At 49.1% G+C, this 265,861-nt stretch overlaps 5 protein-coding genes across 9 annotated transcripts; 2 read left to right on the top strand and 3 right to left on the bottom strand.

The window, feature by feature from the left end:
- Nucleotides 1-51,434: 51,434 nt before the first annotated feature.
- Nucleotides 51,435-159,350, top strand: EYA3 (EYA transcriptional coactivator and phosphatase 3). 5 transcript variants are annotated; one of them, XM_062190752.1, is made up of 18 exons: nt 51,435-51,551; nt 81,303-81,403; nt 90,567-90,610; nt 94,740-94,819; nt 101,710-101,776; nt 106,405-106,541; nt 114,330-114,467; nt 123,548-123,633; nt 129,167-129,350; nt 131,599-131,735; nt 135,961-136,044; nt 137,689-137,778; nt 141,318-141,376; nt 145,414-145,574; nt 148,307-148,421; nt 149,383-149,504; nt 153,188-153,288; nt 155,914-159,350. In XM_062190752.1, the coding sequence occupies exons 2-18, from the start codon at nt 81,371-81,373 to the stop codon at nt 155,992-155,994; spliced, it is 1,719 nt and encodes a 572-aa protein (XP_062046736.1). In that variant the 5' UTR covers nt 51,435-51,551; nt 81,303-81,370; the 3' UTR covers nt 155,995-159,350. The 5 variants fall into 5 exon arrangements, with proteins under 5 accessions (XP_062046736.1, XP_062046735.1, XP_062046738.1 ...); XM_062190751.1 differs by having other exon boundaries at nt 51,436-51,551; nt 131,596-131,735; nt 155,914-159,349; XM_062190754.1 differs by lacking the exon at nt 114,330-114,467 and having other exon boundaries at nt 51,436-51,551.
- A 4,285-nt stretch (nt 159,351-163,635) lies between these two features.
- XKR8 (XK related 8) lies at nt 163,636-170,402 on the bottom strand. The gene is made up of 3 exons (XM_062190750.1): nt 170,016-170,402; nt 167,236-167,432; nt 163,636-165,048 (listed from the first exon to the last, which is right to left on the bottom strand). Exons 1-3 carry the CDS (start codon nt 170,306-170,308, stop codon nt 164,330-164,332), a joined length of 1,209 nt encoding a protein of 402 aa, XP_062046734.1. The 5' UTR covers nt 170,309-170,402; the 3' UTR covers nt 163,636-164,329.
- Nucleotides 170,403-170,973: 571 nt separating this feature from the next.
- On the bottom strand, nt 170,974-189,950 carry SMPDL3B (sphingomyelin phosphodiesterase acid like 3B). The gene is made up of 8 exons (XM_062190051.1): nt 189,787-189,950; nt 182,238-182,451; nt 179,938-180,035; nt 177,433-177,576; nt 176,369-176,541; nt 174,551-174,731; nt 174,332-174,465; nt 170,974-171,342 (listed from the first exon to the last, which is right to left on the bottom strand). The coding sequence occupies exons 1-8, from the start codon at nt 189,845-189,847 to the stop codon at nt 170,974-170,976; spliced, it is 1,374 nt and encodes a 457-aa protein (XP_062046035.1). The 5' UTR covers nt 189,848-189,950.
- Nucleotides 189,951-211,497: 21,547 nt separating this feature from the next.
- Nucleotides 211,498-230,082, top strand: RPA2 (replication protein A2). The gene is made up of 9 exons (XM_062190749.1): nt 211,498-211,793; nt 211,984-212,090; nt 214,969-215,070; nt 215,195-215,308; nt 220,457-220,531; nt 221,022-221,138; nt 226,985-227,092; nt 227,270-227,364; nt 229,396-230,082. Exons 1-9 carry the CDS (start codon nt 211,784-211,786, stop codon nt 229,478-229,480), a joined length of 813 nt encoding a protein of 270 aa, XP_062046733.1. The 5' UTR covers nt 211,498-211,783; the 3' UTR covers nt 229,481-230,082.
- Nucleotides 230,083-233,570: 3,488 nt separating this feature from the next.
- Nucleotides 233,571-250,999, bottom strand: THEMIS2 (thymocyte selection associated family member 2). The gene is given in 9 exon segments (XM_062193199.1): nt 233,571-234,185; nt 234,498-234,648; nt 235,977-237,067; nt 245,239-245,295; nt 245,298-245,366; nt 245,369-245,522; nt 245,524-245,648; nt 248,579-248,719; nt 250,904-250,999. Coding segments are annotated over 9 exon segments (1,938 nt in total). The 5' UTR covers nt 250,998-250,999; the 3' UTR covers nt 233,571-234,129.
- Between the last annotated feature and the right edge of the window lie 14,862 nt (nt 251,000-265,861).

Genomic DNA, 265,861 nt, shown 5'->3' with positions numbered 1-265,861 from the left:
GGGGGTTTGGGAAAGGGACTCCCCCTGACTGTGTGGCAGTATCAGTGGGGCAGACTTTTGAGCTGGGGTGGTGTCACCTCCTCTCCACCCATGGGCACCATGGGCACAGGTCTTTGTGACACTTCCCAGGGGAAGTGGCTCGGTGGAACCCTCTCCTGACTCAGCCAGCAGTCTGTCCTGGATGGTGACCGAGAAGACAAAGCACCTGTAGACCAACAGGACCTGGGTCTGTTGCCTGAGGCACGTGTCCCTCTCTCTAACCGCTGGCCTGGGGTAGCTCTGGAGGCCTAGGAGAGAGAGCACCACCTCCTCGATCTTTGTGTCTCAGCAGCAGACCTACAGTAGTGGCTGGGCAAAGGCCTCTCAAAGAATAATTGGCCAGGACACTCAATGTCCAGAAGTCTCTATGGGTGTAGGCTCTTGGGCCGGATGGTGCCTGAGCCCTTCCCCACCTCACTCTCTGGGAAGCCCCCCTAGCCTAGTTTCCACAAGGTGGGAGGGTGGTACAGTCCCAAGCACTGGCAGGTGTGAGCTTCTCTCAAGAATCTCAAAGTCTGCTTAGGATTTGCAGCAAATATGTTCCAATGAGCCTCCTTGCCCACCCTGAGACCACTTGCACCCGGAGACCAGTACCTGAAGTAGAACCTGCAGCTGAGACTCAGGGCTGGGAGGAGCCCTGTTCTCCTGGCAGTCCGCCTCCCTCCCAGCCAGTGTCCCCGGGGAGTTGGGAGGCTTGCTTCCTGGCTCCATTGATGACTGCCTGCTGGGGTCTGGGATGGCAGCTGTGGGCTGGGGTCAGCGGAGGGTGACCAGATGACTAGTGCAGCGCAGTGGAGCTTTGGTGCGGCACAGACCTGGGCTCAAGTCTTAGCTTTGTCACTTTCACTGAAGGACCAGCAAGCTGAATATCCTACCTCTTAAGGGTGTTATGGGTAAGGTAAAACCTTTTTGGACAGTGTGTGCTAAGGCAGACACCTCCGGGTCAAGGTGACTCTGCGTTCCAGGTGCTCTCCTCTCCTGATGCTTTAGCTCCCTGCATCCCCAACAGGAGCGGGAAGATCTCAGGCGGTGTCTAGGCTCAGGGATGCTGCTCTGGGCTTTGAGGGTTCCCTGTGTTACAATGTAGAAACTCCGAGCTGTGTGTACCTGTGTGTACGTGTTGGGGGCAGCATATTCAGGAATGGAGGACAGAAGATGACTCTGCCCAGGGAGCTGTGCCTAGCGAGGCGGAGACCAGTGAACCCGTGGGTGACCGGCGGGAAGAGGGTGCGGCCCCTCCCAGCCTCTCCTCCTCCGGGCCGGTGCATCTCAGTCGCACTCTGCTTTGGGCCGTGTGAAGGTCCCCAATCAGGACGCCTTCTCCCGTTTTGCTAAAGCTGGTTTTGTGGGTGTCGGACTTGCAGCCAAGAGCGGGGGATGCAGTAAGCATTGAATTCCAATCCTTTGTGTATCCCTGGCTTTTTTTTTTTTTTTTTTTTGCATTATCTACCTACCACCTAGATGTTTACTTCATAGTTTTCTTTGAATGGAGTCACTTAGAGCTTAGAGCTACTGAGAGTGAAACGTAAGCTAATGCCACCTGCCACCAAGAGGTGAGGACAAGCATCACAATGTGGCCGTGGTGGGCAAAAATGTCACTTTGTGTTCCCTTGAGGTTTACCTGCTCTGCCCCAGTGACTTGTGCCCTTTGGGAACTGGCTGCAATGCATACCAAGTGCATTCAGGAAGTGCTCAATAAAGAGAAAGCGAGCATTCTGAGATGGTAACTCATAACTCATGATTTCCCCCTTGCTTCTCCCCGGAGGTTGCCACAATGCCCAGGCAGTCCTCCGCTCCCCCACCCCCCCGCTCCTAAGGCTGAAGAGGGGGAGGGGTGTGTTAAGTGGCCTACCAGGCTTTGGCCCTGCCAACCTCTCATAGTCCCTGTGCTCACCTGAGAGGCCTCCGCTCCTCTCTCACGTGACCTAGGACTCCTCCTGTTGTTATTGAGGCTTACCCACTTCAATGCCTGTCTTCTCTCTCCTGGGGCAGGAACTGGAACTCATACACAGCCTGGAATTGAGATCCGCCTGTCTCCAAAGTGTACGGCTTCCCCAGAGCACGGCATAAGCAGACATCGACATATGTGCGTTTATTTATTTTTTTGAAGATTTATTTGAAAGGCACAGTGACAGAAAGACAGGAAGAGTGAGAGATCTTTCATGCTGTGGTGCGCTCCTCCATTGGCCACGAAGGCTGGGATTGGACCAGACTGAAGCTAGAAGCCTGGAAATCCACATGGATGGCAGGGACTCAGGTCCTGGGGCCATCTTCTGCTGCCTTCCCCGGCACCCTAGCAGGAAGCTGCACTGAAAGAGGAGCAGCCAGAACTCAAAGTGGCCCTCGGATGTGGGATGCCCGTGTTCCAAGCAGAGCTTAACCACCCCATGCCACAACGCCGGCCCTGTACGTTTATGTCAGAAGGGTTAAAGGAGGCTGTATAGGGACAGGAGGGAAAGGCATTTATATGCGCTCTTCCAAAGTTCTATGTCCTTGTTTTCAAGACATATAGGGGCTTCTCAGAAGATCAGAACATTCTGGAGCTGGGAGGGTACAATCCCTTCATTTCCCCGAGGGGAACTCGGGGCTCAGAGGCGCTCAGTGATCGTAGCTGGGGCTGCTCTGGATTTTCACAGCGGGGAAAGCTGAGCTGAATTCTTTCAGGAGACACCACTGATTAGAATTTCCCAGGCATCCCGTTCACGGGGGGGGGGGGGGGGGGGAGCCTCACCTGGTCGCAGCCTTCGCCTCAGGAGAACCTTGGCTCAGGCGAGACGTGGCCTCACTGAGTAAGTCCTAGACACAGAGCGGCAAGTGTGGGTCACAGCAGCCCACAATTGAGCACGTTCAGGCCTGGCTTAACTCACCTCTGTGTTATCTGTGCTCAGCCCTGAGGCCACAGAGGGAGATGATAAAACCTTCTGGTAAATTCCCACTCTTAACGAAGCTTGTGTTTGTGCAGAGCATCCTGCCAGCAAAAAATCTTTCCACCCACCTATCCATCCATCCACCCACCCATGCACCCATCCACCCACCTTTCCACCCATCCATCCACTCACCCACCCATCCATCCATCCACCCACCTCTCCATCCATCCACCCACCCATGCACCCATCCACCCACCTTTCCACCCATCCATCCATCCACCCACCTCTCCATCCATCCACCCATCCATGCACCCATCCACCCACCTCTCTATCCATCCATCCATCCACCCATCTACCCATCCATCCACCCACCCTTCCATCCATCCATCTACCCATCCACCCACCCTTCCATTCACATAAAGCAAATGCCCATGGAGTTCCTATTTAACGCAGTAACTATGCCAAGTACCGTTGTATCAGTTATCTCACTGGAGTCTCCTACCCTCCCAGAAAGGAAGGTGACCTTATCCCCACACTAAGGGATAACACAAGTGACAGCCTGGGCTGACTTAATGAGACACAGCGGCTCCCTCCCAGGTACAAGTTACAGAGGGAAGGGAGCCTGCTTTTTGTTGTACCCCAGCTATTTGCCACTTTCATGTCTTACCTCACTGAGCCCTCACAGCTACCCTACAAAATAGGTATTTTCACATCCATTTCACTGGTGGGGAAATTGAGTCTCAGAGAGTTCAGTGATTCTCTCTTTCTTTCTTTCTTTCTTTCTTTCTTTCTTTCTTTCTTTCTTTCTTTCTTTCTTTCTTTCTTTCTTTCTTTCTTTCTTTCTTTCTTTCTTTCTTTCTCTTCCTTCCTCCCTTCTCCCTTTCTTCCTTCCTTCCTTCCTTCCTTTGTTATTTGAAAGATAGACACACTCGCACGGAGAAAAACAGAGACAGAGAAACAGACAGACATCTTTCATTTGCTGGTTCACTCCCCCAGATGCCTGCAATAGCCAGGACTGGGCCAGACTGAAGCCAGGAGCCTGAAACTCAATCTGGATTCCCCATGTAGGTGGTGGGAATCGAACTTCTTGAGCCGTCTTTTGTTCCTCCCAGGGAGTACATTAGCAGGAAGCTGGTTCAGAAGTGGAGCAGCCAGGGCTGGAACCAGGCACTCCATTATGGGATGCAGTCATCCCCAGAAGTGACTAAAGCCACTGCTCCACACCCAAACCCTGCTTTAATGACTTAAAAGATAAAAGAGCTAGTAAGTGGCAGAATAACAGCCAAACCCAGGTCTGCCTAAGCAGGCCTGGAACCTTCCCTTTTGTCCACTCTGAAGGTGACTATACCCTCGCTCAAGCCTCTCTGGGCACAGTTCTGGTGCTCACTGGCGTGAGCGTCTCCTGAAAGAATAGTTGGCAGGGGCCTCCTCCTTGCTGTTTCTAGCTTCTTCTTTGAGGTCTCTTGTGCTGCTCACGAGGCTGAGTCCCCAGCAGCCATGACTCTGTCCTGGGCTCTGGCCTTTGTGGTCAGCAGGAGAGGGCACTCCTGCAGGTGTTGGGTGCAGTGAACACAGCGCTTTAAAGAACTCAGAAGCCAGATGGTCATTGTCACGGGGCCTAGCGGTGCTCTTTGTGGTCACCTGCATCCTCATCTCTGTAGGTGGAGAAATGGGGGTGGGGGGGCCACTCAACATTTGCTGTTCAATGACTGTGCGAGAGGAACTTGACCTCACTTCCTCCTCCCAAGCATCTATGGGGAGAAATGACTCTTCCCCTGCCTGGACTGTTTGACCCGCACATCCGTATGGCTCTCTCCCCTGGCTCCTACAAGGCTTTGTTCCCCATCCCCTTCCCAGGGAGGCCTGCCCTGATCTCCTCATGTAAGACAGAGGCGTAGAAAACGAGATGGTTCGCCAAGTCCCACAGTGAAGGCTCATAGCTGGGTCTGCCTAGCTCCAGAGTCCACGTGCTGCCTTCCTCTGTGGACATCTTCTTGACCCAGCATGTGAAGAGCCAGGTTCCCCACGTCCAGACAAGAAAGACAAGTACTAAGGAGGTGAACCCTCTTGTCCAAGGTCAGGCAGGGATCCTTTTTAAAATGTTTATGTCAAGATTTATTTATTTATTTGAAAGGCAGAATCACAGAGAGGGAGATCTTCCATCTGTTGGCTCACTGCCCAAAGGACTGCAACAGCCAGGGCTGGGCCAGACCAAAGCCAGGGACTCCATCTGGGCCTCCCATGTGGGTGCAGGGGCCCAAGGACTTGGACCATCTTCTGATGCTCTCCCAGGCACATTAGCAGGGAGCTGGGTTAGAAGTGGAATGGCCAGGACTCTCGAACCGGTGCCCATATGGGATCCCAGTGCAAAAGGTTGTGGCTTAACCCACTGCACCACACCGCCGGCCCTAAGATCCATTTTTTTTAAACCTCCACTGTGAAAGATGCTTCTCTTACACATTTTTGTCTAAATGAATGCTATTTTCTTTCACCATCATTTTTTAGTTTCATCCCTCATGATAGGTCCGGTGCATCCAATATGTATCCTTGACTTCATTTATATCCTTGTAAAAATATACAGTGTCATGTCATGTGTGTGTGTTTATTCATTTTGAATTTACATAAAAATTATGACTTAGATAAATTTGGACCATCATCTTGTTCTATGTCCCATTTTCTTCCCATTTAGCATCATTTCTTAAAAAAAAAAAAGGTTTATTTTTTGAAAGGCAGAGATGGGGAGAGAGAAAGAGACAGAGAGAGAGAGAGAGAGAGAGAGAGAGAGAGAGAGATCTTCCATCTGCTGGTTCATTTCCCAGATGGCCGCAATGCCCAGGGCTAGTTCAAGTTTCTTTCAGGTTTCTCACACGGGTGCCATCCTCCGCTGCTTTTCCCAGACTATCAGCAGAGAGCTGGATCAGAAGTAGAGCAGATGGGATTTGAACAGGCACCCATATGGGATGCTGGCGTCGCAGGTGGCAGCTTTACCTGCTATGCCACAGCACTGGGCAGTTAATCTGACAGATTGCTTACTTCTCAGACTGCCCAGTGGCTCCCGGAAGGCTGGCCCGTCTGCGCTCCCACCCACAGTTCCCTGGAAGCTTCCCCCATCCCCACCTGCACCTGACACAGCCCCTTTCACACTGCAGGTGGTCAAGTCTCCTTTATACTTTGAATTCCTCTCAGATTACTAACGGCTTTGTGATCACAACTCACAAGTCATTTTAGTCTGAATTCAGGTTATTCAGCCTCCCAAACCTGCCCAGGGTCACAGGGCAATGCAGCGGCCTCAGAGGCCACATTGCTAGGGTGCAATGACTCCACCACTTCCGCGTCTGATCTTGGGCAGACGACTTCACCTCGCTGGGTCTGCGAGATGACGGTACCGTCACCAGTACTGTCACCGCAAGAAATGGCTCCGAGGACACAGAATTGCTTCGAAGAGGGGCACAAGGAAGCCTGGCGGCTGTCACGGCTGTGCTTACAGACTGTGTCACTGTCCACACGCCTCACTCCCCACTGCAGTCGGGTCCCTCGAGCCCATGTTGTGTAACCCCGTATTTTCCTTGGGAAGTGAAATTGAGGAAGAGAGTCTGGCAAGTCAGGCTTTTCTGTGGTTTGACTTCCCAGTCATTCTGAAAACAGAATGGCCACGCGCATGACTCAGGGGATTTTAGCGCTTGAAGGAAATAGCTGGGCCTTGAAAGGGAGTGGCGGGCCCCTAACCTGGTGGTTAAGATGCCCTGGTCCCACATCTGAGTGCCTGGGTTTGATGCCCGGCTCTGGCTCCTCCTTCCAGCTCTCTGCTAAAGTGGACCCATGATAGCTCAAGCACTTGGGTTCTTAACCCCCACTGGGAGACCTGGCTTGAGTTCCTGGCTCCCAGCTTTGCCCTAGCCCAGTCTTGGCCCCTGTGGGCATTTGGGGAGTGAGCTAGCAGAGGGAAACTCTCTCCAGCTCTCTGCCTCTCAAATAAAATTTAAAAATTGCGTAGAAAGGGAGGATGCAGCATCAAGGGGCGCTACAGCAGAGTGAAAAGGCAACCATGGGGGACTGCCACTGTGGCATTGTGGGTAAAGCCGCCGCCTACAGGGCTGGCATCCCATATGGGCGCCAATTTGAGTCCTGGTTGCTCCACTTCTGATCCAGCTCTCTGCTGTGGCCTGGGAAAGCAATAGAAGATGACTCAAGTCCTTGGGACCCTGCACCCGCGTGGGAGACCTGGAAGAAGCTCCTGGCTCCTGGCTTCAGATCAATGCAGCTCTGGCCAATGCGGCCAATTAGGGAATGAACCAGTGGATAGAGACCCCTCTCTCTCTCTGCCTCTCCTTCTCTATGTAACTCTGACTTTCAAATTAAAAAAAAAAAAAAAAAAAGAAGGCCAGCGCCGTGGCTTAACAGGCAAATCCTCCGCCTTGCGGTGCTGGCACAACGGGTTCTAGTCCCAGTCGGGGCGCCGGATTCTATCCCGGTTGCCCTTCTTCCAGGCCAGCTCTCTGCTATGGCCAGGGAAGGCAGTGGAGGATGGCCCAAGTCCTTGGGCCCTGCACCCACATGGGAGACCAGGAGAAGCACCTGGCTCCTGGCTTCGGATCAGCGAGATGCGCCGGCCGCAGCGGCCATTGGAGGGTGAACCAACGGCAAAAAGGAAGACCTTTCTCTCTGTCTCTCTCCCTCACTATCCACTCTGCCTGTCAAAAAAAAAAAATTATTAGCATTATTAAAATAAGACATAAAAATAAATATTGGTCCCTTAAAAAATAAAAGAAAAATCTTTTAAAAAAATGAAAAGGAACCATGGATTGATGAAATACTTGCAAATATGGCTTGTCCCCCCAAACTCCTGCTGGCGTTTAATCCCCACAGTGAGGCGTTCAAGGGGTGAAAAGTCACCCCTCACTGTGGTGTTGGAGGTGAGGCTTTCGACAGGTGATTAGCACTAGACCAGGTCATTAGTGTGCAGCCCCCTTGGTGGGCTACTGGTGACTTTTTTTTTTTTTTTGAAAGGTAGAGTTAGACAGTGAGAGAGAGAGACAGACAGAAAGGTCTTCCTTCCGTTGGTTCACCCCCCAAATGGCCCCCATAGCTGGGGATTAGCTTAGTGAGCCATGGTGCCGGCCAACCGGTGACTTTTAAGAAGAGGGAGAAACATGGCTGGCGCCGTGCCTTAACAGGCTAATCCTCCACCCTGTGGCGCCGGCACACCGGGTTCTAGTCCCGGTTGGGGTGCCGGATTCTATCCTGGTTGCCCCCCTTCCAGGCCAGCTCTCTGCTGTGGCCCGGGAAGGCAGTGGAGGATGGCCCAAGTGCTTGGGCCCTGCACCCGCATGGGAGACCAGGAGAAGCACCTGGCTCCTGGCTTCGGATCAGCGAGGTGCGCTGGCCGCAGCGGCCATTGGAGGGTGAACCAACGGCAAAAAGGAAGACCTTTCTCTCTGTCTCTCTCTCTCTCACTATCCACTCTGCCTGTCAAAAATAAATAAATAAATAAAAATTTAAAAAAAAAAAAAGAAGAGGGAGAGACATGAAGATGCCCCCTCCATGGTTATGGCCCCACCTCTTTTTTTATTATTATTTAATTAATTTATTTGAAAGTGTTACATAGGGAGATAGAGACAGAGAGATGGAGAGGTCTTCTATCCGCTGGCTCTCTCCCAAAATGCCAGGAGCTTCTTCCAGGTCTCCCACATGGCTGCAGAGGCCCAAGAACTGGGGCCATTCTCCATGGCTCTCCCAGGTGTATCAGCAGAGAGCTGGATTAGAAGTGGGGCAGTCAGGACTCGAATCGGTGCCCATATGGGATGTGGGTGCTGCCGGCCAGGGCAGCTGTGCCACAGCGCTGGCCTGTGCCCCCCAGCTCTTGCCTTGTATTTCCTGGCACGGCCTCAGGACTGCTGGCCAGACCATCACTACACTTGGATCTTGAACCTCCAGGAACAGCGAAGTCAATGTCTTTTCTCCATAATTAACCTGGCCTGTGAGTTAGCACAGAAAACGAACTAACACCTGCAGAATAAAGAAAAAGAACTCCAGCTCAACAAGAACAAAACAATTTGCTTTTCAAAATGGGCAAAGCACTTGAAGAAACACACAGCCTTCCGAAGGAGACAGGCAGGGCCCCATAAGCTCATAAACAATGCTCAACATCACTAATCTTCAAGGAGAAGCAAATCAAAACCACAGTGACTTACACACAGAAAATAACAAGTGTTGGCAAGGTTGTGGAGGCAACAGAAGCCTTTTGCTTTGCTAGGAGGAACGTCAAGTGGGACAGTTGCCATGGAAACCAGTATGGCGGCTCCTCAGAAAACTAAAGTTAGCATCGCCATATGACCTAGGAATTCCACCTCTGGATGTATACTCAGAGAATTCGAACTAGGGACTGATATTTGTACATCAATATTCATAAAACATTACTCACAACAGCCAAAAAGAAAAAAACAATCCAATTGTCCATTGTGGAATGACTGCATAAGCAAAATGTGGTATAGAGTACAATAGAAAATATTTCTTTTTTAAAAAAAAACATTTATTTTATTTATTTGAAAGACAGTTACAGAGAGAGGCAGAGACAGAGAGAGAGGTCTTCCATCTGCTGGGTCACTCTCCAAATGGCAGCAACAGCTGGAGCTGAGCCAATCCAAAGCCAGGAGCCACATGGGTGCAGGGGCCCAAGGACCTGGGCCATCCTCCACTGCCCTCCCAGGTGCATTAGCAGGGAGCTGGATCAGAAGTGGAGCAGCCAGGATTTGAACCAGTGTCCCTATGGGATGCCAGTGCTGCAGGCTGGGACTTTTACCCACTGAGCCACAGCGCCAGCCCCAGAAATTCTTTCTTTTAAAAAAATATTGAAAAGCAGAGCACCCGACACAGAGGGAGAGGCAGAGGGAGAGAGAGATCTTCCATCTACCAGTTCACTCCCCTAATGGCTGCAACAAAGCTGGGCCAGGATGAAGCCAGGAGCCAGGAACTCCATCCTGGTCTCCCAGGAGGGCGGCAGGGACTGAAGTACTTGAGCCGGCACCACTGCTTCCCACGGACATTAGCAGGGAGCTGGACTGGAGGACCAGCAGCTGCGACTCAACTGGCGCTCTGGTGTGGGACACAGGCATCTCGCAAGCAGCGTCATTAAACAGCTGCAAAACTGCATTGGCCCCGGAAATTCGAACATGGGCTACAAATACAGATGAACCCCAAGATATTATGCTGGGTGACATAAACCAGACACAAAAGGACAAACACCTCATGACTGCGCTTCTATGAGCTGTCGGTAGGGTGGTCCAATTCGTAGAGGCAGGTTAGAAGGGGGTTACCGTGGGCTGGGGGAGACAGCCTTTAAAGGTTGGGTTCAGATCGGTGACCTGGTCCTGGGGCTGGATGGAGGCGATGGCTGCCCTGCAGTGCGGCAGTACCCGATGCACCTGTGCTGTGCAGTGACAACACTTGCAATGACTTTTATGTTTCTGTGCGAGAAAACAGGAAAAACGGGCAGGATGGGGTAGGGAGCCGCAGATGATACGGGGAGAAATTGAAGCTCCACGAGGGGACTTTCTCGCAGGGGCTTCTCGTGTTGGAGATGATGCAGCACACTCTGCTGGAGTTACTGCGCGGGGAGGGGCTTAGTCACTCACCTTCCCTCCACAGGTGGTGTTCTTGGTTCTGTGTGGCCCGGCATGAAGAGGATGGATGTCCTTTTGCTCTGCAGCTGTCCAGTGATGGGCTATGAGCTGCAAGGTCCCTGTGAAGTGGGAGAGGCGGGTTTAGTTTTATTCCAGGTCCTTGCCTTCTGCTGAGAGAAGCATTTTAAGCATGGGCATGTAGAGAGGGTGCACAAAGTGGTAAAGTTGATTTAAAGGGTGAGAAAGCAGACACACACACACAGGTGGGCATACTTGAGGAGTGACGTGGACCAGGGGAAGAAAAGGGGTGGGGGTGGGAAGTACAGAGTGGGCACCTTCAGCACCTCCTCTTGTCCTGATCTTGGCAGAAAGACCTCTCGCATGGGCCGGCCTTTATTATAAGGTCAGAAGGGGCGTGGCTCCTTGGCACCGCCCACCCCAGGTCCCCGGGAGAAGGGGGGCTATTTGACTGACAGATGGGATTGCACAGGGTGGGACCTGCATCTACCTGACCCATATCACCTGTCCTCCTCCTGCAGCAAAAGGCAGCTGTGTTCAAAATCCCAGAGGGTTACGTTTGCTGTTCAAGGCTCACCCGGGCTTGAGAGAATTTGCTGGGAGCATTTTCCCCCATCTCTGTGTACGAGATGCCATGTTGGTAGCTGGAAATCAGCCCCTTGGGGGTTTTTACCACCACAGAAATCAGCAGGTGCTACTAATCAGGGCCACTATAAATCTCAGCTCTGTCACCCACCTAATTTGTAAAGCGGATATGACATCTTTCAGTTCCGTTCTCCTTCCTCCCCAGGGGGATAACTGGACACTTGGGGTGGGGCTTGGTTGGTGTTGAGTGCCAGGGAGCCTGTCCCTCCTCAGGGGGCTGTGTTCTGATCTCCCACGGAATGGAAGAATTGAGTCGCCTGGCACACTGTCTCCGAGGACTCGGCTCAGCTCCGGCTGTTTCTGCTTCTTCCTCTTTTTGTGTTCTCCGCGTGGCCTGGCATTTGGAGCTGCAGCAGCCATAATGCGCCTTGGAATGATGTTGAAAGTGAAAGTTGTGTGCTAAAGACGATGGAACTGATGATACAAAAAGCCTGGGCCCATGACAACGGTGGAGCACAATTCCTGTCCCCGAATGCCTACTTCTGGACCTTTCTTATGTGAGAGAGAAATAAAATTCTCTCATGTTCTTAGAGAAGACGGATGGGATAAGTTCTTGTCTGTGCAAGAAAGAATGCTGGCGTGAGATGGAGAGCAGTGAGAAGCAAGGTGGCAAGCATTAATGGGATACGGCATCCATCGAATGGAGGGACACCTCTCCAGACAGAATCCGAGAGAGAGAGAGCAAGCCCAGCCATTCAGACTGGGGAGAGCAAGGTTACAGGGCTGAATGGAGAGAACACACCCGGCAGGCCAGGCGGGCGGCTCAGCAGAGAGCTGAGTGCTGAGCGCAGTCTGTGTTCAGACCGGGGCTTACAAGGGAACCAGGTCCAGTTCTTCCCCACCGCTTCTCCCCCCCTCCCTCCTCCTGCTCCAGGACAAAGGGTTCACTGAGTGTGATTAGGTGAAACTCCTCCCAAGGTCTCACTGCTCAGTGCTGCCAGACTGGGGGGCCCACCTGGTGCTGGGCAGAGGAGCTGCCCCTAGGGCGCCTCCCTTAGAGGAAGGATGCAAAGGTCTTAGTGCTCAGTGTCATCAGGCCAGGTAGCCCATCTGTGCAGAGGAGAGAGGATCTCCTGGGGAGCTTTCCTTGGGGTGGCTGGGACCGCCTGCAAAGTTATCGGGGTCTGGGCAGGACTTTAGTGTGAAGTCCTGGGCTGCTTCCCAGGTGAGCTTCTGCAGATGCTGTGTTTTCCTCAGTGCCTCTCGCGTACTTAGGCCAATTGCTAACTTCCTACCCAGCGATGTCAGCTGCTGTTATTCGGGGGGTTCTGGTTTATGCGGCGGCACCAAATCTTCCTGTATTAATGTTCCTGGATGGGGCTATGGGGGACACAGAGGGAAGAGCTCCGTTTTACCGACAACCAAGACAACCTCATGTGGTTCACGCGTTTACATGGTCCAGTACAAACACATGACCTCTCAGCAGCATTTGACTCTGTGGAATAGCCCCTCGTTCTATTTTCAAAAGATTTATTTGTTCATTTGAAAGGCAGAGTAACAGAGAGAGCAAGAGAGAGAGAGAGAGAGCAGCCATCTGCTGATTCAGTCTCCAAATGCCAAATGCCTGCAACGTCCGGGGCTGGATCAGGCCAAAGCCAGGAACCTGGAACTCCATCAGGGTCTCCCAGGTGGGTGGCAAGGGCACACGCACTTGGGTTATCATCTGTTGCCTCCCAGGATGCATTATCAGGAAGCTGGATTGGAAGCAGAGGAGCCAGAGATATGAACTGGCTCTCAGATACGGGATGCTGGTCCTGCAAGCCCCAGCTTAACCCCCTGTGCCAGGATGCTGACCTCGATTCTCTCCTTCTTAAAGCTCTCCTTCTCCAAGCTCTGTGACCTCACACTTTCTTGGTATTCGTGGGGTCCCTTTTGATGAGCAAGTAACAGAAACCTTGCCTTGTTATACTGGCTTAAGCAAGAACTAGAACAAAAGAAATGTAGTAGGGGAGACCACTGTGGCATAGCAGGTAAAGCTCCTACCTGCAATGCCAGTGTTAGGTAGGAAGTCAGATATGAGCTTATGTGTGTGTGTGACAAAGGTCTAAAGAGCTGACATTTAGGTCCAGCATAGGCATCTCAAAGACATCCCGTAACCTTCCAGGTGGGGGCCTTCCCCTTCTGCCTGATAACCTTCCAGGTGCAGCCCAGTATCTGCAATTCAAACATCCTATGGATCTTCCAGGGGGCCCTGCCCAACCAGGACGCCAACCAGGCTCCATCCTGTCTGATTAACTTCAGGGGGAAAACCTGTATTTACATCCAAAAAGTACTTTGTTCCAGGAGGAGCAGAGGTGGGAAGGCAAGGCCCATCTCCTTAACCGCCCCCACCCCCACCCCCAACAGGACTGCGGGCTCAGCCCTCTGCCTTGCTGCTGAGCTGCCCGCCTGCCTGGCCAGGTGTACTCTCTCCACTCTACCATGTAACCCTGCTCTCCCCCAGTCTGAGTGACTGGGCACTCTCTCTCAGGTTCTGTCTGGAGAGGTGCCCATCCGTTCTTACGGATGTCCCTTCCCTAATAAACCTCGCTATTTTGCTTTCCACCACTCTCTGTCTCACGCCTGAATTCTTCCTTGCGGGAAGACAAGAACCCTGCCGTTCTCCGGTAACACCAGCATTCCATATGTTCACCAGTTTGAGTCCTGGCTGCTCCAGCTCCCTGCTAACGTGCCTGGGGAAGGCAGCGGAGGACGATCAAAGGGATGTGGGAGGGGCTGGCGCTGTGGCACAGTGGGTTAAAGCCTTGGCCTGAAGCGCCGGCATCCCATATGGGTGCCAGTTCTAGTCCCAGGTGCTCCTCTTCCAGTCCAGCTCTCTGCTGTGGCCTGGGAAAGCAGTAGAAGATGGCCCAAGTCCTTGGGCCCCTGCACCTGCATGGGAGACCTAGAAAAAGCTCCTGGCTCCTGGCTTTGGATTGGCTCAGCTCCAGCCGTTGCGGCCATCTGGGAAGTGAACCAACAGATGGAAGACCTCTCTCTGTCTCTACCTCTCTCTGTAACTCTCTTTCAAATAAATAAAAATAAATCTAACAAAAGAGGGTTTTTTTTTTTTGTTTGTTTGTTTTTTTTTAAGTGATGTGGGAAAACTGAAAGTAGATAACTAGTTCATGAGCTGGAGACCACACACACCCCCCTTATCCCACCTGTATCAACCCACCTGTCAATCAGACCATGTAACCACTCCCCTTTTGGAAGCCTGGTGAAGGGGAGGGCCCCACCCCCCTCTCTCTCCCCTCACGGACCCAGAGAAAGACTGGTGTGGAGGTCCATCTTTACCCTGCCTGGCCCACTCTCCCTTAATAAAGCCCTTATGTTCCTGTGTATTCTCACTTTCTAAATAAACCTTACCACGCTGCGGGTCGTGTTTTGTGCCCGTAATTAAAATTCTTCTTGAAGTAATTTAGGAGTTTCAGCTTAACCCAGACTACAACAAAAGTGCTAGGGGCCCCTGCCACCCATGCAGGAGACCTGGAAGAAGCTCCTGGCTCCTGGCTTGGCCTGGCCCAGTGCTGGCTACTGTGGCCATCTGGGGAGTGAACCAGTTGTTGGAGGATCTCTCTCTCTCTCTCTCTCTCCCTCCCCCCTCTCTTGTGACTCTTTCAAATAAATATTTTTTCTAAGTATTATGTCAAGGGGCTGGCGCTGTGGTGCAGCAGGTTAATTCCCTGGCCTGAAGCGCCAGCATCCCATATGGGCATTGGTTCTAGTCCCAGCTGTTCCACTTCTGATCCAGCTCTCTGCTATGGCTTGGGAAAGCAGTAGAAGTTGGCCCACAACCTTGGGCCCCTGCGCCCGCATGGGACACCCAGAAGAAGGGGATGGGTCTAGCCTTCCCACCTTTTCTCTTCCCCCCTCCCCTTTCTCCTCCAGGACAAAGGGCTTGTTGAGTGTAAATAAGAAAAATTTCTTTCCAAGTTTACCACTGATGTCAGGGGAAATCTTGCTGGGCTGGGCCAAGGGGCTTCCCCCTAGGGTGCCTGCCATGGAAGTGGGATGTAACGGTTTTACTGCCAGGCTGGCTAAGCCATTTGGTGCTGAAGAGAGAGCCCTCCCATGGGGGAAGGGCTGGGACCATCTGGAAGGTTATCAGGGTCTGTGCAGGAATTTGAAGTATAGATGCCGGGCTGCTGTAGGTTTCCTCAGGCCCCTCTCACACACACAGGCTAATTTCTTTTTTTTTTTTTCTTTTTAAAGATTTACTTATTTTATTTGAAAGTCAGAGTTACAGAGAGGAGAGGCAGAGAGAGAGAGAGAGAGAGAGAGAGAGAGAGAAAGAGAGAGAGAGAGAGGTCTTCCATTCAATGTTTCACTCTCCAACTGGCGCCGATCTGAAGCCAGGAGCCAGGAGCTTCTTCCAGGTCTCCCACGCAGGTGCAGGGGCCCAAACACTTGGGTCATCCTCTACTGCTTTCCCAGGCCATAGCAGAGAGCTGGATCGGAAGTGGAGCAGCCGGGACTCAAGCTGGCACCCATATGGAATGCCGGCACTGCAGGTGGCGACTTTTATCCACAACGCCACAACGCTGGCCCGTCTTTCATTTTTACCCGGCTTGATCTTAAATCCATCCACTTCTCTCAGTGAATCAGCTCTGTACTCCGAATCACCATTTTTGTCCAAACTGTTAGCTCCTCGTGCTTGAATCTATGAAGTAGCCCATTCTGAAGTAGTCCATTCTGGCCCATCTCTGTTTTGCTCTCTAGGCCGCTGCCAGGGTTATTTTTCCCAAGTGCAAATCTGATCACTTAACACGCCACTCAGGATACCTCACCGGCTCCCCGACTCTCGGAGAGAGGTGAAGAGCTCAAGCCCTCAGTCTGCTCCCCACCTGCTCCCCGCACCTTGCCTCCCTCACGCCTGCCACCTTCCTCCTTCTCCTCTGACTTGCAGTGGTTTCTCATTGCATATTCTGTCCCACCTGCCGGCATAGTCCGCTGGATTACCTCCAAGCCCTGCTCTGCACTCCAGGTGGTCATGTCATGGACGCTTCTTCAATTTCCTGGCCAGAACAAATTCCCCCATACACCTCCGTGGTACTCTGTTATAGATTTTATAGACTGTGTATTTCACCTGGGTGGTACTAACACAATTCTAATTTACTTATTTATTTGAAAAGCAGAATGACAGAGAGCAAGAGCGAGAGCGAGAGCGAGAGAGAGAGAGAAAGAGAAAGAATCTTCCATCAGTTGGTTCACTCTTCCAATGCCTGCAACAGCCAAGGCTGAGCAAGGCCAAAGCCAGGAGCCAGGAGCTCCATCCAGGTCTCCCGCCTGTGTGTTGAGTGGAGTGGGTGGTTCCGGAGCCAGTTTTGTCTCCTGTAGCCATTGGCCCCTGGACTGGGTGGCAGGACGCTGACCCCCGGAGATGAGTCTGATGCTGTCACTGTCCCTGAGCTTGCCCCTTTCTCCTTTGGGGAGAGCAGCTGTGGACGGGGTGCTCCTGGAGACCCATAAATCACGAGGCCACAGCGTCCTCCATCTGCGTGTTCGGCTGGTTTGTTTTTGTTTTAAAGGTTTATTTATTTATTTTGAAAGTTATATATTATACATACACACTTTATATATATATATATTGCATCATATAGATATATATAGATATACATATACATACAGAGAGAGAGAGAGAGAGAGAAGAGATATCTTCCATCTGCTGGCTCACTCCCCAGATGGCCACAATGGCCTGTGCTGGATCAGGCCAAATCCTGGAGCCAGGAGCTTCATCTGGGTGTCCCACATGGGTGGCAGGGGCTTGAACACTTGCTCCATCTTCTGCTGCTTTTCCCAGGCCATCAGCAGGGAGCTGGGTGGGAAATGGAGCAGCTGGGACTAGAATTGGCACCCATACAGGATGCTGGCATCATAAGTGGTAGCTTTACCAGCATTACCACAATATCAGCCCCTGGCCTGATTCTTGACTCAGATTCTACCTCAGTTTCCCTACTCTGTTTTTAATTGCACCTTGCCTGAATTGAACATCTCCACCAAAACCCATGTTGAAATTTCATCCTGATTTCGAGGTATTAAAAGCTGGTGACTGGTATGACATTTAAGAGGTGATTAGGTCACAAGGGCTCTGTCCTCTAGGAAGGATGAATCCATCCATGGATTGATGGGTTAGCATGACCAGAGGTCTGTGACAAAAGCTATTGAGGGTTAGTGTTGTGGTGAAGAGGGTTAAGCCACTGCTTTTGATGCCGGCATCCCACATCAGAGCTCCTGTTTGAGTCCTGGCTACTCCACTTCTGATCTGGCTCCTTGCTAATGCACACCTTGGGAAGAAACAGATGATGGCCCAAGTACACGAGCAACCTGGATGGAGCTCCTGGCTCCTGGTTTTGCACAGACCCAACCTGGCTATTGCAGGCATTGGGGGAGTAAACTAGTGAATGGAAGATCGTTCTCTCCGTATCTCTCTCTGTCACACTGCCCCTCAAATAAATCTTTTTTTTTAAGTTATTTAGCTTTCTTATATGCACCCCTGTGCCACCTCAGGACACTACACGGTCTCCACAGCAGCCCTTGACCCTGGACTTCCAGAACTATGGGCAGAAGCACTCTTTATTCTGTATAATTGCCCGGTCTCTGGAATGCAGGCATAGCAGCAGAAAACAGACCAAGACACCCGAGCAGAGCTTCAGACTTTGCATCTGACCCACTTCTTAGCAAAACCAGTTAGCATCTGCCAAGGCCACACCACATCCCCCACTCCTCCTTGGATCCCAGCCCGGGATGATCTGACTTCCCATCCAGGAAGTAGCTCTGACGCTGGGCCAGGGTCCTCTGGGCCCAAGGAACAAATACCCTCCCCACCTCCCCAGCCCAATACTCCCCATGCCTGAGTGGGCTTCAGGTCCTATGGTTGCGTGCTTGACAAAGAAGCAGCCTGGGGGAGGGGCACAGGCTCTAGCACCAGACAAGCTGGGCAACGATTCAGGGCTGTGGTCGCGTGCTTGTGCAGCCTTGAGCTGACCACTGCGCCGCTCTGAGTAGTACCTTCCACACTTGTCAAAGAGGCCAATGGCCCTCTGCCTTGGAGCTGGGAGGCTTCAGTGGGTGGCCCCGTATGCGGTTCTCAAAGTATTACAGAGGCTTGAGACATGGCCGCCAGTGCTGCTTCTCCAGGCACCACTGTGGAGGGGAAGGAATTCCGTGTTCATTGTTCCTCAGCTGTTTCAAGCCTCCCACGCCCCTTCAGGAGCCTGTTAGCAGACAGCGTGGTGGCTGAGGGCCCGGTCTGGGAACAGGAAACTTCCTTAGGAGTCGCTGGTCACCCAGGACAGCCAGCGGCCACACAGACGCTGTACAGCACGAAGCACGAGATTCCGGGACTCTGGAAGTAGATGGCTTGGGTTCAAATCTCACCTGTAACTCTCTGTTTTTTGTTTGTTTAAAGACTTATTTATTTATTTGAAGTGCAGAGTTACAGAGAGAGAGGGAGAGTCAGAGAGAGAGCAATCTTCCATCCCCTGGTTCACTCCTCAAATGGCTGCAACTGGCAGGGCTGGGCCAGGCCAAAGCCAGGAGCTTGGAACTCCATCTGGCTCTTCCAGGCCAGCTCTCTGCTGTGGCCCGGGAGGGCAGTGGAGGATGGCCCAAGTCCTTGGGCCCTGCACCCGCATTGGAGACCAGGAGGAAGCGCCTGGCTCCTGGCTTCGGATGGGCTTAGCTCTGGCCGTGGTGGCCATTTGGGGGCTGAACCAATGGAAGGAGGACCTTTCTCTCTCTCTCACTGTCTATAACTATCTGTCAAATAAATTAAAATAAAAAAAGGAAGTAATTCCCTTTGCCCATAACTCAATAGAATTATAGGGGCCAGAGATGTGGTACAGTGGGTTAAGCCTCTGCCTGCAACACCAGCATCCCAGATGATCTCCAGTTCGAGTCCCTGCTTCTCCACTTCTGATCCAGCTCTCTGCTATGGCCTGGGAAAGCAGCAGATGATGGTCCAAGTGTTTGGGCCCCTGCACCCACATGAGAGACCCAGATGGGGAAATCAATGTATTATAAGTTGAAGACTGGTAAACATGGACACAAAATGTATGTATAGGGGGCCAGCACTGTGGCCTAGTAGGCTAAGCCTCTGCCTGCAGTGCCAGCATCCCACATGGGCACTTATACTGCTTTTCCTGGCCATGGCAGAGAGCTGGATTGGAAATGGAGCAGCGGGTTTGAACGGGTGCCTGTATGGAATTGCCGGCACTGCAGACAGCGGCTTTACACACCATGCCACAATGTCAGCCCCAACATTTTGTTTTAAAGATTTGTTTATTTACTTGAGAAGCAGAGTTACAGACAGAGAGAGGAAGACACAGAGATGTTTCCATCTGTTGGTTCACTCCCCAAATGACCACAACAGCAGGAGCTGGGCCAACTGGAAGCCAGGAGCCAGGAACCTACTCTGGGTCTCCCATGTGGGTGCACTGGGGCCATCTTCCACTGCTTTGCCAGGCACATTAGCAGGGACCTGGATCAGAAGGGAGTAGCCGGCACTCAGACCGGCACCCTTAACCTACTACGCCACAGCGCCGGCCCCCTGCTTCTACATTTCACGATCTGTCTCCCTTGTTAGAATTCAAACACCATGAAGAGAGAGCACATCTGTCTCGTTCACTGTTACAACCCCAGTTTCTAGAATATAACTTTTTAAATGCTGCAAATATTTTATTGATCATTCTTGAGCATATATTTTATAATTACTTCAAACTAAAATAGATTAAAATTAGGTACTTTTACAGGCCAATGTTGTGGCATAGGAGGTAAAGTTGCCACCTACAGTGCCAGCATCCCATATGGGCACCGGTTCAAGTCCCAGCTGCTCCATTTTCCATCTCTCTGCTGATGTGTCTGGAAAAGCAGTGGAAGATGGCCCAAGTCCTTGGGACCCTGCACCCGTGTGGGAGACCTGGAAAAAGCTCCAGGCTCCTGGCTTCGGATTGTCCCAGCTCCTGCTGTTGCAGCCATTTGGGGAGTGAACCATGGATGGAAGACCTCTCTCTCTCTCTCTCTCTCTCTCTCTCTCTCTCTCTCTCTTATGCCTTACAAGTACAGACTGTTAAAATATATCTTTTTATGGGGGCTGGTGCTGTGGTGTAGTAGACTAAGCCTTTGCCTGCTGTGCCAGCATCCCAAGTGGGCACCGGTTCTAGTCCTGGCTGCTCATCATTTGATCCAGCTCTCTGCTAAGTCCTGGGAATGCAGTGGGTCCCTGTGCTCATGTGGGAGACCCAGAAGATGATCCTGGATCCTGGCTTCAGACCCGCTCAGCTCTGGCTATTGTGGCCATCTGGGGAGTGAATCAGCGGATGGAAGACCTCTCTCTCTCTGTCTCTACCTCTCTCTGGCTATAACTCTACCTCTCAAATAAATTAAATCTTTAAAAATATATATATATTTATTAAAATATTTATTTATTTGAAAGGCAGAGTTACAAACTGAGAAGGGGACAGAGAGAGACAGACACACAGACACACAGACACACAGAGAGAGACAGAGAGATCTTGCATCTTTTGGTTTACTCCCCAAATGGCTACTCTGGCCAGAGCTGGGCCAATCTGAAGCCAGGAGCCAGGAGCTTCTTCTGTGTCTCCCATGTGAGTGCAGGGGCCCAAGGACTTGGACCATCTTCTGCTGCTCTCTTCTAGTGCATTATCCGGGAGCTGGATCAGAAGTGGAGCAGCCAGGACTCGATGCCAGCACTGCAGGTGACAGCTTTACCCACCACACCACAGCACCAGCCCCTTAGATACTATTTTAACAAAGGGTGATACATCGTAGAAACATGACAAGACAAAGGAAAAGAGGAGTTTGAGCTGGGCCAGTTAATTATGGGAAAGAAAATAGGAGCTCTATGGGAGAGCTAATAGAAGATAAGGGGCATTTAGTAAAGTTCATTTGCACAGATTCAGTGCAGCATCAGCTCTCCAATTCCAGGGATGAGAATGCTTTCCTCCTCCTGGCACAGAGAGCATACTTGTTTTCAAGGGAATTGTATGCCCCACTTTTAGTTGGAAAGGGGGAGGTTAGTTAGAGAGCCCTTACTGTAACTGCTATTTCTCAATTCTCTTTAGCTCAAAATAATCAATATGTGCGATCAGTGTTGTGGTGTAGCAAGTAAGTAAAGCCCCCACCTGCAATGCCAGCATCCCATATGGGCATCGTTCATGTCCCAGCTGCTTCACTTCCAATCCAGTTCCCTGCTAATGTACCTGGGAAAGCAGCTGAATTTGGCCCAAGTGCTTGGGACCTATGTGAGAGACCCAGAAGAAGCTCCTGATTCCTGACTTTGATCTGGTCCAGCCCTGACCCAGCCCTAGCCTTTGCAGCCATCTGGGGAGTGAACCAATGGATGGAAGATCTCTTTTTCATTGTTTCTCTCTCTCTCTCTAACTCTGCTTTTGAAATAAATAAATAAATCTTTTAAAAAAGCACATGCTAAAATGTCATCTTTGGGGTCACATGTTTTGATACCCTTCATGTTTTATGCTCCTTCCTCTCTCCCCTATCCCACCCTAGAGTGGTAAAATGGTGGGAATCATAGTATAGGCAACACCTCTCTTCAAAGATATCTCTTTTCTAAAAAGAAAGTTTGTTTTTATTTATTTGAAAAGCAGAATAAGAGAGAGAGAGAGAGCTTCCATCCATTGGTTCATTTCCAAATTTCCAGGCTGAAGTCAGGAGCCAGGCTCTCCACTAGGCTTCCCACATGGACAGTAGGGACCCATGTACCTGAGTCATCACCTGCTGCCTCCCAGGATGTGCACTAGCAGGAGGCTGGATTGGAAGCCAAGGTGAGACTTGAACCCAGGCACCCCAATATGGGACGTGGGCATCCTAGGTGACAGCTTACCATGTTGCACTGCAAGACCTGCATAATCCTCTCCCCTTTCCACATTCTGACCCCCTTTTAATATCTTTGACTTTGGGGTCATCACTGTGGCGTAGCAGGTAGGGGCACTGCCTGCAGTGCAGGTATCCCATGTGGGCACCGGTTCAAGTCCTGGCTGCTCTGCTTCCGATCCAGCTCTCTGCTATGGCCTGGGAAGGCAGTGGAAGATGGCCAAGTTCTTGGGCCCCTGTACCCATGTGGGAGACCCATAAAAAGTTCCTGGCTCCTGGCTTCGGATTGGATCAGCTTCAGCCGTTGTGGCCATTTGGGGAGTGAACCAGCGGATGGAAGACCTCTCTCTGCCTCTGCATCTCTGTAACTCTGCCTTTTAAATAAATAAATAAATCTTTTTTAAAAAAATGTTTGACCTAGGTGAGGAGTCCAAAAGAGATCAAAATGGTTCTACACGTTCCCTTAGAACTTCTACATAGGAGGTGGCCTCAGCTTCATTTTGGTGTATGATAACCACATTCCGGCGTCTCTGTAGACCCAGGCAGGGAAAGGTCTCATTTCAACATCCTTTTGCATGGCTATAGTTGTTGCCTTGGATTCCGCGAGACCCTGGATTCACCTAACAAAATCTTCCCCTTTGCTGGCCTGGGTTTGTCTTACTTGCAAACCCGTGACTGTGGTCAAGACACAGGCCGCAGCGTGGAAGGACTGTTCCTCCTGAGGAGGGCAGGGGGAAGAGGAAGTGGATCAGAGTCTGAGCTGAAGCCCCCAACAAGTTCAAAGGCCTGAAATGGGCGGGGCCAGGGTCCTGGGGCTGAACTGCCGTGGGAGGGGAAGGGGGTGGACTCCAGGGAGGCGGCATCCTGAGCAATGGCCCGCTCCTGCTTCCCACGATTCCGTTTGTCGTACTCTGCAGCCTGTGAAGAGGCACAGGGTCAGGGAGGACGGTCACTGATCTCTCCTGGCCTCTGGCCTCCAGGTTTTGCCGAATTATTTGGGAGATTGGGCCTTTAACGTGGGAAGATTTGACCCTTTGTCTCAACCACCGATGGCTTTTCTCCCAAATGGTTCCAGTGAGCTCTGCCACCACTTTTGGGAGAGCGAGGTCACAGTCACAGGCTCACGAGCACCCAGTGTGTCCTGGGCAGAGCTGCACCTTCAGTCGCAGGAAGAAGGGCTGGCAACAAGGCAAGTGGGGGCAGACGAGGCACCCCCAGCAGCCTGCCTCCGGACATCGCTGTGGATTCCTCACTCCCACTTCTCTCAGCCGCAGCATCCTTCCCAGGCTAGACCGTCTCTAACCTCCTCTCCGCTCACCTGCTGGCAGGGCCTGCACTGGGACAGAGTCCCTGCCTCCTGCCAGTCTTTGCCTCCCCAGCCCATAGTGGCTGCCTTGAGCTGAGCCCCTGGCACAAATGGTTGGACTCCACTTCAAGGTGTTATCTGTCCAGGGCACCCACTCCTTCCTCTGTTCTCGTAACCCTTAGTGAGGTAGGAGAGCTGAATGGTTAAAAGCATAGATGGTGTTGTGGTGTAGCAAGTTAAATAGCCACCTGCATTGCCAGATTTCCACGCGGGTGCCGGTTCATGTCCCAGCTGATCTACTTCTGATCCAGCTCCCTGCTAATGAGCCAGGAAAAGCGGTAAAAGATGGCCCAACTATTCAGGCCTCTGCCACCCACATGTGAGACCTGGGTGAAGCGCCTGGCTTCAGATCAGTCCAGTTCTGGCCATTGAGGCCAGTTGGAGAGAGAACCAGCAGATGGAATCTCTCTCTCTCTCTCTCTCTCTGTCTCTCTCCCTCTCTCTCTCTGTAATTCTGGCTCTCAAATAAATAGATAAATCTCTAAAAACAAAATAAAATAAAACAAAAAAGTAGGACCCGGAGCCAAGCTCTTGGGTTCAGACCACTACAGGTGGGAGAGTCAGGGCAAGCTATTCTACCTCCTGGGCCTCAGTTTACTCTTCTATCAGTGGGGGTGGGAATAAGTCACGGTGCCCGACACCCAGGGCTGCGGAGACGGCCACCCGGAATCAGAATGTGCAAAGCGAGGCTGCTAAACCCAGCGCAGCAAGTGAGTTGCGCAGTCCTGAGCGGCACAGAATCCTCCCACTTCCTCCCACCCAAAACGTCCTTCCTGTTCCCCCTCGGGACAGTCTGGCTATAGAGCGTGGGACACAATTGTCACTTAGTAGTTTTCTTCCTCTTTTTAAAATTAATGAATTTATTTGAAAGGTAGGGTTACGGGGGAGGGGGCAGGGAGAGAGAGAATCTTCTATTTGCTGTTCTACTCTCCAAATGGCTGCAACATCCAGGTCTAGGCCAGGCTGAAGCCAGGAGCCTGGAACTCCATCTGAGTCTCTCACGTAGGTGGCAGGAGCCCACGCACTTAGGCTGATTTCCCAGGTGCATCAGCAGGGAGCTGGATTGGAAGCAGAGCAGCCAGGACCTTGAACCATCGCTCATATGGGTCGCTGGAATCGCAAGCAGCGGCTTAACCCGCTGTGATAGCTGCGTGATCTTACTGACATTTTCTATGCCTCAGTTTACTCCTCTGTAAAATAGGATCCACGATCCCTTACTTCATAGGGTTTCCCTGAGGCTTAAAGGAATTAAAACAGACATAGCTATTCGGACGAGGCCTGGAACACAATGAGCGATACATTCAGGCACTTGCCACTGTGATCTGTGCCTGTTAAATGATGCTGGAGGCGTCGATGGGGGAAGCATGTCATCTGTCATAAGCATTTTTCCCACATGGCAAAATATATCCTCGATCGCTTCCTTTGGGAGTTTTCTGGAAAATCATTCCCTAACAAGGCCGGCGCCGTGGCTCAACAGGCTAATCCTCCGCCTTGCGGCGCCGGCACACCGGGTTCTAGTCCCGGTCGGGGCACCGATCCTGTCCCGGTTGCCCCTCTTCCAGGCCAGCTCTCTGCTGTGGCCAGGGAGTGCAGTGGAGGATGGCCCAAGTGTTTGGGCCCTGCACCCCATGGGAGACCAGGAGAAGCACCTGGCTCCTGCCATCGGAACAGCGCGGTGCGCCGGCCGCAGTGCGCTACCGCGGCGGCCATTGGAGGGTGAACCAACGGCAAAAGGAAGACCTTTCTCTCTGTCTCTCTCTCACTGTCCACTCTGCCTGTCAAAAATTAAAAAAATAATAATAATAATAATAAAAGCAGATAAATAAACTTTAAAAAAAAAAAAACATTCCCTAACAGGAGGGCTAATTCCTGTGTGAGTCACTTACCAGAGAAAACTCTTGGCGTAAGTCGGGGAGGATGAAGCTGGGCCATGTTCTGGAGAGTGGTAAATTAGACCAGCCTAGGAGCTGCTGTGTCTACTCAGGATGATTTGGTTGCAAATAATAAAATTCTTCTAACATTGCCTTAAGCAAGAAGGAAATCCAATGGGCAGGAAACAGGGAATTTGGATGAACTTGGGACAGGAAGTCAATAGGTCTCTTGAGGAACTGGAACCATCGCAATAGGTCCTCACTCCCACTCTTTTTTTTTTATTTTTAAAGATTTTATTTTTTATTTATTTGAAAGACAGAGTTACAGAGAGAGGTAGAGACAGAGAGAGATCTTCCATCTGCTGGTTCACTCCCCAGATGGCCACAACGGTCGGAGCTACACTGATCTGAAGCCAGGAGCCAGGAGCTTCTTCTGGGTCTCCCACATGGGTTCAGGGGCCCAAGGACTTGAGCCATCTTCTACTGCTATCCCAAGCCTTAGCAGATCTGGTTTGAAAGAGGAGCAGCCAGGACTAGAACCGGCGCCCATATGGGATGCCGGCGCTTCAGGCCAGGGCTTTCGGCCCCCTCACTCCCACTCTTGCACCCCACTGCTCCCTGTACTGCTGCCCTAGTCCTGGGGCCATTGTGACATTCACTCTGCTTCTCCTCTTGCCCCACCCTCACCTGCTCCAGTCAGCTTTTTTATTTTTTATTTATTTGCTTGTTTTAAGGTTTATTTATTTGAAAGATGGAGTTGAGAGAGAGAGAGAGAGAGAGAGGTCTTCCACCTGTTGGTTCACTCCCTAAATGGCCGCAACAGCTAGAGCTGGGCTGATCCAAAGCGAGGAGCCAGGAGCTTCTTCTAGGTCTCCCACTCAGGTGCAGGGGCCCAAGGACTTGATCATCTTCTACAGCTTTCCCAGCCCAAAGCAGAGAGCTGGATTGGAAGTAGAGCGGCTGGGACTTGAACTGGTGTCCATATGGGATGCGGGATCCACAAAGGAGCTGTGCCACAGCACCGGCACCACTAGTTAGTTTTTTTTTTTTTTTTTAAATGTATCTACCTGAAAGCCAAGAGAAAACGAGATAGAAAGACAGAAGGTTTCCATCCGCTGATTCACTCTCCCAGATGCCCACTGAGCCAGGCTGAATCCAGGAGCTGGAAACCTAGTCAGATTGGCAGCAGGGACCCAACCACTTGAACCATCACCTGCTGCCTCCCAGGGTGCACAGGAGCAGCTGGGCTCTGAAGCGGCGACCAGAATCCGGGGAAGCGGGTGCTTTCCCAGCGTCCCAGCCACCAGGTCAAACCCCTGGCCCTGGAGTGAGCTCTAGAGAATGCAGCCAGATGCCGCCATCTCCAGGCACAGATGCTGCCACTGCTCCCCACTGTGCCCCAGTCCTCACCAAGTCCCGCCCCCGTCCCAGGCTCACTCCTCTGACCACCAGGCTTTCTTGCTGTTTCTTGTCTCTGATAGACAACGCCCTTCCCACCCCCAGGGGCTCTGCCAGCGCTTCTGTGTCCCTGGATTCTCTCCTCCTCAGGAAGCCTGGTCCTGGGTGAGGGGTCCACCTGTGTCCATCTAGGGGCTGGGGCTGCTGGCACCCACTCTTGTGGGAAAGGCATTTTCAGAGAAGTGGAGCACAGTCTGGCAGACCACCCCCCAAACGTGTACCACCTTGCGGGCAGAGCTCAGGTGTGTGTGTGATCTCAGTCCTGGGCAAAAGGTGGTTCAGGACTAGGTTTGGGTGAGCAGCTACACCCTGACAAGGGGAGCCCGAATCGAATTCAGGATTTGAAATAGATACACTTGGAGCGTTGTGGTGTAATGGGTTAGGTCACTGCATGCAAAAGTCTCAGCTGCTCCACTTTCAATCCAGTTTCCTGTTGATGCGCCTGGAAAGAGTGGAAGTTGGCCCAAGTCTGTGGGCCCCTGCATCTACCATAGGAGACCTAGAGGGAGCTCCTGACTCCTGGCCCAGCCCCAGCTGTTGTGGCCATTTGGGGAGTGAGCCAGCAGATGGAAGATCTTTCTATCTTTCCCTCTCTCTCTCTCTCTCTCTCTAAAACTCTCTTTCAAATAAATAAAACAATTTTTAAAAAAGAAATAAGGTAGCTGATGAAAAAATGTGTTTATTCATTTATTTGAAAGGCAGAGGGGGAGAGAGGGAGTTCCCACCTGCTGGTTTACTCTGTAAATGCCTGCAACACCTAGGGCTGAGCTGGGCTGGGTCAGGCTGAAGCCAGGAGCCAGGAACTCAACCCAGGTGTCCCATAGGGGGCCCAAGTTCCTGAATTCCATAGGCATCAACGCAGTCTTATGGGTACCAACACCATGAAGTGGACTTATTCTCCCCGTGCGATAGATGAGGAAGTGGAAACACAGAGACAGAAGCAGGTGATAGAGGAGGAAACCTTCCAACCTCAGACGGCCTGGGTCTCTCAGCACCTGAACAACCCTGCAAGATGAAGACTGCCCCTCTTACAAGGAGGAAAACGAAGCTCAGAGAGAGAAAGGAACAAAGTACCCAAGGCCCTGGGAAGCCTTGACTACAGCAGCTCTGCTTCCCCATCCGCCAGCAAAGGGCAGAGGACAAAACCAAACCAAGCAAACCAAGCAGGGGTGGGCCCAGCAGCACGGCAGCTGCCATATCCCATGTTAGAGCGCCTGGAATCCTCTCACCCCATGTGGGAGACCTGGATGGAGTTCCTGCTTCCTGACTTTGGCCTGGCCCAGCCCTGGCTATGGTAGGCATATTGGGGAATAGACTGGCAGATGGAGGATCTCTCTCTCTCTCTGTCTCTCTCTCTCTCTGCCTTTCAAGTAAATAAAGACATCTTTACAGAAATAAAAGCCAAACAGCTTTTGTGAGACTTAATTCACACACCCCAGAACTGACCGTTTAAAGCACACAATCCAACAGCGTCTCAATCACACAGACACACAACTGAATAACCGTCAGCACAGCCCATGTGCTCCTTGTTGTTTTACAAAAAGATAGCTCCATCCCAAAGAGGGGAAGTGCATGTGCAGGCTGGCCGAGCCCGGGCCACAGTCCCCGACACAGTGAGGAAGCTTCTGGAAAGCCCCATGTGAGTAATGTGTGGCACCAAAAACTGATGCTTTGTAGCAATGCGACACCATAGGTCAGGGCTGGGGGGAGGTGGGCGGGATGAGGAAGTTCCCCAGACCATGGGGACAGCGACATCCAGCTCTGGCACTCTGGCCCTCACGACCTCCCCTGCTTCCCCAGCCAAGATCTTCTCCTGTGTCTCTCCTTTACCCGTTCGACAGAGCCCTACTGTCCTTTAAGCCTCCCCTGCCCGGAAGTTGTCCCTGATTCCTTCTTCCGGGCTGGGCTAAGTGCCCCTCCAGGAGCCTGCTGAACGCCTCTCGCTGTCACACTTCTCCCCTTCTCGGCCCCGGTGAGCTCTGTGGCCCCCGTGCTCACTGCGTGGCCTTTGGAATTAAAAGAACACGCAGTGAGGTTTTCTGCCATTTCCAGCCCTGCGACCTCTGGAAAACACAAATGACTCCCTCTAAGCATCCCTTTCCCTCTTCCCTTGGGGCTTCTTGGCTGCCGCCCGCCTGTTACTCTTCCTTTGCACTTGAACTCTGGTGTCCCCCTTCCCCCAGCACTCTGGGGTGTGGCAGATGGGCCTTCACTGCTTGGCCTATCTTCCTGTGGGAAATCATTCAGCTCCTGTGGTTTGCTTGGTCCTGATCAGAAGACCCCCAGCTGCCCAGTTCAAGGTTTCTTTGGCCCCAGGGATTGGTCCAAGGATGGGGCTGTGAGTCCCTTCATGATAAGGGTTACATTCGCATGGACATTAGAAGAAAATGCATCCCCCCCCTCTGTTCCCTCCCCTCCACTCCCCTCCCGCATCTCTCTCCCCCACGCTGTCAAGGATGCACAGCACTGAAGATGTGGAACTGCCAGCCGCTGCCTTGCCGCCTGTTGTGAACGTAGCCAAACAGAATAAATATCCCTGAGAAAAGAACCAGAGGTCTACGCGCTGCTGGATCCAGACATGCCTGAAGTCGCAGGCTGGGCTCGGTGGGGTCTCTGACACTGGTGATAAGAAGCAGTCGACCCAGTCCGTGGGCTCACTTTCACAAGCACTCAGGGTAGTGCGTGTGGAAGCCCTTCGTGGTTCGTAACGTTTCCTGTTTATCCCTTCGGTGCCTTCGTCATGAAAGGGCGTGGATGCTGCCCAGTGTTTCTCCTGCGTCTACTGAGATAACCCTGTTGCTGTGATCCCTTATTCTGTTCACAGGGTATGTTACTCCCATGACCATGGAACTACTGATACGAAGGTATTAATAAGCTTCATGGCAATGTTGGCCATATTGGTCTATAAACTCAAGCGGATCCCAGTTGAAGATGATAATCCAGACTACCACAGCCACCGGCTTGTTTACTTAGGTTAGCAAAGTTTTTTTTTTTTTTTAATTATTTTTTATTTATTTGAAAGACAGAGTTACAGAGAGAGGTAGAGACAGAGAGAGAGAGAGGTCTTCCATCTGCTGGTTCACTCCCCAGATGGCCGCAAAGGCTGGAGTTGTGCCGATTCGGAGCTGGTGCTTCTCCTGGTCTCCCATGGGGTGCAAGGCCCAAGCACTTGGGCCATCCTCCACTGCACTCCTGGGCCACAGCAGAGAGCTGGCCTAGAAGAGGGGCAACCGGAACAGAATCCGGTGCCCCGACCGGGACTAGAACCCGGTGTGCCGGCGCCGCTAGGCGGAGGATTAACCTGTTGAGCCACGGCGCAGGCCCCCCATCAAGGCTTTTTAAAGAAGAAAATTCACTATGAAGGAAGGGGACTCTGAGCTCATACATGCTTTTTGCATATTCATTATTCAACTTTGCATATTCATGACACAGGTAGGGCTCTGCGACCTCCTGCTTTCTATCTAAAAGCATCTCAGGGAATTTCCCTCGGAAAGGGTGCACTCCCTGTATCGGGAAGAGAATTTTCTTATTGCCAGAGACTGGGCGTTCGTGCTGACACAGACCTACTAAAATAACCTTATCTCCCAATTAGTTTCCCCAAATACTTTCTAGTCACTGTCCCACAACTCATTGCCCTTCCACAAGGCCCTTGGTCCTGTTGCCTTCCCTACTTGTGTTGGAGGTGCACAAGCTTTGGGGATTAACAGCTTCTTCAGGTCCTCATTTTCATCCTGAAGACTCCCATGTACCCACAAAAATAGTAAAATCATTTGTATGCTTTTTTCCTGTTATTCTGGGGCCAGCCCCAGAACCTAAGAGGGAGGAGGAAGTTCTTCCTCCTCTCTAGGAGCACATAAAATATGATGCAGGGGCTGGCGCTGTGGCGCAGCAGTTAAAACCAGTCCTGGCTCCTCTGCTTCTGATCCAGCTTCCTGCTAATGTGCCAGGGAAGCAGGTGAAGACGATGCAAGAATTTGGGTTTCTACCCCCTATGTGGGAGACCTGGATGGAGTTCCTGGCTCCTGGCTTTAGCCTGGGCCAATCCTTGCTGTTGTGTGCATTTGGGGAGGTGAACCAGCAGGTGGAACAGTCTCTCTCTGCCTTTCAAATAAATAAATAAATCTTAAAAATATGTTTGATGCGAAAATGAGACAGGAACTGTCAGTGTCCCTCCCTCTGAAGATGAACAAAGCTACAATCTACCCCAGGCTGCAGCCTAACAGGTCAAAAATGGGCCCCAGGGCAGTCCACGTTTCTGTAGTCAGCCAAGCAGCTGCAGAATTGGTTTGGCCCCCCAGGGGGCAGGAGCCTCCTCTCTTGGACAGGAAAATGGAATGAGGTCTAAACAGAGACAACAGTCTGTGGAGGACTCGTTCTTTCTCCACCCCACCCCCACCCCAACTTCTGGAACTTTCCGTCCTGAAAGGAGAAGTTACTGAAGCAGCTCTCACTGCTGATGGAGAGAATTGTGCATTCGGCCTTGCTTGCTTTGAGGAACTCCTCCTCCCACACAGCCTACCCCCAAGTGATACAACCACACGATCCCCCTCCCACTCCCAGCCCCACCAGCAACCAGACTGCCCCAGGGCTTGCAATCTGAGTGAAGACCCTGGGGATAGAGGGCTGTAGGAGCCAGAGCCTGTCACTCAGCGGGCTTCCCCTGGAGCGGAGTTTTTCCTAAGGTGACCCCTGGGCCAGCAGCATCCGGGAACTGGTTGCAAATACAAAGTCCCTGGCCCTCCTGTCACGGACTGAATTAGAAACTCTGGGGGCAGTAACCCTTCCAGGTGATTCTGTTTGACACTAACATCTGCTCTAGGGAAACCAGGGAGTTTCAGCAAGTGGGATTCCGAGTCTTTGGGATCTTGTCGTTTCCACAGCCTTGGCTGCGGAGCTCTTCCGTGGATCCTCTGCCCTCCTGGTGACTTTGTGACCGTTCATTTTGGTTTTGTTTCACTGGAATGACTCAGAGTCGATTGCAACCTGAAGACCCTGACTAAGGATTCTCCCACCGAATTCACAAAGGCCTCCCCCCCACTTAAACCACGGAGACAGCAGCAGTTCAGGTGCACCCCGATTTCTGTATTTCCCTTCAGTGGGAACCGGAAGGGGCTGTTAATGGTTAGGTTGCCTTCTCATTACTGCAGGCCTTCATAAAAACATCTTTTCCTGTATTTGACTTGTCTCTTTCCTCATCTTAGCTCCCAAAACCCTTTTGATAATAACTATGACAGCATAATGAAGTTCTATTCCTTATTAGTTAAGGAACAAAATAAACTGCTTTAATAGACTCCAAAATACAGGATTTTTTAAAAAAAATCTCTTTTTAACAAGTTTTGTGGGGCTGGTATTGTGGCACAGTGGACTAAGCCACCACCTACAATGCCAGCATCCCATACGAGCACTGATTCGAGTCCTAGAAACTCCACTTCTGATCTAGCTTCCTGCTAATGAGCCTGCGAAAGCAGCAGAAGATGGCCCAAGTATTTGGGTCCCCACCACTCATGTGCAACACCCAATAGAATTCCAGGCTCCTGGCTTTGGCCTGACGCAGCCCTGGTTGTTGCAGCCATTTGGGGAGTGAACCAGCGGATGGAAGATTCTCTCTCTCTCTGTAGCTCTACCTTTCAGATAAATAAATCTTTTAAAAAAAACGAAACAAACAAACAAACAAAAAAAAAACACTCAAGTTTTGCTTTGTTTGCTTTTCTTTAAAACCTTTCTTTAATCTCTGTGAGTGAGATCCCGGTGAAAAGAAGAGGCCATCGAAGAAGGAGGCCCTGAGGGTGAACAAGCATCACATATGGGTGCCGGCTTCCTCCACTTCCAATCTAACTCTCTGCTATGGAATGGGAAAGCAGGAGAAGATGGCCCAAGTCCTTGGGCCTCTGCACCCACGTGGGAGACCCAGAAGAAGTTCCTGCCTCCTGGATTTGGATTGGCACAGCTCCAGCTGTTGTGGCCAATTGGGGAGTGAACCATCAGATGGAAGACCTCTCTTTCTCTCTGCCTCTCCTCTCTCTGTGTAACTTTGACTTTCAAATAAATAAATAAATAAATAAAGGAGGTGCTTTTCTCTGAAGGGAGGAGAGAACTTCCACTTTGATTATGGCCTTGTCTAAATAAGGTGGGAATTTGTGAACTCAAGAGCCTTCCATAGCCTTGACAGCTCATGACAAGAGCCTTTGGTGATTACTGATGTCATAAATAAGAGTGTCAATTGTTAAATCAACAATAGGGGTCACTGTGCACTTGCTCCCCATGTAATACCTCTGTCGTTAATATGTTGTACTATGAGAATTAATGTTAAAAATAGTCTTCAAATAGAACTTTATATTTTGTGTGTTTATGTGGGTGCAAACTGTTGAAATCTTTACTCAGTATAGAATTGATCTTCTGGATATAAAGATAATTAAAAATGAATTTTAATGAAGAATGGGATGGGAGAGGGAGTAGGAGATGGGATAGTTTGGGGGTGGGAGGATGGGTATGGGGGGAAGAACCACTATAATCCAAAAGTTGTACTTTTGAAATTTATATTTATTAAATAATAGTTTTCTATTAAGAAATAACACCTTTCTTTAGGGGCTGGTTTTGTAGAATAGTAGGCTAAGCCTTAGCCTGTGGTGCTGGCATCCCATGTGCATACGGGTTCATGTCCCGGCTGCTCCTCTTCCAATCCAGCTCTCTGCTATGGCCTAGGAAAGCAGTAGAAGATGGCCCAGGTGCTTGGGTTCCTGCATTCATGTGGAAGACCCAGAAGAATCTCCTGATTCCCAGCTTCCCATCAGCCCAGCCATTGTAGCCATTTGAGGAGTGAACCAGCGGCTGGAAGACCTCTCTCTGTGTCTCTCCCTCTCTCTGTCTGTAACTCTGCCTCTCAAAGAAAAAATAGTCTGTAAAAAAAAATGTTTCTTTAAAACCTAATTCACCGTACCATTGGTTCCGGGTGAGTGCAGAGGTGCTTACGAGGCTGGGCTCTGGTAGCCACCTAGGGACGTGGGCTCCTTCTGCCTTGTGGCTCTGCTAGCACCCAGGACATTGTGAAACCAGCCCTGCACCATGACCACACGTCCCGGCCTGTAAGAAAAGGGGAAAAGAGGAAGTAGAAAGTAGATGACTAACAATTTCCTTTTGAGAAATGATGTAGAAGGAGTGATGCTCGTAGCAATTTTACTCTTTCTGATGGTGCATACTCATTTACTGGGCCACGCCCAGCTAGCTGCAAGGGACACTGGGAAATGGGGTCTCTGGGTCTCTGGCTGGGTTGTCATATTCCTTGCTATATCTTGGGGTAGGGATTATTTTATTACTTTAAGAGAAAAGATTATTTTATTACTTTAGAGGATAATGGAGGACAATTAACACTCTTGCACATTTTCTAACCTGAGCCTTGTCTATGAGCTGAAAGATCAAATGCCTACCAGGGCTAACCAGATAAATGACTGAGTAAAGTAATCTGGGTGTAGGACTGAAAGGAGAGAGGGGACTGACAAAGTAGGGAGTAACAGCTGGTCACCTCCTGAATGGCCCTCCCCTTCCGCTCCGTCATCACTAGCAGTCCTCCAAGCCCGCTGGGTGGCAGTGGGACCCGCCGCAGGGCATAAGCGATGATCTCATCAGCCAGTCATGAAATTCCTGTTCCTAGGGTCCCAGCCACACCCATAGTTGTGAGTGTTCAAGTGACTCAGCCAAGTGGGTTGGCCGCGACGGGAGCTTCCTCGCAACTGTTCTTACAACTTTGAGTGTGGGTGATACGCCTGGAGCTAGGGCAACCACCTTATGACCATGAAGCGGCAAATGTGAGGGGAAGGCCAAAAGCACTCTGGTGATACAGAGCCAGAGAGAACCAGGGCCAGAAGCTGCCTGCCTATAGAAACCTTGTAATGTTGGGGCCAGCGCTGTGGTGTAGCGGGTAAAGCTGCCGCCTGCCGTGCCAGCATCCCATATGGCCCCGGTTCGAGTCCCAGCTGTTCCACTTCCTACCCAGCTCTCTGCTATGGCCTGGGAAAGCAGAAGATGGTCCAAGTCTTTGGGCCCTTGCACCCATGTGGGAGACCCGGAAGAAGTTCCTGGCTCCTGGCCTCAGATAGGCACAGCTCCGGCCGTTGCAAACAATTGGGGAGTGAACCAGCTGATGGAAGATCTCTTTCTCTGCCTCTCCTTCTCTCTGTATATAACTCTGACTTTCAAGTAAAATAAATAAATATTAAAATAAAGAAAAAGAAAAGAAACCGTGTAATGTGAAACAAGAACAAAAAGTAAAAGCACCTGCTTGTTTAAGCAATTTAAAACTGACTCATTTGACATATCATTCAAAACTGATAGAATCTTCCCAGATTTTTTCTTTTTCTTTTTTGAAGATTTTTTTTTTTTTTTTTTTTGAAAAGCAGAGTTACAGAGATAGGGATCTTCTCTTTGGTGGATTACTCCCCAGATGGCTGAAATGGCTGGGTCTAGGCCAGGCGGAAGCCAGGAGCCAGGAGCTTCTTCTGGGTCTTCCACGTGGGTGCAGGGGCCCAAGCCCTTGGGCCTTCTTCTGCTGCTTCCCAGGCACATTAGCAGGGCGCTGGATGGGAAGCAGAGCAACAGGACTCAAACCGGTGCCCATATGGAATGCTGGCGTCCCAGGCGGCTCTTACCCTGCTGTACCACAACGCTGGCCCCCACATTTTTTTTCTCTGTATATATTTAATTTGTAAGAATATGAAATGCAAACCTGTAACTTGCTTTTAAAAATAATGTACAAAATTATAAGCATCTTTCCTTGTCTTTTTTAAGATTTTTATTTATTTATTTGAGAGGTAGAGTTATAGACAGTGAGAGGGAGAGACAGAGAGAAAGGTCTTCCATCTGCTGGTTCACTCCCCAAATGGCCACAATGGCCGGAGCTGGGCTGATCTGAAGCCAGGAGCCAGGAGCTTCTTCCAGGTCTCCCATGTGGTTCAGGGCCATCTTCCACTGCTTTCCCAGGCCATAGCAGAGAGCTTGCCGGGAAGAAGAGCAGCCAGAACTCGAATCAGTGCCCATATGTGACGCCGGCGCTGCAGGCAGAGGCTTTAGCCCACTACGTCATAGTGCTGGCCCCTCCCTGTCTTAATAGTGTTCATAATTTTTCATTTAAAGTGATTTTATTTTTAAATGTTATTATTTTCTAGGCCGGCGCCATGGCTTAACAGGCTAATCCTCTGCCTTGTGGCGTCGGCACACCAGGTTCTAGTCCCAGTTGGGGCGCCAGATTCTATCCCGGTTGCCCCTCTTCCAGGCCAGCTCTCTGCTATGGCCCGGGAAGGCAGTGGAGGATGGCCCAAGTCCTTGGGCCCTGCACCCCATGGGAGACCAGGAGAAGCACCTGGCTCCTCGCTTCGGATCAGCGAGATGCGCAGGCTGCAGCGGCCATTGGAGGGTGAACCAACGGCAAAAAGGAAGACCTTTCTCTCTGTCTCTGTCTCTCTCACTATCCACTCTGCCTGTCAAAAAATTTTAATTAATTAAAAAAAATTATTATTTTCTAAGAAATTATTTTTAATTTTATTTGAAAGGCAAAGAGACAAAGACAGACAGATACAGATCTTCCAACTGCTGGTTCACTCCCCAAATGCTCACAACAGCCAGAGCTGAGTTAGCCTAAGCCAAGAGCCCAGAATTCCATTTGGGTCTCTCACATGGATGACGGGGACCCAGCTACTTGAGCCAGCATCTGCTGCCCCCTAGGGTGCACATTAGCAGGAAGCTGAATGGGAAGAAAGGAGCCAGGACTTGAACTCCAATATGGGATGTGGGCAAATCCCGTGGTGTCTTAGCCTCTGGCCCAATTTCCCACTGTAATGAGTGCAGAATGTCTTGTGAATGCTTTCAGCACAACGCAGTTGATCAGTCCGTTGTCACTGGACAGTTTGCTGGTTACTTGTTTTGTTTTTGTGTGCATTGTAGAGTGCTCCAAGGAACATCCTTGTAACTAAACGTCTGAACATATCCTTGTAATTATATTTTTTATTATTTTAAAAAAATTTTCTAGAAATGGAATGTTGTCAAAAAACAATAAGTAGCACTTTTTAAAAATTGTATTTATTTATCTTCATTTTATTTGAAAGGCAGAGAGAGACATCTTCCATTTGCTGGGTCCCTCCTCCAATGTCTACAAGATCCAGGGCTGGGGCGGGCTGAAGCCAGGAGCTCAGAACTCTGGGTCTCCATCAAGGACGGCAGGAACCCATGTTCCTGAGCCACCGCCTGCTACCTCCCGGAATGTGCATTAGCGGGAAACTGTGTCAGCAGCTGAGGACCCAGGAAAGTGCTCCAATGGGAGACACCCCAAGCAACACCTTTCTTTTTTCTTTTAAAGATTTGTTTATTTATTTGAAAGTCAGAGTTATACAGAGAGAAGAAGAGGCAGAGAGGTCTTCCATCTGCTGGTTCACTCCCCAATTGGCTGCAACGGCCGGAGCAGCGCCGATCCAAAGCCAGGAGCCAGGAGCTTCTTCCCGGTCTCCCACTTGGGCCATTTTCTACTGCTATCCCAGGCCATAGCAGAGAGCTGGATTGGAAGTGAAGCAGCTGGGTCTCGAACCGGTGCCCATATGGGATGCCAGCCAGTTAACCTGCTGCGCCACAGCGCTGGCCACCTCCCCCCACCCAAGCAGTACCTTAAACACTGCACTACATGCCTGTCCCATCACTCTCAAGTAAAATGACACACCACTTGAGCCTTTGGTTTATTTTTGCTGCCTTGAGTAACCAGTCATTCATTTGCTTAACATTACAAGGGACCTGGTGATGGGAGCTAAAGGACACTGAGAGGTGAGCAAAATGTGGGCTCTGTCTTCAGGGAGCTGATAACAGAACAGTGGAGACAGGCCACAGGCAGTGACGCGACAAGAAGGAGTGAGCGGAGGCGGTAGCTTCTGACACGGTTCCCCGTGATCCTCACTTCCTGGTATTCGTACCCTTGTGCAAGGCCAGGCTACAGCACCTGCCCCAGGAGATAGGATGGCCCACCTGTGCCTGGGTGACTGTGACTTCCCTCTGGCCAGCTCTCCTTTGCCCACTCTAAGGAAGCAGCTGCCACACCTGCTTGATGGAGAGGCCTATGTGGCAAGGAACCCAGGGAGGCCTCTGGCCAGCAGCGCTTGAGGAGTGGGGCCCTCAGTCCCCCAGCCTGGGGCGGGGGACTCGCCTCCTGCCAACCGGCCTGTGAACGAGGAAGCAAGCAGCTCTTTTCCAGTGGAGCCCTACGCTGACCACAGAACGTGTGAGGTTATCAGCAGGTGTTCTTTCAAGCTACTGCGTTTTGGAGTAATTTGTTACCCAGCAATAGAGAACCAACGCACAAGTGGAGCTGCAGAAATCGGCAGAATGTGTGGCAGGTGCGCCGCAGAGGGAAGGCGCGGAACCGCGGCACCCGGGCTGGGCCACGCCTGCTAAGATTCCTGAGAAGAAAGTAGGCTTGAACTGCCTTCCAAGGGAAGAGGGGAGACATGGAGTTTCCAGGCAGGCTTAGGGGACAACCAAGCTCGGAGACCATTTTCCAAACCTAGGTCACATTTACGCAAGGCAACAGAGCTGAAACTTGAGCGCCCCTGCCCTGCACGAATCCTTTCTGATGCCCAGGAAGGGCCCTGGCCACTTGCATTTCCCACTCTGCATTCTTCTTCTTAAAGAGGCCCCTCCTTCAGGTCCTCGCCTCTGTGGACTTGCCACGGCCCCTCCCGGGCCACAGCCGGGCCATTCATGGGGCTCTGCCCCTTTGAACGCTGCCTCCCAGCAGCTGGCTTCCCCGCCAGCCTTCACTCCCCAGCCTACACAATCCACGCTCTGTGCTCTCCCTCACGAGCCCGCGTCTCTGCCTCCTCCATCAGCTTTTCCTGCTGGAAGCCTCGCATTTTTCCCTCTGCGCTGGTGCCCAGAGAGGGTGTGTTTTTCTGCACACCAAGTCTGGCTCCTGACCAAATGGCACGTGGGGGCGGGGGCCGAGTCCCTGGGGACAGTCTCTCTTGCCCGGTCTCCACACCTTCCACCCCTAGCTGGAGAATGACTAAGGTTCAGAGAAGTGAGGGAGGGAGGCAGTGCCCAAGGAAGCCTTGCTGTTTCCGGTGGGGGGTGGGGCGGCTCTCTTTTAAGATGCGATTGGCAGGATCTCAAGACCAGGTGGGCTGCTGGCGGGAAGGAAACGGCCCTCATCTGCACCCACTGTGTGCCAGGCTCCTCTGTCTCCCTGCGAGCTCAGAGGGAGACTCCCCGCTTTCCAGCCGAGGCAGCTGAGTCAGTTCCCAGATGTAAAGCAGTGTTTCCAGGCCTGCCCCCCCTAACCCCAATTCCCTCCCATCTGTCTTTGGTTCTCCCAGGGGCCTACCCCCTGAATTCTAGAAGAAAACACAGGGACCCTGCAGCCGACACCCACCTGGAAGAAGCTGAATACATGAAAAGTTAAGCCAGGGGCCGGCGCCGTGGCCTCTGCCTTGCGGCGCCGGCACATCGGGTTCTAGTACCGGTTGGGGCGCTGGATTCTATCCCGGTTGCCCCTCTTCCAGGCCAGCTCTCTGCTATGGCCCGGGAAGGCAGTGGAGGATGGCCCAAGTCCTTGGGCCCTGCACCCGCATGGGAGACCAGGAGAAGCACCTGGCTCCTGGCTTCGGATCAGCACGATGCGCAGGCCGCGGCGGCCATTGGAGGGTGAACCAATGGCAAAAAGGAAGACCTTTCTCTCTGTCTCTCTCTCTCACTGTCCACTCTGCCTGTCAAAAAAAAAAAATTAAGCCAGACAAAGGATCGCCCTCAGAGGTGTGTATAACCAGGAAGGCCCGCCTGGGAGCGTAGCATCCTCTCAGGGTTGGGATCCACTTTTAGAGAGAGAGAAAGGCTGTATTTATATTAACAAGAACTGGACCCCAAACCAGAAGCCTGGGGTGTGCGCTGGTCTGGACAACAGCAGGGGGCTCACGAGGGAAGGCTCCGGAATCATGGCTCTGGGCTGGGGGTTGCAGGCCCAGGCACTGGACTGGGTGCCTCCCATCGGTCTGTGCATTTTGTCCTCACGGCCACCCTGTGACAAGGGACAGTTAGAACTTGCGTTTTTAGGTTCCGGAGCCTGAAGGTAAGGATAATGGTGAAGCAGGGACTAGAACCTGGGGCTCTCTGGCTCTAAGGCCCTGGCTTAATTTAACCATGAGGCTTTGCTAAGCCAAGGACAATGCAAGTGGGAGAAATCTAGTTCCCATGGAGGAAGCTAACATGGAGGATCGGGGGTTCGTCGGTACCCCTGATTTGTGAGGGGGGAGCAATGACAAGGGCTCAATCTGGCCCAGTTCTTGCAGGCAGCGCAGGTAACTCATTGGACCCTCAGGAGCCAACAATTGTGCTCTGTGAAAGGCACCTGCAAACAACATTTTTGCACTGAGAGAAGCAGAATCTGTCTATCTTCATTGGCCTGTCTCTGGATTGGCCCAAGAGTCTGAGGGGCGGGGCTTAGAGCTCAGGGCTGCTGCTGAGAGCTGGACCAGAAAGCCAGAGCTGGCTGGCTCCTTCCTGGGTCTGGCACTCCCACCCCCTGGGCTGGAGCCATTCACTTGTGCTTGGATGCTGCCCCTTCTATTTCTGGGACGTTGGCTTAGGGATCCCACCAACCTGAGACCCAGTTTTTGTGTAAAGTGGAGACAATCTGTTTATATGTGGCCGAGTCGCAGATGTGCCATTGGGAGAATTTGGTGAAGCAATGCCGGTGAAGGGTTAACACAGCACGGGGGACTGTGGGTGCTCCGTGAGTGGCAGTCACATTATTGCAAACTTCAGAGAAGTCTTTCTGCTTTCTGCCCACTCGATCTGCCAGCGCCTACCTTGCTGGAAAAGTGGAACTGTATTCCGGGGAGGGAGAACATTGAGCACCTCTGGCACCTTTGCCTGTGTTCAGACCCTGAATGCTTTGTATTGGTTTGATGGCCCACAGTTCGTTTCACAGTTGTAGTTTGTCTCTTGCCTGGAAGATAATAGACTGTCATATACAAGTAGTAGGAGCATTCTCTACACCTTTTCTCTATGTCCTTTATAGACAAAACATTGGCTCACCCATGGCTCATTGATTTAGAACATCAGTGACTGATTCTGGTCTTTAAAAGCAATGACACAATTTTATTTGAAAGCTATGGGTTTGCTCACAGAGGGAAAGGCTTTATGCCCAGGCGCAGAACACATGCATGAGGCACCAGGTGGCAGGAAGTGATGGGCAGACCCCTGCCCACTATCAAAGGGGCTATGGGTGACTGTTACTCAGATTACATTCTGACAATGGGGCCTGGTGCTGTGGCATAGTAGACTAAGCCTACGCCTGCAAAGCAGGATCCCATATAGACGCCAGTTACAAACCTGGCTGCTCCACTTCCCATCCAGGTCTCTGCTAAAGTGCCTGCAAAAGCAGTGGAGGATGGCCCAAGTGCTTGGGCCCCTGCACCCGCATGGGAGACCTGAAAGAAGCTCCTGGCTCCTGGCTTTGGATCGGCCCAGCTCTGGCCATTGTAGCCATTTGGGAGTGAACCAGTGAATGGAAGATCTTTCTCTCTGTCTCCTCCTCTCTCAGTAACTCTACCTCTCAAATAAATAAATAAAATCTTTTTAAAAGTATGTAGAGCAGTTGAAAGAACAACACAATGAACAATGCTTAAATATCTTCCATCTAAATTCAACATTTGCTAACATTTTGCTACATTTGCTTTACCTCTGTCTGCCTATTTTTATTTTTTTTAAAGATTTATTTATCTGAAAGGCAGAGTTAGAGAGAGAGAGAGAGAGAAAGAGAAGGAGGGAGAGACAGAGAGAGAAAGAAAGAGCTTCCATCCACTGGTTCATTCCCCAGTGGTCGTAACAGCCAGGGCTGGGCCAATCTGAAGCCAGAAATCAAGAGTTTCTTCTGGGTCCCCCATGTAGGTGCAGGGGCCCAAGCACTTGTGCCATCTTCTGCTGCTTTCCCAGGCCACTAGTAGGGAGCTGGATTGGTTGAACCCAAACATTTGGGTCATCTTCTGCTTCTACTGGAGTTGAGCTGGTACCCATATGGGATACCAGCACTGAAGGCAGTGGCTTTACCCATTATTCCACAGCACCAGCCCCAGGAAATGGTTTTTAAAATCTCCATTTTACGTGTGGGGAAAGTGAGGCACTGAGCAATTACTTGACCCATCCAAAGGCACACAGCTCTCAGTGGGGATTAATACAGGCACAGTCTGTCTCCAGAGGGGGAAAAAAGAAAACTTGACAGGTCCATAGAACGTGGAAATTAATACTCCTTCCTGATCCTATCCATAAGAAATATGCCTTGCTTATGTATGTCTTAATTTGAAATCCATTCACAGAGTACAAATACACAGAGAACGGCATTCTTGGGGGGAAGGTATGGTCATCTTTAAGAGCAAATATTAGTTTATTATTGGGTTATTAGGAAACCTGCTTGTGACCTCAGTCTGACCCAGCTCATACTCTGGAATGGGGCAGGGATCAGGGTGGGGATGGCTCACTCAGGGCAGCTGACCAATGGTCTCCCCAGGAGGGGCACATGGGAACCAGGAGCTGGAAGAGGAGGCAAACGTGGTTCAGACCAGAGCTTAATAGAGTGCAGAATCCAGGTATCCCCGGCAAGTCCAGACAGAACGTGCAAGGAAGAAGGGGCTGGGCTGCAGTCCTAGGGTTGTCCACAAGGACAGTGCACAGCTATGTGGCGTCGCACAGCCGAGTCAAGACAGCTGTTCCTGGACATCTGTGCAAGAAGACATAGTCTCAAGCGTGTTTATCAAAATAGAAAGGCATCCTGGTAGAAGAGTGCTGGACATGGCAGGGGTGTGGCCGTGTGTGGGAATCAGGCAGCCGGAAGTGGCCAATGTGGGGCATTGCAGATAGCACAAGCATGTATACACCCAATGACCTGGCTCAATGGTTCTCAAACGTTCTGATCTGAGATCCCTTAATGCTCTTCAAAATTATTGAGGATTCCAATGAGCTTTTGTTTCTATGGGTTATAGCTATTTACATCTGCTCTTTTAGAAATAAAAATAGTGCATCAGGTTAAGCCACCAGTCTGCAGTGCCGGCATCCTATTTGGGAGCTGATTCAAGTCCCAGCTGCTCCACTTCTGATCCAGCTCTCTGCTATGGCCTGGCAAAGCAGAAGATGGCCCAAGGTTGGCACCGCGGCTCAATAGGCTAATCCTCCGCCTGTGGTGCCGGCACCCCGGGTTCTAGTCCCAGTTGGGGCGCTGGATTCTGTCCCAGTTGCTCCTCTTCCAGTCCAGCTCTCTGCTATGGCCCGGGAAGGCAGTGGAGGATGGCCCAAGTGCTTGGGCCCTGCACCCGCATGGGAGACCAGGAGGAAGCACCTGGCTCCTGGCTTCAGATAGGCACAGCACACTGGCCGCAGTGGCCATTGGAGGGTGAACCAACGGAAAAAGGAAGACCTTTCTCTCTGTCTCTCTCTCACACTGTCCACTCTGCCTGTCAAAAAAAAAAAGAAGAAGAAGAAGAAGAAGAAGAAGAAGAAGAAGAAGAAGAAGAAGATGGCCCAAGTCCTTGAGCCCCTGAACTTGCATGGGAGACCTGGAAGAAGCTCCTGGCTCCTGACTTTGGTCTGGCCCAGCCCTGGCCATTGTGGCCATTTGGGGAGTTGAAACAGCAGATGAAAGATATCTCTCTCTCTCTCTCTCTCTCTTTCGCTGTAGTTCTGACTTTCAAATAAAATAAATAAATCTTTATAAAAAAGAAATAAAAATGAAGGAATTTTAATAATATGAGTATAGGGAGCCAGCGAAGTGGTACAGCAGGTTAAGCTGCCGTTGTGACACTGGAATCACATATCAGAGCACCGGTTTGAGTCCCAGCTGCTCTGCTTTCGTAGCTCCCTGCTATGCCCGGGAAGGCAGCACAGGATGCCCCAGGTACCTGTGTTCCTGATACCCAATTCCTCTTTCTCTCTCACTTTGCCTTTCCAATAAACAAGATATTAAAAAAAAAAAAAAAAAACAATGGCAGCATATATTATACATTTCATTAGCTATTAGCAATGATGTCATCACATAGTCTGGTAAACGCCACTATACCTTTCAGAGAATGAGCATGGGGGGGAAATCAAATAGTGAGTATTATTAATTAATTAATTAGAGAAGAGAGAGAAAGAGCTCCTGTCTGCTGGCTCACTCCCCAAATGCCTGTGACACCTGGGGCGGGGCTGGGCTGGGCTGAACCCAGGAGCCAGGGATGCAATCCGGGCCTCCCACATGGCTGGCACGGCCCAATTATTTGGAACCCCCCAGAGTGCCCTGGTGGGGAGCTGGAGTCAGGGAAATGGAGCTGAAAGCTGAACCCAAGCACTCCAGTACGGGGGCCAGATCTTTTTCTTTAGAGATTTATTTGAAAATCGAAATTACAGGGAAGCAGAGGCAGAGACAGAAAGGTGGTGGTGGGAGCCAGGAGAGGTCTTCCATCCTCTGGTTCACTCCCTAAATGGCTGCAATGACCAGGGCTGGGCCAGGCCGCAGCCAGAAGCCAGGAGCTCCATGCGGGTCTCCCACATGGATGCAGGGGCCCAAGGCCCAAGTGGAGCAGCCAGGATTCAAACCAGCGCCCATATGGGATGCTGGCACGGCAGGCCATAGCTTTAACGCGCTGCACCACAGCGCCGGCGCCCAGGTAGAGTCACCTCAACACCCTTTCATAGCTGTGGGGAAGGGGAGGGATGCTGCGGTTCTGCCTCTCAAGAGGCAGCAGGGAGACGGTGCTGTGGGACCCACCATCCTGCCGCTGCACCGACTTGCCGCTTCCCACGCTTCCCGTGGCTCCCGGGACCTGACGTCGACACTTGGCCTTCGCCTGTTGGCTTTCTCACTGCCGGGGAACTGGCCATGTCCACCCGGTCAGTGAAAGCTTGGGAGCTGCTGTGCTGTGAGTGGGAGGAGCCAGGGGCAAGAAGATCAGGTGCTGAGGTGTCCGTGGGAGGAATTCTAAGGTAGCTGTTGGGTAAGAATGGGAGAGTCTACCTAGAAGGAAGAGCTAGTGTGAACGCTTTCAGACAGCAGCTGGTTTTAGGACCCTGGATCCTTATAAAAGCATTGGGAAGGCTGGAGGAGAACCTCAGGAGGCCAACTCCGGAATTACTGGTGGCAGTAACATAATGTTTACAACGAAGATTCGGGGATCACGAGACCAGGATTGGGTCACTGCTGCCTTTGTGGCCTCTGTGGCTGTAACTGTCTGGCAGAGCTCGTGCAGGGAGGCTGGAGAGGGCAGTGCTGCTGCAGCAATGCCCAGCTCTCCAGCAAGGATCATACTGGCCAGCAGAGATGGCCGAAGTACAGGACAAGACCCCTTGCCCATTTCCACCTTGCAAAACTCGCTCAACGGCATCTAGCTGACAATATCTCCTTCCCATCCTGAACTCCACCTGCAAGAGGGCCTGAGAAATGCCATTTGTAACCTTCCTACCTCTGCAGTACAGGAAGAGAATGCCCACCGGACATAAGGGGGAAAAGATGCTGAGCCCCAGCCGGACATACTCCACACCCTGCATTTCTGTTTTATGAGCTCCGTTAGGGCAGGAGGTTCTGATTTTTTTTTTTTTACCATGTCTTTAGAGCCTAAAATATCATAAAGTAGTTGCTAAATAAACGGGTAGATCCGCATCAAAATGTGTTTGTCCTCAGGAGTTCTGATGGCAATAAGTCTGAGTTATTCTGATGGTAGCCCTGGGGAGAAAAAAAAAAAATAGACTGCAAACAACATACTCTGCAGTGGATAAGGGTGGCCATGGATTCTTTGACCTTCCTCCCATCACAAGGTGGACTCTGTGTCACCTCCATTGATTCTAAGTGAGCTCTGGGATTGTTTTGGCCAAGGGACTAGGATAGAAGTTACGCTGTGCCACCTTCCAGGCTAGTCTTAAAAGAATGGCAACCTCTGGCCGGCACCGCGGCTCACTAGGCTAACCCTCCGCCTGTGGCACTGGCACCGCGGGTTCTAGTCCCAGTTGGGGTGCCGGATTCTGTCCCAGTTGCCCCTCTTCCAGGCCAGCTCTCTGCGGTAGCCCGGGAGTGCAGTGGAGGATGGCCCAAGTCCTTGGGCCCTGCGCCTGCGTGGGAGACCAGGAGAAGCACCTGGCTCCTGGCTTCAGATCAGAGCAATGCACCGGCCGCAGCGGCCATTGGAGGGTGAACCAACGGTAAAAGGAAGACCTTTCTCTCTGTCTCTCTCTCTCACTGTCCACTCTGCCTGTCAAAAATAAAAAATAAATAAATAAATAAAAATTAAAAAAAAAAAAAAAGAATGGCAACCTCTACGACCTATCTGTATGGAGCCCTGAGCAGCCGTCTAAGAAGTTCAACTACTCTGATGGAGAGAGCTTGGGGGAAGGTTCTGAGACTGCATTGAGAGGCGGGAGCTGAGTGCAGTTGGTTAGCCATCTGCGGCACACGGGAGGCTTGTGACCCTCCAGAGCAGCCTAGCTGCCTACCAGAACATCACCAACTGACTGGCTGACGCCGTGGGAAACAGAAGAATCATGCAGCTGAACCCTGTCCCAATTCCTGGCTTGGAATGTATGAGGCATATACAGTGATGACTGCTTTAAGCCACTAGTTTTGAAATAGCTTGTTACCTAGCTGTAGACAACCAGAATGCACTCAAAGTGTGGTCAGAGTAAAAACAAAGCTGTGGGTAGTAAGAATGGAGAGAATGTTCCATTCATATCTTAGGTAGATTTCCACAGATACAGTTTTCTTAAAAAAAAGATTTATTTGAAAGGTAGAGTTACAGAGAGAGGGAGAGACAGAGAGATATCTTCCATCCACTGATTCACTCCCCAAATGGTCACGATGGCTGGGGCTGGGCCAGAAGCTTCATTTTGGTCTCACACATGGGGTGCAGGGGCCCAAACACTTGGGCCATTCTCTGCTGCCTTCCCAGGCACATTAGCAGAGGGCTGGATTCAAAATGGAGCAATCAGGACTTGAACCATCGCTCATATGGGATGTCTGCATCACCGGCAGCAGCTTAACCCTCTGTGTCACACTGGCCTTTCCAAAGGTATAGGTTTTTTTGTTTTGTTTTAAGATTTATCTATGGGCCCTGCTCTGTGTCATAGTAGGCTAAGCCTCTGCCTGCAGTGCCGGCATCCCATAGGGCACCAGTTCGTGTCCCAGCTACTCCTCTTCTGATCCAGCACTATGCTATGGCCTGGGAAAGCAGTAGAAGATGGACAAGTTTTAGGGCCCCTGAACACACGAAGAAGCTCCTGGCTCCTGGTTTTAGATCAGCCCAGCTCTGGTGGTTACTGCCATTTGAGGAGTGCACTAGCAGATGGAAGACCTTTTCCTCTTTAAAAAATTTTCAAATGTTTTTAGAAACATTTATTTATTTAAAAATCAGATTCACAGAGAGACAGAGAAATCTTCCATCTGCTGGTTCACTCCCCAGATGGCCGCAGTGGCCAAGGCTGGGCCAGACTGAGCCAAGAGTGAGGAGCTTCATCCAGGTCTCCTGAGTGGGTGGCAGGGGGCCAAGCACCCAGGCCCTCCACTGCTCTCCCAGGCACATCAGCAGGGAGCTGGATGAGAAGTGAACAACCAGGACTTGAACTGGCACCCACATGGGATGCCGGTGCTGCAGATGGTGGCTTTACAAAACACTAATAATCACACATACATTTGTTTTATCTTTTCAAAAAGATGTCTATTTATTTGTTTTCATCTACTTGAAAGAGCAACAGAGAGAGGGAGATAAGGAGAAAGGAAGAAAAGCCTCCCGTGCCCTGGTTCTCTCCCCCAATGCCCACAACAGCCAAGGTTGAGGCCAGGCCCAAGCCAGGAGCCCAGAACGCCATCTAGTCTTTCACACGAGTGGCAGAGGCCCAAGCACTTGACCCATCATGTGCTGCCTCTCAAGATGCATCAGCAGGAAGCTGAATCAGAAGCAGAGTAGCTGGAACTCAAACCAGCAGTCAGATAAGAGACATAGGAGTCCCAAGTGGTGGCCCAACCTGCTGCACCACAATGCCAGCCCCACATTATATATTTCTTAAAGATTTATTTATTTGAAAGGCACAGTTATAGGGAGAGAGAGGGGGAGACAGAGAGAGAGAGTGAACCATCCGCTAGTTCACTTCCCAAATGGCTGCAACAGCCAGAGCTGGATTGATCCAAGGCCAGGAGCCAGAAGCTTCTTTGGGTCTCTCATATGCGTACAGGGGCCCAAGGACTTGGACCATCTTCCACTGCTTTTCCAGGCCATTAGCAGAGAGCTGGATGGGAAGTGGAGCAGCTGGGACTCGAACCAGTGCTTATATGGGATGCTGGCGCAGCAGACGGCAGCCAGCCCTTATGTCTTTTTTTTTTTTTAATGGAAACCCATAGTCTGAAAATCTTAATTTTAGACCCTTTTAGTATTTTTTTAAGTGCTGCTATTTTTTTTTAAAGATTTATTTATTTATTTGAAAGGCAGAGTTGCAGAGAGGCAGAGGCAGAGGGAGAGAGAGAGAGAGAGAGAGAGAGATAAAGGTCTTCTATCTGCTGGTTCACTCCACAAATGGCTGCGACAGCTTGAACTGGGCAGATATGAAACCAGGAGCCAGAAACTTCTTCTGGGTCTCCCACCTGGGTATAGGAGTCCAAGCACTTGGGCCATCTTCCACTGCTTTCCCAGGCCATAACAGAGAGCTGGATTGGAAGTGGAGCAGCTGGGACTCAAACCAGTGTCTATATGGGATGCTGGCGCTGTAGGTGGTGGCTTTACCCACTATGCCACTGTGCCGGGCAAAACCCCCCCCCCCAATATTTTAATTTACATTTTGGCTTTTGTTTGGAGTGATTTGACTATAATATTTTTAGATTATATTATTAGCTTCTCTTTTGTGTTAAATTTCAAATGAAATATTTCAAATCTACAAAAGAGAAAATAATATAATAAATATCTGAGTACTCACAACAGAAGTTGGAAAAAATTTTAACTGTATTTTTGTCATAATTCTTTAGATCTGTGCCCAGAAATAGTGCAGTAGGGCAGGAAACACCCAAACAGACATTTCTACTTCTTGCTGACCATGGCAGCAAGGAAAGATGCATGAAATCAGAGACAACCGAGTTATAAGTGAATTCATGCTTGGCTCCCTGTCCTTCCTCCCGAAGTGTGACAGGAACACAGCCGCACAGTTAAAGCCAGGGCTCTGACGTCACACAGACTTGGCTGTGAGTCCTGGGTCTGCTTCTTGCCGGTCGTGTGGCCTCACGCAAGCTGTTCAATTTGTCCCGCCTCAGCTTCCTCGTCTAGAAAGTGGAGACATTCATAGGCGCACCCAAGTGTGTTAGATTAAAAGGGAAATCTGAGAACTTACGTATTTACTATATACAGTCAGTGCCGCGAAGTAAAGCTTGGACCATTGTTGGCGATCGCTTTGTCACCGAGCGTCCACCATGCACCACTGGACTTCAGCAGTGAACAAGACTCCATGTGGAGCTCACTTTCTCATCACAGATCATAAACAAATAACTTCAAATAGTGATAGGAGCATGAAGAAAGATAGTTTTGGGAAGAGGGAGCTACTTTAGACGAGAAACAGGAGGCCATGTGAGAAGGAACCATTCGGTGGAAGGTTTGGGAAAGAGGCAAAGGGAATAGTGTGTGCCCAGAGCCTGAAGCAGGAAGCTTGGTTTGCATGAGAAACAGAACAGTTTGGCTGGAGCTCAGTAAGAGGAAGGAGGCTGGGCATACCATCTGGGAGCTAGGAAGGGCGGGCCAGCAAGGGCCTTGCAGACCCCAGTAAGGATCTTGCACGTTATTTTCAGTGGACTATAAATACACTGGAAGTCTTTTATTGCTGGTGTGTGATACAGCACTCTCTGCTCTAGGGAGGAATTTGTGTTCTTTCTTGTAGCTGTTTCAGCAATAAGGCTATGGGAATATCACATTGGTTACTTTTGGGCGCCCCCTAGTGGAGGTGGTGGCACAGCAATTTATCCTTCATTGAACATTTATTGAGTGCCTGCAATGTGCCAGGCTCTATTCTGGGGCTGACATATACCCATGAACAGAAAAGACTAACATCCATGTTCTGATGGAGTTTATGTTCTTAAAGAAAGTACAACATTTGAATAAAGATGCAAAGGAGGTGACAGGGTGAGTGATGCTGGAATCTGGGGTGGGAGTGGGAGTAGCCTTCCAGCCAGAGGGATCAGCTAGCACAGAGGCCCAAGCCTACCTGTGGGTTTGAGGAAGAGCAAAGAGGCCAGCATGCCTTACGTGGAGGGATGAGAGAGGGAGTAGAAGATGTTAGAGCTGTAGTTGGGGGTGTTAAATCTTGAGGATCCTGCAGGCCAGTGCAAGGATTTGGGTTTTCATTCTGAAATATCTGATTAAAGTTTTCACAAGAGTTCTTTGCTTTTGTGTGAATACATTGTAGGAGGCAAGCATATACATAGGACACTCACAGTTCCAACTGAGGCAGTAAATTATCAGAGTTACCTTTTTTTTTTTTTTTTTTTTTTTTTTTTTTTTTTTTTTTTTAGGATTTATTTTGAAAGAGAGGGGGGAGAGACAGAGAGACAGAGAGAGAGATATCTTCCATCTTATGATTCATTCCTCAGTTGGCCACAATGGCTAGTGCTGGGCCAGGCCAAATCCAGGAGCCAGGAGCCATAACTCCATTTGGGTCATCCACATGGGTGCAGGGACCCAACTACCTGGACCATGCCCTGCTGCCTCCTAGGGTGCACACTAGCAGGAAGCTGGCTCTGAAGCAGAGCCAGGACTCTATCCCCGGCACTCCGGTATGGGATGCAAACCATGGCTTAAAACACTGTGCCACAATGGCCATCCCTTTATGAGCTTTTACATCTAACATTGCATTTATAATTTTGTGTTCTTTTAAAAAAAGTATTTGAGAGATTATTTTCCATCTGCTGGTCTCTCCCCAAATCCCTGTGACAGCCAGGACTCTTCCAAGCTGAAGCCAGAAGCCTGGAACTCAATCTGGGTCTCCCACGTGGTGGCAGGGACTCACCTACATCAACCACCACCTGCCACCTTTGGGGTGCACACTAGCAGGGAGCCTGAATCAGGAGTGGGGCTGGGACTCGAAACCAGGCAATCCAGTACGGATGCTGGTGTCCCAGGCAGCGTCCCCCCGTCAGGCTGGCACGCCAGCCCCAACAGAGTGAACTCCACCAAGCCTGAATGCAACCCAGCTTCTTGCCTACGAGTGGGCTGCAACTGAAAATGAACGAAGTATTTAAAACTGCCTCTAAAAGTAAAGTGCAAGAAGTGAAGCTAACTATAAGCTCAATATAACATTAGGAATAAACTCAATTGGGGATAAAAATATCACCCTGGCCTACCCTCCCAAGTGTCTTGCGAGACTTCCCACCCGTTTCTCCCAGTCTTCCTGAATCTCCCAGAGCACTTCCTGTCCTGTTCCGTTTAGGAACACGCACCTTAAGAGCTCGTAAAAGCCCTTTTTGAAAAATCACCACTGTTCCGTCCACGCCGGGCACTGGCACCGGCAGCAAGGCCAGCTGCGCCTCGCCTGCAGGTCTCGAGACTCCGTGGCGCCGAGCCGGGCGGGACATGGGCGGGGCTCTCGGGGGCGGCGGCGGGCGGGGCCTAGGCTGTTTCCCCGCCCCCTAGAAGCCCGACGCATGCGCCCAGAGAGTTCTGGCGGAACGAGGTGTGGATTGTGAGGTGACCCTGGCCGCTGACTTCCGGTTCCTAGGGATGCGCTTCCGGGTCACGCTAACGCCGCGGTTTCCTCCGCTTGCTCGGTCCTGCTGTGGCTCTGGACCGGTCCCCATGTCTTGCTGTGGGAGTTCTGTCGCCCTCGGGTGAGTCTCCGCCGCCGACGGGTCCGAGCGTGGTCGGTCGAGCGCAGCCTGTAAGGGCACGGGTCAACAGTTCTGCCTCGGTCCTTGAGGGAGGGGGGTCTCCTCCTGTCCCTTGTCCCTGGAATGCTTCCCTCACCTCAGCCCTTTCCTTCATGCTGGCCTCCCTTCTTCCACTTCAGCCCGGCCTTCCTCCGCGCACCTCTCGCCTTGCTCTTTTCCCTCAGCCTCATCGGCGCCCTCCTAACCCCAGTTTCTTGCCCTTCGCCTCAGCCGCCGCCTCCCGTTCTGGCCCCGCTCTTCCCGACTCCGGATCCAGCTTCTGGCCGATCTTGCCCCCGCGGGACGGCCCACCTCCACCTAGGGCTCGCTCTTCTCCACTGCGAGACCCGCGCCTCCCGTGAGGGGCACGGGCCCTCGACCCCCAGCTTTCGTCACCTTCGACCCTTCGCTCCTCCCGGGGACTAGTGGGGGACCCGAGCGCCTCGCCCGGGGTTGTCCTGCCCTTTCTTAGCTGGGGGAGGGCTTTGCTGGAAGCTCGCTGCTGGAAAGGTTTCCCTAGCCCGGACTCCACTCTGGCGGCGTCCTCCGTAGTTAAACACAAAAGGCTGGGAGCTCCGTGTCGGGGGCTCTCTTAAGAGCTGCTAACAGGTGGCAGGCTCCCGGGGCGGCTGGCGGGTGCGGGTGGGGGAGGTCGGTCGCTGACAGGGCCTGAGGACGGTCTGTCACTCCTGTGCGCTCTGTCCCGCGAGCGAGGATGCGCACAGCCCAGGCCCCAGACCCAGGCGGATGTTGGGGGGCGCCCCGCCCCGGGTCGCGGCTGGGGACAGTCACGGGGTGGCGGACAGGAGTTTCTTGGGAAACTTTTAACCCCGGATTTATGAGCTTAGTGTGTTGTTACTGAAACGTTTTCTGCTGGAGAGTTCACTGTAGTAATTTTAGAGTAACTTTCTGAAGTTGAACTCGGCGTGCAGCCGTGTATCATTGCCTCGTGGATCCCCCGTTTTTACTGTATTAACAAGTTTTGTTTTTCCTGTTTCTTCCTACGCCAGACTTATTACAGTACTTTTTGCTTAAAATAGCCTTCTAACTTCTGTGTTTTTTTTTTTTTATTGTTGCTACCTTAGTTTTAAAACCATCTTTTTCTTATTTTAAAACTTAGGACCTCTTTCTTAAATTTCTCCAGAGGTTTAAAATCATCAATAACATGATAGGATTAGATTTAGTAGTGATTAGTGCCCCATTTCCCAAATTTTTTGATCTGAAGTACAGGATTAGATTACCTTTATTTTTGTTTTCCTGGTGTTTATGGTGTATGTCTAGCATTTTATAGCAAAGGTTTTCTGTGTGATTAGTTTGTGTAAGCTCTAAAATTTAGTGCTTCGGTGTCAACAGAGCACAGCTTTTAACATCTGCTTCTGTTTTGACTAAGTGGTATAGAAAAATTCCCCTCATTGTGTGATACATACACAGAGGAGTGAGGCATAGACCGTGCTTATTGGAAAACCGGACTGTTCCCTTCACCTATTTTTAGCCAAGGACTTTGGCGCTGGGCCACCTTAGTCCTAGATGCAGCAGAGGAAGACCCTTCTGGTTGGTTTTCAGGGCTTGACTGACTGCTGAGAGAAGCCCCTTGGAAGTTTCTTTTCCAAACCTCCTTTCAAAGCATCTACACTAGAAACTCTTAATTCTGGCTAATCATTTCCCAGCCCTAAAAACTAATCCCAGTGAGTGTGGCTGACTTCTTACCTGCAGGGTTTGTGGGCTTTTAAGCTATGGGAACTCTGTAGTTGGACCTACAACTTGATGCAGCTCCATCTTTTACCTTTCTTAATTCTGAGCTTTGTATTTCTCAATCCTGTTTAAGTGTAAGCCCATGTAGATCTCCGTAGTATTCTGGAGAGCACAATTTTTTTTTTTTTTTTTGACAGGCAGAGTGGACAGTGAGAGAGACAGAGAGAAAGGTCTTCCTTTTGCTGTTGGTTCACCCTCCAATGGCCGCCACAGCCGGCACGCTGCGACCAGCGCACTGGCGCACCGCGCTGATCTGAAGGCAGGAGCCAGGTGCTTCTCCTGGTCTCCCATGCGGGTGCAGGGCCCAAGGACTTGGGCCATCCTCCACTGCACTCCCAGGCCACAGTAGAGCTGGCCTGGAAAAGGGGCAACCGGGACAGAATCCGGCGCCCCGACTGGGACTAGAACCCAGTGTGCCGGCGCTGCTATGCCGAGGATTAGCCTGTTGAGCCACGGCGCCGGCGGAGAGCACAATTTAATACTTAGGTGGTCATGTCATTACAATATGTTCGTATTATAGGAATGATATAAGTTATATAGAAGTTTGTGATAGAGATTTAAAAATCCATGTTGAAGTCATTTTGCCTTTAAAAAGGAACTTGAAAAAGACTGTTGTGCAGAGGTAGAAGTTGAAAAGTTTTTGGCGTCCCTCTATTTTTTCTGGAATGACTTTGGTCTATTATGATATAGATCCTGCCCAGAAGAACTGAAGTGGGATTTGTCGCTGGTGTTGTCTTAGGGCAGTTGTGTTCATGCTGCTGGTCTTCCTGCGGACACCGTGATAGACTCTGTGATTACTGAAAGGCTGCCGTCCACCGCCACCAGCAAAAATTAGATTAAATTTTAAAAATCACTAAGGACAGCTTAGCGTGTGTTTTTAAAGCTCAGAGAGGAATCCGTTTTCTGTAAAACTTTTTACATAAGTTGGGCAGAGTTTTAGCTTGTAACCCTGAGGGCTCAATTTAAATATACTTTTGCATATTAGTTTTATGGGAACCAGGTTTTCTTGTTTTATTTTGGTTTGGCTAATTTTTTGTCATTTTACCTATTACTGTACTTTGTTTTACATGTTTTAATTTTTATCTTTTAACCCTATGATATGTTTCTAGTAAGGTGTGGCTTAAAACATTTGAGACAGTCTGTACTTCCAACATGTTCTTGCCATTTGCGTCTTGCGGTATCATGGTTTTTGTGTTCTCCCTATGCCACTTCATGACTTCATTCTCTTGTTTTGGTTACAAATAAAAGACACGTGGAACTTCTCTTTTGGTACTTATTTGTTTAAAAGATTTTTGTGTTCTGCACATAACAACAGGATATTTTAGCCCATGTGATTTAAATGGATGAAGAATAGTTCAAAATAGAAATATACATTTTAAATAAAAATATTAGGAATAGTTTATAATTGCCAAACATTCAAATAGTTGGTTTATACCAAAAGGTTGAATTGTTAATTTATACTAAGGTAGAAAATAAGTGGACTTTCTATCTTCTGATTAACTTAAAAATATAAGCACATGTTCTCGTATAGAATATAGGACATAAGTTATACATGGCCTTATTCACAGTGATACACTTTATTGTCAGAAAATATAGCAAATAGTGAAACATGCCATCTGAATTATTATTATTTTTTTATTTGAAAGGTAGAGAGACAAAGATAGACAAACATATGGAGATTCCCCATCCTCTGGTTCACTCTCCAAGTGGCACAACAGCTGGAACTGAGCCAGGAACTTAAGCCATTTCTCCCACATAGCTGGCAGAGATCCAAGTACATGAGCCATCACCTGCCACCTTCCCAGGGTGCACTTCATAAGGAAGCTGGAATGGGGAGCAAAACCTGGACTCAAACTCAGGCACTCTGCTAGGAGATGAGGGCATTGCAAATAGGGTCTTAATTGCTGTACTAAATTCCCTCCCCTTTCTCGATACTTGTGTTTGGTACCATCAAGTCCTAGGGTAGCTAATTATTAAACATAGAAATAACTAAGGTATTTTCTTTGTCATTTATAGTAAACTTAAAAACAGACATTTAAAATATGGGCCTAACAAATTTGTCTTTTACTTTTTTCCCCTTTTAAATATAAAGTAAGTAATGTTTTAAATCAGAAAAAGAAATACGTAGTTTAAATAGTACCCACTTACTGTAAATAAGACATCAGCTCAAGTCAGTCAGGGCTTAACATCTTAAAGATCTTAAGACAGATTGTGTTGATACACTTGCTTATTAGCTTGGTTAATGTTTGTACCAGCTCGATTTTTTTCTCTCACTAGAAAAATAATAATTTTTTTTGAGAGAATCAAACACACATAGAGAATTCCCATTCACTGGTTCCTTCCTCTGATGCCCACAGCAACCTAGTGGGGGCTGAAATCTGAATCCAGAAGCTTAGAATGCAATCCAGGTTTCTCTCGTGGGTGGCAGGAACCCAATCGCTTGGCCCATCACTGCTGCCTGCAAGCATTCATTCTGGCAGAAACTTTAGCAATAATCTTTTTTTTTTTTTTTAAGATTATTTATTTATTTGAAAGGCAGAGTTACAGAGAAGCAGAGGGAGAGAGAGATGTCTTTTATATGCTGGTTCACTCCCCAGATGGCCACAATGGCCCGAGCTGAGCCAGTCTGCAAGCAGGAGCCAGGAGCTTCTTCCGGGTCTCCCATGGAGGTGTAGGCGCCCAAGTCCTTAGGCCACCTTCTTCTGCTTTCCAAGGCCATAGCAGAGAGCTGGATTGGAAGTGGAGCATCTGGGACTCGAACCAGCTCTCAGATGAGATCCCACTGCAGGTGGGAGCTTTACCCACTATGCCACAGCGCCGGCCCCAGTAGTAATCTTCATAGTACAATTTTTTCAGCAAATACCAATGGGTACCAGTTTTAAGTTATAATAATGTAATTAGGTTATTCATATTAAATATGTGACATTGTACAGGGTTGACAATTATACTTTTTTAAAAAAATATTTATTTATTTATTTATTGGAAAGGTAGAGTTAGTTAGAGGAGAGATAGAGACAGAAAGATCTTCATCTGCTGGCTCACTCACCAGATGGCTGCAACGTCCAGGGCTGGATCAGGCTGAAGCCAGGAGCCAGAAGCTTCCTCCGGGTCTTCTACATGGGTGCAGGGGCCCAAGGCTTGGGCCATCCTCCAGTGCTTTCTCAGGCCATCAGCAGGGAGCTGGATGGGAAGCGGAACAGCCAGGACTCAAACTGGCACCCATATGGGATGCTAGTGCAGCAGATGATGGCTTAACCTGCTACACCACAGCACTGGCCCCTGACATTTACATTTAAATTCTGAATTTTGTCTTATTTGTACATTTCTGAAATAAATATAAAACTTAACATAATTGGAATTAAAATAAACTTTTGTCCTGAGAAAGTGTCACTTCTTACCAAGGACAATGGTAAATAATTTTAAAACTAGATTTTTTGATTTTCTGTTTTAGAAACAATGATTTCTCATCTTTTGGGTATCAGTTTCTTGAGTTAACCTGCATCATAGCTTAATAGATACATAATATTCTTTATAAGTACAATCAACTTTTCATTTGGAAAACTTTCACAACTTAAATGTAAAAATCTGTTGTGAAAAAGTAAAAATAAAAGTAAAATTTACATGGCACTTCTTGAGTCAGGAACTATTCTAAGTTGCTTACATGTATTAACTCTTTAATCCTTACAACTCTATGAAGTACTATTATTATCCTCATTTCATATGAGGAAACCAAGACACAGAAGTTATGTAACTTCCCCAGAGTAATACAGTGACTTAGTGGGACAGATGAATTTGGCTCCAGAGTTCATGGTCTTTTATGCATAAGAGTTAAATTTTTAAAAATCCAGTTCCTCTAAAACACAAAAGAATACTGCTTTTGGTTGCGAATCTCAGAGGAGGGTTTTGCCTGATCTTTTTATTAATGCTGGCTTAAGCAAATTATAGACCCTTTACTACCTACGTTTCTCAGATGGCAAAATCCATATATTAAGAGGGCAGAAGAGGATCAAATCACTCTTTTAGGAAAATTATCTTAAGGAAGTTAATTACTTTGGAAATATTTGGAGAAAAAGACAGTTTTGCTTTTTTTTTTAAAGATTTTATTTATTTGACAGGTAGAGTTACAGACAGTGAGAGAGAGACAGAGAAAGGTCTTCCTTCCGTTGGTTCACTCCCCAAATGGCCGCAATGGCTGGAGCTGCGCTGATCCGAAGGCAGGAGCCAGGTGCTTCTCTTGGTCTCCCATGCGGGTGCAGGGGCACAAGCACTTGGGCCATCCTCCACTGCACTCCCGGGCCACAGCAGAGAGCTGGACTGGAAGAGGAACAACCAGGACTAGAACCCGGTGCCCATATGGGATGCCAGCGCCGCAGGTGGAGGATTAACCTAGTGCGCCACTGCACTGGCCCCAAAGACAGTGTTTTAATAGAATGCTCCCTCAAATTAACTTTTTTTACATTCTTTTATCTTCAGATTGTTAAAAAAAACTTACGTGGCTTACGCTGTGGTGTAGTAGGTAAGGCGACGGCCTGCCTGCGGTGCAGGCAGAGTTACAGAGAGGCAGAGGCAGAGAGAGAGAAGTCTTCCATCCAATGGTTCACTCTCCAAATGGCCACAATGGCTGGAGCTGCACCAACCCAAAGCCAGAAGCAAGGAACCCCTCCCGGGTCTCCCATGCGGATGCAGGGGCCCCAAGGATTTGGGCCATCTTCCTCCGCTTTCCCAGGCCATAGCGGAGAACTGGATTGAAAGTGGAGCACCCGGGACAAGAACTGGCACCCATATGGGGTGCTGGAGTTGCAGGTGGTGGCTTTACCTGTTTTGTCATAACACTGTCCTTAAATACATCTTTCATAGTAATAATAATTTTTAGTAATAATCATTTTTCAAAAAATAAATGGTCAGAAAAATGTATTGTTGTGCAGCTGAAAAGAGTAAGCTTTGTTTTGGTGATTCACTTGTTGGTGTTAAGAATGTTGTTTACCTTTACGTGCACATTTAATTTTTTGTTGAAAGTGGTTTTTTTTTGTATATGGATTTGGTTATCAGTTTGTTTATTTATTTTTAAAGATTTATTTGTTTATTTGAAAGTCAGAGTTACACAGAGAGAGAAGGAGAGGCAGGGAAAGAGAGAGAGAGGTCTTCCATCCACTGATTCACTCCATAGTTAGCCACAAAGGCTGGAGCTGTGCTAATCTGAAGCCAGGAGCCAGGAACTTCTTCTGGGTCTCCCATGCAGTGTAGGGGCCCTAGGACTTGGGCCATCTTCCACAGCTTTCCCAGGCCACTGCAGAGAGCCCGATCGGAAGCGGAGCAGCTGGCTCTTGAACCGGCGCCCATATGGGATGCCAGTGCTGCAGGCTGGGGCTTTAACTCACTGTGCCACGGCACCAGCCCAATAGTTTTCATTTTTAAAAAATAGTTTTCTGGGGCTGGTGCCGTGGCACAGTAAGTTAATCCTCCGCCTGCAGCACTGGCATCCCATATGGGTGTCGGTTCAAGTCCTGGCTGCTCTTCTTCCAATTCAGCTCTCTGCTATGGCCTGGGAAAGCAGTAGAGGATGGCCCAAGTCCTTGGGCCCCTGCACCCACGTGGGAGACCCGAAAGAAGCTCCTGCCTCTTGGCTTCGGATCGGTGCAGCTCTGGCCATTGCGGCCATCTAGGGAGTGAACCAATGGAAGGAAGACCTCTCTTTCTGTCCCTTTCACTGTCTGTAACTCTACCTCTCAAATAAATAAATAAAATCTTAAAAAAAATTAGTTTTCTTTCACCTGAAATTTAATAATGTAACAATTACTGAATTTAGGAAAATTGGTAGTTTGTTGCTATCAGCACTGTAACTTCAGGAATAAATGGATGGGAATGATTTGTTCTCAGGTGGAATTGACTTTGTTTTTTAGTTTCCATAGTACCTAAAAAACTTTAGGTCAGCTTCACTTGTTGCTTCTTTCCCCCTTTCTCAAGAGGAAAATTTAACACAATAATGTTAATTTTTTCCTACTGGATTGATAATATTAAAATTATAATCTCTGCCAACAGCATAATATGAGTATGATTTTTTTAGAGTATTTCAGACTTAAGAGTACATTTTAGGATTAAAAATAGTACATAAATGTCTTACTAAAAATACTGTGGTAATTATTATTTCACTGAATTTTTCTGTCAAATATATCAAATTTAGAAAATATCTGTGGTGGCAATTTAAAATAAAGCAGGATTTTTCAAATCTGCTTTTCCTTTTTACCACTTTTCCTCTGCTGTAGGCTAGGAAGCAGTAGTGAGGTAACTCTGATGATGAAGTGTTCCTGAGAGTGAGGACTGGAGCTTTGCAGAGAACAGGCCAGTCTCTCATACTCAGTGGGGCAGTTAATAGCTAGAAGAATGGAAAATCTTTGCTTTATATCATATTTTTAAAAAGATTTATTTATTTGAAACGTAGAGTTACAGAGAGGCAGAGGCAGAGAGAGATCTCCCATCTGATTCACTATTCAAATGGCTGCAACAGCCAGAGCTGGACCAATCCAAAGCCAGGAGCCAGGAGCTTCTTCCCCTTGGGCCATCTTCTGCTTTCCCAAGCCATCTCAGAGAGCTGGATTAGAAGTAGAGCAGCTGGGTCTTGAACTTGTGCCCATATGGGATGCCGGCTCTGCAGGTGGCGCCTTTCCCTGTTATACCACAGTGCTGGCCCCAATTCTTATATTTATGTAGCTCCTGTTAGCATATTTTTATTTAGTGTTGGTACCTCATATCCTGTGAATTGCTGAGTTTAACAAAAAAAAAAATTGTTGGCCGGTGTCGCAGCTCAATAAGCTAATTCTCTGCCTGCAGTGTCGGCACCGCGGGTTCTAGTCCCGGTCCGGGCGCCGGATTCTGTCCCAATTGCTCTCTTCCAGTCCAGCTCTCTGCGGTGGCCTGGGAGTGCAGTGAAGGTTGGCCCAAGTGCTTGGGCCCTGCACCCGCATGGGACACCAGGAGAAGCACTTGGCTCCTAGCTTCGGATCGGCGCGGTGTGCTGGCCACAGTGCGCTGGCTGCAGCGGCCGTTGGGGGGTGAACCAACGGAAAAGGAAGACCTTTCTCTCTGTCTCTCTGTCTCTCTCTCACTGTCCACTCTGCCTGTCCAAAAAAAGAAAGAAAGAAAAGAAAAGAAAAACAAAAAATTGTTGAACTGTTGATTATTATTCAATGTTTCTTTTTCCCCCTTTCAGAGGTTTGCCTTTATAAAACTACTTCAGAGAATCACCAACCTTGAATATTTCCTAGGTAGTTTGAAGTTGGTATTTTTCTCCTTTTATGACTGGTCAGACTTTTATTTCTGGAAAGTGGCTTTAGCTTTTGATCATGAGCCACTATGCAATGCATTTCACATTGTTGTCCATACATATATATATGTATGAGTACTCAGACATATATATGTACATGCTAATACTTCAAATTGAAATAGAAGTTTTTGTGAAACAATATTTAATTCCACCGGTGAGATGTTACAATATTTTCTGTTTTGTTTTATTGTATTTCGTTGACATCCCCTAATAATGCAGAGTACCTGAAGATTGAAAAATTCTAATGACTGCTAAATATTTTCCTGTATTATCTTTTTGGAATTGCAAATGTTCAAGTTTGCTGTTTTTTTTTTTTCTCTAATATAGTCCTCAATTCTATAAGGCTTTTAGCCTCAATGCTTGTGCACAACAGTTGAGAGAGGGAGGCCTTTTTGCCATGACCATATCTGTCAGTGTCTGTTCTTTACTGTGTCTATGCATATGATTTTAAAGACTGGGGTAATGGGGAATTGTGAGGTTGACAATGCTTGGTCTTATGCAGAGCTATCAGAATACTTTGAAAGTTTCCATTTAGCAGTCAAAGTTTAGGTCCATTCAGTTATTTTTCACAAGTATTACTTCTGTTCTTGGCAACTAGTCAAAAGGTTACAAAGCTGCTTTATTCTACTTTGTTGTGGCACCACTCTAGTCTTTGTAAACCAAGAAAAGAGGACTGGGGAATGAAGCAGTTTGCTCATATGTTTATGGTCAGGCAAAAGCAGTACAACTGAGTCTTGAGGGCCTGTGACAGTGGACTGCGTTTATTGTCCCTGTTTTCCTGTAATCACAGGGGAAAGATGGTAAAGAGAAGTTCCTAGCCTATCCAGCCATTAGAATGAGACAGGATCTTTAGGCATACTCTGCTATTTTTACCACTACCACCTCTTAACACTCAATGAGCACTTACTATGTGCCAGACACTATTTAAAGCTCTTCACTTTAACCCATACTCACTCGAGGCCTAAGGGAAGAATGAAAATGAGAAAGGATAAAGAAAATTTGACTTTACCATATAATCATTTTATACTTATGAATTCTGGCTGTCGGTGACCCTTGCACAGCATAGCATACATTTCTACCTTGATCAGCTTTTAAAAATCATTAGTTTTGTCTGCGGTACTTCGTTACTCAGCTACGGTTTGAGTGCTTAGGTTTAAAGCTAGTTTGCCTGAGCTTGAGTCCCAGGTTGGTGACTTATAAAGTGTGTATGTATAACCTTGGGCAAATTACTCTCTGTGGTTTAGTTTTGTCATCTGCAAAATGGTAATAGTAATAAAAAGTGCCTATTTGATAGAATTACTAAAAATGTTGAACTAGTTATATTCAGGGTACATAGCATAGTGCCTGACCCATGAAAAGCATTCCATAAATGTAATGTCAACTCACAGATGGATCTCATGAGCCTCTTTGTGATTGTTTGTATGTATGTCTGTGTGTTTGTCAAGTAACAGGATGTGATTGACATATTCATTGTTAGATTGCCCAGGAGCTTGAAAACATCTTTTCTTTGGGACATGTATGGAAAGTTCTTTTATAGAATTTTGGAATCAAAGTTAACTGATAGTGGTTAATCAGGACAATGGGCCCAGTTTGTTTAATCTGTTCTAAGATTCTTGTTATTTGGAGTTTACCCTTAATAGTTTTAATATTTTGCCATTTTGAAAAACTAAGAGAAGCTAGTTAGTTATTGATTTCACTCAAGATCACATTTCTTTCTTGTTTATCTTATGTCTAAAATATTTATTTTCCTATAAGAAACACATATTATACTTATATATGCCAGACATTCTTTTAAGAGCTTTACAGGTATTAACTCATTTAATTTGTATGTTAAATTGATGAGAAAGGCACTATTATTATTTACATTTTACAGACAACTGGGGCCTAGGAAAGTTAAATAACTTGTCTAAGACATTTGTTAGTGTCAGAGCTGGTATTTGAGCCTATATGCTTTGATTCCAGGGTTTATAATCCCAAAGTATCCATGCTTGCCGAATTTGCTTCTTGCAGATAAGAATTTTGTTGAAAAGTTTAAAATAATGAGTGATAAAACTCGCTTCAATATTCTTTACTCTCTAGACTGAAATGACAGCCCTGAAATTATGAATTCTGGCTTTTTGTTGTAAATTAATTTATTGGAGTGGTGGAAGAATGAACACTTCATCTACTTGCTAACTTCCCAAATGCCTTCAACAGCTGAGTCTGGGCCAGACTGAACCCAGGAGTCAAGAACTGGGTCTCCCATGTGGGTGACAAAGAACATCACCTGGTGCTTCCCAGGATGCAAAATAGCAGAAAGCAAGAATTGGAAGCAGAGCCGGGACTTAAATCCATGCACTCCAGTATAGGATATTAACTTAAGACTTAGTTCTGCTAGTATAGTGTAGAGTAAACGTTATTTAGTTCCTGGAAAGCTGTTTGATATATAGGATTAATATGCAAGGGAGAGTTTCCAAAATCATTTAATTCCATTTTCAATTAACTTTTTGAAGTATCCTCATTTAGATAAGATATGTAGAATGTTAGAAGATAAATGCAATTTAATACAGATTTTTCTGTGTAACTGTAAGCAACACATTTACACAGTATTCATGCTGGAATATAATACCATGTATCAGGCCATAGCACCCAAAAGAAAAAAAAAATGTGATTCTCTTGGAAATGTTAGCTTTACAGATTAAGGAAGGATGAAGATAAAGTTTTGGAATTTGAGTTCTGTGGAATCTGGTTCTCCAAACACTAGAGAAATTCTTGTGCTGTGTGACTGACAAGTTAGTAAAAACTGAAGAAAGGTCTAAAGAGTGTTGGAAGGAATGCAATGGAACTGTTGGACTATTAATTCAGAGCAAATTCAGCTTAACCTGTTCCTTCTCAATACTTTCTACCCTGGTTTTAGAATTTTCCTGTGGAGCACGTCTTACTGTTATATTGGAAGCTATTGGTAGAAAATTTGTGTTAATTACAATTAAAGATTATTGTATAGATGACTTTAAAGGATGATTTTCCAAAAAGTAGCATTAGGAATTGTAAGGCTACTCTGCCACCCTTGTGGGAGACCTGGATGGAGTTGCTGATTCCTGACTTCGACTTGGCTCAGGCCTGACTGTTGGGCATTCAGGGAATGAACTGGCAGATGGAAGAAATTCTCTCTCTCTCTCTCTCCCTCTCTCCCTCTCCCTCTCTTCCTCTCTTTCTCTTTCTCTCACTTTGCCTTTCAAGTAGAGGAAAACCAATAAATAAACATTAGAAGGAAAGAAATACTCTTAGAACATCTATTCTTGATTAAATTTTTTATTAAGAATTTGGCACAGCCGGGGGCCAGCGCTGTGGCCTGAAGCACTGGCATCCCATATGGGCGCCAGTTCGAGAGCCAGCTGCTCCACTTCCGATCCAGCTCTTTGCTATGGCCTGGGAAAACAATGGAAGATGGCCCAAGTGCTTGGGCCCCTGCACTCATGTGGAAGACCCGGAAGAAGCTCCTGGCTCCTTGCTTTGGATCAGTGCAACTCTGACCGTTGCGGCCAATTGGGGAGTAAACCATTGGATGGAAGACCTCTCTCTCTGTCTCTGCCTCTCCTCTCCCTTTGTAACTCTGACTTTCAATTAAATAAATAAAATCTTTAAAAAAAAAAAAAAGAATTTGGCACAGCCTAAATATTTTTTAAGGGAAATATTTTTAAGATTTTTTTTTTAAAGATTTATTTATTTGAAAGAGTTACAGAAAGAGGTAGAGACAGAGAGAGGTCTTCCATCTGCTGGTTCATTCTCCAAATGGCCACAACGGCCAGAGCTGTGCTGATCCAAAGCCAGGAGCTTCTTCAGGGTCTCCCACATGGGTGCAGGGATCCAAGGACTTGGGCCATCTTCTGCTTTCCCAGGCCATAGCAGAGAGCTGGATCGGAAGTGGAGCAGCCAGGAAACGAACCAGTGTCCATATAGGATGCTGCACTGCAGACTGGGGCTTTAACCCACTGCGCCACAGTGCTGGTCCCACAGCCTAAATATATTTTAAAAAGTTCTTAGTAAGTTCTGATAGTGTTCTGTTAAGTGTAGTTACTATAAATATTCCTACAGCTGACAATACCATGATATGCTGGTCAGTCTTGCCTACCAAATAAAGTAGCCAAAAGAATTCACAAACTTTACCACAGTCAGTTGACTGTCTGTTTATTTATGGAAGAACTTGACTAGTGTGGTGATGACTTTTATCTGTCTATAGAAAGTCCATCAGGGAAAATGTAGATGGTGGCAATTTTTTTGGCCACAGAAATGTGACTTGTGCTGTTAACCAGGTTGTAAGAACTGGAAGGATTTCTTGGGATCACACTCAAGGGAGCCTGAAAGAGAGTCAGCTGAAGTCAGCTGAGTGTAGGTTTGCAGAGTGTTTTCATCTACTTCAGCAGGACTCTGTGTACAAAGGATTCTAAACGGGTATGTTAGATGTTTTTAAAAAGGTGGTAAATTGGGGCCTGTGCTGTGACATAGCTGGTAAAGCCCCCGCCTGCAGTGCTGGCATCCCATATGGGTGCCAGTTTGAGTCCCGGCTGCTCCACTTCTGATCCAGCTCTCTGCTATGGCCTGGGAAAGCAGTTTAAAATGGCCCAAGTCCTTGGGACCTGCATGGGAGACCTGGTTCCATCCTCTGGTTCATTCCCCAATTGGCCACAATGGCCAGAGCTGTGCAGATCCAAAGCCAGGAGCCAGGTGCTTCTCCTGGTCTCCCATGTGGGTGCAGGGCCCAAGCACTTGGGCCATCCTCCACTGCCTTCCCGGTTCATAGCAGAGAGCTGGCTTGGAAGAGGGGCAACCAGGATAGAATCCGGCGCCCCAACCGGGACTAGAACTTGTGTGCTGGCGCCGCAAGGCAGAGGATTAGCCTGTTAAGCCATGGCGCCGGCCGAAATGCTTTCCAAACAGTTGAACAGTTGGCCTGGCAAGGGCATTATTTCCTTAGGGTCTGTTCTCTTTGTGGCATTTAGTGTATGTAAACCAAATCAGAGTCTCTTGCTTAATAAAGTACTCACTGCCTTCCCAAGCTCCTTATCACGTGTTACTGTTAGGGGCTATGTGTGATCTCATCTCATTTCCTACCTCTCATTCACTTGCTGACTCTGGTCTTTTTGTTGCTTCTCAAACAGGCCAAGATGTTACTCTTTAAGCTTTTTCTCTCCTGGAAAGCCCTCCTTTATATCTTATAGCCCTCTTTTTCATTATATACATCTCTGCTGATACTGTCTTGGAGAAACTGTCACCCTATCTGAAATAATTCACCTGTTGTCACTTTTTGTTCTTCATTTTCCATAGTACTTATCACTCTGAAATTACATTTCTATAAATATTTGTGTATCTCCTTAGGAGAATAGAAGTTCCTTGAGGTGGTGGACTTTATATTCATCACCAAATTTCCAATATTTATTGGTTTAGTGCCTGACACATAGCAGACACTAGATATTTTGTAAATGAATGAATGAATTTTGAGGCTAGAGAAAGAAACAAGCACTATAGACCTCTCCCAACAAAACAGGAAGCAAAAAATAAAGTGAGTAAGTAATTGCACTGTTTCTTCCTAGATTAAAGCTGTGGCAGCCATTATAAGAGTCCTTGCGTAGACTGCCAGCTGTATCACAAATGATGTATGTAATGATTGGAAGAGAAAGATGAAAATGAATTACCTGTGGACATTGCCTAATATTTCACCCTTCATAAAAGGCTCCTTGCCCCTTCCCCGTTTCCTCCCACCCCCCTCCCTTTCCCCGGTGCCTCTTTTCTTCCCTTCTAATTGAGACCTTTGGTGCAGAACCAGTTGGAACCTCCGCCAGACTCCTTGCAAAACAGGTGAGCTGCACAGGGCAGCTTGTGAAATAGATAAGGGGAAAAGTTCCCAGGGTTTCCAAGGGCCCCCCACTCCCCACTTTCCACCAGCTGCAAGACAGTGGCAAACCTCCCTCCTTCACCAGATAAAACCTCAGCCCTAATTGCGCTCTGTACTGCGGTGTCTTTGGAGACTGTTGCCAGCCTCTTCGCCACAGTAAAGCAACCTGTCTGTTGAGGTCAGCCTCCGTCTCCTTTTGCCATTTCTCTGTTTGGGGTTATGAAAAGCCAGAACCCCGAGCTGTTCCAAACTTAACGCCTCTTCCATAGTCACTAGGGGTAGATGTGTACTGTAACCTGTATGTATCAACGCTTGAGCAAAGATTGTCATCTACACTGAGGGAAACTGTTTAGTTGAAACTCTCAACTACAAATACGAACTAATAATTAGATTTTTCAGTCCTTTGAAGAAAATTAACCTATGAAAGAGAGGTAGCAAATGTAATAAACACTAAAAAGATTAGTGTAAAATGAAGGAGGTTTTTTTTGTTTTGTTTTGTTTTTTAAGATTAATTTATTTACTTGAGAGTTAGAGAGAGAGAGAGAGGTCTTCCATCTACTGGTTCACTCTCCAAATGGTTGCAGTGGCCGGAGCTGAGCTGATCTGAAGCCAGGAACCAAGAGCTTCTTCTGGGTCTCCCACACAGGTGCAGGGGCCCACGCACTTGTGCCGTCTTCCTCTGCTTTTCCAGGCTATCAGCAGAGAGATGGATCAGAAGCAGAGCAGCCAGGACTCGAACCAGGAACTCAAACTAAGCCACAGCACCAGCTACACTGAAGGAGATTTTTAAGATAAGCATTATTAATAATTTTTATTGAAAATTTTAAAATTAAAAGGACTGAATCTCAAATTAAGTATAATGATTAAGCTGAAAGAGTTTCTCAAAAAGTGGAGACAGTGTTAGCAAAAATGTCAGAGTGAGAATATTTGAAAAATTTTCTCCATGAAAGCCGTGATGACACTGGCAAAAAAAGAATCACCTTTTTCAGAACTCTGAAAATCAATCACAGGCATGCAACAATCTGGGAGCAGTTGTTGTTAATAGCTGGATCTTGGCAAACTTTGTGGCGTTTTTTTTTTTTTTTTTTTTTTTTTTTTTTTTTTTTTAAGTTAAGAGGCAGAGAGACTGAGATAGAGAGTAAAAGAATGAGAGAGCAAGAGAGCGTTCCAGGGCTGGTGCTGTGGCATAGCAGGTAAAGCCGCCACCTGCGGTAGCAGGCATCACATATGGGCACCAGGTCAAGTCCCAGCTGCTCCACTTCCGATCCAGCCCTCTGCTATGGCCTGGGAAAGCAGTAGAAGATGGCCTGAGTCCTTGGGCCCCTGCACCCATGTGGGAGACCCAGAGGAAGTTCCTGGCTCCTGGCTTCCAATCGGCACAGCTCCTGCCTTTGAGGCTATTTGGGGAGTGAACCAGCAGATGGAAGACCCCTCTCTCTCTCTCTCTCTCTCTCACTCTCTGGCCGCTGCGGCCTGCGCATCGTGCTGATCCAAAGCCAGGAGCCAGGTGCTTCTCCTGGTCTCCCATGCGGGTACAGGGCCCAAGGACTTGGGCCATCCCCCACTGCCTTCCCTGGCCATAGTAGAGCTGGCCTGGAAGAGGGGCAGCCAGGATAGAATCCGGCGCCCCGACTGGGACTAGAACCCGGTGTGCCGGCGCCGCAAGGCAGAGGATTAGCCTGTTAAGCCACGGCGCCAGCCATCTCTCTCTCTCTCTCTCCCCCTCCCTCCCTCCCTCCTTTGCCTCTCATGTGAGTGGCAGGAACCCAATTGTGCTATCACTGGTGCCTCCTAGCTTCGGTCTTTGCAGGAAGCTGTAGTGGAAGCAAGAGCTGGGAATCAAGCCCAGGTACTCCAAGGTGAGATATGAGTGTCTTTAACCTGGAGACTAAATGCCTTCCCTTTTTGTGGCTTTTTAACTTGCTCTTTCCTCACAGCTCTCTCTCCAGACCCATGATAGCCCTGAAAACCAATAGCTTCCTGCCGGCCCCACACCTCAATAGGCTAATCCTCTGCCTGTGGCGCTGGCACACCGGGTTCTAGTCCCGGTCAGAGCAATGGATTCTGTCCCAGTTGCTCCTCTTCCAGACCAGCTGTCTGCTGTGGCCCGGGAGTGCAGTGGAGGATGGCCCAGGTGCTTGGGCCCTGCACCCGCATGGGAGACCAGGAGAAGCGCCTGGCTCCTGGCTTCAAATCAGTGCGCTGTGCCGGCCGCAGTGGCCATTGAGGGGTGAACCAACGGCAAAAGGAAGACCTTTCTCTCTGTCTCTCTCACTGTCCACTCTGCCTGTCAAAAAATAAAAAATAAGAAATCCAGTAGCTTCCAGTCAGGATGAAAAGCACTGGAAAGACAATACCAGTTTGGAGCTCCTTCAAAGCCCCATTCTCAGAGAATCTCATTATTTTACCTATCTATTGGCTCCTTGAATGACCTTATTTGCAAGAACATCTGTATTTGCCCTAACTTGGAGCACACTCAATACAAACAGCCTTTTCTCCCTGGAGTATTCATTGAAAACAATTACAGGCAATTGTTGAACATCTCAAGTGCCTGTGGTGGTGAATAGCAGTTTAGGTAAACAGCAGGCTTACCAAAAAGCTTAAAAGGCAAAGCCAGGGAATGAGATGTCCGTAAGTAAATTTGTAAGGCTCTGGCAAACTTCTGGGAATCCAGAAGGCTGTTTGCACATGTGGAAGCATGTGTGCTTGCTTAGGAAAGCTCTAAGAAGGCCCTGTGCTCTCAGTTCTGGTTGATCTTTTTCTTTCTTTTTTTTTTTTTTTATTATTATTTATTTATTTATTTTTGACAGGCAGAGTTAGAGACAGAGAGAAAGGTCTTCCTTTTTCCGTTTGTTCACCCCCCAAGTGGCTGCTATGGCCGGTGCTCTGCGCCAATCAGGAGCCAGGTGCTTCCTCCTGGTCTCCCATGCGGGTGCAGGGCCCAAGCACTTGGGCCATCCTCCACTGCCTTCCCGGGCCACAGCAGAGAGCTGGACTGGAAGAGGAGCAACCAGGATAGAATCCAGCACCCCGACTGGGACTAGAACCTGGTGTGCCGGCACCGCAGGTGGAGGATTAGCCTAGTGAGCCACGCAAGCAGGAAGTCAAGGCTAAGCTGGCTGAGTGTTGAAGAGGAGTCCTAACATGTGTCTAGAGCCCATTAGTACAGAGTAGAAGACTTCTTTCAGGCAAATCTTGGGGGTGGGCGTGGGAAAGAAATCTGTCCAATCATTAGCTGACCACTAACAGAACGAAGACTTTAGTGGCAACATATGATAAAGAATCTAGACTTTACATAATTAGTTTATAAAAGTCACTAATAGCAACAGCAACAATAAATAGTAACAACAACAAAAATACTAGGTAGGGGGAAACTCTGATTTTCAGAGTCACCACATTACATTTTTTTTATTTGTTTGACAGAGATGTAGACAGTAAGAGAGAGAGAGACAGAGAGAAAGGTCTTCCTTCCATTGGTTCACCCCCCAAAATGGCCGGCACTGCGCCGAACCGAAGCCAGGAGCCAGGTGCTTCTTCCTGGTCTCCCAAGCGGGTGCAGGCGCCCAAGCACTTGAGCCATCCTCCACTGCCCTCCTGGGCCACAGCAGAGAGCTGGACTGGAAGAGGAGCAACTGGGATTAGAACCTGGCGCCTGTATGGGATGCTGGTGCCGCAGGTGGAGGATTAACCAAGTGAGCCACGGCGCCAGCCCCCATATTACATTATTTATTTAAAGTGATTTTCAACAGAATATTGCAAGACATGGAAAGAAGACTTGACAGGCAGGAAGGGAAGCAGTAAAATACAACTGTGCCTGAGAAGGCCTAGGCATTGGATTTACTAGACAAAGAACTAAAGGAAACCATGTTTAGGGAACTAAAGCAAAGTATGTGAAGTTAGTTGTTCTCATTTTGCCTTAACAGAATGCGACAGACTGGGTGGCTTTAATAACAGAAATTTATTTTCTCAAAGTTCTGGAAGGTGGAAGCCTAAGATTTTTTCTTTTTTAAATGAATATCCTCTTCTATTTTAGAAGTAATTGCTTTTGAATGCTGTATGTTGTATAGTTACACCTTTAGTGGTTTAAGATAGAGGTTGGCCGGCGCCGTGGCTCAACAGGCTAATCCTCCGCCTGCGGCGCCGGCACACCGGGTTCTAGCCCCAGTTGGGGCACCGAATTCTGTCCCGGTTGCCCCTGTTCCAGGCCAGCTCTCTGCAATGGCCCGGGAGTGCAGTGGAGGATGGCCCAAGTACTTGGGTCCTACTCCCCATGGGAGCCAGGATAAGCACCTGGCTCCTGGCTTTGGATCAGCACGATGCTCCGGCTGCAGCGGCCATTGGAGGGTGAACCAACGGCAAAGGAAGACCTTTCTCTCTGTCTCTCTCTCTCTCACTGTCCACTCTGTAAAAAAAGAGGTAGAATTCTAGGTAGAGAAAGAATATCTGTTTTAAAATAAAAAAGGATTTATGCAGTTTGCCCTTATTTAAGTCATCTGTCTAATGGAAAATTTCTGTTAGGGTGATTGCAGGTAATAGAGCCTGCATTTCAGATCTCTGTACTCAAACTGTTGATCCACCTGTGTTTATGATTTTGTTAGCCAATGTTTCAAAACTCGGTACTTAAAACTATTGGTTCAGCAGGCGCTGCGGCTCAATAGGCTAATCCTCCGCCTGCGGCACCGGCACCCCAGGTTCTAGTCCCGATCCGGGCGCCGGATTCTGTCCCGGTTGCCCCTCTTCCAGGCCAGCTCTCTGCTGTGGCTGAGAGTGCAGTGGAGGATGGCCCAGCTGCTTTGGGCCTGCACCCACATGGGAGACGAGGAGGAAGCACCTGGCTCCTGGCTTCGGATCGGCGCAGCACGCCAGCCGCGACGCACCGGCCATAGCAGCCACTTGGGGGATGAACCAACAGAAAAAGGAAGACCTTTCTCTCTGTCTCTCTCTCTCACTGTCCACTCTGCCTGTCAAAAAAAAAACTATTGGTTCAATAGTATTTATAATTTTGTTTGTATTGTAATTATAGAATTTTATTTAACTTAATATGTAATTTTCTTTCTAAAAGTCTAAATAGATCCTATTGTAATTTTTGAGGTATAATTTATATATAGCAGCTTTAGTTTTAATATTAAAGATTTATTTATGTATTTATTTGAAAGGCGGAGAGAGAGAGAGAATGAGAATGAGAGAATCTTCCATCTGCTGGTGCATTCCCCATGGCCCGAATGGCTGGGCCTGGGCCTGGCTGAAGCCAGGAGCCAGGAGCTTCTTCCCGGTTTCCCACATGGGTGCAGGGGCCCAAGGACTTGGGCCATCCTCTACTGCTTTCCCAGGTGCATTCGCAGGGTACTGCATCAGAAGTGGAACATCTAGGGCTGGTGCTGTGGCACAGTGGGTTAAAGCCCCGGCCTGCAGTGCTGGCATTCCATATAGATGCCAGTTCAGGTCTCAGCTGCTGCATTTCCAATCCAGCTCTCTGCTGTGGTCTGGGAAAGCAGCGAAGGATGGTTTAGGTCCTTGGGCCCCTGTACCCGCATGGGAGACCTGGAAGAAGCTCCTGGCTCCTGGCTTTGGATTCAGCTTAGCCCTGGCCACTGCAGCCATCTGGGGAGTGAACCAGCAGACAGAAGACATCTCTTTCTCTCTCTCTCTCTGGCTCTACCCCTTTATGTAACTCTTTCAAATAAATAAAATAAATCTTAAAAAAAAAAAAAAAAGTGGAACATCTGCATCTTGAACCAGTGGCCATATGGGATGCCAGCACTGTAGGCAAAGGCTTAGTGTGCTGTGCCACAGCACCGGCCCGAGCTGCTGTAGTTTTTAGTGTATAGTTCTGTGAGTTTTATACATGCATACAGTAGTGTAACTGCTACCATAATTAATACACAGAATAGTTCCATCATCCCAGCACCTTCCCCGTCCTAACACCTGGCAACCACAAATTGGTTTTCTGTCACTATAGTTAGAAAAAAAAATGTTGTCTAAATGTAATTATATTGGGCTGGCATTATAGCATAGCATGTAAAGTGCCTGCACCACTGGCATCCCATATGGGTCCTGGGTTGTGTCCCAGCTGCTCCACTTCCACTTCTGATCCAGCTCCTGCTAATGGCCTGGGAAGATGGCCCAAGTGCTTGGCCACCCTTGTGGGAGACCTGGAAGAATCTCCTGCTCCTGGCTTTGGCTTGGCTCAGCGATGGTCGTTACAGCTCTCTGGGAAGTGAACTAGCAGATGGAAGATTGTCCCTCCCTCCCTCCTTCCCTCTCACTTTCAAATAAATAAATCTTTAAAAAATGTAATTATACAATATGTAGGCTTTTGAGGCTGGCTTATTCCACTTAGCATAATGCATTTGAGGCTCATCTAGATTTTTTTCAGGAATTGCTGTGTAGTGTTTTGTTGTATAGATGTACTGCAATTTGCTCATTCAGTAGTTTGAAGGACATTTGAGGTATGTCCTTTTTGGCATATATGTGGGGAAAAAACCCACTACACATTCACATACTGGTTTTTATGTGACCCAAAGTATTCATTTCAGTTAGGTAGAGGGACTTTGCTGGGTTGTATGGTAAGTAAACATTTAATATGTTTTTTAAAAGATGTATTTATTTATTTGAAAGAGTTATATATAGAGAGAAACAGAGAGAGATGTCTTCCATCCACTGGTTCATCCCTAAATGGCCACAATGCCCGGAGCTGGGCCAATCTGAAGTCAGGAGCTAGGAGCTTCTTCTGGGTATCCCACATGGCTGCAGGGGCCTAAGTACTTAGGCCATCTTTCATTGCTTTCCCAAGTGCATTAGCAGGAAATTGGATCAGAACTAGAGCAGCTAGGACTTGAACTGGCACCCATATGGGATGCTGGCACCACAGGTTTACCCACTATACTACAGCGCCAGCCCCACATTTAATTTTATAAGAAGCTGCCAGGCTGTTTTCATAATGGCTGTGCTCTACTCTTCTGTGTACAGTTTCTATTTGCACAAAGTTCTTGTTGCTCCACATCCTGCCCAGGTTTGTTTGTTTTAACCATTCTAGTAAGTCTATATTGCTATCTCTGTTTTTAAAAAAATAAACTTTTGGCCAGCGCTGCGGCTCACTAGGCTAATCCTCCGCCTTGTGGCGCCGGCACACCGGGTTCTAGTCCCGGTCGGGGCACCGATCCTGTCCCAGTTGCCCCTCTTCCAGGCCAGCTCTCTGCTGTGGCCGAGAGTGCAGTGGAGGATGGCCCAAGCCCTTGGGCCCTGCACCCCATGGGAGACCAGGAGAAGCACCTGGCTCCTGCCATCGGATCAGTGCGGTGCGCCGCGGCCATTGGAGGGTGAACCAACGGCAAAAGGAAGACCTTTGTCTCTCTCTCACTGTCCACTCTGCCTGTCAAAAATTAAAAATAAAATAAAATAAAATAAACTTTTCTCACTGGAGTAATCATAGATTTCCAGAAATGTTTCAGAGATAGTTCAGGGGATTTCCATTTGCCCCTCACCCAGTTATTCCCTTCTTGTTAGCATCTTATATAACCATATATGCCCCTCAACATTAAGAAACCCATTGATACATTACTATTTACTATATTCCAGACTTTATTCAGATTTTACTACTCTTTCCACTAATATTCTTTTTAAATTCCAGAATCCAATCCGTGATACCAGATTGTATTTTTGGTATAATTTCATTTTATTTATTTTTTATTCCATTTTCTATGGACTTTAAAAATATTATTTATTTGAGAGGAAAGAGACAGAAACAGAGAGCTCCCATCTGCTGGTTCACTCCCTGAATGCTTCCAGTGGCCTAGGCTGGGCCAGGCTGAATCTGCACAGCAGAGCCTCATCCACTTGAGCCTTCACCTGATGCTACCCAGAATGTACATTAGCAGGAAGCTGGAATTCAGAGCAGAGGCTGGGCTCAAACGAGGCACTCCAATATAGAGTGTGGGTATCCCAACCAGTGTCTTAACTGCTAGACCGTATGCCCATCCCAGCATTTAGTACAATTTTATTTTAATTTATTTCTGTCTGAACCAATTTATAAGCTTTACTACTACTAGTCTTGGTTCTAATTTCTTATAAGAGTATTTTTTTCAGTTCATGCTATCCCCAAATGCTCTGTACATCATGTACTTTTCTTTTGGTGAAAGAATTTAATTGTGTATTATCTTCTGAGTTGTATTCAGAAAAGATTCCAGACTTTGGAACTGCTGGTCTCTATAGATATTGTATCCTTGCCTTTTGGCCAGAAACTAGTATAGAGAGCTTCTGGGAAAAATTGCTTCAATTAAGAGTCTTCCGTATTTGAAAGGCATAGGGATAGATAAAGCTCTTCTACCCACTGGTTCGCTCTCCAGATGTCCGCAACAACCCATGCTGGACCAGGCTGATGCCAGGAGCCTGGAACTCAATCCTGGCCACTCACTTGGGTTGCAAGGCAAGGACTGAAGTACTTGAACCTTCATCTTGCTGCCTCCTACGGTGCTCATTAGTAGGAAACGAAGTGGGAATAGCACTCCCTCAATTAAGACTTTGTATCAAGAAAATTTACCTTTCATTCACTTTGTTACTGGAAGGTAAAATTAACAGCTTTTTGTGTTTTTGAAAACTACTTTTTTTCAAGATTTATTTATTTATTTGAGAGGCAGAGTTATACATAGACAGAGGGAGAGATGGAGAGAGAGGTCTTCCATCCATTGATTTACACCAAAAATGGCCACAATGTCTGGAGCTGGGCTGTTCTGAAGCCAGGAGCCAGGAGCTTCTTCTGGGGCTCACATGTGGGTGCAGGGGCCCAAGCACTTGGGCTGTCTTCCATTGTTTTCCCAGGCCATTAGCAGGGAGCTAGATTGAAAGTGGAGCAGCCAGGACTTGAACTGGTATCCATATGGGATGCTGGCGCCTTAGGCAGAGACTTAACCTATTGTGCCACAACCCCAGCTCCTCTTTTGTTTCTTTCTTTTTACTTTATTTGAAAGGCTGAGAGACATAGAGAGATCTTGCATCTGTTGGTTTACTCCCCAAATGCCTGCAACAGCCAGGACAGGGCCAGGCTAAAGCCAGGAATCCAGAACTCAGTCTGGGTCTCCCATATGGGTGGTGTGGACCCAAGTACTTGAGCCATCATCTGCTGCCTCCCAGCTTGCGCATTAACAGGAAACTGGTTCAGAAACAGAGAAGCCAGCCGTGATTTGAGTCAGGCACTATGCCAAATGAGTTGCAGGTGTTCACGAGGCATCTTAACTGCTGCACAAATGCCTGCTCTGAGGAATCAATGGCTTTTGTTGGTGCAGTTAGCTAAGTCTTTATATTTTATTGCATTTCATCTGTACATTTTAGTGTTTGGCTAAATGGCATCTTTAGCATTGACATGAATTTTTGACATACAACGGCCAGAAGTAATTAGAATTCTTTTTCCAGAATATTATTTGGTATATTTCTCAGAATAATATTTGATATATTCTACCCTGGATTATTTCAGTGTTTTTCTTCTGGTTTGAAATAGTATATGAATATTTTATGTTTAGAAAGAATTTAGGGGGCTGCCTTGTAATGCAGCTGATTCAGTTGCTGCCTGTGATGCCAGCATCCTATATGGGCTCCTAGGGAGTCCCAGCTGCTGTACTTCCAATCCAACTCCTTGCTAATGCACCTGGAAAAACAGCAGAAGATGGCCTAAGTACTTGGGCCCCTGCCACCTACGTGGAGACCTGAATGAAACTACTGGTTTCAGCCTGACCCAGCCTTGGCTGTTGTGACTATGTAAGGAGTGAACCAGCAAATGGAAGATCTCTCTTTTCTTTCTGTCTCGTCCTCCCTATCTCTGTCACTCTGCCATTTAAATAAATAAGTGAATCTTTAAAAACAAACAAACAAAAAAAGTAGGACTGTGTTCAAGATATACTAAAAAAGATAGTCTGCAAGAAATATATGCAAAAAAATAATTTGCATTAGAAAAGTCACATTTTTCTAGTGATAAAATTTCTGATTATTTAATACTACCCTATGATGGCTTTTTATTGCTACAAAATTAATAATTAAATGTCTAGTAAATGCATTTATTGGAATAATTCTATAGATATCACAAATGACTACAAGAAAAAAATGCAAAATATGTACTTTAATCATAATAGAAAAATATGAGCTTTAATTTGAAGCATAGTTTGCCTAAGATTACTAAGATGAACTAGAAAGAAGGACTTGTGTATCTTCTCCAGGTTTAACTCACATAATAAAGTTTTTCCCAAGCAAGACTCACCAAATAGAATGCAGTAATTGTATGTTCCTTTTAAGTGCTGTTGGAAAGATCTATAAAGCTTCTTGAGATCCATGAAGTACCTGGGACTGCCGGTGTTACTATATTGCTACAGGTATTTCCAGTTTGATCCAGGGTGAAAGCAAAAGAATGCTAACTTTGCTAACTGTGGAGTTGTGTGGTAGTTCTATTAGACTTTCCAATTATTTGGAAACTCTCTGAATGTTTTATGTTCACATTTTCTTTTTAATGTTTGGAAGCACCTTTTCAGCTGCATATACGTCATATTCTGTTGTTAACATTTCTTCATTTCCCCTCTTCGTTTTCAGCTTCTGTATTTCATTGAGTGGCCAGGAGATGGCCAACAAGCTCTGAGAGGTAATAGCAAGAACAAACATGACAAATGTAAACTACTTTGCTGTTTATATTAGTTTCCTGTGGTTTCTATAGCAAATTACCCAGAACTTGGAGGCCTAGAACAACAGAAATTTATTCTCTCACAGTTCTGGAGACCAGAAATCTGAAATGAAAGTGTTGGCAGGGTCACACTACCTCTGGGGGAAATTGTCCTTGCGTCTTCAAGCTTTTGGTGGCTGTTGGCATTCCTTGGCCATATCACTCCAGTCTCTTCTTCATTTTACCGTTGCCTTCACTGTATTTGTGTTAAATTTCTGTCTGCTTTCCTCTTATAAGAACACTTGTGATGGCAGTTAGGGCTTACTTAGATAATCCAGAATAATATCATCACAAAATTTTTATTTAATTACTTCTGCAGAGATATTTTTTCCAAATAAGGTACATTCCCAGGTTCTGGGCATTAGGATGTGGACCTATCTTTGGACAGAAATCTATTTCATGATAGCTGTGTATGTCTGTGTTTAGGGAAGGGAATTCCTGTCTCCTCTGTCTCCAGTTCTTTCCCCTCCTCCCTCATCTGCCCTCACCCTCCACTTCCTCTTTTTTTTTTTTTTTTTTTTTCACATTTGAAAAAAAAGATTATGTATGTGTGAGAGAGCACACATACACAAGTATACTGCCATCCTCTGGTTCACGAAGATACCTGCACATGAGTGTAAGGAATCCAGTTACTTAAAGAGGAACACAAACTTTAAAAGTTTCAAATCTGTTTAAACAACCTTATAAAGAGTTAAAGTTATGACTTAGGCATTATTGTTGAAAATGAGAAATGTGTGATTTTTGCACCTCTAAACGCTGAAGGTTCCTAATGATCTGGTTTTAAGTAAATATTTAGAGAAATCAAGAGCCTGGAAGCTGTGCTTGATTAAACAGCCATTGTTGAATGCCTGCTGTGTGCTATCAGATATTGATAAGAATAAAGTGGTCTCTGCCTCTTTGTAATTTAAGGTCAAATTTCCCAGAAATTTGTAAGGAAAAATGAATATAGTTTCAGCAGAATTAATGGCCAGATTTACAAGCCATAAGGAGAGATCAGAGAAAAAGTTTTGAGGGACTGTTAATTATTAACTAATAACGAAGCAGGAAGCTCTCCTTAACTTTGAGGTTTTAGTAGGTTGTGTAGTATTTTGTTTTTTTGAAATAATGGTGCTATCTCTATCTAGAAATGGTAAAATAACTTGTTTTCATATACCGTGTAGTTAAAATTACTTCATTAGTGCTAGAACAAAGTCTGTACATTGTAAATTAAGGACTTACAGTTGTAAAGAGAATTATTTTTGCCAGGCTGTAAGTAGCATAAAAGTAATCTCCAGACGTTTAGGAGGTCCTTATAGTATCAATCCATACATTGGAAAAGAAGTTTACAAATTTAAAACATTTTAAAAACCACACAAAGTAATATAACGTAGAAGAACTAAAGTTAATGAAAGAAAAAGAATAACCTAAGGTAATAGTATTAGACATGTAAAATGTAAAGTATTTTCAGTTTTACATGAAGGGGGGAAAGCTTCAGACAAGGGAATTCCAGGGTCTTGGGTTCTACCGCTGGTTCTGCTACTTACAAGTTTGTGAGACAGTGTTTTCATTTCTTTGGTTCAGTTACCTCAATCCTAAAATAAGTATTTCGTTTAGCCATCTATAATACTCTACTCCTTGGAGCATGTATGTTATTCTTACATTAGCAAGAGAGTAATTCTGTCCAGAACAGTGAAACCAAATGTGAAGCTTCTTCTAATAGCAAATTGGTAAACTATAAGAAGTCCAGTGCTTATATCAGAACCATAAAATGAACCACCCTGGGCCCGGCGCCGTGGCTCACTTGGTTAATCCTCTACCTGCGGCGCCGGCATCCCATATGGGCGCCCGGTTCTAGTCCCGGTTGCTCCTCTTCCAGTCCAGCTCTTGGCTGTGGCCTGGGAAGGCAGTGGAGAGAATTAGCAAGCCTAATTTTAAAGTTTTTATTCAGAATAAAAACTTCTATGTCCATTTTATCCCCCTAAAGTGAAAAGCTCAGAAAATAAAGGTAATTTGTAAGATGGAAACAACAAAGGGTACTTAACTTCGAGAGAAGAAATACAGGTGGTAGAAAGAAATGTCTTCCGATTTTTCCCTTAAAGGTTTTCTTACGATGTAACATGGAATTTATTGCAAGAAAAATAACAGATTCCTCTCTGTCGTAAAAATCAGTGTAATGCTATATTTCTAAAAAACAAAATTGAAGATTTTAGCAGTTTGGTTTTATGTGGTTTAAGAATTTATTTCCCTACTATTTAGAGTAGTGCTTCTTTTTCAGTCCCATAACCCCTTTTGACCAATAAAAAAGTCCAATATTCTTGAGTGTTCAGATCTTTTTCAAAACAGAATTAAAGCACATGCAATTGAATATCTTTTTCACAATTCGTCTTATCTTCCTCTTCCCCAGAATAGGGTTTTATGGCCCCTTCCCTTTTAGGGGGGACATCCCCTCCCTCTCTTCTGCCAGAGAATATACCAATTAGAGATCACAGTTTTTACTCATAGCCCTCAGTTACAGGAAATGTGGAATACTTGTTTTCTGTATAAATGAAAGCTGGTCACAAAAAAATTTAAATAAGACATTACATTTCCCAAATGAGTTTGGCCCTATTTTTATGGAATCATATATGTGCTTAATGTACACTTAGTACTAACATTCTATAAAGATATTTCAATTTAAAACTAAGATGTAAACTGGCAAAACAAAAAATGTTTCATCTTTCACAGCTGTGACTCAGTTTCACGTCATATTGATATGCTCTTCTGAGTTGAGCAAAACAAGTGCAGGGATGTTACCTCCTGTGGGCTTTATTTATTGCACTTGTAATTCTGCAGCACGAGTTACGTGCGTCATGGAGGAGGAGAACTTAGCTTCGAGGCCCTCTGTCTGAGCTACACGTGAATGCATTAAGAATCAAGTGCTTCTGACCTTTAAACTTTTTTTTTCTTGTGACATTCTAGATCAGGGCAGGGAGTAAAGCTGTGTCAGAGTTGGGCAGGTTTACATCTGACTGTAGCCCTTACACGTGTTTTCTCTTCATATTCTGGAGTGTGACTAAAACAGAGTGAGTTGTTTCACACTGTGAAGAGTAACAGAAATAGAGTGATAGAATACTGGTACAACTGAAGTTTCTGAAATTTTTTTTTCATGTTATTTGTTTTCATTACATCTGCAATAAGATTTCATGCCTTTGTGATTGGTAGAAGTAAAAATAAGTGACTTTAAAAGGATCACTTTTTTTGAGAAACATGCTAGTCTCATTTGTGTTACATAGAAATAGAATATTTCATTTTTATAATGTATTTAGTTTTTTTAATTTCTGCTGTTGGCAGGGCGCAGTAAGGTGGTTTTACCAATAAAAGCAGAGCTAAAAATTATATTTTTATTTTTGTTTGCAAATCAAGACAGGAAGAGCAGGGTCTGAGAAGATAAAAATACTGTTTAAATAATTCTCTAGGCAATATATTTAATTGAAGCTCATTGATTTAGAATTGAATTGAGTTCTAGCTTTATGTGATTATTTTCACTTAATTCTAAGATTCCAGGTTTCACTTTACTGATTGTTTTCATTCAGATGCATAAGAATTGAGTTTTCCTTTAAATTGATTACATATAAAGATAGTTGGTATGATGTATTTAATTGATACTCATTTGTCCTATTTAAAGTGATTCTGTGTGTCTGTGTTAATAGTTATGTAAATGTTCCACATTAAAGCAGGCTAGATGTTATCATAACTTACTGATTTGCTAGGCCAGTCTCTATCATTTTTAATGTAACTCTAATCCTTAAAAAATTATTTTATTACCTGCACATGGCTGTCATCATAAAATGTTTAATACATTAGGCACTATAGTAACCAGCAGAAGTGGTTCCATGTGTTGGCTTTTGCAAGGAATTGTAAAAGTCATTGTGTACACCTCTCTTGGTGCAGCATGTCAGTTTTGAAAAGCCACGTGCGACTTTGAGATTTTGAGATTGGAATTCACGTAGAAAGCTTGGGGGCAGCAAAATATTAAAAAATTATTCTCTGATGGCCTCAATGATAATATCTTAAAAGTATTTAAAGCTTTGAATCCTCTTTTTTAAACAGACTCTGAAGACTGCTGAGAGAGACACTTAGTCCAGTCACATAGGCATAATAAAGAAATATTGGTCCTCATGGAAGAAGAGCAAGATTTGCCAGAACAGCCAGTAAGTATTTCTTTAACAATTTAAGCTCATTGTAGAAAAGCTATCGTAAAGAGATTCTAATATTATTCATTTATACTTGTAGATTGCAAATTAGAAATTAAATAAGGAAAAGATTACCTAATAGTTCCCTTTTGAAAAAAAGTGTTAATGTTCTAAAAATTTATTTTGTCTAACTTAATGTTAAAGTCTGTTTATAAAATTCAGCAGTACAAAGTGAATAGTGCATTTGGAAATGTCATTTTAAAACAATCAGTGGCTAGTGTTAGTTTTTAGAAAATGAAGGAGGATGTGTTTGCTGGTCAGATCGTATATAACCCTTTCTGCCATAAAACTTACCTTTACCTAAATTTCCCTGAATGACTTAGTATTTTGTAAGTAGTTGTAGTAAAGAAGGTATGGTTTGGCCGGTGCTGTGGCTTAACAGGCTAATCCTCCGCCTTGCGGCGCTGGCACACCGGGTTCTAGTCCCGGTTGGGGTGCCGGATTCTATCCTGGTTGCCCCTCTTCCAGGCCAGCTCTCTACTATGGCCAGGGAAGGCAGTGGGGGATGGCCTAAGTCCCTGGGCCCTGCACCCGCATGGGAGACTGGGAGAAGCGCCTGGCTCCTGGCTTCGGATCAGCGAGATGTGCCGGCCGCAGCGGCCATTGGAGGGTGAACAGTGGCAAAAAGGAAGACCTTTCTTTCTCTCTCTCTCTCTCTCTCTCTCTCTCTCACTATCCACTCTGCCTGTCAAAAAAAAAAAAAAGAAGAAGAAGAAGAAGAAGCAGCTCTTAAAAAGAAGAAGGTATAGTTTGACAAGTGGGTAATTTTTAAAAAATTTTATTTATTTATTTATTTGTAAGGCAGAATGTCAGAGATAGACAGGCAGAGAGAGAGAGAGCTTCCATCAACTTGTTCACTCCCCAAATGGCTACAACAGCGTGGGCTGGACCAGGCTGAAGCCAAGAGCCAGGAACTCCATCCAGGTCTCCCACATGGGTGACAAAGATTCAAGGACTTGACCCTTATCTCCTGCTTCACATGCATTAGCAGAGAGATCCATCAGAAGCAGAGTGGCCTTGCAGGCATCCCAAGCCACAGCTTAGTCCACTGTGCTATAATGTCCTCTCTGACAGCTAGCTAATTTTATAACAGGTGGGACCTTAGATATGAAATTCAGTTCTTAATTCCTTTTAAATATTTAATATATATAAATTAATTAATCTTAAATGTCCTCAAGTGGTATGAGTTTCTTGTCTTGCCATGGCCTCGTTTTGGCTTTTGACACTTGACATTTTTTAAAAAGGAAATTACCTTTTAAGATAATTTTTATGTTAAAGGGTCTTCTGTTTTTGTCTTGTGTGCCTTTTTCTGAAATTAGATAAATATTGATTTGATTTGCTATCTTAAATGGCCTCTTGGAATTCGTATTAAGGAAGAATAGGAAGTGGTACATGTTACTTTTCTTTATGAAAATACAGCCTAGAAAATTTTGCAAGCATGTAATAGGAGCAGGATGTGTTTTTCATGTTCTAGTTGTATGTGTCTATAGCCTGTTATACTTCTGCTAGAATCCTTAATCTCCTTGTTTTATAAATTCTCTATTAATTTTCTTTAAACTAGACTACAGGTTCCTTGAGGTCAAGAGGTGTATTTTGCTTATCATTGTGTTTCTTATCAGGAAGACTTGGTAAAAAAACTCTGTTGAATGATGATAGGATGAATATGAACTTGAATTCCTATTTACAGGTACTTAGCAGTTCAGAATCCATAGTAATTTGCTAGTTGGGGAAATTTTACTAGCTACTATGACATATAACCCTTCAGTGTCTTGGTAGTTTAATACCAAAAAAAATTCAATTTTTACTCTCACATTAATTCCCATGGATTGGTAGCATTCTTGAGCCAATCTTTCGTGAAAGCTACCTTTGTCTCGTGATGCCACTGTCTTCAATATGTGGCCTCTGTGGTTTCCAAAAGGAGAAGAGAGGATTGAAGGATCACATGGGATGTTTTTAAGGGCTATTTCTGGAAATGACTTACATCACTTCTGTGGCCTTTCCATTGACCAGAATTGACATGGCTCTGAACTGACAGCAAGGGTGTGTGTGAAAAATGCAGTCATCCTGTTTGCTTGGAATGAGCAAGAAGATTGTTAACCATGTATCAGTGAAGCTACTATCATATTCCTTTTGGTTCACTTAACTGTTCCATTTTCACAGAATAAGGACAGTATGTGCCTCCCTTCCCCAAAACTCCTCCCAAGGGAAATGACCCCAAATTCCATGAGTTGTTACATCCAGGTTAGATTCAGGATCTCCGATGCCCAATAATTTATACTAGGCCCAAATGTGACTTCTTTCAGTCTGATAGCCCATAAACTTAAAAGATATCATTTTGTCTCCTTCACAAGTCAAACCCAGGATGCAGTGGCATAACATGAAGTTGTTTCTTCCATAGGTATTTACCTTTCTAGCAATTAGGAATGTTTATCTCACTCCCTAGATCCTAATTTCTCCATGTCAAATTTTGGAAGTCAAATTAATAATTGGATGGATGTTAACATGCATGGTCAATGAATAGCTGATAGTTTTATGTGTGAAATTTTATCTATAAATTATAATCAAGCCCTTTCCCCCTCTAGTGTATAGAATATGATTTTCTAATAAACAGAACAGTGTACTTCTCTTTGTTGGACTGTTTGGATCAGTCCTGACATAAACGTTTCCTTTTTATAGCCACTATAATTATATACTTGTAAGTCATCTCAAAATGATTTCAGAATGACATTTGAGATGCATATTACAAGTTTTTTAAAAAAATTTAGAGAGTAGTATTTCTTTCTTTCTTTTTTTTTTTTTTAGATTTATTTATTTGAAAGGCAGAGTTACCGAAAGACCAGGAGAACCAAAGAGAGAGAGATCTTTAATTTGCTGGTTCACTCCCCAAATGGCTGGAGCCAAGAGCTCCTTCCAGATCTCCCATGTGGGTACAGGGGCCTAAGTACTTGGGCCATCTTCCACTGCTTTCCCAGGCACATTAGCAGAGAGCTGGATCCAAAGTGGAGCATCTGGGACTTGAACTGGCACCCATGAGGGTTTTCAGCCCTGCAGATGGCAGCTTAACATGCTATGCAATAGTGCTGGCCCCTCCCCTTTTTTTTCTCTTTCTAATTATATCTCATAAACTGTTTGAAATCCATCCATCTCCCCCCTTTTTAAGATTTATTTGAAAGTTAGAGGGAGAGACAGAGATCTTCCATCTGCTGGTTCACTCCCCATGTGGCCCCAGTGGCCAGGGCTGGGCCTGGCCAAACCCAGGAACTTCATCCTGGTCTCCCAATTGGGTAGCAGGGTCCCAAGTACTTGAGGATATCTTCTGCTGCTTTTCTCAGGCCATCAGCTGGGAGCTGGATTGAAAGTGGAGCAGCCAGGGTTCAAACGAGCATTCATATGGGATGCCGGCATTACATGCAGCAGTCTACCCATTGTACCACAGTGCTGGCCCCTAGAGTAGTATTTCTTAACCCTGTCTAGAAATTTTTAGGATTCAACTATGTTTTTACTATCTTTGGTGCTAACACTGAAATTCAATAATTATATGGCACTTTGTTTTTTATAAGCAGTTTCCCCTCTTTCTTTCTCTTTAAATTTCATCTTTATAGCAGGTAGGTAGTTGTAATCTTTCTCTTACAGAGATGGAAAGGGAGAGACAGAAAAGAGAGATTTCATTCTCTAGTTCACTCCCCAAATGGCTGCAAAAGCCAAGGCTGGGCCAGTACAAACCAATAACCTGGAACTTTTTCTAGGTTTTCTATGTGGGTGGCAGGGTCCCAAGTACTTGGACCATTGTCTGCTCTTTCCCAGGTGCATTAGCAGGGAGCTTAGAAGAGGAGCAACCTGGACTCAAACTGGCACCTGTATGGGATGCTGGCATTTCAGGCAACAGCTTAACACACTGTACCGCAGTGCTGGCCAACCTGAATCAACTTTGGAATACTTTTATCATTCTGGGAAAAAAAAAAAAAAACATTAGCAATTTTCCCCCAATTCTTTTTTTTTTTTAGATTTGTTTATTTGAAAGTCAGAGTTACACAGAGAGAGGAGAGGCAGAGAGAGAAAGAGAGAGGCCTTCCATCTGATGGTTCCCTCCCCAATTGTTCACAATGGCTGGAGCTGCACCAATTCATAGCCAGGAGCCAGGAGCTTCTTCTGGGTCTCTCATGCGGGTGCAGAGGCCCAAGGACTTGGGCTATCCTCTGCTGCTTTCCCAGGCCATAGCAAGAGCTGGATTGGAATTGGAGCAGCCGGGTCTCAAACTGGCGCCCATATGGGATGCTGGCGCTTCAGGCCAGGGCGTTAACCTGCTGTGCCACAGCGCTGGCCCCACCCCCAATTCTTTCAGGTTCCCAAATCCTGTACATTGACTTATTTGTGTACATTTCATATAAATGCAACCATACAATATGTGATTTTTTTGACTGACTTTTTTCACTTAGCATAATGTTTTTAGGGTTCTTCCATGTAGTAGCATATGTCAATACTTCATTCCCTATTATTGTCCAGTAATATTTCATTATATGTTTACACCATTTTATCACTTAATAGACACTGAGATTGTTTCTGCCTTTCAACTGTTTTGAATAATGCCATTGTGAACATTCATCTACAAGTTTTTTCCATGGATAATGTTTTCATTTCTCCTTTGTATAAGTAGAATTCCTGTGTCAAATGATAAATCAGTATTTAACCTTTTGAGAAAGTGCTTGACCATTTTACAGATAATTAGTAACATTAATAAAGTTGGATAATTTCCCCCTCACCTCTTTCCGTGAGATTGTATCTTAAATTTGTGATACAATTAGATTCTTTTAGTCTGCAGGCCATTCTTTGATTCTTCACTATTATCTTTGATTTTTGGTATCTTGTATCATACAGAAGTTTTAAATTTTTGTATAATTAAGTCTGTTTATTTTCTCCTTTATGAATTTTGGATTTATTGTCATGCTTACTAAGGATTTACCCACCTAAGTTTTTTTTGTTTTTTTTTTTAAGATTTATTTATTTATTTGAAAGGCAGAGATACAGAGAGAGAGAAGAAACGAAAGAGAGAGAGAGAGAGAGATCTTCCATCCCTGGTTCACTCCCAAATGGCCACAATGGCCAGGGATAGGCCAAGCTGAGGCCAGGAGCCAGGAGCTTCTGTTTCTCCCACCTGGGTGTAGGGTCCCAAGTCCTTGGGCCATCTTCTGCTGCTTTCCCACGCACATTAGCAGGGAGTTGGATCAGAAGTGGAGCAGCCTGGACTTGAACAAGTGCCTATATGGGCTGCCACAGCACCGGCCCCTTAGTTTTTTTTTGTTTGTTTATTTGTTTTAAGATTTATTTATGTATTTGAAAGCTGGAGTTACAGAGAAGAGAGGCAGAGACAGAGAGATCTTCCATTTGCTGCTTCACGCCCCTAATGCCTGCAACAGCCACAACTGGAACAGGCCAAAGCCAGTAGCCTGGAACTTTATCGGGGTCTCCCACATAGGTGTGGGGGCCGAAGTACTTGGGCTATCTTCCACTGCTTTCCCAAGTGCAGTAGTAGGAGAGAGCTGGATCAGAAGTGGAGCAGCTGTGGGGCTGGTGCTGTGTAGTGGGTAAAGCCGCTGTCTGCAGTGCCAGCATCCTATATTGGCGCCAATTCAAGTCCCAGCTGATCCACTTCCGACCCAGTTCTCTGCTATGGCCTGGGAAAGCAGTGGAAGATGGCCCAAGTCCTTGGGTCCCTGCATTTGGCGTGGGAGACCTAGAAGAAGCTCCTGGCTCCTGGCTTCAGATTGTCCCCTCTGCTTCTCTGTAACTCTGCCTTTCAAATAAAATAAATAAATCTTAAAAAAAAAAAAAAAAAAAAGGAAGAAGAAGAAGTGGAGCAGCTGGGACTTGAACTGGCATCCATATGAGATGCCAGTGTAGCAGGTGGTAGCTTAACTTGCTATGCCACAATACCAGCCCCCTAAGTTTTTCTTTTGGCTTTAAATGCTGCTTTGAGACAGAGAGAAAGGTCTTCCTTTTGCCGTTGGTTCACCCTCCAATGGCCGCCGCGGTAGGCGCGCTGCAGCCGGCATACCGCGCTGATCCGATGGCAGGAGCCAGGTGCTTATCCTGGTCTCCCATGGGGTGCAGAGCCCAAACACTTGGGCCATCCTCCACTGCACTCCCTGGCCACAGCAGAGAGCTGGCCTGGAAGAGGGGCAACTGGGACACGATCGGTGCCCCGACCGGGACTAGAACCCGGTGTGCCGGCGCCGCAAGGTGGAGGATTAGCCTAGTGAGCCGCGGTGCCGGCCTGATTTTATTTTTAAAATGACAAGTATTTTTTTAACTTTTTAAATTTTCAAATCCACTTAAAAGGCAGAGAGAGAATCAAATAGAGATCTTCCATCTGCTGGTTTACTCCCCCAATGCCCATAATAGCCAGAGGTGATCTAGGCAGAAGCCCAATGTCTGGAACTCATTCTGGATCTTGCAGAGGCACTAGGGTAGCAGTGACCCAAGTACTTGAGCCAGTACCTGCTCCCTCCTAGCTGGAAGCTGGAGTCAGAAGCTGAACCAGCACTCAAACCAGGGCGCTCAGATGTGGGTTATGGGCATTCTAAGTGGCATCTTAATCACTGTGTCAAATGCACATCCCCTTTTTTTCCTTTATTTTACTTGTTTTGGTACCTGTGAAAATTAAAAGCAGCATTGGATATAATTTGTGTAAGTGACGAATGAAGAGTGTTTGGTTTTATTTATTTTGTGGTATGTATTCTCATGAGGAATAGATGCCCATGAGAAATTTTATGGGCCTTATGTTATTTACCTTGTCTGAAATGCTAAATTTAATCATATTAAATAGCTTTGCTTCTTCTACCTGATATGTTTGTTCCAAATTGTCTAGCGAAGTTTCTGCCTTCTTGGCTTGGCTTGAAATATTTTAAATATTTATAATTTGAGATGGGCATTATGGCACAGAAGGTTAAGCCATCACTTGTGATGTCTGCATCCCATATTGGAGTACCTGGGGTTGAGTCCTGCCTCTGCTTCCTGTTCAACTTCTTGGTAATGGGCCTGTCAGGCAGCAGATGATGGCTTCTGTACTTGGGTTTCTACCACCCATGAGGGAGCTCCAGATGGAGTTTCTGGCTGCTAGTTTCAGCCTAGCCCAGATCCATCTGTGCAGGCATTTGGATAGTGAAGCATTGCTTGCTGTTTGATATTGCCTTTCAAATAAATAAATCTTTTTTAAAAATTTATAATTTGATGGGGCCAGTGTTGTTACAAAGAGGGTAAAGCTGGCACCTGTTTGGCTGGCATCCCATTTGGGCTACTATTCAAGTCCCAGCGGCTCCACTTCTGATTCAGCTCCCTGCTAATGTCCTGGAAAAAGAATCAGAAGATGGCCCAAGTACTTGGGCTCCTGGCTTTGGTCTCCCCATACCTGGAGAGTGAACCAGCAGATGGAAAATCTCCCTGTCTTGAATTCTCTCTGTAACTCTGTAAATTAAATTCTGTAATTCAAGTAAATTAAAATCAATGTTTAAAAAAAAGCTATAATTTGAATAACAGAATACTACCCAAGTTTCTACTAGGACCAATTATTTCTTTTTCTTTTTTTTTTTTTTTTTTTTGACAGAGTGGACAGAGAGAGAGAGAGACAGAGAGAAAGGTCTTCCTTTTCCATTGGTTCACCCCTCCAGTGGTCACTGCAGCCGGTGCACTGTGGCTGGCGCACCGCGCTAATCCAAAGCCAGGAGCCAGGTGCTTCTCCTGATCTCCCATGTGGGTGCAGGGCCCAAGGACTTGGGCCATCCTCCACTGCCTTCCTGGGCCACAGCAGAGAGCTGGACTGGAAGAGGAGCAACCGGGACTAGAACCTGGTGTGCCGGCGCCGCAGGCGGAGGACCAGCCCAGTGAGCTGTGGTGCTGGCCTTATCTTAATTTTAGAGATGGACTTCTCTAACTTTAAAATATAATGGGGGTTAAATTAATCTAAACAGAACAAAATGAAACAATTACTCTATAATGTGTTGATTAATGTTGCCCTGCTAAAGTGTTCCTCTAGGTACTTGGGTTTCACATCCATGGTTCAACCAACAGTCAATTAAAAATATGGGCAGGGGCCGGCGCCGTGGCTCAACAGGCTAATCCTCTGCCTTGCGGCGCCGGCACACCGGGTTCTAGTCCCGGTCGGGGCACCGACCCTGTCCCGGTTGCCCCTCTTCCAGGCCAGCTCTCTGCTGTGGCCAGGGAGTGCAGTGGAGGATGGCCCAAGTGTTTGGGCTCTGCACCCCATGGGAGACCAGGAGAAGCACCTGGCTCCTGCCATCGGAACAGCGCGGTGCGCCGGCCGCAGCGCGCTACCGCGGCGGCCATTGGAGGGTGAACCAACGGCAAAGGAAGACCTTTCTCTCTGTCTCTCTCTCTCACTGTCCAATCTGCCTGTCAAAAAAAAAAAAAAAAAAAAAATATGGGCAGGGGTCGGCACTGTGGCATAGTGGGTAAAGCCACTGCCTGCGGTGCTGGCATCCTATATGGGCGCCAGTTTGAGTCTCGGCTGCTCCACTTCCAGTCCAGCTCTCTGCTATGGCCTGGGAAAGCAGTAGAAGATGGCCCAGGAGGTCCTTGTGTCCCCTGCACTCGCGTGGGAGACCTGGAAGAAGCTCCGGATTCCTGGCTTCAGATCAGCTTAGCTCCAGCTATTGCGGCCAGTTGGGGAGTGAACATGCAGATGGGAGACCTGTTTCTCTCTCTGCCTCTCTTTCTCTCTCTGTGTAACTTTGACTTTCAAATAAGTAAATAAATATTTTAAAAAAGAGTGGGCAAAAAGTTGCATTTATACTGAATGTGTGCAGGCTTTTTTCTTGTCATTATTCCTTTGACAATATAGTTTAACAGCCATTTATGTAGCATATATATTGCTTTAGGCATTGTAAGTAATCAAGAGATAATTTAGAATATACCAGAGAGTATGTGTAGGTTAAATGCAAATCCTGCTGCATTTTATGTAAGGGACTTGAGCATTTATTGATTTTAGTGTCCATGGGGGTCCTGGAGCCAGTCTCCCACAAATACCAAGGGCAAACTGTATTCAAGTAGCTATACATAATAAAAATCAAATCACTGTGTTGATACTTTCGTGTGTTTATTTTTGCAGGTGAAAAAAGCCAAGATGCAGGAGTCGGGAGAGCAAACTTTGAAGTATGTAGAGTTAAATTTCTTTGTAATGATGTACTTGTAATTTTTTTTCATTACTGTGGTTAGTGTATGTGTATGCTTTGGATTGACCACTCTTTTTTTTCTTACCTTTATGTTTTTAAATTATTTGGCTTATGGTTAAAATTTCCCTCCAAAATAGTTTCTCTTCAGAATACATTCACTTTTTTTCTTATGCATTTGTTATTTATTCAGCAATGTGTACTGAACTCATGTTATATATTAGGCACAGTACTGTATAAGGGAGATTCGATGACCAAGATAGTACAGTATACAAAATGAGGATGTTCAAGGGATTTGTTATTAGTTACCTAATGGGTATAGGAAGCCTTGGTCATTAGCTTCACTACCCCTACAGAAGAGACAGCACCTCACACGCCATGGTTTTCCACAGTTCTTATGTGCTATTTTGCCATCAACCATTCACACTCTCATTCCAAAATCGTCACACAGGCCATATGATGTCTTACACTTCCAGGTAAATATTCTGTTATATTTTCACTGTCACCCACTGACCCTTCCCTCAGAAAGAACTTCAGTTTCTTCCACGTGCTATTTAAATGATAAAATCTGCTGTAACCAAATTACAAACATTACAGCCGTACTTAACTTTCTCTCCTATTTCCATGTGTCACATTTGCCTAGTAAAACCACAATCCTGGTTAAATCCAACTCATTCACCTGTTCCATACTTATTTCTAAAACTCTCAAACATTGTAAGAGAACAAAACAACACTGTGCTGCTGGTCTTAGTTTCCATTCACTGTTATATCTCAGAGAGGCATTTAAGTGCTCCTTCCTGGTATGTCTGATTTCCCACTCTCAAATTTTTATATATATATTTGAAAGTCAGAGTTACACAAAGAAAGAAGAAGAGGCAGAGAGAGAGAGAGGTCTTCCATCCACTGGTTCACTCCCCAATTGGCCGCAACCACCAGAGCTGTGCCAATCCGAAGCCAGGAGCTAGGAGCTTCCTCCAGGTCTCCCATGCGAGTGCAGGGGCCCAAGGACTTGGGCCATCTTCTACTGCTTTCCCAGGCCACAGCAGAGAACTGGATTGGAAGCAGCCGGGACAGAATCCGGCGCCCATATGGGATGCCAGTGCCACAGGCGGAGGATTAACCACCTGCTGCGCCACAGTGCTGGCCCCATAGGTTCTGTTTTTATCCTATCGACAGATAAAGAACCTGGGACACAGAGTTAGTTGTTCTTTTTTTTTTTTTTAAACTTTTATTTATATTAAATTTTGAAAGTACAACTTTTGGATTATAGCGGCTTTTCCCCCCATAACCTCCCTCCCACCCGCAACCATCCCATCTCCTACTCCCTCTTCCATCTCATTCTTCATCAAGACTCATTTTCAATTATCTTAGTATATACTAAGTAGATCTTCTATATATAAAGATCAACAGTTTGCACCCACACAGATACACAAAGTGTAATGTTCTGTTTGAGTAGTAGTTTTACTGTTAATTCACATAGTACAACACATTAAAGACAGAGATCCTACATGGGGAGTAGGTGCACAGTGACTCCCATTGTTGATTTAAGAGTTGACACTACTTATGATGTCAGTAACCACCTGAGGCACTTGTCAAGAGGCTTCCATAGCCGTGGCAGCTCATGAGTTCACAAACTCTGACCTTATTTAGACAAGGCCATAACAAAGTGAAAGAGAGTTAGTTGTTCTTGCCCGAGGTCGAAGAGCTGTTAGTGACAGAATAGGATCTGCACTTTTTTTTTTTTGACAGGTAGAGTGGACAATGAGAGAGAGAGACAGAGAGAAAGGTCTTCCTTTCCCGCTGGTTCACCCCCCCAGTGGCCACCGTGGCCGGTGCACTGTGGCCGGCGCACCGCGCTGATCCGAAGCCAGGAGCCAGGTGCTTATCCTGGTCTCCCATGCGGGTGCAGGGCCCAAGCACTTGGGCCATCCTCCACTGCACTCCCGGGCCATAGCAGAGAGCTGGACAGGAAGAGGAGTGACCGGGACAGAATCCGGCGCCCGGACCGGAACTAGAACCCGGTGTGCCGGCACCGCAGGCAGAGGATTAGCCTAGTGAGCCGCAGTGCCAGCCAGGATCTGCACTTTTAACCACTATGCTGTACTATTTGGGAATAATTGGAGAATGGGAAGTAGAAGGCAAAGAAAACATTGTGAGGGAAGAAAGAGTAATTTCTACTCCAGGGGAGTTTTTCCAACATTAAAGTATCTAACATAATGACTTTTCCTCCCGGTTTACATTTTTTACCTTTTGAAGTTTCTTTTAATTTTCCTTTTACATTAAAAAAGAAAAATAGATTCTCATTCCTGTATATAACAAGTACAAATTAAGGGTTTTTAAAATTGAGACAAGAAATACAGTGGAATAAACCATTTTAAGGATTCAGAACTCATACTGGAAAGAAGCAAGTGGTTATGAGTTATAGCTGATTAAGAGCCACTGTCTGGAGGCCGGTGCTATGGCCAAGCAGATAAAGCCATCACCTGCAGTGCTGGCATCCCACATGGGTGTCAGTTCCAGTCCTACCTGCTCCACTTTCGATCCAGCTCTCTGCTATGGCCTGGGGAAACAGTACAAGATGACCCAAATCCTTGGGCCCCTGCACCCGTGTGGGAGACCCGGAAAAAGCTCCTGGCTCCTGGCTTCAGATCAGTGCAGCTCCAGCCGTTGTAGCCATTTGGAGAGTAAACCAGAAGATGGAATATCTCTCTCACACTCTCTCTCTCTCTCTGCCTCTTCTTCTTTCTCTGTGTAACTCTGACTTTCACGTAAATAAATAAATCTTTAAAAATAAATAAATAGGCCGGCGCCGCAGCTCAATAGGCTAATCCTCTGCCTGCGGCACCAGCACCCCGGGTTGTAGTCCTGGTCAGGGTACCGGATTCTGTCCCGGTTGCCTCTCTTCCTGTCCAGCTCTCTGCTGTGGCCTGGGAGTAAAGTGGAGGATAGCCCAAGTGCTTGGGCCCTGCACCCGCATGGGAGACCAGGAGAAGCACCTGGCTCCTGCCTTTGGATCAGCACGGTGCGCCGGCCGCAGCGGCCATTGGAGGGTGAACCAACGGCAAAGGAAGACCTTTCTCTTTGTTTCTCTCTCTCACTGTCCACTCTGCCTGTCAAAAACGAAAACAAAAACAAACAAATAAATAAATAAAGAGCCACTGTCTGAAACCTGGTATTTTTCTATTTTCCTGTAGAAGTTTGGAAACAAAGTGACAGAGTTTTGTTGCACAGAGTGACTGTAATAAATAATAATTCATCATATATTTCAGAATAACTAAAAGAGTTTTTAAATGTTTCCACTACTCCAAAAAATAAAGTGTGTGAGGTGAGAGATATGTTAATTAGCTTGTTTTCATCATTCCTGTATTAAAACATCAAAGTGGCCGGCACTGTGGCACCGCAAGTAAAGCTGCCACCTGCAATGCCAGCATTCCTTATGGGCGCCGGTTCGAGACTCAGCTGTTCCACTTCTGATCCAACTCTGCTGTGGCCTGGGCAAGCAATAGAAGGTGGCCCAAGTCCTTGGGCCCTTGCACCAGCATGGGAGACCCAGAAGAAGATCCTGGCTCCAGGTTTCAGATATACCCAGCTCTGGCTGTTGCGACCGTTTGGGGACTGAATCAGCAGATGGAAGATCTCTCTCTCTCTCTCTCTCTCTCTCTCACTCTCACTCTCACTCACTCACTTACTCACTCACTGCCTCACCCCTCTCTCTCTCTAACTCTGTCTTTCAAATAAATAAATAAAAACACATAATATGGTACCTCGTAAATATATATACAATTTTTTAAAAAAGATTGACAGGACAGTGTTTTAGATATTGTGGATTTTTTCTTTTACCATAGAAAATTTTTAAAGAAAACTTTGACTTGCCTGTGTGGCTTCCCTGTAGTTTCCGAGAAGGGATGTCAGAAAGAACAGTGGGGTGCTGAGGGTTCCAGTCCTGCCCATAGCTCTTTGCAAGCAGTTGCTAAACACCAAGAATAAAGATATCATGAATATTTACCTTATTTCTTACTTGTGTATCCTGGGAGGCAGTGGATTTGATCGCATCATTTTTAGCAATGCAGTGAATTAGTCAGAGGCTAATATATTCATTTTGGTTCTCCTAGTCCAGTAAGCAGCCCGGACACCAATGATCAGAAACCTGAAACATCAAGCCTTGCTTCAAACCTTACCATGTCGGAGGAAAGTAAGTACCATATTCTGTACCCAAATCAGGAGGCTTTGCTATCTGCTGTTCTGGTATAATTGGTTTTCACTGACTGCCTTTGTGTCCCAGAATTTCCAGAAGGCTTTCGTGTGTGTGTGTGTGTGTGTGTTCATCCTTGTGCTCTCCCAGAAGCTTTACTAAACATATCAGCTGAGAAAAAAAATTGATGTTGGAATCTGCTTATCCAAAAAGTCACATCTGATTTTATTTCTGTTTTGAGGATGGGCATTCTAAAGGTACTAAAGCCTTACTCAGGATCAGAAAAGTTTGTGAACCAATCTGGAGGACTTGATATTTTCTTTGCCTTCCTAATAAAACCAAATGATCCCAACCATCAATCTCCGCCAAGAAATATAAGCAGTCCCCTGAACCCAGGACTGCCGGGAGGCCCTGAGGGAGATCTGGCTAAGTAAGATCAGCTCTGTACACACCAACTCACACTTTCCTATATAACAGTTATAGTTATGCATCAGACCAAAAAAAAAAAAAAAGTTGTTTTCTTCTAGAGACATAGGCTTTATCCAAAATGCCCACTTACTCCCCAAAATTGCCTCCACAGGCCAGGCAGTACCCCCTGAAATTAAATATATCTTTCCATATTTTATCACACACTTTAAAAGAACAGATTTGGTATTAGGCAGTTGTTTGGGGAATATTTCTTAAGATAACTTTATATGTTCTCAATGTAATAAAAAAAGATGTGAGTCAAAAGCAAACAAAAGATATATTTTGAGTTCTCTATGTTATTTCCTCAAAAGTGATTCTGTTCCCGTGGTTATCAGACTTTCAGTATACATCTGGAATGCCTGTTTGTAAAGTGGAATTCTAACCTCACTTTCAGAGATTATTATTCAGTAGCTCCAATGTGGATGATGGAGTTGCAGTTTCAAGAAGTTATCTAGGTGATTCTGGTACATATAGGGAACTGTCCATACTGAGGGAAATGGCTCTAGTTAATGAAGCATCCCACTAATTTCTAGAATATCTCATTCATCCCTTAAAAAAAAAAAAAAAAAAACTATTCCTTAAAATCTACTTTGGGGACTGATGCTGTGGTGTAGCCTCTATCTGTAGCGCCAGCATCTAGTGGACTCCAGTTTGAGTCCTGGCTGCTCTACTTTTGATCCAACACCCTGCTAATGTACCTGGGAAAGCAGCGGAGGATGGCCTAAGTGTTGGGCCCCTGTACCCACGTGGGAGACCTGGAAAGAAGTTCCTGGTTCCTGGCTTCAGCCTGGCCCTGGCCCTGGCCCAGCCCCAGCCATTGCGGCCATTTGCATTTGGGAGTGAACCAACGGATATAAGATCTCTCTGTCTATGTCTCCCTCTTCCTTTCTGTAATTCTGACTTGCAGATAGATAAGTAATCTTTTTTTTTTTTTTAATCTACCTTTTTGAACTTGAGGACCAGAAGTAAATTGAATCTTCTTGCTTCTTAATCATTTCTCTTCCTTTTTCCCATCAAAAATTCTAGTTCCTTTTAAGTCTATAACTGTATCTTCACCTACTTTTCATTTTTACCTTTGATTCCCCCCCCCCCCTTTTTTTTAAGATTGATTTATTTATTTGAAAGAGTTAGGGATCTTCCATCGGCTGATTCACTCCCCAAATAGCCACAGCACCCTCCTTTGGGTCTCCAACATGGGTGCAGGGCCCAGGCACTTGGGCCATCCTCCACTACTTTTCCAGGTGTACCAGTAGGGAGCTGGATCAGAAGTGGAGCAGCCAGGACTTGAACCAGTACCCATATGGGATGCCGGTGCCGCAGTCTTTACCTGCCATGACACAGCGCTGGCCCCCATTCTGTCCTTTAAAGACTAGATTCCCTCTGTTTCTATCTCCATCCAAACTTTTATGATTGTTGGTAATTTTAACATTCTGTAGGTGACTTATCCAATACCCATTCTTCTTGTCTTCATTTTCCTTCTTACCCAGCATAGATTCTCTAGTCCTTTATTACTATTAGTCCCTTACATATTCCTTCAGTAGTTTTGTCCTTTGTACTCTCTTCCCCAAACTTCAGTCCTAATTTAATCCAACTCTCCTCTTTTTCCATAAATACATACAAATAGCTAAACATTACTGGATAAAATTATGTATATGACTGTTTATGCCTTGTCGAAAGCAATAATGGGGGTCGAGTTGGCACTCAGCACACTTGGGAATGCTACTGCATTTCCCTAATGAGTTTTGCCTTTTAGTATTTCATTTCTTTTCTCAAAGTACCACTATTTACTCACCTTAACTGAGTGATATGCTCTAAGATAAAAGCTGTCAGTGACGCAGAAGTGTGGCACGGTGCTTAGAATGTTGCTTGGGATGCCCACATTGCATATTAGAGTACTTTGGTTCATTTCCCACCTCTGCTTCTTTCTTATGCACACCCTAGGAATCAGCAGGTAATGGCTTCATCACTTAGGTCCCTGCCACCCATGTGGGAGACCTGTATTGAGTTCCAGGTTCCTGATTTCAGTCTGGCCCAGCCCCTACTCTTGTGCTTTTATGAGCATTTAGGGAACGAACCAACGAATAAGAGATCTCTCCCTCCCTCCATCTCTCTCTCTCTCCCTTTCAGATAAGTAAATACAAATTTTAAAAAGCTATCCAACAGGAAACTCCCTTATCATCCTACTAAGAAATCTTCAAATCTACTTGATTTTGTGGCCATGTTTCCTTGCTTCCTTCTTCTCAGAATGAAAGTAGTATTCTTATTCCTGTCAGATAGTAAGACCTTTCATTTATGCTCTGTATCCTTCCCCAAGAGCTTTGGTACTGTAGTTATCCTACCACCACTCCAGCATCATGACATTCCTCTCTTCCTGTCAATAAAGAGACATGTTCTGGGGCTGGCGCTGTGGTGCAGTAGGTTAAATTCCCGGCCCGCAGCTCCGGCCTCCCATATGAGTGCCGATTTGAGTCCCGGCTGCTCCACTTCCAATCCAGCTCCCTGCTGATGTGCCTGGAAAAGCAGCAGAGGATGGCCCAAGAAGAGGCTTTTGGTTCCTGGCTTCAGATCGGCTCAGCTCTGGCTGTTGTGGCCATTTGGGGAGTGAACCAGTGGATGGAAGACCTGTCTCTGTCTCTCTACCTCTCTTTGTAACTCTGTCTTTCAAATAAATAAAATAGATTAAAAAAAAAAAAAAGAGGGAGAGAGACATATTCTGATATCTACCATCTTAAAACAAACAAAAGACCCCTTTGAGTCCACATCTCCCTTTAGTCATAGACTTTCTCTTTGTTCCATGACTTTCAGAACCTCTGAAACAAGTTGCCCTCACTTGCTTTCTCACCTCCTATTTATTCTTTTTTTGTGTGTGTGTGACAGAGTTAGACAGAGAGAGGGACAGAGAGAAAGGTTGTTCTTCCATTGGTTCACCCCCAGATGGCGCTACGGCCGGAGCTACGCCGATCCGAAGCCAGAAGCCAGGTGCTTTTCCTGGTCTCCCATGCGGGTGCAGGCACCCAAGCACTTGGGCCATCCTTCCCGGGCCACAGCAGAGCTGGACTGGAAGAGGAGCAACCGGGACAGAATCCGGCGCCCATATGGGATGCCGGTGCCACAGGTGGAGGATAACCAAGTGAGCCACGGCACCGGCCCCCCTATTTATTCTTCAGCCCTCTGAAATTTAGCTTTCATCTCCACTCTTCCAGTGAAACTGATTTTGTCAAGGTCTTCAGTTACTTTCTTTCTCTTTATTTGAAAGACTGAGTAACAGAGGGAGAGGCAGAGGCACAGAGAGAATCTTCCATCCTTGGTCCACTCTCCAAATGGCTGCAATAACCAGGGCTGGGCCAGGCTGAAGCGAGGAGCCAGGAGTTTCTTCTGGGTCTTCCACATGGCTGCAGGGCCCAAGTACTTGGGCCATCTTCTGCTGTTTTCCCAGGTGCATTAACAGTGAGCTGGATCAGAAGTGGAGCAGCCAGGACTTGAACCAGCACCCCTATGGGATGTCAGTGCTGCAGATATAAGCTTAACCCAATATGCCACAGCACCAGCCCCGTTACTTTCATAATGCCAGTTCTAGTAGACATTTTCCCATTTCCCCCTCTTCATATTCTCTTGCTACTTTTTCTTCTTTTCTGTCTGAACTCTGAATGTTGATGGACCTCGGGGCTTGGTTCTAGGCTATTGTCTTTTTCTCTTTTTGGCTCTTCCCACCCACTACAGTACTTTAAATAACATGTATTATTAATGAGTTCCAAATTTGTATTTCCATTCTAAATTCTCCTCTGATTTCATTTGTATATCAGACTGCCTTTTGACAGCTCCGCTTACATGTCTGAAAGTCATGCTTAGAATGTGTGACAAAGAGCTTTTGATTCCTTTACCACCCCCCGTCTTCACCCCATCAAATTTATTCTCCTAAACATGCTTGTCTTAGGAAGTGGTAAAACTATCCTTCCTGTTGCTGAAACTGAAATGCTAGTATATAGCTCATACTCATTCTCTGTTTTCCTAATTCCCTTCATTCAAATCTGTCAGAATAATTCGGTAGTTTTACCATCAGGGCCTATGTCAAGGTCTTTGTATCATCCCCATTGTTACTACTCAAAGTACATTACTTACAGCAGCCTCCTATTGTATAACAGCAAATAAGGCCTTGCCTCTTCATCATCCTTTTATGGTTTCCAAATACTGCCAAGATCAAGGCTCATTCATTGTTGTTGTTGTTGTTGTTTTTTGACAGGCAGAGTGGATAGTGAGAGAGAGACAGAGAGAAAGGTCTTCCTTTTTGCCGTTGGTTCACCCTCCAATGGCCGCTGCGGCTAGCGTATCTTGCTGATCCGAAACCAGGAGCCAGGTGCTTCTCCTGGTCTCCCATGTGGGTGCAGGGCCAAAAGACTTGGGCCATCCTCCACTGCCTTCCCCGGGCCATAGCAGAGAGCTGGCCTGGAAGAGGGGCAACCGGGATAGAATCTGGCGTCCCGACCGGGACTAGAACCCAGTGTGCCAGCGCCGCAAGGCGGAGGATTAGCCTGTTAAGCCACGGCGCCGGCCCCCATTCATTGTTTAGAGGAGTAAAAATTGATCTCCCAAGATATTTGTTTGATTTCCTTCAGGATTAAATTAAATTGGAGGAGGAAGAGGGTTTAAAGCTTTATTTATTTATTTATTTATTTGAAAGGCAGAGTTAGAGAAGGAGAGAGAGAGAGAGAGGTCTTCCATCTGATGGTTCATTCCCCAAATAGCTGCACCAGCCAGGAGCCAGGAACTTCTTCTGTGTCTCCTACATGGGTGCAGAGGCCCAAGTACTTGGGCCATCTTCTATTGCTTTCCCAAGCACATTAGCAGGGAGCCAAATCTGAAGTGGAACAACTGGGACTGGAACCGGCACCCATATGGGATGCCAGCGCTACAGGCGAGGCGGTGGCTTTACCTGCTATGCCACAGCACCAGCCCCCAGAGCTCTTTCATTTGGACCAAAATGATAATAGATTAAATATGATCCTTTATTTTCCAATAATTAACTTTTTAAAGACCTCTAACAATAACGTTGGGCCACATCTTCTATGGTAAGCTCATAGGTGTTGATTTGTCTTACTCTTTTTTTTTTTTTTTTTTGACAGGCAGAGTGGACAGTGAGAGAGACAGAGAGAAAGGTCTTCCTTTTGCCGTTGGTTCACTCTCCAATGGCCGCTGCGGCCGGCGCATCTCGCTGATCCGAAGGCAGGAGCCAGGTGCTTCTCCTGGTCTCCCATGCGGGTGCAGGGCCCAAACACTTGGGCCATCTTCCACTGCCTTCATGGGCCATAGCAGAGAGCTGGCCTGGAAGAGGGGCAACCGGGATAGAATCCAGCGCCCCAACTGGGACTAGAACCTGGTGTGCCGGCGCCGCAAGGCGGAGGATTAGCCTGTTAAGCCACGGCGCCGGCCGATTTGTCTTACTCTTGGGCTTATGTTGAACTTCGTCGATTCTTGACCTGGAATCCCTTTTTGAATCAGGCACTTTTCAAGGAACTTAACTAGACATAAAGTTTCCTGGTTAACTGTCATCCCTGTTCACAGTAGAGCTGCCTCCTTCATGTATATTGAAGGAAGTTCTTGAACATTCAGGAGTCTTGTGGAAGGTCTTTATGAGGTATCTCCATCTACAACATAAACTGAGACAGTGCCTAATGATAGGATTCAGCTACCTGTCAAACTTGTGACCAGCATTTATAGCCTTTATTTCAGATATAATCACAAGAGTTAAGCCTTTGCAACAGCTGTGCCAGAAGAAGTTAATGGGAGTCAAGAGGAGACTAGCTGGAAAAGTCCTTACTTGATCACATGTCAGAGCATCACATCAGTTTCTCTAGTCTGTCTCTGCTTCACCAAACCTCAGCCTTTCACCATACAGTGGAAAAAATAGTAGTAGAGAAGTGTACCTGGGCCTGTTCTGCTGCTGTTGTACACAGCACGGTTTTTTCATGAGATTGGGTTTCTCCCCCCAGATCTGTGTCTCTGCAAGTCATTCTTATGGCCTTCTACTCTGCACAGAGTGAGCACCCATAGAGTGAATAGACTGAGGAAGCATAATGTTGTTTACTCGATGAAGATCTTGGTTTTTCAGTTTGCGTGGGAACACAACCGAGAGCTTAGGAGGCTGCCTCGTCTGTGGTTGTGGACTGGTGATGGGTGAAGGTAGAGAGCAGTGGGCTCCAGCCTTCAGGTCTTCTCCATACCCTCACATTCTCCATTCTGCTGTCTCGGAAAGTCTATGTGCAGATCTATAAAGACAGAAATGAAATATTTTTAACTGCATAGTCTGTCTTTTATATCCAAGCTGTATTATTTTAATTAATTTTAAAAAATCACAGTGAACTGTAACATTTTATCATTTCATTTTTGAGATGTTCTAACTTGTTTTGCCTTTATCTTTCTTTCAGTTATGACATGCACCGATTACATCCCTCGCTCATCCAATGATTATACCTCACAAATGTATTCTGCAAAGTAAGTTGAATAACTGTTTCCAAAATCTATACGCTTTTCCTCTAGGTTCACTGCAAAATTTAATTTGATATTTAACTTTCTAGCTCTCATTCTCTCTGTCTTTATTTCAATTTTTTATCTCCTCTCAATATAGTCTGTCCTTTTAAAAAGTTGGTGATTGCATGGACTAGATCATCATTGTTACACAAGAAGTTACTCTAAATGAGTCATCATTAAAATTGCAAAATCATGTTAGCAATCAAGGCATATTACTGATTGACCTCTGATCATTCTCTCTTTCCTGTACTTTGAGAAGACACATCTACAGCTCAAGCTGGCCCTAGACTAGGATGTCTCAGCCTAATCTGTGTTCTTTTTCTTGTTTGGGAATGTCCTTAGTGTGGAATGGGACTTAGTTAGACAGGTTTGATGGGTTGAAGTTACTAAAAAGAAATATTTGGGCCTTCATAGGGTAAGATTAGCATTTAACATCAATTAGATTACTCATCTTCAAGATGGGTAAGTGTAGAACTATGTGTATACCAGGTCACCAACTGTGCATTAATAAAGAGTGGACCTGTGTATACATAGAGATCTATAAGTGTGTTTATTAAACCAAGATATATTCTCATGCACTTAAAAATACTTGATACATAAAGAAATTGGTGGAACTGGTGTTGTGGCACAGCGGTTTTCCAGCTGCTGTACTTCTGGTACAGCTCCTTACTAATATACCTGGGAAAGCAGCAGAAGATGGTCCAAATTTTGGGCCCCTTTACCCATGTGGGAGTTCCAGTCTCCTGGCTTTAACCATTGTGGCCATCTGGGGAAATGAACCAACAAATGGAAGATCTCTGTCTCTCCCCCTCTCTCTGTAGCTCTTTCAAATAAATATAATAAATCTTTAAGGGGAAAAAGAAATTGGTAACAGAGATAAGAGATGTCTGTGGAGCTGCTATGAAAACAAAACCTTATTCTACTCATTTGTACTTTTTAAATATTAAAAAATAAACTAATTTTTAAAATCAACTCAATGATTTCTCCAAATTCTAATCAAGTATTAACATTAATGGTGTCTTTAGGCCATAGTCACACAGTTTTCTTCTGTGAAATGGCTAAACCTATTTTCTAGGATCAGTATGAAAAAATTAGATACTAAATGTGAAACACATTTGAGCTTTGAACTATAAAGCATGAAAAAAGAATATTAGATTTTTTTTTTTTTACTGGCAGAGTTAGACAGTGAGAGAGAGAGAGAGAGACAGAGAGAAAGGTCTTCCTTTTTCCATTGGTTCACCCCCCAAGTGGTACGGCCGGTGCATTGCGGCCTGCACGCTGCACCAGTCCGAAACCAGGAGCCAGGTGCTTCCTCCTGATCTCCCACACGGGTGCAGGGCCCAAGGACCTGGCCATCCTCCACTGCACTCCCGGGCCACAGCAGAGAGCTGGACTGGAAGAGGAACAACCGGAACAGAATCCAGCGCCCCAACTGGGACTAGAACCTAGTGAGTCACGGCGCCGGCCAAGAATATTAGATTTTTAACATCTGGAAATTAACCCATTTGAGGTCAGTAAGATTTTAAATCATTTCCTTGTGACTTGAGTAACAACTGTAATCTGAGCTATCTGCCAGAACTCGGATCTGGCTAAGAATCGACATTATCAGATTCAGTGTCAGAGTCTGCTGAGATGTGAGTGAATATGTCACATATATTCATTCATTCAGAAAGTATTTAGAGGCTGGTTGTTTGACCTAGCATTTAAGGTGCCAGTTAGGATCCCCATATCTCATGTGGGAGTGCCTGCATTTGATACCCACTACTGGCTCCTGACTCCAGCATCTGACTATCAAAGACCCTGGGAGGCATCAGTGATGCTTAAATAATTGGGTTCCTGCTGCCCTTGGAGAATTGGATTGAGTTTCTGGTTCCTGGCCTCATCCCAGCCCAGCCTCAGCTATTGTGTGCATCTGGGGAGTAAAACTAGTGGGTAAATTTTACAGAGAGAATCTCATTTTAAGAAATGGAGTTGGGACCAGTGTTGTAGTACGTGGGGTTAAGCTACTGCTTGCAATGCCAGCATCCCATATTGGAGAGCCAGTTTGCATCCCAGCTTCTCCAGTTTTGATCCAGCTTTGTACTAATGGGCATGGGAAGGCAGCAGCAGATGACCCAAGTAATAGCCCCTATAACTCATGTGGAAGACCAAGATGGAGTTCCTGGCTCCTGGCTTTGGCCTGGCCAGACCTGGCTGTTGTATCCATTTTGGGGAGTGAATCAGTAGGTGAAAGATCTCTCTATCTCCCTCTCTGTCTCTCTCTCTTCCCTTCCTCTTCCTTTCTCTCTATCACGCTGACTTTCAAGTAAGTTAATAAATCCTTTTTTTAATGCTTATTTTTAAAAAAAAAAAAAGATTATTTATTTGAAAGGTAGAGTTATAGAGAGGCAGAGAGAGAGAGATCTTCCTTCCACTGGTTCACTCCCCAAATGGCTTCAGTGGGCGGAGCTGCACATGGGTGCAGGGACCCAAAGAATTGGGCCATCTTCTACAGCTTTCCCAGGCCGTAACAGAGAGCTGGATTGGAAGTGAAACAGCCAATTCTTGGACTGGCGCCCATATGAGATGCCGGCAGTGCAGATGGCTTTACCCACTATGCCACAGCGCCGCTGTCCCCTCTTTTTTTTTTACTTATTCATTTGAGAGAGTTACAGAGAGAGAGTGGTTTCCCACCCACTGGTTCAGTCCCCAAGTGGCTGCGACATCCAAGGCCTAGCTTGGCCGAAGCCAGGAGCCAGGAAACGCCTTGTATCTTAATTCAGACCTCCTTCCCACTTATCTGAACCATTACATTATAATCACTTAAAAAAAAAAAAGATTATTTATTTAATTGAAAGGCAGAGCTACAGAGAGGCAGAGAAAGAGAGAGAGAGGGAGAGAGAGAGATGTTCCATCTGCTGGTTCACTCCCCAAATGGCCACGATGGACAGAATTGAGTTGATTCGGATCCAGGAGCCAGGAGCTTCTTCTGGGTCTCCCATGTGAGTACAGGGGCCCAATGACTTGGGCCTTGGGCCATCTTCTACTGCTTTTCCAGGCCATAACAGATCAGGCCAGATCAGAAGTGGAGCAGCCGGGACTCGAATTGGCACCCATATGGGATATCGGCACTGCAGGCAGCGGCCTCACCCACTATGCCCAACACTAGCCCCTATAATCACTTTGCAACTAGATCTCCATTTTCAGTTTCTCCCCCTTTGAACCCATTTTACAAAATATGAGAAATTAATTGCTATTTAAGAATAGTCTGATCTTTTTACTCTCTTAACAGTAATTTCAGTGGCTCCCAGTTGTTTTAGATTTGTCTGATCCCTTTTTGCCTAACATTCAATGTCTTCGCTATCTTTTCTTTCCTCAGTTCACTACTTACTTTCTCTCCGTATATTTCCCTTCACACCATCTATGCTTCTTGGAGGCTGAAGCCTTGCTCTGTTGGCCGAGAATACCCTTTCTTTCCCATTTCTGTATACTTTTTCTGCTTACTTCACACGCCATTTTGTAGCTTTCCTTTATTTTCTTCTTTCCTTAACACTGAAAAATAAAACTTTTCTGCCTTCTATACCCCTGCTCCCTGTATTTTGTTGTGATGACTCATGTGGTACTTACAGCCCTTTTTTTCAAAGTATGATATAATTCACCAAACACAATAACTAGTCTCTAAAAGTTCAGTGCAACAGCACAGATGAACTGACAGATCAGCTAATCAGTGTACAGTCCCAAGGGGTTTCCTGATGGCCTCAGACCCCTAGCTATCCCTGATGTGGTTGGTATCAGTGAGTGGCAGTGTGCTCTGACTTAAGTATCAGCGGGGAGGTGAGTCCTGTCTAGGATTTATTTATTTGTCAACCTGGCTCCTGTTTTGTAGGTTTAATATAGGGGCTCACTGCCTGTTTTCTGATTCGGTTGCTTGCATTTTCTCCTCTAGCCTCATCCCTTTTTCTGGGTCTCAGCTTTCCTCTCAGAACATGAGTTTGACCAGGGACATGGATGGGTAGTGAGAACCAATTGCAGTCCTATTCTGTACAGTTTTCTGATATTTTAGGGTTTTATTCTATATATAGTAGACAAAAGGACATAAGCTCCTTACTTTTTTTAAAAGATTTATTTTATTTGAAAGAGTTACAGAGAGAGGTAGAGACAGAGAGGTCTTCTATCCGCTGGTTCACTCCCTAGGGTTCACTCCCTAGATGGCCACAATGGCCAGAGCTGCGCTGATCCGAAGCCAGGAACCAGGAGCTTCTTCTGGGTCTCCCACATGGGTGCAGGGGCCCAAGGGCTTGGGCCATCTTCTTACTGCTTTCCCAGGCTATAGCAAAGAGCTGGATCAGAAGAGGAGCAGCTGGGACTTGAACCGGCGCCCATATGGGATGCTGGTACTTCAGGCCAGGACTTTAATCCGCTGCGCCACAGCGCCGACCCTGAGCTCCTTACATTTCACATAGAGCCTTGCATGTAGCACACCACAGATGTTTGTAGAGCCTGAAAGGAGAAAGGGGTCCTACTTTGTGATCATAATAGGAACATTTTACATGAAAGATTAGTGTCCCTGTTGCTGATTCTTTGCTGTTACTTGCTTTCTTGAATTTTTCTAGACCTTATGCACATATCCTCTCAGTTCCTGTTTCGGAAACTGCTTACCCTGGGCAGACTCAGTACCAGACACTGCAGCAGTCTCAACCCTATGCTGTCTACCCTCAGGCAACACAAACATACGGACTACCTCCTTTTGGTAAGGCAGCCTATTGTAAGCTGTTTCTAAGAATGTTGATTTCATACCTAGAACCTTCTGTCTTTTCCCAAAAAGGAAAGGTGGCTGATTAGGAAGCTGAAGGATACATTGTTCTTCGTAGAGCATTTGTTGAGTTACAGTGTGTTGAAATTGACCAATTTCTAACATCACGCTTGATGCAAGTGATATAAAATCAGGGTTTTTCAATATTCATGTGTTATCCACCGAAAGTTAGCTCTTTCCAAAGTATTAAGTCTTGACTCTGAAGCTTAATATCTTTGGCAAACTGAGGAATTACTGTTGACTTGAACTTAACAACCTTGTATACATGATTGGATGAGCATAATAAACATACTTTGAGTTAGTCTATTTCTTGCTAAAACCAGGTAGTTAATATCCTAATAGAGTTTGCCTCAGTGTGTGTGTGTGTGTGTGTGTACGTACATAGATGTGCACACTGATTTCTCCTCCCCCCCATTCCTTCCCTTACCTGAAACTGATAAAAGATTCTGGTGAACCAAAGAGTCATCTTAGGATGGGGGAAATCCCCAATTTTCTGTAACCTAATCCTATTCATAAGGAATTCTTATTGGTTTTAAGTATCTTGACATGATCTGTAAATTAGAGTGGTTTACAGTGTGAGGTTCTTTGGGTACATGGTATCTCACTGGTTTTCTGTGTGTAATAAATTGACAGATATGTATAGTGAGCTTTGTTGCTCCTTCTCTGCTTTCCTAGAACTGGTGTCAGAAAATTGAGAGAATATAGAATTATTTTTAAATATGCAATGTTAATAAAATTATATCTTTTTATTTAAACAAGGTAGGAATTAGAAAAATTTTTTGAACAGATTGCCACAAAATTCTGGGTGTATTAATGTTGTCTGCTTTGGGTTTCTATATTCCTATTTCACCCTGGCCCATTTGGTGAGTCTTTTATGATAGTAACAGTTTCCTTACTTTAGGCTTGTTAGCATTCTTTAACTACTCGTAACTACCAAAAACAAAATTAGGGGTTATGTTTAATGATAGTAATAGTTAATAACTGTGAGGAAAGGGAAACTCAAACTCCCCATTTGTACATCCATGTCTGTGCCTATTAGTATCAGCCAGTGTACCACAATCTCTTAACCATTCAAGACTGAATAATCCATGTTAAACACTCTATAATAGTTAAAAAAAAAAAATCCTTTTGGAAGGAAAACCTTCTCTGAATATGTTTGTGTGTTTTTCTTTTTGTGACGACTAAAGCAAATTTTTCAGGAGTCGCCTGGCTAATCATAGGTTACCAATTGTTTTCACTTTTTTTAACATCCATTTCAATTTTTATTGTTAGTAAGTATAAACCCTTTATAGTGTTGTTAATCAGTTCATCAATCTGCTGTTGAATATTAAATAATATGCTTATTACCTCTGAACTCAGTTTATGGGATATCTAACATAATGCCCTGGCAATGTGGATTTTGTGGTATCTTATGATTGTTTCATTTCCCTTGTATTAAAAAAGAAAGCTCTGTAGGATAAATAGATCTCTGTTAAAAACAGCATTTCTATTAGAAAGATATTTTGGTAATAAAAACCTCAGTCTGTTTTTGTATAATATTTGAGGGCAAGAGAGACTTTTTTTAGTAAATTCTTCTATCAGTAATTCATAGAGAAAGATCATCATTAGCATAATTTGACTTTGTCATATATGAGACCTGCTAGAGAGAGATTTAGATTCAGATGATATGAACAATAGATATGGCATATTCTCAGATTTTACCAGAGAAATTTAAGAGATGTTTGCTATGCTTTCAAAGGTGACTGTGTTTTTTAAAACCATTTTCTTGTGTCTTAACACTTGGCCTTTTTATTTATTTGTTTGTGTTGTTTGTAACCAATTAAATATCAGAAAACACTTAATTTCTTTCTTTTGAAATCAAGGTTTTGGTACATCTTGTTATGTTAATACTGCCTCTTTTTGTATTGCCTAGTCGGTTATTTCAGATAATTAGAGCTTGGAACACATCATTACAATAACATTATCTTCTATTTATTGAGTGGTTATCATAGCAAGCACTATGCTAAAAATAAGTACTTCACACTTTATATTATTATCTCATTTAATTCTCAGAACAATTATAAGAGTAGTGTGTAGGGCGCCAATGTTGTGGCTTAATAGATAAAGCTGCCGCCAGTGATGCTGGCATCACACGTGGGCACCTGTTCGAGTCCCAGCTGCCCCACTGCTGATCCAGTTCCCTGCTAATGGCCTGGGAAAAGCAGCAGAAGATGGTCCAAGTACTTGGGTCTATGCTGCCCACGTGGGAGATGTAGGTGAAGCTCCTGTCCTAGCCCAGCTCTGGTCATTGTGGCCGTCTGGGGAGTGAACCAGCAGATAGAAGATCTCTGTCTCTCCCTCTCTAACTCTGCCTCTCTCAAAAAAAAAGTAAATAGCATTATCATTTTTTTTTAACTTTTATTTAACAAATATAAATTTCCAAAGTACAGCTTATGGATTACAGTGGCTTCCCCCATCCCCATAACTTCCTTCCCACCCACAACCCTCCCATCTCCCGCTCCCTCTCCCATTCCATCCACATCAATTCATTTTCAATTATTTTTATATACAGAACATCAATTTAGTATAAAGTAAAGACTTCAGCCTTATCATTTTTAATAGATGAAAAATCAGAAACTTAGTTAAATCGCTAGCCTAAGGACATATACTTAGTAATGCCTGGCATAAGAATTGAATCCAGTTCTGTTTAGTTCCAGAGGGCCTCATAAATTTAGGTCTTAATCAAAAAGGTAGTTTTAGTTGAGTTTTAAATTAAAAACCTTCCCCCTCTTGGAGAAAGAAGAAAAAGCTAGAAGAAATTTACAAAGGCTATGTTATGAGTGATCTTTAAAGTAAAGGAATATCAGTCATATTTTCCATGCGAGGTGGGTTGGCAGAAGGGGGTTAGAGGTTTAATTTCTAGTGATCCTCAGGATTAGGTGAGGGAAAGGATCCTTATCTGTTTTTAGGGGTCATAAAAATATGCCCTTAGCTGCCACTGATCAGATTTATTTTAAAAGAACTTTAATGTGAGATTGAAGATTTGGCAAAATATATTAAGAACCTAAGGATGGGCTGGCGCCGTGGCTCAACAGGCTAATCCTCCGCCTTGCGGCGCCGGCACACCGGGTTCTAGTCCCGGTCGGGGCACCGATCCTGTCCCGATTGCCCCTCTTCCAGGCCAGCTCTCTGCTGTGGCCAGGGAGTGCAGTGGAGGATGGCCCAAGTGTTTGGGCTCTGCACCCCATGGGAGACCAGGAGAAGCACCTGGCTCCTGCCATCGGAACAGCGCGGTGCGCCGGCCGCAGCGCGCTACCGCGGCGGCCATTGGAGGGTGAACCAACGGCAAAAGGAAGACCTTTCTCTCTGTCTCTCTCTCACTGTCCACTCTGCCTGTCAAAAATAAAAAAAAAAAAATAAAAAAAAAAAAAAAGAACCTAAGGATGTTGATTCCCTTTTCCTCAGTAAGTTTAGTTCTGGTAATTCTTCCTATGGAACTATGTAGAGATACTTAAATTTTATTAAATTTATGTATATAAATTTATTAACCAGAATATTTACTACAGCATTATTTATAGTAGGGAAAAAGGGAAGCAGCCTACATATTAGATCAAAAGATGTGTGTTAAATGGCAGTGTACCCATAGAATTGAAAACTTTGTAGCCATTATAAATTGTGTTAGAGTCTTGAGCAAATAGTATTATTCATTGAAAAAAGCAGTATGTAAAACTGAAAGCACAATATATAATACCAACTTAGTGCTTTTAAAAATATGTGCACGGGACCGGCACTGTGGCATAATGGGTTAAGCTGCTACCTACAATGCTGGCAGCCCATATAGGCACTGGTTCGAGAACTGGCTGCTCTGGTTCTAATCCAGCTCCCTGCTAATTGACCTGGGAAAGCAACAGAAGATGGCCCAAGTAGTTAGGCCCCCGTACCCACATGGGAGATCTGGGTGAAGCTCCTGGCTCCTGGCTTCAGCCTGGCCCAGCCCTGGCCATTGTGGTATTTTGGGAAGTGAACCAGTGGATGGAAGATCTCTCTATCTTTCCTACTCTTTCTCGATCTGTAACTCTGCCTTTAAAATAAATAAATATTACAATATATATGTATGTGCACAGAAAATAATTTGGAAGAAAGAATGTGGATTTTAACAGTACTGAAGGCACTGCAGATTTGATCTTAGTTACCACAGATTTGTACAAAGCAAGGATACAGTTCCAATATGAACAAGTTTAAGTTACCATAGTTGCATGCAGAAGAAAGAACAACCTGTGTTTTTTTGTGGTAAGAATGTATGATTTTTTTCTTTGTACTTTCTATATTTTCCTAATTTTCTATAATAAATATCTTCTTTTATAAATGGGAAAAATACTGAAATTTAGCTACAGTGTACTGTTAAGTCAACAAACCAAGATATGTCCCTTTTTCTAGGATTGGTATGCATTTCTATTTCTAATCAAACTAATCTACAGATCTACTACTCTGGTTAGTGTGGGTAGTGGCTAACCAACAGAAGCACTTGTACTGGGAAACTTTGGTAGAGTTTATTATATGATCCCACCTGGGGCATAAGAAGGATAGACTTCTTTTCCCATTGGTAGGCCAACAGTTGCTCCACAGCAGGCTCTGGGTGCTTAAGAGTACTAGAAGCTTTGCAGTTGGAGGCAGAAAGTAACGCACTAAGAGTTTGGAAACCAGGGTTTGATTTTCTCTTTTGCTATAGGTAGTAGTACAGTGAAGTCAGAGCATTTGATCATGACATCTATTATCTGGAATTCTGGGAAGTGTGCTTTTAGGAGAAGATATTTACGTGCCTAAAGAGCAAGCCACAGTGATGCTAGTAGTAGTGTCCATATTGCCTTTTATTCCTGTGTTCCTCCTAAAATAATAATAATCAAATACCTGCTTTGTATTTCTTGCCAGGCATTCAAAAGTAGCCATTCTCCTACTTCTCTTGGACATTTGTGCCCTAATTTTTGACCTTAAATACAGACCAGTTTTTTATTTTTTAATTTTTTATCTGTTTGTTTGTTTATTTATTTATTTATTTTTGCCATGCAGAGTTAGTGAGAGAGAAACAGAGAGAGAGTTATAGACAGTGAGAGAGAGAGAGAGAGAGAGAAAGGTCTTCCTTCTGTTGGTTCACTCCCCTAACGGCTGCTACAACTAGCGCTGCGCTGATCCGAAGCCAGGATCCGGGTACTTCTTCCCGGTCTCCCATGCAGGTGCAGGGACCCAAGCACTCGAGCTATCCTCCACTGCCCTCCCAGGCCACGGCAGAGAGCTGGACTGGAAGAGGAGCAACCGGGACTAGAACCTGGGTGCCGGCGCTGCAGGCAGAGGATTCGCCAAGTGAGCCACGGCACCAGCAAGAAGGACCAGTTTATAGACACTTTACAGTTTGAAACTTTCAGAAAATATGTTAAATGAGACTAGCAAATGCTTTCTCAGTTGACTATTGTTATTAATAAGGTATTATTTCAGTACAGTGAAATAATAAACATTCACAAATCCAATACCTCGGGGTTTAAAACTTATTTGGGAAAAGGAATCACATTGATTACAATAAATTTAGACATTGTGACATTTAAATGATGGTTTTCTTACCAAAAAATGTGATATACTACCACTAAGAATAATGGCACTGATGTGCACGTTTCACATCATAAATAATTAGAACATGACATTCCCAAATATTTTATTGTGTTGAAAATCAAACATAGCAAGGACCTTAGCTCTGATTAACCTGGACAAGACATGTAAATGATCATGAACTAACAGGAAGGGATAACCTCATGATTCATGTTAGAGATGATACTGTTCCTCAGTCTCCTCAAATAAGTTCTTTTGTGTGGTTAATAACAAAAGACTATGACATTTTCTTTTTTAATGCATTAAGAGTTTGGGACAAAGCAGTTACTGTGTCCCATTGTCAAGATCTTAAGATTTTCACATCTCTGTTTACTGTTCTTAAATTTACGTAATAAATTTGACAAATCTGAGTTGCACTGCTGTGTCTTGGTGCCCTGGTGAAGCAAAGATCCTCATTACCAAAGGATTGCACTTTGTATTGTGCGTGTTGATTGACTAGAAATTCCTTATCAAATTAGGAGTAGATTAAATGAGTTAACGTTGAATTTGAAGCCCTGGTTAACCTTAACATTGATTTTGTACAATGGAATGTGTTTGTTGCACTTTCTTAGATCAGATTGTCTTCTTAGCTACACTGGTCCAACAACCATAGCTATTCACAACACAGTAAACAAGTGGGTATTCCATATATGTGCCTTACATAGCTTAATTATGCACATAGTATTTCCCTTATAAAAATATGCTTAAGCTGTCACAAAAATAAAGCTTTGTTTATAGCTTTCTGGTGTATTGGAAATTATAAGGGAGGTACAGCCAGAGATGGAAGATTATCAAGAAGTGATATTTCACAGAGAAAAAATAAATATAAGAACAACTATTATTGGCCGGCACCGCAGCTCACTAGGCTAATCCTCCGCCTGCGGCGCCGGCACACCAGGTTCTAGTCCCAGTTGCTCCTCTTCCAGTCCAGCTCTCTGCTCTGGACTGGGAAGGCAGTGGAGGATGGCCCAAGTGCTTGGGCCCTGCACCCCACGGGAGACCAGGAGGAAGCACTTGGCTCCTGGCTTTGGATCAGCGCGATGTGGCAGCCATTTGGGGGGTGAACCAACAGAAGGAAGACCTTTCTCTCTGTCTCTCTCTCTTTCACTGTCTAACTCTGTCAAAAAAAAAAAGAGAAAGAAAGAAAAGAACAACTATTCTTGAGTTCTATTTGGTACTACTATGTTTTCACACAGCACAATAGCTCTGCAGGTATCTCTGTGATATGTGTAGTACAGCACTGTGTTGATCTTTTGTAACAGTAAATCTGAGAAAACCTTAATGTGTGTTCACTGTTTCCTCCCTACTAAGAAGACAAGAAAGAATATGAATACACTATCTGTGAGGCAGATCTATAGGTTCTTTCATGGAAAGATGCCTCTCAGAGGTATTTTCTAGGAAAGCAAATTAAGAAACAGTATGTGTAACATGATCCCATTTTTATTAAAAAGAAGATGATCCATAAATGCATAAAAGAAATTCTGGTAACTCTTCTGCACACTGTCAATAGTGCTTAAGTCTGACTATTGGAATTATGCATGACTTCATTTTTAAGTTATGTATTTCCAAAATGTTTTTAATTTGTAAAAATAAGCCTGTCTTCCTTAATCAGAAGAAACAAAGGTAACAACAATAATCAGTGTAAGATAACAGAAGTATTTAATACATTTTAGAAAAAATTTGCTTGTTTAATGGGTAAGTGAATTTTAAATATTATGAGAATGTCTCCCACCTTGACAATTCAGATAAATGTTTTTTATCACTGCACATGAATGTCAGGCACTCTTTATGACAAATAGTCCAGTTGGGTGTCAGAAGCTCATTTTCTGAACCCTGCTCAGTTCTCCCCAGCCCTTGAAGTGACCTTACACACATACCACTGTTGGGATTTTGACAAGATTTTGTTTTCATGGCCCCATCCCCTAATTCTTCGAAAGTGTATTTGCTTGGGGTGTATTATTGATGGGAGACTTAGTAATTTTCTCTTGCAAGCAAATTTGCAGTGTTTTAAGATTTCGATTTTGAAACTACTGGCTGATATTTGAAAGCATAACTCTGCTCCTCAGTCCCAGTGTGTTGTTTGTAATTGGTCCAATTTATCTGATTCAGGTGCATTGTGGCCAGGTATGAAACCTGAAAGTGGTTTAATTCAGACTCCATCTCCAAGTCAACACAGTGTTCTTACCTGCACTACAGGGCTAACCACAAGCCAGCCAAGCCCAGCACATTATTCTTATCCCATTCAAGGTAAATAGGCATGGTTGTGTGTATGTGTTTTTAAATTGTTGTTCGTTTTTAATCTACCTGTGTCTCAAAGTAAACTGGGTGATAAAGGAGCTCTGTCTTCTAAAATACAGGGGGTGATATTTGCATTTCTGCATGCTTTTTGTGTTAGGTAAAATAGACCCAGAGGTATGGCTTATAAGTAATTTAGCCTTTGAATGTGAGCAGCTCAATAAAATTGAAGGCTTCCCTTTTGCATGTTGGTGTCCAGAAAGTCCCTCTAATTTGGTTCTGGTCTGATCTGAGTGGCATTTTGTCCTATGTCTGAAGACTCCATGGTTCAGAATCTTGCTGACTCCCTTAAAGTGAATTGTCAGAGTGGAATGTGTGTTGCGTGCTGCTTCCTTGCTATGGCTTTGTCACAGCTATACCCCGTTTACTACTTGCATTTCTTTTGATCAATAAGTTTGTTCTTGTTTCTATTTCAGGATGAAAAGCATAGCATTAAACATAAACTTTTTAAAACAACCTTAACTTCCTGAGTTTTTCCTCTGAAAGGTTAGAATTTGACAGGGCTTTTAGGAAAGAACTCAAAAAGCACTACGGAATTACTTGCCTACCCTTCCAAAATTAGTAAGGCAGTTTGTCAGTACTCTAGGCCCAGAGTTAGTGTCCATGTACCAGGCTTCTCATCTGCCTCCTTTATTCAGGTTTATGCCAACTTTTTAATTTTATTCCTTGTAAAATGGGCACTAGAAGAATGAGTGTGGGATTACAAAAACCTGTCTGTGGGCCAGCGCCGTGGCTCAACAGGCTAATCCTCCGCCTAGCGGCGCCGGCACACCAGGTTCTAGTCCCAGTCAGGGCGCCAGATTCTGTCCCTGTTGCCCCTCTTCCAGGCCAGCTCTCTGCTGTGGCCCGGGAATGCAGTGGAGGATGGCTCAAGTGCTTGGGCCCTGCACCCACATGGGAGACCAGGATAAGTACCTGGCTCCTGCCTTCGGATCAGCGCGGTGCGCCGGCCGCAGCGTGCCAGCCGCGACGGCCATTGGAGGGTGAACCAACGGCAAAGGAAGACCTTTCTCTCTGTCTCTCTCTCACTGGCCACTCTGCCTGTCAAAAAAAAAAAAAAAAAAAAAAAACCTGTCTGTGGTACTTTTAAGGTATGAATGAGGGTGGTGAGAAAAAAAAAATACATGGATTAAATAAAGTGTTTCAATTTTCAGTTTTAAATGTTTTCATTTAAATTATCAAGAATTAGTCTAAGGCCTTGCTCTAAGCCACCTTTACATCCTGTTGTTACTGAGTCTCTCCTTATTTTCCTTTCTTTCTTTGTGCTCTCCTGCTTCTTTCCTTCTAAAATGGGAGCAAAGTATGAGGGAAAAAACTTAAGGCTGTGTCTTCTCCACCAACCCCCTGTCATTGTTATGGTGTTTTTCTGGGTTGATAGGCCTTTTGGTCCCAATGACAGGCAAGTCAAGTGCCAGGGGTCCCTCCTAGACAGATACAGCTGGGCTGTGAAAGAAATGCAATGATTCTCTTGTTCTTAGCCCTCTGCCAAGGGTTACGACCTGTCCTCTGCACCCCTCTACCTCGATCCTCTGCAGTTGAATCCTGAGTTTGAGGAAATGATGGCTATACCACTTCTCTCCTTGTAACACAAAAGTCACTGCTTCCCTGGGGTCTGTAAGGACCCTTTGCCTTAGAAGGATCATGAAAATATTTTTCACAAGTCACTAACCACTATTCTTAGCTTAGATAAGAATACATGTTCTCTTTAGGTCAGTTACCTTGGTTTCCTCCATTTTGCTGTTTAGGATAATTGCCGCTCCTCATTAAGTACTTACTGTGCTTTCAGCATTGTGCTAAGCAGTGGATAGGTGTTAGTTACCTAATCTTCACAACAACCCAATGAAGGGAGTTGATAGAAACCATTTTACTGATGTGGAGCCTGAGGGACAAAAAGCCAAGTAACTTATCCTAACTCACTAAGTTTGTAAACAATTAATTCAGCATTTGAAATAGGCATTCTGACCCCAGGACATAATTGTAGCAATTCTCCCATATTTGAGAATCTGTGCTAACAAAGTCCAAATCCTTTTTTTCTTCCCCTTTTCTTCTTAGGTTAACCTATTGGTCCATTTTGTTGTCCATTAGCACTTTGGCACAGAGTAGAAATTAAGGCAGAAATTAACCATCAAGTTACTGATTTTTGCTATTTATTCTGAAGAAAAATTTTATAGACAAACAGTTGACTAACATGATATGTGGGTATTACTACTGCATTTGAATTACCTGGGTTTGCTACCAACACTCGCCTTGCCTTGACACTCTGTTTCCTTTAACGTGGGTAGTAACTCAGCTTCCAGGGCTGCTTCCTTATCCTTGTGTATTGATTTTATAAACTGGTCAAACAGCAGCACCCATTCTTCCCAATCCCAAGCATGATGCAATTGGCAGCAGCCATCTTTCCTGGAGAAGTTAGAGAAATTATCTAAAAGCCAAATTCCACTTTCGGGGTTTTGTTTTGTTTTGTTTTGTTTTTTTGACAGAGTTAGAGAGAGAGAGAGACAGAGACAGAGAGAAAGGTCTTCCTTCCGTTGGTTAACCCCCCAAATGGCTGCCACAGCCGGCACACTGCGCTGATCCGAAGCCAGGAGCCAGGTGCTTCCTCCTGGTCTCCCATGCGGGTGCAGGGCCCAAGCACTTGGGCCATCCTCCACTGCCTTCCCGGGCCACAGCAGAGAGCTGGCCTGGAAGAGGAGCAACCGGGACAGAATCCGGCGCCCCAACCGGGACTAGAACCCGGTGTGCCGGCGCCACAGGCAGAGGATTAGCCAAGTGAGCTGTGGCACCGGCCCCCACTTCTGGTTTTAACTAGAATGTTTTATTAGTGCCAGCATTGTGGCACAGCAGGTTAAACCTCTACCTATGATGCTGGCATCTCATATGGACGCCAGTTCAAATCCTGGCTACTCTACTTCCTATCCAGCTCCCTGCTAATGGCTTGGAAAAGTGGCAGAAGATAGCCTGAGTGCTTGGGCCCCTGCACCCACGTGGAAGACCCAGAAGAAGCTCTGAGCTCCTAGCTTCTGCCTGGCCCAGCCCCAGCCATTGCAGCCATTGGTGGGGAACCAACAGATGGAAGATTGATCGATCTCTCTCTCTCTCTCTCCCTCCTCCACCTCCTCCTCTCTATATAACTCTTTCTTTCTTTAAAAAAAAAAAAAAAAAAAAAAAAACTTAAAAAAAAAAAAAAACTTTAGTTTACCACACAGTGGTACCCTAAGTAAGGACTGCCCTTGTAGGCTTATGAAAATTCTTTGAATAAATAGATCTGACTTCTTTGTATTAGTCTTTTCCTAGGTTGCCTGGTGAGTAGGCAACCCTGTATTTCATTATTTTCTTCAGTAGAGGTAGCTTAATTAAGTAATATTTAGAAGGCAAGATTAATTCCAGAAATTCAAAATTAAGTTTAGCTAAGTATTAACTTTGATGAATATCCTTGAGCTCTGATATTTGACCAGATTTTATATAAACTTTATTTTTAGAATGGTTTTTGATTTACAGAAAAATTGAGCTGATATCCACCTGCCCTGCATGTAATTTTCCCTATTATCAATATCTAACATTAATGTGTTAAATTTGTTGCAATTAGTGAACTGATATTAATATATTGTTGTTAAATAAGTTCATAGTTTATTCAGATTTCCTTAGTTTTTGCTTGATATTCTTTTCCTGTTATGCGATGCCATCTAGGATAGGACATTAAATAAATGTAATTGTTGTGTCTCCTTAGGCTCCTCTAGACTTTGCAGTTTTTCACTTTCCTTGTTTTTGATGACCTGGACTGTGTTGAGGAATATTAGCCAGATAGATTGTAAAATGCCCTTCTTTTGGAATCTGTCTCATGATTAGATTGGGGTATGAGCTTTTGGGGGGAAGGTCACAGAATATAAGTGCCTTTCATTTACATAACTACTACGTGACTATAAATGTTGGCCTTGATGACCTGGCTAAAGTAGTGCCTGTCAAGTTTCTCTAAGGTTTGTCTTTTTCTTCCTTTTCCGTACTCTGTTCTTGGGTACAAATTACAGTGTGCAGCTTACTTAAGGAGTTAAGTTGCCCTTCCTGTAAAGCATAGAGTGTCTCTATAGTTTATTTGGAATTCTTCTATATAGGAGATTGTCTCTTGTCCTCTATTTATTAATTTATTCAGTAATTTATTTATGGCCTCATGGATATCTATTTTATATTTTGAGTTATAATCCAGTACTGTTTTGTTTACTTTGTTGTTCCAGTTGTTCCAAGTTGGTCATTAGTAACTCTGTTACTTGGCTCCTGTGCCTTTTGGAATTCTCTCATTTAAGAATTTTTGTTAAATTGTGTGTGTGAACATGTGTATTATTATTTTTAAGCACTATTTTACTTCCTGGTACTACAAGATTCTCCAGGTTTATCTTATGTATTTTCTGTCCAAGTCCTAAAATCAACCATTTCTCCAAGGGATTCTGGTTCCTTTTATGGGAAAGAATGTTAGTACTGAAGATCTGAACACAGGTCTCCTGCTACTGGAGTGTGAAGTGTCATTTGTTTTAGACTCAGCTGCCAGAGCAAAAAAAAAATATGTCTGTTTACTGACCATGTAAATACACTACTAGATCCTGAATGATTAGAAGTTGGATGGGTTTTTGTCAGGTATGTTGGTAACATACAGGAGTAAGTTTTAGGAGCCCATACAACTGTTAGCCACTAGCAAAAAATAGTGATTTTTTCTTTCACATGTAGTCCATGGAAGACTGCTATACATTAATCCTATAAGTATTTCTTAAGCATCATCTACTGTATGCCAGAATTTTGACAGATACCAGAGATGACAGATAACAATATTCTGCCTTCATGAAGCTTACAGACTAGTAGAGGAGAATAGAAAACAAGATAGCAAATAAATAACAAACTGAGAAGTTCTCTGAAAGAAAAAAATATTGCTACAGTTAGGAAAATAAGAATATTTATAATAGAGAGGACAGAGATAGCCTCCCCAAGGAAGTGAGACATGCTGAGGAGGGCATCGTGCCAGGAAGGGGAGAGAGGCAGGGAGAACAGCTTCACAAAGAATGATAAAAAGCTTGTGTTGTTTTGAATAAGTCAAAGAAAGCCAGTCTGAGCAAAAAAGGCAGAATGACGTGGTATAAAGTTAGAGGTGGCGAGAACTAAATCCTGTACAAACTTTTATGTGCCATTAACCCTTGGGTTACCTTCCAGCTTTGGAGCAGTGTTGTTTAACTATGCCACACACCATTCTGTAACCATGTTCTGATCAAAAATGTATGTGTGTATTGACCATATTAAGTTGGATCTCTAGTGAGGCATGGTTCTGAGAAGCTCTGTCTTTCAGTGATTTTGTGGTTTCATTGTCAAAATAGGAGTGAGGACTGTCCAAAAACAGTTGGCCACACAGCTGGGAATTGGAGATCTTGTAACCTTCAGATAAAAGACAGTAGGAGCTACCACTTAAGTTTTATTTGATTCTTAGATTTTGTACTTTCCATCACATATTTCATTGCCACTGCTTTTGCTTTTTAAACCTTCAACTGAATATTACTTTTGTTGACACCATATGTGTGTGTGTGTGTGTGTATGGGTGAGGAGTGCAGTTTTTTGTTTCTTTCCAAAATGCCTGGCTCTTTAGTCTCGGCTGTATGGTGGAATAGGGCATGCAGAGATTGTGTACATTTTTAGGTGAGTTTAGCTGCTTATAAGAGCATAAAATTGTATTTAATTATTGACAAACTAATCTTGCTAGAATTAAAACTCCCTGAGGAGTGGCTGTACTATCCTTTAGTGACTGGAACAGTTTCTAGGCCTATAGTAGACCCTGACACTAATGTCTTAAATGAATGAATGACTGAATGAATGACGTGTTAGAAGTGATTTGGTTGAGTACAAGGAATTTTATTGAGCCCTATGATTTTCCTAGGTGCAGATTAAGGTCCCATATAATAAAACCACTATTATTTAGAAAACTTTATGGTTTTTAGGATGGTGCTTATTAAAAACTCAGTTATCAGGGCTGCCATTGTGGTGCAGTGGGTTAGGCTGCCACCTGTAACATCAGCATTCTCTACGAGTTCAAGTTTGAGTCCTAGCTGTTCTCTCCACTTCCGGTGTAGCTTCCTGCTAACGCAGCTCGGAAAGCAGCAGAAGATGGCCCAAGTACTTGGGTGCCTGCCACCCATGTTAGACACCCATTGGAGTTCCTGGTCCCTGGCTTCAGCCTGGTACAGCCAAGTCTGTTGAAGCCATTTGGGGAGTGGACCAATAGTGGATAGAAGATCACTCCCGGCCGGCGCCGCGGCTCAGTAGGCTAATCCTCTGCCTTGCGGCGCGGGCACACCGGATTCTAGTCCCAGTCTGGGCACCGATCCTGTCCCGGTTGCCCCTCTTCCAGGCCAGCTCTCTGCTGTGGCCAGGGAGTGCAGTGGAGGATGGCCCAAGCCCTTGGGCCCTGCACCCCATGGGAGACCAGGAGAAGCACCTGGCTCCTGCCATCGGAACAGCGCGGTGCGCCGGCCGAAGCGCGCCTACCGCAGCGGCCATTGGAGGGTGAACCAACCGCAAAAAGGAAGACCTTTCTCTTTGTCTCTCTCTACTGTCCACTCTGCCTATCAAAAAAAAAAAAAAAAAGAAGAAGATCACTCCCTTTCTCTCTCTCTTCCTCTTTCTCTCTCTCTCTCTCTCTCTGTACCTCTCCCTTTCAAAAAATAAATCTTAAAACTTGTTAAAAAATATAAAAACTCAGTTATCTGAGGCTGATCATACCATTAAACTTCCTACCAGGGATAATAGAGTACATGGCCAGTTAATTGTTTGTAAGGTCTTCTTTTTTCCTCCAGCCTGAATCAGTAATTGGTGCGGGGATTGTTAACATTTCTAAAACTGCCTTGTCAGTCAGAGTCCATTTTCCCTATGTGAATAGAAATCAGGTATGTGTTAAGTTGTACCTCTAACCATTATAAGTTGAGAATATAGAACAGAATTAAAGGTCAGTAGAAGAAAAAGGATATGCCAGAACCAGGGCCAAAGGAAAACTGAACCAGAAATGGACTTTGGGTAGATAAACTTAACAGATTAAATTCTTCATTTTATTTTCCATCTTAAATCACCCATATTCAGTCTGTTTTTGTGACTGGCCTCCATAGGATAATGTGCTGGCAAGAGAATCTAGCAACCAGCCAAATTTTCCCCCCCTCTTAAAAATAACTAAAACTACTTACAGAGTCATCTATATAGTGTATGTCATTTTTTGCTACTTTCTATTAGAAAAAATAATGGGTTTGGCGACAGTAGGAAAGAAGGTGAACATTGGTGTGAAGAAAATATCAACTATGAGGTTATAAAGTTTATTTATTTATTTATTTTAAGGAACAAAGTCAGTTTTGTTTTCTTCTTCTTCTTTTTTTTTTTTTTTTTTTTTTTTTTTTGAATTTGGATAGGCAGAGTGGACAGTGAGAGAGAAAGACAGAGAGAAAGGTCTTCCTTTGCCGTTGGTTCACCCTCCAATAGCCACCGTGGACAGCGCACCACGCTGATCCAAAGGCAGGAGCCAAGTGCTTCTCCTGGTCTCCCATGGGGTGCAGGGCCCAAGCACCTGGGCCATCCTCCACTGCACTCCCCTCCTGGGCCATAGCAGAGAGCTGGCCTGGAAGAGGGGCAACCGGGACAGAATCCGGCGCCCCTACTGGGACTAGAACCCGTGCTGGCGCTGCAGGCGGAGGATTAGCCTATTGAGCCGCCACGGAGCCGGCCATCATTTTGTTTTTTTAAATAATAATAATAAGCTCTAAGAGTCCTCTGGTTCCCCTGCGGCGGGGAATACTGTAGAGAAGAGATCTGATCCCAAGCTCATCAACTGACTGTGAGGAAAGAGCTGGGAGATCCAAGTGGTCCTCTTGATTCTCTGCCACTAGCTCCATGCATGGAAACAAGTTACTTTAACTGTTTTTTGCCCCCCTTTCTTCATCTGAAAGCTGAGTTGCAGCGATCACTATAATTGACCTTAATCCTTTCTAGACTGTCTCCTAAGCAGAGTTCCCCTGAGAGAGGGAGAAAAAATTCTCTGTGAACTATATACTTGGGTTTCTACTGCATTTGCTTTTCATGTCTGATCTTGGTGGAGGTTTTCTTAGTAACTTTTCCTGTGCAGAACTTTGTAGCTAATGGATAAGTAGGCAGGTCTGCACAATGGTGAGCCCTTACGGTGTGTGTGACTGCAGTAAGAACAGTATCTGAATGTGTTTCTGATAAGTGAGGGAAAGGAGCTCAGGACTAGTAGTATCAGTTACATTGTCCACCTGAAAAAAAGTCACAGTGATGAATCTTGTGTCTGAGGTTTTGATCAAAACCCTGCTGGAATCTATGACAGGAGTATATAAAAGTCCAAATTTTTTATTTTAATACAGGTAGCCCAAATAGCTTATAAAATACACTCTAACTTTACCAGAATAATATTTAGTATTTTCTGAGTTTTTCCAGGCTTGTTGGCTTAATCTCCAAATACTAAATCTTGATGTTTGCTAATCCACATTGATAATACGTTATTTGCATAAAGCTCAGGAAGCAATTTCAAGCATGTTAGAATTTGGAATTACAGCTCTGTTTCTCAGTGGAATTATGTGGCATTAGAAAAGGCATAATTTGGACAAATGAAAATAAACAGTATCACAGTGTAGGATATATCAGAGCTCTGCTGAGTCAGGGTAGATCACATTGCAGGTGAGTCAGCATTTTTTAGTTTCTGTGAGAGATTTGAGCAAAATGATTCGGATTAATTTTGGTATTATGAGTTTCAATAGTATGAGCTATAGATTGTATCAGTATCCTTACAGGAGTTTAATGGCAAGAGTTGAAGACTCAAACTGGAACAGATGTTTGAAGTGTTTTTGTTTCTAATCAAATCCAAATGAGGTATGGCATACAAGAAAAACAAATGAATGTATGTATTCCTTATCTCCTTGTAGATCTGTTCAATAAGGTAACATTTTCCATTTCTTCCAGCCTTTTACATATTATTCTTAATGCTTTTAACACTCTCAATCTTACAGCTTCAAGCACAAACGCCAGCCTGATACCCACTTTGTCTACAATTGCCAATATCCCAGCAGCAGCGGTTGCCAGCATCTCAAACCAGGTAAAGTGGTAACTTTGGTTCATCCTGTTTAGTAAGACTTATCAGCCTGCTCTTCCTCTCTTCTGTGCATGGTCTGTCTGTCCATTCAAGAAGCAGTTAGGAATGGTAGGGGCTGTGGATACCTTTTCCTGGGGGCCTGCAGGCTTCCCGGGCCCCCATCCGGTTTCTCTGGTTCCTCTGGTAACCCTCTCTAAAAGCTGGCTGTGTCTACGGTGATCATCTCTGTTTCCTGTTCTGCCCCTCTAGAGTGTAAGCTCCATGAAGGCAGGGACTTATTTTCTGTTGTGCTTGCTTATGTATTCTCCAAGTCTAGAAAAATGCCTCACATCAAAGGTACTTGATAAATTTTGTAGAATAAATGAATAAACATTACCTCCACTTTAAACCACATTCTTTTGTAAATTCTTTGTGGTCTGGTTGTGACTACAGTTACATGAACCCTTTGCACTGAGAAAATCACTAGTAACACCTTAAACGTTTTTTATTGTTGTTTTGCATTGTTTTCTCTGCAGCAGTTAATGTTTTTACATTGTCTCCCTGGATCTTGTTTTCTGGCCAGTTAATATTACTGTTCTGGTTCATTGTTTATGTTAAACTGTTCTTGTATTTCTCTGTTCTTGTACTCCACAGTTAATTTTCTACCTATCACATAGTACTCTTCTAGGAAGTATCTATTTCTTTCCCTTTCATTGCTAACTCTTATTATTTATTAATTTGGTTTATTTGAAAAGCATGGAGACACAGAGAGATCTCCCATCTTGTGGTCCACTCCCCAAATCCCTACAATAGCCAGGGCTGGTCCAGGCTGAAGCTAGGAGCCGAGAACTCAGTCCGAGTCTCCCATGTGAGCAGCAGGGACCCAATGACTTGAGCCATCACCTGCTGACTCCCAGGGTAGACATCAGCAGGAAGCTGGAATGGAGAGTGGAGCCAGGACTCAAACTCAGGCATTCTGGTATGGGATTTGGGTACCCAAGTCATGTCTTAACTACTGTTCCAAATACCATCCCCTCAAAGCTCCTTTTCTAATTCTGATTCTATCTTCTAATATAGACAATCTTGATTTAATTGTTCTTTTTTTCTTCTTTTCTTAAAGACTTATTTATTTGAAAGTAGAATTACAGGGAGAGAGGGGAATATAGACAGAGAGAGAAAGATCTTCCATCTGCTGGTTCATTCCCTAGATGGCTGCAACAGCTGGGACTGGCCAGGCCCACATGAAGAACCAGGAACTCTACTGGTCTCCCACGTGAGTGGCAGGGGCCCAGCCACTTGGGCCATCTTCCACTGCTTTTCTGAGGCCCTTAGCAGGGAGCTGAATCGGAAATGGAGCAACTGGGATGCGAGCCAATGCCCATATCAGGATGCCAGCATCGCAGACAGTATATATACCACATGCTGTTACACCTGTTATACCACATGCTGTTATACCACATGCTGGCCCATCAGTGTAATTTTTCATATGTTAGTTATTTCATCCACAGTAATTTTTAATTTTTTTTTTTTTTTATTTATTTAAAAGGCAGAGTTACACAGAGAGAGGTCATCTGTCTGCTGGTTCATTCCCCAAATAAGCAGAGTGACCAGGGCTGGGCCAGGCTAAAGCTTGGAGCCTGGAACTCCATCCCGATTCTCCTACATGAGTGCAAGGGCCATCTTCAGCTGCTTTCCCAGCCTCATTAGCAGGGAGCTGGATCAGAAGTGGAATAGCCAATACTTGAACCAGCACCCATATGGGATGCTGGCATCATAGGAGTGGTTTAACACACTATGCCTCAACACCAGCCCCAAGCACAGTAATATTTAACCACACAGAATTTTATTTTCATTATTTTTAAATGAAAATTTTAAAAATAAAAGTTGTGAAAGGCGAGAGACATAGAAATGTTTGGTTAAATATTCCAAATGCCTACAACAAATATTTGGTTAAATATTCCAAATGCCTGCAACAGCCAGGACTGGGCCAGGAACAAAGCCAAGATCCTGGGACGCAATCCAAGTCTTCGATCTAAGTGACAAGGAACCCGAGTACTTGAGCCGTCACCTGCTGCTTCCCAGGGTGCACGTTAGCAGGAAGCAGAATCAGAAGCAGAGGAGCTGGAAGTCAAACCAGTCTCTCTGATACAGAATGTGACTTACCCTCTGCGCTAAACACCTACCCCTATGTTTTATTTTTAATTGCCACATAATAATTATACAAATTTATGGAGTATACTGTTGCATTTCAGTACATGTATATAACTGTAATGATCATATCAGATCAGAGTAATTTATATAATTATCATCTAGGACATTTATCATTTTCTTTGTGCTGGGAACACTCAAAATCCCCTCTGCCAGCTGTTTGGAAATATACAATTATTTATTGTCAATCATAGTTACTCTACTTACTATGCCATAAAACATTAGAAGTTATTCCTCCTATGCAGCTGCACCACTGTACTGAGGATTAGCCTATTGAGCCGCGGCGCCGGCCACTCTTGACATTCTGATTTCATTTCTTCCAGATACATACCCAGTATTGGGATTGCTGGATTCCACTTGCTCTTCCCTTTTTTTCCTCTAATGAGGCCATTTTTCAAAGTTTCCACTCCCCTTTCATTTTTACTATAATTCTCAATTATTTGGGGTTTTTCCCCCTTTAATACTGAATTACCCTATTAATTGCACGTCTCATTTCCAGTTCTTTTTTCATGCTTGCCCATTCTCTAAAATATTATCTGATTACATTGTATAGATGCACTTTTTATTATGCCACTTACTTTCATAGAATCTTTTCATGCTTTTGTTACTTTGAATTTAAGAGTCCCCATTTCCTGCCCTCATACAAGCTGTACACCATTGCCTGAAGAATCTAAGTCGTATTACTTAATTAGTTGTGTATTCTCATAGAGAATCTTTGTTTTAACCAGGTTGAACATTTGTGGGCCTTTAATAAAACATTTTCAGGACCTGTTCATGTTTTCACTTCCTCTGCCTTTTAATCTGCCTATTAATCTCAGAAAGCTCTCTCAGAGCAGGTTTTGTGGTACAGCAGCTTAAACCACTGCTTAGCATCCCCACATCACCTATCAGAATGCTGGTTCATGTACCAGATCCTTCATTTCTGATCTACCTTCCTGCTAACATACCTGAGAAGGCAGTGGGTGATGGCCCAAATATTTGAGTCCCTGCCACCCATATGGGAGACGTGGATTGAGTTCAGCCTCCTGGCTTCAGCTTGGCCCAACCACAGCTGTATAGGGCATTTGGGAGTGAATCAGCAGATAGAAGATATCTCTGTCTCTCTCTGCCACTCTGCCTTTCAAATAAATTGTAAATCTTCAGAAGAAAAGAAAAGAAAACGCTCTCACCACTTATCCTTTTCTATGATGGTCCCTTCTCCTGTTCATGCCCAGGTACTCAAACACACATACCGTAAGTCTGGCTGTTGGTAGATACTGGCTGTTTTTAAATAATTGATCTGGTGAATTAGCTTTTTCTTACTTGTCATCAGTATTACTGTCAATGAAATTTTTTTAAATGTTCCCTTTTTTTTACCTACTTGAAAGGCAGAGCAAAAGAGTTGGGGGGAGGGTAGGCGGGGAATCTACCTTCCCCAAATGCCTCGGATGCCAGCAACAGCCAGGGCTGGACCAGGCTAAAGCCAGGAGCTGGGAACTCCATCCAAATCTGCCACATGGGTGGCAGGAGTTCAAGCACTTAAGCCATGAATTGCTGCCTCCCAGGATGTTTTAGCAGGAAGCTGAATTGGAAGTGGAGTAGCTGGGACTTGAACTGGAATCTGGTATGGAATATGGGCATCCCAAGTGGCAGTTTAACTCACTGAGCCATATCACCAGCCTTATCAATGGAATTTTTAAAAAGTATACATTTGAGCTATGTCATACCCAATGTTTTTTACAGCATTATTAAGTTATAATTGACATAATTGCATAGATTTAATTTGTACAACTTGATAAGTCTTACTGTATATGAGAATGCTTCCAGAAGTTCATAGAAGAACAGACATGTGGCCTAGCACTTGACCTCCTGTGTCAGAGTGCTTGACTCCTGATTCTTGCTTCCTGTTACTGCAGACCCCAGGAGTCACGGGCTTTGGGGAGTACTCCAGCAAAGGGAAGTCTCTGTATCTGTCTGTCTGCCTCTCAAGAATAATTTATGGAAAATTAGATTTAAACAGTTTTATTTGCATGTGAAAAAAGTTTGGCCTATGCATAATTTTTAATAATATATATTTTCCATGAACTTTTTGAAGGCCCTTCATATGTACCTATGAAATGACCAGGAATCCTCCCATTATTTTAAGGAATTTTCATTTTTAAAGACAACTGGATTGTTTAAAAAAAAAAAAACATAATCAGTTTTTAAACTGGGTAACTTTAATGTAGGATATGTGCTTTCTTCACTTAACCTCGTCTGTCCTTATAAGCACTGCTAACTAGTGCAGTAGTTTATAAACATTTTTTTATACATAAAGATTTATGTATTTGTTTGAAAGGCAGAGATTACAGAGAGGCAGAGGCAGAGAGAAGGATCTTCCAATCTGCTGGTTCACTCCCCAAATGGCCGCAGTGGCCAGAGCTAGGCCGATCCGAAGCCAGGAGCCAGGAACCTCCTCCAGGTCTCCAACATGGGTGTAAGATCTCAAGCACTTGGGCCATCTTCCGCTGCTTTCCCAGGCGCATTAGCAGGGAGTTGAATCAGAATTGCAGCAGCCGGGTCTCAAACCGGTACCCATACAGGATTCCAATGTCACAGCCATAAGCTTTGCCCATTACACCACAACACTGGCTCCAGTTTATAAGCTTCTTAGAGTAGAATCTTTCCTTCAGAATTTCTCTGAAGAGGGGCCAGTATATGTGGCATGCAATAGGTTAAGCCACCACCTACAATGCCAGCATCTCATGAGTGCCGGTTCAAGCCTCAGCTGCTCCACTTCCAATCCAGTTCCTTGCTAATGTGCCTGGGAAGACAACAGAAGATGGCCCAAATGCTTGGGTCCCTGCCACCTACATGAGAGACCCAAACAGAGTTTCAGGCTCCTAGCTTCAGCCTGGCCCAGCCCCAGCTTTTGTGGCCATTTGGGGAGTTAACCAGGAGATGAAAGATCTTTTTCTCTAACTCTCCCTCTCTCTCTCTCTCTCTCTCTCTGCAACTTTGTTTTTCAAATAAATAATAAATCTTTTTTTTTAAATTCTGTGTAGGAATACAGTACATACAATTGGTTATAGGAGCTATTCATGGTAAAAAAAAGGACCTTGTATATTAATGAGTATACAAGGAATCCTTCCTTTCTCTCATGCCAGAGACTTTGTGAGCTGTCTCTACTTGACTCTTGGGTTTCCACAGAATGCTTTTTGAAAATCATTGGGTTAGCTGGGAGACTGCTAATGAGAAGGTAAGTGGAGAAGTCATATTAATGTTTTAGGGAAATATTAATGAATAACAGGAAGAAAGCCTCTTGTGTTAAAATTCATATATGTTCTTTCTAAGAGTCTTGTTTTGCTCTGTTGTTCCCTTTTGCTTACAGGACTATCCCACCTATACTATTCTTGGTCAGAATCAGTACCAGGCCTGCTATCCCAGCTCCAGCTTTGGAGTCACAGGCCAGACTAACAGTGATGCCGAGGGTACCACGCTAGCAGCAACCACATACCAGACGGAGAAGCCTAGTGTCATGGTACCCACACCTACAGCACAGAGACTTTCCTCTGGTAAGAACTGCAGCTCTGAAAACTGGCTTAAGGGACTTCATCCCGTAAGTGTTTTCTGAGGAAATCTATGGTCTTTTTCCCCCCAAAGAAATACATAAAATTTAAGCCTACAATTTCAGGAGTTTTACAGCTTTTAAATGTATCAGCAAATGATGATGTCTATATGGAAAAGCTTTCACATACAGGCTTTATCCCCACATTCAATAAACATGTACACATAACTTTGTATTTATCTCTGTATTTAATTCTGGTGATTATCTTCCACATCCTGTACTTTGAGGAAAGCAGTGTTTGTCACTGGCATTGATGCATGTTTAAAAATGATGCTTTTTATATATAAACAGTTGGCAATGTATCTTGCCCTTACTAGTCCTAAGTGCAGGTGCAGGTGCAGATGGTTGCTATTTCAGACATACATAACTTTGAAATAATTATGTGTTGATGCCTTGGTTTTTGATTCATTTCTCTATCTTTATTCTGCATAACAATTTTAACTTTTGAATAATGAAGAATTTCAAACAAAAACAAAAGCTATCAGAATAGTGTTTTTTTTATTTTTTTTTATTTTTTTATTTTTTTTTGACAGGCAGAGTGGACAGTGAGAGAGAGAGAGAGAAAGGTCTTCCTTTGCCGTTGGTTCACCCTCCAATGGCTGCCGCGGCTGGTGCACTGCGCTGATCCGAAGGCAGGAGCCAGGTGCTTCTCCTGGTCTCCCATGGGGTGCAGGGCCCAAGCACTTGGGCCATCTTCCACTGCCTTCCCGGGCCACAGCAGAGAGCTGGCCTGGAAGAGGGGCAACCGGGACAGAATCCAGTGCCCTGACTGGGACTACAACCCGGTGTGCCGGCGCCGCAAAGCGGAGGATTAGCCTATTGAGCCACGGCGCCGGCTCAGAATAGTGTTTTTAAGCCTTACTTGTCCCTCATCCTTCTTTAGCATTACCAACTCATGGGCAACCTCATTTCAGCTAAACTTCATCCAGTTCCTTCTTCAGAGTCTAGGCATTGCCATCTAAAAGATGAGTACACATTAATGTAATCACAGTACCATTATCCCATCTTTTAAAAACCTAGCAATAATTTCTCAGTATCATTAAGAACCGAAAGGTGTTCATATTTTGAGTTTTCTCATATGTTTTGTTTTCTACATTTTGTTTAGATTAGGATCCAAACCATTCCATAATATATACATATTTTGAAATATGCTATAGATTATAAAAATTTTTATTTGTCAGTTAAAAATACATAGGGATGGGAATTTAGCCTAGTGGTTAAGATACTGACTAGGAGTCCCACCTGCCATGTCAGAGTATTGGATTCAACCCAGGGCCCTGGATTCTGATTCCACCTTGCTGCTGATGCAGACTCTGGGAGGCAGTGATGATGGCTCAAGTACTTGGGTTCTTGCCACATTCCTGGGAGACCTGATTGGATTTCTCAGTTCCCAGAGTAGGCCCAAATAGGACCCTGGCAGGCATTTGGGGAGTGAACAAGCAGATGGGAATGCTTACTCACTGTCTACCTTTTGCCTCTCAGAGAGAATTTGAAGAGAAAAAATTGGGATCCAGATAAGCTGTATATTATTATGATTGGTAGGGTTACTGAAGAAATAGGATTGCTTATCCCATACTGTATGCCAGTGTGAATTTTGCTAATTGAATCATTTTGGGTAGTTTAGTTTGTGCTACTGCCCTCCTTATTTTGTCAAAAATTAGTAGATTAATTTAGAGCGGTGGTTTTCAACCTGAGGTCATTTTGCTCTAAGTAGACATTTGGCAACGTGGGGAAACAGTTTAGTTGTCACACTGGACAGGGGATGCTACTGGCACCTCGAGGGTAGAGGTCAAGGATGGTGCCTGACTAACCACCCTAGAAGACAAGACATCCCCACACAGCAAAAAAAATTATCTGGCCCATAATGTCACTTGTGTCCAGCTGAGAAACCCTGATCTGGAAGCTTGATCAGATTTTGGTTATTTTATGTTTTTTTCCCCCAGTACAACTTCATAGATGTTTTCTAATCAGGGCAAACTTAAAAGTCTGATTTTAGCTGTTTTGTAGTATTAGCTGCTGTTGATGCTCAGTACCTAGATCCACATTCCCTAATTGCTTATGTGAAGTTTGGTTTTCCAACCTTTATCCCTGCATTATGAATTGTTAAGCGCAGAGAATCTGTTACCCTCTTCCTACTCTGGTTGTTGTGGCCTGTTACTACCAGCAGTATATGTCTTGCTTTTCCTTTACAGTAGATCCCTCTACAAGCCCATCTTTGTCCCAGACTACACCAAGTAAAGATGCTGATGATCAGTCCAAGAAAAACATGACCAGCAAGAACCGTGGCAAAAGGAAAGCTGATGCCAGTTCTTCTCAGGACAGTGAATTGGAAGTATGGGAAGAAACTCATTTGGGTTGCTTGCTTTGTTTTTTCTAACTTCTTAAATCTTTCAAACATACATCTGAAACTCATGAAAAACAATATCGTTCTGTGTTGTGTGCCCTTTAGTTGCTAAGTTAAGTTGAATTTGCCAAGAGTAAAGAAAATACATAAAAACTTTTTACTCTTTTGATGGTGTCCTTTGATACACTAATATTTTTAAATTTGGTGAAAACTGAGTTTTTTCTTACTGCCATGCTTTTGGTGTAACAGTTGAAAATTGACAACTATGAAGGTTTTCATCTGCTATCTTCTAAGATTTTCATTGTATAGCCCTTAAATTTAGACCTTTTTGTATTTGATGTTTTGTTTTTGTTTTTTTGACAGGCAGAGTGGACAGTGAGAGAGAGACAGAGAGAAAGGTCCTTTTCCGTTGGCTCACCCCCCAATGCCCGCTGTGGCTGGTGCGCTGCAGCTGGCGCACCGCGCTGATCCGAATCCAGGAGCCAGGTGCCTCTCCTGGTCTCCCACGTGGGTGCAGGGCCCAAGGACTTGGGCCATCCTCCACTGCACTCCCGGGCCACATATAGATAGCTGGTTTTTCCAGTACCGTTTGTTGGAAAGACTTTCCTTTCCCCATTGGATGGTTCTGGCATTCTTGTCCAAAATCAATTGGCCATGTTTGTGAGGTTGATTTCTGGTTCTGTTCAGTTCTGTTCCATTGATGTATATGTGTTGGTCCTTATGCTAGTACCACACTGTTTTGATTATTGTAGCTTTGTAGTAAGTCTTGAAATTAGGAAGTGTGAATCTGCAAGATTATTTTGGCTATTTAGAATCTCTAAAGATTCCATGTGAATTTTAAAATGGTTTTTTTCTGTTTCTTTAAAAAAACAATATTTGGGGGCAGGTGCTTAAGCAGCTGCTTAGATTGCTGCTTAGGGCACTTGCATCTCATATTAGAGTGCATGGTCTGATTCCCAGCTACACCATTTCCAGTATAGCTTTGTGCTAATGCATATCTTGGGAGGTAGAAAATGATGTCTCAATTGAGTTCCTGCTACCTACATGGGACACCCAGATTGAGTTCCAGTCTCCTAGCTTCAGCCAACCCAGCCTTGGCTATTGTAGACATTTGAGAAGTGAACCAGCAGGCAGAAGATATTACTGTCTCTCTCTTTCTCTCTCTGCCTTTCACATAAAATGAAAATCAACTGGACCAGCCTTGTGGCACAACAGATTAAGCTTCTGTGTGCAGTGCCAGCATCCCATATTGGTTACCAGTTCAAGTCCTAGTTGCTGCACTTCCAATCCAGCTCCCTGCTAATGTGCCTGGGAAAGCAGTGGAGGATGGCCCAAGTGCCGTGAGGGAGACTGGAAGGAAGCTCTTGGCTCCTGACCTGTCGTAGCCCTGGCCGTTGTGGCTGTTTGGAGAGTGAACCAGCAGATAGGAAACGTGTGTGTGTGTGTGTGTGTGTCTGTCTGTCTGTCTCTTCCTCGCTCTCTCTGTAACTCTGCCTTACAAATAAAATAAATCTTGCGACTGGCGCTGTGGCATAGCAGGTAAGGGTGCCGCCTGCAATTCTGGTATCCTGTATGAGTGCCGGTTCGAGTCCTGGCTGTTCCACTTCTGATCCAGCTCTCTGCTATGGCCTGGGAAAGCAGTAGAGGATGGACCAAATCCTTGGGCCCCTGCACCCACGTGGCAGATCCTGAAGAAGCTCTTGCTTTGGATCGGCCCAGCTCTGGCAGTTGCGGCCATTTGGGGAGTGAACCAATGCCTCTCTATAGCACTGCCTTTCAAATAAGTAAATAAATAAGTCTTTAAAAATAAATAGGTAGGTAGATAGATAGATAATCTATTAAAAAACACGGTTGGGATTTTGATAACTGTAGATTGATTTAGTATTATTGTCATCTTGTAATATTGAGGCTTCCAGTCCACCAACATGTGTTTCCATTTATTTAGGCACATCTTTTTTAATTTTCTCACAGTATTTTTTAGTTTTCAGTATGCAGATCTTATGCCTCCTTAGTTAAATTTATTCCTAAATATTTTACTCTTTTTTGATACTATTGTAAATGGAATTATTTTTTAAATTTCCTTTTCTGTTATTCATTGCAAGGGTATAGAAATACAGCTGATTTCTGAATTCATTTATTAACTCTTTAGCAATTTTTTTTGCAAGTTCTTTGGGATTTTCTGCATATAAAATCATGTTGTTTACCAGCAGAGTTAATTTTACTTCTTTCTTTCCTGTTTGGAAGCTTTTTTCCCCTTTCTTGCCAAATTGCTCTAAGACTTCCCAGTACTGTGTTGTCTTATTCCTAATCTCAGGAGTGAAGCTTTCAATAAATTAGCTTGTATTTTTCCTACATGGCCTGTATCATACTGAGGACATTCCCTTCTGTTCCTAGTGTGTTGAGCATTTTTACCTTGAAAGCGTGTTAAATTTTGCCAAATGCATTTCTTGCATCAGTTGAGATAGTCATTTACCCCCCTCTATTAATGTGATACGTTGTATTTAATTTTTGTATGTTGAATGAACCACTTTTATATTCTGGGAACTAATCTCACTTGGTAATCATGTATAATTCTTTTAATATATTTATATTTATAAATATAATAATTTGGTTTATTACTATTGAGAATTTTTGCATCAAATTTTATAAGAGTTTTCTGTTTTGTTTTTAAGATTTATTTATTTATTTGAAAGACAGAGTTACAGAAAAAAGATCAATTTTCTATCCACTGGTTTACTTCCCAGATGGCCTCGACGACTGGGGTTGGGCCAAGCTGAAGCCAGGAGCCAGGAGCTTTCTCGTGGTCTCCCATATGGGAGTTGAGGGCCCAAGAACTTTGTCTGTCTTGTGCTACTTCCCAAGTGCATTAGCAAAGAGCTGGATCAGAAGTGGAGTAGTGGGGCCTGGCACTATAGCATAGTAGGCGAAGTAGGTTCGTGTTCTGGCTGTGCCTCTTCTAATCCAGCTCTCTGCTTGTGGCCTGGGAAAGCAGTAGAAGATGATCCAAGTGCTTGGGCCCTTGCACCCACGTGGGAGACCCTGAAAAGAAGCTCCATGGCTTAGAATAGCCCAGCTCCAGCCATTGTGGCTATTTGGGAGTGAACCAGTGGATGGAAGACCTTTCTCTCTATCTCTCCCTCTCTCTGCCTGTAACTCTACCTCTTAAAATAAATAAATAAAATCTTTATTTAAAAAAAAAAAAAAAGAAGAAGAAGAAGAAGAAGTGGAGTAGTTGGAACTCAAACCAGTGTCTATATGGGATGCCAGTGTTGGAGGCCTCAACTTAGCCTACTGTGCCACAACATTGGCCCAAGTTTTCTGTTCTTACAGTGTTTTCATGAATTGGTATCAAGCTAATATAGATCTCATTAGAGGAGTTAAAAAATGTTCCCTCTTAGACTTTTTTTTGGAAAAAAATCAAGAGAGATTGGTGTTAAATCTTTAAATGTTGGACTTTTCCAGCAGAGCCATCTGTTCCTGGGTTTTTCTTTGTTGGGATATTTTTAGTTACTGATTCAGTCTCCTTACTTATTATCAGTCTTACCAGATTTTCTAAGTTTTGAGTCTTTTTGGTACTTTATGCTATGTATTTTTAGGAATTTGCCCATTTCATCTCATCCAATTTTTTGGCATAACATTCTGCCTAGTATTCTCTTAATCCTTTCATTGCTGTAAAATCAGAAGTGATATCCCAGCTTTCATTTCTACTTAAGTAATTTCAGTCTACACTTTTATTTTCTTTGTCAATCTAACAAAAGGTTGTCAGTTTTACAGATGTTTTCAAAGACCCAACTGATTTCATTGATTTTTCTCTATTGTTTTTCTAGTCTATTTACCTTTGCTGTAACCTTTATTATTTCCTTCCTTTTGCTGCATTTCATTTTTCTCTTTTTCCTAGTTCTTTACTGTGTGCAATTAGGTTATAGAATTGAGATCTTACTTATTTTAATGTGTGCGTTGACTATTGCATTTCCCTCTTACCACTGCTTTCACTATATCCCATAGGTTTTTGCATGTTGCATTTGTTTTCATTTATCTCAGGTATCTTCTAATTTCATTTGTGATTTCCTCTTAATGCATTCATTTTTTGTTTAAGAATGTATTAATTTCTGTATTATTTGTAAATTTTCCAGTTTTCTTCCTGTTACTGATTTCTTGTTTCATTTCATTGTGATTGGAAAAGATACTCATTTTTTATATTTTCTTCCCTTAGCGGGTATTTCTTTGGGACTTGGATGAGACCATCATCATCTTCCACTCCCTTCTTACTGGATCCTATGCCCAGAAGTATGGAAAGGTAATTTGAATCTTCCTTTGTTCCTGTTCCTTTTCTGTCTGTCTGGGCAGGTAATGAAAATCATTTCCTCTGCCACTTCCGTTTTACCCTGTTGGTTTCCGTTTTCCATGTAAAATAGCACCAGATGGCTCACACAGGCAGGCTTAGTAGTCAGGCAGAGTTGATGGTAAAGCCAGAGACTAGACATAGGACCATTGCAGAAGGGTGAAGGTTTTCCAGAGTTGACATCTTAGAAAAATTGAAGTGTAGGAATAAGCCTCAAAACAGAGCAGAGTCTTGGGATTATTCCAACAACCAATCTGATAGTTCCTTTTTCAGACAGCCCAAATTGAGCATTTCATTTAGCCAAGTATATGCCAGATATATGAGAATACTTCAGAAAGCTGATGGTTATTAAGAAAATGTAAAATAAGGGCATAGAGCCTCTAAATGAATTGGTTCATTGTAAAGCAACTCCCATTGGTTTTTCTGCAAATGTTTTGACTCTGGCCTTTCTTTACTTTCTCTCTGGTTTTTGAGACTGTCAACTAACTGACCTCTGGTGTTATAGTGTGTATTTGGGGGTGTACATGCAAGGAAGATAATGGTTTTACAATAATAGTATTCAACAATATAAAATTTCATCTGGAACAAGAAATTTCTCAAAAAAGTAAGTGGATCTTTTTTTTTAAAATGGAGAACACTGCAAGGGAATGATAAAAACAATTATTTACTGTAGTGAGTTGTTTTTTAAAAACATTCTCTGGGGCCTGAACTGTGGCACAGCGGGTTAATAAGTAAGTCACGGCCTATAGTGCAGTCATCCCATGTGGGCGCTGGTTCAAGTCCTGGCTGTTTCACTTCCGATCCAGCTCCCTGCTAATGTGCCTGAGAAAGCAGTAGAGGATGGCTGAAGTTCTCTGGCACCTGTACCCATGTGGGAGACCTGGAGAAAGCTCCATGCTCCTGGCTTGAGCCTGACATAGCCCTGGTCATTGTGATCATTTAGAGAGTAAACCAGGATAGAAGATCTCTCTGTCTCTCCTTTCTCTCTGTAACTCCACCTTTCAAATACATAAATAAATAAAAATAGTTCTGTGAAACTACTGATTTCTAGAAACTTGTCCTGAAGTTTTTCACTGTCTCAGACTGTTCCACAATCCCACATTCTTCTGTAAATGAATTTGAAGCATTGCTGTGTGTGCTTGTGTTGTTTTGGGCTTAATCCAAAATAATTTTACAATATTTGAAGATTAGAATTAATTCTGTGGGGCCGGCACTGTGGCATAGCAGGTAAAGCTGCTGCCTGTAGTGCCAGCATCCCATGTGGGCGCCAGTTTGAGTCCCGGCTGCTCCACTTCATATCTGGCTCTCTGCTATGGCCTGGGAAAAGAGTAGAGGATGGCACAAGTCCTTGGGCCCCTGCACCCACACGGGAAGACTCAGGCGAAGCTCCTGGCTCCTGGCTTCAGGTCAGTGCTGCTTTGCATCAACACGGCTCCTGCTGTTGAGACCAACTGTGGAGTGATCCAGTGGATGGAAGACTTCTCTCGCTCTCTCTCTGCCTCCCCTTCTCTCTCTTTGTAACTGACTTTCAAACAAATAAATAAAAAGTGAATCATTAAGTATCAAGTCAAGCAATTTTTTTTTCTTATTGTCTTCCAGGACCCTACAGTAGTGATTGGCTCAGGTTTAACAATGGAAGAAATGATTTTTGAAGTGGCTGATACACATCTATTTTTCAATGACTTAGAGGTAAGCATTTTAAATTGTTTCTGTGCTTCAATGAAATGCTTTGTTCAAGAATTATTTTGAATCTATGCTTAATGTATTTTTTAGACCCTATTGTTAGGGTAGGTGTGGAGAGGCCAGCTGACCACCAAGGCATAAATAGTCTTTGAGGAGCAGTGCCATAGTTGGATCACCCCTGGTGTTGCTCCTGGTACTCAGAGGTTGTTGCTCGGTTTTTTGTTTTTGTTTTTGTATTGTCTTGTTTTTTAAATTTTTATTTATCTCAAAGGTAGATAGAGAGACCTTCCATCTGGTGGTTTAACCCCCAAATTCCTGCAACCGGGGCTGGACCAAGACGAAGCAAGGAGTCCCAAACCTAATCCAAGTGTCCCACATGGGTGGCAGGGACCCAGAGCCAACATCACCTGCTACCTCCCAGGGTACACATTAGCCAGAAGCTTGATTCAAAAATGGAGCTAGAACTCCAACCCAGGCACTGTGGTAGAGGATGCAGGTGTGCAGGTATCCCAAGTTTAACTGTGGTACCAGATGCTTGCCCTGGGCCCTCAGTTGTGTTGTCTAAAAAATGTGATTTTGGTTAGCTTATTTGGAAGTGATCTAGCACAGGGGAAAATGTCAACCCACCAGGCAAAACACTGATATATAAAACATTGTTCCAATTTCATAATCCATATTAAATAATACATATTTATATATAAAATTAGTTTGATGATTCTTGAGCGTTCTTCAGTTTTCTCCTACTAAAAGATGGTCTCTTGATTTGTCCAATTTATAAAAGGCTGCCCTGACCTATTATAATTTAGCATATTTGTTGTTTGTGTATGGGTTAACCTTGAAATATAGAATCATTTTATTGTTAGATGCCAGGAAAATCAGGAAATACTAAGAAATTCATGGAGAAATTTTTTGACTTTGACATTGAGTTCGCCTTTGAGGTGAACAGACTGGGAGTCAGACCAGGGTGCGAGTGTCTGGGAAAGTTATGTTCCCATTCTTGGCTTCAGTTAAGCAGTTATTCTACACAAAAAACTACTGAAAGCTTTTGTATCTAGTTCTACCCAATAGACAGTTCTTCAACAGATTAAATTAACCAGTGGTAGGGTAGGAGGGGTGTTTTAGACAAGCGCTCGGCATTAGCAGTTAAAATACTACTTGGAATACCAGTGTCCCATATCAGAATCTCTGTTTCTAGTCCCATTTCCAGTTTCCTGGTAAGGTGTACTTCATGAAGAATTGATGATGCCTTAAGTACTTGGGTTCTTGCCACCCACAAGGAGACCTGGATGGAATTTTGACTCCTGGCTTTGGCCTGGCCCATTCTTGGCTACTGTGGGCATTTGGCAAGTGAACCAGCAGATTGGAGATCTCTCTATCTAGCACTGTTCTATCTTAAATAAATAAGTTTTTTTTAAAAGAAATTAATATATTCATAGGGCTTTAAACTCTAAACTCCATAATGTTTTAAACTTCCCTTAACTTCGTATGTTGATAAATTAGGATGTAACAGTTTTTATTCAGCAAACATTTGTTGAAAATGTATATGCTAATAATTATCACCAAATTGTGTTTATAATGATTTTCTAGACATAGTCCTTCCCCAGGACTGAAAATTATGTGACAAATTTGACCTTAGTGAGTTCCTGTCACCAGGTCAGTGGTTCTCAACTTTAGTGGGCATAAGAATCACCTGGGGAGCTTCTTAGAAATGGAGATTCTAGGATTTCACTTTCAGAAATATAGATTAAAGTAGTTCTGGAATGGACCCAAGAATGCATTTTTTGAAAACCTCCTCAGAAGCCGGCGCCGCGGCTCACTAGGCTAATCCTCCGCCTTGCGGTGCCGGCACACCAGGTTCTAGTCCCGGTCAGGGCACCGATCCTGTCCCGGTTGCCCCTCTTCCAGGCCAGCTCTCTGCTGTGGCCAGTGAGTGCAGTGGAGGATGGCCCAAGTGCTTGGGCCCTGCACCCCATGGGAGACCAGGAGAAGCACCTGGCTCCTGCCATCGGAACAGCGCAGTGCGCCGGCCGCAGCGCGCCTACCGCGGCGGCCATTGGAGGGTGAACCAACGGCAAAAGGAAGACCTTTCTCTCTGTCTCTCTCTCTCACTGTCCACTCTGCCTGTAAAAAATAAATAAATAAATAAATAATTTAAAAAAAAAAAAAAAACCTCCTCAGATGGGCTGGCGCCATGGCACAGTAGGTTAAGCCTCTGCCTGTGGCGCCGGCATCCCATATGGGCGCCGATTCTAGTCCCAGCGGCTCCTCTTCCAATCCAGCTCTCTGCTGTGGCCTGGGAAAGCAGTGGAAGATGGCCCAAGTCCTTGGGCCCCTCCACCCATGTGGCAGACCCAGGGGAAGCTCCTGGCTCCTGGCTTTGGATTGGCGCAGTTCTGGCTGCTGCAGCCAATTGGGGAGTGAACCAGTGGATGGAAGACTCTCTCTCTCTCTCTCTCTCTCTCTACACCTCTACCTCTACCTCTACCTCTACCTCTCCTTCTCTCTGTGTGTAACTCTGACTTTCAAATAAGATAAATAAATCTTTAAAAAAAAAAAAAAAAGACAACTTATAATGGCAGGATGACATATGGAGAATCACTCTCACACTCCCTTTACTATTCCATTTTTTTTTCAAAAAAGATTTATTTATGGAGCTGGTTGTTGCGGTGCAGTAGGTTAAGCCGCCACCTGCAATGCTGATAACCCATAAAAGCACCAGTTCCAGGCCCGGCTAATGCACCTGGGAAAGCAGTGAAGGATGGCCCAAGTGCTTGGGCCCCTGCCATTCTTGTGGGAGACCCAGTTAAGAGTTCTTGACTCTGGCTTTGGCCTGGCCCATTCCCAGCTGTTGCAGCCATTTGGGTAGTGAAATCAGTGGATGGAAGACCTCTCTCTCTGTGTCTTCTCCCTTTCTCTCTAACTCTGCCTTTCAAATCAATCAATCAATCAATCAATCTTGAAACAAAAAACTGAGAATAAAAGAAACAAATATATAGATTCACAGTTGGTAGTTAGAAAAGGTCATCTAAGCAAACTCATGTTCTAAATGTGAGGTGACATGATTTCCTCAAGGTTATGTAACCACTGAGTGATAGAGATTAGAAAGCATCATGGGTCTTGGGCTTCTTTCCACAAAGATTCTTCAATTGAAGCTTTAAGATCTATTTATCTTATTTGAAAGTCAGAATTACACATAGAGAGAAGGAGAGAGAACAAGTCTTCCATCCACTGGTTCATTCCCCAGTTGGCTGCAACGGCCGGAGCTACGCCAATCCAAAGCCAGGAGCCAGGAGCATCCCCTGGGTCTGCCACGTGGGTGGAGGGGCCCAAGGACTTGGGCCATCTTCCACTGTTTTCCCAGGCCATAGCAGAGAGCTGGATTGTCAGGTCTTGAACCGGCACCAATATGGGATGCCAGCACTGCAGGCAGCGGCCTAACCCGCTACACCACAGTGCTAGCCCCTATATCTGGTCTTATATTATGTCATGATGGTGATAACACTTCTGCTCCCTGGACTGAAATAGTATGCTTTGTCTTTTAACAGGAATGTGACCAGGTGCATGTGGAAGATGTGGCTTCTGATGACAATGGCCAGGACTTGAGGTGATAAACACAATGACGTCTTGAACATGAGTAGGCGTGTTATGTGAGAGATACAGATTAAGTTCAGATGGAAACAAAGATGATTAGGATATAACTCTGAAAGAGCTCACGATCTAGTAAAGGAGACAGAAGCAAGCATAGTTAACCATACCTACAATGTGAGGAGGTGACAATAAAAAACATGGTGGACACACAGAAGAAGATTGTGATATAAGTGGGAAGCAGTTTGTGCCAGCATTAGTCAGGCCCTCTTGGTGGAATAGTATTTGAGTAGGAAAGAGTAGGAAAAAGAAAGTCACAGTCATCTTAAAAGCATTCCAAGGCCAGCTCTCTGCTATGGCCCGGGAAGGCAGTGGAGGATGGCCCAAGTGCTTGGGCCCTGCACCCCATGGGAGACCAGGAGAAGCACCTGGCTCCTGGCTTTGGATCAGCGCGATGCGCTGGCCGCGGCGGCTTTTGGAGGGTGAACCAACGGCAAAAAGGAAGACCTTTCTTTCAGTCTCTCTCTCTCTCACTATCCACTCTGCCTGTCAAAAAAAAATTTAAAAAAAAAATAATAAAATAAAATAAAATTAACCCAAATATCTTAAAAGCATTCCAAGGCAAACAATGTATTAGTTTTGCTTTGGCCATATTTTCAGTGAGAAGAAAACATGCTTCCATGCTGTGAGTAGTTTATATGCAAATAAGTATCAGGAATTTCACCAAGAAAACTAACCGTGGATGTCTGGTGGTGTTGAGAGTAACCTTCTGGAAGATAGTCTTTTTCTTTCTTTTTTTAAAGGTTTATTTATTTATTTATTTGAAAGGCAGAATTAACAGAGAGACAGAAGCAGAGAGAGAAAGGTCTTCCATTCACTGGTTCACTCCCCAGATGACCACAGTGGCTGGAGCTGAGCCAATCTAAAGCCAGGAACCAGGAGCTTCTTCCAGGTTTCCCACATACGTGTGGAGGCCCAAAGACTTGGGCCATCTTCCACTGCTTCCCCAGGTGTATTAGCAGAGAGCTGGATCTGAAGTGGAGCTGCTGGGACTCAAACCAGTGCTCATATGGGATGCCAGTGCTGCAGGCCAGGACTTTAACCCTCTGCACAGCGCCAGCCCCTGGAGGATAGTTTTAAGCATTACATTATAATGAAAGCTAAACCAAGAGATCTCAGTGGCAAAGATGCATACTCAGTACCTTCATTCTTCTCTTTGCTCCTGTCTAGTGCCTTAGCTAAGAAAGATCCGAAAATTTATCTAGCTTATACTTAAGACTTTTAAGGAAAAAGAGACTGTCATATTTTTTATGTTAATTTGTTTTAATGTTTATCCCTTTGCATGAGTAGGTGTTCTTCCCTGTGACTGTACTAAAAGTCTTTACTTTTTAAGAATTATTTTATTTATTTGAAAGACAGAGTTACAGAGAGAGGTAGAGCCAGAGAGAGAGAGAGGTCTTCCATTCTGCTGGCTCACTCCCCAAATTATTGCAATGGGCAGAGCTGAGCTGATCTGAAGCCAGGAGCTTCTTCCAGATCTCCCATGTGGCTGCAGGGGCCCCGGGACTTGGACCATCTTCTACTGCTTTCTCAGGCCATAGCAGAGAGCTGGATCAGAAGAGGAGCAGCAGGGACTCGAACTGGCACCCATATGGGATGCCGACGCTGCAGGCTGGGGCCCTCACGGCATCACAGCACTGGCCCCTCTACTAAAATTCTTGAATATAGAGTTAGGACATCACCACCTAATGCTGAGAAGACTGAAAAGTGCCTCCTTCTGGAGCATGTGTCAAGCATTGCACTGTCCTGGAGAGCACTGTTGGTGTAAGATTTCACTGTGTGTTTTAGGAAAAAGCCCTGTATGAAGCGGTGTATGGTCTACTCTGAACCCCAGTTGGTTTTTCTCTTACATGTGTGGTTATCCAATAATTATTCATCTTATCTTTTGGATCATTGACTTTCTTAAATACAGAATCTTAGACTTAATGTGTTGAACTGTGTTTTAACTTTTGATTGATCCAAGTTGTCTCTTATTTTGTCATTTAAAAATCTTCACTTCTGGCCGGCGCCGTGGCTCAACAGGCTAATCCTCCGCCTTGCGGCGCCGGCACACCGGGTTCTAGTCCCGGTCGGGGTGCCGGTTCTGTCCCGGCTGCCCCTCTTCCAGGCCAGCTCTCTGCTGTGGCCAGGGAGTGCAGAGGAGGATGGCCCAAGTGCTTGGGTCCTGCACCCCATGGGAGACCAGGATAGGAACCTGGCTCCTGCCATCGGATCAGCGCGGTGCGCCGGCCGTAGCGCGCCAGCCGCGGCGGCCATTGGAGGGTGAACCAACGGCAAAGGAAGACCTTTCTCTCTGTCTCTCTCTCTCTCTCACTGTCCACTCTGCCTGTCAAAAAAAAAAAAAAAAAAATCTTCACTTCTGAAGTATTTATTCTTCCCAGTGTTGGTGACTGTGTTATCTACTGTGGAATAACAAGTCTGCCGTATAACAGATAGACAAGTAAGCATTCCCACGTCACAACTCTAGGTCAGGAGCTTGAAAGCAGCCTGGCAAGGGAGGTCTTCACCAGCCTGTGAGGGTGAAGTCAAGATGGTGACTGGAGCTACGCTGATCCAAAGGCTTGACTGGAGCTGGAAGACCTCCTTCCAGGCTCTCGCAGGTGGCTGATAGCCAGGAGGCCGAGTTGCTCACTCCATGGGCCTCCCCACAGAGGGGCATGACATTGGGCAGTTGACTTCTTCAGAGCAGGTGCTCATGAGAGAACCAGAGGAGCCTAGTCTGTGAAGTATAACACCATCACTTTTACCACACTCACTTTATGTTCTGAGTCCAACCCTTAACCAAGAAGCAGAAGTAGAAGAGAGTATGGAGACCAGCAGTGTGTTGCAGCAGGTTAAACCACAGTTACAACACCTACATCCCACATTGGAATGCTAGTTTGAGCCCCGACTATGATGCTTCTGATCCATCTTCTGTTAATGCAGCCCGGGAGTAGCAGGGGATGACTTAAGTGCTTGGGCCCCTGCCATCCATGCAAGAGACTTGGATGGAGTCTCTGGCCTGACCGTTTCTGGCATTTGGGGAGTGAACCAGCCAGGTGGAAGATACCTCTCTTTCTCCCTCTCCCCCTTCCTCTATCCCTTTCTGCCTCATTCTCTGCCTTTCAGGTAGATGAAAATAAGCAAATAAACATCTAAAAGTGTATGTTAAAAAAATAGTATCCAAAGAATTTGTGTTCGTATTTTACTGCAGTAACCCATGAACCTAGCAGGTTGCTAAAGAAAAACCAGGTGCCATTATCTTTCCATTATTAGCATTTGGGGTTATTTCCTTCCTTTTTTAAGTATTTTTCATTTTTACATAGTTGCAGTCATTTTGTGTATGTGTGAGTGGGTACACACAAATTTTTATGTTCTACTTTTTCACCATATGATATTCTATCATTCACAAAAAAAGGTGCATCATCTAATCCAGTCTGTAGGGGTGCTGGTGCTTGAATTGTGCCTAGCTCTCCTTTCCTCCTCAGCCCTTTGATAGAGGGCTAGTAAAAGGTAGACTCCAACAAACAAAGATTAAAGAAGAAGATTCTTTTATTTTTTAAGGTTTATTTATTTATTTGAAAGGCAGAATTACAGAGAGAGGGAGAGATAGAGGTGGTCCAACTGCTGGTTCACTCCCCAAATGGCCACAACAGCCAGGGCTGGGCCAGGCCAAAGCCAGGAGCCAGGAGTTTCTTCCAGGTCTCCCATGTGGGTGCAAGGGCCCAAGCAGTTGGACCATTTTCTGTTACCTTCCCAGGAGCATTGGCAAGGAACTAGATTGGAAGTGGAGCCACTGGAGCTCAAACGGCTCCCAAATGGGTTGTTGGCACCGCAGGCAATGACTTAACCCATTGCCACAGTGCTGGCCCCAGGGAGAAGATTCTTAAAGCTTTGTTTATCAAATGTCAGGAATAAGTCAGATACTGGAACACAGGACAGAGAATCCCAGATGGCAGTCAGTCAAAAACTCCATGCTGTATAGATTTTGATTTTTGTTATGCTCTCTCTTTGCAGCAACTACAGTTTCTCAACAGATGGCTTCAGTGGCTCAGGAGGCAGTGGCAGCCATGGTTCCTCTGTAGGTGTCCAGGGAGGTGTGGACTGGATGAGGAAACTGGCTTTCCGCTACCGAAAAGTGAGAGAAATCTATGATAAGCATAAAAGCAACGTGGGTGGTAAGTGTAGCATCCATCCAGTCTTGTCAGTGTTCTCTATCTTTCTGATCTCCTGCTTTCCTTTCCAGAAATTCCTTAGTTCCCTCTGGCAACTGCTTATGTTTATGAATTGGCTCAGCAGCATGTTACTGTAATGGAGGTTTACTTGAAACCCTGTGGAGAGTAAGCTCTCAGTGTGACTTTGGAAAGCTCTCTTTAGACAAGAGCCGCCTTTTTATTTTTTTAAGAGTATTTATTTATTTAAGAGAAAGGAAGAGACAGAGTGAGAGGTCTTTCATCTGCTGTCACTCCACAAACAGCCGCAATGGCCAGAGCTGGGCTAATCTGAAACCAGGAGCCAGGAACTTCTTCTGGGTGTCCCACAAGGGTGCAGGGGCCCAGGGACTTGGGCCATCTTCTGCTGCTTTCCCAGGCCATAGCAGAGAGCAGATCAGAAGAGGAGCAGCCAGGACTTGAACCAGCACCCACATGGGATGCCAGCACCACAGGCAAAGGCTTAACCTATGCCATGGCACTGGCCCCAACAAGTGCCTTTTTTATAGGAAGTATGATCCATGGATGTTGTATAAGGATGTGTGTTTCATTCTTGAGTTAATAGTTAATAAGATATCATAGGTTTTTGGCTGATTCATATAACCATCAAGACAAGACAAGTAGAACTAGTTGTTAAGCTTGTCATGAGTGGAAAACTAGGCCAAGGTTGTAGGCTGGCAGTATCCATGTGTTGTAATTTGAAGGACCTTGGAAATTCATTTTGTCCAGAAATACTGCAAATGTCAGGTGCCACAAAGCCTAAAATTTTATTACTTAGAATTAATCATAAATTGATCAGATTAGGAGATCTAGTCAAAATCCCTCATTTTCCAGTTGAGAAAATTGATGTCCCTCATAGAGGCAGCAGGGGCAGCTTGCCCACAACTGTGTTGCAAGTTAGTGACCCTGACATGGTTGGAATTATATCCACTAACTTTAGGTCCAGTGCATTTTACATTCTGCAGTTTCCTTTTTAGTGAGTTGCCCCTAAGAGAGAATATTTAAAGCAGAGCAATCACCCTCAGAGACTCACAGAATGTTGCCTGTACTTTCAGGGACTGCAGAGCTTGCTAAAGCGTATTGCTGCAGGTGCAGAGCCTTGTACTGTACTTGCTGCCTCCTAGTGTGCTGCAAAAGTAGAAACAGGGCTTTGAAGAACAATTTGGTTCATCCTGTTACACTCCTCTAATACCAGATAAAAATAACGGACTTGGGGGATCTAATTTACTTTTTTTCACGTTCTTTTTATTGCTTGTTTCTTACAGTTTAGAACTATTATTTTATTTTGGCAACTCTAAGCCTTTTTAACTTTTTCTCTCACCGACACCAGGCTTTCTATTGCTTGTTTTCATTTATGACCTTAATCCTGATCCTTTCCCTGCCTTGTGCCAATACATGGTTTCCTGAAGAAATAGGAACAGGTGAACAGTAATGTCCACTTACATGTTTTGAACACTGTGAATTAACAAAAGTGTCACATTCTGTGTTAGTTCTTGTACTGTAAAGCCGTCAGTATGACAACAAATTCTGCTTCTTTCTCACAGATACCCTTTCTGCTTTTCTGGAGGGTTACTAATAGAATACAGGATTTTTTTTTTCCTTACCTTCACTACAAAAAACTTCAGAGCCAGATTCATTATTTGAATATTATAACTCAGGTTATCATATGAGTTGTTTTCTTTATTTTGTGCTTAGTTGTATTGTCTTGGGCAGCATTTTAGTCTGTTACCACCTGGAGTTGTTTCAAAGTAAGTACAGAACAATTGTTGGTCGTTCATCCTGGAGTCTCAGGTTTATGTCCCCAGGCAAGTGGAGGTGCAGTCACAGGAGGCGTGCATGGCACTAGAAAGGCCTTTGTCACTGTAAGGAGGCCCCTTCTCTCCTCCTGCTTTGATTCTTTAGAAAGAGATTAGAAATGCAGAGGACTCTTGAGCTCTAATACTTTGCCATTCAATTCTTTTTATTTATTTATTTTTTTAAGATTTATTGATTTATTTGAAAGGCAGAGTTACAGAGAGGCAGAGGCAGAGAGAGAGGTCTTCCATCTGGTGGCTCACTCCCCAGATGCTGATCCAAAGCCAGGAGCCAGGAACTTCCAGGTCTCCCATGTGGGTGTAGGGGCCCAAGGACTTGGGCCATCTTCCTCTGCTTTCCCAGGCCACAGCAGAAAACCGGATTGGAAGTGGAGCAGCCAGGACTCCAACCGGCAGCACTGCAGGTGGTGGCTTTACCCACTACACCACAGCGCTGGCCCTGCCGTTTAGTTCTTGATGTCGTGTTCTAAGGCAGTGCTGCTCAGAGCATGGTCTGCCAGTTTCCTGATTGTGTTACTGATTGGTGATGAAAAAGGGAGCCTGCACCAGAATCTTACATTTCCTTTGGCTGGTTTTGTTGTTGTACCCAGTAGGAAAGCATTCAAATGAAGAAAGTCAAATGGCATTTTGAGTAGCACTAGTCCATGGTGTCTCCAAGAAGAAAAATGCATCAGTTTGGTAGAATACTTCAGACTCACACTATTTCTAAACTGAATTTAGAAATTGCTTTCTCGGCCAGCGCTGCAGCTCAACAGGCTAATCCTCCACCTTGCGGCGCCGGCACACCGGGTTCTAGTCCTGGTCAGGGCGCCGGATTCTGTCCTGCTTTCTCAGTGTCAGCAAGTACATGTCAAATAATAAATGCATCTGCCTTTATTTCTAAAGGGCTCCTCAGTCCCCAGAGAAAGGAAGCACTGCAGAGATTAAGAGCAGAAATTGAAGTTTTAACAGATTCCTGGTTAGGAACTGCGTTAAAGTCCTTACTTCTCATCCAGTCAAGGTATGGAAATGATTGTTTGTTTATTTGAAAAGCAGACACATGCATATATAGAGCGATATCCCATCCTGGGTTCATTGCCCAAATGTCTGCAACAGCTGGGCTGAAACCAGGAGCCCAGAACTCAGTCCAGGTCTCCCACATGGGTACCAGGGACCCAACTACTTCATCATTGCCTGCTGCTTCCCAGCATTTAACAAGAAGCTAAAAGGGAGAATGGAGCCGGAACTTGAACTCTTTCACTCTGATAATGGATGCTCACATCCCGAGCAGCATCTTCACACCACGCCACACACATCTCAGTAACAATTCTCATAGGTCTCATCCTCTGAGACTCTTTCCTACCCCAGTCCAGAACACACCATTCCCTAAAATAGAGTTTGGGATGGGGTAAGAAGTGGTTAAATCGTGCAGGGAAGTATTTAGGTTGGGAGAGAGGCAAGGATAGTTTATGTTAAGCACACTTTAAAGTTGTAAGAGAATATTTATATAGGAAACCCTTTTTCCTTTGTCCTTACTTTTTACCCAATAAATTAAAACTGAGTAATCATCCTCTACAACACTAGATGAGTCTAGTGACATCAAAGGCACATGTAGGGCTCATATCACAAATATCCTAAGTAGAGGAAGTGCCAAGAAGTATTCTCAAACCTGTTCAAGAAGGCAAGATTCTAAAGCAAAAGGGTCCATTAAGCAGATTAAGAGATTTCAACTTGAAGTCAGATTGGGAAATAAATACTACATCTGTGCCAATATCCTACAGGTCTCCTTCAAAACGGGAATTCTAAACCCACAGCCACAGCAGTAAACAGTGAGAGTGACCCCGAGAGGTGGAGGTTTAGTGAAGCTGAAGGACATGTGAAATTACTGTGTTGTTAGTTCATTCCTGAAGAATGGCCCATTTGAATTCTTGTTCCTAGGTTGGTTTAGTTTCATTTTTTTTCTTTTTCTTGCTCTCTTATAGGAAGAATTGTGTAAATGTTCTGATCACTACCACCCAGCTGGTTCCAGCTCTGGCCAAAGTGCTCCTGTATGGACTAGGAGAAATATTTCCAATTGAAAACATCTATAGTGCTACCAAAATTGGTATGGTATCTGCTCTGTTTTGTTACTAACCTTACAATCAAACTTCCTACTCGTGCTGCACCTGTTACTCCCTTCTCTCTCTGTGTGTGTCTGTAACCCTGCCTCTTAAATAAATAAATAAATCTTTAAGAAAAAAAAAATCGGGGCCGGCACTGTGGCACAGTAGGTTAGTTAATCTTCCGCCTGCAGTGCCAACATCCCATGTGGGTGCCAGTTCTAGTCCTGGCTGCTCCTCTTCCAATTCAGCTCTCTGTTTTTCCTGGGAAAGCAGTAGAAGATGGTCCAGGTGCTTGGGCCACTGCACCCATGTAGGGGACCCGGAAGGGGCTCCTGGCTCCTGGCTTTGGATCAGCCCAGCTCTGGCCATTGCAGCCATTTGGGGAGTGAACCAGCAGATGGAAGACCTTTCTCTCTGTCTCTCCCTCTCACTGTCTGTAATTCTACCTTTCAAATAAATAAATAAAATCTTTAAGAAAAAAAAATCAAGGACTAAACTATATACTTGAAAATGATTAAAATCCCTCACATCCATTAAGAAGGCTGCTTAAAACAGCTAATTTGCAGAAAAGGAAAAACTTATAAAATTCTGAATAAACCCTTAAGTCCCCAGGTAAGGGGACTGCAAATTTAACTGTAATATATTTACTACTTGTTAGATACACAATTTAAGTGTGATGATGCAAAGTTTTGTTAAGATAATGGGTATTCTGGCCGGTGCCGTGGCTTAACAGGCTAATCCTCCGCCTTGCGGTGCCGGCACACCGGGTTCTGGTCCCGGTTGGGGCGCCGGATTCTATCCCGGTTGCCCCTCTTCCAGGCCAGCTCTCTGCTGCGGCCCGGGAATGCAGTGGAGGATGGCCCAAGTCCTTGGGCCCTGCACCCCATGGGAGACCAGGAGAAGCACCTGGCTCCTGCCATCGGATCAGCGCGGTGCCACCGGCCGCAGCGTGCCTACCGTGGCGGCCATTGGAGGGTGAACCAACGGCAAAGGTAGACCTTTCTCTCTGTCTCTCTCTCACTGTCCACTCTGCCTGTCCAAAAAAAAAAAAAAAAAAAAAAACACATTTATTAATGTCTAATGAAGTTTGAGATATGCATGACCCCGTGGCCCAGAAATTCCACTTTCAGATTTGAGGTGCTTCAAAAATGTCATGGGGAAATTGAATGAAAAATTTATTTTGGTGTAAAACAGTTTTGAAATCTGTGCCTAATTTTTGTATGACATATTTTCCAGGAACTTTTTGAAGAACACTGGTATGCTTACTTTAGAGCAGGAGTCTTCAAATTACAGGCCAATCCTGCCCCCCTGCCTGTTTTTATGTAGTTTTATGAAACAGCTGTGCCCATTGCTTTTTGTGCAGCTGCTTTCATACTCCAGAGGCAGAGTCTAATAGTTGCACCAGAGACCAGAGGGCCCGAGAAGCCCAGGCTGCGCACCAACTGCACGGAACAGGTTACCGACCTGCCCTGCGTACTTCTGATGTGTGCAAGCACTTCTGAGTATACACAGATGTAGGTTCTTAGTTCTGATCATGTGTATTGGTATATTTACTACCAAGTGTCTTGAGGAAGAGGCACCTTTATTTATTTATTTATTTATTTATTTATTTTGACAGGCAGAGTTAGTGAGAGAGACAGACAGAGAGAAAGGTCTTCCTTCCGTTGGTTCACCCCCCAAAATGGCTGCTATGACTGACGTGCTGGCGCCAATCCGAAGCCAGGAGCCAGGCGCTTCCTCCTGGTCTCCCATGCAGGTGCAGGGCCCGCCATCCTCCATTGCCTTCCCGGGCCACAGCAGAGAGCTGGACTGGAAGGAGAGCAACCAGAACAGAATAATCCAGTGCCCCGACCGGGACTAGAACCCGGAATGCCGGCGCTGCAGGCAGAGGATTAGCCTAGTGAGCCTCGGCGCTGGCCGCACCTTTATCTTACACAAGAATCCTAGTGCTAAGTCACTGGATATGTCAGAAAGATGAGATTCATGGAGTAAGATGAAGAAGGAAGCAGAGTTACAACCTTACTTACCTGAGGAAGGTGGCAGAAACAAGGAAATAAAATGTGTAAAACATGTGGAGAAACAACCAGGAATATAGTTTCCTTTTATTTATGCAAATGAAGTATCTTTCCCACACTAGAACCATCTGTGTGTTTTAGATGTTGGTTCCAGATATTGTGATCCATTATCACGTGTGTCAGAACTGTCTGCAGTGGATTGAAATCATTCACTCCCCAAGGTCACTTATAGTGATACAGGATCTCCGCTGGAGCTGCATGGGATAGTAAATGAGGAAACTCCAGATGGGAGCGATGAGGCTGCCACACTATGAATCACTTTTCTCAGTTCTGCTCAGGCTCCTCCCCTACTGAAGAACATAAGACCCATGTCCAAGACTATTTCTGGAAAATGCAGAATTGGAGGGAAATGGCTGTTGTCTGCGACTTACTTCTAACAAGGAATCATGGCCTTATGCTTCCACTCTCCTGTCCTGCCTTAAAACATTTCCCCTCAGAAATCACTCATTCTTCATGGCCCAGTGGCCAGAATGTGGGTTTGGAGTTGGGTGGCATGTCTAATGCTAACTAATAGCTTGTGTGTGACCTGAGGCACGTCACTAGACCTGTGAGTCACCTGTGAGACAGAGAATGGTTCCAGCCTCACTGAATTTTGGTGAGAATAAATGAAGGAATAAGTGGAAAGTGCTTTATAAACTATAAAGTACAGAAGATGTGGAAGAGGGAGGTGGTACTCACAGCTGTCTCACACCCCATGTCCCTTAGTCTCCCAGTTGTAGAAATTTCCTTAATATGAGGGCTAAAATAAGTTGTTATTGTAATGGCCCAGTGTCACATTCTTTTGGGCAGGGGGCCTGCTGAATCTCTATTCACTACCTTTGCTCCCAACCAAGCAAACTACATGGGCTGCCACGTGGTCTGTCCAACTGCAGGCCGGTGAACCTGACTATTGCAGCCTTTGTCTTTTCTTTGAAGTTTTTTGTTTTAATTTTTAGTTAGTTTTTAGCAGATTCAATGTGCTTTGTAGATATAATGCTAAGAACATAATGATAGTCCCTTCCTCCTTCTCTCCTCACTCTTTCTGCATTTCTTGTTTTGTTTTGAGATAACATTTTAAATTACATTATAGTAAAGAGTTAATACTAAACTAGATAAGTTTAACAAGTAAAAAGCAAAAAGACTCTAGTTTAATGAGAATATAGACAACAAACAATAATTGAATGGAGAAATGACCATTTCACCCATATACAATAAATTTTAAAGTAAACACAGATCATTAAAACTGTAGTAATATCCCGGTTGTCCCTCTTCCAGGCCAGCTCTCTGCTGTGGCCAGGGAGTGCAGTGGAGGATGGCCCAAGTCCTTGGGTCCTGCCCCTCATGGGAGACCAGGATAAGTACCTGGCTCCTGCCATCGGATCGGCGCAGTGCGCTGGCCGCAGCGCACCTACCGCGGCGGCCATTGGAGGATGAACCAACGGCAAAAGGAAGACCTTTCTCTCTGTCTCTCTCTCACTGTCCACTCTGCCTGTCAAAAATAGAAAAAAAAAAAAAAAACTGTAGTAATATAACATTTTTGACCACTGGTTTGACAGTTTGCAGCCTTTTTCTTTTGTATGGAAAAAAGATAGGGAAGAATATCCTAATAGGAAATTTCTTTTTCTCATCAGGTAAGGAGAGCTGTTTTGAGAGAATTGTGTCAAGGTTTGGAAAGAAAGTCACGTATGTGGTGATTGGAGATGGACGCGATGAAGAAATTGCAGCCAAGCAGGTAACCGTGGCAAAGCGAATAATCCATGAGGTTGGGCATTGAACAGTTAGAAAAGTGGTTAAAACTTCAAAATCCTGATATGTTGTTGTGCAGCTACAGTGTTGTGCTTTAAAGAGAAGAGTGGTTCTTTCCCCAAATGAAATTTTCTGTATAAGCTGACAGACCACCTCATCCCTGCCAGTCAAAAATCTTAAAATCTTGAAGCCTGTTGCAAGGAGCCTCATCATTAAACCTGTTTGCACTGTAGATGGCAGTGCCTTTCTCAAGAATGTCAGCCTTGACCGCAAAAAGCACAACTCATTCTGACTTTTCTAGGCTCAGATTCTAAGAAGAAAGAAGAAGAAAAAATATACAGTACGGTTGGGACTTAATTGCTATAAAGAAAGTCCTTTCTAATTTTGAGCCCTGAAACAGTGGTTCTGATATTAACACCATAGCTATGCATGTCCTGACACCAGGTCATCCCTTCTCACTACAGGGAACAGTAGGTGAAAGAGTCTTGGCTGTAGAATCTACACAGGCAGGTTCAGTTCCCATGTGTTTATAAGCTGTGCAACTTTGTACAGTTCTCTTGTTTTCTCTGAGTTTCCTCATTTACTAAATGGATCTACAGAAGTTCTTTCCTTCCCTACCTCAGTTTATTTTCTTCCAGCAGCTCTGTTTCTTAGACTTGTATTCAGTGGGTTACCAACTAGGACCACCTGCCTTGATTTTCTTCCCCCAGGTAACATAGAAACCTTAGCAACTGGGGTCGGCGTTGTGGGGAGCAGGCTAAGCAGTATCCCATGTGAGCACAGGTTCTTATCCTGGCTGCTCCACTTCCGATCCAGCTCCCTGCTAATGTGCCTGGGAAGGCATCGGAGGATGGCCCAAGTGCTTGGATCCCTGCCACCTGTATGGGAGACCTGGATAAAGTTCCAGGCTCCTGGCTTCAGCCTGGCCCAGCCCTGGCCATAGGGGCCATTTAGGGAGTGAACCAGAGGGTGGAAGATCCCGTTGTCACTCCCTCTCCCACTGTAACTGCCTCTCAAGAAGATAAATAAATCTTTTTTAAAAAGAAATAAGGGCTAGCGCTGTGGCATAGAGGGTAAAGCCACTGCCTGTGGTACCAGCATCCCATATGGGTGCCAACTCAAGTCCCTGCTGCTTCACTTCTGATCCAGCTCCCTGTTAATGTTTCTGGGAAAGCAGTGGAAAATGGCCCAAGTCCTTGGGCCCCTGCACCCATGTGGGAGACTCAGAGGAAGCTCCTGGCTCCTGGCTTTGGATCATTGTGGCCATTTGGGGAGTGAACCAGCAGATGGAAGACCTCTCTCTGTAACTCTGCCTTTAAATTAGATAAGTAAATCTTTTTAAAAAAAAAAAAAAAGAAGAAGAAGAAAGAAGCAAACTAATGATGAATCATGTGATTTGTGATCAGTTGGTGTTAGCACCTCGTGATGGTTTCATTTGCCACTGTATGTAGCAGTTCAAAGACATTTGCTTTTTTCACATATCTCGCCACAGAAGCTTTGATTACAGAGTGTTTCTTGTTGCTCTCTTTGGGAAAGACCCAAATGTCAGCCTCGTGCTTCCCTGTCTGAAGAAGGGAGTGGGGAAGAGAAAGAACCATTTGAGTCATTAGCAAAGTTGGTGTCATTACCGTGCTGCTTGTAATCACCTACTGAAGACTAACCCCCTGGCAAACGCTGTAATGCTTTGTCTGATCCGACTTCCACCATGGGAGGGATCTTTTCTGAAGACTTGCTGGTCCTTCTTTGAATAAACCCAGGTGTGAGGGCACTGATTCCCAGGTAGCCTATTCCACTATGGAGTCATCCAGCCTTCCACTGAATAAAATGTTGTCTCTAAGTAAGTCTAGCACACCTGAGCATAACAAAACAAGTTTGCTTCCTCTTCTGTATATTAATGGCCTTTTAAATATCTAGTGTGAGCGATAGGTGCTTGATGTAACTGTTAAGTCACCTCTTGGGATGCCCACATCACACATCAGAATGCCTGGGTTTGAGTCCTGGCTCTGCTTCCCATTCCAGTTTCCTGCTAATGTGCACCATGGGAGGCAGCAAGTTATCACGTGTGTCCCTGCAGCCCACATGGGACCTAAATAGAGTTCCAGGCACCTGGCACCAGCCTGACCCAACCCTGGGTGTTTTTGGCATTTGGGGAATAAACCAGAAGATGGAAGACCTCTCTATGTCTCTTTCTTTCTGTCCTTCAAATAAATATTTTTTTTAAGTTGGTGGAGAATGAGATTAAAAGATAAGTTTACTTCGGTGTGGATAATTTTGAAATCCATGCATAGTTTTTTCATGATACACATTTTTCATGAGCTTTGTGTAGCTAGAATAGTGTATATATATTGATATAATAATATAATAGTATATCTAGAATAGTAGCTAGAATAGATATATCTCTTACAGTAAAAGCACAGAGTTTACCACTGAACCCATTTCACATGTGTGAAGTGTCCTATAACATGCAAAGTTACTCTGATCCTTATGACTGCTCCGAGGTGGGGAAGGAAGGTTACCAAGTACCCTGGGAAGAGGTCTGTGGAGGGTTGGGTACAGGTGGATAAAAAATTGCAAAAGCAGCTGGGCTGACCGTTCACCTTCCGTTCTCCAGCACAACATGCCTTTCTGGAGGATCACGAACCATGGAGACCTGGTGTCCCTTCACCAGGCCCTGGAGCTGGATTTTCTCTAAGAACTGGAATGAGGAGCCTTTCTGGTGAGCTCCTTTCCACTCCTGAGGGCAGCCAGAGACTGGAACCAGCTGGGAACTCTGTCTTTGCTCCATGGAATGCTGGCGAGAACACAATCAGAACAACAGCTGCAGATTTGGCCAAGCGTCAGCCCCAGCCCGTGTTCATCCTCATGCAGAAGCGGAGGCAGTTGGATAGAGAGAACAATAGGCTCATTGCAGCTACTGTGCTTTTAATTCTTCTCTTTTGTTTCAAAAAAGAATGGCAATTCCTGGAGCAGAGGTGCGCTCTTAGTGGTGGTCAGACAGAACTGCTGTGACCCTGTGGTGAGAGGGTAAATGCAGCAGCCTTCTGGGACATCTCTTGCAGTCTAGAATCTCCTTAGCCGTAGAACTTACTTCCAGTGAATGTGTATGTTATTTTTATAGGTAAGGGTCTCTGAAGCAGGTTTTCCCCCTTTCTTTTTCTAGCAAGAAAGGGTCATTTAAAGTTTCCTTGAAAATAGTCATTGAAATGTCTAAATACCTCTGTGTGACAGTAGCCCTCCCGTAGCTGCTCCAGGGGTCTGCTTCTCTCCCGTTCTTCCATTTCTTACTTGGCCGAACTGTGGGGTGCTGGACACTGATGAACTTTGGACTTGGCATTTTCCATCCTTTTAAGAGTCTTAGTCCTTTTTCCAGTCCTCCTTCCCCTTTAATCAAGTGACACAAACCAAGAAACTGCTTCTCTCAGACGGTAAATTCTAAGCCTTCAGCTTGACTCTTAATTCAGAGACTACATGCCAGCAGGCTAATCCTCCCAACTGGAGAAAAGGATTCAGGCTTCTTAGGAACTTCAGCTTCTTTGGCTCTCAAGACAGGAACACTCCACCTGATCCTCCAGCACAGAAGCAGCTTTTCCCATCCACTGCCGACCCTGCGGCCCCCCTCTGCTTGCCCATCAGCTGCTAGGCCCAAGCCTTCACTGCTGTCTCCATTCAGCTCTGACCAGTCCACACACATTGGTCCCAAGAAGTCAAATCGAGTCTAAGAATAGGCTGGATAAGAATTGGCCCAAACTTCCAAAGTATTGGGCTTCCTCTGAGGAAGCCCATAAGTTGCATGTGGGTGTCTGGGTTCACATTCCCCCCAAGCCACTGCCTGAAACTGACAGCAGACTGCTCTTACCTTCCCCAGCAATACCCACTTCTAGTGTTCACTCTGCAGTAGGAATCCAGAAGGCCAGACTTTCCTGGTTTAAATGAGGATGCTGGCTCCCCCACTTCACACCTGAAGACTTAATCCTGGACCAAATGCAGGAGCATCTCTCAGCCTGACCCCTGGGAAGTTGGTGGATACCTCAGCACTGGGGCCAACCTTCCAGCCTGGATGGGTTTCTTGAATGCGCCATCCCTCCAGGACCGACCTGGGTACCTGCTCAGCCAGGCCAAATTCCCAGGAGCTGACAAAATTCATACTGTCCCAGGCAGCACCAAGAAGGGTGACAGTCCCTCAGAAAGATCGGTCTTGGTCCTCAGGAGGGGGCACCTTTGACCATGCCCAGCCGTGCTTGCTGATCCCCAGAGAGTCCGTGTGCCATTCCTGAGAAGTTGCAGCACAGAAAGGTGGGACGCCTGCCAGCGCCAGGGCACCCAGACAGCAGCAGACAGAGGCTGGTGCACACATTCCTTCAGAACTGACAAGTGCTTCGTGTCTCACAACTGTAGGAAGCAAGTGTTTGGAGAGCAGCCGAAGCAGGTGCTCCATGACTAAGGTACCGCTTTGCCTTGTTTGCATTTGGGGTGGAAGAGACAGATGGCGGAGGCAGGCCCTCCCTTGGTCTGTATTCAGCCTTGATGCCCGGATGCCGTTGCTCCATGATGGTTGATCCCAGAATAGTCCGGGATGTACTTTACTTTCAGGACTCAAAACTCCCCCTATTGCCAGTCTAACTGTTGGCTTCCGGCCCTGGCAAAGGCCACCCTGTTGGTGCAGTGCTTCGGGCTTGTGGGGCTACAGCGCAGTAACCCCATCACGTACCAACACTTCCCACCGCACACCCTTTGGGAACTCTTTTATCTTTAGAATACAACTTAGACTGTTTCGATGGCCTTTCTCATCCTGCCCTGACTACCCAGCTTAGCTTTTTCCAAAGGGAACTTGAACTTGGCCAGGAGAGGCAGGGAGGCTTTCTGAGCAGAGCAGAGCAGCCCCTGCTCTTTGGTTGCTGCCACCCTCATCTAAAGGAAGACAGGAGGCAGGAGCTCCTTGGCTCATCTTTGCCAGAATGAATTAGTTATCCATGAGACGTTGCCCACTCACCCTGTCTCCCTGTTCCCCAGCACAGAGATCTGGAAAAGAGCTGTGGGAAGCAAAGAGCCAGGGAGCCTCTTTTCTGGAGAGTCCCCATGAAATTAGTCACGTGGTAAGTTGTTCCCCAGCTGGCATCATGGGCTCCTTGGAATGGGCGTGTGCACTTCCTGCGAGGGCCGTCTCTAGTGGAGGGTCCGGAGTGGTCAGGTGTGTCGTGGGCTTAGGAGGCGGCTTGACTTCGAATGTAAAACTGACTGTGCCTTAGCATCATTCTGTCCAGTGCCCCTGGGGCCTGCTCCAGATCTAGATGCCTCTTTAGGCTTTTGTTTGGTTTGGGTGTTACTGTCTTCTGCTCTGCAAATTGGGGGGCAAAGCTAGAGTCCCAAGAGACTTGGGCCATGGCTTACTCACATTTACACAAATTGATCTTTAAAGCTCCAAGTAGAAGCAGATTGGCAAACTGCAGCCGCAGCTTACGGGGCTCCCAGATGTTCACTAGCTTGAATGGGTGTCAGTGCCACTGAGCCACGAGGGAGAGAGTGCGGACCGTGGCTCCCTCTTCCTGGGAGAGGGATGGTCTAGACCAGGAGTGGTGAGCGTGGGGCCTCCCTCTCGTTCCTGCGCAGGGGGCCATGAGGGCCGCCCTCAGGCAGACTTCTGTATCTTACCACTACGTTGGCTTCCTTGTTCATCTTGAAGTTAGAACTCCCCAGATAGCCACACTATAGAGGCCAGATCTGAATTCTGAGATTCTAAAATACCTTAAACCACAAGAGAGAAAACAGTTCTGACGAGCAGGCCGCCTGTCCCTTCCTCTCCTCTGAGTCACACGGCTCCAGCAAGCCAGACTCCTTGGCTAGTTCCTGATGCACTGACAGGAGCCATCTCATTAAGAACGACTTCTACTCAAAGCACGACTCTCTCTGGACTTCAGATGCCTCTCTCGGCAGGAAAAGGCATTGAGTGGATTGGATATATTTATGTGACTGCGGGCATTCGTGGCTGTAGTATCCTTGACCATAATGTTATATGTAATGGGAACTATCTTATAAACTTGAAAAAAATAAAGTTTTTATTTTCTATACAGTTTGCTCCTGTGTCTTTCCTGAATAGGATTGGCCCATCTGCCCAGCCGTGTGGGGTTCTCATTAGAGCTTCATAAAGACTCTGCAGAGTTCACTAGAAAGATGTCACCCCTCCAGCAACTGGCTCAGTTGATCTCACTAAGCAAAGTGAAACAGTGGAACAAAATACCTGTCCATTTGGTATAATTAAATATACATGGGAAAATAAGTACTTTAGAATACTTTGTAATGGAGATTTTATTTTTAATTGTTTCTAAAATATATGGCTTTGTAAAGTCTAGAACTGGAATGGCAACCTATATCAAATCTTACTTGATTTGGCCTAATTTCATGTTGTAGAGATTACTTTCCTCCAGACATGGGTGTGACTACCGCTGCTCTCTGGGAAACAGGAAGGCTTCTTGCCTTTCATTGCAGTGAAAGAAAGTAGAGCTTGGCTCCAGCTCTCAGGCACCACATGTGTCCAACCTCTCAAGGTACTTTCCCCGTGTTTCTTGAGAAAGGAAGAGGTGGGGAGCCAGTGCTGTGGTACAGCGGATTAAAGCCATGGCCTGCAACACTGGCATCCTATATGGGTGCCGGTTCGACTCCCAGCTGCTCCACTTCCAATCCAGCTCTCCGCTGATGCACCTGAGAAAGCAGTGGAAGATGGCCCAAGTGCTTGGGCCCCTTGCACCCATGTGGGAGACCCAGAAAAAGCTCTTGGCTCCTGGCTTTGGCCTGATCCAGCTCTGGCCGTTGTGGCCATTTTGGGGAGGGAACTGTTGGAGAGAAGACCTCTCTCTCTTTCTCTCCCTTTCTCTCTCATATGCTGCCTTTCAGATAAATAAATCTTTAAAATAAGAAAAAAGGAAGAGGTAGCCTTGTAGTCTATTAATTAAATCTTTTCATCATTAGATACAGATTTTGAGCCACACTGTAATGGAAGCAAACCTATTAGTTGCCATATCCTGAATTAAAAATACAAATATTGGGACCAGTACTGTGGTGCAGCAGATGGTAAGCCATCACTTGCAATGCTAGCATCCTATATTGGAATGCTTGTTCAGTCCCGGCTGTTCCAGCTTCCGCTAATGTGCCCAGGAAGGAAGTGAAGGTGGCCCAAGTACTTGGGTCCCTGCCTCCCATGTGGGAGACCAAGATGGACTCCTGGCTCGTAGCTTTGACCTAACAGCCCTGGCTACTGTGGCCATTTGGGAAGTAAACAATAGACAGAAGGGTTGTGTATGTCTTTCTCTCTCTCATGCTTTGCCTTTCAAATAAATCTTAAATATATGTGTGATATATTTACACACACATGCTTTTGATTGATTTCCAAGCCCAGAGAATAAATACCTGCATGTCTCCCTACAATTAATATACCACACATTTCCCTTTTAAGCCTTTGGATGACAGGTAAAAATTAGCAATTTAGGTTTTTATTTTTTCCTTATTTTGAAAAAAAAAATTTATTTGAAAGTTACAGAGAGAAAATTCCATCCACTGGTTCATTCCTCAAATGGCTGGAACAGCTGGGGACGGCCTTGGCCAAAGCTAGGTAGGAGCCAGGAACTTCATCTGGTCTCCCGTGCAGGTACAGGGGCCCAAGGGCTTGGGCCATCTTCCACTGCTTTCCCAGGCGCATTAGCAGGGAGCTGGATTGGAAGTGGAGCAGCTGGAACTCAAACCGGCACCCATATGGGATGCCAGCACTACAGAAGGCCACAGTTCTGGCCACAGGTTTTTATTTTTCAAAAACAAGGTTCTTGGCATTAAAAAGTTTTTTTTAAAAAAAGTTTATTTGGGAGACAGAGCTATAAACTGTCCTCTGGTTTACTTCCCAAATGCCCAGACAGGTCAAACCCAGGAGCTGGGAATCAATCCGGGTCTCCCACATGGGAGGCATGAACCCAGTTACTTGAGCCATCACTGTCACCCCCACAGTAGCAAGAAGCTAGTAAGGAGCTGGAGCCAGATTTCAAGCCCAAGTACTCAGAGATGGAACACTGGTATCTTGAGCAGCATCTTAACCACTAGGCTAATGCCCATCCCTTAAAGATTGACAGGAATCTACAGGGAAAAGTGCTTACTCTCAAGTGTCACTGTCACCTTTCTAAAACTCCTGATTCTGTGAACTCTAAAAATGTATACAAATCAATCAACTGCTAACCTCCACAGCTTCCTAGGCGGTATACTATATGTATAATGTTGCTTGTACGTGGTTTGAACTTAATTACATAAACATTACCATGATTAAGTTTCATCTGGAGAGTATAGCCAAAACCAGAGTACATCTTTTTTGGATTTTCTTGTGGAAAATGCCTAAAACATTGGGCCTTCTGTTTGGACATATGTGACCTCCCATGAGCCTGGTCTTCATGAGAGTAGTGTAGTAGAAAAGGGAGCAAAAATTTGGTGATTTTGGTGAAACCCTCAAAATCTGTTGCCAAGGCTAGGTTGGGCACTAAACTCGGGAGACTTCTAAGAACGAAGCCCACCCTCTGTAGGACTCAATCTTGCACGAATGGGAGAAAACAATGATCTCTGTGTGTCTGTGTTTAAAGGTATTCAGTGAAGAGAATGATCCTGTATTCTGAGATTGCCATATTCCTTTATGAGATGATAAAGTAACAGATGGGGATTTGGGGGTCTTTAAGATTTTATTGGGGCCGGTGCTGTGCTATAGCAGCAGTGCTGGCATCCCATACGGGCATTGGTTCAGGCCACTGCTCCACTTCTGATCCAGCTCCCTGCTGATGGCCTGGGAAAGCAGTAGAGGACGGACCAAATCCTTGGGCCCCTGCACCCACGTGGAAGATCCCGAAGAAGTTCCTGGCTCCTGGCTTTGGATCAGCTCAGCTCCAGCCTTTGCATTTGGGGAGTGAACCAGCAAATGGAAGTCTCTCTTTCTCTCTCTCTGCCTCTCTTTCAAATAAATAATCTTCTTTTAAAAAAAGATTTTATTTATTTGAGAGGCAGAGTTACAGAAAGAGGGAGAGACAGAAAGGTCTTCCATCCACTGGTTCACTCCCCAAATGGCCACAATGGGTAGAGCTGAGCAGATCCAGAGCCAGGAGCTTCTTCCGGGTCTCCCATGTGGGTGCAGGGGCCCAAGGACTTGGGCCATCTTCCACTGCTTTCCCAGGCCATAGGCAGAGAGCTGGATCAGCAGAGGAGCAGCCAGGACACGAACTGGTGCCCATATGGGATGCTGGCACCACAGGCAGAGGCTTAGCCTACTATGCCACAGCACTTGGCCCACATGGGGATTTTTTGGTTAACACTGGGTTGGCCACATGGGCCATTCTACAGGTTCATGCAATTCATCTGGAAATCACTGGAATGGATGTCTTGTGGGATCCTTCCTGCCTGTTAACATTCTGCATGTGTGGTCTTGGTGGCACACTCCCCTCCCCAACAGCCACCCCCTATCCTGTCATCTCTGGGCCAATGGAGCCACATTCCTGCCCTGCATTGCAGCCCCAAAAGGAAGAGTGTTGCAACTTTCCTTCCTGCCTGCAGGATGTTTCAAGCAGGCAGTGAGTAAGCCAGGCTCTGCCCCTCACCACTCTCAGGCCCCCCGTCTCTGGGATGACACCACTGCTTGCCCTCTGCTTGCCCTCTTTATTGTCTCCACTAGGATATATGAATGACTAACAGAACTGAGACCATCCTGGTTCCCTTCATAGCAGCGACTGGAACCTTCTGTCCCCAGCACCCATTTCCTGTTGTGTTTCTGCAAAACCACAGACCTCCCAAAGCAGCAAAAGCTTCCACTGCCCACGTCCACATCCCCAGCACCACCTCTCATCACAGACCCTCTCCGAGTTCCCAGCACTGTTCACCAGGAATCTCAAATCCAGTGCCTGCCAGGCCCAGCAGCGGTGGTTATGAGAAGCCTCTAGAATCTGTCCACATCTGGTTTGTGAGGCTCACCAGCTCCTGAAACTGCAAACGAGGCTGAGAAGTCCCAGCCAAACCAGTCCTGTGTCCCAAGGGACACTGCCAGTTCTGAGGAACCTCGTGCCGATCCCTTCATTCTAGGAGGTTTTGAACTTGAAGTTTCACGTAATGGGGCCCATGCTGTGGTGTAGCGGGTAAAGCCACACCCGCGTGGGAGACCTGGAAGAAGCTCCTGGCTCCTGGCTTTGGATCACAGCTCTGGCCGTTGCGGTCACCTGGGGAGTGAACCAGCAGATGGAAGACCTCTCTCTTTAACTCTGACTTTGAAATAAATAAATAAATCTTTAAAAAAAAAAAAAAGTCTCATTTAATGACACAGACTTGGTTGGAGGATTCCACGAAGCTTTACTAAACCTAATAATACTGTCAAACAACACATAGTGTCTGTCACGGGCCAGGACGGAGGTGCATACTCTGAGGTAGGCAGTACGCTGGCGAAAGAAAAAAAACACTCAACGGCTGTGCCCGACCAGACACAGGTCCCCATGGCACCTGGTGGAAAGGCAGCCTCCTGCGAGCAGAACAGGGGCTGGGCCAGCCGCACCAAGCCTCTGGAGGGGCCACCAGGGACCACCCAGCACCAGGCTTCCCCGGCTCACAGGCTTGTTCGGAACAGGTAAGGGATGAGGCCAGGATGGCAGCCGCTCTGGTTCTGGGTTACAAGGATTGAAGGATGTTCCTGACCCAGAAAATGCTCTCAATAGAGACAGCTGTTGAAGGCACCAAATGGAGGTGTGGAGAGGGAGCATTCTAGAGAGCACCCCCTGGGGGTCCTGGGGCCCCCAGTGTGGGAGAAGGGAACCCAGGACGGGACAGCACCTCCACCGGTTATTTTAGAGGGGGCCAGGAGACGGAAGTGCCCGCTGTGGGGAGCTCTGGGGCCCCCACTGCTCTGGTTAGGGGAAGAGAACAGGAACAGGCAGTCTTCTCTCCCTAAGGCACCCTCTGCACAACTGGGCCCAGCCCCGTTTCACTGTGTGCACGGCAGGCTGCTGTGGCGGGCTCTCTCTCACCCTGCCTCAAAGAACCCCATTCACTTCTCCCTTCCCCGGCAAAGCAGCCTCATCCTTAGCCTTGGGGAAGAAGTTCTTAGCCAGCTGGGTCATGCGCCTGTTCTGGGGCAGCGGACCCAGCTCAGAGGAGAGGAGGCTGCGGGCCCCGCGGGCCCCGTCCACCCGGTCAGGATCCCAGCTGCAGCAAGGGTGCAGCCAGTGGTAGTAGACAAGGCGCAACACCAGACCCAAGAGGAAGCAGACGCCTCCCACAGGCAGCCATATGTGCAGCGGGATCCCGCCGGGCAGCCAGGGGCTGTGAGTCACCCAGGTGGCCACCAGGAGAACACTGTCACTCAGGAGGAACGCCAGGTGGATGGTGGCCCGGCCTCGGGTGTGGCCCTCAGCCACGTTGAACCAGGAGAAATAGAGGATGGTGGCCACCGTGGCCCGGTACAGCCACTCTGAGCTGGGGTCTGGCATGAAGTCTGTGCCCTGAAGCCACACCCAGAGCAGCAGCACCAGCCACAGCCCCAGGAAGTGCAGGGCCACGTAGCGGGGGAAGAGGGCCGAGAACAGGGCCACGGCCAGGACCCGGGGCCCCAGCAGCAGCAGGTTCCACAGGAAGTAGACAGCGGAGGAGCCCAGGCCCAGGGGGGACTTGGAGGGGAGGCAGGTGCGCAAGGCCTGGTGGTAGTCCAGCAGCGCCCACGAGATGCCCAGGAAGGACGTGCAGATGCCGACCCCTGCAGGAGGAAGAAGAAAGTGGTGAGCCCACCTCCCAGTGACCCCAAAGCAGGGATCTGTGGCAGGAGAACTTTAAGCTCACACAATAGAAACCAGAGCCGGGACCCAAACGCGGAGCCTGCCCTTGACCACGAGGCCTGGCTTTCCAGTGCTCTCACAAGGAGAGCTCGTGGCTGGCAGCCGTTCGCCAGCACATAGCACTGGTGCGATGCGTCCAAAGCCTCTCCCAGGGCCCCAGAACCCTCCCTGTCCCGAAAGAGCCTGAAAATCACCAACTCCAGTGCCCAAATTCTCGCTCCCGGAGAGGGAGGCAGGAAACCCCACGGGCGGCTGTAGCTGCCCTCCCGTCTCCACTGTCCAAGGTCCAGGAGCTCCTGTCCCACCTCCCAGTCTCCCAGCACTAGGGTCTCCAGGAAGCACAGGAGGTCCCTAGGAGGCCTCCAGCTCCGCCCCCTCCCTGGCACCTGGCATTCATCCAACAAATGCTCGCTGGAAACCCCCAGTCTGGCCTCAGATCTGCAGCCAGCTCCGCCCCAGGCCCCAGCAGGGCTGCAAGCTCTGACCTTGCCCAGGCTGGCCGCAGCCTGACCCCCTCCTCCATTCAGCTGTGTCAGGCGCCCCCGGAACTCCCCACCCACTCCTGCCTGGAGGCTCATCACCCAGGAATTCTTTCATTTCTGGCTCCTGAACTCCACTCATCTGGGATTCCCGTCCAGTATCTGGCACATAATAAATGCTTGCTAAGAAAAAAAAAAATTGGGGAAAATCTGCCTCCCCACCCCACCTGCACGCAGACCGTCTCCACTGGGCCCTGGGGCTGGCACCTTCTGCTCTCCCACAAAGCCGGGATCAGGGAGCGCTCCATGACCGGGGCAAGGCGCTCTGCCTCCCTCTGCTATTCTGGAAAATGGAGAGAAGACGGCAGCGACCCAGAGCTTCTGTGAACACGAGCAATGGGGCCTATGGGCCCTTTGCACAGAGCCCGGCCAGCGGCACGCGCTCAGCCGCCATGGCTGTGGCGGCGGCTTCTTCGGTGAACGGTGCAGGCTCCCACCTGCAAGGTGAGAGGGCCCTGGAAGCGAAGTCCAACCCCATTTCGTACAGCCACGGAAACGGAGGCCCAAGGAAGACTCTGCAGTCACACGGGGTGTGACAGCTCGGGGTGCCACACGAGGCCGCAGCATGTGGGGGCAGGTGCTGTGAGGTGCTGGGGGGACTCGAGGTGGGTGGGTACTGAAGCAGGGGCTGGGACCCCGCGCCAGACGTGAGCAAGCATCCCGGCCTAGCGTGACCACCAGCTGGGTCTGCAACCATGAGCCAGTTCCTTCCCTTGCACGGGCAAAACCCTTCTGTCCCTCTGCGTGCTGCGCTGTAACTGCCCGGCCTTCCTGGTGGGGCAGCGGCTCTGTGCATCTTGGTCACTGCCATGTGGGCGGCACGGGGACAGGCACAGCAGGGAGGCCCTGTTCTAACCCGCGCGGAGGAAACCGCCTGAGCAGCACGCGGTCTGGGATGCGTCAGGCTCTCCACATGCTCCGATCTCTGCGATCTTCAAGACAGCAAAGACCCCGGAGGCACTGTGGCGTACTGAGCTAAGCCTCTGCCTGCGGCACCAGCATCCCATATGGGCGCCGGTTCAAGTCCCAGCTGCTCCACTTCTGATCCAGCACCCTGCAAAGGCATCAGGGAAAGCAGTAGAAGATGGCCCAAGGCCTTTGGTCCCTGCATCCATGTGGGAGACCCAGAAGAAGCTCCTGGCTCCTGGCTTCAGCCTGGCCCAGCTGTGGCCATTGTGGCCATTTGGGGAGTGAGCTAGCAGATAGAAGCTCTCTCTCCATCTCTAACTCTGCCTTCCATATAAATAAATACATCTTTTAAAGACAGCACAGATGACAGCCGAGATTTGCTAAGTGCCAGCCACTGGGCTTCATGTGCACCCCCACACACACGCCCTGCATCCACCGGACAAGGTAGGGGTAAGTCTGGCGTCCGTGTTTCAGCTGAGACCAAACTGACACTCCGGGAAGTCATGCCATCCGTCCCAAGTCCTACCACTCGAGAGTGACCAGATTGGAAGCCAGGTCTGCCTCCTTCAGCCGCCTCGATAGAAGAGTGAGCTGGCAGGCGGCGTGGGAGGGGGACGCCTTGCCAAGTTAGGGCGGGGCAGGGCAGGGCAGGGCACTCACACTGGAAGCACTCGGCCCCGCCGCTCTGCAGCACGATGGCGAGCAGCAGCGTGAGCTGTGGCGTCGTCTCCAGGAAGGTCTCGAAGAGCCGCAGCATGCTGATGTCCAGGGACAGGAAGTCCGCGTAGGCCGCGTGGAAGTCGGAGGGCGCCTCCTGCCGCCACACCCGCAGCCCCTGCCGCAGGCCCTGCAGGCACCTGGCGGCACACACACAGATGCCCGAGGGCCAGGTCAGCGTCCTGGGGTGCAGGGTGCCTCGGAGCCCAGCTCCCCACGTCCCTGCTGTGGGGCCTCGGGCAGGCCATGTAACCTCGCTGAATCTGTTCCTTCCTCTGGAGAATGGGGATAAATGCAGCTTCGACTCCGGCCGCACAGTCACTGCCTTCAGTTCCCTGCGAGCCTTGACCTACTGACTCCCCCAGAGGAGCCCATTTCACAGATAGGCAAGGGGATCTAGAAGTTACTCAGCTGGGGTGGTGTTGTGGCCCAGCGGGTAAGCTGCCTCCTGGGACTCCCATGTCCCATGGAGTCCTGGCCACTCCGCTTCTGAACCAGCTTCCTGTGACTGCACCCTGGGAGGCAGCAGGGATGGCTCAAGTACTTGGGTTCCTGCCACCCACAGGGGAGGCCTGAATGGAGGCTCCAGGTCTCCCAGCTTCCGCCTGGCCCAGCCCCAGCTGCAGCTCTTGCAGGCACTTGGGGAGTGAACCAGTGTCTTTCAAATAAATACACATTTTTAATAACAATAGCTTTAAGAAAAAAGAGCAGCAGCTAAGAAGCGGTGGAATCGGACTTGGACTTGGACCCAGAGCCCTACATAGGCTATACACTGCAGTGTGTCTAAGTATCTCTCGGGATCCTAGGGGCAAGCGGCCAAGCCATGGAGAGCGCACAGGCAAGGCAGGTCGAGATCCGGTGGATGGCGGAGGACTGGAGCGCTTGCCTAGGAGGCTGCGGCTGCCGCACAGCTCAGGGAGAGGCCTGGCCCGGAGAGGCGGGGCTGCGGGTTGGGGCACAGTCCAGAGGGTCCAGAGGTTGCGCAGACTGGGGAAGCCACTGGTGGGGGCGGGGGCGGGGCGGGGGCGGAACAGGCACAAGGGCTCTCCCAGCCGGAAACGGCCTCAGCAGGTGACGGGGAGGTGAGCCCATTCACTCACCGCACAGGACGCTGTCACTTCCCCTGGGCACACTGGTTCCCCCCAAGCACAAGCAGGAACACTGACCCCACTTTTAAAGCCGAAACTCAGTCCAGGGTCTGACGCAGGCTCAGCAGAAACAGGAGACGGGCAGAGGCAGGAGGAGGTCACAGGTTCAGGGCTCAGCGAGGCCAGCCTGGGGCTGTAATACCCCTCACTGCGCCCCTTCGTGCCCGCCCGAGGTCCTACCGAGGCCTGGACAGCGCCCCCGGCAACACTGCCACATCCAAAGCTCCTCTCGCCACTCCTGCAAACTCCGTGCTGCTGTGCCCGGGCAAGATCCGGGGGGGAATGTGAAAATGGATCCAAGGGCTGAGCCCGCCCGGGCGACCCCTCCTGACCCCATCGCAGGGCAGGGCTGTGACGCCCTCCTGACCCCATCGCAGGGCAGGGCTGTGACGCCCTCCTGACCTCATCGAAGGGCTGGGCTGTGTGACCCCTGCGTTCACTTTCCTCTCTCCGCAGGACCCTGCCACACCCATCTCCCTGCCAGCTGTGCCCAGCAAGCTCCATGGATGAGTCAGCGCCGCCTCTGCCCTCAGGCTCGAAGTGCCTCTGCCCTCAGGCTCGAAGTCTGGGGGTGCGCAGCCCAGGTTCAGGGCAGAGGCACAGCTGGGCAAGCGAGGCACCCCGTGCGCTGCTGCAGGTGGTCAGGCTGCCGGGACCCGGGCGTGGTCCAGGTGACCAGGCAGCTCCCTCTGCGCCAGGACACTTTACAAGTGGCGTTTAATCCTCACCAGAGGGGCAGGCCCTCCTGCCATCCCCACTGGAACCCTGGGTACACTGAGAGCTGGGGCAGTCGGTGCCTTGCCGGAGGCCCTGCTGGTGCTGAGCTGGGTGAGCTCTCGCGCCAGGCACCTGTCACCGGTCACTCACTCCTCTCGACAGCACTGCCCACCAGACCTGTCTGCAGGTCTCTGCCTCCACTGGATTTTGTCTTGAGAAGTAGAGACAGAGAATTATTTTCATCCGGTGGTTCACTCCTTAAATGCCTGCTACAGCCCAGACTGAGCCATGCTGGAGCCAGGAGCTAGGAACTCAGCCCAGCTCGCCAAGCACCCAAGCCATCACCTGCTTCCTCCAGGGGTGAGCGCTAGCAGGCCGCTGGAGCAGGAAGCCGAGCAGGGACTCCAACCCAGGTTCTCCGATATGGGATGCAGAATTCTTAACCACTAAGCCTCCTTCTGCCCTCCCTGCTTTCTATAGAGGAGTAAACTGAGGCTGGGAGAAACCAGAAATGAAGCCACAGGTGGCAAAGCCAGAACTGGCTCCAGAGAAGTCTGACTCCAAAGCCCGTGCACCTGCCTTTCTCCCCTGCGCCAGGAAGGGCAGGGCTGGCTGAGCTCCGAGGGCGTCAGCCAGGGTTAACCTCTCCTGAGGCCACAGTGCCCACAGGGGTGGGGGTCTCCTCCCAGACCCCTCCCCAGTGTCAGGAATCTCCCGGGTACTGGCGGCCCGGTGGAAGGGCAGTGTCGTCCCTCCCGCCTCCTTCCCCTCCCCGAGGGCGGGGCGCTCGCGTGTCCGGGCGGCCCAGCAGCCGCAGGTGCCGCTTCCCCTCCCCCTTCCCGAGGGCGGGGCGCTCACCTGTACAGGTAGCCCAGCTGCAGGAGATGCAGCAGCGCCAGGCAGCGGCCGGGGGGCTGCGGCCCGTGCAGGCCGGCGGGGTCGGCGCGCAGCCAGAGCCAGCTGAAGAGCTGCAGCGCAACCGAGGCGAGGGCCAGCAGCGCCAGCACCAGCGCGGCCCACAGGTAGCGGCCGCTGAGCGCATACTGCACGGCGGCCCACAGGTCGGCGCCCAGGTCCAGCAGGAAGACGAAGGTGCCCAAGGCGCCCAGGACCAAGTCCCACAGGGGTCTGGCGCGGGGCGACCAGGGCATGGCCCGCCTGCCTCTGCCCCCTGCTTGCTCTTCGGGCCGCTAGGGCCCGGGGTCGCGGCGGCAGGAAGGAGGCGGGAGCAGCAGCCCTCGGGGCAGCCCGTGGCCCCGGCCTGCTGGGCGGGACTTCCCCGGCCCGCCCCGTCCGGGGTGGAGCGAGGCGCGCGGACGTCCCGGGCCCCCCACCCGGACCCGAACACCGCCCCCGCCCTGGCGGCCGCAGCTCCGCAGGCGTCGGGGTTGTGCCCTGGAGGCCGCACGAGGTGAGACTGGCTCGGAGCTCGGGCTGCAGCGGCGGCCCCAAACCATAACAAGGAAGCCGAAAGGCACGCATTCTGTCCCCGCGCGCCCCCGGCTGGGGCCCGAGCCGGGGCCGCCCCCGGGAGCGCAGGGGGCCCCCGGCCGCTGGGCCCCGGAAGGCGCGCCGTAACTGCAAGGGAGTTCGCTTGGACATCCTTTATGTCTTAGGACGGGCAGCTCACAGGGTGAGACGCAGGTTTTGCTTTGCAGGCACAACATGAAGCTTGAGAAGGAAATGTGTTTCTGGAAGGGTCCCTGGGGCTTTGTGTCTGCATCCGGCGACTGTCCCCTCCTCACCCCCAGAGGAAAATGGGGGTGACACTGCTGCACGTCACCAGGACGAAGCCGAGCCCCGGAGGCGCCCAAGGTCACCGAAGAGCGAGCAAGCGCAGGCCCAGCAGCGCGGCCCACAGGCGCGAGAGCGCGGGCGCGGGCGCAGCTCCTGCGGCGGCGCGCAGGCAGGCGCTGTAGGCCTCGAAGGCCACGTGCCTTATGGCACACACGTGCTCGGCGCGGCAGGCTTCGTCGCAGGGCCGATCGTCGTAGCTGACCGAGTTGTAGAGGTAGTAGCGCTGCCGCATGTCCTGGTCACTGGCGATGTGGTCCAGGACGCTGTGCATGGAGCGGGCGCTGGCGTCGGGCACTCTGTAGGCCTCGGTCAGCCGGTACTCCAGCCCCCAGCGCGGCTGCCCCTGCTTGTTGGCCAGGCTCAGGTTCAGGAAGTAGGTCACCATGTCCTGGAGGGGGCGCGGTCGGTGAGCAGCTGTCCACCCCGTCCCACCGCACCTTGCACTCGCCCCACCCCACCCCCATTCTTTGTAGCCCCAAATGTGACCTATAGGGTTTATTTAGCATTTTCCCGACTGTCTCTGGCAATTCTATGAACCTCACTGCACAGATAAGGAAACAGGAGGCCTAAAGCAAGTTAATTCACTTGGCCAAGCCTAGGGGAGCTGAGTGGCAGAGGTGAGCTGGGACTGGGGTCGCTTGCTCCACTTCCGGTGCACTTAGCGTTTAGTCCTTGGGCACATGGGAGATGCTCCATAAATATTCTCAGGATGATTGGATACCGTTCAGGAGTCCTGCGTGGATTGCAGGAGGAGCAGGGTGGACCGTGAGGGCTGCCTGGCTGACAGGGAGGTCCCCGCTGAGGCTCTCAGTAACTTCCCCACGCACCTGTGCAGTGCCAGACACGCCGGGAAGCAGGCGTGGGAGGCAGGCTCAGGAAGGGGCAGCCCCCAGTCTAGCCTAGCCTAGCGATGGCCTGGGGGCCAAGCCAGGGCCTGGGGAAAGAACTGGAGAAAGGCGAGGCCTGGGCTGGTCGCCGGCTCTTAGAGCGCCCCGTCTGGCTTTGCTCCTTCGCTCCAATTCTAAGTTTAAAATGAATTGGAAAGAAACTCGCTGATTGCTGTCTCCAATTGAATGTCAAGACAGGGTTCCCTGGGTTCTGGACAGATGCTAGAAAGGGCTCTTGGCCCATGGCTCTTAGCAACACTGGAGAAAGCTTTGACTCCCGTCAGAACAGCCAGGATTCCTTTTGGTAGATGCCAGAGAAAATCCAGGCGCAAGCCCCCATGGAGGCAGAAGAGCCTTGCACCACAACTCCACGGCCGCGGCGGTGCTGAGCCCAGCGGCTGAGACACTGGTCAGACGCCCGCCTGCCCCACCAGGGCCCGGGTTCCACACGCCGCTGCGGCTCCAGACACCAGCTTCCTGCGGTGCAGACCTGGGGTGGCAGCAGTGATGGCCCAAGTGACTGGGTGGCGATCTGGATCTAGTTCCTGGCTCAGGCTCCCGGCCCTGGCCCTGGCCCAGCCCTGGCTCATGCAGGCCTTTGAAGAGTGCACGAGCAGGGGGAGGTGCCTCTGCCTCTCAGTTTCACAGACAAAAGAGCAGTGGGGCGGAAAGGCGGTTCTATAGCTCTGCTCTGCCACCTCCCAATTGGGCAGCCTTGGGAGGGGGCCGCACCGATTCCTCCCCTGCCCCCGGTGTAGAACGCTGGCATCAGCCACCTCCCAGAGTTGTGAAAATTAGATCCGTGCCATGCTGACACCTGGACCTAACACCCACAGGCCAGCGAGGGCCGTGGGGTCTGAGGACAGGTGCTCCTTCAGGACCGGAAGCCAAAGGGTTTGTGGGTCCAACACTGCAGTTGAACTTGTGGGCCTGTTTCAGGTCGCTAGAGGTGGGGTGGGAGGAGCTGCCTGGGAGCACCTAATGCTCCCATTTTATAGTCAGAAGTAGTGAGGCACAGAGCGGTCAAAAAGCTTATGAGTGGTGGAGCCAGGATTCAGGCCCAGGTCTGGCTCCCCCACCCCGAGAAGGCTGTGAGCCTCACAAGGTAGGGTCGGGGGTGGGGGCTTAGCCGAGAGACCTCTGCTCAGGTTCTCTGAGCGGCCAGCCATGTGGATAGGGCCTGTGCTCAGCAGCCGTCTTATCTGCGTTTACTCCCTAGAATCAAGGCGCTGGGGTAGCTCGGCCTGTCCTTGGCCTTACATGTTCTCTCTGCAAACCCCCCTCCCCCCGCTGAAGGCTCCACACCCACCTCCGGCTCCAGCTCACGTGTATGTCATCAGCCTTCTCAGAGTTAACAGACCCAGAGCCACACTTCTGATCCCTCCCTCCAAAACGGGTCCGCCCCCCGCCATCACCCCATCTCCATTGCTCAGGCCCGAAGCCTTGGAACCCTCCTCGAGCCCTGTCAGTGTCACCCAGCGCCCATCCCGGCGCTCCGCCTGCAGAACACATCAGAATCGGAGCTTCTCACCACCCCCCGCACCACCCACTCCCAGGCCGCCCCGGCTCTCAGCCCACGTTGGCAGCGGGTGAGCGTGTGACAGTGTAAGTCAGAATGTCCATGCCGCCGCCCCCAGATCCAGAGCTCCGGCCATGGCCGGGGTGACCTATCCAGTCCCTTCCACTGCACCTGCCCCGCACCTTGACTTCCCCTACTGCGCCAAGCATAGCCCACCTCAGGGCCTTGGACCTGCTGTCCCTGCCGCCTTCCCCAGGCAGCCCCTGGCTGGCTCGCTCCCCCAGTTCATGCAGAACCCGCTGTCCCTATCCACCTGTGGAGCACAGCACAGCCTCCCATAGCCTCCCCTGCCCCATCTCCCAGCCCTTAGCTCTTCTCCCTGCGCCACCCAGCTCAGCTCGACGTCTGAGTGTCTCCCCGTAGGAACGCCAGCTCCAGGAGAGCGGGCACTTTGTGTTGTTCACTTGTGGATCTCCTGGCACATGGTAGGTACACTTTGTAGAAGGCAGGCAGGCAGGCCCCGTGTTACCTTGTCATTGCCACAGTCTCCAGCACACACTACAAGGTAAGGGATTGCCGGAGCCTGGCTGGTGCGTGGGGAGAGGCGGGCAAGGGGCTGAAGTCAACGCAGGGAAAGCCTTGAATACCAGGCCAGGGAGATTGAACTGTACTGTGAGGGCACTAGGGAGCCATTGAAGGTCTTCCAGCAGGGAGAGAGGCTAGATAAACGCAGTGCTTTAGAAAGATGAAGCCCATCTGTAGTGTGCAGGGCAGGGCTGGAGGCAGGGAGACCAGCCAGGCGGCAGTGGCAATGACCCAGGGACCGGGAGAATTGACCTTACTTGATGGCCGGGTTCTGAACCCAAACTTCACCTCCCGAAAGCCAAGCAGGCAGCCGGGACGGGCAAAGCTGAGAGTCAGGAGTGGGAGTGGTACAGGTAGCCCCTCCCCCCTGGACCCAGGCCGCTGACCTGTAGGCGCAGCGTGGCTCGGTCGTACTCGAACACCCGGATGCCGGGATTGTTGGCGCCGTTGACCACTCCAGGCAATGTGGTTTTCCACGGAGTGACTCCAGGTGCGAGGAACATGACGCTGATGGGGGTGCCTTCCAGAGGGGAGAGAGAGGAGCTGAGCGAGAGCTGCTGGCAGCCACCCACCTCCCGCCCTGCGCCCCCGGCTTGCTTGTGCACCTGCGTCGTCATAGAACATCCGGAAGCTGTCGGTGTGGTGGTGCCCAAAGAACTGCCCGGCGATGACGCGGTGGTGCTTCCGGACCAGCTCCAGGTACTGCTCGTTGAAGCTGGCCCGGAACCACGGCTTGTCCCGTGTCTTCTCAAAGAACCCCGGGGGAACGTGGCCAATGATGTACACCTGCGAAGAAGTGGTGTCCCTGAGTGGCTCAAAGCCACCTCCTCCAGTTTCTCCCAAAACCAGCCTCTGGGGGCCGGCGCTGTGGCGCAGACGGTTAAGCCGCCACTTACAATGCCAGCATCCCATGTGAGCACCAGTTCAGCACCTGCTGCTCCACTTCGCATGCAGCTCCCTGCTAAGGGCCGGGGGAAGCAGTGGAAGATGGCCCAAGTGCTTGGATCCCTGCACCCACGTGGGAGACCCGGATGGAGTTCTAGGTTCCTAGCTTCCGCCTGGCCTGCCTGGCTGTTGTAGCCATTTGGGGGTGAACCAGCAGACGGAAGCGCGCTCTCTCTCTCTCTCTCTCTGTCTGTCACTCTACCTTTCAAATAAACAAATCTTTGAGAAAGCAAAGCTGCCCCTCTCCCCAAAGGCAGGCACACAGACACAAGCATAGCTCCTCCCTGAAGTTCCTCTCCGGGCACGTGGAGGCATCTCCGTGGCCAGCAGTAAAGGTGCCACACACCTGCCTTCCCGCACCTGTGCCTTTGTGCTGTGCCTACCCCCTGGAGTGCCCTCCTCACTCTCACATCTGTAAGTCTGACCCTACATCAGAACCTAGCACAGATGGCACCGCTGTTGTGGTGTAGCACATTAAGCTGCTGCCCGTGACGCTGACATCCCATATGGGTGCAGGTTCGAGTCCCGGCTGCTCCACTTCCGATCCAGCTCCCTGCTAATGCACTTGGGAACGCAATAGAAGATGGCCCAAGTCCTTGAACCCCTGTCTGTCATGTGGGAGACCCGGATGGAATTCCAGGCTCCTGGCTTCAGCCTGGCCCAGCCCCAGCTGTTGTAGCCATTTGGGGAGTGAACCAGCAGATGGAGGATATCTCTATATATACATAAGCTCTGCCTTTGAAATAAATAAATTTAGAAAACCCAAAAACCTAGCTCACGCATTGCCTCCATGAAGCCTTCCTAATCTTTCAAAGGTATTGTTCCGGTGGAGAGCCTGGGGATGCCCACATCCACCCTTGCGTGGCCAGGCTGCCTTTGCTATATGGTGATGTGCCTTTGTGTCCCTCAACTTCCGATCCCTGGGCGCTCGGCCACCATTGCAGGTGGGATGGGGGCAGGGAGAATAGCATGACCTTTGGAGTCAAACTGCGGCTTGGACCCCAGCTGGCTGCCACCTCACTAGGCATCAGCCATGGTGCCTCCATGGCATTGGTTTTGAGACCGGAGTGAGGTCACCCATGGACAGCGCTGCGCGAGGTGCTTGGTGCTGGCAGGGCCGGGGTGGGGTGCTGGGCAGGCAGGATGCAGGTGCAGGAGGTCTTGGGCCAGCCCTTGAGCAGCCGTCTGCCTGCAGGCTAGATGGACACGTCAAGGGCAGGCCATGGGCTGCAGTGAGAAGGGCACCGGATGTGCTGTCTGGGGACGAGGGCTCTTATGTCCACTCCCTCGCTCATGGGGCGGCCTGGCTGGCGCCGTCTCAGCTCCTCGCGAGCCTCAGGGGCCTTGGCAGTGGGCCTGGGGTCCCAGCCCACAAGGATGAGCGTGGAGGATGCCTCTCCCGGTGAGGCTGGGGGCAGATCCATGGCGCTATAGGCATCGGGGTGGGGGACGGGTGGGGGACATTCAGGCGCCCTTACCATCTCCCCGGCTTGGGCTGCGTTTGTCAGCACCGCCTCCAGCCACTGGAACTGCTGGCCGGGGTCCGCCATGCCGGCCGTCTGCCGGTTGTCGCTGTAGTAGAGGTTGGTGTTGAGAACCACCACCTGCCCAGCGCTGCCCGCTCGCGGCAGCTTCTCCGAGTAGAAGGCACCTAGGGTGTCACAGCCAGGGAGGATCTGAAGGGGGCGCTGATTCTGGCCGCGGTCCGCTCTGCCTGCTCCGCCTCACTGTGCTGTCTCCTCTGGCAGCCTCCCTTCCTGTCTTCCCATAGAGGGGGAGCGAGGGGCATCTGGAGCCAGCATGCCTGGGTCCCTGTCCTGGCTCTGTCATTCGTTAGCTGTGCAACTTGGAAAAGCGACATTAGCTCTGTGTGCACTCCTCATCTGTGCAGTGGGAACAACAGTGATGGGTGTTTGCCCATCTCTGCCCCAGGAGCTGGTCCATGTGGACCCAATCCACAGGCTTGGGGTTGGGTTCCAGCAGCGGGGAGTCCCAGCAGCAGGAGACCGAGAAAAGGGAAGCGAGCCGAGTTGGGGGCCACCTTGGGCTAAACTGTGTCTCTGCCCCCCCCCCCCCCCCCCCCCCGGAGTGCTCTCAGGCACAGGGCGCTGCCCCCAGGGAACAGTCAGCCGTATCTGGAGACATGGTTGGGGGTGTTACTGCCATCTAGTGGGCAGAGGCCAGGCGTGCAGCTACACATCCTCCTAAGCATGGGACAGGCCCCACCATACTCCATGGTGTGGGTAAGGGTCAAGTCTGGCTTGAATGGAAGCTTCTTACTCCTGCCTAGGTTACTGCCCAGAGGCTGGCCCCTGGGCGGGGCAGGGCCCGGCTCCTAGGACACGCTGGGGGGGCCTTGGAGTCTGCCTCTTCTGAGCTGCGTGACCTTGGCCAAGTGACTTGGCACCTTCCACGCCTAGGTCTCCATTGCTGTACAGTGGGGGTAAGGTCAGTGTGCCTGTTTCAGGCAGTCTGGGGGGGAAGTGAAGTGAGACCCTGGCCTCCAGCAAGTGTCTGGCTGAGTGGCCAGGGGTGCCGGTACCTTTTCGGAAGAGAGTGATGGACTGGTTGCTGAGCCAGGGGCTCCATAGCTCGGCCACCTGATTGTAGATCTCGTTGCTCCCGGCTGGAAACTGGTTTTTGGGGTGAAAGTCGTGATTCCCCAAAGCAGCGTAGACTTTCGTATCTGGGAAGAAAAGGAGGAGTGGGACAACGCATGTGCTCGGGCACCCTCGGTGGGATTGGTCGTGTGTTTGGCTGGCCACTGGCCGCCATCAGTGCCGATGGAGAAGATGCAAAGATCAGCAGCAAACAATGATCCACAGGATCTCCTGAACTTGGCTCAGGCCTGGGAAAAGAGCAGTGAGGTCTGTGGCCCCACCCCTAAGGCCACTCCCGGCAGAACATTCCCTGGTGACAGCCTGGGATGTGAAACCGGGAAACCAGCAGGCCCGCACAGCTCGGAGCTTGATCAGCCACTGGAAACTGATTGGGCTCCGTGCTCATCAGTCCCACAGCCAAATCATTGCCGGGGAAGGGGTCTGGTTTGCTCCTGAAGGCCTTAGGAATTTCACTGACTGGAGCAGTCAACAGACAGTGTGGGGTGCTGGGAGCCCGGCCCCAGCCCCGAGACCCCCTGTGCGGCGGGCTGACAGGTGTCCAGTACTTGGAGTGTGAGAGCAGGGAGCAGGGGTCAGAGGACAGGCCTCACTGAGGAGTGGCCTGCGCATGCGGCCAGGAGGTGTGGGGCAGTCTCACTTCCTCCTCCTGAACAGCCTCGTGGCCGCTTTGGTTTTCTGCTCTGTGTCTGGCCGGCGGGAGGTGCCCAGAAAGTATGTGCAGGGTGGGCGTTGGGCACAGCGGCGTAAGTCAACACCTAGGACACCCACATCGTTCTATTCAAGGGCCTGGTTAGGGCCCCGGCTACGCTGCTTCCAATCCAGCTCCCTGCTATGCGCACCCTGGGAGGCAGTGGCGATGGCTCCAGTACTTGGGTCCCTGACTCCCACAGGACAGAGAGACCCAGTTATGTTCCCAGCTCCTGGCATTAGCCTGGCCCAGCCCCACCTGTTATGGGCATGTGGGGAGTGAACCAGCTGATGGAAGATCTCTCTCTCTCTCTTTGTGTCTCTCTGCCATACAAATAAAATGAAAATATTTTGTTTAATTAGTAAACAATTTTCTAAACAAAACCTCAAGTTCAAGTCTCCTCCTCCAGCAAGCTGCTGTACTTTGCTTCTGTGTCTGCAAAGTGTTTTCTGCTCTTCTTGTTCCCGGAAGAGAAGCGTTCCTTCCAGCTGCCCCGGTTTGTTCTCATTCTAACCCCTCTAAACACGTGGCCGGGAGAACGTGCTGTGTCCGTCTGTAACCGGCGGCGCTGTTGTCCGAGCCACACGTGAAATGGCGCTGCAGCTCACAGCCAAGGGCACCCTGGCTGTCGGAAGTTCCAGCCACGCCCACATGTGGCATCGGCAGCACCACCTAGAGCTTGCGTCCGGTTGTTAAACCATGGGCAGTGAAGCATCTTCTTACCCATTGGTTCACCTGTGTTCCAGAAGCCCCGTGCCCAAAGTCGGGGCCAGGTGTGGATCCCACTGGCTCTGCTCCTCATCTACTCGTGGGGACTCACAGGGCCTCTCGTTGGGGTGAGGGGGGGCTGTCCCGGTGTGACCTGAAGTGGCGACCTCTGGAAGACGAGCAGGTGCGAGGGTGTTGGGCTGGGCTGGGGCGGGGCAGATACACCGGTCATGTCCAGGCATCATGGACCGCAGGTGGCAGTGGGAGTGGAGGAGAAGAGCCGAGTCCCAAGCAGGATCTCCACCCTCACCCTTGACACTGACTTGGAGCCCAAAGCTCACGTTCCTCGTTGGGAAACTTGAGACGGTAACAGCCCCTCTCTCTAGAATCCTCAATGACAATGAGCTGCAGCCAGTGACAGTCTCCATCCAGAGCTGCCGCTGCTATGGGTGGTGACTGTCAGTATCCCGTAGCTGGGCCCTAACACCTTTACACGCAGCAGTTCCACGATAAGCATTCAAATATATGCATAAGCTCACGGGCCATTAGGCGGGGCCCGGGAGCCCTCCTGTCTGTCCCTGCCGCACCCCGCAGGGCTGCTGCCTCGCTCACTCTCAGTCCCTGCCAGCCCTGCCAGGCTCTGGGGGCCCTGCAAGTACCGGGAGGCGGCACCTGAGCCACATCTCTCAGAGGCTCTGGCAGCTGGGATGGTCAGAGGGCTGGGGGTGGGGGTGCCAACTCCAGGGCCAGTGAGGACACAGAGCTGCGTGTGAGTCCACGTGGGACTCACCCAGGGGTGATGGCCGTGGCTGACTGCAGACAGCTGGAAGAAGGCCCGGGGCAGGTCAGGCAGTGAGATGTCAGACAGGCCCTTCAACAGGGCTCTGTGTGTGGCCACAGGGCCTTGCACCTGCCCGTATAGACCCTGGCCGGCAGCTGGCTTTTGCTGGTGGTGGCTGAAGGTCCAGATCCAGCTGCCCTTGTCACCCCGTGTGCCGGACATCGCCCCAGTCTGGTGGCAGAGTCTTACCTGGAAAGACCTGTCTGATGAGCGTGGTCAGCTGATCCACGATTCTCAGCACAGCCGCCTCACCCAGGCGCTCGTCCGGCACGTGGGGTGTGTCGTCACTGCAAGACACCACAGAGCCGCTTGGGGTGGGCATGGGAAGAACAGGGGACAGCCGTGCAGGGAGGAGCAGGCCTGTGGACTGGGCCTCAGATGTCCACTGGAGGGGACTGACCAGGCAGGACAGAGCTCAAGAACAGGCTGTGCTATGTGCCCGCTGTGCATCCCTGGGCCGGTTATTAACCTCTCTGAGGTTCTGTTAGCTCATTTGTAGAGCAGAGACAGTAAGGCACCTACTCCCTGAGGCATCAGTAGCGGAGATCACACATACAAAGCGCGGTGGTCCTAGCTGACACTTGTCATGGCTATTCAGCGAGGAACGCCCTGGAGGCCCATCCCCTCTGCAAGTCTCCCAGGAACCCAAGGTGAGCAGCTAGCTCTGCATTCTCCTTTTCCCACGCGTCCCAAGGAGTCTGGAGCTGGCTTCAGGGTGTGGCGTTCAGATCTCCAGGGCAGGCTCACGACCTGTCCCTGGGCCATTCTGTCGCCATTCAACTGACCTGAGTTCTTGGATTCACCTTAGCGATGCCCAGCAAGGTGAGGGGGCAAGGGAAGGGGCGTGGTGGCAGGTGGGGTTTGGGGGTGGCTAGAAGTCCAGGCAGCCCAACTCGTGAGGCCCCTGCTGCCCAGACGCCCGTCCCAGGAAGTGAATACTGAATGAGACTCGGCGCTCCCTGGCTTCCCCGTGCCAGCCACCTGCCATGTGTTGTAGCCGTTTCAACTGGTGTGTTCCCTTCAATAATCCTACAACGTGGGCCCCCTGGACAGATAAAGAAACCAAGGAATGGGAAGATGGGGCGTTGTGCCTGAGTGTATACAACCAGAAAGGGGTGGGGTGAGATCTGACGGAGTCCCTGCCCACATCCATTATGCCCCAGTGCCTGCAATACCTCACTAGGGCAGCAGAGGGCGCTGTTCAGCCCAGAGGCCTTCTCGGGGACAGGCCAAGTTCCCCCCAAGACAGGAACCAATTCCCATGTTCATTTTCTGGTTTGGAGGATGCAGTTTTGTCTGACAGCAAACACATCCAGTTTTGATCGGCTATCCACTGGGTTGCATCTGTCTCTGGCAAGTCAGACCTCCTTATAATTGAAGAATTACAAAGGGCCCGACCCCACCTTGTCCACTGCCACACACGTGTGCAAGGCCCTAGAGATTTCCAAGAAAAACTGCACCTGCGAAAGGACATGAATTTCCCACAGCCTCTCCCAGAAGGACCACGCCTTGTGGAATGCTGCAGGTTCTTCCAAGGCCCTTGTCCAGAAATCAGGGGCTCCCCTAGCAAGAGCCCTGGAGAGAGCATGTGCCCAAGGTCAAGGTCATGGACTAAGGCGGCTCACTCTCGTCTTCCATTGACTCCTGAGCCCAGGGAAGCCAGACCTGACCAGGCCCCTCCTGAGACCCGGTCACATTTCTTCAGCGTCCAATTTTGCCCCTCCCCTTGCCAACTACGAGGTCCACCTGAGCGTCGTTTCTGGTCGCTCCTGTCACAATGAGAGACAGAGGCATCCCAGGCCTCATCCTGCCTTCCAGAAGCATCCATGGAGGCCGGCAGAAGGAGCACAAGTCAGAGTTCCTTCCAGCCTTCCTCCCTGCTCCCCTGGCTTCCCACTTCCTGCAGGAAGCCCTCCAGTCCTGCCAGACAGAGTCAGGGGTCCTGAGGAGCTCCCCCTCCCTCCTCACTGGAAAGTAACTGGTAACGTGCTCGTCTGCACCACCCACACACCGTGAGCCCCCCCTCATCTCAGCACCCAGAGTCTACCCCAGGGCTGTGCGTGTAACTGGCCACGGCCAGAGTGAGGGGGTGAGGCGATGCCTGAGTGACGAGGGGAGGCGAAGGCAAAGGACTTGGATGGGGGCACTGAAAGGGACCACGCGAAAACCATGGACTCTCTCTGGGGCACTTGAGCACAGCAGCGCTGGCCAGGACACATGGATCCCCCTGGGAATCCCCTCCCCCCCCCCCGCGGGGAGGGGCGGCTCCAGGGTCCACCCCCAGCTGAGAGCCGGAGTTCTCCAGGTGCCCAGAGATGCTGGCACAGGGGGGTTGAGGGCACAGTCTGGGGACTCAGCTAGGGCCCCCAGGGCACGTGAGGCAACTCCTCCTCTCGAAAGTGGGGCTGGCACGATGATGAGAGGAGATGCAGGCCAAGGCACAGGCTGGCACACGGCGCCCAGGGAGCTGCTGGCGGGGCTGCTCTCACCCGGTCCACAGGATGAAGTCAGGCTCCGGCGCGATGTCCCTCATGGCGTAGATGGACGAGTTGATGAGGGCCCAGGGCGAGTCGCAGAGGTAGTCTCCCCAGGGGCCCGCGTCGGGCACCTGCTGGGAGCCGGCTGACGGGCACACCTGGAGGGGGTCTTCCGAGACCTTGTAGTCTGGGTCCAGGTGCAGGTCAGAGATGTGCCAGAACTGCCCTGTGGAGCAGAGAGAGCCCCTCCGTGCCTGAGCCCCACTGGGGAGGAAGTTGGGCGGAGCCTGGGCTGGGGGAGGGGTAGGCACAGGGGCAAGGAAGGGTTCAGAGCAGGAGGCCCCGGGGAGGCCTGCACCGAGCAGAGAACAGGCTCAGCTCCGTCCCTGGCCCGTGGCCTCTGGCAGGGCCCTGTCCATCACACGCCTCGGTGTCCACAGTGGTAACAGAAGGCGTCAGCTGCGCTCACTAGAAAACAGAGGCGGGCCAGGTGGGACATCAAACCAGGGCTCTGGAGCCACGAATGTGTGTGTGACCTCAGGCAGCTAAGTCACTTCTCTGAGCCCACAGTTGGAGGCAGATCCTGTCGCACCCAGGGGAATACATGCCCACCTCTGACCCCGGCGAAGGCCTCACACCAATGGGCTGGCAGATCCTGGGAATTAACCCCAGGGAAACCCTGGGAACGCGTGCGAGCTGTCTCAGCGCTGTGCTGCAGAGGTGGCTTGCGTCTCTCACACACGAGCACTTGGTAATGACCATAGCCAGGGCTGGCGCCTTGGCACAACCAGTTAAGCCGCCACCTGTGACGCCAGCATCCTGTATCAGAGCACTGGTTTGAGCCCTGGCTGCTCCACTTACAATTCTGCTCCCTGGTAATGCGCCTGGGAACGCAGCGGAAGATGACCCAAGTGCTTGGGCCCCTGACCTGGATGGAATTTTTGGCTCCTGGCTTCCACCTAGTCCAGCTCCAGCTATTGTGGCCATTTGGGAATGAACCAGTGGATGGAAGACCTCTCTCTCTCTGTTTCTCCCTCTCTCTCTCTGTCACTCTTTCAAGTAAATAAAATAGATCTTCTTTAAAAAAGTGACCGTGGCCTTGGGTAGCCACTCCAGCAGCTGGGAGTGGCCCTGGTCCTGTTGGCTGAATCACTAGCACAAACCTGGACTCAGCTCCCAACCAGGGAGACAGAGACGCTGGAAGCCTCCTGGTGTGGAGCAGGCAAAGGAATCCAGAGAAACAGGTGAGAGGCGGTGGCCGCGTCATGAGCGCCGCACAGAGCCCGCACTGCGCCCGCACTGCGCAGCCTGTCCCAGTGGCCGCTGGAAGGAGGGCTCCACAGGTGCGGCCCCGCCCTCCGTCCTACACTTCTGGCTAAAATCAGGGTGAGGCCGGGGATTTCCTCACCGTCCACCATAGCTGTCGCTTCCTACACCATTTCCTGCGTCACTCAGAGCCAACAGTCAACACCTCTCTCCCACCAGAAGCTGAGTCCGGGCTGCTTCTGTTGGTGTGACATGTGGGGGAGCCAGGACCCCAGCTCAGCACAGGGCATGGAGTGCGGCTGCAGGACAGGCGCGCGGGTAGAGGCCAGCACCAACCCCAGCCCGGCCCCAGCCCCAGCCCCTCGCTCCCTGACTTCCTCCTGGACACTCTCAGCTTTTGTCCACCTCTCTCAGTCTAAACCTGGTCTCGGGGCTGGCGCTGTGGCACACTAAGCCTCTACCTGTGGTTCATCCATCCTTCTTGTCCACGTGAGCTGACGAGAGCAGAAGCCATCTCGTTTATCTCTGTGTCCTCAGCACCTGCCGCACCGCCCAGGATGTGGAGGACTTGCAGATAGTCCGTGAAGGAAGGAGGATGACTGTGGGCGGGGCCAGGAGGCTAGCAGGTGCCCAGAGAGTGCCAGCTGGCCCTCTGCCTGGCTATTTCATTTCACCCTTGCAGCCCCTCTGCGAGACGGGTTCTTACACCCATTTCACAGATGAAGAAACTGAGCCTCTAACTCAGGCCTCCCTGACTCCAAAGCAGTAGCCCTATGTTGCTGTGCCTATGGCTGGGCATGCCTGTTAAAATATGCATGTTTTATCCATAAGAAAATGCCCAGGCACTGCAGCAAAGGAATTAAGCTCCAGTTAGCATGTCATGGTGCATGCCTGGGCCCCGGGACCCCAGAGAGGGAAGTGGGAGATCTGGTTTCTTTTTTTTTTTTTTTTTTTTTTTTTTGACAGGCAGAGTGGACAGTGAGAGAGAGAGACAGAGAGAAAGGTCTTCCTTTGCCGTTGGTTCACCCTCCAATGGCCGCCGCGGTAGCGCGCTGCGGCCGGCGCACCGCGCTGTTCCGATGGCAGGAGCCAGGTGCTTCTCCTGGTCTCCCATGGGGTGCAGGGCCCAAGCACTTGGGCCATCCTCCACTGCACTCCCTGGCCACAGCAGAGAGCTGGCCTGGAAGAGGGGCAACCGGGACAGGATCGGTGCCCCGACCGGGACTAGAACCCGGTGTGCCGGCGCCGCAAGGCGGAGGATTAGCCTAGTGAGCCGCGGCGCCGGCCGAGATCTGGTTTCTAATCCAGGCACTGCCGGTGATGGCAGGGGACTTGGGGCCGGCCGCTTGGCCTCGCTAAGCATGAGCACGTTGGCGTCTGCCGCACCTCCCTGTGAGCCTCAGACGAAACCCTGAGTGAGAAAGGGCTTGTAGGGAAAAATCTGCTTACGCTACACGCGGTTCCTGCAATGACCTTGGGGCCAGGACTGAGGCCGGGAGGGAGGGGGCACCTCCCCCTTACAGTGTAGATACCGCTCCCCCCCTCCCCCCCGAGCTTACAAAATCAACAGGCTCCATCATTCCTGCCGCTGAGTATTTTACACTCAGAAAGCGTTCATGCGTTCCACAAAGGCACACCACTCACCTTGACTCACGGTCGCCATTCACTGTGCAGTAAGGATGGAGCCCATAAGTAAACCCGGTGTCAAGCACAGTGGGAGATCCAGCCCAGCCGCCCGCCGCCTGCCGCTGTGAGGGCAAAGGCAACTTGGCTCTGCCCACTCCCCACCATCCTCCTCTTGGCAGGAGCGGGATGAGACCTCGTGGGATAACTGACCAACTCAGAGCAAGCGGGAGGCCGTGTTCTGCAGGCCCTCCTCTCTGCTCAGGAGAGGCTGGGAGTGGCTGCGTCCTGCCCCAGCCAGCCCCGGTGGCCCCTCTGCTGCTGTCTCCGCCCCAGCAGGTGCAGTGCTAGGCAGGGGCAGGCACACAAAGCAGAACACAGCCATCTCTCCCCGCCGGCCAAATCTGGGTGCTGAGCCCAGCGCCACCTTGCTTTCATGCCGAGCACTCAACCCCACTCCCATCCCAGGGCAAGCAAAAGGGTCTCCTGGCCCTCCTCCCCATCACCTAACGGGCATCACTGGGCCCCCTTGTGGGCGCGGACAGCAGACGCAGGGCCCGTGGGCATGATTGAGACCTGGGGAGGAAGCGTTGGCTCCCAAGGTGCAGGAAGAGCGAACACTGCACCATCGAAGTCAGTGTTTTCAAAAGCAATATAAAAATTTCATCAAAGTCATATATGACATGGGGGCTTTCACAGTGATTTGTGATGAGGGGGTTCCCAAAAATCATTCCTAGAACCCAAGGAAGTCTTAAAATGGCTAGAAGGTGAGTTTGCTTATAGTCAGAAATAATAGACACCTACATTTATTTAGCACCTACTGGATGCAGATGTTGTACCAAACATGACAACATGAAACAGATTTACCATTGTACCCATTCTACAGGTGAGGAGACTGAGCACTGGAATTCACGTCACAACAGAAGTGATCACAGAGCACTCTCTACTCTGTTAGTAATGTGACCTGGTTATATACAAAATAAAAATATTAGCATAACTCTATTAATTATTCCTTTTGAAAGGACGTGCACAAAATTTGGATCAGGGAAATCTGATTTTGAATCCTGGCTCCTCCACACAGTGGTAACTTGAGGAAGAGTTTTCCTGAGCCCTGGTTTCCTCGTGTATAGAATAAGAAGGAGGGCAGGCGTTGCTGTGTGCCAGTTTTGCTGCTGCGTGGGCCGCCCATGTCCCACATCAGAGCGCCGATCTTGATCTTTGCTTCCGATCCAGCTCCCTGCTGGTGCGCCTGGGAAGCAGCAGATGGTGGCCCTGGCCACCCCCCTGGAAATGGAGTTTCAGATTCCTGGCTTGAGCCCAGCCCAGTCCTGGCTGTTGCAGCCATATGGGGAGTGAGCCAGTGGATGGGAGATCTCTTTCTCTCCCATTCCCTGCGCCACGCTGCCCCTAGGCTCTGCTTCCTCAGATGAGGGTATTAAAGCAGGTTTCCCTGAGGGTCAGCTCAGAGTCAAAGCACGGCCATCCCTCCTCTGCACAATGAGGGAGGCCCAAGCCTACAGCAGCCGCGACCGCCCCCTCCCCAAACCACAGCTCCGCCGCACTGCAGGGACAAAGTGACCTCTGCCCCAGCCCATCCCGCTCCCTCCCTCGCCTTGGGCCGACCTTGGGGGAGGGGGGTGTTTTGCTGCTCTGCTAACCCCTGCTGGAAGAACTTGTCTGTCTGCATCTGGAAGAATAGTGGAGGGTTGTCGGGCACGTGGGAGGAGTAGGAGCCAGCCAGCTCCAGGCTGAGGAAGGAGGAGGGGACTTCCCGCAGTCTGACACAGGCTGGGGTGACAGCCGTGTGACCCGCCGTCTCTGAGACCTTGTGCACTCCAGGGAGAGACGCAGAGTCTGAAAAATCTTCAAAGAGCTGTGAGTTCTCTTGAGATTTACTTTCATTTTAAAACTCAGGAGGTGTACCTTCCGGCAAGCTTGGAGAAAAGAGAAAAAATAGTGCTGATAAAAGCCAGGCTCCCAAGAGGATGGGTCGGAGGGCAGCAGGGCATGACCTTGTCTGGCTGCTCCCAGCTGTGGGATCCTCGCACGTGTTGGGGCCCCTCTGAGCCCCATCTTCCTCCTCTATAGCATAGGCCTGATAATAATAGTACCCGCTTCACAGGTGTTGTAGGTGGGCATACAGGGTAAGGTTGATCAGGTGTGTGAACTGGAAGACCACGCCTTCACCACGCCCCTGTGTGACCTCATGCCCTTACCTGGCCACACCTGTGTGCCCACCGGCCAATCAGGCTAATTAACCACTCCCCTTTGGAAGTGGATTAAAAGCCTGGACCCGGTGGGCTTGCGCTCTTCTTTTGGCTTTTTGGCCTTTTGCCAGTGTGGGATCCTGCTGCCCCCTGCGCCTCCAGGGCGCCTGGCCTTTGGGCCTCCGGCCCCATGCTTCCTGATGTAGATCCTCCACGTGGCTGGCTCCTGGCACTCGGTATGAATCCAGATTTCTCTCTCCTTTAGATAGGGCCCTCAGTCTCTTACGCATTTCTCTCACTGAATAAAAGCTTAAAATGTATCATGCTGCCTCGTTCATTTATGCCAGTATTCAGAATTCTTCTCTGAATATTAGGCAGAACCCACACAGGCTTATTAATATTGGGAATTTATTAATAAGCACGTGCTGATATCGGATGGCACCAAATATTCCAATATCACAGGGGCTGGAAAAATGAAATGAGTTTCCCCCCTTTCATTTCTGAAATGAGTTTTTAAAGGACAGCACGTGTGAGCTGCTAAAGACCAAGTCTGACCCCGGAGAAGTGCTGGACACACAGGGTTGCCCTTCGTGGCTGCCTTCCTTAGCGCTTTGTTGGTTTGTCATTACCTGGCAGAGTGTTAACAGACAACCTGGGCTCCTGGCCAGACCGAGACACTTATGAGATGTGCAGTCTTGTGAGAAGTGAGCTACTTCTCCGAAGTTCCAGGTTATTGTCTGAAAAATGGAGGTGATGGTATTGCACAAGGCTGCCGTGAGGGCATTGCGTAAAAACAATGTTTGCACAAATTTTAGCAGTGTCTGATACATCAGAACTGCTTTCCAAATGCTCCTTTTTGTTCATTTTGCTGTATTGGCTGAGAACTTGTGCTCCAGGTGGTTATACTGTCATTATTCAGCCATTCCATTCTTGGTGTTACCAATCTTTCATTAGTGTAAACAACACTGCAGTGGACATCTTTGGGCATTTGGGGAGAGGAGAGTTTCTCTTTAACCACTCAGACTGGGGTGAGAGTGCCCATTAGCATTCGGAGTTCCAAAAACACAAATGCAAATGTGATGTGGGTGGGGAGGAAGGCGGAAGACTAGCGATGATGCCCCACCCCCCAGTCAGATCTCGGAGACGGGGTGCGCCCCAGGGAACCGGGAACCGGGGTGTCAGTCTCAGGACTGCCTTGCTCAGCTGTCTCCCAAGCAGGGTGCTCTCGCGGGGAACAGCGCATCCTCTCAGGGCGCGCCCCCCAAACCTTGCACCCAAGTCGAAGCGTGAGGCTGAGTCCTCCCCAAGCACTGCACCGAGGTCTCCCACTCGCCCAGTGCCCGTCCTCCTCCTCGCGGGCCTCGGACGATGCCCAGCCACGCCGGCAGAGCCCTTGCTGAGGCTCCTCGCTCGGGGTCAGAGGCTGGGAAAGCCGACCGACCAGGGCAGCCGCCAGGGGCCCCAGCCTCCGTCTGCACGACCCCCACCCCAGCGGGGCAGCCCCCTCCCTTCCGGTTGCTCAGACTGCAAGCGCTGGCGTCACCCTCGACCCTCTCTCCCACCCACCATGTGTCCGCAGATCTGTCCACCACGCAGGAGGCCGGCAGCCGCCTCCGCGGGGCGCCTGCGGCTCCTCCTTCAACGTTAAGACCTCTCACCCGGGTTTGCCTCGCCGGGGGCTGCCTTGTGGGCTAAGCCCGGGAGAGTTGCAGCGGAGCCGGGCGCTCTGCCTTCACCCCGGGACGCTCCCTTCCCAGCACCACAGCCCAGGCAGGTGCCACGGCGCCGCCGCCTAAGGTGCCCCGGGTCACTCCGGGTAAAAGCCCGAGTCCTTGAAATGATCTGCGGGGTGAGTCGCGCGCTGGTGCCAGCTCCATCCACCCTGCTATCCCTTCTGCCCCTCTGCCGCAGCCACACGGGTGCTCCTCTTCCTAGATGGCACGAGCTGGGCGCGCTCGGACTGTCTGGCTTCAGGACCCTCCTCTGGTGGACCGATTTATCTGGCTAGCCCCCCCAGCACCCCTCTTCCGCACTCCCTCCTCCCCGTCCTATTCATATGCTAATCGCCCCTGGAACACTCTGAACGGTGCCAGTTTCTGCGGCTTTCTGTTTATTCCTCCCCAGGAGGAGGAAGGCTTCTGGGACTGGGACTCTGCCCTGTCCCTGGCTCCGGGAACCACGCATGGCACAGAGAAGGGCCTCCATCCGCGTTGGCTGAATGCCGCCGCCTGCCTCCACCAACTGGCTAGCTCGTGCACACCCACCCTTTAGCTAAGTCAGCGTCCCTCCCCTGGCCAGCCGTCGTCCCCACTTAAAGTCTTGGGGTTCTAACACAGCCTCCACCCTGCCTCCCTGCCCTAGCACCCTGCCTGGCTATTTTTAGTAGCATTTTCCTCTTCCAGCTGTCAGGGCTTCCAAGTTCATTGTGTAGCAAACAGACATCCCAGGCATTCCCGGTGCCTTACCTGATTCAGCGCTGGTGACGGCCCAGTGGGCCAGGAAAATGAGCCAGGTGAGCAGCTCCATCCTCCGGGCTCATGCACCCACACACGCACGGGAGCCGCTGTCCACGCTGCAGGCTTCCCAACTTGTCGTTCAAGTCCACGTGCGAGGCAGAGTTTCCCTTCCTGTTGCTGGCGTTCCCAAGGCGGCAGGCTGCGCTTGCTTTTCCTCCTTTGCCCAGCAGGGCGTGAGCGGGGCCGGGCCCAGGAGGCCTTTGGACTCCTATGGAGAAGCAGCACCTGTCCTGTCTTGTCAGGTGCTGGGAGTCAGAGTCCTCTTGAGAGAGGACTTCAAAGAGTCTGGGGAAAATGGAATTAGAAGATAAGATTATTTTGGTGCAAATAACTTTTTGCATTGTATGCATAAGAGAGGTCTTCACATGGAAATGCAAGGGATAACTATGCATGGATTTCACAACTTTTTGCACCAGAGTATCTTTTAATTCCATTTTCCCATGAGTTTTCTGAAGCACCCTCATATACTAAAGGGTGTTTAGGCAAAATGGTTTGGTCTCTGTCGTTTGCTTTACAATAAACAGGTCAGGTCTTTCAGGACCAGCAGCAGCTGGAATCTCCTGGGAGCTCACCTGCAGGCGCTCACGGAGACGTAATCCACTTTCTGTAGCTTTGCACTGCCCCGCCCAGCAGAATTAACAAACCTGCAGAAATGGCCTGGCCTTGGCCACCAAGGGACTTCCCTGGTGGTTGGAGGTGCTCAAACAGAGATTAAGCTGTTACCCACTCACTCCTTAAGCCTCATCCATTCATTTACAAGAGGAGGCATGCCCCAGGGAGGTGACGGGGACCAGGGCAGTGCCTGTCTCCAGCGAGGGAGTAAGCCACCAGGCTCAGCTCAGCCAGGGGAACTGAAAGCCCACAGGGGGAATCTGACTCAGACTGAGGCTGGGGCGAAGGCTTCTGGGAAGGAGACCCAGACTTAACCCCCTCTTAACACTTGATCATGGAAGTTGTCAATCAACCAAGAAGGCGCTGCTTTGGAGAAAAGGGCTCAAGGATCCCGTTGGTGCAGCCATCTCCCTTGTCACTCTTCCTATATTTTGGTTGAAATTATTCTTTCAAGGGCCGGCGCCGTGGTTCAACAGGCTAATCCTCTGCCTTGTGGCGCTGGCACACCGGGTTCTAGTCCCGGTCGGGGCACCGGATTCTGTCCCGGTTGCCCCTCTTCCAGGCCAGCTCTCTGCTATGGCCAGGGAGTGCAGTGGAGGATGGCCCAAGTGCTTGGGCCCTGCACCCCATGGGAGACCAGGAGAAGCACCTGGCTCCTGGCTTCGGATCAGTGCGGTGCGCCGGCCACAGCGGCCATTGGAGGGTGAACCAACGGCAAAGGAAGACCTTTCTCTCTGTCTCTCTCACTGTCCACTCTGCCTGTCAAAAAAAAAAAAAAAAAAAAAAAAAGAAATTATTCTTTCAAGATAATATAACATGTGGCTTAAAAGGAAACCTCAGCACAAAAGGATTTCTCATTTTAAATTAAGAAGATACTTTATCATCAACAAATCATTAAAAAGAAAACTTCATTAAAAAAAAAAAGAGGGGTGGGCGTTGTGGTACAGCAGGTTAAGGTGCTGTGGAGGACACCGGCATCCCACATGGGAGGACTTGGTTCAAGTCCCAGCTACTCCACTCCCCCCCATCCTGCTCCCTGCCCACATACCTGGGAGACAGCAGATGATGGCCCCAAGTGCCTGGGTCCCTGCCATGCATCTGGCATGCGGATCTGGGCTCCTGGCTTTGGCCCAGCCCAGAGCTGGCTGTTGTGGGCATTTCATATGCATAAATCTAAAAGGAAAAAGAACTGATCAAACAAGAAGCAACAAAAAGTGGAACCCATGGTGTAAGAAATCCACATGTAGCCGTAGCCAGCTTTGGCGACCGTGACCTCCTGACCCAGATTACTTCATCAGCTTAAGACGCTGCTCCACAATGCCAGCCCCTCTCTCTTTCTCGCTAGCTGACACATAACAATTGCACATGCGTGGGATGCAGTGTGATAAATCCATCCGCATGTTTATAATGTATGGTGATTAAGTCAGATGGCCAGCATCTCCACCTCCTTAAACGGTCAACAATCCTTTGTGTTGGAAACTTTCAAACTCCCGACTTGCAGCTCTTTATAAAACATATAATGAATTAGAAAATATATAGTTAATATATAAAATGAACATATAGAAATATAGAATTTCTCACACACCTGGCCTGTAGAACACTGGAGCACACTCCTATCTGACTGTATTTTGGGACCCATTACCTGACCCCCTTCTGTCCTCTGTCCCCTCCTCTTCTCTACCTCTAGTGGCACTATTCTAGTCTCTAGTTCTATGAAATCAACTTTTATTAGAGATTTACTTATTTATTTGAGAGAGTTATAGAGAGAAGGGGAGGCAGAGAGAGAGGTCTTTCATCCACTGGTTCACTCCCGAAATGGCCACCACAGCCGGAACTGGGCCGATCTGAAGCCAGGATCCAGGAGCTGCTTCTGGGTCTCCCACGTGGATGTAGGTGGCCAAGCACTTAGGCCATCATCTGCTGCTTTCCCAGGCCATTAGCAGGTAGCTGGCTTTAAGTGGGGGCAGCCAGGACACAAACCGGTACCCATATGGGATGCCAGCACCACAGGTAGAGGCTTTAGCTGCTATGCCACAGCGCCAGTCCCTGAAATCAATATTTTTTAGCTTCCGTATATAAGTGAGAACATGTGGCATTCATCTTTGTGTGCCCAGCTTACGTCACTTAGCCTCCACTTCCATCCACGTTGCTGTAAACGTCAGGATTTCATTCTTCATGACGGAATAAGATCCTGCTGTGAATCTACGGCACGTTTCCTTTGTGCCTCATCCCCCAGTGGGCACCGCGGTCGGTTCCTACCTTGGCTACTGTGAGCAGTGCTGCGTTGCACACGGGGGGCCGATCCTGCTGATGTGCAGCCACACCCCGGCTTGTTGGGTCATGCGGTAGAGCTACGTGTAGGCTTTGTGAGGAACTTCCCTACTGTATTCCATGGTGGCTGTACTAATTTGCATCCGTCACAACAGTAGGTGAGAGTCTCTCTCCACATCCTTGCCAGCATTAGCTGTTTTTTTTTTTTAATCTTTTTTTTATTATAGTTATTCCACTTTAATGCTATCTCAGCGTGGTTTTGACTTGCATTTCCCTGATGGTTAGCGACGTGACCTTTTATATACATGTGTGTGTGTGTGTGTGTATACACTTGCTGGCCTGGTTAACGTATTTCTTAAACCTCTCTTAACCTGCCACTTGTTTCATTTCCTAATTCTCTGTCAAAGGAACTGAGTTATTTGATGAATTTCCCACATTGTGGGGGAGTTGGCTGGCTGCTGAACAAGTTCCTTTTCCTCCGTATTTCCTGTAAACCTGGGGGTTTGATAACGTTCAGGTCTGACATTTTTTGGCAGAAAGACATCTCAGGTGGTCGTGTGTCCTTTCCGTGGCTTTGCATGGTGAGGCACATAAGGTATGGTTGCTCCTCAGCTGAATCTCTTTTTTTTTTTTAAAGATTTATTTATTTATTTGGAAGGCAGAATTACAGAGAGACAGAGGCAGAGAGAGAGAGAGAGAGGCCTTCCATCCACTGGTTCACTCCCCAGATGGGTACAATGACTGGAGCCGTGCTGATCCGAAGCCAGGAGCTTCTTCCAGGTCTCCCACATGGGTGCAGGGGCCCAAGGACTCGGGCCATCTTCCACTGCTTTCCCAGGCCACAGCAGGGAGCTGGATCGGAAGAGGAGCAGCTGGAACTTGAACCAGCGCCCATATGGGATGATGGCACTGCAGGCTGCCCCCTCAGCTGACTCTTTTTTTTTTTTTTCTTCTTTTTTTTGACAGGCAGAGTGGACAGTGAGAGAGAGAGACAGAGAGAGAGGTCTTCCTTTTGCCGTTGGTTCACCCTCCAATGGCCGCTGCGGCCGGCGCACTGCACTGATCCGAAGTCAGGAGCCAGGTGCTTCTCCTGGTCTCCCATGGGGTGCAGGGCCCAAGCATTGGGCCATCCTCCACTGCCTTCCTGGGCCATAGCAGAGAGCTGGCCTGGAAGAGGGGCAACCGGCCGGGAGCCAGGTGCTTCTCCTGGTCTCCCTTGCGGGTGCAGGGCCCAAAGACTTGGGCCATCCTCCACTGCACTCCTGGGCCATAGCAGAGAGCTGGCCTGGAAGAGGGGCAACCGGGACAGAATCCGGTGCCCCAACCGGGACTAGAACCCAGTGTGCCGGCACCACAAGGCAGAGGATTATCCTATTGAGCCACGGCGCCGGCCTTCAGCTGACTCTTGATCTAGGAGTAGGATTAGCAGGAGAAGGGGGAAAAGGAGGAGAAGGAGGGTGTCCCAAGCAGAAGGAGCAACACCACCAAGACAGAGGTGCTGGAACCGCCTGTGTCAGGCTTGGGGTCCTGAAGCCGGAAAGCGGGCTGGAGCCAGGCCAGACGCACTTGTATGAGCTGAGAGCTGTGGGGAGCGTGGAGGAGTCTCAGTCGGGGCTGAGGTCAACCCAACTTGCCCTTCAGAAAGATTACACTGGCTTCGCCTTTGAGAGAACACCAAATGGCAGATGCCACAGGTGCAGCAGGATGGTGGGCGGCCCTGGATCGGAGACTGCGGCCGCTTCCGCAGAGGCTTCGCCAGGGGCATCCGGGGCAGGACTCGTGGTCAGGGTCAGGGCTGGGCTGAGGCCAGAGTGGCTCCTCTGTCACCAAGCTGGGCCGCCTGGTCAAGGACATGAAGACCAAGTCCCCGGAGATCTCTCACTTCTCCCTGCCATCAGGGAGTCTGAGATCATTGACTTTTTCCCGGGGCATCCCTGAAGGAAGAGGTTTTGAAGTTTGTGACTGTGCCAGGGCCCAGGCTCAAGGCATTGGTTGCCATCGGGGACTACAATGGTCACGTCAACCCGGGTGCAAAGTGCTCCGAGGAGGTGGCCACTACCTTCCAAGGGGCCATCATCCTGGCCAGGCTCTCCATTGTGCCTGTGTGGAAAGGCTACTGCGGAGCAAGACCGGTAAGCCCCACACAGGGCCTTGCAAGGTGACCGGATGCTGGAGCTCTGTCGTGCTCTGCCTCAGCCCCACACGCAGGGGCGCTGGCGTCCTCTCGGCCCCTGACCCCAACAGCTGGTGCTGTTGGCTGCCGTTGATGCTGCTACTCTCAGCTAGGGGCTGCTTTGCCAAGGCCACCATCTGCACGTGCCACGGCAATCTGGCCCTGCCCTCTGGAAAGAGATTGTGTTCACCACATCTCCACATCCGGAAGTCACAGATCGTCTTGTAAAGACCCACGCCAGAGTCCCCGTGCAGAGGACCCAGCTGTGGCTACTACACAGCATTCGACACAAGGGAAGAACAGTGAACTAAGCCTGGTGAGGTGGGGGAAGGGTGGGGGGAGAGAGAGGGAGAGGGAGAGAGAGAGAGAAAGAAGGAAGGAAGGAATCGAGGAAAGCAGGGGGAGGAAGGAGAGAAAAGAAAGATTGCACTGGCTGAGTGAAGATGGATTTTCAGAAAAACCAGCAAGAAGCCTATACTAGGGAACTAGTTAAGAGAAGCAGAGAGGAAGTAAAAGACTGGCTGGGTAATCAGTTGGGTAGTTTCTGGTCTTGCTATTTTTATTACTTATTTTTATTTTATTGTTTATTATAATAAATAATTTCATTATTTTAATCTAAAAATGACACACAGAGAAAGATAGATACTTTATTCCCATCCACTGATTCCCTTCCCTAATGCCTGCAATGGCTAGAACTAGACTAAGGTCTTAGCCAGAAGCCAGGAACTCGACCCAGGGGGCAGGAAGCCAAACTGCTCGCGCCGGCACCACTGCCTCCGAGGGTCTGCATCCGCAGGAACCTGGAGTCAGGAGCCAGGCACTCTGATATGGGAGGGACACAGGCTTCTTAACCACGAAGCCCAGTGCGCACGCCTGTTATTCCTTTTCTTTCTCCCTCCCTCCCTCTCTCCTTCCTTCCTTCCTTCCTTCCTTCCTTCCTTCCTTCCTTCCTTCCTTCCTTCCTCGTTCTGAGTGGGTAGCTGAGAGTTCTTCCATCAGAGAAGGATGTGATAGGTGGAAGCTCGCAGCTTCTTGAAGACAGCTACCTGCAGGCTTTGGTCTCTGGGCCTCCTAGAGGGGGAGGTTGGGGAAGAGGGGCTGGACTGGCCCAGCCTGAGCTGTGGTTCCAAAGCGTCTCAGACAGGCAGCCCTCTAGCATTGACTCGGGCTCAATCAGTATTTGCCGGGAGTAGGTACTGTGGTGCCACGGCGCGAGTTGCCTCCTGGGATGCCTGCCTCCGACCTGGAGTGCTGGTTCAAGCCCTGGCTCCTTCGCTTCGGATGAAGCTTCCCAATAACCCATCCTGGAGGCGGAAGGTGATTATCCCTGCTACCCAATGGAGATCCGAATGAGGCTCCAGACTCCTGGCTGTGGCCTCCTGGCCCAGCCCTATCTGTTGTGGATATTTGGGAAGTGAACCAGCGGATGGATGATCTCCCCACCCCACTCTGTAATTTAAATAAGAAATAAACATCTGAAAAAATAAATATTTGATGTCTTAGCGCTTGTGCCTGGGGACCCGAGCTGAGCAATGCCAAGCTCTCTTTCATGGAGCCGCACCGGGCAGGAGAGGTGGACGTTACACCAGGAGTCAGCAAGGCTCGGCCTGGCAAAGCCCCCCAGAGCCAAACCTTGGCCCGCCGGGACTGCCGGGCTCAGCTGCACCTGCAGAACCTAAAGCCGCGTCCCTGTGCCAGGCCAGGGGTCATTGCAAGGACAACGAGGGCATCACAACCTCCCTGCAGGGCCCAGGGCCGAGGGCTCGGGACCGGCTTCTGCCAACTTCACTCAGACAAAGCGCCTGGCTGTCCTTGCACCTGAGCCCTGCGGAAGTGTCAAGGGCACCTTTGTTACGCCCCAAGTCCATGGTCCCCGAAAGTCACACCACCAGAGACCGAAGTTGAAGCTAATAAGCAGGGTCGTTTTTATTACAAGTTCGAACTTGGGCCTCTCAGTGCCTCCAGGAGAGGAAGCCCCCCGAGAAGCCCTGAGCCTAATTCTTACAGAGTTTTTATTATCATGTACAAGCAAGTGTTAAGGGGAGGCTGTAGATCAAGTTGACACTTCTGATAAGTCCAGGCATCGCAGCTGCTGACTCCAGGGTAGTGGCTGGTTGTTATCTAAAGCTTTGAACCCTATAGGTATAGATAATTAGTTTACATTCCTGGACCTGGGTCAGGGTAGGGTCACATCTGGCCAGATGGAGGGAAGGGGAGTGTACAATAGCGAGTGCCAGGAATGGGCAGCGGTTCGGGTCGTACAACAATAAACTTAATATAGTTACTGGATTACTTAGCTCAACGTCTAACATAATACATATTATAAAGTCAAAGACATCTAGCATTGCTTCTTTTTACTAATGGTTGCCTAACAAGCTAACGTGGTTACACTTTAGGTTACATTGAAATAATGATAGCACTAGTACAATGGATAATAAAGGCATAGTAAAAGCTGGTTGTGCAGGTGCCTTCTCACCTTGAGGGGGCTCCTGGGTCAGGAAGGAGGGCAGTGGACGTGTGTAGGGCTGCCAGCGCCCCCTAGGGTAGGCAAGGAGTTGGCAACAACAGAGCCTAAAATGGAGCAAGAGAGAGAGTGCTGGGGGCACCTGGGAGCCACTCTTCCACCCGTCTGCTCCTCAGCCTCCACTCCGCCCTCGGCCGGGGACCTGCCGCCTCCGCAGGTGTGGCTTCTGCCTGCCCAGGCTGGAGCAGCCACGCGTGCCTGTGCTGGGTTTTCTGGGACAGGTGAGTGAGCAGAGAAATCTGACTGGTTTGCCTTCTGAAATACAAAGCAGCTCCTCTTCAAATTGGCCAAAGCATTCATCTCGCTGCTGGCGACTGCAGTTTCCAGAAGAATCTCCTTCTCTCTGGAGAGAAAGGCATGCAAGGCTGGCAAGAGGCGGGCATTCTTCACACACTTGTTGTAGGCCTGTGGGTCCTGAAACTTCAGCAGTGCCTGTAAAACAAACACTGCGGAAGCGAAGCCATCGAGGAGTGGGCAGGTGTCAGTGACCTTTGCCCATTCCTGGCCTTGGGGCCTCAGAGAAGCCAGGTTGCACAGTCGCCCTGAGGGTCAAGTCCACAGTCAAGAACGGGGGAGGGTAGAACCCATGAATGCTGACACCCAGCCCAGGCACTCCCAGGCAAGGACACATGGCTCTATTGTGTGCACACATTCCCTCGTTCAGTTAACAAGTGTTTAAGTAGCTTCTGTGTGCCCAAAACTATGGCAGGTGCAGGTGAGGCAATGACAGACGGCAGTGGTCTGCAGTGTAGTGAAAGAGACAGGCTTTAGACAGATGCATGCAGATAAACGTAAAATTATACCTGTGATGGCGCCCGGCTTGGATGTCACTTACAGCGCCTTGAGCTTTCCCCCAGAGGTCATGGGGAGTCGCAGAAGCCATGGCAGAAGCCATGATCAGAGAATGATTATCCGGATTTTTCCCTTTGCAGCAGCAGTGAGTGGTCCAAAGGAAAATTAGCTAACGATGGGACCCGGGAGGCCTCAAATATACAATGTATTTGGGTCTTCTTTAAGTGGGGCTTCTCCTGAAGGTTGATTTTTACAAAAAAGATTTATTTACTTGAGAGGCAGAGTTAGAGAGAGAGAGAGAGAGAGAGGTCTTCCATCTGCTAGTTCACTTCCAAATGGCCACAACAGCTACAACTGGGCCAATCCAAAGCCAAGAGTCAGGACCTTCTTCCAGGTCTCCCACATGGGTGCAGGGCCCCAAGCACTTGGGTCATCCTCCACTGCTTTCCCAGGAGAGCTGGATCAGAAGTGGAGCAGCCGGGACTCAAACCGGGGCTCATGTGGGATGTTGGCTCTGCAGACCAGGGCTTTAACCCACTGCTCTACAGCGCTGGCCCTGAACAATGTCATTCTGTATTTTTAAAGTGCCATGGCAGATGTGGCAAAAAAGATACTCAGGAAAAGAGCAAGTGTCGTGGGTAAGAGTTGGACTCAGGGGTCATGTGGAGCTGAGGTCAGGCCCAGCCCCTGTCTTTACTTGCTCTGTGAGCTCAGCTGACAGCTCAATGCAGCACTCAAGGTTATAGCAGCAATGAGGTATCATCCGGAGCCCAGCCAGAAGCCCCCGGCCACACACCTCTGTCATCTGGATATGACTGGGAGGGAACACAGGCGGGAGGGTGTTGCCAGGACACGGGACATTCCATTTTATTATTGTATTTTATTTTAAAGATTTACTTATTTGAAAGGCAGAATGAGAGAGAGAGAGATCTTCCATCTGCTAGTTCATTCTCCAGATGACCACAACAGCTGGGCCTGGCAAGGCTGAAGCCAAGAGCCAGGAACTCCATCCGGGTCTCCCACACGGGCGGCTGGGACTCAAGGACGTGAGTATCTGAGCACAAGATGCGTACCTGAGAGATGTCCTCTCCCAGGAGACAGCCGCTCACTTCTGTGTCTTTCCGCAATGTCAGGTTGATTTGTCAAGCACACACAAACCACTCACAGCAAACGTGCAAGGGCAGTCAGCAGCACACATCACTCACACCCTGCGAGGAGGAGGGGAGGAACGGAAGGGGCTGTTGCAGGGGTGCTCTGGGTGTCGAGCTCGTGCAGGTCGCGGTCCCTCCAGACTGACTTGCTCACAGTGACTCGGACAGAGCGCAGCGTGGCAGCCGCCCACTGTCGGCCAGGGTCACCTCTTCCTGTTTTATCGGCCAGTTTGAGCGGAGCTGTCTCTTCATCCTTAAATTCATGTAGTCTGATATTTCCCTGAGGTCTTTCGATTGCTCTAAGTCCTTCTCCGATGTTATTGGGCTTAGCCAGAGCTACTCCATTTCAAATTTCAAAATGGAGGCTCTCTGGTCAATGTTGCTCATGCTCCAAGCAGGGAGCCTTTGTCTGCTGCTTCCCAGATTCTTTAGCAGGCAGCTGGATGGGAAGTGGAGTGCAGGACCCGAACCAGCCCTCCCATAGCAGAGGTGCGTGTCCCAAGCAGCGGCTTCATCTGCTGTGCCACAGGGCCCCCTGCTGGGAAGTCCTGGGCCAGCCGGGTGAGTGGGGACTGCACCTTGACCCCTGCCGCCTTGTGTGTTTGACCCATTACGTAGCATATTGTCACCTGCTGGTGTCTGTGACGTGGAAAAGGCTGGAGAGCTCGGTTGGTTTTCTTACCTGTGTATCGGTGTGTGTGTGTGTGTGTGTGTGTGACAATAATGCTTCTCTCACTTGGTTGCCATAAAGACTAAATGAATGAAGCAGGAGCTTTTTTTTTTTTTTTTTTTTTTTTTTTTTTTTAAGATTTCTTTATCTATTTGAAAAACAGAGAGAGAGAGAGAAAGAGAGAGAGAGACATCTTCCCTCCCTTGTGACCCAGAGGCACACCCAGAGCCTATGCTTAAGACGTCTTGTTCCAAAGTATTTAGAAAACAGCCTCAGAGCGGGGGGAGAGCCAGCTAAGATGCCCGCCTCCACGTCAGCCTGGATGTGAGTCCTGGCTGCCCAGCTCCTGTCTCCAGCGTCCTGCCGATGCCGGCCCTGGGAGGCAGCTGGGAATGGCTCCGGTGACTGTGTTCCTGGGAGACAAGGAAGACCCGCGTCCAGTTCCTGGCTCCCAGCTCCCGCCGGGGGCCCTTGAGGACATCTGGGGAGTGAACCAGGGCATGGGAGCTCTCTTTCTATCTGCCTTTCTCTCTCTCTGTCTATGCCTCTCAAATAGATAAATACTACAATTATTTTTATTTTTTAAGATTTTATTTATTTATTTGAAGGTCAGAGTTACACAGAGAGAGGAGGCAGAGAGAGAGAGGTCTCCCATCCAATGGCTCACTCCCCAATTGGCTGCAACGGCCGGAGCTGCACCAATCTGAAGCCAGGAGCCAGGAGCTTCTTCTGGGTCTCCCACGTGGGTACAGGGGCCCAAGGACTTGGGCCATCTTCTACTGCTTTCCCAGGCCATAGCAGAGAGCTGAATTGGAAGAAGAGCAGCCGGGACTTGAACCGACACCCATATGGGATGCCGGTGCTTCAGGCCAGAGCATTAACCCACTGCGCCACAGCATCGGCCCCAGCTACAATTATTTTTAACAATTTGTCTGTCAGGGTAAGGCTGGTAAGGCTGGGAGCTCTAGCAACATGCTATATGAAATTGGAAATGGAAATGCAAACTCCTAACGTTAAAAAATAGTCGCCAGAAAGAGGGGTCTCAGCAGCCGTGTTCTGCCAGTGACAGTCGCTGTCAGTCTCGTGTGCGCCGGTCTGCACGCGCGGGAAGGCGGCAGGTCCACGTCTCAGTGCAGGGAGAAGTCAGGTGGCTGGGACTGGGACACCTTTCATTGCCGTAAAACCAGGGGACTTCAAAGAACTCAGCAGCACTGCCGGGACAAAGGAAGCAGCAGTGACCGAGAGGGGGCGACCGCAGCGTCAGCACAGGCCGAGCATCCGCGGCCCCAAACTCAGAACTCCAGAGTGGCCCAGCAGCCAAACGCAGCGATGCCCCAAACAGGAAACTGCACACCGTCAAACGAATGCTTCACACACAAAATCATTACAACTATTCTATGAATTCCTTCAGTGGATGAGCAGAAGATGTATAGGGAACATAAATGAATTTAGTATTTATTTATTTTTATTTGACAGGTAGAGTTATAGACAGTGGGAGAGAGACAGAGAGAAAGGTCTTCCTTCCGTTGGTTCACTCCCCAAATGGCCACTACGGCCGGCGCTGTGCCGATCTGAAGCCAGGAGCCAGGTGCTTCCTCCTGGTCTCCCATGCAGGTGCAGGGACCCAAGCACTTGGGCCATCCTCCACTGCCTTCTCAGGCCACAGCAGAGAGCTGGACTGGAAAAGGAGCAGCCGGGACTAGAACCTGGCGCCTATATGAGATATCGGTGCCTCAGATGGAAGATTAACCAAGTGAGCCACAGCGCTGGCCCCAAATTTAGCATTTAGACCTGGGTCTCATCCGCAAGATATCTCTTTATATATATGCAAATATTCTAAAAATTAAAAAAATTGATATCTGAAATACTTTTAGTCCTAAGCATTTCAGGCAAAGGATACATAAATCTGTAATAATAAAAGTATTTGCACATTGGGGCCAGCGTTGGCAAGTTCAGCTGCCACTTGTATCACATGCTATACTAGAGCTCCGGTTCGGGTCCTGACTACTACACTTCCAGGGTGGCTCCCTGTTAATGTGACTGGGAAGGCAGGAGATGAGGCCTGAGTGCCTGGGCCCCTGCCACCCATGAGAGACCCAGATGGAGCTCCTGGCTCCTGGCTTCAGCCTTGCCCAGCCCAGACCACTGCAGCCATTTTGGGAAGTGAATTAGCAGATACAAGATCTATCTGTCTCTCCCTGCTCGCTCTCTCTCTCTTTCCCTCTTTCTCTCTCTCTCTCTCAGTGTGTATGTGTGTATCTCTCTCTGTAACTCTGCCTCTCAAATAAATTAATAGATCTTTAAATAAATAAACTTTTTTTTTTTTTTTTTTTTTTTTTTTTTTTTTTTTTTTTACAAAAAAAGTGTTTTAGTATTGTTATTGTCAGTTACTGGGACAGGCATGAGTTCATGGTGACACTCCGGATAGAAAATTCCAGAGATAAAGAGTAACTGAAACACACATGTGACTCTAACAGGTTATGTTAACTTTTTAATTTAATGTAATGCTTGATTTATGTTACTTATCTTGAAATGCAGAAAGAGATCTTCCTTCTGCTGGTTTGCTCCCCCAGACATCCACAACAGCCAGCGCTGGGCCAGGAGTATGCAACTCTTTTTTTTTTAATCAATTAATTAATTAATTTGAAAGGCAGAGTTACAGAGAAGCAGAGGCGGAGGAAGAGAGAAAGAGAGGTCTTCCATCTGCTGCTTTACTCCTCAGATGGCCACAATGGCCGGAACTGGACCCATCCAAAGCCAGGAGCCAAGAGCTTCTTCCAGGTCTCCCATGCAATTGTAGGGGCCCAAGAACCTGGGCCATCTTCCACTGCTTTCTCAGGCCATAGCAGAGAGCTGGATAGGAAGAGGAGCAGCCGGGACTCAAACCAACGCCCATATGGGATGTCGGTGCTGCAGGTGACAGCTTTACCCACTATGCCACAGCGCCAGTCCCAGGGGTGTGCAGTTCTGTCCATGTCTCCCACGTGGTTGGCAGAGATGCAAGGACTTAAGCCATCACTCGCTGCCTCCCAGAATGTGCACAAGCACAAAGTTGGAATTGGAAGTGGAGGGGGGGAAGCTTGTGGCATATTAGGCAAAGCCTCCACCTACAGTGCCAGCATCCCACGTGGGCAGCCAATTCAAATCCCAGCTGCTTCACTTCTGATCCAGCTCTCTGTTGTGGCCTGGGAAACCAGTAGAAGATGGCCCAAGTGCTTGGGCCCCTGCACCCATGTGGGAGACCTGGAAGAGGCTCCTGGCTCCTGGCTTCGGATCGGCACACCTCCAGCCATTGTGGCCATCTGGGGAGTGAACCAGCAGATGGAAGACATCTCTCTCTCTCTGCCTCTGCCTCCCTATCTCTCTCTCTCTCTCTCTCTCTCTGTATCTCTGCCTTTCAAATAAATAAATAAATCTTTTTTTAAAAGAAGTGGTGTGTCACTAGGCCATTTCATTGTTGTGCAAACATCATAGAGCATATACACAAATGTAGACTGTATAGATCAATTGCTCAATGTGTAATCAAGAGATTTGACCAACACCAAGGAGGCCACTGCACAGGATACAGTTTCACAGTAAACTTTCTTTTAAAAGATTTTATTTGTTTATTTGAGAGGCAGAGTTTCAGACGGAGAGAGGGAGAGACAGAGAGAGAGGTCTTCCATCTGCTGGTTCACTCCCCATATGACTACAATGGCAGGAGCCAGGCTGATCCAAAGTCAGGAGCCAGGAGCTTCTTCCCAGTCTCCCACGTGGGTGCAGGGGCCCAAGCACTTGGGCCATCTTTTACTGCTTTCCCAGGACATAGCAGAGAGCTGGATGAGAATTGGAGCAGTCAGGTCTCGAACCAGCACCCATATGGGATGCCAGCACTCCATGCCAGGGCGTTAATCTACTGTGCCACAGCACCCGCCCCAGGATCACAGTTGTATGTGAGGTCTGTCATTAACCAAAATGCCCTCAAAGGGCTGTATAGAGAAAAGATGGGGCCTTGGAGGACGCTGTGCAAGTGAGCGGCCAAAAGCTGGCACTTAGTAATTTCACAAGGAACCCTTACATTTCCTCCGTGCTTTGTCTGTTCTTTAAGATATTTGAATTATTCATAAGAATCAGCCATACTAAAATTAATTGCAGTTTAAAATTTTAAGGATATGTAATTTTGCTTATAAGGTGTTTAATTTTCTTTCTTTCTTTCTTTCTTTCTTTTTTTTTTTTTTTTTTTTTGACAGGCAGAGTTAGACAGTGAGAGAGAGAGAGACAGAGAGAAAGGTCTTCCTTCCGTTGGTTCGCCCCCTCAAATGGCCCCTACGGCCAGCGCACTGTGCCGATCCAAAGCCAGGAGCCAGGTGCTTCCTCCTGGTCTCCCATGCAGGTGCAGGGCCCAAGCACCTGGGCCATCCTCCACTGCCTTCCCGGGCTACAGTACAGAGCTGGACTGGAAGAGGGGCAACCAGGACAGAATCCGGCGCCCCAACCGGAACTAGAACCTGAGGTGCCAGTGCCGCAGGCGCAGGATTAGCCAAGTGAGCTGCGGCGCTGGACCAAGGTGTCTAATTTTCAAAGGGTTGATTTCAAGTTTTCTTAATGATCAGATTTTTTTTTTTTTTGACAGGCAGAGTGGACAGTGAGAGAGAGAGAGACAGAGAGAAAGGTCTTCCTTTGCCGTTGGTTCACCCTCCAATGGCCGCTGCAGTAGGCGCACTGCGGCCGGTGCACCGCGCTGATCCGATGGCGGGAGCCAGGTGCTTCTCCTGGTCTCCCATGGGGTGCAGGGCCCAAGGACTTGGGCCATCCTCCACTGCACTCCCTGGCCACAGCAGAGAGCTGGCCTAGAAGAGGGGCAGCCGGGACAGAACTGGCGCCCCGACCGGGACTAGAACCCGGTGTGCCGGCGCTGCAAGGCGGAGGATTAGCCTATTGAGCCGCGGCACCGGCCTTAATGATCAGATTTAACAAATTGAGCCTTACACAAATAGTTGTGAATGTTCCACACGTAAAAGTATCTGTGAGGTCGCAGGTGTTGTGGCACAGCCGGTTAAGCTGCTGTTTGCAAGCCCCACATCCCATATCTGAGTGCCTGGTGCAAAGCCCAGTTCTTCTACTTCTCTTTTTTTTTTTTTTTTTTTTTTTTTTGACAGGCAGAGTGGACAGTGAGAGAGAGAGAGAGACAGAGAGAAAGGTCTTCCTTTTGCCGTTGGTTCACCCTCCAATGGCCGCCGCGGTAGCGCGCTGCGGCCGGCGCACCGCGCTGATCCGATGGCAGGAGCCAGGTGCTTCTCCTGGTCTCCCATGGGGTGCAGGACCCAAGGACTTGGGCCATCCTCCACTGCACTCCCTGGCCACAGCAGAGAGCTGGCCTGGAAGAGGGGCAACCGGGACAGGATCGGTGCCCCGACCGGGACTAGAACCTGGTGTGCCGGCGCCGCAAGGCGGAGGATTAGCCTAGTGAGCCGCGGCGCCGGCCCAGTTCTTCTACTTCTGATCCAGCCTCCTGCTGATGCGCACTCTGGGAAGCAGAAGATGGTGGCTTAAGGCACCGGGATCTCCGCTGCCCTCAGGGGAAAGTTGGATTGCGTTCTGAGTTCCTGGCTTCAGCCTGGCCCAGTCCTGGCTGTTGTGGGCATTTGGGGCGTGGACCGGCGGATAGAAGATCTGTCTGTGTGTATGTTGCTCTGGCTTTCAACTAGATGAAAATAAATTTAAAGTAAGCATTTACAATTGTCTCTGCTCTCCTTCCAATGCAGCTCCCTGCTCATGGCCTGGGAAAAGCAGCAGAATACAGCCCAAGTGTTGGGTTCCTGCCACTCACATGGGAGACCCAGATGAAACACCTGGCTTTTGCCTGGCCCTGCCTTCCTTGGTCGTCACAGCCATCTGAGGAGTGACCCTGTGGACAGAGTATCTCTCTCTGTCTCTGTCTCCCCCTCCCTCTCTGAAACTCTGGCTTTCAAATAAATAAACAAACAAAGGAATAAATAACTTTTTTAAAAAGTGTCTATGTTCTCACTGATAATATTATCTAATTCACAATGATTCTTATTGGTAGAAATAATCAGTACAATCTGAAACTGAAAATGGCCAAGATTCCACTCAGTAAAATTATCTTACACAAAAAAGAAAAAAATGGAAAATTACATGTTTGCATAGCATTCAGAACTACAGAAACTAACCCCAAAATAAGCTCCACTTGCTAGAAATAATGAGCACTCATGAAACTACAGAGGCAGATGTGAAAGCGCAGTAAGATGTGTCTGGAACAAATGTCAATGCTGAACCAAATTCTCATTGTAAAGTTTTTCCAGGAAAGAATTAATCTACCCGGGGCCAGAGCTGTGGTGTAGCAAGAAATCCACCAGCAGTGCTGGCATCCCATATGAGCTCCAGTTCAAGTCTCGGCTGCTCCACTTCTGATCCTGCTCTCTGCTATTGCCTGGGGAAACAACGGAAGATGGCCCAAGTCCTTGGGCCCTTGCATCCTCATGGGAGACCTGGAAGAAGCTCCTGGCTCCTGGCTTCCAAATGGTTCAGCTCTGACTGTTGCAGCCATTTGGGGAGTGAACCAGCAGATGGAAGACCTCTCTCAAATTCTCTCTCTCTCTCTCTGCCTCTGCTCTGTAACTCTGCCTTCAAAATAAATAAATAAATATTTTAAAAAAAACTACCTAAAAATGATCTCAACAAAATTTAAAATGAGGAAAATGTGAAATGGCTAATTAGCATAGTACAGAAAAGTGGACAGAGAACTATATCTAAATGAAAATTCATCAATGTTTTGACAGTTCTGATTAAAATATTTGTAAAATGGAGGCAAAATGATCTTACTAGTCAAAATGGTAGGTCAAGGGCCAGTGCTGTGGCATAGCAAGTAAGGCCACCGCCTGCAGTGCCGACATCCCAAATGCGTGTGGGTTCGAGATCCACCTGCTCCACTTCCGGTCTGGCTCTCTGCAGTGGCCTGGGAAAGCAGTGGAAGACAGCCCAAGTCCTTGGGCCCCTGCACCCATGTAGGAGACCCGGAAAAATCTCCTGGCTCCTGGCTTCAGATCGGCGCAGCTCGCTGTTGTGGCCTTTTGGGAAGTGAACCAGCGGACGGAAGACCTCTCTCTCCCTCCTCTGACTCTGCCTTCTGTAACTCTGTCTTTCAAATAATAAATAAATCTTTAAAATAAATAAATTAAAAAAATAAAGTGGTAGGTCAAAAGTATTGAGAGAGGGGCTGGCATTGTGGCACAACAGGTTACCCAGCTGTAGCAGCCATTTGGAGAGTGAACCAGAATATAGAAGAAAATCAATCTCTCTCTCTCTCTCTCTTTCTTTCTTCTCACTCTCCTTCTGCATTTCAAATGCATAAATAAATGCAAAATAAGTCTTTAAAAAATAAAAAGCATTGGGCAATATTACACCTTAAGCACTTGGCATAGCTGATGCACGTATCTGGCACGTGATACACAATACACACCAGATTGAGATGCTTTCTATTTTATCTTTCAATTTTTTAAATTCAGGGCCATCGCTGTGGTGTAGTGGGTAAAGCTAGTGCCTGCAGTGCCGGCATCCCATGTGGGTGGCCAGTTTGGGTCCCAGCTGCTCCACTTCCAATTCAGCTCTCTGCTATGGCCTGGGAAACAGTGGAAGATGGCCCAAGTTCTTGGACCCCTGCACCTGCATGGGAGACCTGGAAGAAGCTCCTGGCTCCTGGCTTTGGATCAGTCCACTTCCAGCCATTGTGGCCATCTGGGGAGTGAACCAGCAGATGGATGACCTCTCTCTGCCTCTGCCTCTCTGTAACTCTGTCTTTCAAGTAAATAAATCTTTATTTTTAAAATATTTTTAATTGCACTAAAATACACATGAAATTTACCACTTTAATCATTGGAAATGCACAGTTCAGTGGCATTAAATACATTCACTTTGTTGTGCAACCATCACTACTACCCACCTCCAGAACTTTTCACCTCCCCAAACAGAATCTCTGTACTCCTTAAGCACTAACTCCCATTCCTCCTGCCCGAGTGCCGGGCAAGCACTGTTCTGTCTCCATGGAGTTCAGTACTCGGGGTCCCTCAGAGAAATGCAATCAAACAATAGATAGGGACCGGTGTCTGGCACAGCAGTTAGGACATCACTTGGGACAGCCACACCCCGAATCAGAGTGCCTGGCGTCAACTCCCGGCTCCACTCTCCATTCTGGCCTCCTGCTAATGTGCACCCTGCATCCACATGGGAGGTCCTGGTTACTGTGGGTCTCGGGAGGAGTGAACCAGTCAAAGATCTCCTTCTGTATGACTCTCAAATAAAAAATACATGTTTCTAAAAACAAAATAGTTATCCTTTTGTGACTGGCTTACTTCGGTTAGCAAGAATTTTTTGTTTCATCCATGTTGTAGCACTTATCAGAATTTCCTGCCTGCTTAAGGTTTAGTAAAATTCCGTTGCATGTCTACACCACACTTTGCTTGCCCATTTATCCGTCCATGGACACTTGGGTTGCTTCCACCTTTTGGCTACTGTGAATGATGCTGCTGTGAACATGGGTGTACAAATATCTGTTTGAGTCTCCACTGACCCACAGTGCCCACCCCTCTGCACTTTATATTCTTGCCAGACATTAGTCATTTGAGTTTGAAACCCGGTTCTAGGAAGTTCTTGAAGGTACAGTAACCCCAAAAGTAGAGGGAACCCGCCTGCCTGGGTTTGAATGCAGACTCCAACCATTTAGCCTCTCTTTACCTCATCTGTTGAATGGGGACAATGATGATACCTCCATACCTCACAGAGTTCTTATGGGTAAAATGCTCAAGGCAGTGCCTGCAACCTCAGAAAAAGAAAACAAATCAGTCCATCCTAGTGGCCAGCCCAGGACCCACAACACACTGGAAGCATCAATAAATATTTTTAATAAATAAAAAAGTCTAACAGTCTGACAGTAGAGCAAGGAAGTCACAGATGTATGACACCCCCTATAGAAGGCAGCCCAAGGAATATGGAGAACTGTTGAGGTGACTGTGTTGTGGGGGGCACAGATTAAAAGCACAGTGAGACTTTTGAGGTCAAATTAGGAGTCTTTATTAGCCAGCTGGAGACTGCCCTCTCACAGAGCAAGTCCAGGCAAGAAAGCCCTGAGTTGCAGCGGCCAGAGGTTTTCACAGGCAGGAACTACATTTTGGTGGCCTTGGCCATTATCAAGCAAGCACAAAAGCCAGAAATATGCCGGTTACAGCCAGATGAGCAGACTGATATCTATAACTTGTTTCTCTCAAAGGAACAGTCTCTGCTCTGAAGCAACCAAGCAAGATAACCTATAACTACCCGGCAGGCTATTGCCTGTGGGAAAATTTTAAACTTAAAGCCAACCCTGTCACACCAGGGATCAGACCTAGATGAAGACAGGTGACATCTTGAAACATTAAAAAGGCATCATAATAATAATAGAATTAAAAAGGAGAGAAAGATCCAACATGGGAAGCAGGCCACACAGCAGACTCATAGAATGACAAATGCCCTAAACAGCACTCTGGCTTCAGAATCAGCCCTTAAGGCATTCAGATCTGGCTAAAAAGCCCATGAGAGCATTTCAGGCACGGAAAGCCAAGACACTGTGGCAAAAATTGATATACATGAAAGATTTCTGTGAGATCCTGGTGGAAAGAAGGGGCCATCAAAGAAGGAGGTACCTTTCTCTATAGGGAGGAGAGAACTTCCATTTTGATTATGGCCATCTAAATAATGTAGGAGTTTGTGACCTCAAAAGGCTTCCATAGCCTTGGCAGCTCATGACAAGAGCCTCAGGTGATCACTGACATAATAAATAAGAGTGTCAATTGTTAATTCAACAACAGGAGTCACTGTGCACTTACTCCCCATGTAGGACCTCTGTCCTTAATGTGTTGTACTATGAGAATTAACGTTAAAACTAGTCTTCAAACAGTACTTTATCTTTGTGTGGGTGCAAACTGTTGAAATCTTTACTTAGTATAGAGTTGATCTTCTGTATATAAAGATAATTAAAAATGAATCTTAATGAAGAATGGGATGGGGGAGGGAGCAGGTGGTGGACCAAGAGTGGGGGTGTTATGCCCCCAAGTCGGTGGTCCCCCGAAAGTCACACCACCAGAGACCGAAGTTGAAGCTAATAAGCAGGGTCGTTTTTATTACGAGTTCGAACTCGGGCCTCTCAGTGCCTCCAGGAGAGGAAGCCCACCGAGAAGCCCCGAGCCTAATTCTTACAGAGCTTTTATTATCATGTACAAGCAAGTGTTAAGGGGATGCTGTAGATCAAGTTGACACTTCTGATAAGTCCAGGCATCGCAGCTGCTGACTCCGGGGGTAGTGGCTGGTTGTTATCTAAAGCTTTGAACCCTATAGGTATAGATAATTACTTTACATTCCTGGACCTGGGTCAGGGTAGGGTCACATCTGGCCAGATGGAGGGAAGGGGAGTGTACAATAGCGAGTGCCAGGAATGGGCAGCGGTTCGGGTCGTACAATAATCAACTTAATATAGTTACTGGATTACTTACATAATACATATTATTACATATACATATTACTAACATAATACATATTATAAAGTCAAAGACATCTAGCATTGCTTCTTTTTACTAATGGTTGCCTAACAAGCTAACGTGGTTACACTTTAGGTTACATTGAAATAATGATAGCACTAGTACAATGGATAATAAAGACATAGTAAAAGCTGGTTGTGCAGGTGCCTTCTCAGGGGTAGGAGGGCGGGTATGGGGGCATGAACCACTATAATCCAAAAGCTGTATCTATGAAATTCATATTTATTAAATAAAAGCTTTCCAAAAAAAAGAAGGCATCATAGGTAGAAGGGTGCCGCTTCCTTATGTATGGGGAGAATCTGGACCAAGGAGTGGCGTTACAGAAAGATAATTAATTATATGGGAAAAAAATGAGCAACCACACGAGGTGCCGGGTTAGGACTGCGAGGGCACAGCTGGGCGCGCAGGAGTTAGTTTAAAGCGTCGTCCCATCCGTGGTGACTTGGCAGGAGTTTGGCGGGAACTGGAGGGCACCGAACAAAGGAAGTGACGGCAGGAGGAGCGTGCTTGACGGAAGTGAGACAAGCCCTTGGATAAGAAAGTATTTTCTTTTTTAAGTTTTATTTTATCTATTTGATATGCAGAGAGCAAGAGAAACAGACACAGAAAGAGCAGCTGCCCGCTACAGTCGGGAGGCCAAAAATGTAATGCCGGTCTCCCAGGTGAGCGGCAGGTGCCCGATTAAGTAACCGGCCCCGCCCCTCCTAGTGTGCGCAGGAAGCCGGACTCAGGCGCGGAGGCGGGACTCCAAGCCAGACGCACTCTGATTTGCCATGTGGGCATTCCAACCGCCTTCTTAACCGCTAATCCAAACGCCGGCTCCAATTGGTTGTCTCCCTGAGCTATTGTCCTATCAGCATCCCGCAGATCCAGGCTTGCGCTTGCGCGCCTCTAATTCTACCCATAACAAAGATGGCCGTAGGGGCTTCCGGCGCGAGTTGGGCCGTAGTGCGCGTTTTCCGAGGCCTGGCCTGAGACGATGGGAGAAAGCGTAAGGTCCGTGGGTGTTGATTGGCTGAAGCGAGAAGCGTGCTGGAAGGTGACTGGCTTCGTCGTTCGCGGGAAGAAGTTTGTGGCGCCAGAGTAAAATCGACACCGCGCTGCCGCGGCAGCTCGGTTCTGAGGTGCTCTGCGAGCCCGTTCGGCTGGAACTTTCTGGTCCTCTGCTCCGAAGGCGTCGAGACCAAGATGTGGAATAGTAACGAGGGGTGACGCGGCGGAGGGGGACAGTCGCAGGATTCGCGGGCCGGCGCGTCCGGGGCCCAGGCGCGCGGGAGGGGGAGGGGCGGGCGCCGTCTGGGGTCGGGGGTCCTGGGGGCTCGGCGCGGGGGCAGGTGCCGGGGCTGGGCCGGCGGCGTGGGGCTCACGCCCTTGCTGTTCCCTGCCAGGCTCCTACGAGACCTTCAGCAGCTCCAGCTACGGGGGAGCCGGGGGCTACACGCAGTCGCCGGGCGGCTTCGGGTCGCCCACGCCCTCTCAGGCCGAAAAGAAATCGGTAGGTTGAAAGGGGTTGTGTTGTCCTGTCCGGCCCCGAAGCCCTAGCCGATCCCTGGGAGGCGACGGAGCGCTGTGACGTGGGATCTGATTAGGGAGTTACTCCGCGTGGCTGTGAAGTTTTAGGGGCACGGACGGTTCGGAACCTTCCTGGGGGTCGGTTTGGCATGTCGCCGGTGTCTTGCAGTCGCTTTCCGTAAACATTCACGCTTGGGATTAATATCCCATTATTAAGCGGATTTTTTTTTTTTAAAGATTTATTTATTTGAAAGAGTTACACAGAGAAAGAGAGGCAGAGAGAGAGGGGTCTTCCATCCACTGGTTCACTCCCCAATTGCCCGCAACGGCCGGACCTGCATCGAACTGGAGCCAGGAACTTCCTCAGGGTCTGACACGGGTGCAGGGGCCCAAGGACCTGGACCATCTTCCACTGCTTTCCCAGGCCACAGCAGAGAGCTGGATCAAAAGTGGAGCTGCCGCGAATCGAACCGGCAGCCATTTGGGATGGCGGCACAAATCCTATACCACAGTGCTGACCCCTTAAGCGGATATTATTAAAAAGAACACGAAGGGCAGGTGGTGTGGCACAGTGGGTAAAGGCGCTGCCTGAGATGCCTGCGTCCCATATCGGGGTGCAAGTTCTAGCCAGCTCCTCTGCTTCTGATCCAGCTTCCTGCTGATACGTGCTGGGAGGCAGCAGATGATAGATAGCCCAGGAGCTTAGGGTGCTGCCCCCCAGGTGGAGTTCCTGGCTCCTGGCTTTGGCCTGCCCTAGCCCTGGCTATTGACACCAGTTGGGTAATGGCTGAGGCCCAAATACTTAGGCCATCTTCCACTGCCTTCCCATGCCTTCCCAGGCACTTTAGGAGGGAGCCGTATTCAAAGTGGAGGAGCCGGGCTGAGCCATGACTGGTACAGGATGCTGCACCACAACACCCACCCTAGAACTGCTCCTCAGTGGTGTTTGTGGTTACTGCGCATGCGCTCTCAGGGGCTGTGGGAGTGCACCTTGCATCCAGCCTCTAGTGCTCATTCCTTATTCACTGTTTCTCTCAGTGTCATAGTTCTTCAGAGGCCAGCTCTGATGTTCCTTCTTTTTTTTTTTTTTTTTTTTGACAGGCAGAGTGGATAGTGAGAGAGACAGAGAGAAAGGTCTTCCTTTGCCGTTGGTTCACCCTCCAATGGCCGTTGCGGCCGGAGCATCGTGCTGATCCAAAGCCAGGAGCCAGGTGCTTCTGGTCTCCCATGCGGGTGCAGGGCCCAAGCACTTGGGCCATCCTCCACTGCCTTCCTGGGCCACAGCAGAGAGCTGGCCTGGAAGAGGGGCAACCGGGATAGAATCCGGCGCCCCAACCGGGACTAGAACCCGGTGTGCTGGCGCCACAAGGGGGAGGATTAGCCTGTTAAGCCACGGCGCCAGCCTGATGTTCCTTCTTGAAATTGGCAATACAGTTTTCTGAGATGCCATGTAGCACATGTCACACCATAGTGCATCAGGTTTGGGGCCGGTGCTGTGGCTGGCATAATAGGTTAAGCCTCCACCTGCGGCATCTGCCTCCCATATGGGCACCGGTTCAAGTCTGGCTGCTCCACTTCCTATCCAGCTCCCTGCTGTAGCCTGGGAAAGCAGTGGAAGATGGCCCAAGTGCTTGGGCCCCTGCAACCACATGGGAAACTGGAAGAAGCTCCTGGCTCCTGGCTTTGGATCAGCCTTGCTCTGCCATTGTCATTTGGGGAGTGAACCTCTTTCTCTGGAAAACCTCTTTCTCTGTCTCTCCCTCTCTGTAATTCTGCTTTTCAAATACATAATGCTAAAAAAAGAAAAGATCAGATTTATGTTTGGATTTGTACCTCCCTTGGTTGGTGTGTTGAAGGCGAATCCTATGCCATCTGCTTCATCTTTGTCACCTTGTCTTTCCCTTGGCAGCGGTAGACAAAAATGAGGGTTTACACTGTGGTCAGGCTGCTCTAGGGTGTGACTGGTGTGTCCTCACTAGACACTCTTACCCCACGCTGTCCCTCCTCACTGAGATGTCCACTGCGGCCAGGCTCCTAACCCATTAGCATCAGGAGCTCCTTCTGAGGGTCACACATCTGTCCTAAAGGAAACTGTACTTCTAACTTTCTGTTAGGTTTTTATTATGAGATCTAGACCAATTCCAAAGTGTTACGTCCACCAGCCATTTCTCAAACCCTTCCCAGTGCCATCTCCTCAGTGACCAGCTGCCATCTCCAGCCTGCCTTCACCTCCAAGCTGGGGTTTCTGTTAAAGGTCTGTTCTGGCAGCTGCTCTTCCTGATTGGGCGCCCCGCTGACCTCATTTTGTTGGGTCCTCCCTGTGGCTCCAACTTCCCTGTTCTGTGGGAGCTTTGAGGTCAGAACAACCCAGGTTTGAATTCTCAGCTGTGGCATTTGTGAGCTGTGTGATCCCTGTGATTCAGTGTCCAGGGCGGACATTTGGGATAGCAGTGACGATACTGCCTAGGGCTCCTGCATTCCTGTCAGCGTGCCTGTGTTTAAGTCTGGACTCTACTTCTGTATCAGCTTCCTGCCAATGTGCACCTAGAGGCAGCGGATGATGGCCCAGGTGACTTGGGTCCCTACCACCAATGAGGGAAACCTGGTTCAAGGTCCTGGCTCCTGGCCTTGGCCCAGCCCAGCTCTGCTTATTGCAGGCATTCGGGGAGTGAATCAGTGGATGGAAGATTCTTTCTCGAGTTCTTTATTTGCTTTCCAAGTAAAATGAAAGTAAATTGTTTAAATTTTTTTAGAGAAAGTTTAATGTTCCAATGTATTTAATGTGTTTGGCAGGTGGCAGGTGTTAAATGCGTGGTCATCACTATACTCTTAGTTGAATTTATGCACATGTTGCTTTGCAGAGAGCCCGAGCCCAGCACATTGTGCCCTGTACCATATCCCAGCTGCTTTCTGCCACTCTGGCCGATGAAGTGTTCAAAATTGGCAATGTTGAGATTTCGCAGGTATGTGAAAGAATTTGTGTAAGAGTCGATCATATAAAGATCATATAAAAATACATATGTGCTGCTTTGGTTTCTTGAAAGATAAAGTTTTTTTTTTTTTTTTTTTTTTTTTTTCCCAACCTAGGTCACCATCGTGGGGATAATCAGACATGCGGAGAAGGCACCAACCAACATTGTTTACAAAATAGATGACATGACAGCTGCACCCATGGACGTCCGTCAGTGGGTCGACACAGATGTAAGAGGCCGTTTTTGATCAGGGTAGGGTTACTTTGGGACTTTGGAGAAGATGAACTTTTTTAATGTTACTTTTTAAAGTTTTTAATAAAAAACAATACATGAGTGAGATGTCAAAGGCAGAAACCCTACTATGATGCATTTATATATTTGATTCCATAAGAGTTTTTATTTTATTTATTTATTACTTATTTTATTTGAAAGGCAGAGTTACAGAGAGGCAGAGAAAGAGATCTTCCATCTGCTGGTTCACTCCCCAATTGGCCACAATGGCAAGGGCTGGGCAAATCCGAAGCTAAGAGCCTGGAGCTTCTGTGGGTGCAGGGGCCCAAGGACTTTGGCCATCTTCCACTGATTTTCCAGGCCATAGCAGAGAGCTGGGTCAGAAGTGGAGCAGCCGGGACTTGATCCAGTGTCCAAATGGGGTGCCAGCACTGCAGGTGGTGGCTTTACCCACTATGCCACAGTGCTGGCCCCTTCATAAGAGTTTAAAACCTTGTAAGTTTCCCAAAATACTAAAAAGGCAAGTGACAGGACACAGTAGAATAATGTAAATTCCAAAAGAACAAAAATTATTTCTTTGATCACCTTTGTATTCCCAGCACCTAGAACACCTAGAATAATGTCAGTGACATAATTGGCCCAGCCTGCTTAGTAAATACTGTTTACTGTTCATATGAATGGAGAAAATATTTGCAACAAATGACAAACATTTTAAATATTAACTAAAAATGCTTACAAAGCGAAAAAACAAAAACACACACAATTGCACCTTAGGAAAATGGACAAAGAAGTTTTAAAGATTTATTTGTTTATTTGAAAGAGTTACACAGAGAGGAAAGGAGAGACAGAAAGAGAGAGAGGTCTTCCATCTGCTGGTTCACTCCCCAGTTGGGCGCAAAGGCCAGAGCTGTGCTGATCCAAAGCCAGGAGCCAAGAGCTTCTTCTGGGTCTCCCACGTGGGTGCAGGGGCCCAAGGACTTGGGCCATCTTCCAATGCTTTCCCAGGCCATAGCAGAGAGCTAGAATAGAAGTGGAGCAGCCGGGACTCAAACTGGCACCCATATGGGATGCCAACACTGCAGGTGGCAGCTTTACCGGCTATGCCACAGCGCCGGCCCCGAGATAATGTTCTTTTTTAAGATGTGTTTCTTTATTTGAAAGGCAGAGCAAGAAAGAAGGAGAGACAATGAAAGAGATAAACTTCCATTCACGGGTTCACTCCCCAGATGGCTGCGTTGGCCAGGCTGCAGCCCAAAGCCAAGAGTTCCATGTGGGTTTCCCATGTGGGTGCAGGGGCCCAAGCACTTGGGCGATCCTACACTGCTTCTTCAAGTGCATTAGCAGGGAGCTGAGGCTCGAGCCTGCCTTCACATGGGACACTGGCACTGCAGGCAGCAGCCTGGCCTGCTGCACCACAACTTTGACCCCAAGATACGATTTTTAATTTATTGAATTGGCAAAGAAATTTAAAAGAATGACAGTGTCAGGTTCTGGTGAGAGCAGCATAGTGCCTCTTGCACTTAGTAGGCACCTAATATTTGTTGAATGATTTGCCATTGCTTAAGGAAAAATACCATTCTACTCTGACAGTATAAACAAGAATTGGCAAACCCTTCCTCAAAAATCCTGTGTCAAAATTTTCAATGATTAAAATGTTGAAACAGCAACTATACTTCTAGAGGGTTTTTTTTTTTCTCCCCCCCCCCCCTTTTTTTTTTTTACAGGCAGAGTTAGACAGTGAGAGAGAGACAGAGAGAAAGGTCTTCCTTTTCCGTTGGTTTACCCCCCAATGGCTGGCGCAGCCAGCGCACTGCAGCCATCGTACCACACTGATCCGAAGCCAGGAGCCAGGTGCTTCTCCTGGTCTCCCATGGGGTGCAGGGCCCAAAGACTTGGGCCATCCTCCACTGCCTTCCCGGGCCACGGCAGAGAGCTGGCCTGGAAGAGGAGCAACCAGGACAGAATCCAGCGCCCCAACCAGGACTAGAACCCAGAGTGCCGGTGCTACAGGCAGAGGATTAACCTAGTGAGCTGCGGCACCAGCTACTTCTAGAGTTTTATACTGACATAATTAAAGGTGCATTCAAAGATTCAGTTCTAAGAATGTTGATCATGGCCGGCGCCATGGCTCACTTGGCTAATCCTGCCCTTGCAGTGATGGCACCCCGGATTCTAGTCCTGGTTGGGGCGCTGGATTCTGTCCCGGCTGCTCCTCTTCCAGTCCAGCTCTCTGCTGTGGCCCTGGAAGGCAGTGGAGGATGGCCCAAGTGCTTGGGCCCTGCACCCCATGGGAGACCAGGAGGAAGCACCTGGCTCCTGGCTTAGGATCAGCACAGCGCGCCAGCCGCAACACACTGGCCGTAGCAGCCATTTGGGGGTGAACCAACAGAAAAGGAAGACCTTTCTCTCTGTCTCTCTCTCTCACTGTCTAATTCTGCCTGTCAAAAAAAAAAAAAAAAGTTGATCATAATGTGTTAATGAAAAATTAAAAGCACACCCAAAATGCTAGCAATAGGAGATTAAGTAAGCCATGATTTAATTTATACATACTGCAAATTATTTAGAAATGTATCATCACAAAGAATTATTTGCTGTAAATTTGAGAAAAGGAACATGTTGCAAGATGGATGTATGAATATATGATTTGACCTCGTTTTTGTAATGTGTATATGATTGTCTATAAATATGAAGAAAATGAATTGAAAGAGAAACTGGCATTGTAGCACAGTGGGTTAACTGCCACCTGCAATGCGGGCATTCCATAGTCTAGTGACGGTTCAAGTCCCAGCTGCTCCACTTCCTTTATTTTTTTAAGATTTATTTATTTAGGCCGGCGCCGTGGCTCAATAGGCTAATCCGCCGCCTTACGGCGCCAGTACACCGGGTTCTAGTCCCGGTCGGGGCACCGGATTCTGTCCCGGTTGCCCCTCTTCCAGGCCAGCTCTCTGCTGTGGCCCGGGAGTGCAGTGGAGGGTGGCCCGAGTGCTTGGGCCCTGCACCCGCATGGGAGACCAGGAGAAGCACCTGGCTCCTGGCTTCGGATCAGCGCAGTGCGCCAGCGCAGCGGCCATTGGAGGGTGAACCAATGGCAAAAAGGAAGACCTTTCTCTCTGTCTCTCTCTCTCACTGTCCACTCTGCCTGTCAAAATAAAAAATAAAAGAGATTTATTTATTTGAAAGGCAGAATTACAGAGAGGCAGAGGTAGAGAGAGAGAGAGAGAGGTCTTCCATCTGTTGGTTCACTTCCCAAATGACCTTAATGGCTAGAGCTGGGCTGATCCGAAGCCAGGAGCCTGGAGTGTCTTCCAAGTCTCCCACGTGGATGCAAAGCCAGGGAGTTGGGCCATCTTCTGTTTTCCCAAGCCAAAGCAGAGAGTTAGATTGGAAGTGGGGCCGGCGCTGTGGCTTAACAGGCTAATCTTCCGCCTTGCGGCGCCGGCACACCAGGTTCTAGTCCTGGTTGGGTTCTATCCCAGTTGCCCCTCTTCCAGGCCAGCTTTCTGCTATGGCCCGGGAAGGCAGTGGAGGATGGCCCAACTTGGGCCCTGCACCTGCATGGGAGACCAGAAGAAGCACCTGGCTCCTGACTTTGGATCAGCACAATGTGCCGGCTGCAGCGGCCATTGGAGGGTGAACCAACGGCAAAAAGGAATACCTTTCTCTCTGTCTCTCTCTCTCACTATCCACTCTGTCAAAAAAAAAAAAAAGGATTGGAAGTGGAGCAGCTGGGACTTGAACCAGCACCCTTATGGGATGCCAGCACTACAGGTGGCGGTTTTACCCACTACACCACAGCACTGACCTCATGCTGCACCACTTCCTATCCAGCCCCCTGCTAGTGCATCTGGAAAAGCAGTGCAAGATGGTCCAAGTGCTTGGGCCTCTGCCATCTACATGGTATATCTGGATAGAGTTCCAAGCTCCTGCCTTTACCCCAGCCCAGCCCTGGCTATTGGAGCCATTTGGGGAATGAACCAGTGGATGGAAGATCGATCTTGCTTGCTCTCTCTCTCTCTCTCTCTCTGTCTTTCTCTCTCCCTCTCCCCCTGTAGCTCTGCCTTTCAAATAAATAAATCTTAGCCAAAAAAAAGAAGAAGAAAATGAACTGAACTAGAATGTATGTTAGTGGGGTGGACATTTGGCACAGCAAAATAGCCCCTTAAAACTGTGAAAACAGTTTCTGTGGCTTACCTTTTTCACTTTGTAAAGTTTTTCTTAGCCCCAAAGTGTTTTTTAATTGTCTGTATTTCTGTCTATTATGTCTATGGTTTTTCTTTTTTGTAAGTCATTCCATGTATTTGGAGTATATATGGATAAGAGAGAGACACAGCAATTTAATTTATTTGAAAGCCGGAGTTACAGAGAGGGAGGTGCAAAGGCAGGGGGAGAGAAGTCTTCCATCCACTCCTCAAATGGGCGCAACGGCCGGAGGTGGGCCAGGCCAAAGCCACAAGGCTGGCCCGCAGTGTTCTTATTTTTAAATTGTGTACTTTATTTTCTAGTTTTCCAAAGTCATATAAACGTTATGCACATATTCTAGGAAGAAGGAAATATTAAAGTTGTTTATAATTATCCTCGTTAAGCACTGTGAACGTTTGGTGTACGTTTTCCCCCACGTGAGAAATCAGCATTTCAAAGTGTTACTACTGCTCTTCTCAGACAGCAAGTAGAATTGTGCATTACAGTTTGCAGCAGCGTGGAATATTGCATTATATGAACGTGTCCTTTATGTTGGGTATTTAGGTTGCTTTAAAACATTTAGTAATCTAAACAGTATTCTGATAACTTTGATGAATCTAAATTTTAATGCATGTTCTTAATTATTTCCTTTAATTTCTAAAAGTGAGTTGCTTTCCTAGCACATATATCCAACAGAAAACATTGTACCTGAGAACGTTGAGTGAGGGTGTCACAATTGTTTGCCCTTTAAGAAAGATGTACATAACATACAACTTTGGAGCTGGGAATTATTTTTAGAGAGGTTTTTACATCTCTAAAATGAGGTAAACTAGTTAATGCCATATTAGGGTCCTTTAGCTCTTACTTTGTAACTTTCTTATTCTGTACAAAATTTAGAAATTTTAAAGAGGCTGTCTTTCACTAGTATCCTGAGACCTTAGTGACATGTTTGTATTTCATCTGTTAGGACGCCAGTGGTGAGAACACCGTGGTTCCTCCAGAAACATACGTGAAGGTGGCTGGTCACCTGAGGTCTTTCCAGGTAAAGTCAATGAAAAGGCGGTTACAGTGGATTTGCTTGAAGTGGCTTCTGGGTTTCAGATATTTAATACTTAATTAAGTTCCATTTTGAATGGGAAATTACTTCATTATTCTCTTCTTCAAAAGGACAGAACTGTTTTGTACTTTAATATAAAAGTAACAGGATGATGGAGAAAAAGTAGAATCTGCCTACAATTGCCATCAGTGGCATCCATAAAGGGTCAAAGAGAGAATTCTGAATTGCAGGCAGGATACTAGACTCTGCTCGGTTGTGTGAGCTTGGACAAGTCATGAACATCTCTGAGCTCGTTTGACTTCTTCCCTCATTATTGACTATATTTGGACTATCCTGAGTTGAAATTTTTAAGTATATAACAGATACTTTCCCCTGATTGGCAAAATACCATGACCCAAAAGCCACAGTGTTTTGACCTGAAATTCTCTTGAATATGTTCAGCCTTAATTCTCCTTTTTCTCTTTATTTTTCACAGAACAAGAAGAGCCTGGTAGCCTTTAAGATCATGCCCCTGGAGGACATGAACGAGTTCACCGCTCACATTCTGGAAGTGGTGAATGCACACATGATGCTGAACAAGTCACACAGCCAGGTGAGCAAATGCACACGTGGTGCTGAACACATGCCAGCCAGGTGAGCAAATGCACACGTGGTGCTGAACACGTGCCAGCCAGGTGCGCAGCTCCCCTGGGAGCTTTTTCTCTTCTGGAAGAACAGAGCCTGCTTCTCTGGTTTGGCTGTGATTCCTTGACGTCGTGACGGTTGAGCCAGAGGAGGAGCATCTCCCAGTCCTCAGACCTTCTCTCTGTGAGCCTTGCTGTCGTTTTGGATTCTGGTGGAGCACTCATGTTTCTTAGAATCATGGGTTCCTCTCACCCTATTGGCTTGGGTGGCTGAGGCCTAGGACAGCCCTCAGGTATAGGCAGGTAGCTACAGGCTGAACTGCTAGCTCAGGATTGTCAGTCTGTATTTAGAGAACAACCACAGTAGGATTCCATCTTACTGCTTTCCTTCCAGCCTGTTGGCTGAAGAGAAACATTGACCATTATTTTTTCCCTGAAATTTCTCCCGTTATTTTCTGTTGTGTGAATTCACGTTGGCAAATCTGTCTAGGACTACACAAAGAGTGATTCTAGTATTAGAAATTCCCAGAGGATTCGAGAAGCCAGTGGACGATTGGTTACACGGGAGACAGGAGAACTAATATGCCAGTGATAGTGCTGTTGCCCACTTAACCTTTGCTGAGCATTTGGGATACAGAGGTACACTCACTTGTTTATGTATTAGAATAACACTTACTGAGCCTACTCTGGGCCACTCACTATTCTAGTCCTTCGGGATACAGCAGTGATGTAGGCAGAGGATCTGCTCAAATTCCTGTTCTTAAGAGAAGCAGGCAATAAACAAGAGAATGCATGTAATTACAGGTGGGTAGGAGCTCTGAAGTAAAGCTGCAAGAGAGTGATGGCAGGAACAGGAATGCTAAGATTTAGGGGCTGGCGTGGCACAGCAGGTTAAGTTGTCACTTAGGACCAGCATCCCACATCAGAATTCAAGTCCTGGCTGCTCTGCTTCCGACTCAGCTCCCTGCTAATTTTCCTGGGAAGGCAGTGGATGATGGCCCAAGTATCTAGGCTCTTGCCATCCATGTGGGAGACTCAGATGGAGTTATAGGCTCCTGGGTTCAGCCTGGCCCACCCCTGGCCATTGCAGGCATTTGGAGAGTGAACCAGCAGATGGAAGATTTCTTTGTCTCTGCTACTCCTTCACTCACTATAACTCTGCCCCTCAAATAATAAAATAAATCTTTTAAAATGTGAAGGAGAAAAGGGAGAGTTCAAAAATGACTCCTGTGTCTGGGGCTTGAGCAGCTGGATAAAGCTAGCGGACTTGGAGGTAAAATGCAGAGTTCTGTTTTGGACCTTACAAGTGTGAGATGCCAGTTAGACAGCCAAGTGAAGAGCTGAATGTATGAGGCTGGGGAGAAGTCAGGGCAAGAGAAAGAACAGTAGGAGTCATTGTGTGTGGGTGATAATTTAAAGCCTTGAATGATGACATAACTAGGGAGTTAAGAGGGCGGAGACCCTAAGTGCCGGGACACACAAACCTTTAGAAATCTAGAAACAGAGGCCGGCGCCGTGGCTTAACAGGCTAATCCTCCGCCTTGCGGCGCCGGCACACCGGGTTCTAGTCCTGGTTGGGGCACCGGATTCTATCCTGGTTGTCCCTCTTCCAGGCCAGCTCTCTGCTATGGCCCAGGAAGGCAGTGGAGGATGGCCCAAGTCCTTGGGCCCTGCACCCGCATGGGAGACCAGGAGAAGCACCTGGCTCCTGGCTTCGGATCAGCGCACTGCGCCGGCCACAGCGGCCATTGGAGGGTGAACCAATGGCAAAGGAAGACCTTTCTCTCTGTCTCTCTCTCTCTCTCTCACTATCTACTCTGCCTGTCAAAAAAAAAAAAAGAAAAAAGAAAGAAATCTAGAAACAGAGTAGGAGTCATTGAAAGAGAGAAAGAGAGGTTGCTGCTTAGGCAGCAGAGAGCTGGGAATTGTGATTCTGTACAATATTCTGGAAAGATCGTTTCATGAAGGAGAGAACGGAGATAAAGTGTTGAATGCCGCCTGGCACCTAGTGTTGAATGCCGCCTGGCACCTAGTGAGGTGATGAAAGAGGTCTGTCTTGGCATCTGGACGTGTGGATCTTCTCAAAGGCTTCAGTGGAGGCTGGGAAGGGGGTTAAAGGGAACGGGATCGGTAGAAGTTTAAAGTGTTTGTTTTATTACATATGTTAGTGATGCATATTATTTGATAAAAATGGGTTTGAAATGAGAATGGCTGGTTAGGGTGTAGAGGCTACGAGCGTAGACAATATTAAAGGCAAAGAAAAGAAGGTGATTCTTTCCCTGAGAGGGGGCTACATTACAAAGTAGGGGTTGAGACGCCCAAACAGTGGAAGCATTGATAAGTTGGCCAAGTGCGGGGTGCTGTGGAACCACAGAACAGGATGTCCCATCCTGGCCTGGACACATAGAAAGGCTGCCTGGAGAAGGTGATGCCAAAACCAAGTCTTAGGGCAAGACTGGATATGAGCAGAGATCATCTGAAATGGGGGGGGGGGGGGGTAGTCATGTTGGCAAAGATATTTGGGTAAGAAACAGAATCCACTTGGTATTACTAGATGATAAAATGTAGAGTCCTTGGGCCAGCGCTGTGACATAGCAGTTTAAACCACCATCTGCAGTGTGGCATCCCATATGGGTGCTGGTTTAAGTTCTAGCTGCTCCGCTTCTGATCCAGCTCCCTGCTAATGCTCCTGGGAAAGCAGCAGAAGACAGCCCCCGCACCCACATGGGAGACCAGATGAAGCTCCTGGCTCCTGGCTTTGGCCGGGCCCAAGCCATTTGGAGAGTGAACCATCAGATAGAAGATCTTTCCCTCTCTCTCCTCTTTCTCTCTCTTAATTCTGACTTTCAAATAAATAATGAAAAAAGAAAGAAAAATAAATAAATGTAGAATCTTGTTTCACCAGCAGGCAGCATGGAAGCATTTAGCTTTGACAACAAGGGACAATGATTGATTTTTACTTTTTTTTAATGGTACAAAGACAGAAGGCATTTATTTATTTATTTTTAAAGATTGATTTATTTTCTTGGAAGAGCTATATACAGAAAGAGAAAGAGAGGCAGAGAGAGAGACGTCTTCATCCACTGGTTCACTCCCCAACTGGCTGCAATGGCCAGAGCTGAGCTGATCCAAAGCCAGGATCCAGGAGCTTCTTCCAGGTCTCCCACATGGGTGCAGGGGCCCAAGGACTTGGGCCATCTCCTACTGCTTTCCCAGGCCATAGCAGAGAGCTGGATGGGAAGTGGAGCAGCCAGGACTTGAACTGGCCCCCACTTTTTTTTTTTAGGATTTATTTATTTATTTATTTGAAATTCAGAGATACAGAGAAGCAGAGGCAGGGAGAGAGAGAGGTCTTCCATCCAATGGTTCACTCTCCAGATGACCGCAACGGCTGGGGCTGTGCCCGTCAGGAGCCAGGAGCTTCTTCCCAGTCTCCCACAAGGGTGCAGGGACCCAAGGACTTGGGTCATCTTCTGATGCTTTCCCAGGCTACAGCAGAGAGCTGGAACTGAACAGAGCACCCGGGACTTGAACTGGTGCCCACATGGGATGCTGGCACTGCAGGCGGCGGCTTTTCCCACTATGCCACAGCGCTGGGCCCTGAACACTTCTTAAATGAATCTCCTTACTGGCTAGGATTTCTCCTGATGAGCTTCTCCAGCACTCAGGCATCTGCTTTGTGTTCTGAATGTATTTGACCGTTGTCATTCTTGCTGGTTTAGTATTCAGTTCAATAGCGTGAACATTGACTGCCTGTACTGTCCATCAGACACTGCAGCATGCAGGGCTCTGTGTGGAAAAGGACACGCAGAGCGGGACAGCGGGTGCTGTGATAGGGAATGGGCCAGGTGCTGAGAGCCAGGAAGGAAATCAGTGACTAACTTGACTTGGGGAGCGTCAGCAAAGGCCTGACAAAGAACTTGGAAGGATAAGGAGTGTTTCTCAGGTGGATGAGGGGAGAGTGTTAGGAAGAATGCAGATTGGTGCCTCCTCACACGAGGCACCAAAATGTTAGGAGAAGAGGCACGGAATAGAGAGGAGGCAGTGTACGAATTTACAGCCAGACCAAATTTATTCAGAGAAAATAAATCCGTGGAGGTGGGTGAGCAACTGCCCTCATGCACACTGATGGAACATGTGGCAGAAGGCCCCACCCCAGAGGCCGGGCCTTTGTATATTTTAGGAGGGCTGGAGATGGGGGTGGGAGAGGGGCAGCAGGCGGAGGGGACTTCCTGGAACTGGTCTTTCCCGGGTCTGGGGGTGTGGGTGTGAAGACAATAGGATGTGAGACCCATTTGAGATTCAAGGGCAAGGAATACATTCCAGTGTGTATCTCCTTTGGGCCGCGAGGGAGAATGGCTGGGGCTTATGTCCTTGTTCCATCAGAGAGCATCTCCCCAGACAGGGAGCAACATGTTGAGATCAGAGGCGAATTTGAGGGTGGCAGGAAGTCAGGTGCAGCTTGGGAAAGTGTGGGAGAAGTCAAGAGGGAAGTAGAGTGGACTTCTGAGTCTTGCGTGTCTACTCTGTTTTCACAGGCAGAGGGAGCCACTGGACAGCTTTTAAGCAGAGCAGAGACATGTTCATAGGAAAATGCCAGGGGTAGCAGTGCGGGGCAGGGGCTTTGATCGGCATACGGGGACTAGAGCCTGAGGTACCAGTCAGCGGGGAAAGAATTGGCTTCAGTCACAGGCCGTGGTGATCGATTGTGGAAGTCTGCAGGGTTGGGGTCGGGATTGGTTTACTAATTGATATGGGCTATAGCAGCGGAGCAGGTTGGGGAGGAAAGTAATGGATTTGATTTTACTCTGAGTGTCTGAGCTATCCAGGTCGAAGTACCCAGTGGAGAGCCAGCAGTGAGAATGTGTGGCCAGGAAGAGGTCTGTGGGAACTGTCACCTTTTTTTTTTTTTTTTTTTTTAAGATTTATTTATTTATTTATTTGAAAGACAGAGATTCCATCCACTGGTTCACTCCCCAGTTGGCTGCAGTGGCTGGAGCGAGCCAATCCGAATCCAGAAGCTTCTTCTGGGTCTCCCACATGGGTGTACGGAGTCCTAGGGCCATCTTCTATCCTTTCGTAGGCCGTAGCAGAGAGCTGGAACTGAAATGGAGCAGCCAGGACTCGAACTGGTGCCCTATGGGATGCTGGCACTGCAGGCAGCAGCCACAGTGCTGGCCCCGCTGTCAGCCATTTTTGTAGACAGTAGAAGAGGAGGCTATAGGGGTACTTGAGAAGGTGTGGTCAGCAGTGTGTGCCTCTGAGACGGCAGGCTCTGGGCAGAGGGAAAGAGATGTGTGGTCACTGAGGGAAAAGTCGTGACTTTGAAGAGAAAGTCTCAGAGGTGGATTTGGGGAATTCAGATAGTGATGGGCTGAGCCGGGACCAAGGAGAAAGGAAATGGAAACAGTGCTTATAGTCCGGTGTTAGAACGGAGGGAGAGACGACAGTGGGGACTGTGTCTCCATTGGTCTCTCCGTGTAGCCTCATGCCTCGCTGACCGGTCAGTACCCGGGGAATTGAGCCCTGGGGTCCTGTCACAGCAGGTCTCTGGGGCTTTTTCCTGTGGTTTTTCTCACGCTGCAAAAAAGAGAAGGAGCCAGGAGTGTGTGTGTGCGTGTGTCTGTCTGTCTGTTTCTCTGTCTCTGATTCTGTGCCGCAGAGGGCTATGAAATTCTCACCAGATAGTAGCTGTCCTTCCAGTGTGAGCAGTTGTCATTGGGAAAGCTCTTCACTTAAATTGTTTCTTATTGGCTGCTTATTAACAAATTGTTTGAAATATTTCTAATGTTGTGAACTCCTTTTGTAACTCCAGCCCTCAGCAGGGAGGGCATCTTTCAGCAATCCAGGAATGAGTGAAGCAGGCAGCTTCAGCGGGAACAGCTTCATGCCGGCAAATGGCCTCACTCCAGCCCAGAATCAGGTAAACCACACCTTTCGGGCCTCAGAAATGTTGACGGTCAGTCTTGCATGGCCTTGCTTCCTCAGTGCACTGAGGCTGTCTCAGTACCTGACTCATTTCTCCCATACAAAGGGACTGAGGTTTGAAAAGGGTAGGGTATTTATGTGGTTGCTAATGTTTCTGATTTGAATCTTGAAGGTGCTGAATTTGATTAAGGCTTGCCCAAGACCTGAGGGATTAAACTTTCATGATCTTAAGAACCAACTCCATCACATGACTGTGGCCTCGATCAAGTAAGTATTGGGTTTCTGCGAGCTGGGGTTCCACGGTTGTACCCAGTGTCACCTCATCAGGGTTTCCTAGTTGGAAAAGCAGCCTTTGGCACAGCAGTTGTTACCACTTGGGACACTCACATCCCGCAGTAGCTTCTCCACGTTCAAGTCCCAGCTCCCCTTCCAATCCAGCTTCCTGCTAATGCTAAGGCACTAACTCCAATAGTTGGGTCCTTTCCACCCGTGTAGGAAACCCAGTTAAGTTCATAGCTCCCGGCTTTGGCCTGGCCCAGCCCTGGCCGTTGCAGGCATTTGGGAAATAAACCGGTACATAGAAGATTTTGTCTCTGTCTCCCTTTCAGATAATAATTTAAAAATAAAAACCAGCAACGTAGCAAAAGCTTGCTGCAACCTCCTTGACAAAGGGGCAGTTGTCGAGCGCGGACGCATGGAAGGACTCACAGAGAGGGTGCTGCTCGGCACGTTCACAGTGAATTCGTTCATTCAGGAGACACTAAGGTCCGCTGTGTAAGAGACGTCATTCTGAGCAGCGGCCTGATGCCTTGTGGGATTTACACGACGGAGTGAGGTCCCTAGCTCCTGGCCCTCCGCGTCCCCTTGCGGACATGAGTACATTAGGCTCTCTAGACTGGAAGCCATTGGACGGTCTGCTAACACCTCAGTCCACTTCAGACGAGCAGCTTCCTCACCGCAGTGTGAGGAACTGGTCAGACCAGCTGAGCACTACTGTGCTTGGAGGTGGTTGTTTGTTATTGTGAACCACTTGATAGTGTAGGCCTAGATAGGAGAGAATGTCCGGTGTAATTCCATTTCCTGCGCTGTGAAGTGAGGGGAACAGCCCGTGTCTCCGAGTGCCCATGATGAGGAGGTGCAGTGTACCATAAGTGCTTTAAGTGACTTCTTTTTTCGAATGTTTACTTATTTATCTGAAAGGCAGAGAGACATAGACAAAGATATCTTCCATCTGTTGGTTCATTTCCAAAATGCCTGCAAAAGGGCTGGACCAGGCCTAAGCCTGGAGCCTGAAACTCCATCTGGGTCTCCCATGTGGATGGCAGGGCCCAAGCTCTTGAGCCTCCCAGGGTACATTAGCAGGATCGGAAGCAGAGGAGCTGGGACTCGAACCAGCATTCCACTATGGGAGTGGGCGTCCCAAGCAGCAGTTCAGCCTGCTGTGCCACAGTACTCGCCCTCTACAGATAGCTGTTTGGTGGCCAGTGTCCTGGCTCAGTGGATCAAGCCACCATTTCCAATGTTGGCATCTCATATCAGAGCACCTGTTTGAGTCCCAGGTGTTCCACATCTGCTCCATCTTCCTGCCAGTGCACCTAGGAGGACAGCAGATGATGACCCAATTAATTGAGTTCCTGTCACCCGTGTAGAAGACCAAAATGGAGCTCTGAGGTCCTGGCTTTCAGTCTGGCCCAGCCCTAGCTTTTTCAGGAATTGCGGAATGAACCAGCTTGCTCGCTCACTCTCTTTCTGTAGCTCTTTCAAAGTAAGAAAATCTTAAGAAAAAAGATACCATCTGAGTCTCCCATGCGGGTTTCAGGGGCTCAAGTATTTGGGCCGTCTTCCCAGGCGCATCAACAGGAAGCTGGATCCGGAGCAGAGCAGCTGCAACTCGGATACGAGATGCCTGCATTGCGTGTGGTGGGCCCGCCTGCCACACCACCAGTCCCAAGACAGTTATTTATACTAGAAGACTCGATGTACAGGCTGGCCACAGCTTTAGATCCCAGCTTCACTGTGCTTAGACTGGGATTTAAGTGAGGTCCTATTTTCTTATCTTTCCACAATTTGGGAGAGGAATCCAAGGCGGCTCTACTAGGTGCTGTCTCCATGGATAACCTCAGTGTTGCAATTTCATTGGCATTTCTCCCTGCGAGCCTTCTGTGAGTACAGTGGCTGTGAATCCTTAGCTGAGAGAGGGCGTAAGTAAGTGAAGTCTGCCTACGTGACCACATGAAAAGGTGAGTTTCCTCTCTTCTGCAGTGGTTTGAACATGGTCCTTTTTTCTTTGCTTTCTAGGCAAGCTGTGGATTTTCTTAGCAACGAGGGACACATCTATTCTACGGTAGACGATGATCATTTTAAGTCTACAGATGCAGAATAACTGGGCCTCGCTGGGTAACTGAGACACTCTCCAGCTCTACCTATTTCTATAATCTGTTGTCTCCAGCTGTGCACGTTGGTCAGGCAACTTCTAGGTTGTAGGTCTCATCTGTAAAAATGTCGGCTGACATCCTTCTGAAACTCAGTGCTCTTCTGTTTTTGTTTTTGGTTTTTTTGATGCTCAAAGAGAAATGGACAATGGACAGGGATGTGAACCAGGGCAGGATTTCTTGAAGAATCCTTGTTAAGCTCATTACAGCCTCAGGATAGAAGGAGCTGGAAGAGGATGTTGCCAAGAGAGTTGGCAGTGTTAAGTAACGCCCAGGACTTCCTGTTCCTGGCGCATTTTCTGTTGAGAGATGGACAAGGCGAGGTCTGCTGCCAAGCACCAGCCGAGAATCCCAGCGGCCCCGGCCTGGTTTGCTTTGCCATCGGGTACGTGGCGCTGCTTTTAGAATTGCACTTTCCTTCACCTTCCCTGCCTGTTGCCAAAAGTGGGCTGGTCAACATGAGGTTCTGGGCAGAGGGGAAGAAATGTGATTGTGTTTGGTACAAAACAAGTACACTCATATGTTGAATAAAACAGTTCTATTATCACAGTAACGAGAGTGTTGTCATTTTGTTGCTAAGCTTGTGTGATTAGTGCTTTGTCATCTGAGGCAATGGAAGCTTGGATTTGAAATCTGGCTCGGTTTTTAGTTAGGATCTCGAGCAGTCGACTTTCCTAGGGGTTATGATGTGGACCTGCCTATTGAGTTGTGCAGTGTTGTCACATGACCGAACATCTTCCACTTGACCTCAGGATGAGCCTTGCCAAAGGCCCACAGCTGTTTTTTGGCCAGCTTGATCACTTCGAAGTTCCTTGTGGGAGATGACACTAGTTCAGATGTTTCAGACAGCTCTCGAAAGAAGGTAAACTACGTCTTGAATGAAAGAACCAATTTCAAAATAAAGTCAACAAGGTGTAACACACAAATAGTCTATCCAAGTGCACTGTGTCAGCGCCTGCTAACCCTTGAAAAGGCTTCAAAACACTCCGCCCCTGCTTCTCACTGAGCAAAATCTGGCTGTTTCCTGTTTACGTAGGAACAATGCTTCAAACTCAGTCAGTGTGTCCACTCTTGTTTCCTCAAAGAAACAACAGTGGCTGGAAACAGTGTTTGACTATGTTTGAATTTGGAGTGCGTGACAGGGTGCTCATGTGGGTGGCCGACTTCTCTTTCTAGCTGGGTTAGTGCTCTCTAGGGGCCGAGCTCTAGCAGGGGCTCCGGCTGGCAGGCTTTTCTTTTGATGGAATCCGATGATGACGTAGCAGTTAAAACCGCTTACCCATCAGTTCAGTCCGTGTTTAGGGATGCCTACCGTGTGACCTGTTGGTCGGGTACAAGGAGCCCAGAGCACAGTGAGACTGGCAGCGCCGCACTTGCTGGCTTGGCATTCCCAGTGGCACGGAGAGGCTGCTGGCGAGACCACACTCCCTGCCGCGCTAAGGCCTCACGGGCATTGTGATTTCTGAGCCCTCCTGGGGCGGGGGGGACAGGGCCCAGGCTGGAGAGCCAGGCGGGCCATGCTTAGCAGGTGGAACTCCAGCCTTTGCCAAGCTCGGCTGAGGCAGGAAGAACGTGCGGCTTTGGCATTGGACGTGTCACCTGACAGGTCCCACACACAGTTCTCTGGGACGTTGTTGAGATGGCAGGAACAGCAGAACGTTCCCAGCCTGGTGTGGGTCTGGCCTGCTTTGGGGAGAATCTGAAGTATACGCAGGTGGGCAATGAAGCTCCTAGACAAAGGCCAGTAAGAACTAGCACCTGATGTGGATAATGGATTTGTTTTTAAAAAATACAGTTGGAGAGGCCAGCACTGTGGCATAGTAGATTAAGCCTCTGCCTATGGTGCTGGCATCTCATAGGGAGACTGCTTCAAGTCCCGGCTGCTCCACTTCTGATCCAGCTCCCTGCTAATGGCCTGGGAAAGCAGTGGAAAATGACCCAAGTGTTTGGAGCCTGCTTGGACTGCTGTGTGGGAGACCCGGAAGAAGCTCCTGGCTCCTGGCTTCAGGTCAGCCAAGCTCCAGCCATTGTGACCATTTGGGGAGTGAACAAGCGGATGGGAGATTTTCTCTGTAACTCTGCCTTTCAAATAAATCTTTTAAAAAAAAACAGTTGTAGGAAATTCAAACTCATTTGATAAAATTGAACACACATCCCTGGTTGTCTGTTAATGTTATAAAACATTCAGAAATAGAAATGAGATAGTGACTATGAAGAGCTTTACTAACAACTTTCTGTTTCCCAGTGCATCATCCGGGTACTCCCAAGGACACGCGCGCTCTCTGGAACCAGGGGCGGGAAATGCCTGTTGTGCCTGACACCCTCGCACTGCCCAGTGACTCATTCCAGGGATAAAACACGCTCTGAGGATGGTGGCTGCCTCTGGCCCACTCCCTGCAGACCCCCATTGCTCTGATGAAGAAAAACAAAAACATTCACAGTTGTAGTTTCCAAATAATTTCCTTTTAAGCCCAGCCCCTTTCTTCCTGCAGCCTTGGCTGTGCAGAAAGCCCATGTTGTAGGAACTGGCACTTCTGTCTCCCTTTTGTGGCCTTATTTTTCATCTTGCTCAATCTTATACCAAGATTAAATGCAAAATGTGGAAGTGAAAAGCATGGTCACTTTGCATCCCCTGGGTTCCTGCCGAGAGGAGCTTTAGTCTTGAGTTCTAGCTCAGTGTTCCTCACAGCCGTCCCTCCAGGCTCCTCATGCGCCGGGTCCACTGGTCTCGGAGGAAGCCCTCAGAACGCACAGGCAACTGGCCCGGTGGCCTGTGGGAGCCTCCCAGGCGGGAGTACAGAGGCGGCGGCGGGGGGTGGGGAGTGGGGTGGGTGGGTAGGTGACCCTGGTGACCTGCAGAGATGTTAGAAGCTAAGAAAGGACACACCCAGGGCAGTGCCTATAACTCAGGGGCTGGGACTCTGGCCCTCTGGGCTCCCACTGCAGCCAGACACAGGTCAAGGACTTGGGCCATCTTCTAGTGCTTTCCCAGGCCATAGCAGAGAGCTGGATGGGAAGTGAAGCAGCCGGGACACAATCTGGCGCCCATATGGGATGCCAGCACCTTAGGCGGCAGCTTTACCTGCTATGCCACAGTGCCGGCCCCAGGCCCAGGCACTTGAGCCATCACCTGCTGCCTCCCAGGATGCATTGCCAGCAGGCTGGGTCAGAAGCAGAGCAGCCACGATTTGATGCGGGCATCCCAAGCGGCAGCTTAATCCGCTCACAACACCCGCCCCCAGAGCTGGGCATCGAAGCCAGGCACTCCAATGTGGGACGTGGGCATTTTAACCCATGTCAGCCACTGAGCCAGCCCCTGCCGAGAGTGTGGGCGGGAGACAGGCGTGGCTCTGATCTTGGTCGTAACAATACTGGCGTGTTTATTGAGTGTTTCCTCTGTGCCAGGAAATGGTTTTTTAAAAGTTACCTCATTTGATTCTTGACGATCTTGTGAGGTAGATAGCTAGTTGTTCCATTTTGCAGGTCAAGAAAGCGTCCAGAGGTTAAAACAGTTTGCCAAGTTTCCAGGTGAGCGGGTGAACTGGGACCCTCGCCCAGGCCCAGGCTCCCTTTGCTTCGCCCTTGGCCACTGGCTGGTCAGCCTCCTTCCTAACCTTTCAGGTCAGACCTTGTCTGCCCCGGGGGCTGAGGACTTGGATATGGGGTGGGCAGGGTCCCGCACATGTCTGCCATTCTGACAAAGCTCCTGTCATTTTTATTCTGTGGTTTGCGAATGAGGTCACTGTGGCCTATCTGAGCCCCACCTGATGACTCCTGCCCCTCCCCCGCAGCCTCAGGCCTTTCTCAGTTGGCTCCCCTCGTTTCAGCTCTGGAGGGACAAGGTGCTAAGATGGTGCTCTTGAAGCCAAATCCCAAGATTCGTTCATGCAGCTCCTGTTTGCTGGGTGCTACTGAGGACACAGTCCTGGCTTCCAGCGGGCTTGGGGCCTGGGGGCAGGAGCGGAGGGAGGGCATGGGCGTGGGGGTGGCAGGCGCCACACAATGGGCTCTGAGCCAGGCAGCACCCAGCAGCCAGGCCTCTTCACGGCACCGCCATCCCGAGGTCAGGGGCCTGTTGGACCCTCCTCGCACACCAGCAGGACCACTGGTGGGGCCACATCATTGCATGGAACCCAGCTGGCTCCTGTGGCTGAAGGAGTCCAGCGCAAGGTGCTGGGCCCCCAAACAAAGCAGGAATCCAAACCACACAGGAAGTGGGTGTGGTGTCCATTCCATTGCGAAGCACACCCCACAGAGCCACTTCCTCTCTGCAGCCTCCTTTCTGTGAGATTCTGCCCAAAGTTGGTCTTTTTTTTTTTTTTTTTTTTTTTTTTTTTTTTTTTTTCAGACTCACAGAGGGAGCTCCCATCACTGGTTCTCTCCCCAGGGGTCTGAAGCCAGATCTCCCGTGTGGGTGGCAGGGACCCTACTACTTGAGCCATCACCGCTGCCTCCCAGGGTGGTGTCAGGAACCAGGGCCGGAATTCAACCCCAAGCGCTCCGCTGCTGTGGCACCCAGGCGTCCCCACTGGCCACACACCCACCCCGAGGTCTCCTGGAGGCGCGTGAGGGTGGCTGGCATCAGGTTCCGAGACCGCGCCTACATGGCGCTCTGGAAGTGCTGCAGTATTTCTTCGTAATCGTGTTTGTCGGGATCTGCAAGAGAGTCCCAGCGGGTGAGGATCTTGCTATAGGACAAGTTCCTTCCCCTCCTGACTTCGTGCACGCGCTCAGAGAAGGGGATGCGCTGCGTGCTCTAAGCCCAAGGGCCTTGCTAGCTCAGAGCCCGTCTGTTCTGTGCAGCACCTGGCAGCCACTTCACTGTCCTGTGTCCTGCCAAGGGGGTGGTGGGCTGGGGACTCCTTTCCTGGCCAGGGCTCTCAAGTGCATTGGAGAGGGCCAGTAGGGACCCTTCCACCTGAGCCTCCCCTGCAAACTGGGACACAGAGGCTCTGCCAACGGACTCACCTGCATCCTGGGCTTCGAGCCTGTCAGGCCCGCGGCCCTTCCTGTGGGCAGGAACCTGGCTGTGCTTATGTGAGCTGCTGGACGCTGACTGGGTCATCGCCTTGGGTTTGGGCAGCAGAGCGGGCTGTGGCCGTCCGAAGCCTTGAGAAGACTGAGCAGGAAGACACAGAAATCAGCAAGGCCCAGGAGCAGTCAAGTGCGTGGCGGGCACAGCCAGCAGGCAGCCCCTGCGGCCCTCTGCGGGAGGGTCTTGGACCCAAGCTGCTCGCGGACCGGGGAGCGGCGGGTCAGGGTGGCAGGTGCAGGGCGGGTGCAGGCTGGAGCTAGGGTCCCCCTGGGGCTCTCCTTATAGGGGAGTCGGTGACTGAACTCTCTTGGGAAGGGGAGCCATTTTAAGAAAGCAGCCACAGAGCCTCAGGACAGCACCCAAGGCCCCTGCACATGCGCAGCCTCTGAGCCGCTGTTTCAATGACCAGCTTTCGCAGGAAGAGGGGGCCCCTTGCAGACCTCGGCCAGGTTCTCCACAGCTGGCCAGAGCTTGGCCCCAGAATCTCATTTGCAGGCTCCTGGCCTCCCACTTCCTCCCCCTGAGGGCTTCCCCAAGTATCCAAAGCAATAGGCCCCTCCCATCACCATAAGCAGAGCACAGCAGTGCCGTCAGACCTGACTTCAAACCCCGGTCCCGCCACTTGCTAGCTCCGTGATCTCAGGCAAATTGCTTTACTTCTCTGTGCCTCTCCAACCTAGTGCAAGGTGGGACAGTGCATGTGAGGGGCCTGGCCCAGAGTGAGCCCTGGCCAACAAAACGCCAGTGACTTCATTTCCAGTATACCGGTGAGGGAAGGGATGCTCGGAGCAGGAGCAGTGCCTCGGCCACAGAGCGAGTGCTCGGGGCGGCAGCACAGCAGGTGCCCTTGCAGTGGGGGAGCGAGGCCAGAGCCGTCCTGGCCCGTCCTCGCCTGAGAGCCTGCAGGGGGGACCTTCCCAGCACCCCTGTGCCTGGGAGGAGGGGCTGCAGGGTGGGTGCCGGGAAGTGAGTCCGGGAGGACCCTGAGGCCAGGCTGTGGGGGCTGCACTATCCCCTGGCAGTGGGAGCCGCCGCAGGCTGCAGCAGATGGAGCCCAGGCCCGCGGGTGCGCAGCAGGGAACCCGGGAGGCCACTCTGATGGCTGTGGGCCGGTTCTAGTGGACACTGGGCGTGGCAGTGGACAGAGCAGAGAGAGGCAGGGCACCAGGAAGTTGGGAGTCTGTGCTCCAGTTCAGGCCTCAGCACCTCTGGGTTCTCGTTTTCTCGGTCACAGGATACGGAGAATCACCCCAACGTCAGGGCTGCGAGGCCCGGAGGGGAGCGACGGGCAGTGGGCGCGTGCGTTTACAAGTGGCAGCTTCTGCACCCTCCTAAGAGCCAGGACAGACAGACAGACATACACAACGGACGAGCAAGCAGTGGCAGGCGGCCCTCCCCGCCCGCGTGGGTACCTCGCCACCGCCCTCCTCATGGCTCTTCATCTTCTGCCCGCTGAGGCCCTTGCTTTTGGGGGGCCTGGGTGGGGGCGCCTGGCTGGCGCTGGCCGGCAACTTCCGCAGGTGATAGTAGAAGGTGTCGGTCAACTCCTCCACCGTGGCCACAGGGGGCGGCGCAGCAGGCTGGCCCTGTGGCCACTCGTACTCCACCAGCGTGAGGTCCAGCCACCGGGGTGGGATCGCAAAGGCCACCTGGGGCTCGGAGCCCCAGCTCACCACCAAGAAGGGTTCTGTGATCTTCTCCTCCAGCCGCAGGCCCCGGATGGAGGCCAGGGGGTCGGCGGGGTGGCTGGCGTCCTTGGCCACCACCTTGACCTCACAGGGCAGCGGGAACTGGGCCGTCAGCTCTGCCAGTTTATAGCGCCGGCCGTCGCTCACCTCCTCCACAAAGCTACCGGCAAGATGGAGGGGCAGCAGCATCCGCTCCTGGGCCGCCGCCTCCTCTTCACTCACTTCCTCCTCTTCCTCCATTTCCTCCCCAGCCCGCTCGCTCAGCCGCTGACACACCAAGACGTCCTCGTCCCTGCCCTGGGCCCCATGAACCTGGCTTATCCCCAGCACCTCCAGCCGGTCCCCTACAGCCAGGGCGCAGGCCTCAGCGTCCTCTCCGGCCCCGGCCTCGGCTTCACAGTCCTTCGTCACCACCACCCGGAGCGGCCGGCCCGGCTGCAGGGCGCCCAGGAGGTCGTAGGCCATGGAGAACTCCCGGGGCCGCCGCCGCAGCTTGCCCTCGTAGGCCCCGGACACCAGGAAGTGCCGGGGCACCTTGTGGCCCTTGCTCGAGGCCAGGACCCACCAGGCCGGAGAGGCCAGGCCATGGATGCAGAGCTTCCGGCCTTTCCCCAAGGAGCCCACCCACGGGCCGAGGAAGCCGGGGGGCCCCTCTGGAACCTCCAGGATCTCGGCGGCCAGGGGGAAGGGGCCTCCTCGCGCCAGGACCTCGCTCAGCTGCAGCGGCTTGATGAAGCGGATGTGCTGGGCGGAGGCGGTGATGTCCTGCACGTCGACCTCCAGGGAGGAGGGGATCTTGACGATGGTCCTGCGCACTGGGCGGGGGCGGGGTGGTGCGCAGTGAGGTCAAGGGCACGCTGCAGGCCGCCCCAGAGCAGAGAGCGTGGTCAGCCCACGCTGGCCTCTGAGCTGGCGTCACCTTTCCTCTCCTACCCCCACCTTCCCGCTGTAGCACATTCCTCGCCACCCTGGTTCTTCACTTTTTTTTTTTTTTTTGGTAAATATTTTATTTGTTTCATTGAGAGGCAGAGTTATAGACAGAGAAGGAGAGATAGGGAAAAGTTTTCCATCTGCTGGTTCACTCCCCAGATGGCTGCAACAGCCAGAGCTGAACCAGTTGGAAGCCAAGAGCCAGGAGCTTCTTCCAGGTCTCCCATGTGGATACAGGGGCCCAAGGACGTGGGCCATCTTCCAGCTGCTTCCCCAGGCCATAGCAGAGAGCTGGATCAGAAGAGGAGCAGCTGGGACACGAACTGGCGCCCATATGGATCCTGGTGCCACAGGCAGAAGCTTAGCTTACTGTGCCACAGTGCTGGCCCCCTTCAACCTTTTTTCTTTTCTTTCTTTTCTTTTTTTTTTTTTTTTTTTTTTTTTTTTTTTTTTTTTTTTGACAGGCAGAGTAGACAGTGAGAGAGAGAGAGAAAAAGGTCATCCTTTGCCGTTGGTTCACCCTCCAATGGCCGCCGCGGCCGGTGCGCTGCGGCTGGCACATCGTGCTGATCTGAAGCCAGGAGCCAGGTGCTTCTCCTGGTCTCCCATGGGGTGCAGGGCCCAAGCACTTGGGCCATCCTCCACTGCACTCCCGGGCCATAGCAGAGAGCTGACCTGGAAGAGGGGCAACCGGGACAGAATCCGGCGCCCTGACCGGGACTAGAACCCGGTGTGCTAGCACTGCAGGTGGAGGATTAGCCTGTTGAGCCGCGGCGCCGGCCTCCCTTCAACCTTTTTAAAAACAACAATTGGGGTGAGCATTCGCCACTGCTCTTAAGCCACTGTTGGGGACACCTGCATCCCAGGTGGAAATGCCTGGGTTACAGTCCCAGTTCTGCTTCCAGTCCCAGCTTCCTGCGGGTGCACACCCTGGGAGGCAGCAGATGATGGTGCAGGTAGTTGAGAGACCCACTTGGAGGTCGGGCTGCTGGCTTTGGCATGGCCCAGTTGTGGGCATTTGGGGGAGTGAGGCAGCAGATGGGAGCGCTCTCTCTCTCTCAACTAAATTGCAAACCATTGTTATAAAAGAGAGAGGCACCATGATGGGTGATCAGAGTGTGGCTCTCCTAGCCCACCTGGCCTCATCACCCAGCCACGCCCCCTCCCCTGCAGGATCCTAGAGCGCCACAGTCACACATGTGTGCCTACTTCAGGGAGTAGCTTTTACAAGAAGATACACTGAAGTCTAGAAAAAAGGGTAACAACCACAATGCCATTGCTCTAGCTACAGTATCTAGAAATCCTTTAATATCATCAAATATGGGGGAAGTTCAACCACTTTTAAAATTTTAGTTTTACTTCAAATGTACTTTTTAAAAAATTATTTATTTACTTATGTATTTATTTGAAAGGTAGTGTTGAGAAAGAGGGAGACACAGAGAGAGATATCTTCCATCTTCTGGTTCACTCCCCAAATGGATGCAACAGCTAGAGCTGGCCCAATCTGAAACCAGGAGCCAGGCACTTCTTTGGGGTCTCCCACATGGATGCAGGGGCCCAAGCAGTTGGGCCATCTTCCACTGCTTTCCTAGGCACATTAACAGGGAGCTGGATCAGAAGTGGAGCAGCTGGGACTCGAACCAGCGTCCATATGGGATGCCGGTGCTGCAAGAGGCCACTTTACCTACTACGTCACGATGCTGCTCCCCACATATAACTTCATAAACTGCCTTTCCAAAGCCTTTCTGGACTTAGATAGGTAATGCCAAATCAAGAAAAACACTGACAAAGTGACCATGGGCATTAATTAGTGTCCTGATCCACAGGGGACTTTAAAGGTGCATGGAAAATGGAATCCTAAGTTTATTTTGGTGCAGAAAATGTTTGAAATCCATGAATACAAGAGGTCTTCCAGAAGTAAGGAGTAGCACATGGTGTGAAAAGCTGGGCAGGGCAGGGCAGCCGTGTGGCAACGCAGGCTAAGTTGCCACTGGTGACATCCACCTCCCACGTCAGACAGCATGAAACTGAGTCCCGGCTCCACGTCCGATGCAGCTTCCAGCTAACGTGCACCTTGGAGGCAGTGGACGATGGCTCAAGGACTGGGTCCCTTGGCCAGCGCCGCAATCACTAGGCTAATCCTCCGGCGACGGCACCCCGGGTTCTAGTCCCAGTCGGGGCGCCGGATTCTGTCCCAGTTGCTCTTCTTCCAGGCCAGCTCTCTGCTGGGGCCCGGGAGGGCAGTGGAGGATGGCCCAAGTGCTTGGGCCCTGCACCCGCATGGGAGACCAGGAGAGGCACCTGGCTCCTGGCTTCGGATTGGCGCAGGGTCAGCCGTAGCGGCCATTTGGGGGGTGAACCAATGGAAAGGAAGACCTTTCGCTCTGTTTCTCTCACTGTCTAACTCTGACTGTCAAAAAAAAAAAAAAAAAAAAAGACTGGGTCCCTGCCACCAAGAGGGGGCACCCGGTTATAGTTCCTAGCCCTGACTGTTTTAAGTATTTGGGCAATGAACTCATGAATGAACCTCTTGTTCTCATGCTCTCTCTGCCTTTCAAAGAAATAAACTTTAAAAGAAAAATATTTGCATGGATTCCAAAATTATTTTGGAAAATAAAACATTTTTTAAAAATGTATTTATTTATTTGAAGGGCAGAATTACAGACAGGCACGGGCAAAGAGAGAGAGAGAGGTCTTCTATCCACTGGTTCACTCTTCAAATGGCTGCAATGACCGGAGCTGGGCCAATCCAAATCCAGGAGCCAGGAGCTTCTTCTGGGTCTCCCATGTGGGTGCAGGCGTCCAGGGACTATGAGCCATCTTCTACTTCTTTCCCAGGCCATTGGAGAGAGCTGGATCAGAAATGGAGAAGGTGCCGGCACTCCGGGTTCTAGTCCCGGTTGGGGCGCCGGATTCTGTCCCAGTTGCCCCTCTTCCAGTCCAGCTCTCTGCTGTGGCCCGGGAGTGCAGTGGAGGATGGCCCGGGTGCTTGGGCCCTGCACCTCATGGGAGACCAGGAGAAGCACCTGGCTCCTGCCTTCGGATAGGCGCGGTGCGCTGGCCGCACCGCGCCAGCCACGGCAGCCGTTGGAGGGTGAATCAACGGTAAAGGAAGACCTTTCTCTCTCTGTCTCACTGTCCACTCTGCCTGTCAAAAAATAAAAATTAAAAAAAGAAAAAAAGAAAGAAATGGAGAAGCCAGGACTTGAGCTGGCATCCATATGGGATGCTGGTACTGCAGACGGTGGCTTTACCGGCTACGCCATAGTGCCAGCCCCAAAACGTATCATTTAATTCTATTTCTCCAGACTTTTGAATTCCCCTCATGCCAATTCAAGAGCTGGCTCTGTAAGACTATGAGGGACTCAGCCCCCCGATGGTAAGGCCCGACCCCCGCCACTGGGCAGGCAGAGAGCACTCTCCCTCACTGTGGCCTGCAGGGTAAAGCTTCCTTGGGTCACATGTATGCCAGATGAGCTGCTAATTGGTAGAAGCTGGGAGGTGGGCACCTGGGGGCTTCCTATACTCTGCTGGTTTTTTCTTCAAAATTGTGTATGGAGGAGTGGGTATTGTGGTGCAGTGGTTAAACCTCTGCCTGGGATGCGAACATCCCATATGAGAGCGCCAGTTCAAGTGCTCTGCTTCTGATCCAGCGTCCTGCTAATGCACCTGAAAGGCAACAGATGCTGGCCCAAGTACCTGAGTCCTTGCTGCCCACATGGGAGACCCATAAGGAGTTGCTGGTTACTGTCTTTGGCCTGACCCAGCTCTGGGTGTTATGACCATTTGGGGAATCCCAGCGGATGGAAAATCTCTCTCTTTTTTTTTTTTTTTTTTTTTTGACAGGCAGAGTGGATAGTGAGAGAGAGAGAGACAGAGAGAAAGGTCTTCCTTTTTGCCATTGGTTCACCCTCCAATGGCCGCTGCGGCCGGCGCATCTTGCTGATCCGAAGCCAGGAGCCAGGTGCTTCTCCTGGTCTCCCATGGGGTGCAGGGCGCAAGCACTTGGGCCATCCTCCACTGCCTTCCCGGGCCATAGCAGAGAGCTGGCCTGGAAGAGGGGCAACCGGGACAGAATCCGGCGCCCTGACCGGGACTAGAACCCGGTGTGCCGGCGCCGCAAGGCGGAGGATTAGCCTGTTAAGCCACGGTGCCGGCCTGGAAAATCTTTTTCTCTCTGACATTATGCCTCTCAAACAAATGAATAAATAACCTTTAAAAAAAAAAAGCTTTAAAAATGTATAGGTGGGGCTACTGTTGTGGCACAGAGGGTTAATCTTCTGCCTGAGACACTGGCATCCCAGATGAGCACAGGTTCGAGTCCCGGCTGCTCCACGTCCAACGCCGCTCCCTGCTAATGCACCTGGGAAAGCAGCAGAGGATGGCCCAAGTGCTAAGGCTCCTGCTACCAACATGAGAGACTCAGATGGAGTTCCGGGCTCCTGGCTTCAGCCTGACCCAGCCCTGGCCATTGCAGCCACTTGGGTGAACCAGCAGATAGAAGATATCTCTTAATCCCTGTAATTCTGCCTTTCAAATAAATAAAATAAAATATTTTATTAAATATATACATAGGTTGTATCTTGGGATGCTCCTCAGAGCAGCACACAGCAGGGCTGGCCGGGGCTGGCGGGTGAGAAGCCGAGCCGAGCCTGAGCAGAGGCAGGAGACTGGGGGCTCGGGGAATCACCCCACATACAGATGAACTTACAGCCAAGGTTTGGATGGGAGGTGTGTATCACGGTGCCCCAGCCAACAGCTGACATGGGAATGATGGAATTGACACGTCACTGTGGTAATTCCTAGGGAAACAGCGGAGCTAGGCAGTAACCAGCAATGCCACTCCCATCACAGAAGGTGGCCCAGCCAGTGTGCTGTGTGCTGGCTGCTGCCCGTGGGGACAGGTGTCGCTCTGCACAGCCAGGCCCGACCTCTGCCCCCCCTCCCCCCCACCCCCTACAGCAGTGACAATCTGTGCTCCTGCATTGGCTCTGGCTTCGGCCTCTCGGAGCCCTTCTCCTCCTTGGCATGGTCGGCGGGTAAGGCTGGTGTGCGGGAGCCTGGATCTGGGATCTCGGAGGGTCTCCCCCATTCCCTAAAATGAACACACTGTGCCCAAAACGTCTGCATCAACAGTGTGGGCGCGGCTTCCATGTGAGCCACTGCCCGCCCAGGAGACTGCAGCTTGGGGCGTGGCTACGTGGCCAGTGCCAAGCAGAAACCCTGGGCACGCAATCTCTGATGCACTTCCCCCCATAGCCAGCCCATCCCGGTGCCATCGCAGCCAGCCTGTCCTGTGTGTCCTCCCTCGGCCGGGTCGGCCTTGGTGTCTTGTGCTATAATAAATCACACCCATATGGCTGGGTAAAGGCAGCACCTGTGGCGCCAGCATCCCATATGGGCACTGGCTCAAGTCCCAGCTAGTCCACTTCCAATTCAGCTCTTTGCTGTGGCCTGGGAAAGCAGCAGAAGATGGCCCAAGTCCTTGGGGCCTGCACCCACATGGGAGACCTGGAAGAAGCTCCTGGCTCCTGGCTTCGGATCCACCCAGCCCTGGATGTTGTGGCCATTTGAAAAGTGAACCAGCAGATGGAAGATTTCTCTCTAACTCTGCCTTTTAAATAAATAAAATAAATCTTTTTTAAAAGACACTCTAGCAGCACTACAATCAGTCACAATGCTTGGATCCTGAATTGAATAAACTGTGGCAAAATGTAGGAAAAAACAAAGGACATTAGAACCCCCAGTGGCTGCTACCACCAAGCTGTGTATTAAGGAGGTACTGCTAATTTTTTGGTTTGATATGATATTGTGGAATTGTTTTTTAAAAAAAGAATTATTTTTAAAGAGATGGATTGGAGTATTCACCCTGAAGTCAGCAGGTGCAGCAGGGAGAGTAGAGATGGGCAGAGCCGGGGTGGGGGGGTTGGGCAAGGGCCGGTCACGCTGATGGGTGAGGGCTTGTGGGGGTTCACTTGATTCCTCCCTGATTTTTTTTTTAAGTTTTGTTTTTGTTTTTGCTTTTGTTTTTTTGAAATAGAGAGCAAGAGGGCTGGCGCCATGGTGCAGTAGGTAATCCTCCACCTGCATGCCAGGATCCCATTTGGGTGCCAGTTCTAGTCTGGCTACTCCTCTTCCATTCCAGCTCTCTGCTATGGCCTGGGAAAGCAGTGGAGGATGGCCCAAGTCCTTGGGCCCTGCACCCGCATGGGAGATCAGGAAGAAGCACCTGGCTCCTGGCTTCAGATCGGTGCAGCGCCGGCTGTAGTGGCCATCTGGGAAGTGAATCAACAGAAGGAAGACCTTTCTCTCTGTCTCTTCCTATCACTGTCCATAACTCTACCTCTCAAATAAGTAAATAAAATCTTTAAAAAAAAAAAAGAAAGAAAGAAAGAGAGCGAGAGGCATAACTCTCATCTGCAGGTTCACTGCTGAATGTTCACAGCAGTGGCTGGGCTGGGCTGCAGTTGGGAGCCGGGAACTCCACCCAGGTCTCCCACATAGGTGGCAGGGACCCACACACTTGAGGCAACACCTGCTGAGCCCAGGGTCCGCATGAGCAGGAAGCTGGAGTCAGGAGCTGGAGCCGGGGCTGGTATTGTGGCCCAGCGAAATCAGTCACTTCTTGGGATGCTCGCATCCTATGCAGAGTGGCTGGACTGGAGTCCCCACCTGGGCTTCCAATTCAGCTTCCTGCTAATGCACCTGGGAAAGCAGAGAAGATGACCCACGTGTTTGGGTCCCTGCCTACCATACAGGAGACCAGGATGGAGTTCCTGGCTATTGCAGACATTTGGGGAGTGAACCAGCAGATGGAGGGTCTCTCTCTATCCCCTCTCTCTGTTGATCTGCCTTTCAAATAAACAAAAGTAAGTAAATAAAGTTGAAAAAGAAATAAAAACATGAGGCCAGTGCTGTGGTGTAGCAGGTAAAAGCCGCCACCTGCAGTACCAGCATCCCATGTGGGCGCTGGTTTGAGTTAACGCCTGGCCTGAAGCACCAGCATCCCATATGGGCACCCCTTTGAGACCTGGCTGCTCCACTTCCAATCCAGCTCTCTGCTATGGCCTGGGAAAGCAGTAGAAGATGGCCCAAGTCCTTGGGCCCCTGCACCTGCATGGGAGACCAGGAAGAAGCTCCTGGCTCCTGGCTTCGGATCGGTGCAGCTCCGGCCGTTGCGGCCAATTGGGGAGTGAACCAGCGGATGGAAGACCTTTCTCTCGCTCTCTCTCTGCCTCTCTTCTCTCTGTGTAACTCTGATTTTCAAATAGATAAATAAATCTTTATAAAAAAGGAGGAAGGAAGGGAGGGAGGGAGGGAGGGAGGGAGGAAGGAAGAAAAAAAGCTGGAGCCAGGAATCGAACCAAGGTACTCTGAGGTGGGATGCAACTGTCCTAACTATTAAGCTAAACTCCCACCCCATCCTGGTTTCTGTACATGCTTCAACTGCTCCATAATAAAAAACGTTTGAAGGAGTGAAAAGGGGGGGGGTGGCAGGAAGAACCCCACTTGGCAGCGACCTTGACAAACGGCTCTGTGGGTCACAGCCGGTGAGCCCCAAACCCTGTGCTCCAGGGAAGAAGGCCCCAGCCCCCACTCCTCTGCCTCCATCCAGTTTCTGCCTCTGTTCCCCCTGCTCCGACGCACATCCCAAGAAAGAACTACGGAACCGCCGGGGCCCCTCCGACAGCGGCTTCCGTCTCCCAGAGAGGGGCCCTTCCGGAACAGGCAGCCAGGAGAGGAGGTTTCTCCCAGGCAACTGGGCAAGTGTTCCCTGTGGGTCTCTCTGCCAACTGCTGGCAAGCTCGGGTCGCAGTTTTGCCAACTCTGTGGAACACTGGGGCTCGCGCTGTGAGGGGTACCCCAGCTCCCTGTCTCTCTAGCACATGTCCCCGTACGTGGCCATCTTTCCACCATGCCGCTGCATACACGGAGTGACTTATAATACCATGGCTCTCCACGGGCACAGGGCAGGGGGGTGACCACCGCCAGGGCAGCTTCCGGGGCCCCGCCTACCCGCCCCCTGCAACCCCACCCACCTGTGCGGGCAACTCACTGTGCATGATGGCTTGGACCTCGTAGAGGGGCCTCAGGACCAGGCAGCTCCAGGGAAGGTGGGGCAGGTGAGGATGAGGTCCCTCAGGGCTGGGTCCTGCAGGGCCTGGAGCAGGGTTCGGGGGCACCCGGCTCCCACTTCCAGAAGGGCCCCTTCAGGGAAAGGGGCAGGCGCAGGACGACCCGCTGCGACCCAGTGTCCAGCACGCAGCGGGCGCAGCGGGTCCCGAGGTGCGTCTCCACAGCCTCAAGTGAGAGGGGCTGGTCCTGGGGCACCACCCTGGCGGTCGGCGGTGATGCTGCGGGTTGACATGAAGGAAACGGGCAGCTGCGTGGTGCTCCGGGCTGCGGCAGAGACCAGCTCCCCCAGGGTCCTGTAGCTCTGCCCGCTGGTGAGGGGGCTGAAGTGGCCTGGGGGGGTATGGGGGTGGGGGCATCAGGAAGGGGCGAGCCTTTGTGGGAGGACCACCTCCTCCTCCCCACTCCCAGCCCAGCCAGAACGCCCTGGGGACACGTGTCCAGGGAGGCCTGCAAACGGACAGAGGGATGCAGACCCAGAGTGACACTGGTGAACAACAGCAAGGGGTGGGGACACCAAGGGACATCACCAGAGACACAGGACAGATGCATTTCCAACAGACACAGCCGATACCCACATTTCCGCACCTCCTGGTTCCCCCATCTCTGACTCTGCCAGCCCATCTCTTCCTCCCCATTCCTCCCCAGCTCCAAGCCCAAGTGCAAAGGCTGGCACTGCCACCCAGCCCCTCTCTCCCAAACCAGGATTCCAGGGGCGACTGGCCAAAGTGCCCTCTGGGGGCCGGCGCTGTGGCATAGCGGGTAAAGCCACCACCTGCAGTGTCAGCATCCCATATGGGCGCTGCTTCAAGACTTGGCTGTTTCACATCCAATCCAGCTCTCTGCTGTGGCCTGGGAAAGCAGTAGAGGATGGCCCAGGTGCTTGGGCCCCTGCACCTGTATGGTAGACCACGAGGAAGCTCCTGGATTTGGATCCACCCAGTTCTAGCTGTTGTGACCATTTGGGGAGTGAACCAGCAGATGGAAGACCTCTCTCCTCTGCCTCTGCCTCTCTGTAACTCTGCTTTTCAAATAAATAAATAAATCTTTAAAAAAACAAAGTGCCCTCTGACCCCTCACCCCTCCATCCTCTCTGTGCTCCCTGCACCGGCCTCCAGCCCCATCCAGGCTTCCCCCAGCACCGGAGTGGCCTAACTACCCCACTTCTGGTTGTGAGTTTCCTGCCCTAAACCCACAACCTCAATCCGATCTGAACATTGCACAAATCGACTGAGCGACGTCCTGCAGAGGTCCGCTCTGGGCTCTTCCCAAGTGTCAATGCCGAGACAGAGAAAGGCTGAGCGCTGTTCCAGGCGGAGGAGACCAGAGAAGGACCAGCTGGGTCCGGGGTGGACCTGGGACTGCGAACTTGCTACAGAGGGCATCACTAGGACAGCTGGTGGCGTGTGAGTGTGGACTTTGGACGAGACGGCAGCGTTGTAGTGAAATGAAGGCTCCCGAATTTGGGCAGTGGACTACAGCTTTTATACACCATGGTCCTTAGGGGTGATATTGAAGTGCAAAGAGGCATCGGGTCTTAATTACTCTCAAATGGTACAGAAAACTCTATGTGCGCGTGAGGGTGCTCCTGAATGTTCTGGAAGGGGTGGGCACATGATTGAGTGATTCAGTCCCTGTTGAGGATGCCCACACCCCAGAGGAGTGCCCATTCTGAGCCCGCCCAGCCAGCTCCCAGCCTGCTAACGCGCCTGGGAAGCAGCAGACCCGGATGGAGGTCCTGGCTCCTCCTGCCTCTGGCCTGGCCCAGGCCCATCTGTTGTGGGCATTTAGGAAGTGAACCAACAAATGGCACATCACTCTCTGTCTCTGTTTTTATCTCTGCCTTTCAAATTAAAAAATGAAAACAAACTTATGCTCATAGAAAATGAACATATTTTAATCTCATTTTCCCACAAATATTTTTTTTTTAATTTGAAAGGTAGAGTTATAGACAGTGAGAGAGAGACAGAGAGAAAGGTCTTCCTTCCGTTGGTTCACTCCCCAAATGGCCACTACAGCCGGCGCTGTGCTGATCCAAAGCCAGGAGCCAGGTGCTTCCTCCTGGGCTCCTATGCGGTTTGCAGGGACCCAAGCACTTGGGCCATCCTCCGCTGCCCTCCCCGGGCCACAGCAGAGAGCTGGACTGGAAGAGGAGCAACTGGGACTAGAACCCAGCGCCCATATGGGATGCCAGCACCACAGGTGGAGAATTAACCAAGTGAGCCATGGCGCCAGCCCCCCTACAAATTTTTTTTTTTTTGACAGGCAGAGTGGACAGTGAGAGAGAGACACAGAGAGAAAGGTCTTCCTTTGGTTCTCTTCCATTGGGTCACCCGCCAATGGCCAACGTGGCCGGCGCATCGCGCTGATCTGAAGCCAGGAGCCAGGCGCCTTCTCCTGGTCTCCCATGGGGTGCAGGACCCAAGGACTTGGGCCATCCTCCACTGCACTCCCGGGCCACAGCAGAGAGCTGGCCTGGAAGAGGGACAACCAGGACAGAATCCGGCGCCCCGAACGGGACTAGAACCCAGTGTGCCGGCGCTGCAGGCGGAGGATTAGCCTAGTGAGTCGCGGCGCCGGCCCTCTACAAATATTTTTAAGTACCTCGTGTATATCCTTACCCATATATAGTCATACATCTATAAATCTGAAGTTATTCTTTTTTTAAAAAAAGAACAAAACCCTCAAAACACAAAATACAGCACTTCCATATCTCAAACTCTCACTGGCTCTTCAATGTTTTCACAATAAAGACCCAAGGCTGGCAGCTCCACCTGTCCCCTGGGCAGTCCGCTCCTGCTCCGCCCCCTCACCCGGAAGCCACGCCCCCAGAGTGGGCTGCTCCTCGCCAGTGCCGGTTCTCAGTACGGACACACACCCGGTCCTCAGGTCCTCACACAAAGCCTCGCTGCTGCCTTTACAGGGGAAGCCGCTGAGCTCACAGAGGCCCTGGGAACCTGCCGTGGCCACAGCTGCAGAGCTGGGATTCCCACCCCGGCTCCGGAGTCCACGCCCTCGTCCACAACTCTACATGCTTCCTGCAACAACTGAGCTCATGGGATTTCCTGTTCATCGTCCTCCAGTTCAGGTGCCACCTCCTCCGGGAAGCCCTCACAGACCCCTGAGACGGATTCCTTCCCCCACCCCAGGGGCTGTTCAGAGTGGGGCTGCGATGCACCGTGTTATGAGCCCAGAGTGGCGCAGGGGCAGCTGTGGTCAGCAAGCCCACGAGAGCAGTGGGGAGGCAGAGGTGCCCACCTTACCCTGGAAGCTGGGGTCGAGCTCCAAGGTCTGACCCGTCCCTGGGTTCTCACAGACAACCTTCTGGAGGCGGACGTGGGTAACCTTGACCAGGTCCCCCGTGGACAGGCAGCACTCACTCCCGGCGATCTCATAGATGGAGCCTACGGAGACATCAACTCGGTTTCCCCATTCAGCAGGGGCCAAGTGCTGGTGGTAGCCTGGGCCCTGGGACCTCAAGCTCTGCTCGGCTCAGCCGCGCTCATGGCTCCCACCCTGGGGAACAACCTCCCCGCCCTCCCCTAGGTGTGCTTCTCTGGCCTTTCCCATGCCTCCGTGCCTCCTCCACTGAGCTCGCAGGCAAGCCAGGTCTGCCCCAGGGTCACCGCAGTGGCACAGAGCCTGGTCTCTGAGGACGAGCCAAAGACCCAGTGAATCCCAGCGCCCTGTGCGTAGCTATGGCATCAGGCTGCGGGCGGGCAGCTCTCCACCCTGAGACAGTGTGGTTCCATCAGATGACTTGATTTTATTTATTTATTTTTAGATTTTATTTGTTTATTCAGAGATAGAGTTACAGACAGAGAAGGAGAGACAGAGGGAGAGGTCTTCCATCCTCTGGTTCACTCCCCAAATGGCCACCATGGCCAGAGCTGGGCAGATCTGAAGCCAGGAGCCAGGAGCTTCCTCTGGGTCTCTCATGTGGATACAGGGGCCCAAGCACTTGGGCCATCTTCCACTGCTTTCCCAGGCCACAGCAGAGCGCTGGGTTGGAAGAGGAGCAGCTGGGACACAAACTGGTGCCCTTACAGAGTGCTGGTGCCACAGCGGCGGCCCCAGATGAACTGGTTTTAAAGGCAGCCCAGGAGAGAGTGGAGGGGCTCAGAACTGGGGTTCTCGGTGCCGCCCCCAGTTCAGCAGCCCACTTGCCGCTGTGAAGTGTGCACACCTCAGCAGGAACACAGAAGGTGCAGTCAAGGCCTCACGTGTACCCAGAGGACAAGAAACGGCAGGTGGCGGGCCCTGGACCCTCACGCTCCTCCTCCCCCAGGGCAGCCCCAGCACGGCCTCAGTGAGCCCCAGGAACTGGTAAGAGCCTTGGGCTTCCCCTCAGGAAAATGCACGTGGGTGCACGCAGCCCGGCTCCCGGCCCGGCCCGCAGAGCCGCTCACACCTGGGTGCCACAGAGGCACCACTGAGTGCGGGCCGGAGGGGGCGCGGCGGGTTAAGCCACCGCAGCTGTCCTGGCTTCTCCCTTGCCAGGTGGATTTCCTGGTGGCATCTGGGGAGTGAACCAGCAGATGGAGTCTCTCCCTCTCAGCACCCCTTCCCATCAGTCCTGCGCACTCACCTTCTGCACCCCCACACATCCCATCAGTTCTGCGCTGACCGCAGCACCCTAACTTCTGCCATTGCCCATGACCCTGGGTCCCGCAGAATGAGGAAATCGGTGTGTTGACACCAGCAGACACGGCTTGATCCCGGGCCAAGGTGCAGACAGATCTCAGGTGCCTGTCTCCGGGAAGCCCCAGAGCAGAGGCAGGATTCAAACCAGATCCACCAGACTCCCGAGAGGACCCGGAGAGGCCACTGTGAGGTGGTGCCCGGGGGACCCCTGTGTCCCCGCCTTGGCCTAGCCCCACTTGGGACCTCAGAACATTCCCACAGCTGCCGTGGGAAAAGGATGGGGGCATTCACGCCTCAGTTTGCTCTCTAAGGCACCTGCACCTGACACAGCATCTGCATCCCCTGGCGCCCCACCATCTGCCCTGCTCAGCATCCCCCTTCCTCTGCCTGTCAGCGCCTCCCCTCCTGCTCGTCCAGGCACTAGACCCATCCCTGCGAACCAGGCTGTGCGAGGAGCAGAGAGCTGCCTGGAAGGCCTCTCTTTTAAGCCCAGTACTTAAATGAACAGGGATCCAGCCCTGTCCATCATTACAGCAGAGGGCCAAGGTGGGAAGGAGGACGGAAGGCAGGCAGTGTAGACGGGCACGTGGGGGCAACGAGATGTGGGTACTGATGTGACTTAAGAATCAAGCAACAGCAACAGCCATGAGCACCCAGTTCTAGGGCCCTTTTGCAGCTGAGCTCCATCTGTGCACACTGCCACGCCACCCTGGCTTGGTTGGCTTCCATACAGTGTGCAGGACAGCGCAGTGTGTCCCCATCGCACGGAAGCAAAGGCTGGGGTCCACAGAGTGGCCTCACGTCACACAGCCTGCGCCGGAGCGGCCCCGGGACTCGAACCAGGGTTTGTCGTTTCGCCGGGGTTTCCATCCGCTCGCTGGCCCCTGAGCCTGCCCTCAATCTAGGGGGAGCCGGGAGCCGGAGGGGTCCTGCCCCGCACTCACTCTCGAAATAGACCCCCGAGTAGATCCGCAGCACGCGTGGGAGGGAAGCGGGGTCCAGGAAGCGCACGAAATCCTGCAGCGGCACCGGCTCCATGGTCCCCGCGGCTCGCTGGACCCGAACTGAGCGGCCCGCAGCGCCGCCGCCCGCGGGAGCCCTGGCGCCCCGCCCCGGCGCCCCCCCCTTGCCGCTCCCGCCCCGGAGCCCCCGCCCCTTGCCGCTCCCGCCCCGGAGCCCCCGCCCCTTGCCGCTCCCGCCCCGGAGCCCCGCCCCGGAGCCCCCGCCCCTTGCCGCTCCCGCCCCGGAGCCCCCGCCCCTTGCCGCTCCTGCCCCGGAGCCCCGCCCCGGAGACCCCGCCCCTTGCCGCTCCCGCCCCGGAGCCCCCGCCCCTTGCCGCTCCCGCCCCGGAGCCCCCGCCCCTTGCCGCTCCCGCCCCGGAGCCCCCGCCCCGGAGCCCCGCCCCTTGCCGCTCCTGCCCCGGAGCCCCGCCCCGGAGCCCCCGCCCCTTGCCGCTCCCGCCCCGGAGACCCCGCCCCTTGCCGCGCCCCGCCCCGGAGCCCCGCCCCTTGCCGCTCCCGCCCCAGAGCCCCGCCCCGCAGCCCCGCCCTCAGGGTTGGAGGCTTCTGAGTCGGCCTCCAGGGACGTCCACTTGGATGCTTCGGGTGACGCGGCGCCATTCCATGCCCTTTGCCTAAGTCTTGCTGAGAATCCGTGCTCGGGGAAAGAGAAATCTGCCTTGGTGACCAGCGGACAGGGACCGGCCCGGCTCTGCCCTGCAAAACCCCTGCCCGCTAGTCCGGCCAGCACGCGCACATCCCGGCGTCTGCTGCTTGTTATGTGACTCTGGGCAAAGCTGACTTCCTGGGCCTCCACTTCCTCGTCTGTGAAATAGGGGAGGAATTAAGGTGCCACAGGTCCTGTGCCAATGCTGCATTTAGCTTTGTTTCCCCCACTAGAAAAGCAATGGGCAACTTCTAATCAGAGCTTACAAAGTTTAAAGTAAAAGGAGCGAATCCTCACGAAAGAACATCTAGCAAATAAAAAAGAAGAGTAGAGTGACGGAGAGAGGGGGAGAGAGATCTCCCATCTGCTGGTTCACTCCGCTACAGCCAGGGCTGGGTCCGGCCGAGGCCAGGAGCCAGGAGCTCCGCCTGGCTCTCCCACTTGGGTGGCAGGGGCCCGAGCACTTGGGCCATCACCTGCTGCCTCCCAGGGTCCACAGGAAGCTGGAATCAGAACCGAGGAGCTGGGACTCGCACAGGCCTGGCAATATGGGGTCCGGGTGTCCCCGGAAGCAGCTTAACCAGTTGGCCACAGGCCTTCCCCAAACAGGGCATTCTTTTCCCATCACCCACATGTGCTTCTACTAACATCTTGCTGTATCTTTCTAGTCTTGACTCGGCCTGTGTTTTTTTTCTAATTTTTACTTAGAGTTGCAGAAATGGAGACTCACCACACATGACTCCCCTGGTTTCAGATCCCCTAATGTTTGCATTTAACATGACTGTGGTGCCTCTGTCAAAAGCAGGAAGTGGGGGCTGGCACTGTGGCACAGAGAGCTAAGCCGCCAGCTGCAGCGCTGGCCTCCCGTATCAGAGCGCCGGTTCAAGTCCTGGCTGATCTGCTTCTGAACCGGCTCTCTGCTCGTGCTCCGGGGGAGGCAGAGGAGGATGGCCCAAGTACTTGGGCCTCTGCCACCCACGTGGGAGACCAGGGTGGAGCTCCGGGCTCAGCCCTAGCCGCTGAGGCCATTTGGGGAGTGAGCTGGCACGTGAAAGAGCTCTCCCTGCCTCCCTCTCATCACTCTGCCTTTCAAATATACAAAACAAAAGTAAGAAACAGCTCTGACCTTGCCTGTAACTAAACTGCAATGTTATGTCTCCCACTGTTGTCCATTTTCAATTCCAGGATGCCACATTGTGTTTGGTCGTCCTGCACCCTGTCTGTGACAACTTCCCCATCTTTCCTGTTCTTACGATCGTGACAGTCCTGAGGAGTACCGCACACTGTCCCTCAGTGTGGCAGATTTTATTAATTTTTAAATCCATTTATTTAAAACGCAGAGTTACAGAGAGAGATGGGTCTTCCATCTGCTGGTTCACTCCCCAAATGGCCATAATGGCGTACCTGGGCCGGGCCAAAGCCAGGAGCTTAGAATTCCATCCAGGTCTCCCATGTGAGTGGCAGGGGCCCGAGCACTGGGGCCATCTTCGGCTGCCTTCCCAGGTGTGCATACTGGATCAGCCCGGGGCTGTGTGGGACACTGCACTGGAATCAGTGGCCTAACCCACCGAGCCACAGTGCCTACCCTGGTGGTAAGTTTTTGAGGAACTTCTAACCAGGCTGGCAGAGCCCTTCCCAGGACATCTGGTCAGGGAGCACGTGACATATACACATGCTCTGACTGATGACATTAATCTTTTTTTATTTTTAAGATTTATTTATTTATTTGAAAGGCAGAGTTACAGAGAGAAAGAGAGACCTTCCACCTGCTGGTTCACTCCCCAAATGGCTGCAATGGCCGAAGCTATGCTGATCTGAAGCCAGGAGCCAGGAGCTTCTTCCAGGGTCTCCCACACAGGTGCAGGGGCCCAAGCACTTGGGCCATCCTCCACTGTTTTCCCAGACCATAGCAGAGAGCTGGATGGGAGGAGGAGCAGCCGGGACTCAAACCGGCGCTCGGCTATAGGATGCCAGTGTCACAAGTAGTGGCTTAACCCACCACACCACAATGCCAGCCCCGGTTAATTCAGACTTTGACTTATCATCTATTGCTTCATTATTTATTTTGTTCCTCAAATTGTTCCTTCAGGTTGGCTGGGCCCCGACTCCCTTTGACCCGCCCCCATGGTCAGTTTTCTGAGCACTTCCTGGGTGTCTAGCACGGTGGGAGGCTCCAGGCTCGAATTCCACTTTTCCTGACCCAGTCCTTGAGTCAGCCTTTGCCTGGGAGCCCTCATTCCTTTGACTGGAGAGCGGTGTCTAAACACCAAAATCGGCCCTCACAGTGCTCCCTGCCACCACCACTTTGACTTTTTATTCCTCACACAAACATGGAGGGACACCGCCACACACCTGATGATGACCCGGCTGAAATCAGGCCGCTCCTGCCTCAGCTGCAGGAAGGAGCTCTGGGCGACAGCTCCCACCTGGGGGCACTGGGGCGCAGGGGGCAAGCCGCCCCGTATCAGAACGCTGGGTCAAGTCCCAGGACTCCACGTCTGCTCCAGCTTCCTCCTGATAAACCCGGGAAGGCAGTGAAAGGTGGCCCAAGTGCTTGGGTTCCTGCTACCCGAGTGAGATGCCTGGATGGAGTTCCTGGCTCCTGGCTTTCACCAGGGCTAGCGCTGGCTGCTGTGGCCATCTGGGGGAGTGACCCAGCAGATAGAAGATCCCTGTCTTTGTCTCTCTCCCTCTGTGACTCTGCCTTTCAAATAAATGAGAAATTTTATTTAGTTGAAAGTTTTGAAAGGCAGAGTCACAGAAAGATAAGGAGAGAGGGAGAGAGGGAGGGAGAGGGGGAGAGAGGGAGGGAGAGGGAGAGAGAGGGAGGGAGAGGGAGGGAGAGGGAAAGAGAGGCAGAGAGAGGGAGGGAGAGGGAAGGAGAAGGAGGGAGAGGGGGAGAGGGAGAGAGAGGGAGGGAGAAGGAGGGAGAGGGAGAGAGAGGGAAGGAGAGGGAAAGAGAGGGAGGGAGAGGGAGGGAGAGGGAGGGAGAGGGAAAGAGAGGGAGGGAGAGGGAGGACAGAGGAGGAGAGGGAAGGAGAGGGAGAGAGAGGGAAAGAGAGGCAGAGAGAGGGAGGGAGAGGGAGGGAGAGGGAGGGAGAAGGAGGGAGAGGGGGAGAGGGAGAGAGAGGGAGAGAGAGGGAGGGAGAGGGAGGGAGAGGGAGGAGAGAGGGAGGGAGAAGGAGGGAGAGGGAAGGAGAGGGAGAGAGAGGGAAAGAGAGGCAGAGAGAGGGAGGGAGAGGGAGGGAGAAGGAGGGAGAGGGGGAGAGGGAGAGAGAGGGAGGGAGAGGGAGGAGAGAGGGAGGGAGAAGGAGGGAGAGGGGGAGAGGGAGAGAGAGGGAGGGAGAAGGAGGGAGGGGGGAGAGGGAGGGAGAGGGAAAGAGAGGGAGGGAGAGGGAAAGAGAGGGAGGGAGAGGGAGGGAGAGGGAGGGAGAGGGAAAGAGAGGGAGGCAGAGGGAGAGAGAGGGAGAGAGAGGGAGAGAGAATCTGAACTCCTCCTGGGTTTCCCACGTGGGTGGCAGGGGCCCAAGTGCTTGAGCCACCATCTGCTGCCTTTCCCCGCCCCTTAAGCCAGGAGCTGGATCAGAAGTGCAGCAGCCGGGACTCGGGGCTGGCGTTCACATGCGGTGCCCGTGTCACAGGCAGCAGCTGAACCCACTGTGGCCAGCCCCAGTGAATGCATCGTGAAAAAGACAGAGAGAAAAGGGCCAGGCAGAAGATGGAGGCGCCCAGGTCCCCAGGGAGGGCCTGCTAGGCAGAGGTGAAGGAGCAGGGGCCCTTCCACGCCCCCAGCAGCAGCTGCAGCAGGTGCACTTCCCCGAGCACCCACTCAGAGCAGCCGCTGTCCAGCCGCTGCCTCACTCAAACAGGCCCCGCACGCAACACCACCGCACTTCACAGGTGCGGAGGCCCAGGCTCGGAAAAGGCCTCGCCCCGGGTCCACAAACGCAGCTCAGCCGGAGGAGAGCGCGGTTCTTCCGCTCCCGCGTGCGTGGCGGCAGAGTGCGGAGACCCGCGAGTCCCGCTCAGCCCCGCGTGGCCTGGAATTGCAGCTGGGCTGGAGGGCACAAAGCCGCGCGTTGACAGACACAACACGGGGCTCAAATCCCGGCCCCACCCTTTCTTAGCTGGGCGAGCCCCGGGTCCAGCGACAGGAGCCGGGGGCGGCACAGGTGCGCCTCCTGCTTGTCGCGGCCACCTCGCCTCCCGGCTTCTGCCAGAACCCGGCTTTCTGTTAGGAAGGAAGGTCCAAACGAGAAACCCTCTTCCTTGCGGTCGCACGACGTGGGAATAGAGGAACAGAGACATCGGTGGCAAAAGTCACCTCTCGGCCGCCTTCTGCTTTCTGTAACCCGGTTTGTGAACAACGCCAGCAGCTCCGGCCAGGGGTCGTGACCTCGCCAGGGACGCTCCTTCCCCGCGCGGGGTTTCCCGGAGCTGGCGCGCCCGGTGGCAGTGCCTGAGGCCTGGTCACCTGCGCGGTCACCTGCGCGCAGGTGGAGCCGAAGCGGACCCAGGGTCCTCGCAGAAGGACCCAGGAAAGGTGCAGGCCGCAGGCACAAGGCTGTCTCGCAGAGTCCAGCACCGGGCGGGTGGCCGCTGAGGAGCACAAGGCGGGAGCACAGGCCCGGTCCCAAGCAGGATGAGCGGGGGAGGAGTGGAGCCGGACGGTTGACCCTGGGCCTGGGAAGGGGTCTGAGGGCAGCAGGCTGCTCACCGGGTAGCTCAGACCTTAGCGCAGCCCGCAGCCTGCGCGGGGGAGGGGGGGAAGGGGAAGGACGCCCCACCCAGCCGGCATAGGCTCTGCCCAGACCCCTGTGCACGCTCCGGGGTGTGTGGCCGGTTCTGTCTCCTTTCAGCAGACGTTAGAAAGTCCTCTTTATCAAAACGCTGAGCACAGATGACCGTACAGCCCAGCGGCTCTGACTCGGGCTAGGTCCTCGGAGCATTTGAGCCCGGCGCTCACAGCCGAGGTGGTACCCCTGGCACAGCAGCCACAGGCGGGAATGGGCCCAGGAAACGTGGGGTGTCCGGGCCGCGTGGGAGGGCAAGCGCCTGGAGGCCGCTGCGCTCCATGGAACCAGCCGGGCTCCGAGAGACAGGAACGGGTGGATTCCACTCGGAGTAACCTCCAGAGCCAAATTCCTAGAAACAGCAAACGGCCCAAAGCAGAACAGAGGCGAGGAGGGCAGAGCCGTTCCTGAAAGAGTTTCGGTTTTGCAAGGTCAGAGTCCCGAGGTCTGATGCGTAACAATGGGACATCCTTTTACCTCATTTAAAAAGAAAAGATGGATTTCTATCTCTGAAAGGCAGAGTTACAGAGAGGCAGAGGCAGAGAGAGAGATCTTCCATCTGCTGGTTCACTCCCCAAACGGCTGCAATGGTAGGAGCTGGGCCAATCCAAAGCCAGGAGCTTCTTCCAGGTCTCCCATGTGGGTGCAGGGACCCAAGGACTTGGGCCATCTTCCACTGCTCTCCCAGACCATAGCAGAGAGCTGGATCAGAAGAGGAGCAGCTGGGGCAAGAGCGGGCATCCATATGGGACGCCGGCACTGCAGGCAGTGGCTTTACCCACTATGCCATAGTGCCAGCCCCAGAATCAGGCTTTTTTATTTATTTATTTTTTAATTATTATTTTTTTTTATTTTTATTTTTTGACAGGCAGAGTGGACAGTGAGAGAGAGACAGAGAGAAAGGTCTTCCTTTTTGCCGTTGGTTCACCCTCCAATGGCCGCCGCGGTTGGCGCGCTGCGGCCGGCGCACCGTGCTGATCCGATGGCAGGAGCCAGGTGCTTCTCCTGGTCTCCCATGGGGTGCAGGGCCCAAGCACTTGGGCCATCCTCCACTGCACTCCCTGGCCACAGCAGAGAGCTGGCCTGGAAGGGGGGCAACCGGGACAGAATCCGGCGCCCTGACCGGGACTAGAACCCGGTGTGCCGGCGCCGCAAGGCAGAGGATTAGCCTAGTGAGCCGTGGCGCCGGCCAAGAATCAGGCTTTCAGAGGCTTGCAGCCTGTCAGGAGGAGGGCAGGGAAGCAGACATCTTCCATGTCGAAAGTGGTTTTTGCTGGGGCCGGCGCTGTGGCGCAGTGGGTTAAAGCCCTGGCCTGAAGCACCGGCATGCTAGATGGGTGCCAGTTCTAGTCCTGGCTGCTCCTCTTCCGATCCAGCTCTCTGCTATGCCTGGGATAGCAGTAGAAGATGGCCCAAGTCCTCGGCCCCTGCACCCACGTGGGAGACCCGGAAGAAGCTCCTGGCTCCTGGCTTTGGATTGATGTAACTCCAGTCATTGCGGCCATCTGGGGAATGAACCAGCGGATGGGAGACCTCTCTCTGTCTCTATCTCTCTCTGTAACTCTGTCTTTCAAATAAAAATAAAATAAATCTCAAAAAAAGTGTTTTTTTTTTCCTGCCTTGCTAGTGAGCAAGAGCCTTTTTCAAGGCTGAATGGGGGATGGAGGAGTCAGACTCGGGACTGTCGAGCAGTTTCCAAGGTGAGCTGGACACCGGCTGGGCCTTGGGCTCTTCCACCCAAAGCCCGGCTGTTGACAGCAGGTGCAGAGCCTGGTTGCGTCTGTGGCCCCAGCCACGTCTTTGGGGTCCGTTGTTAGGATGCTTAAGCAAGCTTTATTTGCTTGTTCAAAAGTCATCCTTCTTAGTGACAGCATCGGCAGTCGCTTCGTTCATCAGGCAAGGGCAAGGAGGCTGGATTCACACAGCCACAGCCGTATCTGTTTCAGGCCGCCTGGTGGGGCTGTTGGCAAAGAAGACCCTGTGTGTGCAGGTGGCTCAAGTGCCTGCCCTTGTGTGGCCTGGGAACCAGGGAGGTGGTGAGAGGGCTGAGGGCCAGTGGGAGACAACCAGAGTGGGAGGAAGCGCTTGAGGAACTGAAAGGTGCCCGGGGCAGGGCTGGCCCATCCTGCGGTGCAGTGGGGGCGCCTTGGCCACTTCAGCCGGCAGCATGGCCTCAGCCGAGCCCCTGTGGGAGTCCAGTGGGGAGCCAGGTGGTGTGCGTGGTGTGGTGTTTCAGCAGAGTCTGGACTGGGCATGGAGGACGGGGCAGGGCGCCTGATGAGGACAGAGGGCAGAGGCCCAGCTGCAGGCAGAGGGCAGAGGCTAAACACAGAGGGGAGAGTGAGGGAGGAAGCCCACCAGACCCCAGGCTTCAGGGGTCAGGTGCTCACCCCCCTGTCAGTTGTGGTCAGGGTTCGGGGGGGCACAGTTGCTGCCACTATGAGAGCCTGAGCCAGGCCTGGCTGCAGTCCTGCCCAAGGTGGCATCGCCTTGGCCCTTCTCTTTGACTGCCCATTGCAACCCCTGGCCTGAGCTACCCCAGAGGGCAGAGCCTGAGTGTCAGGCCAGGCGGCCATGGCCACCCCAGGGACGGGGGGAGGGGGCTCAGTTTCAGAGCGCCCGCTGCAGTGGCCTCTGTGCTGATGGGAGAGCCGGGAGAACCCTGTCCCACAGGAGGGGCTCAGCCACTGGGGCAGAGGCTCAGAGACGGAGCCGGAGCACCCTCTGCCCTAGGCTTCAGCGAGAGCCCTCAGGGCACGCTCCCTAGTGTCTCAGCCTCCCCCTGCACCCTTCCCTGGGCCTGTGTCTCCGCTGGGCCTCAAAGCCACAGCTGCCCGGTGGCCTGCTCCTCCCTGTGCGCCCCCTGCAGTGCCAAGGCCAGGCTGCATTGTGGTCTTCCCGCTCCAGCCTCACCCCACTCACCCATCTGCCCTTCCTAGAACGAGGCTCTTCTGATGAAGCCTGGGTTCTGGGTGACTTGGCCCCTCATGTCCTGGCCCCTGACAATATGGCTTCATCTTTTGCCTTCCCCTTCTAGAACATTCTCTGCTCGTTAGCCACATCAAAGCACTTGTATTCCCTCGGTCCTGAAACACTCCCTCGCTTCCCAGGCCTTTTGTACATGCTTGGATAGCAGCCGTGTTGGCTCTTTCCAGGCTCACCATGGGTGAAGGCTGATTGGAAGTGTCCCTGGTCTGCTCTGTCCCGACACTGATTCACTCATTCAACAAATATTTCCTGAGGGCCTGCAATGTGCCTGGCCCTGTTGCAGGCTCTTTGAAAGGCCCCTTTAGTTGACCTTCACTGGGGGCTGGGGGAGACAGACCACACACAACACAGTGTGGCAGTGATGGGGCGGGTGGAGGGGCTGTGGGACTAAGGAGCTGGGGGTGGGGGGTAGGGACCCTGATTTGAGGTGGGGCAGAGAGGGTTGGCCTCACTGAGAACCAGGCCTTTGGGCAGAGTCTTTTTCAACACCCTCCAGCCGAGAGCAGCAGAGCGATTTGGGTTCACCCCTGGTAGAGAGGAGTGGCACACGTGGTGGGAACCAGGGGGCCACTCAGTTAGGGGGTGTCAGAAAGGACCTACGCGGGGCTGAGGTGGGGGCTCGCACCCCACACCGCAGCGCCCGGTTCGAGGCTCAGCTCCATTTCCAGTTCCAGCTTCCTGCTGATCTACACTCTGGGAGGCCACAGGTGCCGATGGCTCAAGTGCTTGGGTCCCTGCCACCCACATGGGAGACCTGGATGGAGCTCCTGGCTCCTGGCTTTGGCCTGGCTTGGCCTTGGCTGTTGCCGGCATTTGGGGAGTGAACCAGAGGATGGAAAATCTTCCGCTCTCTCACTTTCGCTTCTCGCTTTCACTTTCTGTCTTCCAAATAAAATTAAAACAAACACATTTTTAAAAAGAAAGGGCATAGAGGATTCAGGCCAGTTTACGCAATTTGGGAGGATCTGCTGTGCCAAGGACGCTGTGAGGAACCGGGAGCAACCTCTGCCTGTTAACCCAGTTCCTCTACAGAGGAGGAGGGAAGTCCGTGGCCAGGCTAAGGCTGAGTTAGCCAGGAGAGGGGGCCATTCCTTTCCCTAGGTTGGTCAAAACAAATGGCCACAAAAGTGGTGGCTACTTGTGGAGTAGCAGGTAAAGCCACCGCCTGCAGCACCGGCATCCCATATGCGCGCTGGTTTGAGTCCCAGCTGCTCCACTTCCGATCCAGCTCTCTGCTATGGCCTGGGAAAGCAGTAGGAGATGGCCCAAGTGCTTGGGCCCCTGCACCTGCATGGGAGACCCAGAGGAAGTTCCTGGCTCCTGGCTTCGGATCTGCTCTGCTCCCACCATTACGGCCATTTGGGGAGTGAACCAGAGGATGGAAGGCCTGCCTCTCCCCGCCTCTCCTCCTCTGTAACGGATCATTTGTGCGGGATGATCGATCCTTCTTGCTGCTTGCCAATGTCCACGTCTCGGCTGTGTTCAGGTGGAGCGTGCCTGTGTGTGGTGTGAGTTCTCACAGGGACAACTGCCCCATCTGCTCTCGCTGCCCGGGGAAACCACGTCCAGCAGGAGAGCATCCAAGCTGGCCGGTGCCAGCCCAGCTCCCGGAGGGCAGCGCTGCCGCTCTGCCTCTCTCTCTCTCTCTCTCTCTCTCTCTCTCTCTCTCTCTCTCTCTCTCTCTCATTGGAGTCAGGGAGCCTGGGGAGGGAGGGACAGTCCCAGCCCAGCCCAGGGCAGGCTGTGCCTCGCAGTGGAAGGACCATGAAGCCAGGATGCTGCAGGTGAGGGAGCAGGGGAGAGAAGCAGGAGGCAGAGAGGCGATGGGGGAGTGAGGGCCCAGGGAGGCTGCCCTCACCGTGGGGGAGCTGAGCAGCCTCTGCAGTGTTCCGAGCAGAGACGTGACCATGGCCACGACCCACAGGGGTCATCAGCAGGTGCATTTGGGGCTATGTTGGGGGAAGCATCCTGACTGGAGTGGATCCAACAGCAAGTGGAGTGGAGACAAGGGAGGAGTGGAAGCAGCTGGGCTGCAGTGGGGAGGGGAATCAAGCGGAGCTTGCTGGTTTGTGTTCCTTTAAGCTGAGAAAAGACTGGCCAGTCGGGATGCGGGTCCAGTCGGACACCAGCATCTCAGGTTGGAGAGCCTGGCATCCAGGCTCAGCTTCTGATGATTCCAGCTTCCTGCTAATGCACACCTGGGAGGCAGCAGGTGAAGGCTCAAGGACTTGGGTCCCTGCCACCCACGTGGGGGACCCAGATGCAGTTCCTGGCTCCTGGCTTCAGCCCAGCCTGGCCCTGGCTGCTGTGGGCATCTGGGGAGTGAATCAGCAGATATATCTCTCTCCCTCTCTCTATTACTCTGTCCTTCAAATAAATCAATAAAAAATAAATTAGGGCCAGAGCTGTGGCACAGTAGGCCAAGCCTCCACCTATGGTGCCAGCATTCCTTATAGGTGCTAGTTCATATCCTGGTTGCTCCACTTCCCAATCCAGCTCTCTGCTATGGTCTGGGGAAGCAGTAGACGATGGCCCAAGTCCTTGGACTCCTGCACCAACGTGGGAGACCCAGAAGAAGCTCCTGGCTCCTGGCTTCAGATTGGCCCAGTTCTGGCCATTGTGGCCATTTGGGGAGTGAACCAGTGAGTCAAAGACCTTTCTCTCTGTCTCTCCCTCTGTCTGTAACTCTACCTATCAAATAAATAAATACAATATTATTAAAAAATAAAGTAAAGGAACAGGCAGGGGCAGCAGCCCATCAGGAGCTCCCTGTGCTGTTCATGGCCCCAGACATTAGGGTCCAGGGAGAATTCTTGCTTTACCACTTGCCTGCTGCATGACCCTGACCCATGCACTCTCTCTGAGCCTCGAGTCCCTGATCTGTAAAATGGGGACACTACTAATGTCCTCGTAGGGCTGTTCGGAGAATTGAGGGGGACAGGACTCAGAGTGCCAGACATGCTGCAGCCCTAGGAGTCGATGCTGGTTACCTACATGGCTCCAAGGGTGGGCGCAGGGCCCCGCCTACTGGCAGGCTATGGAACTGCATCCTTTCGCTTAGGCACAGGTGGAAGGCTCAGAGTCCACTCCCTCCAAGGAACAGGGAATGATTTTATTGCCCGTTTGAATGAGAAAATCCAAACTCTGGAGGCACTCAAGGGCCTCATCCTTTTTCTAGGGCTCTGGGGTCCCCTCCTATCAGCCCCTTCCCTTCCCACACATAGGACTGATGCAAAACTTTTTCTTTCTTTCTTCTTTTTTTTTTTTTTGGACAGGCAGAGTTAGACAGTGAGAGAGAGAGAGAGAGGCAGAAAGATCTTCCTTCCATTGGTTCACCCCCCAAATGGCCACCATGGCCGGTGCTGTACCGATCCGAAGCCAGGAGCCAGGTGCTTCTCCTGGTCTCCCATGCCGGTGCAGGGCTCAAGCACTTGGGCCATCCTCCACTGCCTTCCCAGGCCACAGCAGAGAGCTGGACTGGAGGAGGAGCAACTGGGACTAGAATCCTGGGTACCAGCGCCGCAGGCGGAGGATTAGCCAAGTGAGCCACGGCGCCGGCCAAAACTTTTTCTTTTTAATGTTTTATTTATTTGAAAGGCATAGTAATGGAGAGAGAGGGAGAGACAGAGAGAGGGGTCTTCCATCCACTAGTTCACTCCCCTAAATAGCTGAAACAGCCAAGGCTGGGCCAAGCTGAAGCCAGGAGTCAGGAACTTCATCTGGGTCTCTCATGTGGGTGCAGGGGCCCAAGCACTTGGGTCCTCTTTTCCAGGCACATTAGCAGGGAGCTGATAAGTGGAGCAGCTGGGACTCAAACAGCACCCATATGGAATGCAGGCACTGCAGGCGCTGGCTTTACCTGCTATGCCACAGCGCCGGCCCCAGAACTTTCTCTCCTGTATCTGCTCAACATTTGAACTTCTCTCTAGGTTTGTTTGTTTTTTTAAGATTTATTTATTTGAAAGGAAGAGTGACAGAGATCTTCCACCTGCTGGTTCACTCCACAAATGACTGCACAGCCAGGGCTGGGCTAGGCCAAAGCCAGGAGACAGCTCTGCCCAGAGCTGCACTGGAGGCCGGTATCCCACTGGTGGCTGTCCAACACCCCAGGGAGGCTTACAGGGCAGGTCTCTCCCTCCTCCACCTGCTGGTCTCCCTGCCCCTCGCCCTCCTCCCCCTGGGAAACCTTGGTCCACATCCTTCAGGTAGCAAGTTCCTATTTGTCCTTCAATGCTCAGCCCGAGACTTCGGTCAGGGACTTGCCGTCCTCACATCCATCATCCATGGGACAGCACGGGCAGTGGGCGCTGCACCCTGCCGGGCAGCAGGGCCCGCATGTGCCACCTGCTCTGATCACAGATGTCTGTGGCCACCCTGCCATGAGGGTCTGGGCTGATGTCCTGAGTCGCTTTTCTCTAAATTTCTGATATGCACAGGGTAATGAGCGTACTTAGGCCAGCAGTCATCCAAGAGCTGATCCTGGATCAGGATCCCTGTGGACAGGGGCTGGTCCCACAGCCTTCCTTCTCCCTCCCCTGGGACTGCATCTTCCTTCCTGGGCGAGTAGCCTGCATGGGACTCAGGAAACCAACAGTCGCTGGGATGGGGACTGGCCCATGGCGGGAGCAGGAGCCCACGTGCCAAGTCTGGTGGTGAACAGGAGCGATCGAGCCATCTACAGTCGCCGTGGAGAGCTAGACCCAGGGAGAGAGGCAACTGAGCCCATTCCTGGGTGCTCCTCTTTGAGGGGCACCAAAACACTGGAACGAACTGGACACAGCACTGAGCACCGGGCTTGGCACACAGCCTGGAGTTACTGAATGCAGCCAGGCCTGCTCCCACCAGAGTCAATGGGGCCTAAAGAGAAAGAAATGTCCTTGCTGGTATGGACTTTTTTTTTTTTTTTTTTAATAAGATATATTTATTTATTTGAAAGGCAGAGAGAGAGAGAGAGAGAGCACGAGAGCGAGCGCTTCCATCTGCTGGTTCACTCCCCAAACAGCCAGGACTGGGCCAGGAGCCTGGGCTCCATCCAGGTCTCCCACCTGGGAGTACTTGAGCCATCTTTACTGCCTTCCCAGGCACATCAGCAAGGCGATGGACTGGAAGTGGAGCAGCCGGGACTTGACGGGAGCTCATCTGGATGTCAGCGCTGCAGGTGGCAGCTTAACCTGCTGTGCCACAACGCTGGCCCCTGGACAATTTCTGTTGAGTCCCAGCAAGGCATAGGAGGCAGGCTCTCCTCCCTCCTCCAGGGGCCAACCATTTCCTCCCCAAGTCCTCCTTCCACACCTCTCTCGGTCACTGCGGGCCTTCCAGATGCTAATGCAAGTTTCACTCTGCAACTGATTCTGAAACAGACACTGCAGGGCATGTGCGCGGACCAGGAAGGGTTATTTTATCTAAACTAGATCTAAGCTCTTTAGCATACTTCCAGTAAGCTGTCTCATTTGGGTATTAAGAAGGCGAACATTCCAAAACACCTAGCCCCCATCTACGGAGCACAATGGTGCCAGCCCGGGTCAAGCACTCGTCACTTCCTGTCACCCTAGGGGCCAGGAAAGCCTGTCCTCAGACCGGTTCAGACTGCCTTCAATCTTGACTTCACTGCAGGGGCTCACAGGGAAGTCTGCAGCCGAGCCTGGCTTCTCATCTGTCTAATGGGGGTAAGAAGCGAGAACGAGGACATGCTGTAAGTGGCCACACCACAGCTGTTTGCTCAGCAAGTGCCATGGGGTTCACCACCACTAACAGTATGAGGGAACTTCAAACAGTTCCTGAAGGGCTGGGGCTTTGGCACAGGGGTTAAGTTGCCATTTGGGACACCTGCATCCCATGAGTGCCTGGGTCCCATGGGAGACCTGTAGTACATTCTGGGCTCCTTGCCTTGGCCTGGCCCAGCTCTGGCTAGTGTGGGCATTTGGGAAGTAAACTGGTGAATGGAAGACCTTTCAAAAATTTTTCATAATTAAAAAAAAAATAAAGAAATTGTTTATTTTAATGCCAAAAAAATTTTTTTAAAAAGATTTGAAAGGCAAAAAGTGATGGAGAAAGGGAAAAACAGCTTCCACCTACTGGTTCACTCCCCAAATGCCCTCTACAGTGGGGGCTTGGATAGAAAGCAGATAGAACTCGATCCCCAGCACTCTGATGTTGGATGCAGGAGTCCCAAGCTGTGGCTTAATCCCCTGTGCCACAACACAGCAGTACAAAAAAATTTGAAATCTAATGCAGATCAGGCAGTCTTCAAAAAGGTCATGGAAAACGTGTATTATGGGAAAATTATGCAGGATTTCAAAAATTTCTTGCAGCAAAATAATCTTTGAATCCCATTTTCCCAGGAACATTTTGAAGTTCCCCCCTAACCTTCACTGCGAGGAGGAAGGTGCTATCCCCACTCCTAGAGCCGATGGGAAGCGAATTTCCTGCACAGCCCTGATGTCAGGGGCGTCTGTT

This window comes from Lepus europaeus, chromosome 5 (genome assembly GCF_033115175.1).
Source record: "Lepus europaeus isolate LE1 chromosome 5, mLepTim1.pri, whole genome shotgun sequence".
Classification (NCBI taxonomy): Eukaryota; Metazoa; Chordata; class Mammalia; order Lagomorpha; family Leporidae; genus Lepus; species Lepus europaeus.
The sequence above is the reverse complement of the archived record's forward strand: the minus strand, read 5'-3'. Positions and strand labels throughout refer to the sequence as shown.

Bases quoted from the DNA above. Each gene is read 5' to 3' on its own strand.
- EYA3 (XM_062190751.1), top strand. From the start codon at position 81,371: ATGGAAGAAGAGCAAGATTTGCCAGAACAGCCA. The intron at 81,404-90,566 runs GTAAGTATTTCT...TTATTTTTGCAG, and splicing joins AAGATTTGCCAGAACAGCCA to GTGAAAAAAGCCAAGATGCA. The intron at 148,422-149,382 runs GTATGGAAATGA...GCTCTCTTATAG, and splicing joins TTACTTCTCATCCAGTCAAG to GAAGAATTGTGTAAATGTTC.
- SMPDL3B (XM_062190051.1), bottom strand. From the start codon at position 189,847: ATGGAGCTGCTCACCTGGCTCATTTTCCTGGCCCACTGGGCCGTCACC. The intron at 182,452-189,786 runs GTAAGGCACCGG...TCTGCTCCACAG, and splicing joins CGTCACCAGCGCTGAATCAG to GGCAGTTCTGGCACATCTCT. The intron at 174,732-176,368 runs GTAAGGGCGCCT...ACTTCTTCGCAG, and splicing joins CAGCCCAAGCCGGGGAGATG to GTGTACATCATTGGCCACGT.
- XKR8 (XM_062190750.1), bottom strand. From the start codon at position 170,308: ATGCCCTGGTCGCCCCGCGCCAGACCCCTGTGGGACTTGGTCCTGGGC. The intron at 167,433-170,015 runs GTGAGCGCCCCG...GTGTGCCGCCAG, and splicing joins CAGCTGGGCTACCTGTACAG to GTGCCTGCAGGGCCTGCGGC. The intron at 165,049-167,235 runs GTGAGTGCCCTG...TTCCTCCTGCAG, and splicing joins CGGGGCCGAGTGCTTCCAGT to GGGTCGGCATCTGCACGTCC.
- RPA2 (XM_062190749.1), top strand. The intron at 212,091-214,968 runs GTAGGTTGAAAG...GTTGCTTTGCAG, and splicing joins CTCAGGCCGAAAAGAAATCG to AGAGCCCGAGCCCAGCACAT. The intron at 220,532-221,021 runs GTAAAGTCAATG...TATTTTTCACAG, and splicing joins GTCACCTGAGGTCTTTCCAG to AACAAGAAGAGCCTGGTAGC.